Source organism: Chroicocephalus ridibundus, chromosome 3 (assembly GCF_963924245.1).
Source record: "Chroicocephalus ridibundus chromosome 3, bChrRid1.1, whole genome shotgun sequence".
NCBI lineage: Eukaryota > Metazoa > Chordata > Aves > Charadriiformes > Laridae > Chroicocephalus > Chroicocephalus ridibundus.
Genome location: NC_086286.1, coordinates 56613298 through 56901655, shown reverse-complemented (window position 1 = coordinate 56901655; position 288358 = coordinate 56613298). Strand labels below are relative to the sequence as shown.

At 39.1% G+C, this 288358-nt stretch overlaps 2 protein-coding genes across 2 annotated transcripts; both read right to left on the bottom strand.

Moving 5' to 3' along the window:
- Positions 1–129101: 129101 nt before the first annotated feature.
- On the bottom strand, positions 129102–246709 carry ADGB (androglobin). The gene is made up of 35 exons (XM_063329255.1): positions 246525–246709; positions 226807–226957; positions 224889–224981; positions 222591–222662; positions 221219–221407; positions 216796–216935; positions 215427–215513; positions 212427–212617; positions 210723–210851; positions 204914–205008; positions 202208–202382; positions 201320–201410; positions 198375–198519; positions 189793–189829; positions 183819–183987; positions 181809–181872; positions 179538–179640; positions 178358–178499; positions 176133–176247; positions 174567–174734; positions 172382–172520; positions 166715–166849; positions 164330–164423; positions 162198–162332; positions 161842–161995; positions 155394–155581; positions 153779–153963; positions 147949–148133; positions 146671–146782; positions 139205–139386; positions 137385–137540; positions 134856–134964; positions 132655–132757; positions 131122–131305; positions 129102–129486 (listed from the first exon to the last, which is right to left on the bottom strand). The coding sequence occupies exons 1-35, from the start codon at positions 246707–246709 to the stop codon at positions 129298–129300; spliced, it is 4791 nt and encodes a 1596-aa protein (XP_063185325.1). The 3' UTR covers positions 129102–129297.
- An 8271-nt stretch (positions 246710–254980) lies between these two features.
- Positions 254981–276810, bottom strand: RAB32 (RAB32, member RAS oncogene family). The gene is made up of 3 exons (XM_063329254.1): positions 276269–276810; positions 258816–259093; positions 254981–256579 (listed from the first exon to the last, which is right to left on the bottom strand). The coding sequence occupies exons 1-3, from the start codon at positions 276495–276497 to the stop codon at positions 256430–256432; spliced, it is 657 nt and encodes a 218-aa protein (XP_063185324.1). The 5' UTR covers positions 276498–276810; the 3' UTR covers positions 254981–256429.
- Between the last annotated feature and the right edge of the window lie 11548 nt (positions 276811–288358).

Here is a 288358-nt window from a genome sequence, read left to right as displayed (position 1 = left end):
AAGGGAATTTTATACCATAATGCTTTTGTGGATCTAGAACTTTGTTACTTTTTAGGATTTCTTTCTCTCCTTCTCCCTGTCAGAACAGTTAATCATCCTATCTTGTTTAATTGGTCAAAACTGTATGTTTATGTTTGCACAGCAATCTCAGAGACTGAACATAGAAGTGCAGTCAGCACTCTCAATTTCATGCTATTTGTTCTGAAGTAAAGGCACTTAAACATGTAGGAAGACTGCCATTTATTTTATTGGTCTTGGCATGCTTGTCTAAGTCTCAGCTAAAGCAAAAGCTTCTGTTCATCTTGTATGAAATTAGACTTCATCTTATTGTACCAAAACTCCTGGGAACTAATTACAAGTCTATTTTTATGGTAAAACAAGCATATTAAAAGTTTACAAATGGGTGTATGTTACTTTCCTTAGCTCACATACTGTGCTCTGGAGTATTGTTCCCATATGTAAACAACACTGCAAATATAAATTGCCTAAGTGGCTTCCCTGTTGTCAGAAACAGCTGTTCAGTATGGTAGTTACTTCATCTTTCTTCAAAAACAGATACTAGCCCTGCTGAACCAATATATTCTCCTTCAAGTGAGTAGCAAAGTGGAATACTGTATTAATTATTTTCCTCATTGAAATATTTTTTTGTTCGAAAGTAAGTGTTCATTCATAAAATGAATATACTGATGTTGACTGAGCAAAATACAAAATATGGGCACTCAAAGGTATGTGACACTCATGTGCTTAATGCTAAGCACGTGTTTTAGTATTTTCATAAATGCAGTTCTAACACATCACCTTTCCCCACCTCCTTATGAATGGATGAATCTGATTCTTTGTGCTTACGGCCGATGTTTTGAACTTTGAGGTATGCTTTTGTTCTTTGAGAGATGGGTGGGGTTTTTTTTCAAATGCAAATGCTAGGTATATTTTCATTTGCTAAAATACAAAGAGGTGCATATTTTATTTGGTAATATCAGGTGACTGGATTTAAGAGAAACACGAGACACTATGAGATTCATGGTAAAACGATGAATTCCCAGAAGAGGGGAAGGAAGTCACTGCTACTTGGCAGATAAGGGGACAGAGCAGTTGTGTGGATACTCATACCTGTGTGCGTGGCCAGGGTAAGCACAACACATCAGATGAACAAATGCTAAAAGACACAGCTTCCCTGACATCTTTGTACTTCTCTTGGAACCCTCTAAGCCAGTAACTACTTTCACCTCCTCTAGCATTTGAGGCTATAAAGATCATAGGCAGTATGCAAGAGCCATCAGAAAACACCACCAGTAAAATATTAAGATTCAAGCACTCTAATACTGTATTATTAATCTCAAAAATCAACCTTGCCATTCTCCGGACTAATTCTGTTTTAAGAATGACTGTCTGTTCATTTTTGGTACACTCATTTTAGAAGTCTCAGCAACTACAGGAGCAGTTTTTATCTAGGTGGGAATTTCAGGGCTGAGACCATTGAAAATGAAACACTTTACAAAGAGATGATTGAATTGATGTTAATGCGTGCATGTGTGGTGATGGAATAGTCCAGTGTTCTGAGCAAACTAGAAAACCATAAGTACTTTGGAAGAAGTAGAATTATCATTAAAACAGTAGAAGGATTAACCAGCACAGTTGAGCAAGGCCTTCCCCTTGATATGGAGGGTGTGGTATGCATATTTAAACAGTCACTCCTTAAAAACCATCCTGGTTGTACCGGTAGTGAACAAACAGGCTTGACTCACCATATTTGTCAAACCTTAAAAAATTGTGTCAACAGTAGCATGGATGTTGCACACGACTTCCTCGGGAGAAGAATTAATACCAGACACCAATGTTAATTCCCTTACTTATTGTTGCCTACAGAAATATTTCCATAGACTTACAAAGATCAGATCAAGTCTGGTAAGAAAAATAGATAACCAAAGGACCTGTATTTTCAAAAAGTTACTGTTAGCAGATGATCCAAGTAGTGACCAATGTCTGAATTCACTCCAGCTTATGAAAGGTTTCTGTCTGCGCTGTCATTTTTTCTGCTTCCAACTTAAGGCAGATGTGGAAAAGCCTGTCATCTGAATGCCCGTGGCAGCTGTGTAGGTACTGGGGCTTCAGTTCAGAAGGGGCCCCTGGTTTCCAGCCTGTAAAAGCAATCTGCTCCACCGTGCTCCATGGAGAGTGCTAGTCAGGGCCATTATTGTGCTTCCTCCCTGTCAGAGCTACTCACAGAAGGACTCTGCCTCTACAAGAAAGCAGATCTCAGAATAAAATGCACACAATGTGGTCTCTTTCTTTTTTCACTATTGTTGTTTCTACTGCTTTATCTGTCAACGTGTATTTCTGGTTTTAATGTCTTTGGTTTAGAGCTCTCTTCCTTTCTGAGGAAGGGCTGTGCTGTCACATATGTTTGACAAGGCCCTAGAATACTGGGGCCTCCTTTATTTGTCCTCTGGTTTGGATCCTAATATATGTCTGTGTAAATAAATGAACTGAACAATAATACATATATACAAATAAAATCATACAGACATAAACATATAAGTATTATATGTTATTCATAACATTATTAACACTAGAAATAAGATAAACCAGTAAAATCTAACTGTTAACATAGTATTTAAAAGATATTATTATAAAAAGTGTAGTACGCACATAGTAGTGAAGATTTATGTTAATGCCCAGAAAACTATAGAAAGAGAACTGGTGGAGCTGTACAGTGATCGGAATATAACTTCTGAGAGCTATGAAATAGGAGAAAAACTTTTATGGATGTGTAACTCCATCCAGAAGGACTCTTTAAAAAACGTATTTTAATGCAATATTGGGGTGTGTGTGTGTGTTTGAGGGGGGGTTATAGTATCAGACAATAAAATAAATGCATATTCATGTTTCTCATTAATATGAACAATAAATTCCTAAAATTCTATAGTTTATTCAAGAATAATTAACTTCCCCATGGCACAGGTGACTCCACTGGAAGTACAGAAGTAACTTCAACCCTCCCCTAGCAAAAATTGTGATTAGGTGCTTCTGGAAGCTGCCAAGAATAGCCCAAGCACACATCACTTCACTGCTTAGGTCTTGAGTAACTGTATTCCATGCCATTTCCAAGCCCATTGTCTACCTTCCTCTACAGTTTCAGTTGCAGAGGTTGTTTTCACCTCTGCTCATAAAAATGTTTCTGCTTTCTGCTGTTGACACCATGTACAGTGCTGCCAGTGTAGGAGATCGGTTGCGCTCTGGATGCTGCTGAGTGGCAATTGTGAGTGAAGGACCCTCTATAGACTGTAGAGGTGCCTAAATAGACTCAATTTTTCAGAGCAGAAAACCTCACTGTATACAAACCATTTTCGATGGCTAATTACTGGGGAAAAGCAGCAGTATACCCAGCATGATTTCTCAACAAGAATAATTTCCTTTCTAAATTATAGCTACTTTCTAAATTATAGCTATTTATGACCTCTTATTTTAAAGTTGGATATCTTTAAATGTTAACATGTTTTAAGATTTCAGACTGCAAGTATGTGCGAAGATTTCAGGAACTGAAAAGCAAATAAACACTTGGGTTGCAGTGGAAACAACTGTTTACTGTGCTGCATTGTCTGAACAAACTGCAAATAGCAGGGAATGACTTATAGTATCACCTGCTGAAGGGGGACATGCTATCCCCAAAGGAAGGAATGCACAGATTAGTTGCAGTGATGTGCCTAGAACATTTGAAGCAGAGTGCAGTGTGAAACTAAAACCTGCCAGTGCTGTCTCTACCTATAGCACAGCCATATACTTGCCACCAGAGGCGGTGGCTAGCATGCAATGAGATATGCACTGAGGACTGAACCGATTATTTGGGGTCTTAAATCATAAAAGTACCAAGAACTACCATTTTCAAAGACATCAAAAAGCCAGGAGTCCCTTTAAACACAAAGGTAGGATTAGGCAGATGAAAATGAAGGAAGATCTGTAAACAATGGAAAATCCCCCATGTATCACGTACCCTATATGTTACCCTATGTATCGCAACGGACACTTTTTAATGATGAAAGTCTTCAGATACTCTTAGAAGTTTGCAAATTTTTAACATGCATTTTTTTAACATATGACATTTAAAAACCCGTTCTTTCGAGGGTATATAAAATACAATTAGAAGGCCAAACTGTATATTTACTCTGTGATGAGGGCCTGTTTCACCCAGATATCTGGGGATGCAGAACTGGGACAAGACCATTGTTTTACGAACTACTACAGATGCTTTATGGGGAGGGAGAGAAACAAAAAAGCTGCTTTTGCTTCTTTTTTCTTACAGATATAAAGCTTATGCATTCTTAGTGCTCTAATGGAAGTAAACTGAGGAGGGACCAGTTTTGGGTTGGCAAAGGGACAAATCTTGTATTTCTTATGCAGAGATTGATGTGGAAAAATTGCAGAATAAAAAGACAAATGCTAAACAGATCTCATTCTTCTTTTGTTCAGGTCTTCCTTAAAGAAATTTTCTTCCAGGGCTCTGCAAGCAGTATTTGGTTTGCTATATCGATTATTTTTTTTATAGTAAAACCTGCAGAAGTTTCCTGTGATTAAGGTATGAAAGTTTTTGAAACAAAAATATTGCTCATTTTTAAACAGAAGCCTTAATTATTCTTGTTCATAATTACCTCAGATTTTCATAAATCATGCCTGAGACTGTCCCTCAGGTTTTTTTCTTCCTAATGTCTCGGACCGTTCCCTGAGAGTACCTCGCTGTGGCACTGACTAGGAGGGCAATGACGTGTTATTTTCCTCACAAATTTCTGAGACTGAGTTTGCTCCTAGTTTAGTGTCAGACTGCACATTTTTTCTTGTGAGGCCTAAATCTAATTGGATTGCATGCAGTTCAATCCATGGAACTAATTAGAATTTGATTTCTTGAAAGAAAACCAAAAATTTAAACAGTATGAGCAGAGAAATATTAGTTCATTACCACTGAGGATGTGGATTCCTCTCTGCCTGAGACCATAGAAGATGTAACCTTCAGTGGAAGAGATGCCCGAGCAAGTCCCAGACAAGAACATTTCTCCCATAATACCCAGCTATTAGGATGTACCAATCTCATACTGGTTTATCCATGCGGTTCCATGCCTAAACTAAAAAGCCTGCCCAAGCTAAGGAGAACTTCAACATACTGGAGCAAGCCAATGGAGGCCTGCCAGGATGATAAGGGGGCTGGAGCACATGGTGTACAAAGGACAGGCTGGGAGAACTGGGCTTGTTCAGCCTTAAGAAGAGAAAGCTCAGGGGAGATCTTTCTGCTGTCCAATACCAGAACTTGATTCTTCTTGGAGATACACAGTGGAAGAACAATAAGCAATGGATCCAAGTCAGGACAAGGGAAAATCTGACTCAATTGAAGGAAAAAAATGAACTGTATTCTTCTGCAAGGAAAGAATTGCTGACAGTATGGTCATAGCATGCATGCTATGTATAGAGATTCAAATAAAATACAAAAAGCATTTAAATAATTTCAGGAATGTTTTAAAGGTCTAGGGGATGGCAGAACATGATACCTTTGCATAACATTTTAGTTTGTCTAGCATTTTAGAGAGGTTTCTGGTGGCAAATATTCCTCTCATTCTGTAAGCCAATCAAGGCCTGGAACTACCAAAACTCTCCTTTAAAGATCAATTTATGCTACTTAGTTACTTACGTTTTTATGAGGGAGGAGCATATTCCCTGTTTTCAAAAAAACAAAAATACCTGAAAATACATTTGCAGAAGACTTATTATTTCTGCTTAACAACCTCTGTATGCAATTTCTTTTTGAAACACCATTTCAACTCTACTTCGCCTACTGTATATGCTCTAAGTTCAGGTACTATTTTTTAAAGAGGGTGATTCAAACATAGCATTGCCACTAAAATATTCTGTTACAGGGTTAGACATTTGTTTTTCCCAACCTAGTTCTAGCATTCTCTGAAATATGATGGTTTTCTGAGAATGAAATACCACTACCTAGTGATCAAGGGCATTCAAGAGGATCACAGCAACATATTTCACTGGAAGGAAAAATGAATGATGAATCTTGCCTTCTTCCACAGGAAAATATTGCGACTGTTTCCAGTAATGAGAAAGGTACATCGCTGCTTCTTATTGTCCCCTCATTTTGCTGTCTTAATTTCTATTCCTTTTCCTCAAATCTAATGCTTATTGTGCCATCCTCCTATATTTCTGCTACCATGCTCTCTCTCTCATTCACCTGCAGTCTTTTGTTCAATCAGTTCTTTGTTCAATCAATAGGATTTAAAAACCATTGTGAATTCAGGCTCAACTCCATTTTGAGTCCCATTTGCATCACTACAATCACAAAAGGAAAAATGAAAACTGTCATTTTATCAGGAGTTCAAACATTTCCTACTACTAAGGATTACTCAAGTAGTGTGGAGCTGCTATAGATGCTTTCTGGATCACGCTTTCACAACTCTCCCATCTTTTCAGACACATCTGATTCTGCAGGGGTTGGACCAGAATACCTGTATTCTAACAAATGACTGCTGATGTCAAAATTAGGTACACTTCAGAGCTATCCAGAAATTGCTTTCCAAAATGTTAGTCATAGAGCAAGCAAGCTAAAAGAGAGTCCTACCTAGGACTTCACCTTTGCCCCTTCAGTCTTTATCAATCAAAGATGCCGTTCCAATTCAGAAAAAGGCTGAAATCAGAATTTCAAAGCTATTTAGGCATGCAGATGCCGGGGGGTGGGGGGGACACAACGACAGGGGACAGGGGGACGACACATGTTACAAAAGTGTCTGAGTGATTATGTAAACTTGAAGATTTCCCTGGTGCTTCTCTGTATCCAGAAGACCCTAAATAGCTTTGCTAATCTGGAAGCAGTTTGCCTATCAAGCAATAGCAATATTCAGGTGACTGTGTGATTAAAAATTAATTACTGCTTGCTTTATTTCTCATCGAGTTTACGTTTTCATTCAACATTAATGTGAGCTACCTATTCTAGGCAGAATATATGCGAGCAAGTTCTGTTATAAAGCACGTATTCTAGATTGCTTCATATATAGACAGCAGGTGACAGCAATAAGAAGAGGTCATAGTACTACAGGGTAGTGAATGAAAGACACAGGAATTGACTGCCTTTGTAAATTATGCTAAGTTTTTTTCTCACTAGGCAGAAGATATTTTCAAAAGGAACTCAGCAGAAAAGAAGTAGTATCTTTATCCCATTTAAAAATTTCCCATGTGTTTATCCAGCATGTTTCAGTTCATATTCTTAACCTAATAACTCTTCTCAGTTACTACTACCAACTGCTCTGCTGCCTCACCTGTTATAGGAATGCAGAACATTTTCTCCAAGCTGGTAGTCTGAAATATAGCATTAGAAATAGATCCTGCATGTTATTCTATTTTAAAAAGAATTAAAAAATTGCTGTCAGTTGGACAGCTCTGAACTACAAATCTGAAGCATAAATAAAATTCAAACACCCCCATCTCTTCTTTATTTCGAAATCTCACACATATACATCATCTTGACCTTACTAACTTTATGAAATAATCAGTGTTGAGCTAGGCTTATAGTGTGTGGGTTCTATAGTGTGAAATTAATGAGCTGGATGGGATCCCTTATATTTGGGAGGAAGAAGGAAGTTCTGTGGGGAAGTGTGAAGTCTACTCATGTCAGTAGAAATGTGTTGTGTGGGCACTGAGGTGCCTTTAAGAGGAGTTCCGTAATTTGACATTTTCTTGCTTTCAAGAGTTTTCTCTGCATGGATGTCATACTTATTCAGCCTTAACTGATTCAAAGAAAGTTCTTCTCTATGGGAATACGCAGTGAGCAGGAAAGACTCAAAGTAAGGCTGGTGAAACCAGCCATAGGTTTGACACCACAAGAAGCTAAGTTCAGCACTGGTGCGAGCAAGCTCGCAACATACTAACCTTAACCTAGTCTGAATTTGGAGCAGAAATATTCCATTACTCACCATTTGGACACGATACAGTCCCTGCTACCTGGCAGTGCAGTATGAGTGGGACTAGAAGTGTTCAGAATCCTTTATCATCATCTGAAAACATGCAAGCCTTATCTACTAAGGCTGGCTTTTCCACTAAGGGTGTGTGTGTATGTCAGCAATGTGGTCTGTGGAGAAGTATATTTGTGTTTTCTGGGTGGAAGTTCATGTAGAATTTTTTAACTTGACTTCTTTTTTGAATTGCCGGACTTTGATGCAGACTTTATTTCAGGTGATTTATGAATGTGAGACGAAGAAAAGACCAGCACAACAGCTCCTAATTAGCAGCACTACAGTCAGTGCATTCCTCAGCTATCATCTCTCAACTTTCACCATCTCTTTAACCCCAAGAGGGAATATAATAACCAAATATGTGTTTGAAAATGAAATACTACTGGGTACATATCAAATTAATTTTGCCTTGTTAAACTTTTTAAAAAAAACTAACGGAAAAACCCTCCCTGACAAGAAATTCAGTAACTTTTAACACTGGGTTACAGTTATATTTCGATGAAGCTTTACATTTAATTCTGCCTCTTTTTTGGTAGGCACATACCTCAGGTAATCTCACTTTATTATACCAGCCTGTTCTTTGATTATACTGCCAACTAAAGCTTCGGTTGAGGTAGCATAATGATTTCCCTTTTTATTCAGTTATTCTCAAGCTCAGAAAAAAAATCAACTTTTGGTTAGAGCATTCCTTGCTTGGTTTCTACCCAAAAAGAATTTTTAACATGTTTGATCAGAAATTCATTTCAGAGTGTGAGCGTGGGAAAATAGACAGACATTTCTCATTATAAAAAGGCACTGGTGTTATTTTGAACATCTGTACAACTGTAATAGAGAGATGTTAAAAGCTGAAATTGAGTGAAAAAATGTTTTGATTTGCGTGAGTTATAGGCTTTTGAAAACAGGACTCTGCACTTGGTCAAAGCAAATTTTTTTTCACTAACATAGCATGCTGTGATGCTTTTATGGCTAATATGCTAAAGAGCCAGGGGCTGAGGGAGCATCTCTGTCCATTTTCAGCTGGAGCTGACAAAAAAGACTCTGCAAAATGCCAAACGGCTTTCAAAAAAAATGATTTGCCCTTCACAAAATGTTCACTGAAATAAAACAAAGCCAAGTGCAATCATTTTAAATCGTGAAAAAAAAAAGGTTTTTTGCTTTTTGTTTTTTGATTATTTTTTGGGGCAAACATCTGAACTACCACTAAGAGAAAAAAAGTCACCCTCAAAATGGAATGGAACTTTTGTGCTACTTGTAATATTCCAGGACTCCAAGAAGCAGTACTGTTACCTACAATCAATCCTTTCTGTTTACCAAAGGTGTACACAGCTAGATCTTCCACTAATGCTGTCTACTATTTAGGAACATGGGCTTGGTGATACAGGAGCAGATCTGAGGTGTATTGCACACAAACGTTCGTCTGTCAGACGAGGTACTAAAATCACCGAAGTAGTCAATTATGAAGAAAATTATTCGAGACTCAGGTAACTACAGGTTATGCTCAAGGGCATGCTTTTAAAATTAGATGTAGATTGTATCACCCTTATTTCTTCTGAATTTATTGAGGTGTTTGCCTTGCAACAAAGCACACAGGGAAAATTTTGGTATAACATGTGGCTTGGCATGAGTAAATTAATTTTATTCAGAAGAAGGTAGAGTTGATTAGGAGAACAGAGCATAAGATATGAAAATTTTGATCAGGATATATGAACTGTGTAAAAGAATTTTTTTGATACCTGGAATTTTAATGAGTCATCTGCAAAATAAGGTTCTGCTAATAATATGGAAGCATATTGTTGACATCAGTTGTTGTAACTTGAAGTCACTAATTTGTATAGCAAGTAAGGTTTAGGCATTGCTAGCAGTATGCAAAATGGTTAAGATGTATATAGGACATAAATATGAGAAGCAGTTATGAGAAGCAGTTACAAGAACATAATAAAAGCATATTTAGGAATAGTCATTGTTGAAGGAGTTAACTTTCTGTGGCATCATGTACATTGCTGTTAGGTTGCACTCAAATTAAATTTATGAACAAGGTTTTGCATATGGAAGGATATAACAAAATGATGAAAGATTGCTATGAAGTTTGATGGGAGATAATTGCTCATATTCGCAATAAAAGAACATTAAACTTACCATCAGCTCTCTGAAGTAAACCTGAGAACTTGTAGTTATTTGAAAAATATTCAGAGACTAATTAACAGAAAATAAAAAAAAGTACTGACTCTCATCAATTTCAGTCTAACATGGTGCTCAATCATAAAATCATAGAATATTTTGTGTTGGAAGGGACCTTTAAAGGTCATCTAGTCTGACCTCTCCTGCAATGAGTAGGGACATTTTCAACTAGAACAGGTTGCTCAGAGCTCCATCCAGCCTGACCTTGAAATTATTTTATTAAATTTTTTTTTTTTTTTTTTTTTGCTTAGCTCCTGTCCTCTGTAAAAAAATTCTACAGCTGGGGTGGACATGATTATAGGATGTTGTTAGTATACCTTCTGTATATTTTTCCATTCCATTTTGAATACTTTTTGACATTAGTTTCATTCTTAATGCATGAAGATTTCCATTGATTAATAATATATTGTTAAAAATATGCTGAAGCAAAAGAGTCTTAAACTCTATGCTTATCAAAATGGCACTTCGATAAGTGTCTGGTTTTTTACATATGTAACCATTTACTGTGATAAAAAAGACCAGTTAAGTTTTACACTTTTCTTACTCTCATAACATTTCTTTTAACAATAACGTACTCATTTCTTGCAACATAACTATTTCTCTTCTTTGCAGACCCAAGCACGTTATATAGTGTCACTGCTATTTATTTCTTATTTACTTTCAAATATAAATGACTGTCTAATAACAATGAAGTTATTTTGCCCCTCTGAGTCATGGTATCTCTTACTTCAGTAAAGGAATTTTTGCGTGACAGATGGTGGGATTACTTCCTTCATTTAAATCAAAATAAACTACTAATAATTTGTCTGAAAGATTTTTGCTTCTTCCACCTATATTTTTAGCTACAGCTACTTAATGTTCAGCACTGTAGCTCTCACACGAGAACACCTTCCAGCTCTCTCATCTACAACTGCAGGAAGAAAACTAAAGCTATTGGCTTCTATCCATAGGGCCTTTAATTGCGTACCTTCTCAGTGCATGAGGCTTTTATTCCTTTATGTAAAACACAACACTTCTGGAAGTAGAAGAATAACTAGGAAGGGGGTCAGAAACTTCCAAAATTATACCAGAACACTTCGGTAGAGAAAGTTAGGGCTGGTCAAAAAAAAAAAAAAAGAAGAAAATCAAGGTCATGAATTGTTTGTTTATAGATGTTTCCATGAACTAAATATCCTATGTGAGGGTAAAACATAATGGATTTACTTACGTATTAAGTTATCTTAGGATAATCTGTAAAGTGTTACACTCTTATTTCAAGATTTTAGGCTGCTCATTCCAATTTCTTAATGTTCATAAGTACACCAAATGAAAGCATCTTTATATGGGCGTGTTTGAAAATGACTGATTCATGTCTATTGTAATCAACTTAGTCTTAAGGTATACATACCATTCCTCACCATATATCCTTAAGAAAATCAAAAGGCTATAGATTAACCAGATTTCACAGCACACAGACACAATAAATGGCCATGATTTTTCAGGCTTCACATTTCAGGCGGCATTTCTATATGACCGTAAAAAGCCGTTATATGAGATTATTGTTCTTTTAATTACCTCATATAGTATACAAACTCCTAGACGATAAATCCTCCCAATCACGTAAAAAGCATGCCCATCATTTAAAGAACTATGGCTGGAGGATTACTAACACCATTGGATTTACAGGTATGAAATTAAATCAGGTTCCAAATCACAAGTGGATGTGAGCGTTCATTGGAATTCCAAAATTCTCTTCATCTACTTAAAAATTCACGGCTGCTTTATTAATTTTTAATATGTTGCTTTTTATTTCAGGCTTTATTATTGTTCTGACATTAGCCAAAATACTATACAAACAGGAACAGATTACTGCAATATATTCAGCTTATCTTTAATTGGTTCATTCTGGAAATGGGAGATTCTGCAAATAAACCTGCATCATTACAAACATGATGAAATTCATGTTTATGGCACTGACATAAAGAAAAGGAAACGAAAAACTTCCCCAAACCATAAAAAAAAAAAAGCAACACTGCTAGGTATCAATCTTTCATTTAGAATATGCCCTTCTGTCTGTGCAGCATGCCACTGATTTTCATGGGAACCTTTACCCTTTATGCCTGCATCTCTGTGGGGTTTTTACTGTTAATAAAGGCTAGGTGCATTATTGCTGGGTAGCTACAAGTATGAAGGTAATTTAGGGAAAAAATTGAAGTTAGTGTTACTTACCTGCAGGTAAGTCATGGATATTATGTGATGGCAATTCAAGAAGTGCAAGCGTTCCAAGATTTCTGCTTGTAGAACTGTGAGATATAACTTAGTACTTACTGCTACCCTCTAGAAAACAGGTCAGCCTCTATTCATCTGGGAGAAGAAGGTTCTTTGATACTACTCTTGGGAGCACTCAGAGACAAAAATCCTGAATAACGCATGTCACAGTATCAATCTAAATCAGCTATAGCAGGTGTATTCATTTACACTTTCCGTGCATGTATGAGGGGTGCTGCTAGGTACTGTAGTTAAAGACTTTTCTCAGATACTTATAGTTTTGCCATACTTGGTCACTTACATTCCAATTTGCAGTTTTAAAGGTTTATCTATCTGCGTTTTAGGGGGGAGTTAAAAGTAAAAAACGCCCATCACAGTGCGAATTAAGGGAAATTATTGTTTTACTGATGTTAAACTATGCTTATTGATTTCACGTTGACAAGTAAACTCCAAAATCTCACAGTGATGATTTTAAAAACACGGTATGGGAGAAGCAGTAAAATATGGCATCCTATCATCTCATACTGTGAGGTTTGTTGGAAGAGCAGAGACGATACTTGTCAGGGCATTTGAGAAAAAAATGAGTGACCTTTGAATGGGCTCACCCAGCCTATCCCACAAGCAAATGATACTTCTTTTATAGTCAATGGAATGAAAAGCTCTTCTGAACTATAAAATTAATGCATCCTGCAGAGAACCAGAGTCCGAGAACAAGCAGAGTTGAGCCTTCACCCCTTCCTCTGTAATTTTTCCTGCGAAAAGGGAGTGATGAGACAGGACAGTAATTTCTGCGGTTAACACTGAGAAATGATTTAATGAGCGAGGAGGTAATCAATGTGACTGCTGTCTTGCCTTCCTTGGGAGTGGCATTACTGAGCTTCATTCATAATCAGCTCCTTGTCTCCAAACTTTGATATAGCAAGGGAAATGGGATCATTTCAAATGCTGCCGAGTTTCCGTAAGTGGGACAGAATGAGAAATAAAGCTATACCTTTGGTGCCAGCAAGGCAGCAAGGTATGTAATATGGTTTTGTCTTTGTGTCCTGATGAATTAATACCTTTTGCAAGAAATTGAATTATGCCCAGTTTGGTTGATTTTGTTTGGGACAGTGAATGGTAATTTTCTAAGTGAGAAACAACACTGTTAAGGAGCCAAGGCAGTTGGGTAATCAAATTGGTAACTTTCCAGATCTTTTCCCCTAGAATGGGTTTCCTGGTTATCATGGACAAAAGGAAAAATGTCCTTTGTCCACACATTTAATTAGCCGTCACACAATCAGACTCAGACCTGGGTTGCTCCTTCATATGTCAGAAGTCACCTGTATGCCATGGTGATCTGCAAGTACTGTGCAAGATCAGGAGTGATATCCGTTACCTCGTTCCCTGCAAATGCAGCGCCCAAAAGCCACCAGAGGCCGGAGAAGTGCTCTGGCGGCAAGTCCCACACCAGTTTCTAGACTTCACTAGGTTTGTCAGTTTTTAAGGACAAATCATATATATTGATCTTTCCCTTGAAAAAGTGTATCAAAGGTCTTCAATTTTAGATGAAGTTTGCTTTCAGTGGGGACGATGTATATTACCATATTGTTGTTTTACAATCATGTGTTTAGCATACATGTCCTGGAAAATAATAACCACGTTAGCTTCTGGACTAATATAATAGGCACTTTGTGTGTAAAATAAAGATGTGAACAATAAATAAGGAAGTAAGTTTGTAATAAAGTCAAGAGGGAGTTACAGAGAATAACAGCAAACTACAAAAGTTTCCAGATTCATTGTTCTGAATTCATACACTGGCTGGCACAGGTGGAATTCGCTTTTGTGACCAGACAGCCCCCAGAGTCAAGAGCAGGCATGGTGAGCCAGCCATTTCTCCAACCTTCCCCATTCATCCAGCTTGACACACAGTTGGTTGAAACCACAATTAAAACAGGGTTTAATGTCAACCTGCTAGTGCCATCAAAATTTGGGATTAACTAATCTGCATTAGCTAACTGGTGACATGGTTATTCCTACTTGTGCGATCTGGTGATGTCTAACCATAAAGTCTGGAACATGATTTAGAAGACAAGTTACATGTAGTGTTACAATACTTAACGTTCTTCAAAGTGTTTCCAAAGCACTGGAAACATTGCACTGAACAGAGGTTTTGCAATGAGTTTACGAATTATGATCAATTGATTGTGCTTTCCAGTCAAATGTGCCAAGGATTTGTGTTTGGATGTATATAATACGCAGCGCATGCGAACAAATTATTATTTCACTAAGCAGAGTGCTATACGCGTTGGCATGGACTCTCATTGTTGGTATGCATTGTTTTCACTATCGTATTACTCATGTATTTACTGCCTGACAACTCTATTTTTTTTTGAATGGAAGAGATACTGTCTTTTACAGTTTAGCATTTTTTAACCAAGTTAAAACGGACATCTGTGAGGACTGGCTTGTGTGTTGTTTTTATTTTTAGTTGTGGTTTTTGTTTGTTTGTTTATTTATTTTTTTATTTTTAAGAGGTAAGACCATTTTGGAGTTGGTTGACTGCAAAAGAAGCACACCAAAAATTTAACAAATGGAAAGAATTTTTCATATTCTGAGCTCATTCGGGAAAGGCCAAGTGGAATTTTACCAAATTTTATTAAGCATTCACTTCTGAACAGAGAAAAGTCAGGACAAAGAAACATTTTTCTCCCCTAAAATTATTATGACTTAATGACAGAGATTTTAATGAAGACATCTCATTAACCATAACATCTTTTCATTGATGAACTGCTTAATGAACTCTGAAGCCATAGAACATACAAGAAGCATTACATTGAAGAAGGGTCACTAATGATTTTACAATCTTGCAATCCCCATCTGAAGTTATGACTTTAGAAGAGATGACCTTTGATCCTTGGAAAAAGGGTTCTAAAAAGGCAGTTTGGATAATTTTCCTCTGAGAAGAGTGATAAAGATGCTGATTAAATAAAGATCTAATCTCTTGAAGCAGACTACAGAGAATTTTGCAAGGATCCTTTCTGCTAAGAACATACTTGTTCTGTTCACACATTGCAGGTGGTCACAACAGAAATGTGGCTAATTAGAAATAAATTACTTTTTCCCATAAAATCTTAGGTTAGACTGGCAAGCTAAAAATGAAAGGAATGAAATTGAGCCTCGCAAGAAATTAACTTATATTTGATTAAATATTACACTAATAATCACAGATAGATTTATTAGTTGTGTCTAGGAATGGTAATTATTCTTTGGCAAAATAAAAATCTCACCTCCATTTATATATATGAGATGTACTAATACCAAAAGATTGTTTCTTGGATGGACATCCAGCCTGGCTTACTTCTGTGATTATTTATGATGTATTTGTGACCAGAGGCAATGATTTCTCATTGATGAAAATACTTATTAGCAGTATTTTCTCTGTTTCTTGTTTTGGGAGATACGGATTGAAAGATACAAAGGAAAACAGGAACATTGAAATAAGTAGAGAAGATAGAAAAATGTGAAAGAAAAACAAGGAAAGGAAGAAAGAATTATAGATCTCTAGGAAGATATATCTATAGATATAGATCAATGAAAGGTGAAAGGAACATGAGGTGGGTCCATTTAGAAAAAGAAGAGCTGGGGATAGTAAATAGAAAAAGAAATAATCATGAGAGAAATGAGTCTATATACTATATACTATATATAAGGCTCATGACCTTCGAATATTGGCAGCAGATGAATGGTGCAGATATTTGTATTTCATGAACGGCATTATTTCTGTAACAGATTTCCCTTGCTCCTATATAAAACAAAAGACCTGCTCCATTGGTTTTGTGAATGCTCTACTCAATGTGCCATGAAATATCACATTAATTTCCTGTTCACTAACCTAGCCCAGCAATTGGCAACTCCTTTCTAAAGGGTTTTCAGCAGTCCTCTAGGCTGGGTCTTGGAACATGGTAATTAACTACTTATTCAAAATATAATAAAATTAAATGTATGGCTCAGGACATTCAGATTTTGAAAACAGTGGGCTGGCTAGGATAAACTGTTCCATTCTGAAGACTTGGAAGTTGTACCAATTTGCACAAGCCGAGGATTTGTCCTATAGAAAGGAATAAACTTGCTTCATTTAATCTGCATTGTTTTATGTTGTTTGGTTTTGGATTTGTTTTGTTGTTATGTTGGGGTTTTTTTAAATACAATTGTGTGTTCTACAAGAACAGCATGGATTCTCCGGAGTAGGGCTTTTGAAATTAATTTCCACAGATTTACATAAACTCTCTGAGGGTAAATCATTCCAATTTGCAGGAAGAGTCCTACCCATCTGTGCTGCAGATTTTAAGTAAATAAAATTTTTCCACCAGTAGAAAACAAACAGCTCCAGAACAAAGTTGGAGAATTAACACCATAGAACAAATACTATTTCTGAGCACTCTGATAAGGCCCCTGTCCCTATTACTTCAGAGTGAAATCTTAGAAGTCATTATAACTTTAGTTATGTTTGATCGAAAGCAGAAGAGACTTGCCTACCGAGTGGGAAAATTGTTGAATCTGGAGAGCTTGATCAACAAATCCTGCTATAGGTAATTATGCAGATTTAATACATATCGCAGTATTAAACAGGTACTGCAAGCAGTGCTGTAGAAAAAATAAGGTCAGAAAAATCTAAACTGTATTGAGACCTAGCCTCCACAGAAACTGCTCTGTTGGTTTCATAGTTCATAATAGACACAGGCCTTGATCCAGCAAACGCTGAAGTACGTTCTTAAATGTGCAAGTTGTCCATTTAAAGTACATGCTCCTGTAGTTAAGAATATCCTTAAATAGTTTGTTGAATCACAGTTCTTAGTAATTTCTTGTGTTGCTTGTTGCTTGTAAGCTGGTGGTGTGGATTGAAAACGTTAGCAATGGAGAAAAAGGAAACTTTCTGATTTACTAGCTAGCAAGTTTTCTTCCCTCCAAAGTATAAAATTCCAGTCTTCTCTCATCTTCTCTTGTCTTTTGCATTCTTCTCAACGCCCCCAGTGTTAGAAACTACTTACCTGAAGAGTCTTTCTCAGTTTCCCGTATAGTTAATAAAGAGTGAAGCTCCTTCATAGGGCAATTTGCAGCAGGAGTTGTGTCTGGGTGTGTTGCCTTCTGGAACAGGGCTTTCTACCCTCTTGCTTACAGAGGTTTAGGAGATACCAGCTAGCAAGGATGACTACACTTGAGTAGCTTAATTATGCTCTCAACACAGCTTGAAACCTCAAAGAAAATTGTAAACTATTAAAAAAAAAAATGGTCAACACTCAGTGATAAGAGAATTTAACTCTTACCTCTTTCTTGAGTTACAGAATTTTATGATGTTTTATGTAGTGCAAGCCCCATGTGAATGAAACAAGCCCTTTCCATTCAGTGAGCTTGTGTAGACATGTGGCTTTTATTTTTAAATCTGGTGAGTTTTGCTAGATTAAGCTTGCTTTTTAAGCATATTTTTTTTTATTTTCTATGTATGTGCCAGTACTGCCAGGTCAAATAATATGGATTTTCGTACATTTGTGTAATATCTGCAGAGATCCACATGGCGTTTTGTAGTTTGCAGTGCCTGACAATGAGGAGATGTCATATTCCGGCAGAATATGTTTCCTGGATAAATTACATTTCGGCTATTTGCAGTAATTTTCTGCTTTTGTGATGATATGGGAGGGTTTGAAAGCTGCCTTTATCCCTACTGAAAAGTTCAGCCAGAATGTGTTGCTGCTTTTAGCAGTCCTCTCCACCCTTCTGTTTGCCCTCACACTGACACCAACTTTTACTTTCTCCCTTCTTTTATTTCATTACTGTGAAGATATAGCGCAAGATCCCAGTCTCCTCTGACCCTCTATGACAAACACAGTTATGAGTCCTTTTCCTTCATTTCTGGGCATGAAGAGGAAGGGTGGCCATGATCTCCCTATGCCCCTGTGATACTATCTAGATGGAGAACTCACAGCTTCCTCTGACAGGGTAGAAATTCATGCTTTTTTGGCTCTTGTTACCTCAGTTAACAGAAGGACTGCCTCAAAGACTTAGGAACTATTTAAACACATATCCCCTTGCTGGCTTGTGCTGCTATCACAGCCAATTTAAAAATTGGTTCTTAGTGATCAACTGGTTTGATGTTTCATTTGTTTTTAAGTTAATATAATTAACCCACAGATAGACACAGCTTAGCTCTTTCCCTTCCTACCCTGATTTCTTCAAGTGACATCAAGACTTAAAGTTTAAGAAAATGGACTGAGAAAAGCTAAATGTTAGTAGGGGTGTGCCATTGATACAAGCTCACTCTTCATTTCTTTCCCTTTATCAACTAGACCTTTCTTTTCATTGGTTCCAGAGTCCCAGAGATCCCAGCCTGCTTGCTGACTCTGATAACATGTACAGGGGTACCTGAACAAATCCCTAAATCAATAAAATCACTATTTTAGAGAAGAGCAAAGAAAAAAACATTCTGGGAAAGCAAACAGTATTAGAGCTGGTCAGAAATACGCAGGGAGTATTTTTGAAATCTTGCTTGATTCAATTCTTGTTCAGCTGAGCTGAACCTGAACTATTTACTGAACTGAATCATTTTCAAAGTATGTCAGAATACATCTTCTACGTCAAACACATGTATCTCTGAATACTTTATTCTGCAGATTGATGTAGAGTCTCCAGTAGACACTGGCATAGAATTTTTAAGTAGCAAATGGCTTTGCTCTCCAAACCCAAACTTACCTACTGAATGCAAACCCAGTTTGCCGTTTACCTGTTGGCAATAGGTAAAGGGTGCTTTTATCCACCAATAAATATGAAACTATTGGACTGGTTTGCAAATATCATTAATGACAAAACAAAGCCTAACATAATTTATCCATGAGTCAGCAAATACCATTTGACCGGATCTACTTACCATTGACCTTGGCAGGCTCAAGAAATGGGCCAACAGGAACTCCACAAAGTTCAACAAGGAAAAGTGCAAAGATCTGCACCTGGGGAGGAACAATCCCATGCACCAATATATGTTTGAGGCCAAGCAGCTTGGCAGAAAATGACCTCGGGGTTCTGGTGGATACCAGGTTGAACATGAGCAAGAAATGGGCCCTTGCAGCAAATAAGTCTAATGGTATCCTCCATTAGACGAAGTATTGCCATCAGGTTGAGGGGAGTGATCCTTCCCATCTCCTCAGCAGTGGTTAGGCCACAGCTGGATCACCGTGTTCAGTTCTGGGCTCCTCAGTACAAGAGAGACATGGACATACTGAAGAGAGTCCAAAGAAGGGCCACAAAGATGATGAAGAAACTGGAGCATCTTACATATGAGGAAAGGCTGAGAGAGCTGGGACTGTTTAGCCTAGAGAAGAGAAGGATCAGAATGGTCTTATCAATGTATATAAATACCTGAAGGCAGGGTACAAACAGGAGCCAGGTGCTTTTCAGCAGTGACAGTACAAGGGGCAATGGACAAAAATTGAAACACAGGAGGCTCCCGCTGAACATCAGGAAACACATTTTCACTGTGAGGGTGACTGAGAACTGGCACAGGTTGCCCAGTGAGCTTGTGGAGTTTCCATCCTTGGAGATATTCAATAGCCATCTGAACACAGTCCTGAGCAACTGGCAGGGGGTTTGGACCAGGTGACATCCAGAGGTCCTTTCCAACCTGAGCCACTTGGTGGTTCTGTGAAGTTAAGAGAGTAAGAAATTGTACTTGAAGCAAAGTATCAGTGCATTGCACTCAGACAGCCTGACAGAAGCAGCACCCGGGGAAATTTTCAACTGGGAACTTCCTGCAAGTTCTTGTGTGCTTTGAGCTCCTGCCAGCTTAGAAGGGTGGAAAGCTCTTAGCAGCTTCTGAAAACAAGACTAATCCCAGAGGGTACAGGTCTGAGTGCCACATTTGATCTTTGGTTCTGGAAAAGCTTGTTGTATTTGTATTTGTAAAGAAGAAGGAACAGATATTTTTATGTGAAGCTGTTTTACTTCCAAGGAAGTGAAGCCAAGGAAACATGGCTTGCCTTGGAAGACGTTTGTGGTTTGGGATTATCAAAATAATACTGAGTTTACTTTTCAGTTTGGTTTGTGCAGGCAAAAAATTAAAAATCTAAATAAAAAAAGTAAAGAAAAGATTTTTTTCAAGAGTGCTTAACTCTTCTGTTATGAATAAACTTTTCAAATTCAGCATTTTTTCTTTCTCCAGAGAATGGTAAATTTGCAAACTCATCAGTATCACTAATGCCACTGGTGAAACATTAACTTAGTCCTCGGGGTTAATGTCATCCTCAACCCAAGATGTCTTTGATCCAGTCACCTATAAAATTACCCTTATCCTTCATTTACTCTCCCTTCTATGCACTTGGATCAGGTCACATTGTTTTTCTCCATATTGCCTGAACATGAAAGCAGGGACAGCTGCTTTCAGTTCCTCGTATTCCCATGGCTCCTGTATTCCCATGGCTCAGGCCAGAGCCACGCATGACAGACGAAGAGCAAGTGCAGAGTTTTCCCATCACTGGAGAGTCCCAAACTGGATTATTCTCAGTGTGACAGAATGGTGGGGGTGTTCAGCTGGAATCCACGTTTCCATTGAACAGGCACATTTTGAAAGCCTTTTAATTTCTATTTGAGCAGACTTTTCCCAAGGGACGGCTCCTTTGCTCCCGGGTTGGCTCCCTTGTCAAAGAAATGCTGCGGTGTCCGAGTTGCTTAACTAAATGGATGAAAGTCTATTTTTAAAATGGTAAAGCAGGATGTTTTCCTTTAGTCCCAAGGTCAGAAATAGCTGATCCTTTTTTTTTTTTTCTCCCGCTAAGCATTCATTCAAAAGCAGACACCCACATTATAATATTATAATTTAAAGGAAGAAATTTGGCACGTCTGTGAATACTTCAAGGCACAGCCCTATTCTGGAAAGTATTGGGCAACCTTCACTTTGAGATTACTGGTAGCCTTATTTGTTATATATATATATTTCATGCCAGTAGTTAATTATGTAAACGCATGCTTATCTCTAAAGCCTGGAAACATTTTTAAAAAGAAATCATAACCACAGCAGTACATATTTTAGGCTTAGTGCTCTTACTTCATGCCAAAAAAAAAAAAAAAAGGCAAAATACTGATGTTAAATTACTTCCATGTTTTTATCTGGTTTCTGCTAGCTATCATAGTTGTAATTTAACTTTTGATGATTTTTTTTTTTCATATAGACCAAAACACTATTGCAAAACAGTATTTCAGGGCCCTCCAGCGTTCCTGTTGCATGAACAGAGCCAGTGATCCACCTGGGCTGCTGGCGGGCGCGAGGCTGCAGAAGGGCTGTGCGCAAAACCAGCTGTGCAGCTTATCTGCCTCTACTGTACAGCTTCGTACTCCGCTGCCAAGAGGCAGAAAGACTGCCGGATTGATTGTCTCATATGCAATGCCGGCATCCTTTAATACTTCTATCGACCACCAAATTAAATGTCAGTAAATAATTAATAAAAATAAAATGGCAATTGTTTTTTGATCATAGCAAGGATTTTGTGTGCCAAAGAGAGGCAAGGAGTCCCTAGGAAGAGAAGAATGCATCTTTGCTTCAGAATTGATGGGTCTGATAGATATCAGCAGAGTTTTACTACTTTGCGTGAGGCATGGTGGGGGCCGGGGGGTGGCGCGGGTGGTGCAGGCCCTGCCTGGAAAGGCGGCTGTATCTGAGGAGGTGGCGGTGTTGTGTAACCACACTGACAGAGTGCGTCACAACGTGTGACATGTGGCAGCAGAACAGCCTTAAATAGCTCTCACCGTCTTTTCTCCTCTGGAGGTTTTGAGAAAAATTTGGTTTTCTGAGTAATGTTTTATCCCTCCTAAAATCACCTGATAATATGGCTCAAACTCCTCTAGAGGACACCTCCCTGAGTTGTTGGAGTGTTTTAGGGTAGAATGGGTGGGCATCTTCGTCTTTTAAATCCAGACATTAAAAGCATATTTCTGGGACTATGGGATGAATACATGTTCATTAATCCTGATGTTAAAATTGATCAGTGACCCTTCATGACCTCCACTGTAACAGAAGGTAGGGGCTCAATTAATTCCTGCTTTCACTGAAGCCATTATTAGAAAAATGTCTGACAATGACTAAGAATTTTCCAATGATAGAGGATCCATTACAAAATAGAAAATTTCATTTTAACAGTTAATTTTCTTTTCTACTAAAATTTAGACTTTGTTCTTGAAGGTTCAGAAACTTATCTGGATTCATTGCCTGCTCGGAATTTTGTTACTCATTTGTCCGCTAGACTTCAGAGACCTTACTATCACATTTCTATTTTTTAATGTTGTACTTTACAGACTGCGACCATGCCACAGTTTATCTCTGTAACCTAAATACATTGAGTTCCTTCACTCTTTCTCTCTAAGAGTTGTTTCTGTGCAATCATTGCTCTGATCTCGCTCCAATTTATCTGTATAGTTTTGGATCTGTAACACCAAATTTGGACTAAGTATTCTAGTGCTGGCTGTGCAAATGATGAATACAGTGGAAACATAATGTCAGTAGTGCTATTCAATGTTCCCCTCTTATTCTCCCCAGAACTATAGTGGCCATGTAGGAAGGCTGAGCCCTCATGTCCAGTTCATTGGAGCCCTGAGTCCTTTTGAGTCACTGCATCCTAGGACATCCTTCCTGCAATCATGCCTTTAATTTTTCATTTCTGCTTGAATAACTTTGTGTGTGACAGTACTGAAATGCAGGCTGCTGCCCATGCCCATGAGAGCTGCGTTCTAGTGACCTATGCCCTTTGTGCCTTACTACACCTCAGATTTTGGCATGAACTCACAGTTTCCGTAAATTGGCATCCCTCTTGATGTACAGAAACAGGCAATATCCTCCCCAAAATCTGGTGGGAAGTCCAGAGCTCCTGGGGGTCTGTCTAGGGCCCCATTTCTGCCCCCAGAGATGCACTCCTCCCTTGCCAGAGGGAAAAATCCGTTGCCCAATGCATTGCGTCTCCCCATCTCAGCTTGAGCCAAATTCACATCATAGATCAGCGTTTATTACTGATCCTCAGCAGGAAATCTTCTTTTTATCTCAAAGTGAGCTTTCGCAGCTGGCCTGCCAGGCCTTCTGAGACACAGCCCTGTGAAAGATATTTCACTGCTGGTTAGACCCATTAAGAGTTCATGTTTTACAAACACGGCTCTTCTTATAATAAAACTTATTAAGTCAATACTTGGTCTTCTCTGCTATTTCAACTGCTGGTGTCAGGACGCATAACACAAGTTGGATTTCTCATCCATGTTCAACACTCGGCACCTCCAGGCCAAGGACGGGGCATCAACTGTGGCTGTTAGTAGTCTCTGGGGTGGGGATTAGGGTGCAGCGATGGTGTTTGGGATTTAGGGTGAGGGCAGGAAGGTAGAAGCTGCCCCAGAGGAGTTTGCTGGTTTGCAAACTATGCAGGCAACTGTGGGATACTGCTGCTGAGGCCGTGGATGGCAGCTAGGGAGAGAAAGGCAACTGCTGGATGGGTGACAACCATCATGAACGAAAATGTTTTAAGGGACAGCAAATCAGGAACCAGTGACTGTGGGCTGAGAGCAGAGACTGAGGCAGCTACTGAGCAGAGATGAGCTTGGGCTCCTTCCCCTCCCTCCTTTTCTTAATTTCCCTTCTCTTCTAACCCAACATAGGCAACTTTTTCTCCAGGCGCTCCTTCCAGACAGCATCAAAGCTGTGCATCCAGAAGGAAGAGGACTGCTGGAAACAGCCTGTAGCTAAGCAATCCTGAATACAAATAAGTGTATTTTCTATGTACACTCTGTCCATTCAGCTACTTAGGGATAGTATTTGTCTATTTGTGACTCTTTCCTTTTCCCTAAGATTGGCTTCAACACAACACCACTGTCTTTTATAGCAAACATGAGATATGAAATGTAACAAAGGAAAAAGGCAGTATCCTCCTGTTTGCTTACAACCCTTCCCACCACTGCCCCCCAGCTTCATTTGCCATGCAGCAGAAGTCTTTTGTAAAACTTCTCTCGGTACGCTGCTCAGTGAACAAGCATTAATTAAAAGAATAAGAAGATGGAGATCAATGTCGATTTATAGACAGAAGACAGGGAGCTAAGCCTGCATGGATAAATAGCTCTGAAATTAAATCTAGATATAGAAAATGGTTGGAAAGGAAAGACCAAAATATCTATCAAGTTCTTGTAGTGGAAAAGTAAGAGCCAAATCCTGCTTGGACCCAGAATTTGCATAAGTCTGATGAAAAGGGCAGTAGACAGCTTGCAGGATACCAGTGGCAATGATGAGCAGCATGGGGGTACACCAGGAAGTACCAGGCTACATTTTTCCTTGAAGTTAAGAAAACTTTTTCCTCCCCAGAGTGTTGTCATGCAGCCTGCAAAATGCTCCCAATGATTTCTGAAATGTGTTCCTTGTAAGAGCTTTCTTCCCACCTTTGCCCCTACAGGTTCTTCCTTTCAAACACTGAAAGAATTCTTATTTCCAGGATTCCCTTCTCACGACAAAAATATACTCTGATTCCTTCCACCTTCTCCACCCATTTCTTTCTCTCTCTAATCCCTACAGATAAATAGTTTCAGAACATGACACATTTCCACTGTGGTATATGAATGTCATACAGAGGGCAGTGCTGCCTCTTCACAGACTCTCCTGCTTCCAAATGTTACACCGCTCCTTATGATATTTTTTTTTAGCAGGATTTGCTACTTTTTAAGCCAAAGAGGGATCCACTGCAGGAATGAATTTACACTGGCCTTGTGCCACCTAATCTTGAGAATTGAGACACTGAGTTTAACATTTCTGAGACAAACTGTAATGTGCTACAGGCAGTATGTAGCTTAACTTCTAAGGAGGGAGAAAAGGTGTTTGAATGGGGATGGTTTAATAGAAGCAGTATTTAAAAAATGACCCAGGCCAGCTGAAACAAAACCACCCCCTCTTAGAAAGCAGTGGCAAAGATTTTCTTTTTGCCTTTCAGAAAAGGGTTTTTCAAATGACAAACTGTGCCAAATTCTACTTTTCAGTCACAAAGCCCATGATTTGCACCATGATTTGGTGTTTGGTGCACGAACATCTGTGAAGTAATGACTGAGCAGGCATAGCAGTAAGTTCCCTCAACTCTCTTAATGTTATATAGTGCAGTTCCTCCAAGGGAAATAAGAATTTACGCTGTGAAAGATCCCCCTACCACTTAAAGTACAGGTCCCTGGAGGCCCCATTAATTTGCCATTACGAAGAACCTTGGGCTGTGCTGTTCTCTCCCCTGGCTGTCGCGTGTTTTGTGGTTCCTCAGCAGGCTCCCTCATTATTGTGGAGGGAAATGCAGTCAACAGATTGAAGATCAAAAAGAGTCAAAAGCAAGATGTGAAATATCAGCCCAGTCAGAATTGAACAAATGCCATTTGATTTTCTCTGCAGAGGAAGCAGTCTAGCGACAAACATACAGCTGTGCCTACTGTTTGACACATATTGGGAGGTGTTTGATCGCTTCAGTCACCCAGTTGCTGCTAGTTGCTGTTGCCGTCAACTGTTAGATTTGTTTTCAGGGCAGTGATAGGGGAGGGTGAGGAGGAGGTCAGTGTCACCCTGAGCAGTTGCAGAGAAAGAGCTAGAGATGGACAGAGGTGTTTCCCCATCTGCTGACTGTGATTGGTTTCTTCTGTTCAGAGCTGGAGTCACCACCCTCCTTCTCCTTCCTTATATTTCCAATTGCTATCACATTATGTTCCTTTGTGCCAGTCTTTTGGTGGAGCGTAAAATAGATGTTCTGGCCTGAAATTAGACAAACAAGAGAGGCACAGCCTGCACCACAGTTTCAGACACAGCAGAGCTGGCTCTGAACAAGTCTTTGAGAGCTGTGTAGTGATGGCAAGTAAGCAAGCCCTGTCCCCAGGCTTTTGGTCCAAGCGACACCACTGTTATGGCTGTACAGGAGCCCCTTATCTGCACTGACAGGAGTTTCTGATAGCTAGATGTGACCCCACTACAGAGCTACAGAGTGCAGACCCCACTACAGATGATCTCCAGCAGTGCCTTCCAGCCTCTGCTGAACTGTGAGTGTGTCCCAACAGAGAAGCCAGACTTGGTGGGTGAGAGAGACACACAAGGGTGTCCTCAACACCCTTGAACAGATACCCAGCCTTGATAAGAGAAGCTAATGACATCTTTATAGAAACAAGTAAAGAAAAACTAGTTGCAGAAATCAACAGCTCAGGAGTTTTAACAGGCTTTCCCATTTAGTAATATAAGCTTTTAATTTTTCCGCTTGGCAGCTTTGTACAAACAGGTGGAGAGTAAAGCTCTGGGCTGGCTTAACTTGTGTTTTTTGACACAGCCAAATGTCAATATTCAGAAGTGTGTCATGCAAATCAAAGCCTCAGATCTGAATGGCTCCAGTCTTGAGGAAGTTTGCACAGAGATCCAGATTTTACAGATGGCTTCTAACTTTACAATGATCTGGCAAAGGCCTCGGGGCTGAACTTCAGCATGCTCTAGAGCTGCACACTGCAGATTGAACTCATCGGAAAATTTATGGACTAGGAAAGAAAACAGTTGTTTTCAAATACAAAAATAGCCTTTCCTTGCACTGAAAGCCGATGTTGTCCTAGTAGCCAATTGTTCTTACAATAAAGTACATACTAAAATGGCTGGCAGAGCAGAAGAAAGCCATTCAGGTGTGCCCAGGACAACATACAATGAACAAAAGGGAAGATGCCATTCCAGCTTCTAGCTAGTAAAGGTTCATTGAACATTACTGATGGATTTTGAGGCATTTGGATAAGGTCATGATCAGACCAAGTGAAAAACAATCATAGCAATAACAAAATAATTGCCACTGAACAGTCCCGTGAGCAGCACTGAAAGCAAATGGAAAAATATGAGCTACATCAGAGGCAACTCAGAAGCTGAAACAAAAATCTAGTAGCCAGAATCTACTACAGTTTCCTCTGAAATGTTCCCATTCATCTGCATGAATCTTTTACACAGCAGTCAAACGTGAATAAACCTTTGTGGAATTCCTGGTGCCCTAAGGCCAAACACATTAACAGCAGGCTTTGCATATGCCAAAAAAAAAAGAGAGTTTTTCTGTGTTACTGAGCTACATTTCTGCACTAAAGACTCATTCAAACACAAGGTTACTTTCATTCCAGTTCATATGTTTTGAAATGGATAGAGGTAAAGTAACACAAGCGCATGCTAGGACACATATGCCCAGAGACAAATGAAAAAGACGCAGTCACACACCTAGGTTAACAATAGCTTTCTACAAATTCTCTCAGGCTAGGTGGAGTGCTGACTTTACATTCAGTAAATAAACTCATCTCCACTGCTGACACTAAATACATATTCCCCTATAAGGAGATGAATACTGAGATAGTGGAAATAACCAACTAGGGAGAAAGGCTGGATCTGTAGTTAGAGCACCCAATTGGGTCCAGTTCCCTGATCCAATAAGTCCCTGTGATACCCCTAGACAAACCGTTTTAAACAAAGTCTTTGGGGGTATATAGGTGCCTGTATTCTACTGATATAATATTTTTCAAATCCGGTTAGTTGGAATTAAGTATCTAAATACATAGAACCCAGCCTTCCAGTACATTATTTTCTCCACCAATAAATAGGAGTAGCAGCATTACATGTCCTCACAGCACAGCTAGAGAGTAATTGCATTACAGCTTATGAGGTTCTGAGGTGGAGGTAATGGGCACTACACAGATATCACACACTGAAAATGTAATGGTGTATATTGCAACCGCTTCCTACCCGCACCCTGAGGGGACTTTTCACAGAGGCAGCATGGAAATTATGTCAAATCAATCAATTGCGCAAGTCTGCCCAGGCGAATTAATGTATTTCTTCCCGGTGTCCAAGGAGATACGCACAGGAATTGTTATTCTTTAATTTTGCATGTTGAAAATCACAGCACTGAAAAGCATGTATCTTGGCAAAATCTGAGCCCTGATTCCCTTTCTCATTTTTCTTGGTGTTTTGGAGGGGAAAAAAAGAAAAACAATCTTCTCCCATTTTGCCAGCTGTGAAAGTCTGTGTGGCTACAGTCACACCAAGAATCCTCTTTCCTTTCTGCTAGCCAGAAGTGGGTCATCACTGGCTTACAGTTTGCCAATCTTTTTGTTTGCAAGTTATTTCAGCAGCTTAGAAAACCTCTGAATCCTGCAGCCAGCTTGGCTGTGTCCATTCCTGCTCTGTGATGCCCATGTAATGATTGCATTGCCCTGCCTCCAGGCCATCCTGCTTCTCCCATGAGAAAGCCAGAAAGTGAACACTCCCTTGGCCTCTTGGCAGAGTTTCCAGCGTTTCATCATTTAGGATCCTGTGCCATTGACCTATTCATGCATATAGATTTTAAACAAATCAGGCCTAAGGTACATTTGTAACCCAAATGGAACATTTTAGAAGAGCATACATTAGCTTTTAGTCATTCTGGCTACACTGTGCACAATCAATGTCACAGGTAAAAAGCAATTGTGAGGTGTGACAAGCCCTTGCATGCGTCAACAACTAAACCAATTATTTCCCTAATAAGCAAATACAGAAAGTTAAAGGAACAGGGAGATCATCCTTTTAAACAGTTTCTAATAGCAATTTCATTTTAGCCAGCATATCTGACCTCTCTTTTTTCCATCTGTCTGTCTCCTTCATTCGCTCGATCATTTCTTACAGATTGAAATTATGAAAGGAAAATCCTCAATACAGTTATTGGGGGCAGAGTACATTTGAAAGTGAGGGCAATAGCATAGAAAGCATAAGAAACCTTTGTTTCTAGCTTGGATATTTCTGTGTATCTTCCCTCCCTATTGCTACATTATATTTACAAATAAACCATCAGACTGATTCTTGTTATGAGGAACACATCCATTTTCTCTGTAACTAACCTGCTTCCTCATTCTGTAATGAAAATGGATCAGTATAAATATGTTAATGGCCTTACCTGAGGCAGGCATTTCAAGAAAAGATAACTGTGATGTACAGTTTGAGTTCAGAGCTTTCTGTTTCAAAGCGTGCACAGATTTCTATTTTTGTAAACCAAAGAAAAAACTAATGAGCTTTAGACTTAAAACATTTGGTACCATCGTGCAGCTGCTGTATGCCAGAAATGCTGACAAACCTGTTTGTAAGTCTGCAAGAACCACATGACACAGTGTGATTCACATTCATGTTGACCTTTGCCTTGTTTGTGATTAAAAACAATTAAAATTACCAGAGTCAACAGAGTGCAAACTATGTAGAGTAATTGGGTTTGGTTATCTATGCCTTTAACTGTATTTCTGTGTTTCATCATTCTGACTTTCATGTACACAGAAGCTACTGAACCATTCATGCATGCTTATGTGGAGATGTAGATTCAGTGTGTTTGACAGCTCAGGAAAGTCATAAAGCAATGTTGTCAAACAATTGCACAGAAGATGCAAGAGGCATTAGCTAAACTGTCAATAAGCTACAACATTAATGTAAATTATCAAATCAAATTTGTCGAGCTAAAACCAGTGTAAACATGCATTTATCTTAATGGAACAACAGTTGGATATTTGATGATTAAATTATCTTCCAAGACAGCAGGCTAGAAGTATAAGTTTAATTAATGTCTCCCTTATTAACACAGTGTCTTTAAGTATTTATTCAGGAATTATTTGTCTAGGACACCTTCTTTTTAAGGAACACCTTGATCACACAACGATTTCTCCTTGCTCTCTTGATTTCCTTCAATCTGGTGTCCAACACAAATACACAGTGAGGCTTCCTAGTTCTGGTGGAAGGTGAATGCAGTCCCTAAGTGGGATCCAAATGGTGACATTCTTGCTAACAGGTAATGAGAATGTCTAGGTGTACATCAAAGTGCATGAGTTAGAACCGAAGTTGCTGGCATACAGGTGGCCCCAGTCATCCTTGGTGCATCCTTTCCGTCTGTATTTGCAAGATACTCAGAAGATCCATGGACCTGTCCCTACCAGGGATTCACAAACTACCCTGGTATGACTTAATATTCTTATATTAAGAATATATTAATAAGAATAATCATACTCCTTCAAGAGGGAGCTTATCTTCTCTCTATCAATAACGGTTTCAGGATCCAGATAGTCTCTGTTCTTCTCAGTGTTTCTTTAAATGAGAGATAAAAGACCTTTTCTTAATTGTGGCTGTTATGTAATATGAAAAATGCAAGAAACAGCATGTCTGAAGTCTTGTATTTCTCTGAGCAGGGACACTGCATTTTCCTGAGGTGAGTTCAGTGCCAGAGTTTGCTGCAGTGCGTAAGCAGAGGCAGCCTAGAGATTTTAGGTATTGTATCTCTGAACGTCACCTTACAGTGTCAGGAATCTCAAAAGCAAAATGTTCTGCTATTGCAATTATCTAGAAAATTAATAACACTGGCCACATTAATTTATTTCAGTATGAAGGGCTTTTATTACCCCTTCGTCACACCAGGTTGTCAGATTGTATAGCATTGTCAAAGATAAGACCTCTAGCTCAGCAAGTCTCTAAGCTCTTGTTGTCTTAATGGTGTAACCCTTCCAATGACATCACACATGGCTATGTTACACATATGCACTAGCCAAACAAGGTTAGAAAATTCATGTTAGGAAAACCTAAAATAGAATCATTGAATCATTTAGGTTGGAAAAGACCTTTTAGATCATCAAGTCCAACCGTTAACCTAGCACTGCCAAGTTACCACTAAACCACGTCCCTAAGCACCACATCTACAGGTCTTTTAAATACCTCCAGGGACGGTGATTCAACCACTTCCCTGGGCAGCCTGTTCCAATGCTTGACAACCCTTTTGGTGAAGACATTTTCCCTAATATCCAGTCTAAACCTCCCCTGGTGCAACTGGAGACCACTTTGTCCTATTGCTTATAACCTGGGAGAAGAGACTGACCCCCACCTCACTACAACCTCCTTTCAGGTAGTTGTAGAGAGCGACAAGGTCTCCCCTCAGCCTCCTTTTCTCCAGGCTAAACAACCCCAGTTCCCTCAGCCACTCCTCATAAGACTTGTGCTCTAGACCCTTCAACAGCTTCATTGATCTTTGGGTACACTCCAGCACCTCAACATCTTGTAGCCTGGGGCTCAAAACTGAACACAGTGTTAGAGAGCCTCACCAGTGCCGAGTACAGGGGGATGATCACTTCCGTAGTCCTGCTGGCCACGCTATTTCTGATACATGCCAGGATGTTATCGGCCTTCTTGGCCACCTGGGCACACTGCCAGCTCATATTCAGCCAGTTGTCAACCAACACCCCCAAGTCCTTTTCAGCCGGGCAGCTTTCCATCCACTCTTACCCAAGCCTGCAGCATTGCATGGGGTTGTTGTGACCCAAGTGCAGGACCTGGCACTTGACCTTGTTGAACCTCACACCATTGCCCTTGGCCCATTGATCCAGCCTGCCCAGATCCCTCTGGACATCTGGTAGAGCGATCCTACCCTCAAGCAGATCAACACTCCTGCCCAACTTGGTGTCATCTGCAAACTTACTGAAGGTGCATTCAATCCCTTCAGTCCAGATCATTGATAAAGATATTAAAAAGAACTGGCCCCAAAACTGAGCCCCAGAGAGCACCACTTGTGACCGGCTGCCAACCAGATTTGCCTCCATTCACCACCACTCTTTGGGCCCAGCCATCCAGCTAGCTTTTTATCCAGCAAAGACTATGTTTGTCCAAGCCATGAGCAGCCAGGCCTTCTAGGAGAATGCTGTGGGAAACGGTGTCAAACGCTTTATTAAAGTCCAGGCAGACAACATCCACAGCGTTTTCCTCATCCACTAAGTGGGTCACCTAGTCATAGAAAGAGATCAACTTAGTCAAGCAGGACCTGCCTTTCATAAACCCATGCTGACTGGGCCTGATCACTTTGTTGTCCTGTATGTGCCATGTGATGGCACTCAAGACGATCTGCTCCATAACTTTCCCTGGCACCAAGGCCACACAGACAAGCCTGTAGTTCCCTGGATCCTCCTCTGCCCCTTCTTGTAGATGGGTGTCACATCAGTCCATTGGGACCTCCCCAGTTAGCCAGGACTGCCAATAAATGATGGCAAGTGGCTTAGTGAGCACTTCCGCCAGCTCCCTCAGTACCCTTGGGTGGATCCCACCTGGCCTCATAGACCTGTATGAGTCTAGGTGATGTAGCAGGTCGCTAACCATTTCCTCTTGGATTATGGGGGCTTCATTCTGCTCCCTTTCCCTGTCTTCCAGCTCAGGATGCTGGGTAACCCAAGAACGATTAAAGACTGAGACAAAGAAGGCATTAAGTACCTCAGCCTTTATCTCATCCTTGATCACTATATCCCTGCATCCAATAAAGGACGGAGATTCTCCTTAGTCTTCCTTTTGTTGCTAATTTATAGAAACACTTTTTATTGTCTTTTATGGCAGTAGCCAGATTAAGTTCTAATTGGGCTTTGGCCTTTTTAATTTTGTCCCTGCATAACTTCACGATGTCCTTGTAGTCCTCCTGAGTTGCCTGCCCTGTCTTCCAAAGGTCATAAACTCTCCTTTTTTTTCCTGAGTGTGAAGAAGATTAATGACATAAGAAAGTTCAAGAGCCCTCAGCACTTCTGAAAGTATTGTTAAGGAGAGTAGCCTTATATTTTTCAATTATTTGCTTCTGCTTTGTTTTCATTGTTCTGTGCAAAGACATTTCTTCATGCTTGAGCACTTTTAAAAAGGGAGTAAATTTGCACTTAATGTTTTATATCTCTCCAGTATCTATTAATTGGTGCTACAGTAAGTGGATTAAGAGACATAACATATTTATATTCTTCTAGTAATGGTGTCTTAAATATAGGTTTATATTTTTTATTTAGAATATTTTTTTATAGCAAACCTGTCTTTTATTTGTCATTTTGTTATGTCCTTTTCTTTCAAGAATGTCTCCGCATATGCTGACATTTTGCATTTGTCATCCCTTAGACCTAGTAGTCTATTTATTTGCTTCCTGGTGACATAGAGTTCATTCATATAGTAATTTCTTTTTATTTCTATACACTCCCAGGCTTTTCCATCATGCTTCTCCCCGTAGCATTCCATTCACCTACAGAAAAAAGTAAAATCTTCATTTTTACAAGAGTGTCTAAGCGATCATTGCCTTGGGTACTTTTCTCCTTTTCTGCAGGAACTAGCAACAACTATACATGTCGTGAGCACAGTTTTATCTTTAACTTACTGAGCTTATCCAGGTTAATACCATTGTCTTTTTGCCATTACTCCTACTACTTTGTTGGTAATTAATGTCCATCTTATTTCCTAATCTGTGTTCTGAAGTCAGTAACTATTTCTGTTCTTTGCTTTTTCCTAATGAGAGGAGATGGGAAAAAATTATGAAATGCTTCCTTTTTTCTTTTCTTCTTTTAGTTATTCCTCCCTCTAGAATATCCAAAGACAGAATTATAGTCATACATACAGTAATTTGCAGGAAGGATTGTTTTTCCTTTGAGAAAATTAGTACTTTTAGACCTTCATACTTCAGGATATAAGCCAGTGATGAATTGATAGGATTAAACAAACTTTCTGTTGTGTTTTATACATAATTTTCCTCTACAGAATTTTTCTAATCTTCCCCTGAAGCAGCCGGCAGTTTTTACAGAACACGACAAACTGAAGTCCGATGTGGAGGAAAGTTTCCTTGGGCATATAAAATAGAAACGTACAATAGGAAATGCAAGCACAGAAGTCAGTCATGCCACTTCCTTAAGGGTTTAGCATGAAAATGCCCTAGAACACATCATTTCCTAATTCAAGCCTCTAAAATCCTCTTTATCTATCTGTTTCATGGGTAGACACTCGTAGGCAATACAAGTTACTGTTTGGAATTTATAGCATTAAGGTACCTTATTCATGGATGAAGACCCTTTGTCCTTGGCACTGTGGAAATAGGGACCGCAAGACACCCTCTGCCTCTTGGAGAGCTTAGGATGAGTGAGAAGACTAATAAAAGAGTAAAGAAATACTATTTATTGATCAACATATGCTCTGAGCATGCTGTTTTCAAAAGTTTATAGGCATCAGAGCAAAGGAAAATTATAAGGATGATAGGGAAGAAAAATAATGACATAGCTCCGTGAGCTAACTTTCTTTTAGTTGAGGGTTAACAAGAGAAGCAGAGGCTGGCATTACAGCTGGCCAGAGATCAGGAGTTTTATAAGAAATGAGGATAAGTAAATATGGAGAGGATGGGCATCAGCAGTCTTACAGAAGGAAATCAAGCAGCATGGTCAGTGAAACAGAGAACGGAAGCCCAGGGACAGGGTGCACAGGGAAATCTTGACAGTCAGTGTGGCATGTTAGGAAAAAGACCTTTGCAGCGGTTGGGTGGATGGGAGTAAGGTAGAGATGGCATTTCACAAAGAAAGCGAAGAGGATGTTGCAGTAACTGACATGTGAGATAGGGATGCCACTTCAAGGAGGATGAAAAAAGCATTTTCTTAGAAATGTAATGTAGGAAGAATTTCTAAAATTTTTATGTGAAGAAGTGTGAAAATTTTGAGAGAGTGCCAAGCTGAAAATGACATCCTCTTCGCAGTCCTAGAAAACAGGAAGGAAGTTTTAGTCATACTGAAAAATTAAAGCAAGAAGTGGCAATTTTATATCATGACCTGCTATATTAACTTGGCCTTTTGTTGCCCGTTTTAGCTTATTTTATTTTCTATAATATAAATTACGCCAGCATAGTGCAAGCTAAGGACAAAGAATTGATAATATATTCTTTAAGGAGCATACTTCCTAGGAAGAACTGTCCCAGAGATTATTAGCTATGCACAGATTTAATTGTTTCGGTGCCTTATAGCTGACATTAGACAGATCTTCACATCAGTGCTGTCACATTAATTATATTAACATCACACATTTTTTCATTGTTACAGTTTTATATTAAATAGCTGTCTTATGAACAGGCACTAATCAGTACCACTGCCTAAACTCAGAATATATCATGCTGGTACTTTACCTACATACAGCTAATGCTATCAGAAAATATATGAGAACATAAATATATATATATATAAAAATATATTAAAATTGCTAATAGTATCCAATCCAAAGTACCTGAAAAAATACTTGTTAGGGTTTCCCACTATCTAGAGTACATCTGTACTGTCATATAAGCTGCAGTTCCCTCATTAGGTTTTAAGAACTAACGGGTTATATTTGTTCCTGAGTCCATATTTATAACAAAAGGCTACCTTGAATTTTTCCATTTTTCAAATGCAAGTATCAATGAATGACAGATTCTGGCAACTGTGCAGATAGATACAGAAAAAAGACCAGGGAAGGTTTTGATAAAAAAGCAAATGTGTCTTGGAAATGGTCCCATTTTTATACTTGTGGAATTAGGCAACTCTAATGATATAATAGATTTTCTGGTTCTTCCTGCTTATTAATTTTTTATATATATAAAAAAAAAACCCAACAACAAAGGGGCATTTAGGAGCTTGCAGAGATAAAAAAAATGGGGTTTGTTTTGTAAATCTTTGAAGGTACATCTGTTCAAAGGACAAATAAATTAAAATACTTCATATACAGTGTTGTACATAAAATGATACTATAAATGAAATATTTAGTATTTCCTCTTAGGCATTATTAGAAGCCATCAAAAAACAATATGATGGGAAAAAAAAGACTCTTTGGGCAGCATTTACTGTCATGACATGATTTTTGTTTATAGAAAGGTATGAAACACCATAAAATAGTACTAGTTTCCAGGAATGATCATTCACTAAGCGTATCAGCATCTGAATCTAGTTTTTCACTTCAGAAAACAGGCTTAATTTTTAAAATATTTGTAAATGCATCAACAGAAAAGACTTATTTTCATATCCAAAGAAAAAATCCTTTTCATGTTTTATTAACTAAAACTGGGCAAGGAATAGCGAGGTCTAGAAGTTCACAGAGAGAAATTTAGAGGAGGAAGATAATTTTCAGCTTTGATTATGCACTCTTCTAAACTTAACAAGGGCCCTGAAATATGATTCTTCAGAAAATATAGCCCCAAAACTGCAAACTGTTCTTTTGTTTCTAGACTTGCAAAATTGCAAGACATTGCAAGGGACTGGAAGAACTCTACTGAAGGTGAAAGTTAGAAAATTTTTAGCTGTAGTTTAAGTCTGGAAGGTCTAAAGTCTAAAGTGCAAAGTCTAAAGTCTGGTTTAATTCTGGAAGGTTTAAATTCTAAAGTGCAGTCCAGATTCTGCAAGCACTCATCTCCATTTTTAACTTCAAAATTATGGTCAGTTTTACAAAATTTGATGTGACTATTCAGGGGAGTAAAGTTAAATATATGGACAATTACTGGCAGCACAGGAGTGAAAGAGATCACAGCATTCCCTAGAACAAAATTTCATGAATGTAAGAAAATTGAAATTTGCCTTTTTCAGTGGTGCTTTGCATCAGCTTTATTTTTTGCCCTGTTTTCAGAACATACCAAGGAAATTCATGCTTAAGAAATTCTGGTATAGTCACTTTGTTTTACAATGCTGGTGTGGTTGTTAAGACATATATTTAGACATACATTTTAACAAATTTAGAACTGACTTTTTGAAGGATTATTTTTTGGCTGTCATTTAAAATAACAAATTTATTTAGCCTGAATCTCTGCTTATTTGCTTACCAAAAGGTTATGTACTTTTATTGCTGCCTGTTTATTGTAGAATAGGAGGCAGTTTAATCTTCCTTTTCAAAAAGCACAACACACTCAAAGCTTTTACTCTAAAGTAATAATAAAATAAAGAGAACATATCAATAAAACACAATGAATAATGGTAATTCAATAAACTACAAAGTACTTTTTTACTTGCTTGCATTAAGATGCAAGAACCTTAGCTAATCTTTAAATATGCACATATGCACAAAATAGTTTTCCGAAATACTGAGCCATATGACCAAGAATTAATGGAATATCTTCCAAAGAGGAGTTATCAGGATGAAATATTTTTGTTCTGGCATGGATCATTTTCTATACTGTCTTCATAGAAAAGTTATCAGCCATTTGCATTTATCAGAATAAGCACATATACAAATACGTATTTGCTACATCCGTTCAATAATTTTGTTTTTTGCCATGCTGTTTCTGTGGTGGCACACATGTCATTCTCAGAAAATATGGAGTCATCAAATGTTACCTGAAGTGTCCAGAAAAGCTCAAGAAATTCTGTGAAGATGAGATCCTTTCAGACACTATTTCTGCAGCACTGTATTTCCTGGAAATCAAAGTTGTCAGCCTCAACGTGTGTGAGGTACGTATAACAGCATGCCCTTGCTGACTTCAGTGGGGATAGCGAGTCTTGCACTGGGTAATGAACTGGCCAACTCTAGCCCTGTTTGGCTGGAAAAAAATAATGGAAAGAATGGAGAAGAAATATGTTTTAAAAATGTGTCTGTGGATGGGAAGAGGAGTATTGTCGTGAGGAAGAGGTACTGAGTCAAACCTTAATGGTATCTATTCAGTTTTCTATATAAGCCTGGCAAATCAGCATTTCCTCAGCTCCACGTCTTTGTTATGGTAACACTTTCCTTCCAGCCATCCTTCTTCTCTATTTTAACAGGATGCCCTTCAGTGCAGAGGCTCTCTTGGGTGTTTGAGCAGCTTCCAACTCGACGGGGGCTGGTGCTCCGCTTGGGACTCCAGGGACTGGTCTAATAAGCCATTTACGTACGACTTGCCATTCAAATTGAGCTTTGCCCAGCCCTGCTCTGAAATAGGGAATGAATTAGAGATGGTGGTTTTAAGAAAATTGTAACTGAGAATTACAGTTGACAAAACAAAGACAATCGGCCAGGTCTCTTCTCTGCTACTGGAGGATGTCAGGGATAACTCAATTAAGCATAACTGAATTACACCAAAGCAGAGGAATGGAAAATCTGGACTGATGCATGCAAAAATGAATGTTTGGCAGAGGAGCAGGGACCCAGACTGTGTCTGAAGTAAAGATTTCTGGTGAGATGGCTGTAAAGTTGGTTGAGAGGGGATGTTTAAGTGTGAGATGAAGGTCAAGCTGAATCAGCGTATTTGTAGGTAGAACATTAAACACCAGTGAAGTGGCAAGATGAGGACAATGCAGATTAGCCTGTGGAGACAGAATTGGTTATGCTGTTTTATCTGACTCGAAATGGTGGTGGTGGAAGATGATAATGCTGGATTAGTAGGCCATAAATAAGATGGTTTCTTCACACTGCCAGAAAAACCCAACACATCAATGCCAAGTATGTAAAAATGCTGGTAGTATATTGGGCTTATAGCCCCACATTATAGACCTCATTTCGTGGTATCATCTCTTTAGTCTATGGGCTTTTTATTAAATAGAAAACACTTCTTGTATAGCTATGCATATTCTTCCCTCTTTCAAAATGGTTTTTGAATGGTAAGCTTTCACCTGTCTCTGAGTTCACTCATTGTCATAAAAAGCTTATTTTTAAAATATATTTCCAGAGCTATCAATGCTTCATGGGGATGTGAAAAGCAGTCAGTTCAGAAGCATTGTGTATCTTGTACCAATCTGTCCAGCCTGCCTCTGCTCAGAGGGTAGTGCATCAACATCCCTCGGCTGGTTCGTGGGGCAAGCTGTGCCCACGTCACAAAATGCAGCTTCTCAGGGAGACCTGTTGCTCCTCGCCCAAGAGCCCAAGTATAGCAGAAGGGGTCTGCTGAGGGACCTCATCCATGACTTGTGAGTGTGCTCAGGGGCAAGCAATGCTTCTGAGAGGCAAAACCTCCCTGGGTAGTTCCCCCATCCCGGGAGGTACTGGGCCTGCTCAGGACACTCTGTTGGAGAAGGACCGGTGCTTTTCCAACTGGTCTTACAGGCTTCACTAGGCTGTGGAATAAAGGCTGCCTTTTCATTTATGAAATAGGGCTTTTTAGGCAACCATCTCCCATATGAAGTTTGTTCATTTGCTTTTCTCTTTCCCTTTCCAACTAGAAACAACCCTTAACACAGGGCTGCTGTCTCAAGGGTATCTATACCATACAACCCTCAGTCTCCCACCCCATCCCAAACACACACAGTGCTCACAGCATGTAATGCTACACATGCCAAACACCATGAAGCGCTACTTCATCAATAACTTTCCTCTGACTTTCTCCATTAGGGCTGAGGCTTCATGTCTGTGTTAGCTAGATGTTTTAATATAAAACAGGAATTTGTTCTGTGTCAGCTATTTTAATGCAAATTATGGTGGCTGTCGAAGGTGCCAATTAGACTGACAAGCCTACAAGTGCAGGTCTCACTCTCCACAACTTAGGTAGTAACATATTATTTCTGTTATTGTATTGATGCAGCTGTCAGAAACTAATCCAGCATGTGGGTGTCATCCTACAAGCCAAAGTACATCACTCACATAGGAATTTAAAAACTAAATGTAAGGTAAGTAATGAAAAATGTTTGCTGAACCAGGGCAGGGAACAGAGAGATAGCGATGACTCAATACTAGTTAGCCTGAAATGAAGCAACCCCAGCTTGTCTGCTGACTGAATTTTAACAAGCATATGCTTTTTGTCAACATTAAGACAAGAGACAGTTTTGCAGGAGATGAACTTTTGGAGGCCTCTTCTTACATGAGGGGAAAACACAAAAAGACTGCTATTATCAGCAAAGCCAAGGAAGGGGTCAACAGCACAAACAAGAGAATTGTCTAGGCAGGTATTTCACAGCAGAGAAAGGGAAAGAAAAGTTTTGTAGTGGGTCATTGCTGAAGTGACAAGTAGTGCTGTGATAATTTTTTTTTTAGATGAATAGTTCATTCTACCAGTGAATGCAACCTCTCCACTGTCCTCAAGATAGTACTGACAAGCCAGGAAAAGGATTGTTGCGGCAGCCTTCTGGTCATAGCAGAGGAATAAGAAATTTATCTGTGAGGGTGGAGAGGAGAGGTAGCCAATTTTCAGAAGGTTATGGAGGAAATAAGGGCAAAACTTTAGCTCCGATGCAGCTTTAGGCTCAAGGAGAGAACTATTGTAAAGAATAAAGTGGCAAGGAAGATGGAGCAGATTCTGCAAAAGAAAATATAGACTTGTCGGGGGAAGATTGGGAGCTCTGCTTTGTGCCTGTGGTGGCAGGACATCCATGAAGACACTCAGAGACTCAGGCAAGTATTAAGACACGATGAAATAAGGAGTAATTTAAGTTAACCAAGGTAAGCAGAAGAAATTACACAAACTAGCTATGTGCCCAGTTTCAAGGCTGAAAGTGCGTTGAAGTGATATAAACAAGAATATTGCTGCAGTTAGCCTGTTCCATGCCTAATTTGTCAACTGCAGTCATTACTCTCCATGGCACCATCACAACCTCCACAGCAAATAACTGCAGTGTTACAGACTGAAATGTATATGAGGGGTAAGCAGCAGGAAAAGATTAATCCATCATTAGCAACTTTGTTCCTTGGAGTGTGTATGCCATGAGAGGAAAAAAATTCTACTCAATGAATACATATAACAAATGAAGTTGTTTTTACATGCTGTGTGTTTTATATTTTCAGGAAGGTTTTGCTAATATTTTACAGATGTTAGTGAAGGTTTTATCTTTACAGTCCCTCAATGACTTCTGTTTGCCTGTGTGCTGTCAGCCCAGCAAACCTAAGCTCAAGTGCATAGTAAGTTGTCCTCTGCAGTAGTAAGGACCAGCAGTCGAATGTAAGTAACTCTTACCCATGAATCACAGCTCAGCTCACCTTCCCATCATTGTGGTGGTTTTACAAATGAGAATGCTAGTACAAGCATTTTGGACAGCAAAAAAAATGCCAATGGAGAAGATTCATTCAACAAGAATTACATACAAAAGTACCAATCACTATTGGGACCATGAACAAGCTCTTTGCTGTACACATGAAGGGTGCAAACACAAAAAAAAAAAACAAAGTGCAAACCTTACATGGAGACTTCTGCCATAAAGGACTTCAAATGCCACACTAATTCCACCATCTAAGCAGGCAGTGAAAAAGTAAGACATTTTCAGGAAAAACTTTGTAAGTCTGAAACGTAGCTTGATTTTCTATAGGAAGTTTATTACTTCAGGTATATTTTATGCGTGTGAATTTATCATGCAGTTCAGTTTTGGTCTATCTACCATGTTACAAAAGAGGAAATGAATCAAAATATCTTACAATTAGCGAATCAATTGTTCTAAAAGACCTACAAAGCATTTTTTCTTCTGTATATTCTCTAGTTAGTGAAGGAGACCACTTTCAAACAGGTATACATTTCTGCAGAGGAGCTACCAATGAAGATTTGTGCAGCTCTGTTACTGTAACTCAGTGATTTCTATGTCCTTGAAAAAATTGTCTGGCAGCTGCTTGCGATCTAGCAAGTGTGTCAGCAAAAGTGACCCATATGTCAACCTTTCTCTTTGCAACCCTCTGCTGATTGTGAAAGAAGCGTGAAAAAATTCCAAAAGGTTCCAGTTCTCTCTCTTTAACTACTGCCATGTGTGGGTGTTTTGGATCTACAAGTTCTCGAGTTATTAAAAAAAAACAAAACAAAACTGGAAATTTTCATAAGGACAAACATTTGCAAGATTTTGTATAATTCTTTCTTCTGAGGAGGCCAGGTGCTTCACATCAGTAACCTTACCTAAGATACAGTGGGCATCTTTTAAATTTTAGGATCCATATAGCTAACAAATAATACTGAAACCTGATTTTCTAATCATAGAATCAGAGAATAATTTGGGTTGGAAAGGACCTTTAAAGGTCATCTAGTCTAGCCCCCCTGCAATGACATCTTCAACTACATCAGGTCGCTCAGAGCCCCATCCAAACTCACCTTGAATGTTTCCAGGGATGGGGCATCATCACAAGGGTCCCCTTGTACTTCAGGGCTCAAGTGCAGTCAAATCAGTATCTGAGTGCCTAACATCTTTTTGATGGTTGTACCGGCATTTCTAATTCTAGTCCCAGGTATGACTAAGCGAAAAGATACACAGGAGCTAAGGGAGGAAAGACAAAAAACCTGATTTTATTTCTCAAAATTCAAGACCAGTTTACTTAGATTCTTTTACATACTTCTTCAAAAGTAGAAGGTAAACTTTTTAAGCTTTTGTGGCCTTTGACAGTAAACTATTTTTGTGGTTGTAAATAGGTAACATGGCCAAGTCAAATGAATCTCTCAGAACAAAACAATGCCAAAGGTTAACAGAGACTACATAAGAGCTACCTTTCTGTTGAGTAAGACAATTTTGCAGTGATAGTTTTCTCAAGTAATTACTGTGATATCTTTCATTTTGAAGGCTGAATTACTGAAAATTTTCAAAATCTTCCTTGGCCAATTTGAGTGAAGTTATTCATGGCCTTGTCCTGATTCCTTAAAAACCCAGTGAAAACAGTAGGATCCCCTCCATTTCTGTGTTTCTTTGTTGGTCTAAATAGGTTTTCCTTTGCAGATGGCATTGTAGACACTACATAATCTCTTTACAGAAAGTACATTCAGGGCACTGCATCCTGTCAGCAATGTTTCCTTGGCTCATCAGGTTAGATCTGGTGACATGCTGGCTTTCACACATGCAGATACCAGACCAGCATTGCATGCAAGGCACCTCGACACAGAAACCAGACCACTGACTCAAGTGAGAAGGGGTCACTGAAATGAAAGGTGCTACTCCACTCCATCTGACACACAAAACCAATCCAACATAATAACGTGTTCCTGTGATAAGACACCTCCACTGAAGTAGCACGTAAAGGATTCAACAGGGTGAAGTATAGCTATAATTTTTGGCAGTTTTGTCAGAGATATTAACAGGACAGTGTGTGTGTTTTGTTGCCTCACTGTATGCAGGGCACTTTTGAGGACTCCATATTATTTTTCATGGCATGAGAAGATGCGATCCTTACAAGTAAATGGAAGATTATTTTCTGTCAGCATGCTGACAAGCGTAACCTCCTCCACGAACTTTGGATTCTTTCTGCGAAGCTGTGTTTTTGCTAAGAATAATGCTGGACGTGGCGAGACTAACTGTAAAGATGCTGCCATAATGTATGCAGAGCTGAAAAGTTACTCTATCCTTTTTGGATCTTTTCTACAGCAGATAGGAGAAGTTTGATTTTTTTTCCCAAGAGATTTTTATCCTTCTTTTTGCCCTGGAGCTCTTTTTCCCGGAGCATTTATTTCCTCTGGCTCTATGATAGTAATCATTCTGCATGGATACATCTGTGACCCTACGGATAGGTGAGTGCAAAATGGACAACCATAAATTTTATTTAAGGATCAGTGGCAAGGAATAAAATGAAAATAACGAAACTGGCCGGAAGACACTGACATTAGAAGAGAGTCTTAATATTCCTCCCTCCCCCTCTCACTGAAGTTTTAAAGTCTTGGAAATTGTCCTTCAGGGTAAGTTTAATGTGCAGCAAATACAGACTTATCCACATGACCCTCATTAGCATTTATGAGGAGTTGTTTTGGCTCTCATTTTGGGAACCTTGTTGCTGGATCCTGCAAAACGTAGCTGTGGAGCACAATTTATGAGTTACAAGCACAGGTTACAAGCGCAAGGGTAGCAGAAGCTTCCTGTTGTCTTTCACAGGAGACAACGTTGACAGACAGGTGTGTAGGAGAAAGCTTGGACGGAGTCGGAGCTGAAGGAGCCACCATTTAGGCACTGTAGCTGTAGCCATTTTTTTAATATTCTTTTCGAAGAGCAGATTACAAAGCACCTGCCATTCAGAAGGCAATGGAGTTTCCCTAGCTACTCCTGTCAAAGATGCAACTGCAGCTCATGCAAACCGTATCTGAGGTAACTACGAAAAGTAAACCGCGAACAGAATAATAATGAACATAATGCAGGACACAGAGATCTGCTGGGTAAGTACTTGGGGGTGAAGCTTGCCCTGAACTCCACTCTGTCCTGGTAGCACTGCTGCCTTCTAGGCAGTCCAGCTCAGCCTGAGGGACAAAGGCAGGGAGAGAAAACTGCCAGGTCAGTTCAGGGCAAAGCCTGGAAAGCGAGAGCAAAGGGAGCCAGCAGAAACAGCATCTTCTAGCGGGAAGGTGGAGGTGTTTGGCCTCTGAAACGTGTGAAGAAAAATTTGTCTGAATGACATCCCGACTCCCCCTCTCCCTGGCAGGCACTGTGCAAGTGCCGATTGCACGGCCATTGCCACCGCCACCAAGGTCTGCCCGAGAGCCTGCAGCAAGGCCCTGCTGCCCCGCGAGGGGGGTGATAACCACACGCCTCCAGAACACGGCGGGGCTCTCACTCAGCATCACTACTCTTCACACCTTTTAACTAGCTTCCTTTATTCGTAAGGATGATTTTTTATGAGCTGAACACCGGATTAGGAGTTCAAGTGGACTTGAGATTTATAAGGTTCAGTATCGAGAAACAGACTACCGACTTTATTTGCATTCTGCTGTAGCAACAGCCTCTCACTATGCACTGGATGAGAACAGAAGATCAAAAGTCTATTTTGAGACTGTGCCTGGAATTCACTCTACAGATGTTGCCTTAACATATTGCTTTTAAATCAAATCAATTATATATATTTTTTTTTTATTTCGCACTCATACTACCTTGCTCTAGAGCTTGCAAGTCACCCATTCCAGCCGGACAAAAGATACAATGTGATATCCAAGAAAATCTTGTTTAACCTACATTTAAAAAAGTTGATCCTGCACAACAGACTCCTTGCAGCCCGATGCCTCTGTTTTTCTGACTAAACCCAGCTAACACACACATTTACCTGGTGAGAATTTAATAGGTGTGGAAGATACCGATTCTGTGCCTTGATTCGCAAGCAGCAGCCAGCATAAAATTTCCCAGACTGGTTCCCTGAACCATATAGTTCCAGGTTTTTTGGAAGTCCCCATGGACATTCAAATCTTACCTACATTTATATGCATGAAAACAAGTGACACTTTGAGGTTTTTGTTTGTGATTATTTGCTGTGCTTGCTTATGTAGTTCTCAGTGGATGCAAATTAATTTAAAATTTCATGGCATTATTGGGATTTTTGTTTCTAAGTTTGTCCCTTGAAGCCAACAAATAGCCATCTGCTTTGCAAACTCTTCATTTTTAGTGTCCCATGTGCTCGTGACTCCTCAAAACGTCAGCTTTTTTTTTCCCCCAGGTATTTAAATATTAATTTGTTTAACCTTGATTCATTCCACTTAATACACTGAATAAAGCAAAATATTGCAAAGTCACCCTCACATGAAGTGCAAATAAAAAATACTCTGAGGGACCGGAAGGTGCTTCCCTTGCTCCTTAGGACATGAGGAGCTGGGTGGGATGCGAACGCCTTGCGTGTCATGGTTTGCCATTCTGCCTGAAAAAGGAGTATTGGCAGTTTAGTATGTGACACTACAGGAGATGATACTTAGCTGCAAGGTGGGCAGAAAAGGAGGAAAACTGAGGACCCTGCAAACAGACGTGCGGTGGGGGCAGGTCGCAACACTGGGGCTGGCAGGGGGGACCTGCCCGCACCCCCACATGGAAGCAGCAGCAGCAGCAGCTCCTCTCAAGCAAAGAAGGTTGTTGGCTGGCTCACTGGCCAGACTGCCCTGGGCTAGCAGGACAGCCTTCAAAGCCAGTGCTGGCATTTTTACCAGTTGCTGCTGGGTATATAACTGGTTGGAAAATTTCTGACAGAATAATGTTTCCATTAAAGAGACAGTTCTATTAAAATTGACACATTTCACAGAAAGATGACAGCATCGATTCATTTGGACTCTTCCCATTTGAAAAATGAGCATTCTCGTTTCAATTCTATGCTATGAAAACAGCTCATTTCAACTTTTACTACTGTGATTTACTATGCATTTAAATACTAAGTGAGCTGTTACATACACATAATATGGATAGATAGTATTCTGACATTAAAGCTACCTAGTGATTTAACTATATAAAAAAAGGTTTCATAGTATCAAAAGCAAACATTTTGATAGCAGATTCACACTGCAGTTTCCACAGGATCTGTTCAAAGGAAGCGTCAAAGATGAGGCTTTACAAAACAAAATGAGAAATTAGGTTCGCCTATGCAATGCAGCCAGTCAGGTTTCTGAACACCTCTGCATGGGAACCACTAACCAAAGCTGTCATGTTCTGCAAAGCAGGTGCTTGGAGGAGGCTCCTGATTTCCACAGGCCTGGTCATTGCCCAAAGCTAAGCCAAGGAGCTAGCATGAATGCCTATTGCTTTCTTTCCTCTCTACTTGAATCTACTGTCAGTACACTGCTAGAAAGCCGGGGAGAGGCAGAACTGGCCGCAGCCACTCATCAACCAGCCCTCACATCCTTCTCCCTCCACCGACTTTCAAATTGGGATGCAGCCTTTTAGTTAGTGGCTGGCCAAACACAGCTGTTAGAAATGTGATGTCGCAGCAAGGCTGCAGGACCCAGCGATGTGGGTGTAATTGAACAATAATGATTGAGGTGTAAGACATTTCCTGGGGAACCGATAACGAGCTGGGAGGAGTTAATGGCCCACATTGTGCTTTGGCTCATTAACTGCTAGCAGATATTAATCCCCAGAGAACGTTTCTGGTGGAGGCTGGTGTTGCTGCTTGATGGGAGGTGAGGCTGTATTTTGTCTTCTTTATCCATACCTGTTTGTTGCCACCTGTATTATGAGTTTGATGGTGACCACTTTCCCTGTGTCAGAGAGAGCCATAGGGATCCTAAATATCCTCCATATGCCCTAGCAAAGGTCTTGAAGTCACCAGGTGGTAACTAGCTGTTCCTGCACAGCAGTGCCTGGTTGTGCTAACTCGCGGCCTGTGGGCCAACTCCAGATTCCCTCACTGTGGCTCAGTTATATGCTGGCCCCACTGGCAGGGAGTTTTCTCCTTTTCCATAGGCAATGCCATACAAGTATGAGAAAAGGAAATGCAGAGAGAATGACTTATGTGTTCTAATTTATTCAGGGAAACTTCAGAGTGTCCTGTAATTTATAAGATAAAATTAATTATTCTTTAAAAGGAGCTGCCCCACAAACAGTTTCTGAGAAGAAAAAGATGTAAAGCAAATAAGCAGCTACTTTTTGAGGACATAAAATATAATAACAGAAGTTATTGATGGGTGTACCTTTGTCAGAGAAGCTCAATAACATTATCAACTAAATCATATCCCAGTCTTTTACAGCTTCCCAACAGTAATGGAAGTTAGCCTCTTATTTTTAGTTTGTCCAATAAAAGAGATTGCATACAATTTTATGTCACTTTTTGTAGGTTTTAAAGTTATTTTATTTTCTACTCAGAAGGGAAATACTCACTGGAAACATCAGACTGAAAAATCAAGACTCTTTCCAGCCTCTCTCCTAAAAATACCAGGGACAGCTTTGGGAATCGGCATCAGCGTAAACAGCTCCTGCTGGGCTGTCCACTGGGAATTACCTGAAAGTAACTTCTTGTGGAACTCTACTGACCAAGATAAAATTACACCAAAGGTGAATTTGGTCCTGACTACAAGGAGGAAGGACAGAATCACTGTGGATACCATGGTACTTGTAGCTGTTTGGCTTACCAGTAGGTTTGGAATTGTTCTCTTCATATCTGCACTGGGAACATGAGGGAAAAATCATTAATGGCAGGAGGAATTAAAAAGACAGGCTAAGGGCAGCTATCCAGTGAGATGCAGCCGTTATCTACGTGCCCAGAGCACTTGCCATGAACTCATTTAAAAAACAGCACTGTTTTATAGCTGGTGCTCGAGAGAAATGCTCATTTGAATTACTTTGCAGCAACAGTGCTATTTATGTTAAAGGTCAGATAAACAGGCTCGTGTTATAGAAAAATTCCACTCAATAACAGGGCTGTCCCTGAAAGACAAGAGGTTTGAGAAGGTCTTTTTGTTCAGTTTCCTGTACAAGCCAGCCTTGGCAAGAACAGAGAAATCAGGCAGGGTCGGCCTTATTCAAGAAGAGCAAGGTGGTTGTGGCAAGGCCGAGTGGACTCTGGGCACCAGGGTTGCGTTGGACTGGAGGGGATATGAGCACAGGGCAGAAAAAACAGCCAACCTGACCAATTTCACAATGGAAAGCTGCAGATGCACAAGGAATGTTTTATGGGTAGCGTTTTGACCCTCAATAAGCCAAGCAGTTATTAAGACTGGGACTGTGGGCCACTCTGCTGATGCAATGGGTTTTGTTCACTCTTATGTATATGACTATACTGTATATTTTCCAAAGAAAGCTGTTTGTCATTTCATCTTCTAAAAGACTGTCCTGTGATCCTAAAAGGCTGAAGAATACCTGGAAAGCAACTAGGAAGGTCACAGCTTCAGTTCCCGAACCATGAGAATTGATGCATTTTTGGACAGGGAAGACTTAAAGCAAGACCATTGAGAAAATGGAGTCTGACTCCGGCAGTAACCATTGACATACAGTCCAAAGTCACAAAATAAAAAGGGAGAGAGACTGAAACGTGTGACCGCAATGAAATAACTGTTCCTGTGTCATAGTGGCTGGGTGGAATAGTATGAGATAAATATACTTATAGTAAGAAAAGAAAATAGATTGAACGCTACTCTCAGGATGGTATAAAATGCAATAGAGTGGTATTCCTCTCTCTTAAACTTTATAAGTGTATTACAAGTAGAATAAGGACTGAACTTGAACAGAATAATACTTCAAGGAACAAGAAAATAAGAAATTGGTTTCTTTATTCTTTTTGTTATATTGTTTCATATCACTTTTATTGTTCCTCATCTAAAGTGCAAGAAGGCCTCAATATGTGTGTGCGATGCCAAAATAGACTTTGGATTTAGAATTAATATTCTACCCTTATAGCAGAACAGTCATTCAAAAACTGTCATAAATGATATACCTAATACCATAAAGCAGTTCTGAGAGTGGGTGAAGTGAGGGCTTGAGGCTTCTTTTTTTTATATTTCTTGAGTGCTTATGGGGCTCCCACTGCCACAGAATCTTAAACTTGTGACTTTAAGAATTTATTCTCCTAATACTTAGATGTTATTAGAGAGTTGAAGGAGCAAGTCCATGAGAAGTGACAACCTAGAGCCCTAGAGTATTGATGGTACTCCTCAAGCTTTCTGCTTAGTGAGGGGGGGAAAAAAAAAAGATATTTTGCATTTTCACTGGTAAGTTCCCTGAAGTTCTTCTTCTGCTTAACTCCAGAGCAAGTTCTCCATCTCACAGGCTCAGCAAATTTATTTAATTCCCAAAATTGGACAGGGTCCCCAGTTTAAATGTTTCTTGGCCATAGTGAACCAGACCTAGCAGCCATCCTTAGCACACTCTTTAGAAAATATATACATAAGTAGGCTTGATCTCCAGTCAAAGTGTTGGAAGCTGTAGTTGTTCGAAGCTGTGGAGAAAGGAAGAGCAAATGACATTGAGCATCTCTTTCTCACCATATGAACACATGCATACTTAGTCCCTCCAATAGTAGAGAGTATCCAAATTATGAGTTAATTCATATTGGATTTGCTGTCTCTAGCCTTGGGATGCACAAAACCTCTCGACCACCAGGCCTCAGCTGATATTGTACTCCCAACCTGACTCTTGAATGTGGCCTTCCATTATACAGATGTGAAATCACTGGGCAGCAAGAACACATCAAACCTTTCAGAGCCTCAAAGCACTAACTTGAGTCCACTCCCCCAAAATGTGTTAATACTTTTTGTTCATTCTTTATTTGTCATCAAATACATGCCTTGCTGAGGTTAATTCATACTAGTAGGACTCTCTGGGATGAATGTTTTAAATAAAAAAGAATTATGCCTCCTGATTCTTTTAGGTTCCCAGCTCTGGGAAGTGATTTGGTACTCCAGACCACTAGGCTTAGTCCAAGTAACATCTGGAGTCCTATATCATAGACTCATAGAATAGAATCATAGAATGGTTTGGGTTGGAAGGGACCTTAAAGATCATCTAGTTACACCCCCTCCCACCACATGCAGGGACACCTTCCACTAGACCAGGTTGCTGAAAACACCATCCAGCCTGGCCTTGAACACTTCCAGGGATGGGGCATCCACAACTTCTCTGGGCAACCTTTTCCAGTGTCTCACCACCCTCACAGTAAAGAATTTCTTCCTAATATCTAATCTAAATCTCCCCTCTTTCAGTTTAAAACCATTGCCCTTCATCCTATCGCTACATACCCTGATAAAGAGTCGCTCCCCATCTTTCCTGTAGGCCCCCTTTAGGTACTGGAAGGCTGCTATAAGGTCTCCTCAGAGCCTTCTCTTCTCCAGGCTGAACAACCCCAACTCTCTCAGCCTGTCCTCACAGGAGAGGTGCTCCAGCCCTCTGGTCATCTTTGAGGCCCTCCTCTGGCCCCATTCCAACATGTCTATGTCCTCCTCGTGCTGAGGACTCCAAAGCTGGATACAGTACTCCAGGTGGGGTCTCACAAGCGTAGAGTAGAAGCTGGATGTGATTCAGAAAAAAGATGAGATTTAAGATACAAACTTATGTCTGAAGCATTTCCTATTTACAAGTTCAATGCTCAAGCTATTGGAAAGATCCCACCAAAGTACCAGCTTCCCCAAGGAGGAGAGGGGATTGTTACCCAAGGTTGTTACTGCTTAAGCACCAGATTCAAGGCTGTGGATTCAAATTGTGAACTGGAGTCATGGAAACCCAGAAGGTGAGTCCTTTTGCAGCTTTAGCCCTATACGACTTTTCAACCGTCCCAACTGACTAGGGAACTGAATGGAAGGCTACATAAATGGCTACTTTAGGATGGAGCTGGATCATTCACACTAAGGAAGAACCACACAATTTATGGTTATCCATGTTAAAGTTAGATATCCACGTGGACATATCTCCTTAGCTGGTGGGAGGAGATAAAGGGTGAATTTATTCTTAAGAAGTGCCTGCATGGTTTATCGTAAGAGTTTAAGTGAATGACCTGGAATAACTTTTTGATGGCTACAGTTGGAAAAGACAGATCTTATTTCTTTGTGATTAACATTACTGAGAGGAAACGCTAAAACAACACTGTCCCACACCTGGTTTTCATCAAGAAGAAATCTACCGTTGACACATCAGTCATATGTATGCTTATTTAGGCCAACAGCCAAGTGACGCAGACACATAGTCAGAGATCTCCTTAGCAAGAAAACAGTCTTAGTTTTTTAATGGTGATAGCTTAGGTAATAGCACCTGGTGTAGTTAAAATCTCACTTTTTTTTTTTGACTACAGGACATATTAATGCTTCTTTCATTAAAGTCAGAACCCGCTTTTGGGAGCTAAAGAACATGTTGAAAAAACCCTCATCTTGAAATCTGTGCAATACAACCCTATGGCCTCTCACCAGACAAAAGGGAAGGGGGAGCTTGTGTTGTGCTTTCACGCATGGTTTGCACATAATGTGAGTGTAACTGTTAATGACAGCATTTAGCTGGTTGAAAGAATGTGTTTTTCCAGCATCTTCTTGCAAAATTCTGTTTTCCAGCAAACTCCTTAGATACCTAGTCTCTCAGAATAGATCACGGATTGCCAAAACCCATGAAAACAAAATGACTGTCACCACTGATTAATGAAAATAATACGCATGCTGGTAGGCGCACACTCACTAATCACATTTTCCATATACAAGTCCTGATCTTATGTTTACATTCAAAAATACTTACTTTGCATAAAAGGGAACAACAAAAGCTAAAAGTAATTAATCTGTGGGAGAACAGGGTTTGCATCTCCCTGTGTCTGAACTGAAGATGCGATGGTAGCAGTCTCCAGCTGATACCAGATTCCTAGTGACTGAATGGGGTTATACAGAGAAAAGATCCTGATATTTCCTACACATCATCACAGTCTTGAATTCTCCAGACTAGGAAAATATTGCTTTGATAAAAGTGACAGATAACAAATTGATGAAAGTTAAGCATGAGGAAGTAACTCTTTCTTTGATCTTTTTTCAACCTTAAACCCTCCAACTCTCTAAAATAAACACAGTCAGAAGGACAGGATGGATGTAATTCACTGCATCGTGCATTTTTAGACACTACAAATTGTACCCCAGACGAATTCCAGGCACGTGCTTCCAGTACCAGGTTCTCTGCCTTTCTTCTTTCCTAGCAGTCTCAGTGACTTCCAAATACTGGCTGTGTCCCATCTGTAGCTAGGAAAACAACAAAATCCATGCACACAGAACAGTGGCCATCCTCTCCCCTTCTCCATCCTTTAGCCCTGAGCCCAGTTGGCACCAGCCACCTGTCGTGGTTTGGCCTCAGACGGCAACAAAGAACCACGTGCCGCTCGCTCGGGCCTTCCCAATACAGGAAGAATCGGAAGAAAAAGGCAAGACTCTCGGGTTGAGACAAAGGCAGTTTAACAGAACAGCAAAGGGAACAAGAAAACAACAGCAATAACACAGATAGAGGAATAGACAAACACGATTACGGAACCGCCGATGCCTGCCGCTCACGCTACTCACCTACCAGACCTGGGATGCCCCAGCCCGCTCCAAGCTCGACTTCCTGCCCCCTCCCCCGGCAGCTCAGGATGGGCATGGCTCATATGGCATGGAATACCAGGAAGAATTAACCCTATCCACCCCGGAACCAGGACACTACCTTACTGTGCAGACCGTGGCCTTCCCACTCCTCCTGTGATCCTTTCTCTTCCTTGGCACTGACTGCCAGCTTTCTGGTGAGAACCTAAATTAATTTATCCAGTGGAGTGATGTCACCCCTTCAGTCCTATCATGAAGCCCCGCTGAATGGAAAACAAAAGGAAGGGAGTCGGCGCTTGAGGAACATGCTGGTGGTTTTTCCTTCATTCTCCAATTTCTACTACAAGGCTGCAGGCATAACAGACTTAGGTAAACAGATTAGTTTAATGAGAACCCAACCTGCACCCAGACCTATATTTGTATGGCACATAGCAAAGACCCTCTTTTGTCTTTTCAGTATTTTGCTGAAAGTCAGAGCATATGGAAATGACAAGTGCTAATAGTGGTGCAGCCAGCACTTCCATAGCTGGCTGGGCCACTCTTACATTCGAAATCTTCGGAATTCCTTTCTCACGGTGCACCCGAACCAAAATTTCAGATCTAAACTTCCTGTTAAACTTTGCAAAGCTAAAGCCTGGTGCTGAACTGTGCAGTGGCAGACTGGTTGGAAAGTCTTGTCCTGTCCTGAATGGCTAAAAAAAGAACCTTATGCTGATTGTGCAACTGCATGCAGGCAAGGCACTCAAAGTAGCTCTAGGTGAGGGTCCTGGTTTTCCTGGCCATTATAAAGTATCCATATCTCTTAATTACATCTAGGTAACTGGCTCTGTGGGTTAGAAAGGAATGCAAACAGCCCTCCAGTAAAGGAGTCACAACACCTTCCCTAATGTGTGCCACGGTTTCTGCCCCCGCTGCACAAGCCAGCGAGACGGGGCTGGTAGATTAGCTGGCTGTGGCACCACTGAGGCACTCCACCATAACTTCAGAAGCAAAATGGGAATCTTGTCCTTTCCTCTGCCTTTGCAACATGAAAAACAAGCCATGAAATAGCTAGCCAGAAAGAGGATTTTCTCCACCCTTTTAATAAACCTATGTGCACGTTTGGTGTATTTTTGCCATTTGAGGAAATTATTCTTTCTCTTTCACACCCAGACCAGTATGGTACAGACTGAAGTTTATACCAATCGTAAACTTGACCTAAAAGAAACTCTGATAGTACCTGATTTGTAGAAAGGTTGGTGTATTCATCCTGTGCTATCAAGTACAGCAAACCCAAAGTTTTCATGGGGAAAGTATCTGGTTTGGTGTGGACATAACGGGCGTGTTTTGTGGTAAGTTCAGATGTCTTTTGGCCACACGGCTGAGGAATGCACTCTCACTTCACATAAATATACGTATACAGTCACCGACTTCCCTTTCTCAGCATCCAGGTTGTCTGAAATCAAACTACCGAGGAAAGACGTGCATTTTTGCTATTACTGAGCACCTGCCAGTCATTTATAGCCACTCACTGCAAAGAAGAAACAAGGGTATGCTTTTTTTGTAAATAACTGAGGTATGAAGCATCAGAGACACAGGCTCTGTTACGCTGCCACCTAGTCATTGCCAGCTATTCAGCCACACAAAATATCAGTGTTGTGAGAAATTATATAATTAAGTCTGCTTTTAAAATTGCCTTTACAGAAGGACTTTAAATTCCTCTGCTTTTTGTTAAAAAAAAATATATATATTTTGCACAGTGGTACTTTTTTTTAGGATGAACATTTTATTTTTTCTTCCTTTTTGAGAAAAGTTGTTTTCTCCATTTCTTTGAGCTCTTCTAACTTACAAGATAAATGTTCATGAATTTACATTTCAAGTGGCAATTTTTCTTTGCAACATTTTTGACCCAGACAAAAAGAGTGGAAATATTAAAGGTCTAAAGTTATTGCTAGAATTTTTCATAGGTGAGTTTCTCAAAGAAAGCCAATATCAAGTAAAAATCCTTTATTTCTAGCAAAGCTTGATTTTGGAGCTGGACTCCTGATGGAAATTGTACCAAGGAAATAGTAGGGATGTTGGAAAGCACAGACGATAAGCAAAGGAAATAATTAATTTTTGAATACGAAGGAAGAACCAGGGTCATCCAGGGTAGAAAACCCTCATCTGGGAAAAGACAATTAAATGATTCATAATCTGTCATTTTCTCTTTTGAGTAGACAGAGGTTAAGAAGACAACATTGATTTGGTTTGGCCTTAGAAAGAACACTGCTGACTCTTCTTTTGCAAAGAATCAACCTTTATCAGCTGAGTAAAAATCTCATCAACTCAACTGCTAGCCAGCACTCCAAGAGTTGTACACGTTTAACTTCACAGCCATTTTTAAAACAAATACTGAGGCCTCATTTTCCTCTACCTTTCGGCAAGAGCTATCATTTGCCCAGAACTTAAGGTTAACGCATCTAAGTGAGAACCTGGGACCCTATAGCACACATACCATGAGATGGAGCAGGTGGGAAAGGAGTGGGAATTGGATATGGAGGATGATTAATGGCCTGGAATACATGTGGTTGTCATTCCTTCGAGGAACCAGGAGTAATGTTTACCTAAGCTGGGAAGTTGGGAACACTTTTTGGTTTTGGAGGGGGCGGGGGTTGGAAGTCAACAAGTACATCCATATAGCAAAATAGAAAGCACAATGTCAAAACTGGATTTGGTTACTATAAGAAAGAGCCTTCTCTTCCTGTACAAGAAGCAGGTGTGTTTGTTTTTTTCTTTCTTCCCCTTTTTTGTCAAGAATTATTAATTTTTTTTAGCTTTAGATTACATAATCCTTTAATGCTTTGGTGCTCTTTTAATTAGTCTGTTATCACTATCTTTTAAGTAGCATTTCTGAGCAATCCTGCAGGCCCTTTAATCCCGTCTGTTCAGTGTCGCCTCTGTGACTTGTTTTCTGTACGAGCATTTTCCAAATGAAAACCTTTCACCATCCTTTGTGTCTTAAATCATCCCCTTTGCAGCAGAAAGAAGGTATCAGCCAGTTAAGTATGGCAATTCTAACCTTCTCAGGTATTTCTAGTCCTGCAGAAATATTGCAAAACACCAAAAGCACTTGAGCAGAAATTTTAAAAGCATGCAGAGAACGTAAACTAGTTTTAAAAGTTTGCAGTGATTGGTACATCTAGCAAGCAATACCCTACCATGACCTTTTAAAAGCATCGAACACCTAGTGAAAAATACCAAGCAACAAGGATGCCAATTTTTTTGCGTTTTGTGTGCGGCCTCTCTTTGTGAAGGAGGCAAAGAGAGAAGCTGTTACCTTAAAAGCACTCCGGTAAGAGGCACTCTGCAGCTGCAGTTTTGCCATGATGTCTCTGTCTAAATTAAACTGCAAATTTCTGCAATTACCTAAAGTGGTAAATGCTGAATTTTGAACCTTAGCTAAGTCTTTTGTAAACTACTACTGTTTCTTTGCTTTCAGGGAGTTCTGGCTTCTCTACAACCACCAGCACAGAAATAAAAGCAGAGTATGAAGGTGAATTAATTAGTTTCAGCTCTGATAACAAAGAGGTATACTACAGCTGCATCTTTTGGAAAAAGAAAACAGGTAAAAGACGAAGGGTAGGCTTGAGACAGGGCTTTTCCCTGGAACCTGTTTCTAGCTTGCCATTTGAGACTGAGCATTTTGTTGGGTTACTTTGGGCTCAGCTGTGACTGTCGTCAAGACCCAGACTTTCAGACTCTATTTGCACCGGGCACAGGAATTCTGAAAAAAAAAAAAAAATCCCTGCAGGAGGCACAAGTATTGTAACTACTGTCTGTAACACAGCGCTTGAAGCAGCCCAGGGTGATAACTCTCTGGAGCAATTAGTGTATGTATATAACAGTATCCAAGTTTGCATCTAACCAACCTTTTGCTTTCTTTGGGGAAGTCTTCTGGCCTGTTGCGTGCACATGCTGAGCCCCACAGCCAGTGCTTGCTGCAGGGCATCTGTAGATATGGAGGCTATAGGTGCTGCCCTGTAGCTGTTGCTGCTACCCTGAGGCTGAGGTGTCTTTCTGAAAGAACAGGACCAGAGCCAGGAGTGGGCGTGGCTGTAAGGCACAGGTCTTGCTCCTGTACAGGCTGATGGCTCCTATCCTCACCAGTAAGGATGGTTTTTTCATCCTGGTTGCTGGCCCCTTCGCACATGCTACTCTAGTGCAGGAGCAGCAAACCAGCTCCTCTGCAGCTACAGAGGAGAAAGCTGTATTCTAACAACAGCCATGGAGCTAGACTCTGCTTTTAGTGGGTTGCACTTTGTTTACACACTTCTTTTGCTTGCATGTATTTTAAACTTTAATCCTCAATTAGTTTTTTTAAAAAACCCTGTTGTATTGAAATGGCTTCCCTGCTCTACTGGTTCCCTATCGGCTGTGCAGCCAGCAGTCCTTGAGCCATGCGAGCCCCATACACGGCTGTCTGTGAGGTTGTGGCCTGGGAGCTAACCTGCTTCTGGTAATAGGAAGACTCTAGTAAGGCTTTGACAGTTCAAACTGGTGTAAAGCACTGTGGTCTGACTTGCTGCAGGTTAGCGCATTCTTCCCGTTTTGAAGCCCGTAGCCTCTCCGGCCTGTATTAGAGATGACACGGGCACCACTGGCCTCCCCTCCAGGCAGTGCATCAGCTCAGCGGGCTGCTGGCTCGGCTTACGTCCTGCGTCACATGTTTGATTTGCTGCTTCGGGTCTGATCCGAGTTTAAAGTTCAGGTCCTGTGGGTTTAAGTTTAAGGCATTTTGTTGTTGTTTGTCAAGCCTGAAATATCTTCCTTCCTGACATTCGTGAACTGACTTCTTGTCAGCATGTTATCTCTTTCTCTAAAAGCCCACAATCCCTCACTAAAGCCAGTGAGAACTGTTTTTAAACACTGCTAATACTTTTTTCTGATACATGCTGTATTTTAATCTGTATCTTCATATATAAGTGAAAATTCATGAAAGAAAGGAATGATTTTGGATGTGTCCAATTCTGCATTTATGACTTGTCACATTAAGGAAGTTTAGTTTTCTCCAGCGCAAACACTCAGCACTTCTTGTGAAACTAGTCATCCAAAAATCCTCTAAATACGTTTTGAAAATTTGAAACTTGTTTGCATTTAGGTCGCAGTCTTGCAGGTCTATATCAGAGCTCCCTTTTGTTTTAATCAACGGCTTATACCAAGCCCATTTTTCCTCTCCTCTTTCTGCATCTATAACAATTTTAAGTTGTTCAGCACTGGACCTGCCCTTCCGTACTGCCATGCTGTCTACAGCACACTCTGAATGCTGGGGCTGAAAATAAGACGCAGGAAGTCTTGGTCTTGGTTGTGCCCAGGTCCATTTGCCCAGCACCCTGCTGCAAATTTTGGTGCTGAAAACACAGTTCCGATGTTGCCCAGTGAACTAAGATTTTGGCAGGAGAACTACCAGCTGGAGCAAATACAAACTGCAAGAAGGTGAATTACGCTTCCGTCAAATGGGTTTCCTGGGCCTGCTCTACACTGATATGGTTGTGCAGCTTAGTTCCTTACGTTAACCCCTAGTAAAGCTGTTGTGTGACGCTGTATGTGACTGACAACAGTGTCAGCGAGTGGCCAGGGGGCTTTTCCATGGTACCACTCCTTTCTCTCCTGCCTTCTATGTGAACATGCTGTAGCTTGACTAGACGTGCTGGCACTGAGTATCTGCAGCATTACAGCAGTACAGCACCAAAAAACCCACCCCAGCTACGGAGACAAAGCTTTCACTATGAGAGGTGTCAAATGGAAGAAGACACAGTGTGTGCTTGGTTTTACAGAATTACACAAATAAGACTTTTTGACAGATTTTCTTTGTGGGATCAGCAGCTCTTTAAACTGTATTCCTTTCATAGGCGCTTTATTAACACTGACGCCCAGGCTTGTTAATTTGGCACCCTGTGCTGCCTGTGCATTGAGACATTAAGCAGGTTTCCTCTTCAGCTCTGCTACCCATACATGTGGAGGAGCAGCGGGACCTGGAAAACGTGACGTCCCTTGCCGACTGTTATAAACCAGCTCCCAGGCGCCGCTGCTGCTGGGGCAATGTGCTCACAGTCACTGCCCGAAGAAGCAATTTTTCTGCAGAGTCGACTCAGCAGGGTAGGGGGCAGGGTCTGGCCAGTGGTACAGAAATTGTAGAAACAATAACCGCAAGAGAATTTTAAAAGCCGTTGGAAACTTTTGAAGCTGGATCATACCAAAAATAAGACAGAATAGACTAGTACCTAGAGAAGATGACTTAGAGGAAGCCTGTACCTCTCCAGAGATTTATCCCTGATTCAGATGGCATTGTTTCTCTCCTTTTTCCATCAACATCTTCACAATCCCTCCTCTTGTCAGTTTTCTGGAGATAGAGCGTGCCCTAAGAACAGGAGACAGCAGACATCCTCTCCCCTCGCTCATAGTGTGAGACAAATATTGGTAAGCCTTCACTGTGTATTTGCCATGCGCAAAACCTGTTGCAGGTTTCAGGAAGGGGAGTGCAAGAGACCCACAACATCGGGGCATTAAAGAAGCCAAAGCTGACAAGGCCACTCCTGTCCGTAGGTGCCAGAGTAGCTAAGAGTGCAGCAACTCTTTCTTTCAGACAAGCAACTTAGCTTTAAGAAAGTGGCTCTTGAGGAGGTGCAGAGCTGGCTGACTCCTTGCTGAGGGATGCGCTTGGCTGTGCTGCCCCGCAGGCAGAGCCCAGGCAGAGCAGTCCTGGCCACGCTGCAGGGAAGGGCACCACTTGCCCTCTGGCTCAGCAGGGCCACTTGTAGGGCTACGCTGGCATGTGCGGCAGCACCAGCACCACCATCATCCTTCTCTGGACCTTCTCTTGGTATCACTTGCCAGAGGAGGATCACATCCTGCTGGAATGGTGGGCAGGGACCAGCCATGTTACTGCTGGCACCTGAGCGTAGACATGCTGTAAACGGCCTCGTAAGAGCTTAGGGACCAGAGTAGAAATCTGTACTATCTTTATCCCTGTGAACTTCTTTTCCTGCTGTACCTGACAATTTACAGTGTCAGAGAAACCAGTAAATTCCCACCATCAGCCTGCTTGCACACAGCACCTTTGGAGTGGCCACTATACCCCCAGGAGGTCACCTGTACTTGCTGAGGCATACACAAATCCTCTGGTGCCAGCGAGAAGGAAGATGTGGTGTCTGTTTGAGGACGTAAAGCCAATCCAAAACTAAGTGGAATTTTCCCACTGAAGCTAGGGGAAGAAGTAAAGTCAATAGGAAATGAGTTAATCTTATGAAAACCACAACTCTTTATGGGATTGGAGAGGGTTATTTCAGTTTAGATACTGTTAAGAAACCGTCTCTTGTTTATATTTGTGTCGGATGCAGAGGGGAGAGACAGAAACTCGAGACTCAGCTGGTGGCCCTGCTTCAAGAAAAAAAAAAAAAAAGTCACCCAGAAGGATCTGAAGATAGCCTCTTTTCCAAGGTTTTTTTGGATGTTCTTGTGATCTGGGAAGCATGACCTTCTAAGAGATCAAAGACTATTGTTCTTTCAAGCATTAAAGTGGAACTGAAAGTGAGTCAGAGCTGGGATGTTACTGGACTGAGACAATTCAAAAACAATACTAGAGGTTTTGCTGAGAAAAGGCTTATTTTTTTCTTAGAGAATATGCTTTTTTCCAAGGGTGAGAAAATCCTTGTCAGGAAATCCAGACTTTTCACCAGACAAAGGTGGAAGAACAGCCACTTTCCTCCAGCTCATCTGTGTGACACCACGCCAAGGGGAGGTAGGACAAGCCCTCACCAGGGAGCAGCCAGCAGTGGATGCTCCTGGTGTGGCGATGGGTGTCTGGATCAGCTGTCGTCCCTCCAGCCCTGAATGCAGAGCAGATTACCTCTTTGACCAAGGGTCCTTTGGGCCACAGTTTAATGATCTTTTAAGTAATTCTGGATCAATCTCGATCATGGTTTCAGTACTGGATACTCATTTGAGGCCTTGATCACGCTTACCTAACCATTCACCTGTTCCCACTAAAATATGAATACTTTCCAAGTGTTCAAATACATGCATCTCTGAACTGGATCTACTTTAAATTCACAGTGTCTTTTTTTTTCCTTTTTATGTCAACACACTGAAGTCTGTGGATGTACTCAGAAAGTTTGCTAGCTAACAGTCAATTACAGTCAATTCTGAATATAAAATGTTTCCCCTTTTGTTTGAAATGGAAAATAACCTGAAAGCCTTTCCCTGGTAATAAACCAAGCTCCATAACATGCATTTTTAAAAGAAAAAAGAAATTATGATTTGGAGTATTCACAAAGAAAGAGACCTCATCATGGTATCAAAAATAATACGTACTCCTAAGCACAGAATATAACAGTATTCTCTTTGATGAACAGGAATTGCTCCATTTTTAAGCAGGAAGCGCCAAATGAGGAGACACAGGCAAAGCAAACTCTTGGAGCATTTGCATCCCAGCCTCGAGTTGCCAGCAGGTTTTACCCACACAATGTATTTCAATACACACTCGTGACTGACAGTTAGATCAAATTTCTCTCCTTGATCAGCATTTTATCCTTATTCTTCCTTATTTGTTGCCTAATTTAATTAATGGATCTTTGTTTTATTCTCAGACTGCAGTAAGGGGAGAAAGAATTTTTGTTTTATTTTAACAAATCCAAACAACAATCTTGCAGTAAAATGTGGCACATTAAGAACAGCTGTCTGCAGCGTTCCTCTGTTTTTTCATGCACCCTATTCTCTCTTTCAGCTTGGGAAAATTGAATTCAAATTTAGCGTGCCTGTCCAACTCCTCCCCCCAAACCAGAAAACACATTTCGTTAGAAAACCGCTAAAGAAAATAACGTTGCCGTTTAGAAGAGACTTGACTTGTGAGTGAGGAATTCAGGGCACTTCCACAGAAGTGAAAGAGGTGTCTGACAACCTGCAGACTGCTAATTTCAGCATTACTTTTGCTTTAAAAAATTGGCTGTTCCCTTCAGGTAGCTTCATGAGATTGGCTCTGCTTTCGTTACTTATTCTATGAAATGCTAGTCTCCCTTTGTGGAATAATTACTAAAATGATCAAAAATACAACATTGTTCACACATTAAAGAAAGGTATAAAATCAAAATTTTAGGGTAGAATAGAGCCACAGCTGGTATGCAAAGAATCCACCACATCATCTGCGATTCCCTGTACAATATTGCTTGCAAAGTAACACAGGGGGCGAAGCGGAATGGAGAATCCACGGTCTCTCCCCGTGATAATACAGCAGATATGGGAACGAGATGGTACTATGGAATTGATAAGCTGCATATTTGCTACCCGGAGCCAACATTTTGTCAAATTTGGATGAAATGCTGTCCTTTGAGCGAACTTTGCTCGTTATAACGTCATTATAATACCAAAACACACCTCCATCCCAAAGGCTACCCGCCTCCAAGGTGCAACCACTCCTCTTTGAGTCTGCGCCCTGAATTTTTCATAAACTATACGTTTAAATGTGAAGCGAGAGAATTTTACAGCAATAATAATAGAAGCTTTTTTGACTAAAGTCACTCAAACTCCACCTTGAAGGTAAAAATAGTATAAAAATAGCCCAAGAAAGGGGGGATATCAGGGAAGACACCATCATGAACAGGTCAAGGAGGACTCCATCACAGAGTTGGAGAAGCCTTTGACTTCTGGGACCAGTCGATGGGCCGAGCCTTTCTTCGCCCCCATAGGGACGCCCGTGGGTAAAACTTAGGCTATACCAAGTGCTTCCTTGGGAAACTTAGAAATCTCTCTAGAGAATCTCTTTCCTACATTTATAGCCAGGCTGTATTGTTTATAACTTTGTCGCATGTTTTGTATATTTAACAATATCTTTATTTGCACGTGCTTTGCAGACAGTGTATTTATCACCAGCAATCATAAGAACCTATAATAAACTGCACTGTTTAAGTAGCTAGTTGTTTCAGTTTCTCATTGAATGCGACCAAAGACTCGAGAGTGGCCGTGCTAGTTCATGAGCACGACTAGACTGAAGGTGCAGTCCACTATTAGAGTATCCAAATCATAACAGTTTAATACATTAAATGCGACTGGACTGATAGTGGTGGATTGGGCACCACTCAGAATTTAAACCTAGCCACACCTAGTCTCCCACCTCAGTGAGGAGTGTTAGAATGCAAGGGGGTTTATTTTCCGCCAAAACCACTTTGCCCCTTTCACGCAACAGAAAATTTGGTGTAGTTGGCAGGATTGCCATGAATAAACTGCTGCAAAAATATGATTGTGCCCCTTCCCAGGCTGGGAAGGAGTGGGCCCAAAAAATTTTGGAAGGATGAAGAGAAAGTGGTAGAATGTATTGAAGAGTGTTGGGCTTCAATAAAGCTCAGAGTGGGAAAAGGCAAAGGTGTGATCTGTGCGGTGTTAGGCACCTGTTTATCTTGTGCACAACAAGAAGCTAGGGAAACCTTTGCTCCTACTCTGATTTCTGCTGTAGCATATGCAACTCTGAAATCGGAAAATGAGGTGTTGAAGTCAGAAGAAGCTTTTCAGAAGGAGACAGGAGAAAAACTAAGAACTCAAATTGATAAGCTTGTGAGTGAACATGAAAGTTTAGGAAACCAGAATGCTCGACTTGGGAGTGAAAATCTCCAACTTAAAATGTTATTGGAAAGGGTGACTGGGCTCTTAGATAAAATGCAGCCTTCGGCCTGGGTCCAAAAAATTCGTAAGTTACTGTGTTGTCCAAATTCCGGAACCTAGACTGTAGATTTTTTGTCTAACAGTGAGGATGATGAAGAAGATGAGGCAGAAGGGACTTTTACTTTGAAATCCCTTTCCTTTACAACCCCGGTTGAGATGATGATGAAGTCCACACCACTGTGAGTACTGTTCTGTGGACACAAAGAGAGTTGGTGAAAATAAGGGAGAAATATTCAAGGCAGCCAGGAGAGTCGGCTGTTCAGTATGTGTGGCAAGTTTCTCCTGAAGGAGAAGATAGAATTATGTTGAGTAAGGAAGAAGCAGAGGACTCTTGGGGACCAGGAGTGTTTTTAACTACTATGCCCGGACATCATAATTATTCCCTAACTGCTCGAGCAGCCTATTGGGCAGGTGGTATAGATCCACAAGAGAGGGGGGAGCCATTAGAGATTAGAACTACGGGCTACTCTGATCTGTGTGTGCCAGTATGGAAAGCAGCTTGTCTGCAAGACATGTATGACAGAGAAGAATTTCAGAAATCCCCCATGTCAGCACCTATTGACCCCAATCGATTAGCCCCTCTCATCTGTTGTCTTCCTGATTGCCTGAAACCATTTGTTGTCAGCACTCAAGATCACATATGAGATGTTCGGGGTAATTGTAGGCAGAGTTGGCATCACTACATACCCACCTGGAATGAATATGTACAAGAAATAGACAACTACGGGCGCCGAATGATCTGGGCCAGCCTAACTAGTGAAAAATCCTCTGATCACCCCCCAAAGGTTCGCCAAGTCTGAACTCATGCTCAAAACCCTAAATCAGATGGAAGGTTTAAGCCTGATAAGGACGGAAATGAGTTGTGGCGTAAAGCCCTAGAACTGGGGATACCCCGACAATTCTTGCTCGGTGTCCCTATGGGAGATCTCCGTACACTGGTCCAATCTCTAACTAGAAAGAATAACTCAGCTGGGGAGAAAAGTCTAACCAGAGAGTCCCCAAGCTGTGAGAAAATTGTGCCTTCTGCACCAGAGCGTAACTTGATTGATTTGTCAGAGTCCCAGCCAAAAAACTCCTATCCCCAGGGAGGGCAGTGAGCTGCCCTGCCCAGCAGGTACTAGGGATTCAATGGCTCTCTCATAAAGACTCTGAACCTGTTATTGCCATTCCTGTTGGACCCCGGAAGATGTCGGTAACATTTATTATTGATAACAGAGCCCAAACGTCTGCAATCACTAACAAAACAGCACAAGTTCTGGGTATAAATCCCACCCGATGCAGTCAACTTCACGGGAATTGATGGTGTGGTAAAAACATGCCCCTCTGCAAAAATTAACCTCTGGTTGCCAGGGGAACAGTGACTGACCAAGACAGAAGTGTTGGTGGGTGCCTCGCATACTAACCTCCTAGGATTTTATGTGCTGCATGGGTGAATGTGGAAATTCCCATATGGAACTGTGTGGAGTTTTGCAGGATGCAAACAAAGATTAGACACAGTGAAACTGAGTCTATTGTAAACTTCCATACCTTTACCTCCTTCTAAAATCACCAATGTTCAGCATATCCACTGCCTGCAGCTGCACTTGCAGGAGTTGACAGGGTAGTATTAGATTTGGAAAAAAGAGGCATCATTATAAGGACTCATTCGCCTTATAATTCACCGGTGTGGCCGGTAAAGAAACCAACCAGGCAATGGCGTTTCACAGTAGGTTACCGAAAGTTAAACGTCAATACTGCACCCCTGACCACCGCGGTTCCGAATATCACTGAAATTGTGACAATGATACAAGGAGCTGCCCATTCTTGGATGGCTGCCTTAGATGTTAAAGACATGTTTTTTTATGATTCCTCTCCTCGAGCAGGACAAAGCGTGGTTTGCATTCACATGGAAAGGAGTCCAATATACTTTTAACTGACTTCCCCAAGGATACAAACTTTCACCCACTATTGCTCACAACGCTTTAGCTAAAGTCTTAGCAGAGATTCCTGTTTCACAGGGATGTACGGTATACCAATATATTGATGATATCCTACTAGGGGGAGAGAACCAAGAAAGTGTAAAAGACACGATGGAAAACATCTGAGAAACTTTACTTGATTTAGGATTGGAAATTCCAGACTCAAAGTGTCAGGGACCTGCACAGGAAGTTAAATTCCTAGGGGTCTGGTGGATTAAAGGAGCTGCTTCTGTCCCTCAGGATACCCTGAAAAAAACAGAACATGGACAGAATCCATCCAGCATGAAGGAGTTACAGCAAGTTTTGGGAACTTTAGGTTATTGGCGTAGACACATCCCTGGCTTTTCCATCATTGCTCACTCCCTTTATAATTTGCTCAAAAAGGGTAAATCCTGGGAATGGACTGACCAACATACTAATGCCCTGGAATTGCTAATGAAGGAGCTAAGGTTATTCCAACAACTTGGTCCTATACATCCAACTGACCCTGTCCATGTAGAATGGGGGTTCCGTGAACATGGTTCTCATTGCAACTTATGGCAGAAGGGACCAACAGGACCAGAAAGACCATTACAATTTAGCTCTCACTCCTTTAATGATACTGAAAGCAGATATTCAGACCTTGAGAAGAGTTTACTGTCCCCACTGTGAGCGTTGAAATGAGCAGAGCAAATAAGGAGAGAACAGAGTGTGATCGTTCGGGGACCTTTCTGCCTCCTAGACGTGGTCCGTAAAGGAACAGCACCACCAGCCAGCATTGCCCAGAAACCCACAGTTCGAAAGTGGTGTGCTTATTTAGAAAGCATTAATGAAATCATGCCAGCCTCTGAAGGTAGTGTTAAAGTATCCAAGCTGCAAAAGGATATAGATGGTGCCCTATTGTTCCAATCTCTGACAAACAGACCACCTCCGATTCAGAAAGCATGTCCTCTGAAGGAAGGCAGTGATCTTACAGGAGTGTGGTTTACAGCTGCATCATCTCACCGTGAGAACAATAAGTGGAAATACAAGGCCGTAGCACTGGAAGTAGCAATGGGAGAAAGGACGACTGAAACAGGGAGAGGTAGTGCACAAGTAGGGGAACTCAGAGCTGTCCTACTAGCTGCACAACATGGGGCTGGTTACATTTACACTGACTCATATGCTATTTTTAAAGGAGCCACTGAATGGATAGGTCACTGGGCAGCCAATGACTGGCAGGTGAACAGAGTCCCCATTTGGGAAACTGATAGTTGGAAGGAACTGTTAGAAATAGGAGAACAGAGAGCGTTGCACACTGGTTGGGTAAAAGGCCATGATCGTTCGAACTCAATCACTGCTCAGTTCAACCAACAGGTAGATAGCCTCACGCGGCTGCAGCAAATTGATATTGTAGATGATGGTCGGGTGAGTAGCAGCAATATATGATTAAAGCAGTCCATAGGGGTTGGGGTGGGGTAGGGGAACATAGCTGTAGAAACCAAGATCTAGATCAATTAAAAAGCTGAAACAAAAAGAACCGCAACACTTTGCGAATTAAACATGTCAAGAGGACTGTAGAGGACGTTTCAGTTTGTTTAGATCACTAGTGGTTGTGACTAGCTTGTTGGCAAGTACTTCAGCATCTATACTATTTAAGACTCCCAGTCCTGTTCCTAAGATACCAGTCACTACTGGTGAGAAAATCTCAACAAAACCAAAACAAATCTGATTTTATTGGATGGCAGCGTTTTAATGAAATTGGAAAAAAAAAAAAATCTTTTCAAATGACAAGACTTACAGTTTCCATAAAACCTTCATCTGAAGGCAGAGCTATTAAAAATAAATGCAAAATTTTCTGTAACAACAGACCCTCAGGTATTTCCCTTTCACAGCATGAGCTCAAATCCATGGCACAGTACAATTACAGTAGGTAGAAAAAAAAATATAGGATGTGACTCAATCAGGCATGTTGTATCTATTATTCCTTACTTTTGACATTTCTCTAGCTGCCTCCTATAACTGCTTTTAAGGCTGTAGAAGTCCTGATTCAATTCCTGTGTCTTTAGAGACTTCACTACCATACCTAATTTACACATATAATCAGCTCATACTCCGTATACAGCCTGTGTCACCTTGAGAGAGGGAACTCACCAGCTCACAAGTAATACACTGGAGGTCTGATTCATTCTTTAAAATTAGTCTTTTTCTCCCAGCTAGCTATATCAGGAGCCTGTTTCCTAACCTGGGCTGTCGTTCAGTGGAAATGATTCTGCAGTTTTTCTCTTTCCTAGACTATCACAAAGCACCGACCTTGCGAGAGCGCCCATCCTCACATATGCTTAATTCAGTCCCACAGCCAGACACTCTCCAGAGCGTAGACTTTGTTCTTGACGCAGATGAACTTCCTTGCTTCACTATGCTTTAATTATATATGCAGTTCACCAATCCCAAGATGACAAGAACACTTGAAACCAATGGCATTTTCAAGGAAGTGTGATATTTGTAAGGGATGGAGGCTATTATTCTTCTGAAAAATCTAAGTTAGACCGAACCAGAGGTACAAAAGAACAAGGTATGAATGAAAAGCCTGAGCCCAAACTTGCTTATGTTTGACAAAAGCTTGCAAGTATCTGTACACATATCCAAGGTCTTTTAAAGTTATTATGCTCATTTTTAAGTCCCATTATAAACAGAGATGTGATTGTCTGATCTTCATTCATGAACTAGAATTACTAAAGCATTTGTGCAGCCTTAGGTAAAGTTAAAACATGAACCCTCCAGACCATGCAAGTAAATGAAATTCATTTCCAAACTACTGCTACACTGTTTGTATTTTTTATGGGGTTCAACTTATTTTGATTCACCAGGAACTTCTGATTTTCTCTCTCTCCTCTTGCTACTAACAAAGACTTCAGAAAACTTATAGTTTCCTTGTCATTTTAGGTAGATCATGTCCTGGCTAAGAAAAGATGAAGGCAGTAGTCTTTTTTTGTTGTTTGTTTACTTGTGAAGGTTAACTAGGACAGCATCCCATAATTTGTCAGTAGTAAAGAACAGGATTTGTTCTTCCTCTCTAAAATGACAGCTCATCGCACTAACTGTTTCAATGTACAGCAGTGTTTATCACTGTTATTTGAGGTTCAAAACCTATGCAATGAGGACCACCACAAAAAGTTTAAACACAGTTCCAGTACAAGCTCTTATCAGCTTCAAGAGCACATTGCCTTTGCCAACTTTTAGAAATGAAAGGACGTGAAATGTAGGTCAATTATTATCTGGCTTTAACAACAAAGCTATACTTCTATTTTGCACTGAATGAAGAAATGTGTTTCTAAACTCTTTTGAAATCCTAATATTTTCAAGAGGAATACTTTATTTTATGAAACTTAATATTTATGAAAGCATTTTATAATGCAGCCCCAGTATCAGGCTTTTGGAAACAGCACTACATTAGGGCCAATGCGCTTTTTGCAGATGCAAAGAGTTGGAGATAAAAGAGATGTCATTTTAATGCCAGGGCTATAGACATCCCAGTGACACCGAGCAACTCACAGACAGCAGAGAAAAATGACATGCCTCTTTTTAAATGCATAGCTTCATAAGTAACAGGTGCAAATGTGAAGAACAAATATTACCTTCCCCTCAAGCACTCATCAACTGATTTGCATAGTCAGAAAACACATCTCCTACACCTCTACACATAAGCCCTATATTGCCCCTGTGCACGCTCACCCACTTTGCACGTGTGATCTGGGTTATTGAAAGTCAAGGAAACTGATCCATTCATAATTCCCCTGTGAATGTCAAGCCAGATGGTTTACGTCTCCACAGCTGTGAAAATCTGCCTTTAAGTAAGAAGCACCTGCATGTACATCCTTTTCCAGCTAATGCTTAAACAGGGGCTCAGCAAATAAAGCAGCAGTTCACCAGGAATGACACCGTGCTGCCATCTGTACTTGCTGAGGGCTTGCAAACCCCACTCTATGTGTGCTCCCAAAAGGGACTGCTTGGGACAAATCTTATCAGAATTCTCTCCTGATCTTATTCATAGTAGCTTTTTGAGATAGCTCATTTTAGCCTATTTGGAAAGAACATTTTGCAATTAACTTTTAGTATAAATTGCAGCACATGCTCAGTAACACTAAGATAAAACATTGCACCTCCAAAGCTCCCTTGATTCTACTTGACAGTCCCAGTACAGCTCCAGAATTCAGCTATGATTCACCAGGAGCCACAGCTTTATGATAAGATTGGGCTAAATTTCAATGAACTTAATCCAAATTGCCTCCAATGTGCCTCCAGGAACGGCTATGGTTTATGACTCAGAAGGATTGGTGACCATGGCTGAGTTTTGATGCAAGTTTTTGAGTTTTCATACTGACCCCTGAAAACAAAGTACAGACCAAAATGCTCAGTGCTTCTTGAAAGCTAAGATAGCAACATTTCTACCAGAGCTACTGTTTCTTGTAGCACACAAAGGAGACCTAAGGTCAGCAGGGTGCCTTCTAAGGTGCTGTGGATTAGAATAAGCCAATGGAAAAAACATTTTCCATATATCCCCACAAAGCATTTCTACCTTACTTGATCACCATTCAACAGAAGCAATCATGACAGCTTAAAATAAGGTTGTCATCCTCTACCAAGGGCCTCAGAAAGAATGAGCCACACAGAAGAAATAGCAAGTAAACATATCAGACAGGAGAAAGTCAAGATGTTTGAGATTTTGAATGCTGCAATATTATGCTTTAAAACCAACAGTGAAGTAGCTTGGTCTTATCAGGGCAAACTTTCCTCTGGACAAGTCAGACTGTCTGTATGCATCCTGCTCACCTCACCTGCTCCGTACTTGTGTGTGTAAAATTGCTGTGGCACAAATCTTGCATTTATACCTAAAATATTACTTCTTGTGGATTATTTTACTTTCAGAGTCTTAAAGAGAAGATCTGGAGGTCTGGTGTCTCACAGCTTGAGGTTCCTTGACTTGTTAAGTACTCATGTATTAAACCCTTCCAGAAGAATAGCAAAACAATTTTTCTCTATCTCAACAGAGTTGAATTTGGCCTAGTAATTTCAAGTCTACTGAACATTTTTCCTCCAAATTCAGAAAGCTGCTAGCAATTTTATATCATTGATCACTCCTTTGCAGATTTGTTCTTATGTACCTGCTCCATGCAGGAATGCAGCCTTTTGCCACTTCCATTAAATTTTTCATTTCAATTTTCTACAGTGAAAGAGTATTCCAACTGTCCAGCCTGCTCAGTCAGGCAGAGTAAGCTCTCATAACTGCTGACAAAAAGGTCACTTTGCTAGCATTTTGTTATTCAGTGTCTATTCTAAGTCTTGATTTTTAACTCAACACCAAAATAAGTCATTTTGTGTTCCACAGGCCTCAAAGATTGCCTAACTGCTTTGGGAAAGATTAGAATAATTTATTTTGAAGGTGATGGCTGAGACTCTTTGCATGTACTGAAAATACTGAATTGTTCTTGTTCTGACGTCTGCATGTGGAAAAATGTACATGCTCTCTCCTCTTCCTTTCATATTCTAGACATAGGTTAAGATAAAAAATAAAAGGGGCTACTTTTACTAAGTAAAATCAAAGCTCCCCATAGGGAAGCAGACTTTATTCAGAATTCTAGTCTTATAAAGCAATCTCACAGTATTTTTCACAGAAGTAAGGTGCTACCCTCCACCACTTTGGCCAACTTCCTGGTCTTGCGCTTCTGATTTTCCATTCTGTTTCTTAATTCACTTTCTATGACAGTCAGTCTTCACTGCCCATCCCAAATTACATTGTAGTACTGCAATCAGGCTGTTAAACAATTGCAACATGATCTCCTCAGGCAAGGTGCACAGAAGATCAACAGTGCAATCTGTGCTTATCATCTTTTATATCTTGCTACGTCACTGAAGCTTTTTGCTTCTGTAGAATAGAAGTTTGCAGCAGGAGCCTGCAGGTCTTTTGGTTGTGCTTGCAGTACTATGAAAATAAACACACTGCTTGTGCTTGTTTTGGTGAGAAAGGAGCTCAATCTTGCCCTCCCAGCAGGATGTCAGGAAGGCTGTCCCCTCCCCCACACCCCTTTTCCCCAAGACACTGGGGGAAACTCCATTGGGGGAAACTCCAACAACTTCTATTTTTTATTTGCCATTTTAAGTAGGATCACAGGTAGGCCAAAAGCTCTATTTATCTCAGATTATTCCAGCTGAAGTAGATTTTACAGCTTCTCAGGGTACTCTGCCATACTCGCATACGGCTTTTCACTGTGAAGCACTGCAGACTTCTGCCCAGAGCTCTGCCTACTTGAGTGGGACTTCAGTGCGCTAGAAAAGATACAGTCTCTACTGGTTTTATGCTGGAACAGATTCCAGCTTCTGCTTATGCAATTGTGGAAAGAGTGAACTGCAGACTTATTTTTAGTGGCACAGACGCACCTACTGTCTCTCATTGAGACTGGCACAAAGACACAATGGCACATTCCCAAACTGAGACAGCGTCTGTCCTCAAGTGCTTTTCCTCTTTAAAACAAGAGGACTCTTTCCTTCTTTTTCACCCTTTGCCTTTCCTATTTTTAAGACTGGGAAAGGTCAGCACATGGGCTCTTGCCACCTACCAATCTGTTTGCCACAGATACTCGTCTAAAACTGTGTAAAAGCAGCAGCTGATGGCAGGTTTCAGGTTTGACACCATCATTCAGCTTGGAGTCGAGAAAGAGGATCTCCTCCACCTGTAAAGGCTTTCACTGAGTTCGGTTTCCCCTGGGAATCTCCCCCAAGAGACATGCTATTTAAATCCACCAGCTGGGAATCCTGTCTTCTGCTGACTCGGTGCCTACAGGGCGTAGCTGCTTTCCTGAGCCCTTACGGGGCCCATCCGGCCTGCCACAGAGGGATGTTTAGACTCAAGGAAATTCAACTACAGTCCCAAAACATGAGGACTTTGGTTCAGATTTCCATTAAGAAAAAGCAAGGATGGGATGCTACTAGTCAGCATATAGAGAGGAAGTACCCACAAGGCAGGTACAAATAAAATCCTTGAAGAAACTGATACATTTGGAATGAAGGCACAAGACAATTCACTCCCCAGAGTTTTGGAGAAAGCAAACAGTGATCTGCCAGGTTTACATGGGAGGTAGGGGTCAACAGCGTTATCTGACTGGAGAACAGCAAACGCAATAGCTTTATCCAATAAAGGCTCCATGAATTATGTTGTTGGCAATGGAGCCATTTGTTTGGCTTTGCTGTTACCAAAACTTAAGTAAATTTTAAAGAAAAAAGTCATTATAGTCATGGAAGTAAGTTGCAAATGGGGCAAGACAGAATGTGATTTTGCCGGTGTTAGATCAGACTAAACTGATTTCTTTTGCTGTCAAGATAATTAATATTCACACGGGGAAATATATGCCTGATCTAACCTATCAGAAAATTATTTAAATTGCTACCACATAGGAAGTTATTAATTAAACTGGAGATGATAGGGAATACCTATGAGAATTGTAAGCTGCAAGAAACAGGCTAAAAAGGGTGGGTTGGAAGGGAGTATCAAGCAGGAAGAAAAGAGGGCAGGCAGTTCCTCAGCAATTGGTCTTCTGGTCTCATCTTACATAATGTTCATGTTAGTGTTTGGAGCATGCTGGTGAAGTCTGCTGACCCTATGAAGTTGGGAAGCAATACAGAGATGTGATAGGGTTAGACAATTGTATTGGAAGAAATGCATGACCTTGCAGACTGAAGTAATAGAAATTGTACGAGTGAATGTCATTCCACATAGAAAGCTTATTCATTTCAGGGTAGACAGCAAAAAATTCTGCTTCAGGGATGCATATCAAGTAGAAATTATAGGAGAGGAGAAAGACCCAGTTGTTTCCAAGTGTGGGATAGTCACTGTCCTCTCTGATGATTAGGAAAAGCATTTCTGTAATACTGCCATAGTAAGCCATCTTTGCAGGACAGAGATTTTCTTTCCAGGCCTTTTCCATACACTTGGAGGAGCAGCACATTAGGAGGCTGGCATTTAAAACACCGTGACAGGGCACTGTGATGAACGGAGCAGCTCATATCTTTGCAAAGCCATTCTCTCAGGTTCCTGAAAATGCAAGCAGACATAGCACCCCAGCGCCACTACTGTACTGATGGCACTGAGCTTTTAGAGCTTTCTCAGTGACCACGCTAGAGACTATTTAAAAAGAAAGAGATCAGATACTTGGGAACAAGGTGTTAGTGAGAAAGAAGTGCCAATATACCATTCTGTGTTATAGCAGCTGAATGCGAGTCTGCAATGAAATCATATCCAAACATTTTATACATCTGACCAGTATGCTTCCCTTGGAACTAATTCTTCTCAGGCTTCTAGTTTTTGTCCTGCTTAAACTCAGCTTAAATAGAAGCACAGAATGTCAAAGAAAGGCAAACTGCAAGATGAGATTTTATAAATTATTAAAGATAAGGGATGTCACAGCAGAAATTCTGGCTCTGCAGTTTATAAGGCTGTCACATTAAACTTTATGAAGGGCCAGCCTGAAATTGGGGAACACATTTATTCTGAAATGAACTTCCAAGAAGCGCAAAAAAAAAAAAATTTGTTGTTTCCAAGCCAAATGGAATGTACATCTCTTGAATTTGGTCTTCTGTAGCATAACCACATGGTAATGCAAGCACTAATAATATATAAATATAAATATAAATATATTTAATATAATATAATAAATATAAAATAAATATAAAATACCCCCCTAAAATCCAAGAAAACTTTTTCCTTCACTTCAGAACAGAGCAGGACCCATCCTTCCAAAATAAGAAGCTTCCTAACACATTTGTGTCTCAAGGGAGGAGGTGAAAAAACAGACACTCAATATGGATGATCACATTGCTTAATCAATTATTAAGAGTGCTCAAAGTGAAAAATATGGAATAAAAAACCTTCAGAACACAACCAGAGACTGTATTGCCACCTAGCAGAATATGTAAAAATTGATAAGATTGACTAAAATATCTTTTAAAGATTAGTGAGGAAAAGCTCTTGAATTCCTAACAGAAGGAAAAAACTGAATTATTAATGAAGCTGTGATACTTACTGCTGTTGAAATTGAAAGTAGGCCTGCAAACTCAGACATCTGGCCCCGAGTGTGGCTATGCTCCAAGTTTGGGAGAAGACAAGAAGACAGAAGCTTTGGCAAACAGAAAAATACACATTTCAGTGGAAGCACTTCCACCACAGCAGAGCATCAAAAGCTCTCCAGTTCTGTCTCCCGTTCAAATTTTGCAACTTTAGCAGATAGCAGGCCTTCATCTGCTGCAAGATGGCTTTGTGGGCAGTGGGACATCACATCTCTGGGCATCAGCAGAGCACAGCTCTCCAGACAACAGACTGCTGGAGTGGCAAACCAGCCTACCGTTCACTGCCAGCTACGTCATTGCAATAGCCCTGGGTGGTAGGGCTGGTATCACTGCCAAGGGTGGGCTCAGGGCTTACATGTAAGGCCGTTGCTGGGGTCTGTAGCAGCAGTAAACCCTACCCTTCCCACATCCATTCCTCATTCAGACTTGGAAGAGGTGGTACGGCTAGATTTTCCAGCACCTCCCGCAGCCACCTTCCATCTGATGTCTGCTCTTCTCTACCAGCAGTGACCTGGTCCCTGTTCCACATCCTTGTGGTAGCAAAATTCAATTTTTCCTCCCCCATCTAAAAGTCCAAATGAGTGCTAAACTCTGTGGGGCCTACAGAGTTTGGTATTGAGGACTAGTATTGGTTTACTGACCTTTTGCATTTCAAAGGGAAGGGCATGTCTTTCTGAACATACGCAATATGGTGAGATTGACTCTTAATGAAAGACTGCAGGAGTCTCAGATGTTTCTGCCATAAGGAGGACTTGACTCAGTGAAGTAGCAGTTGTTGGTCCCAAAGGAGGCAGCATCTCCTCTGTGAACTTTGTCATGGTCACTTGTGAGTAGCCCAGATACAACTGGGAATGCACTTTGGGTCAGAAAAGCCAGAGGTTTCCGAGCCCAAACCACTGCTGCTCTCTGTGGGGCTACAAGACAGGAGGGGCGAGTTTCCTTAGTTGTCCCATAGGGGGGCGGGGGGGAAAGAAAAAAAAAAGATGTATTTCTGGCTATTAAAAATTATAGGGAGAGAACCAGCCTTACAGCAAGATACCAAGAACAAAAAGCATTCCCTAAAAGACTGAAAAGGTTGAGAGTAATCAGTAAGACTTCAGTTTTCAATGAGGGAGTTTCTCCTCTTTGGGCCTGGTGGCAGTTCTTAGTTCCAGAAGCAGAGAGCCTCTGGAGCCTGTCACTGCTCCTGAGGCTCGCAAGGGTAGAGAAGCAGCCTGGGGCTTTATACAAAGTTGCACTCATACAGGACTTCAGTTATTTAGTGGTGGTCCCATGACAGATTATTTGTATCTAGGGTCTGAACTTCTGATTTGAGCACAATTGTATTACTGTTTTGAATCCCTTGTGCCAATTTAAACAGAGAAAAAGAAAATATAGTCAAGCTCTAAGGTCACTTCACTAGTAATGTTCCCCCCACCCAGTTGTGGTAGCTCCTTCTAGGTAGCAAGCCTAGAAAAAAAAGTGGCATCTAGAAAACTTAAGGTTTCTGCAAACCCAAAAAATTTTGCAAGACATTGCTATTGCTGAGATTATGAAAGAGTTACTGGTTATTGCATGTGGTCATTAAGAGAAAAATAGTCAGTTAAAAACTGCAGCAGGAGAAAAACACAAAAGCTGAACATCAACAAAGTGAACACGGAATAATGTACGATTTCTGTCTCTAACCCTCTGCAGGGTAAAGATGTTGAATAGACACATTTGTCAGATACGATTTACTAAATTGTCATTAATCTAAACACAGGAACTAATGTTGGGGTTGGGTCTCAGAACCAACACTTACAGCTTCGTGGGCTGGCATACAGTTGTACGAGGTCTTACAATTTGTACTACTACCCTTTGTGCCAGGTAATGAAGAACAAATCTGAACTGCACCAGCTCACAGTCAAACTTCTGATCAGAATTATGTTAAAACCTAGAATTTAAAGACAAATAAAATTGTGCTTAAATTTCATGGAGGATGTTGAAAACTAAAATATACTGAAATGCCTCCTTTTAATCTATAACTGAGAAAGTTGTATTCTTTTCGCATACAGACACATAAATGATCATAAACACACATGCAGAACAAAACATCACAGTCAACGTGAGTAAATGCTGATTTTGGGAAACCAGGTTTCTCAGATGCTTCTGAGAATCCCAATTAGCACCTACCTTCCAGTATACACAGCATCATGACTTTGAAAAATCTGACTCCACACCTTATTTGGTACTTAAGTATTTTGAAAATTTTACCTCTCAGCAGCGCGCATCAAATTCAGACTTCCCTTCTAACCCTATTGTTGCAAGTTTCACAGAAAACCTGGTATCCCTGCCATTTATGATCACATTTGGCTTGAACTGAGCTTTCGAGTTTCCCTGTGACTTGGCAGCAAAGCTCAAGCAACAGAACGAGGACTGCAAAGTCGATACAAGTGAATAGGTGTTTTTAGGAATGGGATAAGAATGCTTTACAATTCAATAGCACACTCACCTGGATCTGGGGGTTTGATTATACTGAGATGCCAAGTGATGTGAAACACAATTTCTTTCTTTTCTTCCCCCTCAGAGACCTGCACTGTGTGAGTAAGATTATAGCAAAAGACTTGGCATGTGAATCATTTATTTGAAGGATATCATTACTAACGTGCTGTGTTCTCAGTCGACTGCCTGTTCCTATCCAGCCCAGTATTTGTTAAGGACTGTAGATTGGTTTCATTTTATAATGTTCCTTTATGTAGTTGTCTGTAGGAAACAAATTTGACATGCATATTAGCCAGATTCTTCAGCATTAATATACATTAGTTCCAACTTCTTTTCTAAGTGGAGTGTGACAACAGTCTTTTCTTCTCCTCCACACTCTTTCTGAGGGTCTAAATAATTCCTTACTTTAACTGGATGTAATCTGTGCTTTATGGTAGTTCTGATGCACAAGAAAGACCTTACACTATGCACAGCATGTAAAATGCCTTTTCTTACAAGAGTGCTCAGCATTATTATTGTTGTTGTAACACAGTAGTAATATCCAAACTCTTTTTGGGCGAGTTCAAACATAAACCAGTTATTTTAAAAAATAGGTTTCCACACCCCCCGATTGCTGTTCTAGAGCAGATGCAGAGTCCTAACACATTTGCATTTTGGTTGCTGATACATAGAGAAGTCCCTTGGTAGTACATGACTATACTACATAGAAAATGGGTAGCAACTCTTAAACAGATCGCAATTCTTCTGCCCTGCTTATCTTTTTTTTTTTTTAAACAGAAATGATAAAATCAGAGATAAAAGCAGTGTACAAGGGTAGCAAGACCTTGCATATTTGCACACAGTTCATTTCTGCGTGTCTCACTACAGTGAGAGCTGCACCAAAAATATCACCATAAACCCTAAAAATGTATACGCCTAGAGCATGACAGCACCCAGCTCTCTCCAGGCAATGTACTTTTCAGAAGCAGAGAAAGATGATGAAGAACGGAATCTGTAAGTCCTGAATATACAGCTGAAGCTACACCAATCATTTAGGCTTGCATAACTGAGGCTGCTAACCAGCCCATACTTGGAGAGTTTACTACCAGCATTCCCCAGTAGTAGGAAACAGCAGGTGAGATGGCAACTGGGTTTAGCCGAGCAGGTTTGAAATTCTGCTGTGAATCTCACCCCATCAGGAGGTGTATTAGTACAACAAGCACGTGCCTACGAGTATTGCAAAAGTTTCTCTGCTGCTGGAGAAAGACAAACTTGTATTAGACACGTATGTATCCATTTAAATACTTGCAATATATCCACATAAAGCTCTAACTTCATTGCATGCTAAGAGTTATTTGAATGTATGACAGGTTGCTTAGCTGGCCTTGTACCAATACAGATGCATATAATCTTAGAAAGAAAACGGTTTCTGCACACAGATCACAAATAACTTCACAAAAAGGAAAGGAAGCTAGCAAGGGTGTGATAAATGTGATGTTATCATCATGGTGCCGATCATCTAGTATTGCCTCTATCAGTTACAATGCACACATTTCCAAAACTACATAGATATTGCATGATTGTCTTTAACATCCTGTTATTGGAGCATATTTTTGTCCTACTTATAAAGAAAGGTGGGAGGAGAATAGAGCACTTTAGAGGAAGAGAAACTTAGATTTTCTGGAAATGTTTATGAAAGTTTTTTTATCTCAATATCTTCTCTGTAAACTGGCTAGATGAACAGATGAAACTCTTCATAAACTTCCTTAATGACTGCAAAGAGTTGTTTAGCTTTAAACAAGTCTCTCCAAAAAAAATTTCATTTTATCCGATTGTAACAACGTTAGCTTTTAGGAACATGCTATTTTCCTGAATTATTATTGGATTGGACAGAAGGAAACCAAATTGCTGTGTCACGCAGTACACAAAGAAGGAAATAACACCCTAGGGGCTGCAATTCAAGAGGCCTGGCTTTGTTTTTGGACTTGCGAAGAAGGAAGCAAGACACACACGTGCAGAGATGCACTGTTGCGGACACATTGTCCACAAGCCTGATGCCAGGAGACACATTCCTTCTGGGAGAAGGGGGCATTCAGGATCAGCTCTGTGCTAAAAACATATTTCTGCTCTCAGCAGACATTATGGAGGGCAATTAAACGTCTATCTCAGTTGCACAGTGGGCTAGGTAGAAGTTGAAGCTCTTCCAATTGCCTTTGCTTTTTGGACTGAAGGACCAAGCCTGAAAATTTCTGGCAAACACAGGAAAACAGAAACATCGTATATTTAATACGTCTCTGCAAACAAGCTGTGGATCATTCATCACTGCTTCAGTTTAATATGTCATATAGGGCCACCGAAGCCATATGTGTATTGATTCCATCTGTGATGGGCTTTAAAAAAGCAGAGATACCGCAAAATGAAGACCAGTGTGTCTGTACGTACCAACTTAAACAAAATTAGAGAGGAAATACATTAGTTCTATAAAAGTGTTAGGTGGAGCCCCCAAAACAAAAATCCCAACCCCTTTTGACCTCCTTTCTCCCTAAATATGATTTGAGCCGGTTTAGTAGCACAATTGTTGCTAGTGACTGTTGGGATGATTATATTGCTTATTACCATTAGAAAGTACATCTCAAAACACTCCTCTGTACCCTGCCCCTTACACAGACAGCCCTTCCTTTGGGAAAGTCTGGTGGAGGAAAACATTGTCTCTCAATGCCAATAGCAAAACAACCATTATCTTCATCTGGAGCAGAATTTCACCAGCTGTCTGCCTCTTGACCTTAACTAGCGAAGAGGTAGTCAGCTCACAACTTCAACTAGCCTTTGGATGACTAAATTCATCATATAGTATTTTGTATAAAATGACAGTTACAAGGACGCAATGCATAAGAGAAGCGGGAACAGAAATCCAACTCAGACACCTTGCATGGAAAAGACACTCTCATCTTTGCTGCGCTGGTGAATACAGAGTCTGAAGTTGTGCTGAACCTTAGCTCCAAATGTGAAGGTTTTTTGTCTTTGTGTGGCAGTGCTTAAGGTATTTCCAAGTCTAACAGCACCTTTCTCATCAAGTGTAAGTGCTAAAACCCCACCAGGCTGAAGCGTGACCACTTAGAACAAATCCTAGTAGGATTCTCTGGGAATCCTAACTGGTCTTCTGACTATCGGTGCACAAGAAGTGAACAGCAAGTTCCACAGAAAACTGTGCACAAGGTGTCTGCCCATGTGCATGCATGTGCACACAGGTGTGTATATACAGTCCTTTAGACTACAGTTTGCCTTTTTCACTATACACCTTTTCAAAAGCGATTCCTACATTATTATCATGTTTCTTGATTATAGGGATAATTCATCAGATATGTAAACAATCTGCAAAACAAGTCAATTTGGGTACTCACGGTCCTAGTGCTAATCCCAGCAAGCTCCCAGATTGCTTCCAATTAGGAAAAATGTTGTTAGTATGGGAACACAGGATCTAAAGGGCTCAAATATGAGAGGAGATGAATGCTGCCTCTCATTAATTGATTAGAAGCAAGTGCCTGCCAGCTCAAAGAAGTCTGACTCCGTATGTACTGAGCTATTCAGGAGAAAAAAAAAAACTTGAGCCATAAAAGCAGCTTTGTAGAGTTATAATTACTCCCCATTTTTCACTTCTTTTGTATTGAAAACACATGAGTATATATTCCCATTTTTAATTCATTTGAAAGAAATACTTGGATAGAAGCTTTTTAAAATGCCATTAAATGATACAATAAGCACAACAGATAACATAACAGGATGCTTGCGTTACCTGCTGTCCAGAAGTGAGACTCAAGGAGATTCAGTTGTTATTCTTACACAGTACCTTCGTTATTTGCACCTTATTTGTTTTGCACCAGTAAAGGAAGTTAAACCAAGAACAATTAGGAGTTTAACATGCCACAGAAAGATTTCCCTCTTCCCTCAAAAGTGAGGAAGGCAATATGCACACATTCATTTATTATGTAAATATGAGTAGAGTAGCGTAAATAAGCCAACTTCAGAACATTACTGAAAAAACTAAATTATTCATCAACTTAATTTTTTTCCCATGAATTTCTTAAAACCATTTACTTTTTGCTTGGATTCCCTGCCTCCTGCAAACTGGGCACCGGATCTCAGCTGTGGCAACTTGTGAAAGTTTTTTGGTCACAAAAATCAAAGATAGAAAGTTGTTGAACTGGGCAATATAGAGCCTCTTGTTTGAAATCAATGATGTGCACTTCACCAGATCATGACTATAGCCAGTAACAGCTAGAAGACCTCTCTCCGCACAGATTTATTTTCAGTGGCTTTCAGGTTCTCTTGCTTTTGTCACAGAGCAGCTCTGCCGGGGTTTTCCAGGACCACAAACAGATGTTATTTAACTGTTGACTAAGCTGGTCAAAGCATGAATGCAAGCGCTATGATTTACAACAGAGTGAAGTTTTTCAAGAAAAATTTTTCTAATAAGCAAAGACTCTGGGAGCAAACAGATGCTCTGTATGGCTTAATTATGTTGTCTTGGAGCAAATGTTTTTGGGGCTGTTTTTACAGGCCTGGCTGAAGCTCACCCTGGTATCCCTCATAGGCTACACTGTGGTGCCGCGTCGGTTTTCCAGGCAGTACTGCTGCACTGAGATGGAGCACAGCAGCAACGCATCTCTGGAGCCTCCAGCCCCACTCTCAGTGCAGCAATGTTATATATTAACTCTGGGGCAAGTGATCCCCTCCTCAAGACAAATGCGGGAAACAAACTCATGTGCCAGGCTGCTTCAATAGGTAACTGCAGACAGAAGGAGCAAAGATGCTATTTTAGTTACTAATTTAAAGGACATCTGGCAAAAAAAAAAAAAAGAAAAAAAAAGTACCTGGCTGATGGGGATATGTTTCCCTTACACCTAGGTTGGAAATGTTCCCATTAGACTCTAAATCCAGAAGACTGGCTGTTTCTTGTTTCAATAGAGCGATCAAGAAGGAGCCTGAAACTCTAAAAGCATATTTTCCCTGCCCCCTTCATTGCTCTCAGATTGCATCTTCAGTATGCATGTTAAATACACTGTGCTTTTAGATGCTGATGTAAAAGTTATTTTGTGGGTGGGTGTTCTGTAGACTTAATTAGCTGTATACTGCATCTAGACTCAGACCAGCCAAATCTTGTTCACCTTTTTCAAGCAAGGCCCTCTGAATGTGACAGGAATTAACTCGTGAAAAGCTACTAAATAAGCCAGATTTTATTCATATCAAATATTACAAGCAGTGCATGGAAAATTAGAGGTCTGTATTACAAACCTTTTTCTGTCTTCTCAACTGTCTTGCACTTGTGACACTAATTATTTAGTTAAAATTGGAATTTTGAAATATAATTTAGAATTTTATTGTCAGTTCATAAAGTCTACTCTCTTTTCAGGTCTGACTCATTCTTCCCACTTAGTAATAATCTTGCAAGAGTGACTTGAGTTGCAACCAAAATACAATTTAATTTACATGTAAATTAAATTAAGTATAATTATGTTTCATAATTACCACTTGCAACTGAAAATGTCTCTTTCAGAAACTTAATAGAAATAATTTCTCAGCAATTTCTTCTTTGTAGTTAAGAAAGACTTGGGTAAAAAAAATAATAATCCTACTAGCTAGACATGCCTTGCAGACAGTACTTGTGTATGAAGTGATATCATCTGCTGCACAGTAATTTAATTCACACTATTTTATACTTGCCTTTCTGCTTTTGAGGTTTCTCACCAGTTAGTTTGCCTCAATAGCGAGATGGCTGTATACAAGAGGAGACTACAGACACTGTGTCCTTGGTTTTGGTTTGTTTTTTTTTTTTTATTTTTTTTTTTTATTTTTTTAAACTCATTGGCAGTGCAGTTGGGCATACCAGCCCCTACCCAACAGAACTACTTGGAAACAATCATTTGTTCCATAGCTGGGTTTACTGAAATGAAGAAGGAGGGGGAAAAAAAAAAAAGGAAGAAAAGAAAAACAAACCCCAACATTTTCTGCTATTGACTCCTCACTTGTGTTGCTACTTCAGGCCACAGCAAGTGATAATCCCTGGAGCCGGCAGATGCTGGAGGCCATTAGATTTTCACTGCTGGAGAAGGAAGGCTTCCTTCATCTTTCAGATGTTCATAGTCATTCCTAAAGGATGTTTTAGTGCCACATCAAGGGGGAAGCAGGAATCACTTTGGGTACTGCAATCCCTGCTGGGAAGAGGCTGAAAACGTTTTGACCTTTCTTCATAACCAGGTGTACGTGACAAAACAGTTAGATATATTCTGCCTCCTCCCTTTCCAAACTCCAACCTTATTTGCTGCATTTTAACTTTAACTACATTCATGAAGCGATGACTTTACCACTAAGTAACTTAAGCACTATAGGGAGGGGAAACAAAAGTATAGCTGTAGAAGCAAACTATCAGGTGCTAACATTGCAGTGTCACTCAATACCAGAACGTGTTTGTATGGAACGTTTTACACGGCAGAGACAATCAAGGTGGGAGTGTGACTCCCTCAGGTGCATTTTGGTTTTTCCTCCAGAGTGCCTCTAAGATGATGTAAAATGTCTTTGATTTCCTTTCCCAAGAGGCAGCCTCTAGCCATATATTTAACTCACCAGTCCATATTTTGAGAGATTGTTTCAATTTCTACCAGGTTTGGGATGTCTCCCATGATTTTCAGTTACAGCCTCTGAAGACTTGCTGTCCCTTTGCTTTGTAAGGGAGTGAAGTTTTTGCCTAGTAATCCTAGCAGATACATGCCCAAACCTTAAGTTATGGCCTCAGAAAGGCCATTCACTTGGAGAGCAGAACCTTCTTCCAGAAGCACCTTAGCATTTTATGAAGAGAAAGTGGTGCAGTCATATATCAGGAAAGCTCAGACAGGATGCGTTTAAAGAAGTCAGGCATATTAACATGGCTGGACATTTTATATTCAGCATATAATAACTGTTTGCCTGTTTATAAGGCTGACACAAGAAGATGCAGCTTGTAAGGAAGTCTTTTGTGGATTATACGTTGAGAGCAGTGGACAACACTGGTTTTGCACCGATCAGAAGTAAAAAGATGGCATAGCATTACCCCACAGCTGAGCAAACAGCATGGTTTAGCTAGCAAATGAAAGAAGTAGAGGTCTCTTGACCCACTTGCATAGACTAATCCTATGAGAGGATTGCTGAAGTCCAAACCCTTCAACTACACCCCTGATTTTATGCACCCAACTTAAAAGCATTTATGAGTGGGACATGTAGCCAACACAAAAAGAAAACCTGCTCCACAGGAAAATCTGGCACATCCAAACGGAGGCATCCTCAGTGCATGCAAGGAATCAAGCATTGGAAGTACTTTCCTCTGTGGATCAACTACAGATGTCCAAAATAACTTGTTTAGACTAGCTTCAGGGAAAAGAGTTCAGGCAATATAAATCTTATTTCACCATATCCAGTCTACCTCATAAATGAGCAGGCAAATTTAACTTCACTAAAAGTCATATTCAAGTGGCTGAAAATACCATCACAGTTTCTCATTGGTCTATTAACAGCTGCAAGCCATTATGGCATGTAACACAAAATTAATCAATCTCACTGAAAAATAAACTATTACTTGCAACAGCATTTATGCTGGTATTAGAATTTGAGCACAGGCGAAATGGTAAGTTATGATTCTACCGCTACTGAAAGAGATCAGAAAGTCCTTGTAAATCAACATCTGATCAAGGAGAAGAAAGTGAGAATAAGACAGTGATTGCAAAGTTTTCTATGAATGCCTACATGCTGTATTATATAATATAGTGTATTTACATGGAAGTGTTGGTCATATTATGTCAAGACTTATTTACGGGGAACAATCATATTCTCTCTTCTCAGATGACAGCAGTAGCTGGAGGGACTCGGGCGTATTTGCTTCGCTTTGGCACTGCCCTGAGAGGGGTGCCCGCAGTGGGTGTCCTCTGCATGACACCCTGCCTGCTATTCTGGTCACGGCACAAAACAGCATTAAAAACTGGTTCAAATACACTAAAATAGAATCTCTAGCATTGAGTAAGAGAAGAACTCACTGGATAAAATTGAACTAAAATGCCTCAACCTTATCGCAACTAAACTGTGTTTCGACCTTCCCGAGATTTAAGCATTTTGACAGAATCCGAACAAAAAAAATTTGGATTTTGGCAAGTGAACTTTTTTGGACCCATTTTGTGATGCATTCTGACCGCTTTTTATGCCAAGACAGGGCACTAAGCTCCCTGTTAATGGGCCAGTAGGATCGAAGCATTAGATGTAAAGCCTGTCATCACTAGGAAGATAACAGTATGTCTTCCTTTACTCATCTCATTACTAGGCATTTTTTCTCATCTTTCACAGGAAGACAAGGATATATGTGTAGTACACAAGAACATGCCCACAAGTCAGCTGGACTCATAGCATTAGGAAAGCAGTTATACCGTGAGGGTTTTTGAATTACTTCTAGTAATTACATTTAAAACTCGGATGCAACTCTTCTGGTGTTTTAATCAGCCTTGAAGATGTAACTGCACAGGACTGTTCTGGTTCAAATAGAAGGCAATATTTCAGGATGCCCACACGCAGAGAGCTGCTGCGCACAGATAATATTGCCTATGTTTCTTAGTAACTGATAAAATTGTTAATTTATAAGCAGGAAGCCTCACTGTGTAGCCTTAGCCTTACGTTAAGATTCCCCTAAAGATATGCTCCAAGACATGACGTAAACAACCAGAGGAAGTAAAGCTCAGGTTAGACCACTACTCTCCCTAATTGCCTGTTCTAGAATGACAAATTCAAATAACTTGAAAGCAAACGATGCAGTTATGGATTAAAATAATTTCTTGTGTATTTTTAAATTCTCACACTTATCTTTTCCTTTTTACTGAAGGCCTGCTTGGTGCTTAGCAACTATGAGCTATCTGAACTGTTCATTGCAGTCGCTGCCATCCAATGAGAGAGACTTACAGAAAAACCTCAAAAGGTTATGGAACAAGCTCATCAGGAACTCGTTTATTATATGAAGTCATAAAAATGATCCACAATAAGCTACTTTATCCCATGTGGTGCTACTGATTTAGAACACAACAAATTTCTTTTTATGCATGTGTACATATATTTTATGTATATATAAAACATATGTGCATATATATGGGTTTGGTTTTTTTTTTTTTCCAGTATTCAGTGAGTGCACAAAGGACCTAAGTGAGTATATAAACTATTGCTGGTACCTAGGAACAAGTGTCAAGGTAAAAAAAAGCAAGCAATCCCTGACCCAATCCCTCAGAACTGAAAAACATGAAAACTCTTCTTCCTCACAGCAGAAAAATTACTTGCAAAAAGTCAGTACTCTATATAAAATTAAAGAAAAGCTCATTAAAGAGAAGATATAGCTACATGAATTACATCCGTACACTCAAAGCTGTGTAAAGCCACCGTACTGAAAGCATCAGGTGAATTAATACCGTTTACTGAGAAATCCCTGAGAGAGGGAGCAAAGGGAGTTCAATGTTGTTACGTGGCACGTTAACAGAGGCAGCCCTCAGAAAGCTGAAGAGGTGTGTCCAAACGAGGTGAATAAAAAAGACCATGAAAACCTAAGCACAGTGAAGCACACAAAAATACTGTGGCACAATGGATAAAAGGTATCAGTAATACAGCTACTTTTAAGTACATCAGGAGCAGAAAACCTGTCAAAGATTACAAAGAGTCAGTGACCATAGTGTAAAAGCAGAAAATTATGAAGAGAAGACACGTTATTTTTTGCACTGCTGTTCATTCTGTGAGACACTAGAAAGATCCCCATAGCAAAACCAAAAAATGGTGGGGGTCTTTTGGAGGATTTTTATTTTTAAATAAGCAACTCGGAGTCTGAAATTGAAGTGACTCCAGAATAAGTTATGGAACAAATTGACAAAATGAACTTAACAAATTGCCATTGCCAAGACCAGATGGTATTCACCCAGGAGCTCTAAAGACACTCAAGGATGAAATAACTGAATTACTAAGGAGAGCATGCAGCCTGTCGTTGCATCAATACCTGAGGAACATGACAAATGTGATGTTAATTTTTAACAAACAGTTTTAAGGGAACTGCAGGCCTCTTGGCCTGGTCTTTGTAGTGGGCAAGTTAGTGGCAACTTCAATAAAAACCCCCACAGAATTAAGAGACATCTGAATGATCAACTTGAGGAGTCGACATGGCTTTTAAGACAAGTTATGCCTTGCAAACTTATATTTTGAAGGGGGCAAGAAACTCTATGGATAAGAGTGATAAAGCTGAGAGCATCTACTTAGATTTCCAAATGGATATCTTACTAAAGGGGTAGAAACAAGCAATACAGCATAAAAGAAGAAGGTGTTACCATAGACAAGCAATCAATTGAAAGGAACGGAAAGAAAGGTTGGAAGTAAATGGTCATTTCTTGCTGACTACTGATTCTACCTGGACTCACGCTGGTTCTCATCCTGGTGAGGGATCTGAGAGAGGCGGAACAATGCAGTCGGAAAGTTTTCTTATTTTGTAAATATTAAGTTATTAAGGATGAGGACCAACAGAAAAACAGCAGGACCAGAGAGCTGAATGGACAATAAAGGAGCAGGGGAAATTTGGTGTAGGTGGTAATAAAGGATGCACAGAAGAAAAAGCATAATTCCAGCTTCACGTATAAATAATGGCCCTTACTACTGAGCTGACCATTACCACTCAGAAGCGGTACCTTGAGACAATAACAGAATTAGGAACATAATATATAACTATATAAATGTAATAGGAAGCTCCATGAAAACATCAGTTTAATACTTTGCAATGCTCAAAACCTTGAAGTTTAGACACTATTAGGTGATAAACAGAGAACAAAATTAGACCATTGTTATGCCATGGTTCATTTGCATCGTGAATATTATGTGCAGTTGCCTCATCACTTGTAAGAGTCTGGAGCAGATTCAGAGGCGAGAAACAACAAAAACAGGATTAGACTGCTCAGTCAGAAAAAGAAAGGACCAAAAAGGGATATGGTAGAGGTCTACAAAATCATGAAGCTCGTGAATAGGTTAAAAAGGGATTGCTTGTTTGCCCTCTTTGCCAGTAAAATAAATGAGGCATTAATGAAAGCCATTTGGAGCTAGGTTCAGAGCAAACAAAAGGACAAGGTTCATTATACAACATTCCCTAAGAAAATAATAGCTCTGGCTGGGAGAATATTAGGGGTTACCCATGTTTGCACTGTTTTCACTTGTACAGATGCCTCCATTTGTGGCCACTGAGGTAGCTAGAATAGTAAGCCAGATGGATCCTTAGCCTGACCTGTAGTCTCTTTTCTATTATCATACTAAGTTGAAGATGTATAGCACCTCACTTCTAGATTAATTCAGAGACATCCAAACTACAGATCCAGAACAACAGTTTATCTGGATTTCAGGATAAATATGGACACTGTTTACCACAACTGACAGTTTTTCAAGAAGGAGATATCATGGATCTGAATATAATCTCTACAAAAGCATGCATGTAACAGATGAAGAGATCTTAAAAGGAGAGGGATCTCTTGAAATCAAAGAGATAATTGTTTCACTGTGCTTTTCTCTTGGCAATTAACTATCAGATTTTCAGTAGCTAAATATCAGTAGAGCTTCTGCATTTCCGCAGGAACACCCAGCAGAGTCTCAGAAAGGGAATACTGGTGCTGTCTGTCCTCATTAATTAAATAATGCTTGAGATGGTTCCTGGGAATGGCAATGTGATGGTCTATACTGTTAAGCTGTTAGCATAGTCCCATCAAATAGCACCACACCAAAAACTCATAGGCAGGCTTCTAAATCACAGCTATGTGGCTGGGAATGGTGTGTCACTGGTATGTACTAAAGAGAGAAGAGATCAGCATTTTCAGCAGTCTGAAGTGCATTTCCTTTTGTTGCAGATGAGCATTACATGATCTATTGATATAAAGGAGCTGTCTAGTATCCCTACCACCCTCCATAATCCTCTAGAAATCCCATTCACTAAATGAGTGGCTCCTCAAAGGCCAGTGAGAAGTATGGATAAGGGAACGTGTGTTTGTCTATGATTTACACTTTCCAGTGGTTTTGGTGACAGACATGGTCATACTGAAACCTTAACTGTGATGGTGAATGAAGTTTTTATGTTATTTAACATTTCCATTGCTTACTTTGTAGTGAAGCAATAATAGATGAGCTTTCATAAATGGATCAAAAGGCAGCAAGATGAGTTCAGTCCAAACTAATCAAGTAAATTTCAGGAATAACACCACACACCTCCAACAACACGTTAAATAGCTGAAGTAAAGAAATATATTTTGTCTCCAGATGTAAGCTCTGACAATGTCATCCCAATAAAACTTAATTATTGCTCCATAAAAAAAAAAGCCAGTCTAGATTCTGTATGAGGACCCTACAGTTTTCTCTCATCACATTAGAGAATGCTAGAAATCTTTCCCTCATTTCAGCCATGTTTATCTCAGAGCCTATTTTTGCCTCTTGAACATTGACTCAATGCCAGCCCAGTTGAGTCTCCTTTCCAGCTCTCCTGTTCTATGGTCTTGGAAATCTCCACCCAATTAATATAGCTCAGTTTATGAGCATATAAGGCTATTAAGAGCATTGAGCTCTTTGTTGTTCTTATGTGATGTAGGCTGGCATTTACTTCTATGTGATGAAAGCCCCTTTTACACAATACTTAAATACCAATATTCTAGCCAAGTCATGCAGAAAAATCCATACTTTTAGAGGTAGCTCAGAAATAGTATCAATTACTCATTCACTCCTAAATTGTAAGGCTATAGGCACTTGTAGAAGTTGCACTATCCTGAGTAAAAGTGATTTACCCTATTCCCACATATGCCAATACATAAAATAATATGATCCCACATGTAGGCAAGACCTCACTCCAGGCACTTGCTACACAACCATGAGCAACCTGCTCTGAGCAAGTCTGTTCTCTCCCTTATTCCCTGCAGCACAGAAGAGCACCTAGACTTGGAGAAGGCTGGGGTTCCATATCTAAAAATAAGTTCAGGGATCCATGGCAAGACAGCTGCTCCAAGCCTCTTCCTAAACTTGTGGGCAGGGAATCCAAATTCTCTTGCTCTCAGAGGTATTGATTTGCAGATATGCAAGTATACGCTTTGGATTATAGTTTTGCACCTGCTTGAGAGCTGAAGAAATCACTTTAGAGCGACCTTTTCCCACCCCAGAGACAGCCTCAGGGCAGTCTTCACACTCTATTCTGCATCTACAGTTCTTGGATAGAAAGGGGACCTCTTTGTAGAGGCAGCTCCTAGTCTGTCAGTTTAAGGGGAAAAAAATAAAAAGAAAAAAAATAAAAGAAAGCCTCCTCAACAATCAAATAAATAATTTTTCTGCCAGTTTGGTTATATTAAGTAGAAATGCTGAAATGGAACTGATTCAAATAGAATTGACCATGTTACGTCAGACTTCAAAATCTGTTAGCTCTGCTGGAAGCATAAGAACCTATATATTTACCTTTGAAAGTTTTATGTTTTGCAAAGTAAACAACAGTTGGGTAATTTAATTTCAAGGGAAGTGACATTTATTTGTTGTTATGTTTTGTTTTTTTTAAATAGATTCCTGCAACAAACTAAAATTTAAAGACAACATTTTCTTCTTGGCAAAATGGCCCTGGATAAAGATGAATAAAATCTGAGATAAGAATAAAATTGACATCTACATGAAAAGATAATACCATTCCCTCTTAAAAAGCTTAAAGATTCACAAATCAGAAGTAGTTTGTATGTAAACAGAGATTTGGATAGGAGGGCCAATATCTACTCTGTTCTGGGAAAGAGTTGTAGATCTCTCTTAACGAGAGACTGGATGCCAGGAGAAGAAGTTGTCCGTGGTGGAATTGAGGACTGAGAAAGGATAGAAAAAATTGCTTTGAGTACAAGTAAAGACTAGGTCTTTCTAAAAATACTCCTAAAGAAAAACAACTCACCTCCACATTAACTAGACGAGTCTTGAAATGATTGAGCATCCCTTTTCTTTTCAGAGCAAAATGTTTTGTTTTGTGGTTTTGATTATACTTTTTTTAAAATAAAATATGTTGAGAGATTCTGGCACGAAGTCATTCTACCGTATTAACTTTACAGTAAAGTTAATGCGAAGAGACTATAAAACCACAGAACTATGCTGAACAGGTCAGGGAAACCATAATTTTGGAAAAAGCAGCCCCTTCAGTAAATAAAATAATTTAAACATAATCAGGGAAAAAAAGCCGGACTTGGCATCCTCTGTGATAAATGAGGTTCAGCTTGATCCAAACCCTTTTCTTCTGCCTGTGGAGGAAGCGTCTTGGGGTAGCATGACTTAGCCCTCTGAATAATATTGTAAATATAAAGAGCTTTTCTCATTGCACCATAATTTTTGCAGCAGTGCACCACTTTGCTTCTTGTACATGTCAAAATTTCTGTCCTTGTTACCTTTTCCCAGCACTTGCCAAGTGTTTAAAAACAAGAAACCTATTCCTGGCCTGTCTGCTCCCCGTGGCTTGCAGGCATGCGGCACCAACGGGGTAATAGCTGCACTACCCACCTAAATCACAGGGGTTTCATGGGGAGCCTGGGCGTTTCCAGCTCATATTCATGGGCACAGAGAAAGTCTTGAGAAACGTTTGGGAGGAAGGTTAAGAATTAACCCCATTGCAATGCCTTTTAGCAAGGTGATAAAATGGGGTGCAATAATTATTCGCCATTTTGAAGGGAAAAAAAACCCACCCCCTGTCCCAAAACTGCAATCACATCCAAGTTTCTTGGCTGTATTAGAGAGCCTGGGCTTTATCTTCCAAAAGCTTTCTGGACACAGCAGCGCACATTTAGGTGCCTTTTCATTAAGGCAGCAAAGGTCTATTAGCATATCTGTCCCACTGAGATTTTCTTTCTGCCAGAGAACAATTACCTCCCGTATCTCTGAACTGTCATCCAGCCTTACAAAAACAGGCTCCCGCATGTGTCCCACAGAGTTTTCTAAGGGAATAACTCAGCGTAGGTAGGTCAAGCCATCACTTCAGTAGAGGATCAATTCACTAGAATAATTATTTTCAGACAAAGCACAGAGTTCATATTCATGTCAGCCGAGATCATTGTCAGTATTACACCGACTCCTCCTAGGATTTGCAGCCCCACTGCGCGCGATGTGGTACAGAACAAGCAACCCAGGAAGAACACGGCATAACTGGGAGTCCCTGTAAGGTGCAAGAAGCAAGGGACTGAAAATAAACAGGGCATTTTTATTTCTGCCATCTAGGAACTAACTCTAAGTTGCATATATTAATGAAGTATGTGATTTTAAAATGTCATACTATTGGGGTTATACTCACTAAAACAGAAAGCAAGATATTAATGAGAGAGGTCACCTGCCTACACAAACAGGAATTCTGCCTGGTTTGGCCCAGTGCTATTAATGAAATCAAGACAGGAAAGACTGGAATGGCATATGGCTGACAGATGCAAGCATGTAATTTGATGGTGCAGTGGAAAGAATTACTCAGTACCTCATTATCAATTTCATATTTTCCAGTTTCTTAGGAGAAAAAGACCTCACTTCTGGTTCAGCCGTTTATAAGTTAATCTTTCCACGAAGGCAATGTGTGTGTGTTGTTTTTTCAAATGTAAGCTTTATGCATAAGTTACAGCACTATACAACAAGATGGTTAGAAAGGACTTTATGAAGTCCAGCTTCAGTCTTGTCATTTCTGATTGATGTTTGTCCGACCTGTTGTTAAAGACCTTCCCATTTTCACAAATCTAAGACAATATCTCATTTTCTTTACTTTTAGATTGCTCTTTTGTTTGGGTTTTTTTGCCCTAGCACCTGATCTCTAACTCTGTTGTTGTTGCCATTAACGCTCACTGAGCAAAATGCTCAATGAACTCTGAGGGTTTTGCTCTATTTTTGAAGGTCTGAGAACAGATTATTCCTTCATGCTTTGTAAAAACAAAAAAAAACCCAACCCCCTAAAACACCCTTTAATATGAAGAATCCAACTTGATATGTCCTTCTATTTTGAAGTTGAAACATTGATAATCATGTCCAGCGAGCAGCTTATCAAGTTACCTAAAAGACCATGTTTCCCTAGTTAATTCACAAGAATTTCATGGGAAATAACGTCAAAAGTTCTCTTCCCTTTTAGGGCATCATCATGCTGTCCAGCCAGAACTCTAAGTTCACGGATAAATACTTAATGCTCTAGCTAAGTTAACTGCAGGCTATGGAAGATGGCCAATAGATCACTCAAACTATTTTCATTATTAAAAATTGTAGGCAGTGACCCTGCATGCCTTCTCTTTCTCTCTCCATCTTTCTTTTACAGGATGCATCTCTTGGAGGAAAGCCCAGAAAGATTATGGGATGGTGGTATACAACTAACCAGGTCCACCTCACTTTTTGGCCAATGTATTTCAGTCCAATCCAGTCTCCTCTTTCACATCACTGAAGCTGGTACTTGACTTTCACTTGGCATTGCAAAGTGAGCAGCAGCTTGAATTCTGAGTCATCTGGCAGGGATATCCTCTCCAAAACAGTAAGTTCAAAGTTTCATCCTCTCCACTTTTCCTGTCTATTTTTCCATCCACAACATGGGTGGTTGTGGAAGAGTGAAAGAGGAATTCTTCTGTTCAGAAATGAATATAGTGCAGTCATTTTGTTTTCAGAAGAGTGTTAACTATACCCTACATTAACAGCTTAGGTATCAATCTCAAAAACAGGTATAGGTTTTCTTGTCTGGTAAATCACATACACCCTGGAATATTAAATTACAACAGCCTGAAAGCATAGGGAAATGGGATCTGCTACCTGGAGCCATGGTCCAGTCTTAATTTGCTTAATTTAAATTACCTTAATCAATTATTTTCCAAAGACATATTTATCATGTTTAGCTGGTTAGGCTGCAAGTGTTTGCTTTACTGGTAGCTAATATACACATTTAACAATTAGAAGAAGAGCACTGTAGTAGATGTTAATTACTTGAGGTTTTTTCCCCTCTGCTACAAAACGTGGCTCAATCAGATATTGTGCTTGTTTAGACCAAGCAGTTGGCGCATCCACCTCGAAGATTACCTGTAAGCAGTTAGGAGGTGATTCTGCAAGATCTGTACTGTCTGTAATTGGAAATACGTAAAAGCAGAGTTGTGGTTCACATATCCGTCATATCCTGAGGGAACCAGCTGAGTCCCTACACATTTTTCTAGAGTGAAATGAAATTCAAATCAAGAGCAGAGGGACACATCTCCTAAGGATTGTCTTTATCCTTAGCTGAACCTGTTCTCATGCAAGCAACCCCGACACGTGCGCATGTACGTGCCCAGCCATCCATACCGCTAAGGAAACTTGCCCATCCCATCCTTTCCTGCATCCCCCAGCTGCTTTGTAATTTCATTTCAGAAACATGGCTTCTGTACCGTGATTTCCTGCGCAGGTGCACAATACCACATTACTGTATGCAAAGCCCAGCGATGAGAGATTGTTTCACTAGCAATGCATCCAGCCCTTTTCAACTAGGGTATACAACTGTGTGACCTGTAGTGAACTTTCCCTGTATGACTCACAGGCTCAGTTTCCACCCACCCCTTTTCCCCCTCCCCATTAGCAAGCTGCCCCAGAGAGGAAAAAAAAGTAGAGAGGGAGAAATGGCGACATTTCTGCCCCGCTGAACTCTGCACATGCCCCGACTTGAAAGCATTAATGGAGAAGGAGAGAGTCTGGAAAGTGCTCTCGCAAAGCTGCCTTTGTGCACTGGTTTAGATTGCAGAGGAACGGGTCAGGTATTGCTCTTGTTAGCTGTTACACTCCCCGTGCTGAAGCACCACATTTTCTGACCACTGCTCACATTTTGGCAGCTACAGAAAGAGGCTATGACTGGAGCTAATGTCTGAATCTGAGGCACAGCCTTGAAGGAATTTTCTTGTTTTGCCTTCCATACAGCAAATCAGATTAACTCTAGCTTAAGCCTGATGACTTACATTAACATGTCATTTGTCTACATACCACGAAAAAAATATTCCTCAAGTTAGAAAAGGGCCATGTTTGGGGTCACTAGTTTCAAAGTCTGGAAATGAATCAGCAGTTTTGAAATCACACAGACAGACCAACCAGGCACTGCAGCAAAACATGGCCCGAGACAGCTCTTCTGCTTGCCTCTCCTGTAAAAACCACTACGGGCCAAGGCGCTTGTCTAAAAACAATCTTTGAGTATTTCAGTAGAAAAGAAGTGATTCAGGATCACATGCCCTTAGGCTGAGGTTTACAAAAAAATCTGATGATACAAGGCTGTGCCAAACAGAATGTCTGTGAACAAACCTTCCCTGGGAAGGGAAAGGGCTGAATCACAAAGCAACAGAAGCAGGACTGAAGCCCTGTGTCTTTATCCTAAATTTGCAAAACACCTCTGTGAGACACCTGGGATATTATTCAGAAAAGCTCCTCCTGAGCCATCTCCTTGGATGAGATAGCCCTTTACTTTTCTCGGTTCCAAATAATGACATCTTTGAATTCCCAATCAGAGATGTTGACAGAAGGAGACAGATCCCATGCCAGGCCTGTAAAAGGGCTACCAGTGCTTAAACAGATATCTCTGCCAGCACCACTTTGATGGAAATAGTCTCTGAAGACCCACAACGCTTGCTGTGCCTCTGGCTTTTACACATCCTAGACCTGGGCCACCACACTTCACAGAGAGCACCACCTCCTTCAGTTTTGTGGTGTCCCAGGGCCTCACCAGGAAGGGCTCCCTGGCTAGGAGACAGCAGTCCTCCTGGCACTCAGGCTCCGGCCAGCTACAGCGTGCTGTCCAGAGACATTGGTGGAGAACAGCAAAATCAAGTTCAAAAGCATCAGCCTCCTAGTCAAAACTGCTCAGTCAGATGTTGCTCAGTGCAGACACAGCCCTTGCAGCTGAAGAACTGTGTTCTCATTTGTACCCTCTTACATCCAAAAGCTTTGTCTTGAGCTCTTACATAACCCGTTTTAAATGTATTGTGTCTTACACTCTTTAAATGTGGGGAAGGAGGAGAAGCTAGGATGGCTTAAGGACTCCCTTTTAAACTGCAAGTTGGCTTTGGCCATGAACCTTTCACATTAATCCAGAGTTATCTGATATATGTCCAGATAAAGCCTTACTGGTAACTTGTCCCAGGTCTTCATTTCCCAGCAAATAACAATCTAGAAATGAGCACTTTTTCATAAAGTAGTGCAGCCATTCCTCTTGTCCTGCATGCAGATATTCCCCCTGAGCTATTATTCCATATGCTGATGGCTGTGATGAAAAGCCAAGTTAATAACTGGGCTGGGTGCTACCAATGAAACCCTTATAAGGCTGAAAGAATCAAGTCCAAAACCCAAGCATAACAAGAAGGGTGGTATACACTCCACTGTGTCCAAATTGATAACCCTGCAGGTAACATCAAATGGCTGCTAGGTGATAAGGTCCTGCCTTTGTTTTATCTGTTCCAAAACATAGACTGAAAGATTTAAGCCTTATTACCTTGCAATTCTCATCCAAATGAATACAGAAGAAGCATTATCTATAATAATATTTTGCTGCAAAAACGTGTGTTTTCCCCCCACCCCTCCAGATTTTGGCCTCTTCCTTTATGCACAGGAAGGCTACATTTCTTTCAACAAAAAATATTGAACCTACCAATATTAGGTAGGAATACAAACCAGAACTGGACATTGACTGAATAGGATGTTAAAAGGATTTTTTGTAGCTCTTTGTTCATTGAAAGAGAAGATAGAGATGCTGAGAGTTTAAATATGTAATTGCCTAAAGGCATATGAAGGAAGCCATGCAAGTGACTTATTTCCAAATGATTTTAGCAGGTCTTCAACCTTGCAGCTCTTATTGAACATATGCTCAGCACGTTGTACAGCAGTGTTCCTCATAGAATTTAGTAGTCTGTAAATAGGGATCTCTCTAGCATCCAGTTCCCACTCCTTAATGCCTTGGACATAGTTTCCTCTCATTAATTCAGCGAGCAGTTAAACAAAACTCTAAAGAGAAGCTAATGTAAGAAAATATTTGTCTGGGTGCAGAAATAGATAAAAATAGAAGTCTATTACATACCTGTACTTTTCTTCCCTTTTGTGTATTGCAGATCAGTCCATGTTACCACTTTCCCTTATTGTCCACCCCTGCCCTAATCAATGATGGAGCAAATATCAATTAGCACAGGCAAACCTAGGACAGATGACAAGCAAGCAACAGATTTTTTTTGCAAGCAGATTAAGAATATAGCCTGTGCTCTTCCTGCAGTTCTAAAAGTCTTTTTAATCCTTGTGATTTTTTTTATAGCTGATGAACAATTTGGCTGCAGAAGCTAAGAAAACCAAGAGCCTAAAGCATAACGTTAATCCACTCAACCATTATAGCAGTCCTTACTTACTTATGTCTTTTTTTTTTAAACACAAAAAACCTACAACATATCTTGCAAACTAGAGAAAACTGTGACCACTACAGTAGCAACACAATAGATTATAAATAGACTATAAATAGACTGTTATTTTTAGAGCTCTGTGTTTCTTAATTGCCTATAAACTTACCCAGTTGTGAGCACTTTGTGAAGACTGATGCACTCTCCAAATTTCCACAGGGCATAGAGACTCTACATTATATCTTGTGGATGGGATGCTGACATTAACTGACAGAAGCAAAAACACAGCGAGACAGATATTTTTAAATGAGAGAGGAGAGGAAGAAGGAGCCCTATTAGCTCTCCCCCCACCCCCAGCTCTGCCCTACTAGGCTCAGCTGTGGCTCACAGGTATGAGGAGCTGAGGGTGCCCATCAGACCTCAACCCTGGCTGAATTTCAAATGACCTCTGGTACGACCTGGATCTCTAGGGATTTGAATTCAGCAAAGAGAATTGAAGCCAGGTGGGAACATCCTAGTGAAAATTCCTACAAACCAGTTTTTGTCCTCACCAGGTATAGATCCTGCTGATGATTGATATAGCATGCAGCCTCAGTCAAATAGTAAAATCCTTTTCACCTTAGGAACAGTCGTTCTGAGACAAAAAGTGTCTGTGTGTCTGCATCTGTGTGCCTACTCATCATTAACAGACAGATTGAAGTGACTGATGTCACAATTTTAATAACAGAAGCCAGAAACACCAAGCAAAACATTGACAAGTGGAATTTGTTAGCAGAGATTTTACAAGACCCTTAGGAGAAAAAACAACCTTAACAAAGACAGATGCAATTATCAAGAAAATTACTGGGTGTTATGCGATGTTTCTTTCGGTCCATGGCACCAGTGAGGTAAATACTTCAGACTGGACCAGCAGTCTTCTGAGAGGTGCTGTTTCTTCCTGGGGAACAAATAACCACCGCTGAGTGCCCTGTGGCCTTCCCTGGATGGTCTCTTCTGGGCACACTTCCCTGCCCGCCTGCTGTACCTGTCACAGCCCTTTTAATTTCTCTCCAGTTTTGCTGCCCCCGCAACACTACACATGCGTTTCTACCTCGACTTCTCAAGTGCTTCCACCATTTTCCTTCTGGTGAATCTCCTCTTGTTTCCAAGTCCTTCTCCCTGTCCTATGAAATTCCTCAGCTTTACCTCAACTACCCTCTTCACCTTGTTTTTGTGACCTGATGACCATGTATGTTCAAAAAGATTTGTTTTATTCTACTAGAACCGAAGCACCTCCTTGGTTTGCATGGCTCAGGTTGCTTTGCAGCAGTTTGGTCCTGTAGTGCCCATCCAGCCTCTCCATCAGGGCTCATGGGCTCTGAGAGGGGATCCTTACGACCTGTGCCCCAGCTGAGGCAGAGTCACTGACAAAAAGTATGGCTACTCATTTAAAAGTATTCGTTTATATACTCCTTTTTTTTGCAACAGAGGTACTCACACAGAGCGCACACAGCTCACTTTCTCAGGAATTTGAACAGTTCTCTAAGGCCAGATCTGTCTCAAGTATTTTCCTTGGTTTGATAGGTGAGGCGGGGAGCCAATGCCTAGGTTTTGGCCAAGGACATTTCACTAGAAAATGAGCAGCAATGCAGAATTTATTCAAAGATGTAGCAAGCTTTGCACAGCTGTAAAAAGAAGTTTTATCACTATGAGTAACAGTGCCATCTGCTGACTCCCGCTATAACCATATTGGGAGGGTTCCATAATAGATAATTAAGCAATAAATTTTTCCAAAATCCAATATCTTTTCACAGAAAACAGCTGCTGTTAGGGGTTTTTTAAGTCATCTTATAGGGTTCTAGGGTAAAAATAATTCTCAGTATGACTTCTGAAGTCAAGAAATCCTCAGCTGTTTTCTTATGGACCTGAGGGACAGCAGAGTCTTTTATTAAATATTGTTCTCGCGTCTGTAGGATATTTGAATTACGTTACATTATTACACAAAGCATTGGAAAGCTTTGCATAGCTCTCCCCAATTTGCTACCTCTCTAAGTGATTTTCTGGGCCTGATGAACTCAGAGCCTACCTTTCCAGATGGAAGCAGGACCCTTGAGGTTTGCAGACAGTATCAAAGCATCAGTGTCTGAGATCAGCTATTTGGAAGAGAAGCTGTTGCTTTTCGGAAAATTAAAAAAAAATAATCCTAGTTGTTATGTACACTGAACCTGCCAGTCTCAGGAGGCTAAAACCCAATTATTGGTCCCAAGGGATCCAGCACAACAGGGACCGATGCTGATGAGATCCATTTTAGGTGCCAGTCTTCAAAGTTCTGATCACAGCCTTCCTCATGTTCAGGCATATTAGCTGGTTTTATTATGATTTTTAAGCTAGTGATCAGTTATTTTTCAATCAAAATGTGCTTGATGGAGCATTCTTTTCTAAATAAGGAAGATTACTTCCATACTTGTATCATCCTTGTTCTTGCCGGGGAAAGCTTTTTGTCTACCATTCGCTTTGCCACAATTAGTTTCATGCAAATGATTTTAAAGATGAACGCCTAAGAAAAACAGAAGGTAAAAAGAAAGATCCTGGTGTGGGGAAGCAGTATAGCTGCAAGACCTGCTGAGTCAATCCAAATCCTCATGCAAACGATGCTTTATCGCATATTTCTTAGGAGTCTGGAAGAATTTGCCTTTCAGCCCGCTACAGCTAGGCTGATGTGGGCTGGCTGCAAACAGAAGATGCGATTTGCTGCTTCTTCAGATGTTCCTTTCCTGCCACCCCAGATGGCTGAGTAGCGTCTACAGTTTACACACTACAGAGACCTTTGCTGTGGGGCTGGCATCACTATATAATACTATCACCAATTCTAAAACATTATCATATCATCATATCAAGTTTGCTAGACCCAAACTGGCAGGAAATGCAAGCAAGGCAGATTTACTTGTCCCATTTTTATTCTGTGTTAATATGACAAAGCTTGGATGGGCTAAGCATATGTAAATTAAAAGGTTGAGACAAAAAGTGCAGAAAATAAAGAGCAGAAACTGCATACAAAGTCTACCTTAAAGATTAGGGATAAAGTCTGGAATTGTACAGTTTTGGGTTTTGTGGGATACAGCCAAATTCTGGGATTACGAGGACCATGGCAGTGGCTAGGAGTGAGTGTGGGAAGGTAAGCGGCAAGCAAATTTCTGAGAGCTGTGGCTGCCGAGGAGGGATTTCACTGAAGGCTTCGGCAGAGGTTTTTGGAGCCCTGACTGAGATGCTGTTAAAGAGTTTATATGAAATAATTATGTAAGAGAAGACCAAAATTAATAATCCCATTGAAGAGAGCCTTTGACTATGTAGCCATGCACACTAGCTTGGAAATACATTGGAAAAGGTTTATGCTGTAACCCGTTCTTCTGGGTCTGCTCCACTCAAGTCAGTGAGCATTCTGCAATTTCTTCCAACAGGTGTAGGGCAAAACTGACACTGGGCCAACGTTCATATGCGTATATTGCTGCTTCCATCTGGTAATGTGAAAGGAGGCAGTCTGCTTTCCTTCCGGACTGGAAAAGGGAACCTGGGAGGTAGATTGAACTGTCATAATCAATTTGATGGTAAATGAGGAAATAACTCCATCTCTGGCTTCACTTTCTCCCTTTTCAGTTCAATTTGCTGTGCACAGAATTCATATCTATTTATCAGTTTTTTTCTTCATCCGGCTTGCTCTTTCAAACAGAGACGAAGGAGGGTTTTGATGCTTGAAGAGGCCCAGTTGAGTAAATCCTACTTGAACTTCCACAGCCAATCCAGCCAAGGGTTACATCATGTCTCTTCCAGGCTGTGTTCCAATAAGTATACCCCAGCATGAAATATGCTATTTTCTTTTCAGTGTGATGTTTCTGACTCCTGGGCAGCTTGTTACCCTCTGAAATCACTAGCAGAATACATGCCTGGAAACCTGGTCATGCAATTCATGTGTGTTCTTTTATTTCTGCCTCAACCCACGTTACTCTTCCATATCTCATGACATTATGAAGAGGGTCTTCAATTCATCACATTCTTCAAATTAATTTTGATTTCTGATCCTGTTCTGCAGCATATGATGATGCCACTGTGACAAGCACACTGCTCAGGTTGTCTTCTGTGGTGGCACTTCAAAGATCCAGTTTGAAGATCCAGACTGCCAGACCATGAAATCACTTACACGGTTGGGAAAAGCATAACTATAATTCTGGAGTTTGTACCCAGGCTTATTGGATAATGAGCTCTGTCAAGCAGGACTGTGACAGTTTGTTCCCCACCCTGGGCACCAGCCTGATCTTTATCTCCCGTGACCCTGCCCAAGTGATAACCCCCCGTGGTGGTCATAATGGGTACATCTAGTTGTGATGGCTCCATCCAGCTCCATGTGTTTTTGGGGAGACAGGTAACACCACCATAGCCAAGGGCTAACTCAAGCAGTGCTGGTACTATGGTTGATATGCAAATATGGCTATAGGTCAATCACCTTACCCCCAAAAATAGTGAACAGCCCAAGAGCCCTTTGAGCTTTCCTACACTGCAGTGAGCTGCACGCTGGGATCTCCCCTTGAGTAGGGATGCCTTTCAAGGTTACTTCTCAAGATTAAGAGTTTCCTTGCTGCAATAGATCCTCAGTAAGTGACTAATAGCATGATAAACTTTGAAATATTAGCTAAGTAATATAAAGGATTGACTGTGCATATATAATTCTTTAGACATAAACCGTTGACCAAGTCTGGGACTAGGACTGGATCCAGCCACACCTAGACTCCTCTGTGAGAAGGAGTTTAGAAAGCAAGGGCGTCCTTTCTGAATCTCATAACCCAAGGGGAGGGTCTCCCTGACAGTTCTGTCTGACCCTGTCCCCTATGCAGTAAACAACCAAGTGTGCCTTGCCATTGAATCTTGTTAAAACACTGTCGCATTTACTATCAAACTTTGTTAAATCCCTGCTTTATATCAATAAATGTACTGCTGCTTCTCTCTACGAGTGAAGTGCATCACTCCATCCAAGACAAAGATGGTAGTGGGTAGCATCCACTTCTGTCCATACAACAACATGATCAATACTGGTCATGCTTGGAACTGTGGCAGGGTACTGCAGCTGGTCCATGAGAGATCCAGGAGAATGGTTCTGGAGTTCCTCCCAGGAATGCAGGAAATGCTACATACCCAGACTTTGATAAAATCCAGCCCAGCCTTATTCATGCGACATAGATACATCGTTCTCCTCTGTTTTATTCAGCAGTGACCCTGGAACCACGTAGGAGTGTGTGTGGACCAGGTGTGAGGTGGGTCTTCCAGCTATATTTGTACATGTATGGTTCAGTGTGTGCCCCAGAGGTTGGCCAGGACAGCTTCCAAGGACTCAGTGGCATGGAGACAGCTGTCTCCTGCCCTACCTTATGGAGAAGGAACGGGGCATTGCCCCTGACAGGGGAACCCATAGCGTCTGTTCCACAGGGGTGCAGTGCTCCACAACCACGCCTCCAGATTCACAAGCACAGGTAATTGTTTTGGATTCGCTCTAATGGATTTTCTGAGTCATTGCAAAAATGAGGAGCTCCTCTTTTCCTCTCTCTTTTTACTTTCTTTTTTTTTTTGTCTCCCTCTTATCCTCTCTCTTCCACTTCTCTCTTTATTTGGACAATTTTCAATTTGATAAAGCTCCAGGTTAAGACACTTTGATGCATCTCTGTGAAGTCTAGAAAGATATTTCAGTCCATCTTAAAATAGACAACTGCATTTGGTCAGCTGTGTATGTTTTCAGGCTCCATTGCCTAAATTTTACAACTTTCCGTTGACCACATTTGGAATTTAGAGACTTAGTTTACAAATAGACATCTACATTGAGGTATTTCAATCTGAAAAGTAATCCTACCCCTTTTATCATGTCTCTGTGCTGTAGCGCTCTGACAGGTCACTGTGCAAGCTGTCAGCTTTTAAGTTCGCCAATATCTTACTTAGGTAAAATAAATCCATCTTATCCAGATTAGTCTGTTGGTGTCCAGCTGTCCAGACAATCTTGTCCAGGTGTGGTCTTTAATTATACCTTTGTTTTTCCTTTCCCACCATTGTCACAACTACCATTCAAACAACTCTTTCCAAGGGATACCCATAGCAACAGGGACTCCTGTTCCACAGTTTGTTTTTAATTGCCTTCCCAACTGTATTTCAGTTTTTATCAGGAGAGTCTATCTCAACATCTTTATTTCTGTGATGGAGCATATGATGCCTCTCATTCACAATTATAATTTTTTATGTATTTTAATAGGATGAAAGACAGAGTTAAATGCTTGTTAATTGAACTGCCCTCTTTTAATTCCTCACAGAAAACTCCTTCCTGCTAGAGGCACTTTTACACCAAATAGCTTCAATGCTATCTTAAACATGACAGAGCCATCCTCAGCAACTCCCAAACCAAAGCATTTGAATCCTTTACTCTTCAAAACCTCATTCTATGGTAACATTTATAGTGGTCCACTCACCTGCTTATAGTGGTAAGATGTGTTCGTGTCTCCTTCCTTACCAAGATTCACTTCTGTCAATCCACCCTGTTTAAAGTTGGCTTGCAGGACATCATTGCATATTGACTTACATTAACAAGAAACTGGTGAACAGTCATAATGGTTTTAGGTACTGGTAATAATTTTCACTCATTGAAAGAGTTCCTTTTTTCTTGAATGAATTATAGCTGGGATTTTATCAGCATCATTATCACTTGAAAACTAATAATCCCTTTTTAAGCAGAAATAGAACTCCCTGAGGACCTCCTGCTAATCTGATGACAGGACTGTGACTGGCTGCTTTGCATGAGGAATGAAATCAGTGTAGTCATGGTACAATGAGTTCTACTACTGTAATACAAAATAGGCTCTTGTGCAGATAGCTATCTGCAATATGAGTGGCAATATTCACTACTGTCTGTACACAGTGGGAATTTTTCTGTGGAACCCATATAGCAGAATAACGTCTTCTCTAATTTCTAAGACAATCCATTTCTCCACATAGAGGTGAAAAAGTGCTTAGTGAACACGTCGGTCCTAATATCTACTGTCTAACAAAATATCAGTATGATGGCTTTTTGATCTTATGAGTTATGCCCCTGTACTATTAACTGGAGTTGTCTATTTTTTAAAGGAATATTGCAGCGGAGAGAATACAAAAGACAAGGCAGCAGTCAGTATGCTGCAGAGGTGCTATTGTACTGGCACAAGTTTTTGTTTTATTTTTGGCTGTTGTCTGAATTTATCCTTTTGCACTTCAGATTACACAACGCAGAAAGAATCAGCAAACTGACATTCTTCTACTCTAATACCTGTGTGTGATATTAATCCCCAAATTTCTATTTATAAAACTAAACACAATTTAATCTAAAGAAGAGACTGCATCAACAAAGATTAATAAATTGTGAAAAGCTATTTCAGCTACTTTGACTAAGAACCTACTCAAGCTAGGAACTACTCAACATGTATAACTGAATCCAGTGTATTTACTGCATGCACAAAACCCATTCAAGACTGTAAAAACTAACTGCTTATTCTGGAGATTTTTAAAAAAACATAAAGTGAGTCAGAAATGTTTGCAAGCCTCCGTTGGCTCATTACAACCCACGAGTTTGGGATTTTTTATTTGTTGGTTCTTGTTTCTTCATGGCATCTTCTGTAGCAGAGCTTGACTGCAACGAAGGCAGCACTCGGTGCTTTGCAACTCCACCCACAGGTACAGGGATACCATGTCCCCACATTCCTGATGGCTCCATCCATTTGCCATAGTACCACCCGTCCATGGAGCTAGTACTGCTCCTTTATAAGTCAAACCTCCAAAGTGGGAGCTGTGGGGCGAGGTAGGAGACCGTGGTGGGAAGACATGGAGGCAATGCTCACAGCTACCAAACTGACCCTGTTCTTTCAGTGCTTTTCTTGCACTGAAAGTCAGCAGCATTGCCCATGCGGGGACGTTGTCCAGCTGCTTAGGTACAGTGCTGCACGCAGAAGGGCTCACCCTCAGAGAGGGGCTGCATCTGAAGTTGTCTGCGCCCTGGTGCTCTCAGCTCCTCGCTGCAGATGACTTCAGATATGGCCCTGCTCTGAGGCAGCTTGGGCCTCTATTTTTGTCCCCTTTCATTTGCTAGCAAAGTCATAACACAAGATTATTTCTTCAGATGTCAGCAATACCCAGTGATTATTCCCCTGCTCACTTATAACTGTTTAGTAGCTGAATCACTTCCCAGCCAGCAATTGTGAGCTCAGAGATGGAGGCATCTGTTCACACAAACTGAGGTGTGGGAACAAATTAACTCTAGGTTTGGAAAGGGGCGAGGGGGAAGGGGAGGACTCATTTTAAATACAAGTATCTCAAAGGCAGGCAAGACAGTCCAGGAAAATGCCCCACACTGCCCTGCAATGCTATTCGAAACAGATTTTCAAAATCACACAGAAGCAGGTTTTTGAATTTACATATAGAAACGTCACGAACAGCAGTAAAGCTGCAGGGTTGCACCTTATTATTGTCTGTTGCCAGTGTGGTTCAGATATTCATTTTGTAGCTTGGCCTAAATAGTTTACCAGTCACTATGCATGGCAACATGATTTGATATTTGTTCTGGTGCAGAAAATCTTTCGCCGGTGTGAGGTGATTAAGGACTCATCAGTCTGGAATTGCTGGGTTCTGCTGGCTGAGGCGCCCCTAAGCCTTTGAGCCACTAAACGGAGAGCCCTGTTGTTTTTTTCCATTTCTTTTGCTCTCCTATATCCTGTTCGCTGTATTTCCTAAATGCAACAGACTGCCTCTCAGCATCCGAGCTGGCTTCCCACCCCTCCTTCTCTGATGGAAGCCTATTCAAGAACAGTCCTCACAAGCTTTCCCCAAAGCTCTTATGTGGTCTGATAAAAGCTTCACGGACAAACACACAATCAGCCACTTAAAAGCATCTTTTCCAGGGGAATACTCTGCATTCCTGATGGCAATTTTCCCGAGGTTAATTAGAATATGTCCAATTTTCATTGTATTTCCATCATCACAGCTTCCCTGCAAGCTGCTATAAAGCAGCACAGACCTTTACAGCTCTTACCTCTCACAGTGACAGCTTTAGACTTGGCAAAGGATGAGCAGGGAGGGGAAAGGAGGAGGGAAGGGGAGAGACAAACATGGTCAAGCCCGAGGCAGAAGCAACAGTGAGAGTCTGTAACCTTGCAAAATTCCCCCTGGATCCTTACCCCTGCAGCCTTTCACACAAAATCCTTCCCCCGTAGACTAATGCGCGCTCTCTTGCGCACCCTGCAGCCGGCGTTAGATAACAAAAAAGACCAACCTCTCAAATAAACAAACCCCCTGAGGTCTGGCATAACTTCAAAATAAAAGAATGGGGCCTCAAAACCAGGTTTTGCAACCTATTTCTTGCAACGTGCCTGATCTGGACTTCTTCAGGCTCTTTTCGAAAGAATTGCCACATACATATCTTCAGCGTGTAAATGCCCTGACCAGTGAATGTGTCAGCATTCCTGCAATCTTTTATATGTGCGTGCATTAGCGTCAGGAGCTCTGAGGGATGGTTAACGATTTCTTGCCTCCAAATCCACAGGAACAATAAACACAGACATTTTGCAGTGCGGTTTGGGCTTAGGTTTGTACATGTGGTGCTTTGGGTCTGCGTTTGGTTAGATTTGCTGGCCCCTGGACACCAAGAGCCAGAGGAAACTGCTGTGCTCTCCAGCACACGCACGCTGGGATGCAATTAACAGTTACCACCTTTTTCCTGCGAGGTTAAGAAGTAGAAGCAGCAAATTAAATGTTGCTCCACTGCTGCCGTTTCTAAAACCACAGGAAGACTTGCACATGCAGCTGATGCTGAACCAATTTTTAGAGCAGCTCCTGAAAAAGGGGAAGAGCTGAGGGCTGTTTGTCCCGATAAGGGCTGAGGAAGCAGGAGAGTTACGCAAAGGCACAGGCCATACTGCTGCACTTCTGGGGGGAAGAGAATGGGCCCGGGGCCACTGGGAACCAAAGGAACCACCTAACGGCGGTGCCAAGAACTTTTCTGGCAGAGAAACCTCTGTGGGGGCCTCATTTTCAGCCCATGCTTCAAAGCAAGAGGGCAGAGCTGGAGGGTTTGACTTTAGAGTGACAACCCCATGAAGGACAGGCATTTGGTGTGCATTAGGACTGGAGAGAAAAAGCTACTGTGACTTAGTGTCTTCCTTCTTAATTCATTAATTTGCTTAACGAGTAAAATGAAGTAATGCAAAAGAAAACTAGACCTGTCTTCTCTTGTCAGTAGGCCGCAGTAGCAGTACAAACACCTCTTTCCCTGGCTGACAACTTTTGAAAGCATAGGGAAACTACAATTTTTGTGAGCTCCATGTTTCCTGCAAACTTGGCCAAAATTGCCCACACAATGAGAATAGGCAGAATCACCGGCCAACCTGCAGGCATCCAGGCCTCATTTCCACACAAAACCAGGTTAAGAGCTCTCTGCCCAATGTAGGTGTTCAAGCAAGCTCCAAAACTGAGTCAGAGCACCTGCAAGATCACACCTGAGCGTCAGCCCTGTCCTCCACTTTGGTTCAGTACTGCCGACGGGCAATTTCAGACACCCAGATGTAGGGTGACTCAGGAGTTTTGTGATGTAGGGTGACTCAGGAGTTTTGTGAACTAGGTGGGCTTGAAACAACATCCTATGGAAGATGACTTTGCAAACAGGCAGCTCTGAATTCCCATCAGCTGTTGCGTGTCTGCTGAAAGGTGAGGCACCAGGGCAAAGTCAAGGGGAAAACACAAAACTCTTAGAAGGCTTTTCTTCAGAGTCGAAAATGTAGATAGGGATTCATAGAGGATTGGTATTACTATAAGCAAAAATTGCTATTTTACTGGCATCTAGATATTTAGGTGTTTATTCATCTTCTACTCTTGATTAAGTTAATTAACAGATCTCAGGATAAACGGTTTAGTTATTTACTGGAGAGCTGGCTATTTATGTGATAATCAGTCTCACTATTCGTATTCATTTGATTAATCTCTAGAATAAGCTGAGGCCCTGTGTGAATTGATAACAGCAGCCTCCTCGTGCCAGATGGGGTACTCCGCAGCCCAAAATGTCAGCCGCTCACCCACGTGCCAGCAATCACCAGGTGAAAAACAGAAAAAAAGTGTTTAGAGAATGAGAAAGTCAACGCCTTGGTAGACCTCACAAATCTTTTTCATCAGGAAGAGAAAAAAAATCGTCTCCCCTTGTTATCTTTGTAAAGGTTAGCAGTTAATGAAGGTGAGCGAGTTTGCACTGATAAGCTGAGCTGGAACGGTACAGCACTACTACAGTCAAAAGAGCAAGAAAATCTTTATCAGTTCTCAGGAAGCCTGTTGTTTGTGAGATTGCTTTAAAACAAAATTATATCAGAAAAGTGAGGAGGAGAATTTGGGAGTTAATGCCAAAAGAGAATGTAAGACAATGTCCTGGCACTTGCCTGCTCTGCAGAAATGCTGTGGTTTCCTCCGTCCAGACACAGCACAACTGCTTCAGCTGCACCTCAACCAACAACAACAACAGTCACACAAAAAAAGGAACACAGAAGAAAGCCGTTGTGAAACGTTCTGACATTTTGCGTGTGCAGTTGGAGTTGCAGGAGATGACCACCGGGCATTTTCAACTGTTTCTGGAGGAGTCATTTAAAGAGCATTTCTCATCCAGAATCCAAGCTGGGCTGCAAAGTTTAATGCTGAAATATCCCATGATGAAAAGAAGTCTCAGATGATAATAGGCTGACAATTCAATTTGTATTGATGAAATTCATATCGGACCATACATGCATACATATCGGTCTTCAGAGAACAATAGAGATGAAGGGATTTAAGTCAAATTTCTGTGTGTATTTTATTTCTGCATTTAACAACACTGTATATTTCAATACATTGAACAAAAATTTAAGCACGTACCAGAAAAAGTCCTCAGTTCAGAATTTATTTTAGTTGTTTCCCGCTGTCTTCCATTACTACTTTGAGAGAAACAAAGATCCTCTGGGCATTACAGAACTGAACAGAGCAGTCACCATGCTGGCAAACTTTTCCAGACCAAGGAATTCCACCAGTATGGAACTAGGAAAGCCTAGGTTCCCATAGATTGGTCTCAGATAACCCCTTATTGCTCTGGCCATAATAATTCTTGCTTTCTATATCTTCCCACTATTCCCATCATGGACCATAAATATTTCCCAGGGCCATATGTATTTTCCCACTCCTTTCATGCTTGGAGATAGTTGTTTGCATCTGCCCATAAGACATTCCTGTCTGCTAACTTGGCATCAGATATCACTAGCTCTCAAAATTGCCCAAGCAGCTAAGAGGAAACCATACCCTCCTATTCTTGCTAGGTCAAAACCACAAGTTGCATAGTAGCTACTGCAAGTCCACTTTATCATGGAACAACCACAGAGCACAAAGCATCTCCTGACTGAGGCCGAGATCTCCTTTCATTGTTATAAACAAAGAAAATTATGCCAATTAGTCAAGTGTATTTTATCAAAGCAAATGGATAAGCAGTTGAATAAAGTATAAAGAACATTTTAAATGTAGGTACTTATCCTTCCTTAGTTTTGAGAGTCAAATTTTTCCCTCTTCTCCCTTGTTTCTCGTAAAATATATTTCCATTGCATTCCTTAGAAACAATTTGTTATGGGAAACATAAACTGTGAAACATGTCATTTGACTCATTGCTTTCAATTCACTCTTAAGTTCTGCACAGAAAATAGGCACGATGAGTTAATATTATAGGCAGACTTTTGTTGTCTGGATTCCCTCTTTTCCTCATCACTAACTTTAGGGGCCCTGCCCTCATGCACACAGCAATATCCTCAGCCCTAACTGCGGTGCTTCCAGCTCCACAGCCCTTCTACCCCTGCTGCAGATTTCTCTCTCCTGCACGCAGCGCCCCTGCAATCCCTCCACGCCGTTCCTGTATCCCCCTCCATCCCACCGCCATGCCTGGATTGATCCCACGCCACCGCCTCGCCTGTGTTTGGCCTCTCGGTTGGACAAAAAGCAGAACATAATTGCACAAAAAGCAGCAAATAACTGAAGCAACTGGGAGAGGTGTATTTAACATGTGGCCAGCGAGTGGCTAAAGCCTGCCTCTCCCTCAGCGCTGGCCCTAGTGGGGTCTCTTTCTCTGCGTCTGGTTTTGGCAAAAACTCTGAGATATTATCCCTCAGTTTTGACAAAATAGCTCTGCGCTATTGTTCCTCAGTTCCTTTGACAAATTTGACCGAGGTGATGCAGCTGATAGATAAGAAGGGGAAGGGCAAGGGGAAGGAAGGAGAAGATTGGAGAGAGAGACAGGCAGAGCTGTCGCATCATCTTTGTTTTGTTAGGAAAACAGACTACCACTCCCAGCCAACTCTGAAAACATTATATCCTCAGATACTGGGCTGTGTTCGGTTTGTTTTCTCTTCCCAACAACAGTCTTACTGAAAGTGAATATCCAGAGGAGAGGCAGTTTAATCATCCACACTGAAGGACGGGAAGAGAAGCCTCTCTGAAGCAGAATGTACGTAAGCTCCTCCATTCACTCAGCACCATCCTTGCAGTATTTGAACAAGATGCAACAATGACTGGACCTTAAAATACTGTTCGTGCACCCTAATTATCACAGCCTGATACCACTCACCATGCAAGTGTTTTATAATTTGAAAACAAGCTCTTTGGTGGCATGACAAATACAAGATGTCAGATTCTGGCTGCACAGATATTCATTGTTCTGTTGCCATTAATACTCCTAATCTATGCCGGTGGAGATGATTCCTTTGCGTTAACAACACATGAACCAGACAACTGAGAGGATTACTTCTAGCAAGGCACCCGCTCCCTCCTCCCTCAGAGACTGCCTGTTCTCCCAGGAAAGAAGTGATCCCAGAAATGTCCTTCAAGTGTGCACGGAGGGGCTCTGACTGCGGTGCGATCTGAGGCAGAATAGAGAGAGTGCTTGGAAACATGAACTATCCCAGCATTTAACCGCATTGCCCTGCTGTTTTTTTTTCGTTACGGGGAGGGATAGGTAAAGACAAAGAGAGCCAGACAAGTTCTTCATAGGCACATGAGAAGGGAAGGCCCTCACTGCTCTGGCCAATTATTGCTTGGAGGGCAGCGGGCACGGCGGCTCATGCAAAGCAGTTCTGTGTGGCTTTCCTCTCCTTTTACCGCTGCTTTTCTGTGCTTGTCCTCAGAACTTCTTCCTGTCACCCCTGGTCTGGTTCTTGCTGAGATGAATCACACACTTTTTGCGTACTGCACATCCCCAGGCGAGATATCTCATGGAAATGCAACCACAGTTTAGTCACAGTTTGAATTAAATCCACTCAGGCACACACTATAGGGGGGGGTTTGTTGATTTGTTTGTTGCATATATACTGGCTGATAATTTTTATTGCTTGTAAACTTTCTCTCTATAAAATCTGTGTGAAAGCTGGACTACCATGTTAAAGGAAAGTTACCAGATGGGGAAAATATGGTTGATTAAAGTGGCTGTTTCCATGTTTGCTCAGTGTTGTGACACATCTTCACATTGGGTAAGGTGATTGGCAGAGAAACAACAGCAGCGAGCACTGATGAGTGTATGCGTCATGTATAAATGCCTGGAGCTGAGTAGGGCTTGGGTTTTGCAAACTTCACAGAGCTCCTGAGTCTGATTTATTGTAGGTTTTACTTCAGAAATGAATTATAAAAAAAAAAAAAAAAGAATAATCAAAATTAAGTGTCACAGTTCCTGCTTTCAACTACTGAATGCAAAATGAAGGAAAAGCAGGGAGACTGTCTTAGACAGGGAATTAAGGTTATTTTAATACTAGAAGTATTCTACAGAAGACGCAATCCTATTTATTCCTGGGATTAGCTTCCTTCTTTCCATTCCAGGAAGGAGGGATTGTTTTCCTGTTAACCCTGGAGGTTTAGGCTGAGTTTCCAGATCTATCAGTCACAGATGTTGAGTATGATCTGAAACTCTTGTCGTCATCTGTTCCTTCAGCACCCCATCTATAAAATGTGGATAACACTTCTCCCACCTTAGTCTTGAACATTGCATGTTTTGAGTGCAGTTTATTCTATGTATGTGTGTGTAGATACATACCGAGATATAGACAGAAATATACAGGCTTTTGAATTTCCCAAACAAAAATCAAAGTGAAATAAGGACAAACAAGCCGGAGGTTGTCATAATGCTAAACTGACATGATTATTTGTAGACCTCACTGGATCATATGAGAGACTTTTGCTGTTCAGGGAAGGTGGTTATCCTGGTGGCTGGGTGACAGTTCCCTGCTCCCAGGCCCCACAGGCAGCAGAAACACCCAGCAGCTGGAGACCAAAAGTGGGCACTGAGGCTGGCACTAACACAAGGCATGTTTCTGATGAACACAACTTTCTTTCCATTTCTGTCACCAATGCTTTTGTTCCCCCAATCCTGCTTGAGACCCAAAGAGCGACACCGCCTGGTGAAAGGCTTTGCAGTACATAATCCTTCATAGAGAGCCAACCAACAATGTGCAAACTGTAGTGATTAATTTTATTTTAAATATTCTCATAAAAGGAAAAATAATCAGACTTTCTCTGGCTTGGTAATTTATGAGCTAGACGACAGGTGATAGCTTACGATCTCCCCTTAGAGGGAACAAAGTGCTTTCTGACAAAATTATCGGTCCTTCAGACATTTTTTAAGTTGTGTAAGCTAGGCTTTTCCTCTCAGGCTTGTTAGCAAAGGATGCCTGCCTACTCCAGGCACGTTCCAAAAGGAAAAACACAGCATGGGATAATTTCTGTGCAAGAATATGAAATGCAATTTAACTTGGCGGCATGATGTCAGGCAACATAATTCATTTCAAGGGAGGCTTTGCCATCACAGCAGTTGAATATTCAAATGTAGCCACCGGCCAAGAATTCAATCACCAAGTTGTCCCCTTTTTAGGCTTACTTTTCAGGGCCTGATATGCAGAGGACAGACACCTTTACCTTGACAATTCTCACTCAGTCACTCTTAAAATCTTAGCTACAGCTTTTGTTTTCAGCAGCACCCTATGAGGCTTCTTCTGTTGGTGGCCAGCTAACGAGAAGAAAAAGAAACAAAAAAAAGGGGGGGGGGTAAGCAATTTTTTTTTGATTGTTAAATAATCATTTACTGCTGAGCTTTGCAGAAAATTTGGAGTTATGGAAAATGTACATCCAAAATGAAATGTATGTCCCAAAAAGCAAAACACATTCATAAATTATTACAGTGTTTGTTTCTAGATGTGGAGACATGACACAACGGTCTTAAAAACAAAAAAAGCTCATTCTGCACTGTCATACTTGGTCCTTCCCTGGCTTCCATGAAAGGCAGCTTTCTTTGGTGACACTTCTGGTTTGTAGCTCTGTGGTCAGCCCAGCACTGGCACCCTGGACACACAGCTTTCCTCCAGGGGTCACTTTGTGGCACTGGGGAGAGCCCAGCTGCTCCGTGATGCAAACCACGGGACAATCCAGGTACGGCGACTCTGGATGCTGTGCAGCTAGAGGTCAGTGCAGGGTACGCAGACGGACAACCAGCCTGATTTTACTTCCACGTACAAATAGCATAACTGATGGGGATGAGTTCTTTCACCTTTTTCCCAAAGTTCAGAGCACGATCTGTTCTGTCACCAGGTCCATCTAGGCTACACAAATAAAGATTTTGCAGAACACCCTTGACCTTGCCACATTGTTTTCCCCATGTTTACTGAATTTCAGTGAAAAGAGACACATTCTGCTGGGGAATGACTGGGAGAAGGAGAATAATGTCACTCTGGTGCAAGCAGTGGGAAAAACACGGAAGCAGATTGAAAAAAATTCAAATCCGATTTGAGTTTTACACCACCACAGGAATTGATTAAATGTCTGCCTTCTTTTGATATAGTACTCTGTTTGCTCACTCTGCTGACGAGGGAGGTACCAGGGTCTGGACTCCGGTCGGCTGCTGCACGGTGAATAACGCCGCTCTCATCCCCAGGACCTCCCCAGGTTTCAGTCAGACCGTGTGTGGCACGGCCTCTCCTCATTAGCACTGTCCCCGTGGGGAAGGAGTGCATCAGATCTCAGCCGAAAGGTGTGCGAGTGAGCACCTGTGAGAAGCAAAGCCTCGCGCTTTTGCTCAGAAGAGGGAAAGCCTGCACAGTGCCCGTGCAGACCCGACAGCACCTGCAAGCCCTCCCCTGCCTCTTGCCACTTCTCATCTGTGGACAAGGGGAGATCCCAGCCTCTCAGCCCACCCATGAAGCTTTTCTGCAGCACAGCTGAATGACAATTGCCTTCTGGCAACTCGCTCACTGCAGCCTTGAGGCAAACCCTGCTGAAATCTTGGGGAGACCTGCTGCTGATCCCAAGGCTCCCCACGGCTGGGATTGAAACAGCCCCATCCTCCTAAAAATACACCCCCTTCTAGCCTGAGAATACCCTGTTTGAGATTTGGTTTGTTGTTTTTTTTTTTCTGATCTCATTTATTTCCCATCACTGTGCCTGTGATTACTCTCCCTCAAACCCGCTCTCTCTCCCTCTTGCCAGCATGCCTTGCCTAATTCCTCCCGAGACATTATCAGCTGGGATGATGAGCAGCTGAGCTCCTGTATTACTGCTGACGCAGGCGGGCTGACAAATGAAAGAGCGTGTGTGAGCCCCGCTGGGTCAGCCTTTACGGAGAACGGGAGAGGGATGCTGAGGGGCTGGCAAACAGCAAGAGCCAGCGGCTCTTGATCTCCTTTCCCTTTGTGGCTCCGGGCATGGAGCAGCGCAGAGGCAAGACCCATACGCTTCACCACCCTCCGCTTGCCACGGGCCCCTGACTACCTGGCCGATCTGAGCCCTGCCCAGTGCACTGTTACACAGCCAGCTGGCAGCTTTGCAAAGGGTTTCAGTGCTTTTTATGAGGCTGTTTGTTGTTTTTTTTTTTCCTTTGCATGCACCCCTAGGATAAAGGAACACGTGTGGCACGACTGCCCAAGGCCTGCTCTAGCAGAAAATGCTGCGAAGCGGTGGGAGGTAAAGCATCATTTGAAGGACAGTGAAGTATGACCTTAGTTTCTCTTCCTAGAAGAGGGAGTGGATGCTCAAATTTTTGCTATGTGGTCCCTGGTGACCACAGGGGCTTTGGGGACAGGAGCAAATCAGCAACCAGCCAGGGGCATGGTATGATTCTGCTGGTTCAAAAGCCTCACCGCAAACGAGTGTGCCCTGTATTGCTGATAGAAGATAGGCTGCACTGGTGAATGCAGCAAATCTAGGATTAGCGGTGTTCATCTGTGCGCAGCACACAGAGAGAGTGGCATAGTTCAGAAGGAGGAGGGTGATGACGGGGGAGCCCAGGCTCTCAGGTTCATGCACCTTTTTCAGTGCCGTACCAGCTGCTGGCAGCAGCATTAGCACTACCATTGCTCGCAGGATGAGCAACCAGGGCAGGAGGTGGCAGGTCAGCCCCTGACAGATGCAGAGCCATGCAGGGGTGTCTAGTTAACAGGAAAAGATCCAGCATCAAAGAAAGGAAACAGCACAGAGCCAGGAGACAGGCGGGGGACAATTGTAAGAAGGGGTGAAAGGGTGGGAAAGAAGGACTTCTCTAGGAAAGGAATTACAGCATCCTTTGCTCTGTGCTGCTAGAGCATCCTTTGCCAACAGAACATTCTTTGCTCACAGCTTCAAGGGCAGAACTAGTAATGTGCCTTTTCTTAAACACAGGAGTGCTTCTTTAGCACTGAACTGGTGGCAAGACACATGTGGAACAACATGGTCCCAGGTATCTGCAGGACCAGCCACACTTCTTCCCTTGCCTGTTCCCAAGGGCCATTGGGCAGTTGTCATTTTGCGGTGTGATTCCTCTTCGGAGAAACAGTTGAGTTAAAAGGGGAAGCAGAGGCCTCAGTCTTTTCTGCATTGGCATGGCCCACAGACCTTGTTCCAGCAGGAGGGAAGGGTGATAACGTGCTGTGGCCTCTCTGTTCACACTGCCTACGGTGGGAGCAGGGCTGCAAGGCTACGTAGCTCTCCTCCCTCCACCCACCAGCCCCTGCTCAACTCTCCTGATTTTAGCATTTGGGACTTTCCTTAAGCCTCAGTCCTTGGCATCAGCTGAAAAAATGGGAAGTTCACCTTTGTCCTAAAAAAAGGTTGATTTCCAGTTCTGCACTTGGAAATGTGCACTGAGTACGCTCAAGTGGATCCCAACTGTGGGAGCAATTTTATAACATGATGATTTCTAGGTGACTCGTGGGCATGCAAAGTCTTCTTTTCCTCAGAAGACCAGCACTGGCCTTGTTGCACTGCAATTACTGTGATGAACCGCCAGAAAGTCAAATCAAGAAAATTATACATAACCAGCCAGTATTTCCCCATTCCATTTTGTTACCAGCTCAGCTACCTTTCTCTGTGTGTTTCTCTGCCAGTGATGCTCCTGCTGAGATGGTGCCTTTTCTTTTGTATTTGACTGATTAAAAGAGAATTACTATGTTTACACTCTGCTTCACTAATAAATCTGGATTCATGTGGGAAAAGCGGCCAAAGAGTTTGGGAGAAAATGTACTCTAAACTGCAAAGATCTTGAATAACCATTCCTGCAATGGGCATATTACACAATGTAACAAGTAAATAAAGCTTTAAGCAGCCCTTTATCCTGTAAAACTGTCACTTAACTGCTGGGGAGCAAGGCTGGTGCTGGTGGTCATTGTACCCAGGCAGACATACCCTTTCTGTATCTCATCGCAGGGACAGAAAACCTCAGGCAGAGCGCCGTTAGTGTCTGCTGCTTGCTTAACTGGGGTTGGCTCATATTATTTTCCATTAGCCCGTGTAAAATAAATCCCACGAGGACAAAAGCTAAAATAAACATTACTACATACATTCTGCATTAGGTTGTTACAGCGCCGCGGAAACAAAATATGTCGCCCAGTGGTCTGTTTGGAAACCAGTGGGCAGATGGTGGCCCTTGGGGTGTGCTCGAGTGGGTTTGTTTCACCACTAGATGACACTCGTGTCTCTTGAAAAGGATCCTGCCGCCCCCACCGCTGGCTGCAGGTAGCCGAAATGTTGAAATCTGAGATTAACCTGGCGCCTCCTCTCCAGGTGGGAGCTCCCTGAGCACCTCTCAGACCCAGTCACTGCCTGGTTAATGCAAGTGGTTGCACATTAGGAAGCCTTACTTCTTTATTTTGCAGAAGTAAGGTGAGAAAAAAGGACGAGTTGACTCTTCAAATTTTGGTTTCCCTCCCAACAGGAGGAAAGTAACGTGCGCTCAGCAAAAGGGTTTCTCCTCCCGAGTTGTGCAGCACGGCTATGGATTAATGAGAGAAGGCATCGATTGGGTTGTCAAAAGCGTGGTGTGCCCAGGGCCCAGGTCCTGCAAACCCCAGACTCATCATGAAACCATGGCCATGCTGCGCCTCCCATCTAACACCGCTTTCAAAAGGCCACAACGCTTATGTGGTATTACTGCTAAGACCCAAATTACTCTCTACAAAAATAGGACAACTGCTTGCCATCCAGCACTCTCAGGAGACAGAAACCATTCCTGTACGCAAGTGCTCAAATACCACAGGGTAACATGCTGTGGCCACCACTGCAATGGAAAACTCTCCGCTCTGTTTCAGTGCTTGATTATAAGTGTTTGATACTGCAGATTTTAGAAAGAGGAGTCAGTGAAAAGAAGCCTGAGAATAAAACACTGGTACAGTTTCAGGTTAAGACAGCAACCATGTAGCAGAGATCTATAAAGGACAGAGGAAACTGCAGAATGCGTTTTTTAAGGGCAGTTGTAATTATATTTCCAAAAACTCTCCATGAAGAAATGTCCATGTACTTCTGATTGTGGATTTACGTGCTCATTGATGCCCAGACAAATATTGAAGGGGTGAAGACCCCAGTTCTCCCAGAAATAAGAGAATACAACAACATTTAAACACCGCCTGAGGTGGGAGCCATAACGCCATTCTCTGATTGACTTGAAAAGGCTGGAAGGGCCATGCAGAATCCCACAGGATTGTGCTTCCACAGATCTGCTTGCAAGATGAGAATTTATGTTTTTTACAGCTTAGCAAGTGATTATAGAGATAATGGGGGCAATTTTTCAGCAAGCTAACCTTTACAGAAACTTCCTAATATGAAGATCTTCCTCTCACATTGTGCGTCTTAACATGAATAATGATAGTCTCACGAATTTTGCTGTTTCAGGTTTTCCCCGGCTTATGGCCTTTGTTTCCTCTTTTTCTACAAAAATGGAAAGCTGCTTCCCAAACACGTTTCCTCACTTGCAGTGCAGGCCAGGCAATTAACAACTTCACCCACAATCGATATGCAGAGTTTTCCTGAGTATATAATACAGTAGGTAAGGAGATGAAGATAGACTTTTCCCACGTAAGATTTCCACAATAAACCTGAGTATTTGCTTTTCTTGCAGTAAATCCATTTACCTCCTTTTAATTGTGATGATGAAATCAATTAAAGATGTTTTACTTGTTTGTCCAAAAACTAAGGAGGAGAAGATTTACAGGCAAGCAAGGTATTCTTGATAGTGAACTATTGAATGGAGACTCAAGAGACTCGAGCTAGCCCCTAAATCTGCCAGCCTGAAAAGTCTAGTTAAGACTTACACAGTGCTGGACAAGTCTGAAAATAGTCCAGACCTTAGGCCTTACTTTGTTCCTGTGGCAGAACAAAGCAAAAGCTGTATGTTTGATTGGAGCTATTACCATACAAAGGGGAAACCAGTCCATATTCGGGAGCCAATTTACAGGAACAGCTTGTTTACTTTTGGACAAACAGTACTGCCTATGAGAGCCCCGTCTCAAGCACAGCTCCTGCTGACTTCAGTGGGAATCTGGTATGAGTCAAAAGTGGAGGCTCAGGAGTGCTCTACAGAGAAGCATAATCATCATTACAGCAAGGATTATAATTGGAGACTTTCAAAGTCAATCAGACTGCTTCTGCGAATATCAATAGCGCTGGTGGCTAAATTGCCTAGACTAATTCTTTTTTAACACCTCAGCCATAAGACTCATCATTAGACAAATGCCATATCCTAATATATACTGCAGCTTAAACACAATGAGAGCTTCAATCTGTTTTTTAATCTCTGTGATATTCTGCCTTGTTGCCCACATACTGGGAAAAATAAGTTTATTGTAGGCAGAAGACTGCACGGACTGTTCCCCATCAGAAGGTTCTTGCAGTTCTCTTGTCCCTGAGAAGTGACGGGTTCCTGCAGACCTTTGGTGCATGTTAACATTTGAAAAATAAGTAATAAACAAAACTTAAAACCAATTTAAGTGCTTTGCTGCAGCTTTCAATGCTGCAGCTCAAAAATTTCTGAAAGAAACCAGCGTGCTAACGTGTATCAGATTCATAAATGGAAGGAAAAGGTCGATCAGCTGTTCAAAAACCTTAGCAGCCCCTGGTATGATTCAACTTACTTGTACAGTCAGCCACTCAGTTTGTGCAAGAGTACTTGGAGGGGAGAAAGCAGACCCTCGCTTATCTCAGTCCCCCATTTTCCTCTTGTACAACATGCAGAGTGTGGAATTGGTGTCCCAGCTGAAGAACCCATCCTGGGTCAAGCGAACGCCCACCCAGTGGAGATGGCACTTGTACTGCATCGCCATTCAAGGCGAGGGCCTGCAGGTGACGCTCCGCATTGCGGCAGGCACGGCCAGTGCCACTGAACAGTACCCGAAGTTGTCTGGAATATTTTTCTGCTTGTTCATTCCCTGGATCTGTATTTACAAGGCAAGCCTTGTACTCAGAGATGGCAGCCTGTGTTTTCAGAGCTAGACTCCACCAGCAGTTAATTCAAACTGCCCTGATTTTCAGTGCCCCAATTTGAAGCAAGTTCCCCACCTCCTCACAAAATCAAGTCATTTTTAGTTAGAGACCTACCTTTTGGTAACTGATCGGGAACATTATGACCTGCCTTTAAACTGTAATGTGTTACAAAATTAGAGGGACAATTTATGGGACAGCGGATACTTCCCTTTGCAAGTTACTGACTCCCCAGTGCATTATATCCTTATAATGAGTCAATAAAACAAGTCTCAGCTGCAGCACAATGACTGTCAAGAGGCACAATGGACAGCAGGTATTTTTAATGATTTCTCCATCAGCCTCCTGAACGAGCACTTGTACTTTTTGGAAGTTCACTGTACTACACTGCGAAAGGTAAGTGACTATCGGCGTTTCGGCTGCACCTCTTGTACTGCAGTGAGATCAATACTGTGCGCCGCTGTCAACCTTGCTGGAGGAGAAAGGTCAGCTGAGCAGTTGTCTGGCCTGAGGACAAACACTGAAAACACGAAGTAGGAGAGTCTTCTAAGACTCAAAGGCTTGAGGCAATTGAAGCTATACAGAGACAGGGTCTGTATTTATGGAGTTGTGCAGCAGTGAAGATTCATCCACTGGTCAGCTGAGCTGTGTTTGAGATTTATCGTGGAACAGTTACACACATGCTCTTTGAATGGATGGAGGCATTGAAAGCCACGCAAAAACCTTCCAGTTCACACGGATTCATTCTCCTTCAAAAGCAGACTAGGGCAAGACAGGGCACAGCTTTGAAGGCCTAGCTGAAAGCACTGAGCTTTTGTTATTTCGCAGACCAGTGCCTTTCAGTTATTATTTTTTACTTTGTTTATTTATAGCGCTACTCAAAACTGAGTACATATTTTGCTGTGGGGTAAAGAAAAGACTACAAAGATAGCTATCCTTGCCTGCAGTCTCTCGGAGATAAGCCCAGGTCAGCTAGAAATTCAGCACTTCTCTTTTGTAGCCCCGAATTGCTCAAGAGACGGAGTTTGGCAGAGCCCGGCCGGGACACAGGAACTCCCCTGGGCTCCCGCGGTGTGTGTGTATCCCCGCTCCAGTTTGCAGCCTGGCGGCTGGGCGAGTGTGGAAGCGGCCTGCGGGGGTGGGGGGCGCGCTGGAGGAGAGGGGGGGCAGCACCGCCCGCGCCGCCGGAGGGGCCGCTACCGCCGGGGCCGGGGCCGGGGCCGGGGAGTCGGCGGGCACCGAAACACCGCCCTCTAGCGGTGGGCTGCGGCCAGCGCCGCCGGGCTGGCAGGGGCGGGTGAGCCCTTCCGCGCCCTGCCGTGCGCCCCCGCTGCCGAGCGTGGAAGGCGTTCTGCCCGCCGCTGCCCGCCGCTGCCCGCCGCTGCCCGCCGCTCCCCGCCGCTCCCCGCCGCTCCCCGCCGCCGGGGCAACCGCGCGTCCGGCCGGAGCCTCAGCCAGCGGAGCTCTGCAGGGAAAAGCCGGCCCTTGGGGGTCTCGGTGAGGAAGGCATTCGGGAGAAGGAACTAGCGCATCCTGCCCGGGATTTTGGGGAGCCTCAGGCTCGTGCTGGGAGCGGAGCTAGCGGTGGGAAGACGCGTCTTTTTGCGGCCGCTCTGAAAACAATGATCTGTTCGGTTTGGCTGAGAAGCACTGAGAGTGCACGCAGATGTTTGCCTGGTTTGTATTTTTATGAGACTAGGAAACACCCGGTAAGGGCGGAAGGTGTTCGCCTCCTCAGAATGACTGTAAAGCTGTCATATTTTGTTTTAATAAGTAAAATATTTTAGAGTTTTACATGAGGAAACAGCAGCATCAGGACTACATAAAAAATTACGAGCCATTTAGTAAGCTAAATACTCTCTTAATTACCTTATTCACAGTATATATTACCTGTTGGCATTGACACAATTCACATCTCATTTTAGAAATTGTCCAGGCAACAATCATTATGAATTTTTAAAAGTGGTTGAATGACTCAGCCTCCAGATTCAGTTGGCCAGAGTTACGTGTTCCCTCTATACTATCTGTACTATCTTTGATAAAAAAAATCACTATGGCACAACCTTTCTGTAGGTTTCTACTTAAAGTCATTTCCACTTTATCCGTATTACTTCCCCATCTAGCCACATTGCTACCAGGGTGACAAGACGAAAGCAGCAATGAAACCAGTGGAACCTGTAAAAATGGATGGAACAAGGAGACTGTGGGCCCTGTAGTATCTGAAAGCAAAGTACTTAACTGGACTGTCAAGGGTGATATCTCACAATGTCCTACCCTGTGCCTCCCGCTGGTGAAATCCTGGCCTCTAGCAAAACTCCAGATGAATTCCACTGAGCAGGGACTTGACCTTATAAAATGTCTCGCACCTGATTTGCAATTGTTCTGCACTGCACGTCGGCACTGTTGTACCAGTGCTGACTGTGTGCTAAATTATATAGATGATATACTCAGCACACATGTGCTGATAGATACGTGGGAGAGAATAATAGACCTCTAGCTCTTGCTAGGGTCAGTGAGAAGACTGGAAATAGAATGACACCTCATCTTGACTTGTGTTTCTGCGCATCCAATTTGTAAATGGTCTGACAGGGAAGTACATTCTTCTCATCTTAGCCAGGTTCCCAGATTTTCTTCTTTTTTTTTTTTGTTTTGTTTTGTGCTGAATAAATCAGAGTCTTTAAGAGAAAGCAGATATAGATATAGATGGACAAACACCCTAAACAGCATTTGAATATCTTAGTCTATGCAAAAATGGTAGTTCAGAGCATCAATTATCAAAATAGTTTCCATCTGCAACATCGCAGCTGCAATGTGTTAAGCCAGTAATATATATGGGAGAAAAAAAGAATACACTCAAAAAAGCTAAGATGCCACTGAAGTCTTTAAAACTGTTAACACTGAATTACGTGAGAGCCACTTAAACAAGTTTGAGAAATGTGCTTTCAGGAAACACACACCTTTTGCACTGGAACAATAGAAAAGCAAAGGAAAATGTTTTTGATGACAGGGAAGTGCTGTGAAACTCATTCTATCAAGAGTCAGGACAAGGTGACAGGAAGCTGCTTCTGATTCCTTCTTTAGGTGAATCTCACATCCTCTTATGCCACGTTTCTGTGGCATAAGAGAGAAAAGTATAAACATTGCTTTAGGCACTTGTAGCTAACTTTTGGTGTCATCTTTCTCTAGCTCCCAAGTGTCATATTTTTATGGGATATGTAAAACCTTGTGACCTGTGAGATTTCATCTCCTTGTCTACCAACATGGCTGGCAGCAAAGCAGCTTTAGTCTTTCCTGCATTTCTACATCTATGATTCTAGCCTCTGCCAACAACTGTCTCCAGAGCCAACTCAAGAATTTTTTGGCTTTAAAGCTGAAGGGGTGTAGTTACATTGTGGTCTCTGGCATGGGCAGAGTAAGGAGGAGAAGAAGATGTAGAGAATATGGATTTTTCACTACCTGTTTGTGTCCCTTTAGGCACTTTCTGCTTTCTGTATGTCTGAAGTAGTTGTGGTTGCTCCTAGCCATGCCGCTGCTGAGTGCTTTGACTGCCTCTGTACCCTCTCTGTAGCTGATGTCGTCTGGTTTTTGCCACCTGTAGAATGTCCAGCCATGGGATGGAAATTAAATCTAGGACACTTCTGGCCACAAAACGGTGGTCTCTTTCTAGCAAGACACTTTATTTATTTGACTTATTAGCAAGTGAAATCTTACCAACATCCCTGAACATGCAGCTGCTGTATCCCTCCTCACATGTTCCAGTTTTGCGACAAGTTGGCTTACACACAGTCAGGCTCTCTCTTGCTGTGGTCTTGCGAGCCTTGCACGGTGGTCCCAACTCAGGTGTAGCTGGGAAAGATGTCTGTGATGCCCTGCTGAGCGGGGCACACCCCCCCGGACTCCACTTCAGCTTTCTCAGGCTGAGGGTACAGAAGCCTGGCTATCGCTTTCCATGGATTGTGCTGCGCACACTGTGCTGCCATGTGCAAGGCAAACACCTCTCCTGTGTCCCTGAAAGAGTGAGCATTTTGGTGCCTGCGCTTAGGGAGAAGTACAGGTGTTGGGCAGAGGAGCCCAGGTTTCAGAGAGGAGTGTTCATCCAGACCTGGCCCAAAGCGACATGTCCTGGCTACACTTGGATGTGTACGCTATCTCATTCTCAGATTATCCTGTCAGTCCCCAAAACAATGCCCCTAATTTATTGCCTAAGAATTGTCCTAATTCTTATTGCCACAGAAATCAAAGGTCCTGAGTCCTACCTGACCACCTCCCTATCTCTTTTCTCTTATTTTAGCTAGCAACCTCTTCAATGCACCTTTCTTGCGTGCCATTGTCTCACTTCATACCATGCAGGATGTTTCCTCTCCTTCCCTGACTTTCTACTTCTTTCCTGTCTTCGTGCTCTTTTGAGATGGAGGACAACAACATCTTGTTTTTCTGCAAATAACAAGAGTATTTAAATCATTGAAACATTACCTGGGCTGTGAATCTATTAGGGCTGATTCAAGAAATGAATGAGAGGAAAAAAGGGCTCTGAAAGCGAGATTTCTTTCATTCTGCAAACTGCTGTGCGATTATGCAAAGCTGTTCTCTCATGTTTTTCTGCCAGACAAAATATGTAGACACTTTTCTTGCCGTTTGGAGGGGAAATGCTGTGCATGTGCATAAATGCTGTGTCTCTTCCGTGAATTAAAATGAGACCTCACATAGCTGGTAAATTGCACATTGCCGGGGTGAGCAGACTGGCAGCTCAGAACTGAGCCCGATTTCACAGCACATTGCTTGTCTCAGCAGCGAGGCATCCTGGAACGGGCTTGGTCTGGTTTTTGGTCTGTAACTCATTGTGTAAATGCCAGCCAAATTAAAGCAAAGCAGATGGGACAAGCCATTTGAAGATTAATGAAGCTACTTGCGTTAAAGAGTAACTTTAGATACATATTTTAATGAAAAAGATCCTTTCTAGTTCAGAATAACTGGTCAAAAGAAAAGGATCAAGCAGCGAAACCCGCTAAATCTTAGCAGAACACACCTACAAAGAATTATTAGAAGTGATTAACTCTTTACAGAGTTAATCCCCATTAAACTGAATTATCAAGTCAAAGACTTAATTTCTTTCACAGGTATCTACATTGCTTTGTGAATGTTACCTTTTTTCCCTAAAATGTAGAAGTCAAGCAAGCAAACTCTAAGAAATTCTTTAGGGATTATTCACAATGCAGCCTGAGACGTTGAAAAGTTTTCATTCTCCTGTAGCATTTGCAATTTCCTTCAAAACTTTTCAAAACTTCTTCTGAACAGTGACATTTTCCTTTGTATAATGGCTGTACTTCATATGAAAGAGAAATTAATATCAGGAATCAGTATAGTAAACAAATTCTTTTTGATTTACCACTACAAAAATGCAGCTCAACCTTAAAGATGCTCCAAAAGATGTCCCCTTGCTCTAAAGAATCTCTAAATCTTTAATCAAAATTCCAGCCAATCACAAAGTATAATTGTAAAATATTTCCAGTTTTGTCCTAAGCTCTGAGCTCATCACATCTCTCAGACTGCGTAGTTAATCCCCAGGAGAAAGCCAGGCTTGTCTCTCACCTGCCACTGTGCGGACTCCTAAAACTGCTTCTCCTTGTGCAAGTCCTCAGCAATGACCAGATCCTAAAAGACTGTCCTACTGCATTTTAAAAACAGAGATTGGGATTATCTCTGTATTTGGCTCATGAGTTGGAGGTACTTAAGGTGTGGGAGAATCACACAAACCCAGAAGGAGAATCTTACCAGAATATTGGAGACCGGGTCTGTAAGAATCACATGATCTTCTGGCAGAGGCAGATGAGGATTCCTGAACTGTTGGAGGACCCCATGCTCTTCAACGATGTACAGAGATGGCTACTGCCATACTCTTCTTCAGGAGTAAGACTTGGCATTTCAGGGGAGAAGTATATAACTCTCCAAGTCATAAGAGAACTAAACTCCAACATTTAGAGATGTTCTTCAAATACAGTCTTCCATGAACAAAAATTAGAGGTTGTGTAAGTGACAAACTGTGCAAACTTTCCCAGGGATGATTTTCTATAAGGAATGTTAGAAGGCAACTGTTTAACTCCTGCTCACGCTCCCACAAACCCAAACCCTCTCTTCTGTGACTTGAAGTCACCAGATAGCTAGTAAAGTATGCTTTGATGCACCCATTCATTCCTCTATTGTACCTCCAAAACAACTGTCGTCTTAAAAGATCCAGCAATCCTGTGTTGATTCAGGAAAGCTTTCCCTATTTGTTCTGTTCTGTAAAGGGCTTGACCTCATGTTTCAGTCCTTTGCCGAAGTCCTTTACTGAATAAGAAAGCAAATAATTTAAAGCTTGTCCTTGCGCCCCGACTGAACCTGGCCCTGAACGGCCAAACTGGGTATAAGCAGGAACGATGACTATCCAAATTCCAGAGCTTTTATTACCGAAAACCTTAAGAAAATATGAATGCTTGACGCAATGTGGCATATTTCTGAAACGTACAATGTGTGAAAATGGAATTTGTGCAATTTCTTGTACTGAATACAGGCAGTAAATTCCTTTGATATAAAGGCTGGTTAAATTTCATAAAAACTATGGTGCTGAAAAGTTGTCTTACTCCTAAAGGGCACAAGTGCTTTATCCATGCAAACACACAATTTGATTTTGGGGCAAACTTGGTCTACAAACTGGAGGCAACAAGCATATCAATAAAAACACAACATTTGTTTGTTTTTCTTACAGTAAAGTGCTAAACATGATGGCTTCTTAAATTACTGCAAATGGCTGTTTTGAAATACAGTTACATTTTCGTTTAGTTTTTGTACATCTTTCCCCGCTAACTTAGCCTGTAATATAGTGCACCATGTAAAAAGCTGTTGTGTTGATGTAAAACTGATGCATATGAAATTTCTTCAGTCATCTGTTTCTGGGTGTGATGTATATAAATTCTTTGTCACAGTCTAAAACAAGGTCTTTTTCTCTCCCAGGCTCCATTATGATGTAAGTGGGTATTTTGCTTTTCTGGAATATGCACAGGGATTTAATAAAAATGCTACTGTGTGTCGCTTAAAACATTACATACTCCAAAGTGCATGCAATTAAACAGTGTGACAGTAATTCATTCTCTCATCGTATCTGTGTTGTTGAAATGATAAATGAGCCAATAGAGACATTCACAAACCACGCAGCAGATTCCGACGGTGCCACATTACTCTTTAAAATGAGGAAATTATGAAACTTAGAATTGTGTATAACATCAGAACTAGATTTGATAATGTAGATCCGAGTACACTGTGTCTGAGTTTAAATCTGTTTATAGCTGATTACATGCAGGGATAGCTTCTGATCATGCCGGTTATTAGCTGAATTTTTGACATTTAGATGTCGATTATGCTGGCTTTTGGAATTGGATTGATTTTTACAACAGAATGTCATTATAGCACTTGCAGTGACATCAAGAACAGAACTTCAGCTTGATCTTCCTCTACAGAAGCTCATTAGAGATTCACATAAGAAGACAACCAACACGTGCTATTGCCATGGAAACAAGATGGAATATTATGAAGCAGTATAGCCCATATTCCAAAATAGAGAGGACAAAGTCAGAGCAATTATAGCACAAGACTGACAGGCTTTTTGTTTGCAGCCTGCACGGGTCAAAGCAAAACTTAGCTTCTGCTCTTTGAAATAAAAATCACCAGTGCAGTTTTAGGACTCCAGTTTCAATTCCTCTTCGGACATGAAAACTCAAGCCAGTTAGTTTAGTTTATGTTGTATGGGAGGAGGGAGGCCGAATGGAGGCACAGGCATCACAGCAGGTGTGTAGGTGTGATGATGTACAAAGAACAGGCATCACAGAACTGATAAAGGAATGAGTCAAGTTCAAGCCAGGCAGCGAGGTACTGATAGAACAGAGGTGAGCAAAACCAGCAGAGGCTGAACATCTGGTATGTCATTAAGAGGCAGAAGAAAGGTTGGTTTCAAATGCAATGGCTAGCCAGTACCAGCAGCCAGAACGCAAAGGATAACATTTCTTGTGATTTGCATTAAATAGGTGAGTCTCATCGTTTCTCACGTTACCTAGATAATGAAATACTTTTGGGCACCCCAGACATATTATATGCGTACATTATGTAGGCATTCGAACTTCCCAAGCTTGTGCTTGTGACTACATACCCAAAAAGTTCTTTAAGACTTTTAAAATAGCTCTGTCTGGTCTAGAGAGAGTTTTAACTGTTGTAAGACCATTATCTCCGACTACAGAGTGCTAGCTAATGAGTAGGAATGCACATATTTTTTTGTGTTCGATGGCAATACCAAAAAATATAGGAATTCTATGCTAACGGAAGCAAGAGCTTAGAGGAAATATTTCACCCTTCATGTAGAAAGCCTGTGATTGCCACTTCATTCACACTACCTTTAAGGAATATTTTTAAATTCCAGCTGAAGGTCTAGGAATAGACTGATGGTCTATTCTAATCACTTTGAGCAAAGCCACTGCGGGCAAAACATATCTTAGGAAAGATAAACAAAGAGTGATAGGGTTTTAAGGATTATTCAACAAGCTTTGGGAAGTTGTACCATGAGTTTGACACTGCAGAGAGGCACCGTGAGAATCCAAAAAAAAGGTAAAAGAATGATGAAAGGGAAAAATACTACAGTACACAGAAAGCTTGTGACTATGTACTGAACCAGGCTTTGGGAAGCCTTCCAATGCCTGCATATGAAATGTGCGGTATGCCACTATTTAATCATTACAAACTCCACAAATTGTCATCCACTTAAGGAGCTCATGTTTCTGCCAAGTTAAATGACTTCAAAACTGATAGGTTACGTTCCCTGTTTCAACCCTGGTTCATTCTTGACTGGTTCTATTTTGATTGGAAAAAGAGGATGAAAGACACCGTGATTTTGGGAGATGGAATGCGATATAAATTTTTTTTTACAAAATTTTATTCCTGTAAAACACAGAAACTTTAATAGTAGTGAGTACCTTTATGAGAGGCAAAATACCAAATACTTTGTTAAAAAGATGAATTCTAGATCAATTTTTTAACTAGCACCAGGCAAAGAGATAAAATGAGATATAGTTGACAAAAATGATGAAAAACAACAAACATTCATTCTCATCTTTGCATGCAGACTTCCTTTCTCAAACTATTAAATACAATTCAGCGGTGCTAGCAATTACTTTTTTTTCCCTAAACCTTTTGCTTGCTTTTTTTTCTGTGCGTTTGGGCTTTTCTTCTCTTGCTCTGCTTGCAGGACCGCTTCTTGAGCTGCCAGTTCTTGTTTTCTGCGCTCTTCCTCCAGCAGCTTACTTCTGTATGCTTCCCGAATGCTGTAAACTCTGCTTCGTGTTTCATCTAAGGATGCCTAGCCAAAAACAAACAGCAATACCCCCCCCCCCCAACACATGAATCTTGATTTCATCACAAGCAACTGCATCCTTCCTGTTATGTGTCACTTTGTGACTCTATAAGTTCAGGGAGGGCATCTCTCCTTTTCTTTTTACTTGTGTTTTTATTGATTTGTCACAGCAACACAGCTATATGTCAGTCTTTTCACCATGAAGTAGAAGAGAAAGTTAATGAAAATGCTTTTTAAATGCTGGCATAATAAATTAATTGTGTGAAAGGAGGACAGGGCAACAGATTAGTTACCCATCTGGGTCTAGTCTCTCTGGCTTGCTTTGTTGTCTTAAACAAGTCCCTTAAAACCTAGTCTTCAGCAATGGTGAAATGGCTCAGGAGCCCTAGTCTTTTAAGAAATGAAAGGAGCCTAAATCACGTTGACCTTCAACAAGACTTAGGGAAAGTGGCACTTGGACAGTTCTGAAAACATTTTCCTTTACATTTCCATCCTGGAAAACAGGTATATCTGGATTCCTTTATATAGTTCTCTGTGGTCTACAGGTGAAAAAACTGTAAATATGCTACCAGCATAGTATGCATATTCACAAGTTAACGCATTTTAAATTAGTACTGTGAAACAACGTTAATGGGCATACTTTCTAGAAAGAGTTGAGGACCTACTCTTAATAAAAATTTGCCTTTCTAATATATAATATGTTAGGCATCCAAAAGGATAGCAACATCTGAAACCCTGGACATGCATTCTTATTAGGATCAATCAGTCATGGGTAGAGAACTACAGCTCCTTGCAGACTGGTAGTTAAGTAATATAAATCAGGCTGTCTCTGAAGTCGTTAAGGAGATGTTTTCAAGTGATTTCTGTAAATAGGTTGGTTTGATGTAAAATTATTTTTACTGTCTCTTATCCAGTTTTAAGAGCTCTAAATAGTCACCAGCTGATTGCTAGTGGTTACCGTATCACCATGGTGTAACAAAGTGTTTTGCTCCTCTTGACACTCAAGGGCTAAGCCAATTTTGTTAAGATATTTCCACCAATTTCACGTGCAATGCATTGTCTGAGTTAATCCTAACAATGGATCCTACACAAATGCTACCCAATTTATTATTTATCGACATGTTTTTTTAGGGATTCATAATTCCAATTTGTTTGTTGGCATCATGCATATTCTGTGAAAACTGTGTTCTCTAACTTTGCTGTAAGACACATTAGGAGCAACTTGTCATCCTATTAAATTAGCTTGTTCTTTATTACTTGACAAAAAGCCCTATTCAATTCAATAACCAAAAAAAAAATAGCCAAATCAGAGATGTTTTATCTAATATGCATCTGGTCATAGATATAATTGCTCAATTTATTCTCAATTTTAACTATCCTTTCATGGTGATGTTTTTAAAATAGTGGTTTTTGCAGAGAGCTGTATCAAGAAAGTTCTAAGAATATCATATTAAGGATGTTGTGTAGTACTTTTTTTTTTCCCCTAGAACCTTTAGTTTTAACCTTTGCCCAAATGACATTTCAAGCTTGTTCACTGTTTCTAACCATTGATACTGACTACAAAAGTCTTGAGAATCGTTGATCCATACTAGTGGCGAATATCGCAGTAATAGTTACTGGGAAGTAATCTTGAAAACCTACCTGCAGATTCTCATACATTTCAAGTATATTGTGCTTCAATAAAGCTCTGGCATTTTGTTCTTTTTCTCTTTGTTCCAAAGCCAGCTCTCGAAGTTCCCTAAAACGATTGATTTTTTCCACTTTACGCATCTCTTGCTGTTCAATGACAGACTCATTTCTCAGCACAGACTCAGACATTGTTTTTCTGAAGGAAATACAAAAATATTTGTCTTATTTCAAATGTGGTTTTCAGTGGTATATATTTTGCTTACAGCTATATGTATCTATTTGGCTTATATACCTCACCATCATATGGTCACTTTTCCTCTGCTTATATATAACCCCAATGAGAAACTACATGCCTGAGACCAGGTCTTCTTATACTTGACTGTCTATTTTAAAAATTCGTAAAATCATGCTCATCTTTGAGCATATGAAAAACTCCTACATGTGACACTTCTTTTTAATTTGCAAGAAATATCATCTTTCCAGAAGTTTTTAGTATTATAATTCAGCATTGAGACAAATGTAATTTTTAATTTTTTTTGCCATTGGCATAATGGCAGCTAAGTGCATAATACATTTTTATAATTTGACTTAAATGACTAGTGTAAAAGTCAAAGAGACGAAGACAAATAAAATGCTAACAAGACTCAAGCCTGTAGAAGATATTTTGCCATATTTTCTACTGTTTTTATGTTATTCACTTCAATATAACACCAGTTTCCCCTTCAATTTCAAATGAAATTTGGGGATTTTTTCAGCACGTCCTAAGGTCTTTTGAAAATCAGTGAGCTGCATAAATGCCACATTGAATACAAACGGACTTCAGCATGAACTGGGTTCTACCTGCAGCACAGCAAACATGCAGGTGCATGTATATTAGCTAGATAGGTTCATATCAACACGCCATAAAGACTATAGCTCTTCTGAATAAAGAATATAATTAATATAATTATTTCAGCTATTAACTATTATTATTAACTGAATTGCATTTGTTAATTATATTATTTTAATCTAGTGTAACATCCTGACAAACTTCATATGCGCTTCTTTCAAGATGACCACTGAAACCTATTGGCCGGCACATGCATTTTCTTCAGGTTTTTATGTCACATTCTCATTACCTGCAGTGCAGTGATTCAGCTCCTTTGACGTGTATTATGTTAAGGAAAAGGCATAAATTGTAAATGGATGTAGGAAAGCACAGATTTGCACATACCAGGAAAATCAAAGCTGAAAACTGTATCTTGATGCTATCTACACTTCTCCTTTCACTACTGAGTGATTTTGTGTACACAACACAAACAACAGATAAAACTTGGACCAGGATTTCACAGCAACTTTAACAAGCATGTGACAGAATTGCAGCTTACTTCAATGACATGTGAAGGATAAAGTCTAAATTCACATCAATTGTACTGCATCCAATCACAGATAGGATACAAGTGCATAAAAATATATTGCATTTACTAATTCCAAAATATGAAAATCCTTAGCTAGTCTTTCATTTTGGTGTTTCACTGGGAATTAATTGTTCTTGATGCAGTTTACCTCAGATAAGGACTAAGGTCTATAGGCTCCCATTTTTTTTGCTGCATTTGTAAGCTTGAGTCAATAGTTGTTTGTGATGCTTTCTTTCCTATGGCAAGATAATCTACAACAGAACAGATTAAACTGGTTATTCAGTTATGATAGGAGGCTCCATCTAAATTCTTATATAGTTTTTTCCTCTTTTGGCTCAAAAAAATACATTATTAAATGAGAATATGGGTTAGAGGATATAATATGTCTGCCTTTTTATTTTCAACACTCATGATAGAATCAAAGATGCTGCAAAAGCCCTATATATACTAGAGATAAATTAATAGATATGTATTTTGGCTAAATCCACAGTACTCAAGAAGGTTTGTAAATCTAAGCAAGAAGATTCAATTTAAAGTGCCTAAAGAACATAAGAACAACTTCTAATCAGCAAGGAACAACCTACTTTTATTAGAAAAAAAATAAATCAATAAAAATCTGATCGTTCAGTCCTGGCTGTAGTTTAAAAAAATTACATTTGCTTTTGGGCTGAGATTTAGTTTGGGAAATATCAGTCTAAAGTAAAAGGGTTCCAAGACAACTTAAAATTGTTATTCTGCAGTCTTAGATTATTTTTTTTTACCACATGGATAGTAACCATATTATGCTTTAATGTAGCATTCTCACAATATAATGACATATTTGATATTAAACATGCCACTGGGCTGAACTTCATTGTGTTTATTCCAACGCTTCGTTCTTTCAGTTCATGTGGATGTGCTGAAAATGCACGTGAAATCTGATGAGACTTAATGATGACTGCAGTAGTTTGTTTCCATAAAACCTCGCTTTTTAATCGACTTATTTTAATAATCAATTGAAACTTTTAAAAAGCTATTACTGGAATTTTCTCACCAAAAATAGGAAAGATGTTTCTGAGCATTAAAAAAATTTACTGGCTATATATTTACGGTCTATACATAGAGAAATATACCAGCCTTCTCTTTTGGTCTAGAAGGATGACATGGACTTTGGAAGTGCCTTAGACACTGCCCATCAGCAAAGAATTCTCCAGAACATAACGATTCTCATTAAAATACTGAACATTACTTAGATGTTCAAGCACATTTTTGCCTGTTGCTGCACTCTGTGGAACGAAACCTTAAAGCCATTGGCGTATCACCTCTTTACATCGTGAGACACTGTATTAGACTCCAGTTGCTAAGTTTAGAACAAAGCTCTTGGTAGACAACCATTAATTTTGAAGTCCTTATCCAATAGCTTAAAGGAAATAATATTTTTTCAAGTTCCTTTGGAATGCAAGAAGTAACTAATGATGTGTTTGTTTACAGCATAAGGTGAGGACTACTTCTGCTTTATGTTCTGAAACATTCCCAGGAGGATTACTTCCCTGAGCGGAAAAATCTAATCTTAACAAGTTACGTACAAGTCACAGGTTCTAGTTCCATGCACATGAGCCATGGCCAGATATCATCACAATCAGACTGGGTATTACACTTTCTGTTATGTGATGGCCTGATCTCAGCACTATTCTCAGAAGAAAAGAAACAACAAAAAGCCTTGCAGCCTTGTACCCAGTTCAGATTTTCATCAGAGTCTGGTAATTGCCACGCAATACAAATGAAGAACTTATAGAAGCTGTAACCACTACATAAAATTAGACAATGCTTATGGAAGCTGCCAGGAAGCTGATGCTACTCTGTACGCCGTTTTTGACACTTCACTTCCAGGGTACTGTCCATTAACAGGTTCCATAAACATTAACATCAAGTATTATTAACATTAGAAGTATTAGTACTTTACTGACATGCTGTTTCATCTGCTAAGCAATTGTTTAATATTTCTACATTAATGACCTCCGGCACCCAACTTGGAATTGAGGGAGTAAGCCTTTTCTACTGAAATTCCAAACATTTCAGGTTAACTTAGGCTTTGAATTCTAGTACAGAAGGACTGTTTAAAGTTTGCTTAAGGGTAACTTGTCAGCCTCCAAGAGCTGTGAGGCTATATCTGTGTCTGAAAATAGAGCAATACAACAACCAAACCAAAAACGGGCTAGAGAAGATAGGGACTAAACATGCCATGTGCATTTGGGCACCTTTATCGGCGCTGTTCTATCCATTTATTACCAGTATTTAATGCAGAAGTCTTTTCTAAGGAGCTGACCATGATGAACATATGACATGTTTGACAGAAAGTTATACCCTTACCTCTTTCTCCTGAACTAGATGTTAAACTGCCAGTCTCAGTCCCAGCTACGGTCTCCTCTGAATCTCTCACAGCATACTTATTAATAAATCGCATGCGTTCCTGAAAAGCCTAGAGATTAAAGTTTTAATACAGATAAGAAATCTTCTAATGCATACTTTAAATCCCAAAGAATTTTCAGAGCTAGGAAGCTATAAGTGGTCAATAAGACAGTAAATCTTCAAATACAGAGCATGTGAGATGATGCTACTTCATATTACTGGTGAGTATATTTCACTGGTTTGATCTATGAAAATGTCACCTCTAACAACAGGAATACCATTAGTGAGTCACTGGGGAGAAAAAAAGATAAACATAAGAGGACCACATTTCATGTCAGAGTAATATTCAAGCCATCTCTCCAATAGATTTTTTTTTTCTTAAATAATAACCTGACAACATTAAACATCCAATTTTTCTAGTAATATTTTGGAACCTTTATTTGTTTACTTTTAATGTGTTGTGTAGAGGAGAAATAAATTAGCAGTAGTACTTAATCTTTAATTTATATTGAGTGTGTCTTGAGTATATGAATTAGAACCTCTAAGTAAACCTTTGTGAGACGGTAGTTCAGTAAAGTGAAAAGTAAATAGTACGCTTTCAATGGTTTCACTCCACTGAGTGCACTCTGGCTATATTCAGTATATATCCCAAACAAGAAAACAATGCTGTCAATAAGAAAGCTAACACCAGAGTGCAGCACACAGCTCTTCCTGGGACTGGAATCAGAAGAGATGCTAGGGTTCCCATTCTGTCAGTCCTGAGATATTGAATACTTACACTAAAGATCATCATGCAATGAAATTCTGGAAAATCACTGATCCCTGCATAGGTTAAAATAATCTTTGGATTAAAAAAAAACAACAACCAAACAAAAACAATAAAAAACCAAACCAAACCAAACTGAAAAGCAAGGTTGGTTCCTTCATAACTGAATATACAATCAGAATACATTTAGCTACTGCATCTCCTTAGAGAAATATCTCTTCCTCTAGGAGCTCCTATAGCCTGGGATTTAGACTTCCTTCTGAGAAATCGGAGCTATGGGCGCAAACTCTTTCAGACTCGATTACCTTTAGTGCCAAAACCAGGCATCAGCACTTCTGCCTGTCTTTTCAGAAGGTGACTTGGGCTCACTAGGCTTTCTCTTAAGGGCTCAAATTGTCAGAATGAATGAACGGAGAAGCCAAAAGTCAAGCCTGGAGTCAGGCACCTAATTCCCAGAGTCACAGGGCATGTGACCCCTGGAACAGGCAGATGTTGGGGCAGGGTGATCAGGAAGAAAGGAGGAGGAAAGCTACTTAGTCCGAGTATCAGACCCCCAAGTTAGACCTTCTTTTTATTACATGTAGCTGCTGCAATTTTCTTAACAATGGCTGTTTTAGGAAAAATGGTCACAGACCTAAGGGGCTTTTAAAATGGAACCCCTTAGCTGTAATTCAGTTGATTTTCACCAATGCAATGGTGATAGAACTAGCATTCCGAAGAGACTCTTTACACATCAAAGGGGATTCATTTCCAGATAATCTTTAGGATGCTGTACTTGCTTTTTCAGTCTCAGCACAGCCAATCAAAACTGCAGAGTAATGCATCTCTCCTCAGATCAGAATTTAATAAAGTAGTGTCAGAAAAATTGTTGAGCTTTGGATACACTGAACAGAACTGACAACCTGAAAGTGTTACTGTGAAGACCCATGCCTGAGGTTTATTTCCGAAAGGTAATATAAAAAAAGGCAAAATGCTTCTGAGCTGGGGTTTCTGGCCGAATACCCCTCAAAGGTCATTGGTGGTGGTCATGATAGGGGATGACTGTTAGGTAACTTTTAAGACTGCATTTTGTTCTTTTCTTTTCCTTTTTTTTTGTTTTTGGTAATGATGCTTCCAATTCTGAATCAGCAGTTTAACTTTTTGCTTTGCAAGAAAGATCTTGTATTATTTTTCCATCTTAAGCATACGTTATGTCAAAAGAGCCCAGCTGCAGCTGACATCTGAATCAGCATTGCTTCTCCAAACCAGTGCATTCATACAGAGCAGCACATACAGGCTCATGGGTAACCTGCAACCCAGAATGAAGTCGGGAATCCTGGCTGCAGGAGACAACTTGAGTGCCAGCTCGTCAAGGGAAATCTTTTTGGCATGTTTGTAACAGTGTATTTCTCACTAGAATCTGTTCATGCTAAACATTAAACTTGTCACAAGTAGCAGCTTTGCAGTTGTGTAGAGGTAGTAGGCTTTCTAAGGAGAAACTTTTCTCTGTTTTGTAAAGTTGAATCTAAAGTCTCAGTAATCTACAGAAATCTAAAGGAGATGATCTGTGTTCTGTCCAGAACTCACGCACATAATCACTTTTGTGTAAAATTTCCTGTCTTCCAGAGTGGTGAAGAGGACAGCCATATGAAGTCAAGTCTCTGTTCTGGAAACTTCTCTACCACCACAGCAGCTCCTGGAACTTGTGAAGAAACATGACTGCAAAGATTGCACTCCGATATTACCTTGATAGCTCTTCCTGGCTCTGCAGACTCCCATGCTTGTTTCATGGCTTTGATCTCATCTGCTCTCTGGGTGTCCCTCTTCACCTCCAGAATGTCGGCCTCTCTCTGTTCACTAACTAGACGTAGAGTCCAGTATGGTTTGTTTGAAGCAGCTTGCTGAAAGTGAAGTATCATAAACATAATGTTTGGTATACATCTACTACCACTATTTAGGATAAAGTTATGTTTCTGTATCCTGGTAATTTTCCTGACTAATATACACTATACACTGATAGGCTTTGACATGCGTTACCACACAGCGGCTACCAAAGGAAAGGAAAATTACTTTGCAATGTCTAGAAGGTCTTTGAGGAATTTTGTTTATGTGCTTCCCCTCACTCCCATACAGCACGCTCCACACTCACAGTCCTTCTCAACAGTCTGAACAAGTGTTTTGTAGAAATTATTGTCCTACCTTCCTGTCAAGGTTTTTTCCTTTCCTTCCCTCCTTTCCTTCCCTTCCTTCCACAAGCTTTTTTACTAGAAGTCGTCTTCTATTTAACTAGGCCTTTTGGGTAGAAATACATCTGGCTGTGTCTTATGAGCCATCTGATTCTTTCCAATCACTTCCTAAATTCTCTAAACCACCTCAAGGTATGGCTTCTTCAGAACCGTAGGGTACAAGTAGTGCCTCAAGTGTAGGAGGCTATTCTGCTGTCTGACTGATGAATGAGATATTGTGCTGCGTATATTTATGGAAACTGTACCATCTGCGGAAGCTTTAAGCCCAAGTTTTAGAAGTAGAGAAAGGAGTTCAGCTTTCATTTGAGACTAAAGGTAGAAAGATTCTCTATCTGCTAGCAGTTCCATCTTGAAACTTGCATCTGTTTTAGTGTCAGACCAAAGAACTCCCAAGACCTATCATCCCAGCACCTCTAGCATACCCCCATCATTGGAGCCGCAGGCAAAAATTTGACAGCCTGAAGCTGCATTGCATTTCTGTGGCCAACAATCTCAACTGCAGCCACTCCACTGCTTCAAAGGAAGGGTTAAGGCACTATTCCGGAACTGTCTCTGTGTGGACGTGAATCATAAGGAAGTTTGCTGTGCAGCAGGTTTAGTCAACACAACAATTCAGTAGACATTTCTTCATGAAAATCTCTATGGAGATGCCCTCCCCTTGAACTACCTGCCACGAGGCAGCAAAATTCCCAGTAAAAGCAATACCATTAAAGGAGGAGCTGTCAGTTTCTTCTTTGCCTTCCATTAATCCGTTTGCAATCCATAGTCAATTATTCCTTTTAAGGCATACAGGCTGGCAGTAGCCTTTCGGTCAATCACTGTACACTCAGTTTATCCCACCACAATGAGAAGAATTTTCAAGTAGGCAAGCAGGTACTAATTTTTCTGCCATTGTATGTCTGCAAGCTAATGACAATTGTGACATAAAAGACAGGAACTGACTATAGCGGAAAGACCTATTTCATCTCCCTGGGAACACATGAAAATCATTACAAGGAGGGACTAATGGGACATGAATATGGCGAATCCATGGAATTTAATAAACCTCCAGCAGAGACAGAAACTAGACCAACAAAAGGATCAACCAGTAGTTGCTTTACACATAAACAAAGAAATGATGACATTACTTCTCTAAATGCAGGACGCATATCTGTTACATGTGTAATTCAATCTCTCTCAGGTGTAAAGCTAAAAAAGGTGGCAAAGCAGGGCATAGAGGATACACTAGAAGTGCTAGTAATACTGATCTACAGACCTGAGAATATCGCAGTACGATGATGGCACATGCAACGAATCCAGTTTCTTGGATTTGTTCTCACCTGAGATTCAGGTCGATATGCAAGAGATGAAAGTGATCCTTTTTCTTTGTGGGACTTCTCTTTTTCTGTCTTCTCAGATGCTTTTGGTTTTTTGGTTCGTTTAGGAATACTTGCAGACTTTTGTCCTTCAAAATAATTAACCATTAAGGGAAAGCTGTGCTCTTCATGCTTTTCCCCATGTACTATTCAGATGTAGTTATGATGCATGATGAATTACAGGATACCGTTGTCATCCATAAATATATTTCCCCATATAATATCCAGGGTGGAATAACAGCACAAAACAGCCATGCAGAAAGACAAAGAAGTCAGTTAATTATTCGACACATTCAAGTGCTACGCTAGCATTCAGTGTTCAATTAAGAAAGAATGTGGGGACAAAACAACTTTTAAAAATGGATTTACAAGCTGGATGCATTGTGACAGCCTTATCTGTCCTAAATAGCACTTTACCCAGGGCTTAACTGTGAGTTTGCCATGGTCCCTGCACATCAGTCACTGCATTGTTGCCTTGTGTATAGGTCAGTCCAAAGACTGCAATGCACAGAATCACAGCGTGACTGTGATTTCTCCTATTTCTCCTACATAGTCTCATACAGTCTCTGTCAGTCTTATACACCAGGCAGGTGAGAAGCTCCAAGTAGGTCAAGTCAATGTTCTCACTGTTTCATATCCTTGTAAGCCTGAAAGTGTGAAGAGCAGAAGGGAACATACACCCCACCAAAAATGCAAAGAAGTTAAGGCAAAGGAACATATCTGAGATTTGGTGCATATTTAAGAAACTCAAAATTATCATTCTCAGAACTATCAGAGAACATGTTGGATTCATTATTTTCTCAGTACATGTGTATGCTATCTGTATGCTATATGTTTGAATTTGTTACACTTATTCTGCACTGTCGTAGCTGGTGGGAGCTGTTAAGACGACTTTTTGTATGTCATATTCTTGTTAAAACAAACAAACAAACAGATAAAGAAAGCCTGAAATAGCATATTGCTGTAATAGCATAAGGAACATGTCAATTGAAACAACTTAGAATGGACCCACAACGCTATGAGAAAGACTAAAAATCTGAGTCTGAAATTTCCATTTCCCTCCACCTTCATACTGCCTGAAACATTAAAACAAATGCTGAAAACCAAGATTTAGTTGATAAAATAAATCAGGGGATTTCTCTTAGAAAAAAAAAGAGGAGCTGTTTTACAATCTGACAATAATAACAAGGTAGCTTTCACTTAATGCTATGCTTTTCCACTCTCTTTCTGCTGAGGACAAATCACTGTGCTGCATGTTTTGATCCAAAGTTCACGACGATATTGCACTGGCTTTAATGAGCTCTGGATCAGATCTGCAATGTCATAGCTAAGGTTATATGAATATATAAAATTCTAAATAATAAATATATAGAAACATATTTATAATACACATATAACTTACACATACAAATATATATTATATGATATATATGTGTATTAGATCATACACTATACGTGTTTATGTATAAATTGTATTATTCTTAACCTCCTCATGCTACTTAAATAATGTACAATGGTACCAAAGTGCTAAGCTTAAATTGATTCAACGTTACCAAAGCATTTACTAAAGAATGAAAGCAAAAATTAAAGCCGTCTCCACAAATATTGAAGATACTAAACAAACTCCAGAGGAAATGCAAATGTAAAATAAATAGTGATTACATTATTTGAAGTTATAATATCATTACATAAATGGCTTTCCATTTAATTTCACATTATCATAACATATTGGCACCATAAATCAGGCTGGTGTACATGCATTATTCAATGAATTATTAATTTTAAAGATAAATTATTTCTTGTTTATACAAACACTCAAGAGACATTCAGTGTCATTAGCTAAATGATATCAGACAAAGACTTTCTATGTCAGGGGATACCACAAGCTTTGTCTGGCTTCTATAAATATTTTACGACTTTGAATTTTAACATTTTGACTCTCTGGACTTATTGGATACACTGAGACATTAGTAAATACTAAACAAGCATATGAAATGACAGGGCTAAAATGAGGTATCCCACTTTAACTCCTGATATAAAGGTTTAGGGCAGGATTCAGTTGAGCTCTCTTAGCTAATGGTACTTAGCTGCATGGTCCAGGTTCCCCCAGGCCTCCTGCTTTCCCCAGCAGAGCAGGCTGTCTTCCCGGTTTTGGGATCATCCTCCAGATATTCCTGAAGGGGGCACTGGCTGCAGTTTGGCACTACAGCATGCAGCCCACTCTAAGGGAGATGTGAGTAGTTCCTGTGGGCTTTTCCAAGGACAAAGCCAGGCAACTGCTTTGATTGGGATGCCATAAGAAGAAAGGCAGGGAGATGATATAGAAAGAAAAGGGCCATTCCAGCTCACAGGTTATGCATCAATCATCACAAACTCTCAGTGGCTGTTATTGTACATGTATGGCACTAAGTAAAGCTTGGGCATCACACCAATTGGCAGTGATGATAAACATCTGATAGCAACTCTTAAAATTAGCTTCTCTACCACTATTCAATTATTTACTCAGAGACTCATTTAGTCTAATGCCAGAAGGGACCATAGTGATCATCCAGTCTGATTTCCTGTCTATGACAAGCTAAATAATTACACTAAATAATTCCTATCTGAAATTCATAATTTCAGATTGAGATACAACAGTTCTCCTTTTTAGGCAAGATAAACAGCTACTCCCGATTTATGAAATTCAAATTCCAGAGAATGTTTCTTATTCATAGGTAAAATACAGAGGAGTCTTTTGAAGTTTTCTTTGAGAAGATATCATGCCCCCATTATCTGAAACAGACTTTGATCATTTAGTGGGATTACCTAGTAATTGGTAGAAATGACTGTTACTTGCCCCATGAGAGACTTTCAGATTTGGTTAGGAAATGACCAAGAAGTTCAGATACTGTTTTTCCTGTCTCTGATTGGACCCTCAGAAGGATTCTTGACAGATAACAACATCAAAAATCTTTCCAAAGTTGGGCTCATCCAGACACTAATGTTGCAGTAAAAATACACCAGGACAGAAGCAAAGCAACAATATGGCTGCAGTAGTAGGGTGGGGTTAGAGCATGGCTTAGAGGTCTACAGGTCTTTAAACTCTATCACCATCATGTATCCTCAGTGACCTATTTTTTCATTGAACACCAGGCAAGTAATTAATCGCTACAGACAGGCAAGGTGGAAAAGAGATAAAGAGAGGGAGAACTGAACATCCTCTTAAACATCTCATGAAATCCTGTCCTTGGCATGAGCCAGCAAGCTCTTCTGCTGGAATAGAAAACCTGTGGGAGAAACTTTCCCAGCTGTGGAGAAAAAAAGGAGTATTCCAAACAATACTGCCTCTCCTGCCTTTTCAAACCTACTTCTACTGCCCGGGTTGGGCGTTCATCTCCCCCTGCTCTCCCGGTTGGATAGACAGCCTTCTCTCATCAACAGCTAACACTCTTGAGTTAACTTAAGGCAATAAATAAAATACATAGAATCATAGAATCATAGAATTGCTGAGGTTGGAAGGGACCTTTAAGATCATCGAGTCCAACCTTTAACCTACCCTGACAAAAGCCACTTCTAAACCATGTCCCTAAGTGCCCCATCTACCCTTTTTTTAAACACCTCCAGGGATGGTGAATCCATCACCTCCCTGGGCAGCCTATTCCAATGTTTAATAACCCTTTCAGTGAAAAAATGTCTCCTAATATCCAATCTAAACCTCCCCTGACATAACTTGAACCCGTTTCCTCTCGTCCTATCACTTGTCACCAGGGAGAAGAGGTCAGCCCCCATCTCTCTACAACCTCCTTTCAGGTAGTTGTAGAGGGTGATAAGGTCTCCCCTCAGCCTCCTCTTCTCCAGGCTAAACAACCCCAGCTCCCTCAGTTGTTCTTCATAAGGTTTGTCCTCCAGACCCCTCACCAGCTTTGTAGCCCTTCTTTGGACACGCTCCAACACCTCAATGTCCCTCTTGTAGCGAGTCAGCAGTCAGCATTCAGTGCACACTGATGATTCCACTCTGGGTTGTGACAGTTGCGCAATAAAACTTCTGATCACAAGAAAAGTAAAGCCAGCGAACCCAAAAAGGCAATAGCTGAAAATCATACATACAAAATGAATCTTAAAATAATTTTGTTTGCATAGTCAAGCAACTTAAAATGGTATTAGGAGTTGCAAGATTTTTCCCCTTTTACACAAGAATTACAATCCAGACATTTTTACTATTTTTCCATTGAAATGTTGCCCCATTAACAGCTCCCAATGGAAGAAAAAAAAAAAAGAAAAAAAAAAGAGAGAAAAGAATGAAGACTGTATAAATAATACACTATCTGGCACTTTCTAATTTCTGTGTACTTGGGTTTTCCTGGTTAATGCCTTTTTAATGTCCTGTTTGTGCAATGTGGTCTCTAATAAAACATTTAATGATATTTCATATATAATAAATATGACTAAATATTGGTCATGAAATAACATTTGCTAACACCGTTCTTTTTACAAGTACTTCCAAACTGCAATAGTAAGGGTTCTAAAGAAAGTAAAGAGTAACAAACATCAACAAATACAAAATACAAAATTATCATAGCATCGTTATGCCAGAGAACTTACTGTCTTCAAAAATGTTCCTAATAAATTTTTATAGTATCAGGGAATATCTATATTATATTATAGGTCTTCATTTACAGGGAGACTAGTCTGAAAGACTTTAGTAAACGCTAATACAAAGCTGAAATATGCTTTTGCCATGGTAAATTAGCTTTAATACAAAACTAACTCCAGATGGCACTGTTGTCTTACATGAAAAAGTGATACCCAAAATGGTGAAAATTTGCTGCAGGAATTTTCCACCTGGCTCACTGCAGCTTTCTTAAAAATCACAATGTGAGGGGATGCCTTTTTGGTTACACACCAACATTGCTGTTACATGAATTGTGTGTTTGAGAACTGGTACCGGCAGCTTTAAATGGTAAAGTTCAGTTTTCAAGTTGCTTTAAGACTAGTTCACAATAAGAAAAAGATTCGCTGTGCTTTCCGAAACACTTACTTATAGTAAGCACTCTAGATAAATATTTCTGTTAATAGGGGTACATAAAATAAATGCTAAGTAGTAAATACAGTAAGTGTTGGAGTTTATGATATATGTTGTTTTTAAACTCTGTTGGTGGCACGGACAATCTGTTGCTATCCTTGTATAAACAGAAACGCCCGTTTAATATGAACTGTGAAATGGATTTGGGTTGCTTTGAAAGGCAGGAATTATGAGAGAACACAGAAATCACAACATTTGAAAAGAATCCTAAGAGAAAAGCGCTCATTATCACTGACAGTGGCTTGAGACTGACTGGAAATGAGCCACAGCATCGGTTAACACGGAGAAAGGAAGCTATGAACTGGAATACTGCTACCTTGAACTAAACAGGAGAATGCTCATGACATTGACAATCTTCAGTAATAACAGCTGAGAACTAGTGAAGAAACTTAGAGCTCAAGTGACCTCCTTTGACCTGCAGTTTTACAGGCCATGGTGATGGCTGTATGAAAGGACACACATCACTAGCACGCCTGGTGCGCTAAGTGTAAGCTGTTACTATGTAGCCCACTCAGAAGAATAAGCCAATGTAATCGGATGTCTATTGTAATAAGCTGTCTGTCATTAAAGGAAAAATGAGGAGAACAAATGGAGTCATCTAGGAAGAAAAGATAATTTTGTGAAGAACACAACGAGCTAAAGGCAGGCAAAATAACCATAAAAATTCTGTCTTTGTATAGGCCTGTAAGGAGGCTATGTGACGAAGATCCTCAAATAGTACTAAAACTGACTAGGGACTATAGTAAACCAAAAAGATTTATCTTTGTAAAGTTCTGGAACGTTAGCTGAAAAAAAACTGCAAAAAACTCAAATGTTGCACTCAATAACAAGAAAAGAAATAATATATGTCAGCAATTACTGCTGATGAATATAACTTCAGTCCAGGGTAATGGAAATTAACCAACGACAAGACATTAAAAAGAAATATGTAACCACAGTAATAAGTGAGAAATACCACTAATAAATAAAGATCAAGTCTTCCTAAGAAAATGTGAGGGTATTATCAAGTGTATATATATAAGGAAGGATAATGCAAATAATTTCTCCTTATCTCATATTTTAAAAATTGAGTTATAGAATTTTAATATTAATGAGGCAGGGAATGTATTGAGTGGTGGAATTGCAGTGGAATTTTAGGTTCTGAAGGAATGTAGGGGTGAGAGCACAGGGGAGTCAGCTACTGGGACCTGGGAAGTCCTGGTCAGCTGCGTGTGTGTGTGTGCACGTGCGATGGTCTGCACCAGCAGCTGGAGTAGGGCTGCAGCCTCAGCAGCTCATATGGGATGCAGGGGCCAGCTAGGTGTCTAAACCCAGCTGCTGGAAGGATCCACCTTGTGCGTATATATACACACATGTATATAGTCTCACCAGCAGACTTCCATTCTGTCCAGCCAGCAAGGGGAGCAGGATGAGGCCATTGGTGCTGTCTGTGTTTGTGTGTGTGCTCTGAGTGTCCGTCTGTGATTTGTGTGGCTGGCAATGTATATATGTATATACGTAGTGAGAATGCGTGTTCTGTGTGAGTGTGCCTGCTGGGACTACATCTGCAGCCCTGCTACTGGTTGGACCTGGGAGGTGGAGTGGCAGCAGCTTCACCTCTCTTGGGCTGTAGGACCCAACATGATAAATTTTCCTTTAACATATTTAAGATCTAAATCATTCTGTGTCAGCCCCAGTAGTAAAAGGAGAAGCAAATATGAGACATTTATCTAATTTCTAAGATACTGACTAGTTTTCTATCTGCCGTTAATACGTGTTGGGTTCTTTTCTGTCCTATAACAAGAAATGCTGAGAGAATATGGAAAAAAAAAGAAAAGTTTCTGAAATTTCTCTGTCCTCTTCCAGGCTTGAATGCACAGCCTGTCCTTGGGAACTTTCCTAGTCTCGCCTCCCGCCTAAGTTCTTCTCCCAGCAGTACAGAAGTAATACGTATCCCAAAACAGGCCTTTTTTTCCCCTCCTGTCAGTGCACATTCTTCTAGTTTCAATAGAAACTTCTAAGTGTGGATGTACTTTGTCAGGGCATTCTGCCTTTATATTACACTTCATCCGTCTCTCTGACTGTAGAAGCAGTCATACTTCTACAACTGTTCCACATCCCTACCTAAACTTGAGCCCTAATAAGCTCAGATGAGTTTTGCAGAGTATTCTCTGCTTTCTTTATAATTTGTGAACTGAAGGCACAGAATCATGCAATTAAACTTCATTTCTATGAATCATGGAACAAAGAGCTTCATTGCTTAATTATTTCACTCAAGCAGTGAATAAAAGAAAAAGTATCATATGGTCTTGGCTTGTAGCAATATAAGATATTTTTTAAATCAGTAACATGATGCATTTGACTAAATACGTACTTAGATTGAACCAACCTTTGATTTCGTTTTTCTCCATTTCTTTCAGTGACTGAATGAACAGAGACTGACTCTCAGTAAGTGGCCAACTATTATATAGCACCAATGCTTGTATGACGTACTTGTGAGACTGTGAAAGAAAATACAATATGTTAACATGCTGAAGACATAACAATTATAGTAAGCATTCAAAACTCTTGTAGGTGAGTAAGCTGCCAGCTACTGAACTCAACAAATAAACCACATAATTAATTTACAAGCTTGCACATTACAGTGTTCACAAGAAGCTTAAAAAATTAGTGTTAATTCCACAGATTTTATTTTAATTCCTGTGAAATTAAACAATTACTTATGTGTTTATCAAGTGAAACTAAACTGGACTATACAATAAGGAGCTACATTCCTTTAAGATTTCCATGTAACTTTCCTATATATGCCACGTGCTAAAACAAAGACTGTTGTCTTTGATTTTTAAGACCTACTACAGGGCTTTGAGCCCTTACCCTAGCACTCACTAACGTCTTAATTTGAGGTAGCGGTGAAAGGGTCAATGGGTTATTTTAAACATCATCTACACTTTTTGTTTTCCAAATTCCAAAGCCAGTTCTGAGTCAAAGGAACGACACTGGAATTTATTTCTCAGTATACTTTTTTTTTTCTTTGAGTATTTTGTTGCAATTGAACTCAATTATCAGGAAAAAATCACAGTAGTGAAACACTTAGAGACAGAGAACCAAGAACTGCTTTAGAAAACAAACGTTATTTTTGTAAGACTAATAACACCATGTGAAGTCAAGAAAAATCCACATTTTTGACATCTCTCTCTGAGAAACTCAGCTCAAGTAGTAGCTAGAGTGCATGTGTTACTAAAGCTTTCAGCTGACTGGCAATAGGTGTTTCTCTATTAAAACTATTAAAGACGGCCTTCTCTTACATCCTATTTTAAAGAAAACTCACACTGAAGCATAAGAAGTTTAACTTTATTACTTGTAGCTTTCTGCCCTTAGTTGAAAGTTATACTGTACTTGAATTTGACTGAGCAAGAGAAGAACAGTTAAAGATTGAATAGATCACCTTGATTTGAAAGCAAAAATGGCCTCTTGTTATTTGGCTATTCACGTGGTCTCATTCAGAAGCTACCAACAATCTTAATTTTGGATGCCTTGTTCTTGCCTCAGGATATCAGATCTCCACATGTACCAAAAGAATTATCAATACCCCTTCATTATTTGAGTTTGGGTTTTTTTTATTTTTAAATCCCAATGATTTGGAATCTCTTACTTGTTGTGGACTTACATCATTATTTTGAAAGTTTTCCAAGAGTGAAGATTCATCTTCTAATATAGGTGGATCTTCTCGTACACGTCCTGGCTTGATAGAAGTTTTGGTGTCCTTTGAAGATGAAACATGACCTTTTTTTTTGGATCCTCCAGTTTCTGATTCCTTCTTTGTACTACTTTGAATAATCTGAGATTTGCTTGCTGCAAGATGATGAAAAATGTCAGTGTTAATTTCCAGAAATTCTATGAATTATTGGTATGAGGTGAACAGGTGCCTCCAGAAACTATAAGAAAGAAGAATTACCATAGTCAATTTTCTCATGCTGTATTATGCTCACAAGGTTCCAATTAAAATCGTGCTTATTCCAAATACTATCCCGATTTCATTCTGCATGCAAATCACAAATTTCTTCAAAGTAAATAATGAGAAATTTGAAAGACTGTATATATAACCGTTGTTACTGTTCATAAAGCATAAAATTCCCCCCATTTCTTTCTTGCACTAACCACCACAGCACCATGCTATATATTGCATAACACAGATAGCCTTGCACTCTGTATGATGGGGTCCCTGTGTAACCTAATTTAATAAATTGTGCGCACCTGTGGAAGGGGAAGAGAGGTGCATTGGCCACAGTTCTGTCAACTCCTACCCTTACAGAAGTCTCTTATGTCGACCTGACGCAAGGTTCATAGCTGACTGAAGTTTAGAAAAAGCCATTCTTGAAAGGAGCTATAGAACTGTTTGTGATCTATCATTTGTAAAGTTTTATCATTGTCTCCTAAGGAAGGAGTTAATGTGGAAAAATTGTGAAACCAGGAATGTGCTAAAGAAGGGCGGTAACAGAAATATTAATCCAGAAAATGTAAATCTGTGCTCATTTCTAGTGCTACTGAAATCTATGACAGTATCTTGCCTGAATGTCTACAGAGAAAAGAAAGAGAATACTAAACGGGAATATCTCATAGAAAATTGAATAAGGGCTAAAATAACACCTCTGGAAAGCAGCTTCACCTGTGTAACACTAACAATAGCTGGACCATCAACTCGAAAGAGGTATCTTTTTGACTTCTCTGAGGACAGAAGGCTTTCCTTTTCCCAACGTTTATTGTAGAAGCAAAGGATGATTCTGTATCATTGCAACACTTCAAAATAAAACGTACAGAGTTTCACATGTGTTGACAAAACATCTATTGAAGTTCACAGGAGTTGACAGGACTATTAGAACAGATTCAGCAAAATTTACTGGTGGTGTGTCAATGCCAAATAAAAGTTTAGTGTGCCACTAAAAACTCAAAGAGAGCCAGGAAATATTGTTTCTTGTGGAAGTCAAATGCCATGGGTCACTTGCTATCGCATCTCTCCTCTGCCTAAGGCAGTGCTTCCTTTTCCTAAGAAAATCAGTAGAAGTCAGGAAATGAAAACAAGACCTTGCAGAGATGCTTTCTTCAAGATGCCTGGGCTTTAGGAGCTGTGCACTGCCCTCTGGAAGAGCCTACCTCTACCTATCAAGGTAGGTGGGTTTCAAGGGAGGTTGTATTCCTTAGATTACAATTAGCTTTCATGAATGTCTCGCTAACCTCCTCCTCTTTCTTTCCTGAATCTGAAGAGCTTAAGTATTAGAAATGAAAAATTCTATAATGATTTGCCCAGAGGATGATCGTGCCATGAAGATAACTCAGCTCAGAATGGTGGAATCCTCCATAAGACTCATTCTGCTTTCATTGCTGGAAAGATGACTTTGGAAAAGTTGCCAAAAATGCATACGCATCCAAAATAATACTTCTCGCAATTGTCACCAGGTGGTGCTGTGACACCAAATTACTTTTCACACTACATACCATTCAGTCTTGGTTTTCCCAAGCAAAGCTCTGACAAGAAGGAACTCCTACTTACCTTGGCTCCAGATTGAAACAAATATCGGAATCAGATTTTGATACTCTGAGACTGGATTGTATCAGACTTTTACTACGGAAAATAAAAGGATTATGAGCATTCACTTGCACATCAGTGCTTACAGGCCCGATGTGCTTGTATCAACAAAACGAGTTGTGCTTGTAACGTGCCAATATGTAACTCCTTTATTGGCAAGTGAATGTTCAAGGTCCAAGTCATCTGCTACATCTCAGAAGAAGTAAATATATTCAAAATCAATTGGTTTACTGTAATTTTTGAGCTATAAAAGACATTTATAAAACAGCTGGGATGAGATGAATTAACAGGTTGTGAGTGGGAAAGGGGGATAATGTTTTATTGGTGATGCTGGCACAATAGTGTCACTTAAGAGTACTTCTGGCAACACAGCAATCAATTCCATGAGAGGCAGAAGATGTGTGATATTGAATAGGTCTCAAATGTGAGAACTCTGTCTTGCTTAACTGACAAGTTTGGTGCTGATGGTAAACCAGTGGTTTCTGATTATTCCTATTCTGTGAAAACACACTTTTTGAGAGAACAACTACATACTGACAGTATGAATCTTGTTGTGTTGAGTGTCAGTTGTATGAATCCCCACCTGAACTTGGCATCAGTATTTATGGAGGTTCCTATATTGTACAGGCCAATTTGAGGGTAGATTCAGACTACATACAAGGAAGAATTTTTTTACAATTTTTTTATGATGAGGATGGTGATACACTGGAACAAGTTGCCCAGAGAGGTGCTAGATGCCCCATCCCTGGAAACATTCAAGGTCAGGCTTGTTGAGGCTCTGAGCAACCTGATGTAGTTGAAGATATCCCTGCTCATTGCAGGGGGATTGTAATAGATGACCTTTAAAGGTCCCTTCCAATCAAACTATTCTATGATTCTATAATTTCCTAACACTTTTGGCAATAGCAAAGAAACATGCTTTTACAATGCCATAAATTGCATCTACAGACAATGAGCAGGTTGGGTAATATGATACTGTAATATTGGTTATACTGAGTACATTTCACAATCTTTTCATTTAATTTGGATGTTCTGAAAGATTTGGAACACTTAAACAAAATGTCTTTGTGATATAGAGGATGCATATATACGTGAAAAGAGCTTCAGAGTTAAGGCCACTTCGTCTAGTATCGTTAAAGTCACAGTAATAGTAAAAAAACAACAAAAAGTGACAGCTTCACAGTCGTTCCTTCCAAATGACAGTTCCCTATACACCCGTGCACACTTAAATGGCATCAGAATATTCATTTCACCTTCAAATATAGCCTAAAATCATAGCACTTTTTTTATAAGCTCCACTGCTGAATAGGAACCTGATATGACAACCTTCCTATTTTCAATCAGGTTACTATAGCAGATATTTCATTGAATGATTCACAATGGATTAAAAGAATTTTAAATTAGCAGAAATTATTTGTAACACAGCACATAAGAGATAGAAGCCTAATGCGTGTGTCTGATTTCCGAGGATATTTTGTAAAGTTCTTCTCACCTATGCCCCCTGCTAGTCTGACAAAGACAGGACGTCCCTCTTAGTTGGTCTGACCCATCCTCTCCCTTCCAGCATCCATTGGAACACACTTCTCTTCTCTTTCACCTGATTTTGCCTTCTAACTTACTTTAGTCTTCAGGCTATGATCTTTGCAAACAAGATGGTTTCCTGAGAGAAAGTTTCTCCTTCAGTTTACTGAGGGTAATTTGGCAACTTATTTCAAGTCTTGTGATGCTGACCCTAATCTCAGCTTTTTTATAGCTTTTCTGCTTCTATTTCCACCAGTCTACTATTAAGTTTACTAATCCATTCCCACATTCCAAAAACAGTAACCAAAAATGGCTATAGATTATCTTGGTAACTCAGAACCATGACAGCTTCTCCATGACCTTAAAACCACAACATTGTCATGTGATGAATTACACTTTAAGAGCATGGTATCCATAGTATTTAATTTTCTGTTTCTGGTAATAACAAGGTGCAGTTGAGAACGAAATCAAGATGTTTCATAAACACGATTAAATTAGTTATTTTTCCCGCATAGCATTGAAAATGTAGATAAAACATTTTTCTAAAGGATCATGTTAAAAAACTGAACAGTTCAAAACAGTGGAGGTGAGCACATGAAATAGGATGATATTTTGGGCTTTATCAAAGCAATAATCCAGTATTTGAACAACTTGTCTTTGCCTCAGGTTCTGAGTATGCTCAAACAAGCAGAAACTGATTGATTTACAGAAGACTTATTGTTTAAAAGTCTTCATAAAAGGACAAAAGACTTTAGTATCTTACAACATTGATGTATAGTGGTGTCCATGGAAAGTACGGTAGCTGACTTTGCTTATAAACAACTGTTTTATTTAAGCAAACTTGCAGTGCTTATGAAGAACATAATTTTCAAAATGAAACCCATAGATATAATGAAAAATTCAAAATAGTATACGATCTTACAAATAAAATGGAAATAACTTGATTAAGAAGTGAAGTGTACAGAAAACAGGGAAACAAATGAAGATTATGAAAGAATTTAAGATGGCACAGCAGTAGCATCTAGAATCTATTACATATAAGAAGTGTAGCAGAAGCAGGTAGATAGTACTTAATTTTTTATTAAAAATTACCAGAGTACTACAGGGACAATTGCTGAAAATATGCCTAGGAAATATGTACCTCATTCAGCTGTATTTTATTACTTCTGAACAGTAAAATTAAACAGCACTTCAAAATCAAATGTCAATCAACTGTCCAAGAGTACTTTCAGATGACAAAATTTTCATTCCAGTTTTGTTTTAGCTTCTGTAGTAGTCCAGCCCCAATTTAATCAAACAATAAAAATGCAAGTAGCAAATAGCTAATATTGCCTGACGGTAGCTCTTAAGTTCTGAGTTTGTAAGAACGGTAACTTCTGAAAGCCTGTAAGTGCAGCGATGACTGGATAACCTAACTGCTCTCTACTGTATGCAGGAAGTTATCTTGCTACATCAGAGGGTGATGATGGCAGGGCATCGCCACAATCTCAAGCTGAAGGCTCTCTCTATTAAGTCCATTTGTAAATGAATACCTGTTTAGTTTGACAGCCCATCCAAGGAAACTGGATTATTTGTGTATCATTAAGAAAAAAGAACAAACCATAAGCCTTAACTACTAACTGATCTCACAGGATCACAGGAGGCTGAGCGGTCCTAGCAGAGGCTGGAAGACACCTCTGGAGATCATTTAATTCAACCCCATTGCAAAAAGCAGGGTCAGCTCAGGCAGATTGCTTACAGCCAGGTCCAGTTGGGTTTTGATTATCTTCAAGGATGAAAACTCCAAAATGTCTCTGGGAAACCCGTTCCAATGTTTGACACCCTGAGAGTAATTACGAAACAAGCCAAAACCCAAAACCAAACCAACCCCCTCCTCCAAATTACCCTTTCTAATGCTTAAATTGTATTTTCTATAATTCAGTTTGTGCCCGTTGCCTCTTATCTTGTCACTGGGTGCCACTGAAAAGAGTTTGGCTTCATTTTCTTTACCTCCCTGCCCTTCCCCCAGTTTTTGTATGCTGCCAAGCTTGGGCATACAGTAGATTCAGAGTAGTAGTTTGCTGGACTACAGAGAGTCAGTTTTAACTGATGCCAACTGGACTTTTGTTCAGAAAAATCTTTACTCAGTTAAAAAACAAGACCAAAAGGCAGAGGAAGAAAATAAGGCTGGACATCTTATTTCAGTCAATCCTTTTGGTACCTTTTCTCATTGCTGAGGACCAAAAACTCCTGTTCATTGCTCGAAAATGTAGTTGATTCACTCAATCACAAAGCAAGTATGGATTTATGGAAAAAGTAGGAAAAATAATATTTTCCTTGATTACCTAAAGTTATTGTAAGAAGATATATCTCTCAGTGAATAAAATTATCAAAGACAGAATACAATACTTACAGTGGGAACTCAAAAGTGTTTCATTACTCAAGAAATTAAAAGCAGGGATGACTGCATGGCCCTTTCCAGTGACACTCACAATTTCTTCCTCATTATCTAGGACTTGTAGTTTAATGAACACATCTGATTTAGAGGTTTGTGCCTGCACTGTAGCAATATGTGACGCTGTGACTTTTACTGAATACCTAAAGAGGAAGAAAAAAATGGCAATATAACAAACTATGCCAGAAATTCTTTTTTAGGAAAGTACCTAAATGTTGTGCTGACCTGGAAGTGAACTCTTAGAATTGAGTTTGTAGTCAATGGATTTCTTGCAATCTGATGGACTAAGCTTCCTGTAGTGAAGTTTAGTGCAGTGAATCTATGATCAAAGTAAGTGCTGCTGCAAAAAAAGGGGTGGTCTTGCCATTTCTTTTTTTCACTGCCTTATCAAATGTCCAGATTTACATTTTCCCTCCTGCTGTACTAGAATTTGCTGAAAAATATGGTTAGCCAGATAAGGGAACTGTTTCAATTAAAAAGTAACCGAGCAAAATTAAAAAAAAAAAATTGCTTTCAAAAGAGTTATCTCATTTGATAGCAGCTGCTAATCTGGTGAACTTAAAAGACTGTGGAATTAAAAGACTGTAGAATTACAGACTTAGGGTGAAATTTAAATAGTATTTTCATCATAACTCATAACTTTATACGTTATTTTCTTTTTGTCCATAAATTCAAATTTTTTAAAAGATTGGCAACATCAGAGAGGAAAAAAAGAAAAAAGAAACCCCAAACTCATCAAGAAAGAGTTTACAGAACTTGAGTGCATTTGTTATATTTTCATTAAATGCTTTCTTCATTTCTATTGAACCTGATTCCTCTTGACACAAACTGTCAGGAATCAAGGCAAAATGTTCTAGAATCTAAGCATGGGGCCTGTTTTAGCGCAGTGTGTAGTCCTTTGTGTAAAAACTTAAGCATACTGATTTAGTCAGGGTCAGTTCTGAACTCAAACTCTACTAGAATAAATTGATTTTAATAAACTTTAATCAATTAATAAAGGACTAATAAAAATTAAACCATCACATTTTTATTAAATATGTTATCTTAGAAGAATCAGCATGCTAAAATAAAATGTATATAATTTTTTCTGCCAACACTGCAAGATGGAAACTGGTCTGACATATCAGAAAAGAAGGTGTTGTATTTCTGGATTTTATTTAAAGCTTTATCTGAATAGCTGAAAAAAACCATATCAAACTATGTCTCCTCCTCACCTGCAAAATCTCAATTTTAATTCATATTTAATCCCCCAAAGTATTATGGAATTTCAGTAATTGACATAGGGATAATATTTCAAGATCGAGCCTACAGAAATGCAAAATACTGCTTTTAAAATTTTAAAGTTATACTCTGTGTAGTTCATACCTGTTCTTCATTAAACAGTGGCAATATTTCAGAAAATAACACTTTCATAAATGAAGTGTTAAATTTCATATTGCACATTGATGGCTCATAAAATTCAGATATTTGCTTTAATACCTTTCCCTTCTAAGAAAGAGGAAATAACGTATTTTTCTGTCAGGGATGGTCCATATAAAAAGCAGAGTTCAATCATTCTTTTCTTAATATTTACCTGAACATCACATGCTTGTCATTGGGTATGTAATACTCTTTAATTTCTTTAGCAGAATAGACATTATTTACAGCTTCACGAGCCAGAAACGGGAGAGGACTATGAGAACCGATGAGCCGGAGCCTCCATCTTCCAGCTGCCACAGGTTGGTCACCAGTACACGCTTCAGCCATAAATGTGTACCCTTTCTGAAAGAAGAAAACAAATAATTTTCACTTGGAAATTACACTACTCAAAATGCACTCTATGACTACATGCAACACACTTTTTGTCCATGTTGGACATAAATGTAATGTGACGGTGTACTTCCCCCCACACCCAACCTGACCTTTACCTCCCATAACCCTGCCCAAGCAATAACCACCTGTGGTGGTCACAATGGGTGCATCTGGTTGTGACAGCTGCAACCGTCTCAATGTGGTTCCGGGGAGATAGATAACATCACAATAATCAAGAGCTAATTTGAGCAATGCACCCATAATACTGGAGCTATAGTCAATATTGAAATATGGCTATAGGTCAATCATCTTACCCCCATAAACAGTGAACAGCCCAAGAGCCCTTTGAGCTCTTTCACAGCAGTGGGCTGCACACTAGGATCACCCCTTGAGTAGGGATGCCTTTCAAGGTTACTTCTCAAGATTAAGAGTTTCCTTGCTGCAATAGATCCTCAGTAAGTGACTAATAGCATGATAAACTTTGAAATATTAGATAAGTTATATAAAGGATTGATTGCGCATATATAATAATTTAGACATAAACCGTTGACCAAGTCTGGGACTAGGACTGGATCCAGCCACACCTAGACTCCTCTGTGAGAAGGAGTTTAGAAAGCAAGGGCGTCCTTTCTGAACCTCATGACTCAACGGGAGGGTCTCCCTGACAGTTCTGTCTGACCCTGTCCCCTATGCAGTAAACAACCAAGTGTGGCTTGCCATTGAATCTTGTTAAAACACTGTCGCATTTACTATCAAACTTTGTTAAATCCCTGCTTTATATCAATAAATGTACTGCTGCTTCTCTCTACGAGTGAAGTGCAATGCTCCAGCCGCAACATGTAATAAGATGTCCTTTATAAGCAAGAAGGACTATATAGTCCTATTACTATAGAACTACATAGTACTATTATAGTCTAAATTATGATGTACCTCATATTATGGGAATTTATATTTGGCAAAAAGTTACGTAGCAAGTCAAATCTGATCTCATCTAACTTCGAAGTTGACCTCATTTTTAAGGGCAGATACAATCAAACTCCTGAGGTTACTTTGTAACCAAATGACTCGATGATTCTAAGTTGTTTAATAAAGTCTAATATAACAAATATTAATGAGTTCTTACTCTTTTATTTAAGAATGCGCAGTACTCTGAAAAGTCTTCTTATAATGTGACTCATGTTCAATAAAACATATTTATTCAATGTATTTTCTTGCTACGTACATCATACTACTATGCAAATAGGTCCCAGATAAAACACATCTACAAATCTCTGGGTTCTGTAATATTACCATTCTTTTTCTTGTAAAATCATTAGCAGTAGTATCAATCTCTTCATTTGGTACAAAATATTTTTTCCCTCTTAATATCTGACCAAAACCTATATGTGGTGGTGGTGGCAACAGTAATAGTATTAGATATAATGAAGAAAGAATTAAAGACTGCATAAGCCAAGAACTTTCACTCCATCTCTGAGGCAATCACATCAAACCTCTGCTCTACTATTTCTGGGAGGAAAGATGTGTATTGTAAAGTGCTGATGTATTTGAAAACTGCACAACAATGTTGAGATTATAGATATTTTTAACTCCGAAGGTGACCACAGCTGAATATAAGGAAACTAATATTTTGGCAAATCACATACAAGACATTTAGCAAAATCTAGCAGTCCTCACACACGTGAAAGAAAAATTAGATAAGGATAAAATGTAAACATGAAAATAACTGCATTCAGTAATAAACCAGAGATTTAAAAATGTCCCTTCATGCTGTAGGCAGTGTGAAACTATGGGTGAATGTAATTTGCTGCATGGAAATTTAGAGATCAGATTCATTCTGTCTTCAAATCTGAGGCTAAATTAATATTGTCCCTACTTTTAATAATGTCATTGCAAGTATGACATTAAATGTCAGGATATTAACCTTACTTTTATGAAGGTGTTGATTTAAGAAAAAATATTTCTAGTATTAGAAAAAATAAATAAAAAAATAATTAAAAATGCAACACACAATTAATAAGCCTGATGCAGATTTATCTGCTCTTTATGAATCCTGAGAAGAGGAATACGAGAAAACAGAATATAATTTAAAAGGTTTCAAAATTTGAGTTTATTTTGTATTTGAAAAAAGAAGGCAATATGAATGTGATTACTTGAAAGGCAGGGGCTGGAAAGAGGGATATAATGAGTGCAATGGCCAATTGCAATGTAACAGGGGAACTCAGGATTAAGTACCTTCTTCAAATTCTCCAAACTATCCATACCAACTTGCTATTTCAAACATTAAAATTTCATGATAGCCAGATATTCAAGTGCTTTCCAACACCATGGTGCACATGAGAAAAACTATTCTGTATAAAGATAAGGTTACACAATCTTAATGTTCACAAAAAATATACAGAAAAGTTAGACTTAAGATTAAAAAATTGTTTGAGTGGTCACTTTCTGAATACTATAAGCAAGTAGAAAGCACAATACCTGAATTTTGTGTCTGGTAGGAACACAGACTAATCATCAGTCATTACTGAGGAATAAACACATAGATCCCCATCAGATTTTTGTGTTTTTCTTAAAAACCTTTGAGAGGTTTAATTACATACTTAGATATCTTGTTAGCATTCACTATCTCTAGAATAAGAAAGGGTTGTTTTCCTTAAGAAAAGGGATGATTTCCTTATGTCCTTCTACGACTAGTCAAGAAAATAACTGATCAGTGTCCTTGCTCAAATGGACTTCTATTTTCTATACTAAATAAGTTGCTAGTGATGATTTCTTAACGTCTTTGTTGGTCAGATGAAGCTTGAAAAAAGCTTATCTCTATCCTTTGCTACAATCTGTTCAAAAGACTTGTGAATAATAGAGTAGAATTAAAAACCAAAACCAAAACCAAGTGTATCCAGCAGTAGAAAACACTACCATGGAAGAAGAAAATTTAATGCAAAAAAAAAAAAAATCCAAATAATGCAAAGCAAGTAGCCAGTTTCTATCTAGATTGTAATGTCTGCAGAAAGCAGACATTATTGCTAGTGTGCAGATTTTGTCCTTATTGTCCGTCATTCTGAAATGAACTATAATGTGTTCCAGGAGTGTCTCTGCAGCAGAATAACAATATCTCTTGATAGGATTTATCTCTGTTGTAAATTGCTGATCTGTAATTTTGAAGCAGAACAATTAACTGGTAGGTTTATTTAAAAAAAAAAAAAAAGGACTATTTCTGTATAATATTGACATTCAGGAATTCAGGCATACTCTATAATTTCTTGCTTGATGTATTACATCATTGATTATTTTTTACAAAATACTGTTAAAAAGAAAGGTAACAGATTAAAATAATAGCACTGTATTCTGTGTTTCATAATAATTGCATAATGTCTTGTCAAAACATCAATTGAGCTTTCAATAGCTTTTCCAGGTCCACTGAAACATTAATGAATCATTTATGAATAGGAAGAAAACAAGCTGAATTGTACCATATAAGGTTATATTTTTTTCTGAGAAACTCAGTAGCAGTGATTAAGAAATGTAATAAGAACAAGTAGAAAAATACACCATACCTACACAATTCTGTTTTAATACTCTTAAATCAAATTCACTCTTTATTGATATTAACTATGTTTAATATTTTAAAATTTAAAAGTCATGAGTTTAGAGGATAATAACAAAAATTTTATTTGTGTGCTTTAAGTGGGGATTTCTTCAATAAGGAAGGGCAGGAATAAAATAAAAAGGGCCATTTTCATTAGTTAGGCTCTTAGGCTGTATCCATAAAAATAGGCTTAGGCTATCGTGCTGTATCCATAAAAAAAAAAAAATAAAATTATTGAATGTACCAGGTGGGGTAGCACATAGCAAAACAAGCATTTTCAATATTAAAAACACTGCACTGCACAAAGTGTTGGTAAGATCGGGTTTAGAATATTGTGTACAATTTTGGACATCTTTATTCAAGAAAGCTGTTAAATGGGAAAAGGTCTGAGAAAGAATTAGTAAAATCAAGGAAACGTAAAACCTACCTTACAAGACAGAACTAGACAGTTCTATCCTGCTAAGCAGGACAAATGTTGAGAAGAGGCCTGAAATAAATCTGACACTGTGATTTCCACAATCCATCACTTTCCTGAAAAGCAGTAAGTAGTGTTCACCCCTGAGATTTCTTTTTGCATCCTGCTGCTTGCCACTGTTGGATTTCAAACTGAATTTTCCTGTCTGGTGGAATCCACAGCCCATCTCCGAGGATTCCAAATTAGTTTTGAGAACTTGAAGAACTTGTCTGCAACCCTTATTTTTTAAGCATATTCCTCCAGGAGTAGCAGTCCTTATCTGTCACATTCAGCTAATATTTGCTATAAACACTAGATAAGGCAAGTTCATTCCAGTGCAAAAAAAAAGTTTGATGAAATTGGAAGTTACAAAAGAAAGACAAGAAAACTACTCCTGCAGTGTTAGACTGTAACTGACATCAATTCCTTGTTAATGACAGATGAGACTCAGAAGGCGAAAATGTGAATCCATCTTCACTAAAAGGTCAACATGTGAACACGTAGGGGTAATACTAAAAGGGTAAGAGGCAGGCCAGCATAGGAAAAGAAGTATCAAATTATTATATAGATAAATTAAAGTTTTAGATTAGTTAGGTCTGATGAACTTCTGAACTGTTTGAAGGATAATTCAATAACAGGTTAAAACAATCACAAAACTTCTAAATTATGTTTGATAACTGATGGAGGACATGTAACGTGCTGGAAGACTATAAAACTGTTGTATTTTTTTTAGATGGACAAAGGTGTCTAGAAAATTATCAGTCTGCGTAACTGAAAACACAATGTGGCTGAAAATATTTCAGTGGCTGAAAACATAATGAAATAACTAATACAATGAACTCCTTGCAACTCCCTCAATATAGCAAAGAGACTGCAAAACCCAGCTCCTATCAAACCAATCAAGCTTCCTTGTATAGGGAAGCACACTATGGTAATGAAGAACACCTTACACTGTCTCTTTGATCATTCTTCTAAACCTAAGAAAATGAAGAAATAATGAAGAAACCGGGGGGGCTGTTGGACAATCACATCCAGAAAGCACATATTCATGGCTTCTTTTGTAAAAGCAGGACACAATCAGTGAGATTTCAAAGATATAATCTGAACCTCATTCCATTCGATATTCTTATTAGTAATGTGGATGCTGGAATGGAGAACATATATGTTCAATTAGCTGATACCACAAAGAAGGATTGTTACTTTAGAGGAAGAGTATAAAATAATTCAACATTATTTTAAACTAGGGAAATGGTCTGAAAAGGATAGCATTAAAATCAGTAGTGAAATACACTATATAGTCAAGAATAATAACCTACAGGATTCAGTTCTTCAGGAAAGCACCTAAGATTACAGAAGTACGCAAGTCAACAATGGTGGTGTAAAATAGAGCAAACATCACAGTTGGCTATACAAGCAGCAGTAAAGTCCACAAGACACATGAACTAATTGTTCCTTACTCATCATTTGTACGGCCACAAGTTAATCCTTGGTGCAAAATACACTGTGCTCAGTGTTGTGCATGATAAAAAAGAAAAAAACCAACAGCAATCTGAAAGAGTCCAGAGGAGAGAGTAATCAAGAGTGTAGAATGTGTAATTTGCAAGGAAAGACTAGCAAACTGTCTTCTTTAGCCTAAAGATGAAAAGGCAGAAGGATGGGAAGCTGTGATAATTATATAAAAATATAGTTATTTTTTAGAAGCAAATTTACACTAATGCTTCTGTCATAACATGCAGGCTTTGAGGGGAAGCATATCTAAAGCTGTATTTGGTATCAATGCTGCAATTATCATTAGCACCTGAACATGCTTGTTAATTTAATTATTGTAAGCATGACTTACAAAAGGCTATTCAAACCTCATTCTTAGTTTGGCCTCTGACTCTTGAAGGTTGTTCTGTCAGATGGATAGCATCAACAGCCACCATATTGCCATTGATTAGCACAGCACAGGGAAGTTGGATGATATTCCTCCATTTAGAAACAGTAAAAAAATATCAAAGGAAATTAAGGCTATGCCTTCACTGTTAAAGTTTTAGCACAGAAATAGATCTGCGATAGTCTCTGTTTAAACTTGCTAATAAATAAGGGGGCACTTCTAAGAACATCATTATGACATAGATGAAAATATCCGCAGAATATGGACAATTGCTATTATTTTTAAAATTACAGTTTTCACAACCACTCTGTATTTACCTTATTTTTCGGATAAACACGAGGTGCCACTTTGAAAAAGACATATGGCATTTCCTCCAGTGTGTCATTATCAACAACATGAAGTCTACAGGAAGGGATAGTGGTATACACCTTTGGCACTATAAGCATGTCTTCTGGAACAAGAAATATTTCTCTAAAAAGAATAACAAATTCAAATAATATTAAAATTATTTTCACAAATAAAATGATTTGTGTAACACAAAGTAGAAGTATAAATTAGAACTTAAGGGAAGCGGACATATGTAAAATCACGTTTTTAAAGCTGGTTAATGAAAAACCATAGCGTATCAGTACTACTTCACCATAAGAGTTATATAGGCCTGTATAAAACTCACCTAAAAACCACAAACCACACGTTTGGTGGCTGATCAGCATACGTTACAGCATAGTCAGCGAAAGACATCTTACACCGTTCATCTTCATAGCAAGGAAACTTTTCAATCGACTTACAGTTTCTTTTAAACATTTCTCTGGAAAGCAGAAAACAAGATAAATATTTAAATCTAATCAGGAGGGCACATATATCTTGACTTTAATTTATGCTTATCATGAAGAATACTTCTTCATGCATGAGTGTTAAACAGTGATATAACTTCCATTTCTTTATATTAAGCTGTCATCTTAAAGCTGTGGCATCATTAGGAGAGTAAAAAACCCTTTATTTCCTTGAAATTTTTTTTTGGAACAAGAAAGGAGTAAAAGCAAACCCACATAAATTTAAAATGGGATTAAAGATATTGCTTTCCCACAGGAAGGAACGTAAGACTGTAAATTCAAAAGTTATTTGTAAGGCAAATAAGCTCTCAAGTGTTATGAAGTTCTACAATATACATATACAGTATCAAAAATTAATGTTCCTCTGGACAAAGCAATATGAAGAGCAGCATACAAAATTCATTGTTATGTGAACAGGTAGCCAGATGAAGGCCAGAAGAAAGATAATAGGTCTCTCTCCATCTTTTGGCTCCTTCCAGTGATTTTCTGCAGAGATTATGAGTGAAAATATGCCTACATAGAGATGAAGGAAAGGATATCCTTCTCCCCACCACTCCCTCTGTCTTGCGTTATTCTTTAACTACCTGCTTTCTGTAGTAAGTAAACAATATATCTTTTTCGCTATCTTTTAATTACTCTATTTCAAAGTTTGGTTTATATGGTTTACATAAAAAGGATAGCCTAAGGGAACCTCACAACATCCATTTTTGGTGGTACCTGTCTTCTTTTCTATGCCAAATATGAATGTGTTCAAGTTGTTCAACCGCAAATGTTTTATCCAGAAAATTTGGACAATGCTACACTGATGTTCCGTTATTCCTAGACAGTAACTAGAATTACAGAAACAATCTCCATACTCATGCTTTTAGCAGTGATATCAATTGACCTTGACATTTGTGAGTCACAGACTGGATGCAAACGTTGCTGAAAGTAATTTAAATCAGAACAGTTTGAGATCTTAGTCCATGAAGGTTTGCAAAGGTTCCTTCCACTGATAGACATCACACACACAGACAGAAAAAGTCCCTCAGAAACCTCAAATTTTTAAACTATTGAAAATTCTAGTAGGGACAAATATAGATGAGCTTACATGGGATGTATAATGAGAAACATGTGGCAACCCTAGCATAAACTGAGAGGTTTTAGAGCATTTTAAACTGGCGTCCGTGTTGTAAAATGGTACTTCTTCTGGCCTCCAGTAAGTCTGGGGTGAGACAGTGGGAAAACATTTACCCTAATACTGAACTTCCAAAACTCTTGCATGTTACTTTATTGGTGAAGGTGGTAGCTTGTTATATTAAATGCAAGCCTGCCAGCTGTTAAAAAAGAAATTAAACAAAATCACATTAGTATGATTTTAACACTTAAATGTATCCCGTGGGACAATGCCTAAGAATCAGTCCCGTAAGTTTTAGAAGTCTAAATGTAGACTAAAAACTGTGTCTGATGTTTGCTGATGTAGAGATACTGAAAATCTAAAACTGAGGTCTAATATTTGGTACAAGGCTGTGGTTTCAAAGTCCTGATCCCATCAACATATGAATCCTTTACAGGATTATAAACACTAAAAAGTGAAATAAAATTATACCTCATATGAGTGTTCCTCAAACTTCTGATTATAAGGAGTGAGGATTTATGCCCACAGCCAGTAATTATTGCCCATTCCCACTCCTCACCCCTGGCAGAACTGATCTACTGTTACATCAGGAGACAGGTAATATTCTAGGTCAAGCTGTAGGAAAAAACCTGTAACACACATAGCTAAAACTTAAGATTTGCTATAGTTTTACTTATGTAGGGTATATAGAATAAAGGATAGCATATCTTGACTAAAAACATGTCATCCCTTCCAAGAGAGTTTTGTAATTTTAAAACTAGTAATGTTTTTACCATATTTATTTTGTGAACCAGATTTTATGGCAATTCTATGTTACTGGCTGCAATAAAGTAGTTTAATTTATTACATGATTACCTTAACAGCATTACAGCACACTGTTCAAAGTTTAGCTCAATCACAGTCCACAATTTTTGCAAGGTTTCTGTGACCCTAGTGTTTTCTTTAGTACCTGGAAATAATAAAATAAGTTAGAAAATGTAACATCCAACTTTTGTATTGTTCTAAATATTCACCTGTCAAATATGTGTGAAAAAAGCCACTCGCAAGAGTAAATTGTCTTATGAATCATTAGTTGTTATTTGGAATTTTACAGAAGTCTCACTGAGCTGAAAACTAATTTGTCCTCTGACAGAGTAAATACCCTTCATCATCACCTTTGTACTTTTCAGCACTCCTACAACTGCAAAAATGTGATCAATATTTTCTCTGATTTACAGTTTTTTCACTGTAATATGTTGTAGTGATATGAGGTGATCTCTGTCCTCAGAGAATACGCTGTTTAGCCCCCAGCAGCTTTTATCTGCAGATGCTATGAAAGGGTAGGTATGTGCCTAGGTGATCTGCGTAGCTGTAATGAAAAGAATCGGGCAGCTCCAGTGGGTAATTTATCCCATCCACGGTTGATACCTCTTAGATGACAGGATGAGTTGCCCTATCAAGGTGTCTACCTCTATCCACACAATACAGATGAAGACTAGGCAACTAGTTTAGACTTGTTGTCTAACTTCTCAAGACTAAAGTTTAGGTGAAATCCTTCTTTATTGTACAAGCAATTAGTGACAGAAACGGAGGGTGAAAAATGAAATAACATTTTACTGTAATGACAACTAAGAGAGAAAAAAATTATAGATAACAGGGGAAAGGAGGAGAAGAATAGTATGATGGAAAAAAAAAACAAACCAACAAACGAAACCACAGTAAAGCACCGTAAAGAAAATACCAGAATTAAAAGTAACAGAGTATTGATAAATCAGATGAAGTTAAGACAGACGTTATAGACAATGGAAGAAAAGAGTTGGGATACTCACATAGTGCTCAAATGACTAAAATCTAAACTTCAAAAGAACAGCTTCTGGGATCTTGGATATGTAGAAATTTATAATACCCGTGAAAGTTTACAGAAATTCGCAATTTATATGGAACTTCATAAACAAATATAGAAAGGCACTAGACTACTCAGTAGGAAAGCTTAAGTAAGATGGGGCTACAGTCGATAGTTTGGGAGAGCAGCACCAGATCTACTGATGAGGAGGTGAAAGTGCAAAAGATAGCTCGAAGAGATCATTTGGTGCAGGTAAATATAAAGGTGAAAGAACCTCAGCAATGATGGTAAGTCAAGAAGGAGCTTCCAGCAGAATGGGGGCAACTTACTAAAGTGGGAATGTATATCTCACAATGGAGCAGTTTTCTTTGTCAAGATCCTCAGGCTTTCGTATACTACGAGGCTAGAAGGAATCATTATGATCTACCTTTCTGTGTAACAGTCCTGTTAACATATTAATTGCTATTTCATCATATATCAATGACTACTAATTTTTTTTGGATTTGATTAGTATCTGTTTGATTTTGAAGTTTTCAGTAGCATAACACAAATTTTGGTTTATTCCAATAAATACCTTATCCTTTTAAAAATAAATGCCACTTTTTCTAGTTTGAATGTGTCTGGATTCAACTCACAATCTTTGAATCTCAGATGAAAGACCTTCTTGTCAACCCTTTGGATCTCAGACTAAAGACCCTGTTGCTATCAAATTCTTTTTCTCACATTGGTACTTACAGACTATAGTGAAGTAATTCTTAATCTTCCCTTTCTTAAATTACAAACTAACAGCCTGCAAGTACAAGGCCCTTCTTTAATCCTGATCTTTACAACCCTACCCAGAAATTCTCAGTTGTTATCCATCTTTGTTCTTGGAGTGTGGGCACTGCGCTTGGACACAATATTCCAGCTGAGATAATAGACTTGCTGAATAAGAAATGTATCACAAGTCTTCAACTGCTATGTAAGATTCCTCTATTTATATACATAAGAATGAGGGATAGTATCAGCACAGTATCTTTTGAGCACAGTATCAGCCTTTGATGCTGTGTTCTGATGATTATCCATTATGATACTTAGGTTCTTGTATGGACTTCCCCTACCTTTCCAGAAAAAAAAACCCCCGAAACATTTAGCCCAGCTCTGAGCTAAATATACATCAATGTAAATTCTGATTTAATATCTACAAAAATCTAGGAGGAGTGCCTTTCCTCTACTTTTTAGGACCATATTTGCTAATTGAGTGGTTAGGTCGAGCACTATTCTTATATAGAACTATAGTTCTTATATAGAACTATAACGTTCTACTGCATTACAGTTCATTTTAATTAGATATTAATTAGTAACAAAATCTTTACAGTAAATATTCCAATAAGGTGAAAGATGAAACATTTTTTAAAAGGCATTTTTAAAGGACACACCTGGTTTCCTGCTGTTCAGTACTTTCCTAACATAGGTCCCTCTCCAGATGGCTTGAAGTTTAAGAGCTGCTGCTGCTTCTTCAGAAGTGGGAGTTCGGTTCTGCCAGCTACTAAGGGAAAACTTCTCGCAACTCTCTGAAAGAAACAGAGGCGAACGAGCAACATCAGTAAAGCTTGAAGTCCTGTAGCTGCTTGCAATGAAGTTAAACAGACAAACCAAAACACAAAATGATGCGAGAGCTACATTCCAGAAACAGAACAGTTTCTGCATAAAGCTTCCATTTATCCATAAAGCTTCCAAAAATATCACCCTTAAAATTTTGCTCTTATCACAATAAAATTAGACAAAATATACAATGTAATTACACAAAGCCAGAACACAGCTACTATGCTAATTCCAAATACCAAATCATTGAATCCTTACTTCTCTTTATGGACAGCTATTGCAGTGCACTTTTTAAAATCAAGTCTCCTAGTATAATTTCAAAATATTCTTCCAAACATGAATTAACAGGATTTGATACATTAAAGCCTGACTCTGAATACAGCTTAAAAGAGCTTCACAAGATTTTAACTGTTTCTGTCTCTCAATCTAATAATTTTATTAAGTAACAATTTAAACATGAATGTTGTTCAAAATGTTGTATTCAACCTTCGCTAAGGAGATACGGAATAAGGATAAGATATATGATAAAGTGAGAGTTCATGTATCTGACTGTGACGTCCTGTTACAAAAGAGTTTTGGTGTGGAACAGAAATCAGCAGGTTCTGACATGTTAGTAATGAGCTCTTTGAAGGCAGCCTTGCCTAGAATTAAGAATCCTGGGAGCCATCAGCGCCAGGGTTTAGGGGGAGGCTGTGGGGAGCAGCACTACAAGGAGGCAGTGCCAGAGGGTCAGTTTGGAACTGCACAGATAAAGAACCAGGGCAGTAAGACAGCGTGAGAGGAAGGAAACAGTGCTCCAGGAGGAAGTACCAGCAAACAAAAAGGAGGAGAAAAGAAAGAAATCTGAAAAATGCAGACAGAATTGCAGACAAACAAACTAGCTTAAGAAAAAATATTGCTGTCATCAGCCAGGAGATCATGCATTTCAATCTAATCTCTTTTATTGAATATTGTTAAATGTGGCTGTGTTCCCAACCATCATTCCTGATTATTGTCTCATTTCCAAACCCCAGAAAGCCTCTTTAATACTTAGTGAGTCTGAAAGGTTACACAAGCCCACTTCAACAGGCAACAGATTAGAACTCAACAATATGAACGACACTTTTATGAAATGAACGACTTTTATAAAACAGAAGCATATAATCACAGAATAATATATGCTGGAGGGGACCACTGGAGGTCATCTGGTATAATCCCACAACCAAACCAGGATCAACTTAGAGCAGGTTGCTCATGGTCTTGAGCAAATGTCCAGTCCATTTTTTAGTATCTCCAGGGATGGAGACTCCACAACCTCTCCAGGGAATCTCTTCCAATTTTTGACTAGCCTCATGGTGAAAAATGTTTTCCCAATTTCCAACTGGAATTTAACACGTTCTAAGACATGTCCTGTCACTGTGCATCTCTGAGAAGGGTCTGGGTCTTACCTTCTCCCATTTATTCACCATATTTCAAAATGAATTTGTTCCATCTACAAGCTTGTCAATTTTTGACCCCACTAATCACTGTTTTCAAGGAAAGGAAACAGAGTTCTATTTTCAGCAGGTGTTTTAGCTTAGAATAATGGCCTCTGCTGCAGAGCCTACATTCATCATATAAGGCAAAATAATGTATTATAAAGTAAATAAAAGTTGTATACTTTTTATATGAACACAGAATTGTGACCTAACACAGAGTGACCTAACAAGTAAGGAGACCCTAACAACGAACCTGAATTAATAATACATAAAAGTGTGACTACACCTAATATTACTCCCGGTTAATCTAAGCATGTCTTGTTCTTATTGCTTCTTAATCAATAATCAAGTAATGGGTAACTTCCCCAAGGAAGTGCACAACTGGTGCAAGATGGTGCCACCTGCACTTGGTTTCAGACAGGTAAGCAAGAAGTTCAGTAGGGTCGGGTTGTATGTCACTGCCAATAGGCTCTCTTAAGTTATATGAGAACATTGTAATAGGTGCAGAAAAATGAATGCTGTATAAAGAGATTACATAGTGGGATGGTGACTCAGATTAAGCTTGCTGAATGAACAATCTTTATTTTTTCTGCTGGCGTAGCTTCCTGTGAAATCAGTAAGCTGATCTGATTTCCTGGCACCTGTGTAACTGCTTATGGTGGGAGTACATATTCTGGGACGGGAAGGGGGGAAGGACAGGACTTTAGTAGTAGCATTCAGTGAAGCTGCGCTTTAAGGTCTAAAAAGATCAGAACATGATCTGCATTTAACCAATGTCTTACGTTGCATTTCAGGATTTGTATTACCAGCAACAAGAGTCATACATCCAGAAAACTGTGAATTGCCTATAAGCAGGGTCTAGAAGTGACTTAAATTGACTTAGATATCATTATTCTATTTTTTTTTATTATTACTGGGTTATGTTTGCCAACTTATCAGGCTATATCAGCCCAGGACAAGCTTTGCTCAGTGCTGGAGCTGCAGGAGCGTGTGGGGATAGGACTGCAACAGCCTGCAGTTACACTGGTTTAAGTCGCTGTGGAACCTCAGCTTCAGCTTCACTTGGGAGGGACAGTAGGTATTTATAGCTGTGGTCAGCAATTGCAGCCAAGTCTTGCTCTTCTACCGTAGAGTTTATTCAAAGGCAGACAAGCTGAAAGGGCTTGCATTTTCCAAAAGGCGAAAATCATAGTGCCATAAGCATTTGTAACAGCACTTATGTTTTCAGATACTGCTATTGATTACAGAACTGTTCATCTGTACCCAGTTCAGATCTAGCCCAATAGATGTTTCTCATCTGCGTGGCCTTCATATGAGACCGGGCTGAAGAGTTCAAATTCCAGCTCGCCTATCACTGAACCAAGACCTCATTCTCCCCATTACCCCCTCAGAACAGAGTGGTGGAGTGCTGATAGGGGAATGCACAGGGAGTGTTGGCTCGGTGTTGTCCTATGAATGAAGTGAAGAATTTATCCACTGGGGATATCAAGTGGACGCTATAACTAGAAATAAATACCTCTGTCACTAGAAATAATACATTTCATTTGTGAAGCTAAAGAATATATACATACACAGTCGCTGAGTTAAATGTCAAATTTTTTCTGAATATATAAATACAGTAATTCAGATGCAGTGTCACACACAGAAATGAATTGTATTCATAGAAACTATCAAAAGTTACCCCAGAACAGGCTGAAAACTGGAAATGCTGAATGTTTTGTGAAATTATATATTCCTAAAGATTTAATTTCCTTTTTGTTCTAACTTTTTAAATACAATGTTATAAAAACATATAATTTTGAATTGTAACATGCAAGTCAAAATAATTAAGTCAAAATTAAATATTCTGATCTTCAAAGGTTTTTTTAATTTAATGCTTCTTAGTATTTTGTCTTATGAACAGAGAAGTATGTTACTGTGAAATACTTTAATCAACCAGTATTAACTAGTGGATGCTTCAAATTTGATATTAAGATTGGAAACTGATACATCAAAAATTTCTGCCATGCTTTACTTATTAATTAGAAGATATACTGCTAATGATAAAACTGAAGATCTCAAAGCAGCTTAGCAAGACTTTGTTCACCATAAAAGCAATTGCAGTTTTCTCATAACAATGTGGATGCATCTACTGTAGACAATTAACATAATGCTTTTTTTTTGAAAAAGTTCTATTTTGCATGTACTGCAGAGGCACTGAGCAACTAACCTGCCAACGCAGCAGTGCTAATGTGGGCCAGGCAAATCAGATGATGCCAGTCCTTCTAGGCCTTCCTAAAATGTATTTCTCACCTGTTTCTTCCTGCTATCTACCTATTCTTTTCTTGACACTTCACTCGATTTATGCTTTTCTGAATGCAGTTCTCTCCATCTCTTTAGAGTTCTGGGATGGAACCTGAACAAAAGCATGCATTTATTCCAAGGCAACCTTCATGAAGCAGGGCAAAATGTATATCCAAGGTCAAGAAAGCCAAAGGGAAACAATTCATTTTCCAGTCCAATAGGAATATTTTGTAATTTAAGTCTGGAAAAGCAACTAAATTAAAAAGATATACTGGACACTGGAAGAAATCAAACTGAAACAGAACTTTCCTCCTCCATACATTTATTCCACTTTTGTGATTCACTCCACAAATCCTAAAAAATATTCTGCCACAGTGGATCTCATAATTCAGTAATATATATGAAGTTTTTGCCACAACCTGTCAACTGTGCTAATTATTCAAATCTAATTAAAAAAAATCTTCTCTTCTATTGCTGACAAGTATTTAAGCTTTTTGGGGGGAATACAGAACGCATTTTGGGGGGAATACAGAAAGCATTTTGGGGGGAATACAGAAAGCAGTAGCACAGTAATCTTGAAAAACGGGATGTATTGTTGTGGTGTATATGTGCTTTCTTAACGAAATAGAGTATTAACGTCATTTTGTCAGTATGGGTATTTGTGTAAATTTTAATGAAGTGTTTTAATATGACTTTTCCAAAATAAACTGACTAATGAAAGCAAGTTACTATCATTTTGTTGACCAAGAAGAAAAACTTTATACTGTAAGTTCATAATAGCAGAAGGAAAAGCTATGTCACCCTGAATGGCCTTCCAATGGTGATGATAAACCTTCCTGCCATTTTTTCAGATAAATACTTTTTCTGTCATAATATGAAACCACATACATAAAGCCTCTATTAATAAATTAAATATTAATATGAATGGATTAAAAAGTTACATAGACTGCAAAATAAGTCTCTTAAAATGGAAAAGAGACATATATTTGGTTGCCAGGCAAACTCAATTCTAACTGCTTATGTCTCCAGCCTGCACGCAAAATGAGGCAAAGAACCTGCTGGAAGAGAATTATCCCTGCTTGTGATAAATCCATTTGCCTTCCAATACCTCTTCTCACAGTACCTTTGGGTATACAGCATTCCCTAATCACAGGCTGGAGAGGAGGTGGATGGTCCTGTAGCTAGTTCCCCACTACACGTGTGTGACTAGCCAGCTAACTAGCCAGCCAACACAATCATTTGCCAAATAATAGGCTTGAAAAAGAAGCACACAAACAAAAAACAAAATACCCCCCAAACAAACAAACAAACAAACAAAAACCCTCAACCCATCACCAAGAAACAGCTGAAGGTACTAACTTGAGTCTTCCTTCACTCTCATTTCATGAACAATATGCATTTAAGGTAATTTCAGCTGGTAACTTGAACAAGAGCCATGATTTACAGTACATCAGGTAAAAAAAAGCATCTGTAGGTGCTTGTTAATGCTTGTCAATGCTGACAAATGCAAGTCAAGGGAGACAAAGAGCAATTTTATAAATCAACAGAACATGGACAGACTTTCTGGAATAAAAAAAAAAGGATCATTTCTGTTCTGAGACGAGTCTCAGATGTGCTGTCAACAGTAGAAGGCTTAGGTGTCTCATAAGAAATGAGCCATGCTTACTTAGGGAAGAAAACAAAAGATTAGTGAAGAGTTGGCTTCCTTGAAAATAAGAATGGCAGATGTATTTGAAGTGATTAGCAATACCAATACGGTACCTGAATACACAGTGTCATCATCAGAAACATCAGTGTCTTTAAAATCCAAAGTGAAGGACCTGAAGGCAAATTTACAGCTGTCGGGAGCATTCTTGCCTAATACATATTTGATCAAATACCAAAATGCACTATTGAAAACCTAAAATCAAAAAGAGGAAACACATTCAAAGAATGACTAATTTTTAAAAGCTGATTTATATTGCTTCTCAGTATTGCTTCAAAAACTGTTTAGCTCTTTTCTTTCTTAATGTAAAAATGAGGTCTTTTACTTCCTCTAGCAAATACAGTACCTGAAAATTAATCCAAACTGTAGGCCTACAATGCTTCAAGCCAACAATCAAGAGAAAAACAGTTTCATGCCTGGTTTATTAAATATAGGACTGATTCTACAGCATAAGTTTTTATCACCTGAAAATATCTTAGTGGTTTATGTGATGTGAGTTGGCGGTCTCATACCAGAGGACAGAATAACACATTATAATCACCATCATGACAACTGGCATTCTAATCAGAGCTTTCAGAGACCAACAACCGAACAGGCATGCTTACTGAATTACGAGGTGGCACAACAAGGAAAAGTAGAAATATATTGATGGACAAGAGGGGAAGATTTGGTGTCCTACTGATATGACTAAACTGACGGCTCTATTTTTATTCTTGACATATTGATGCTCTTTAAAGAGTAGAAATCCAGTCATTTTTTCCTTCTTCCAATGGATGGAAATTTTAGAGTGTACTTTTCAGATCTTGTTTCATAATTTGAATTGAAGAACATACTAATAACTCATTGGAAAAGACCTAATTTTTCTCTTTCATTGTCTTTATTTTCAGATTTTTCTGCTTTCTAGAAACATTTTATCCTAAGTTATGTATTTTAATATTAATAACACTTCATCTATTTTTAAATATTTAAGACTGGTGAAGAAAGAATCTACTTTACTACATTCTTATGTTCAGAATAATTTTTCACTGTTTGTATTAAACACAGATAATTTCCATATTTTTGTTCTTGAATCACTGTCAGCTAGGTACCTCTCATTTATCTCATTTGTGGTTTTTTATTCCTTTAAAACTATACATTGGTCTTCTTAGAGAGGAAGAGATATGTACGTTCATGCCTACTGAATTTTTCTTAAGGTCCCTAAGTTTTAAACATAATTCATATAAGCATATAGATTTAAAATTTGTATTTTCCATTCCAGAGAGGTAAAACCGATTTTTTTTTCTGTTGGATTTGGCATGAAAATTACCTTTTTCAGGAGTGGTGCACCTGGAATCGTTCTTTTTTAATTCTGTTTTTTTGCTGAATTTGAGCCTGGTGTCAAGCTCATGTATAAAAGCATTGGCTTAGGTGTTCTATTTTTTAATATCAGTGATTATAAAAATATTAATCTATTCTTCTATTCAGTCTTCTAAAAAACACACAGTCTAAGCTGCATGAGCTTTCTAATACTTTGATGAAAGTAAGTGAATCTGGAATATATAAAGTACTGACTGTAAAAAAATCAAGCTATAGCAGTATTACCAACATTTGCATACCCATAAAAATTAGCATATCTTTTACATAACTTTTTTGTTCCAATCTTTTTATATAGAGATCTAGAGAAAAGCGTTAACACTTTCATCGTGTATCTAAAGACCTTTTAATTTATCACACACACAGAGCAGAAAAGTTGAATAAGAATGCTGCAGTTTCAAAAAAACAAAAAAAGAAGAACACCTCAGAAATACTGTGAGTGAAAAAAACCTCATTACTGTCTCCAGTAATATAAGCTGTAATAATGTTTTCCTGTGCCATCAGCATTAGGCACAGAAAGGAACCATTCTAGCTTTTCTGCATTTCAGGTAGTGTCTTTTAAATCCAAAATTAAATCATAAAATTAAAAAAGCTGATGCCTTCTGCCTCAAAGTATGCTAAACTAAACTGACAAATTTAGACTCAAATTTAGAATGTGCTACTCTCCGCATATTAAATTTTTTTCCATATTAAAAGAAGATAATTACTGTACACAGTTGCAAGCTATGTCATTTGGGCTTACACTTAATAATGAATGCCACATTTAGAGCCCTCAGGATGTCCTTTTTAAAAGCGTAGCCATTGATTTGAAGAGGATAATGACAATATTAAGCTGTTATCCAGCTTCTGGAGCCTTTAGATACATGTTTATTAAAATTGTTTGTTCACCTTGAAGTGCTCTTCAGCCATTCCAGTACCACGGAGGCCAGGAGGACAATGAGTTAGTTCCAACTCCTTCAAGGCTTTGGAAAGTTCAGGCTTATTGCTGAAATTATCTATCACATTTCCAACAGCTTTCAGGATAGCTGTAGCCTGTTCTATAAACCGGTAGCTCTCCTGGAAAAAGAGAAGAAAAACAACCATCGGTAGAAAGACTGCTTTAAGATTTTCTTTTGTTTTCTTTCTAGGCTGTGACAGCATACAAGCATTTTTCCTGTGATGAAGTACAAAACTCTTCTTAAGTCAAGCAACAATTTTATAAACTGTAAAATCCATTAGGTCTCTAGTATTCAAAAGCATATAAATTTTTCACTGATTTTAGCTATCTTACAACACTAAACAGGCACCATAACATATATCCGTTAAAGATTTTATTTTTCCTGTATTATTAGTCCTAAGACATTTAATCAGGTGCATATAGAGACTTTCTACTACAGTTAGATGAAATGCTCAGCATCTCTTCTGTTATAAAAGGACAGATGAGTATTTATATCCTGCTGAAAACGACATCCAAATACATGCTGCCTAAAGCATCATTAATCTTCATTAGGATTTCTGTGCAAGAATGTGGACACTTTCCTGCAAATCACACTCTGCAGAGAAATTGCCGTCTTCAAAAAGAAGTGCAAAGACCACCCCAGGATATAATCCTGCTTTATTTTCTTGATGAGGAATAGCTTTTCATCCACAACCTGAAGACAAGACATTTTTAACAGCCCAACTTCTTATATTTAAACTTTGCTACAATAAACGCAATAAATCTGCACAAGCTGCTTTAATTATTAGGACCCTGTTGCTGTTACACTCACCTTTCAAAACATTTTTACACAACCGTGCCCTAGAAGCTATACTCCCTCCCCTCAGTGTCCATGACAAATATTTAGGCCCACTGTTTGCCAAAGAAATCTTGAAAATATGGATGACAGTGATATCTGTCTGGATCGTAGGCAACGAAGAACAAAAGCTGTAGTAATTATTCCCCTGGGCCTGTTATCTCAACTATGAAAAGTTGTTTGAATCAGTTGCTCATTTTAGATATAAAAGCTGCTCTGGGACCCAGTGACTAATATGTGATCTCATGGGAAAAAACAAACTTTACTGATGTGACCGTTTATTTTACTAGGCGGGTTTTTTTTAATATTAATTAATATCCGTACATGTATTTCATCACTTTTATCACATGCCCCAAAAAGAGAGCTTATATATGACCTCTGACATATGTATTTCAACAAGAGTATTTTAACATTCCATTTTATGCTGTTCTACATAAAGCACAACAGTACCCAGTGCTTACTTACGTATTTATATAAGACAATTGTTGCAATAACCATTTCAGTGCCTGCTGTGCTGTAAAACACATTTCTTTTATGGACTTATCTATTTCATATTGAAATTAATACTATACCATTAAATATAGTAACTCTAAATGAAGATCCAACAGCACTTCCCTTTAAAACCAAATAATAGTCAGAAACACCATTACCACAATGCCTGACTAGTTCTGGTTATGCATACCTTTTCAAGACCTGGCATCACAGTATCCTCTTCTCCAAAGACACATGGCACCATGCTACACAGATGAATATGGTGCCCTATGGGAGAACTTACTGTGAAGAGCAATATGTGTCGCCTACATTAAAGAAAAAAAAAATTTAAAAAGCTGCTTTTTGGATTAAATTCCAATAATTCTTAAGCTTTTCCTTCCATACATTTGCTAAAAATGAAATCCTTCTCTAGACATCCTGGCTCTTCAAATCCTGCATTTCTAATTCCTTGCTTCTCAAGAACCTCCAAGCATAGGCAGTAGGTGAAATCAGAGAACTCACTATTATTTTCTTTTTATTTTATTTCTTTAGATTTTATTTTTATTTTCTTTAGAAAAATAGGTAGTTTAACTATTTCAGATGGATACAACACTGTAGTTTTTTAGGCAAGTTTATAATTAGCTAAGTTTAAAAACATATCTGCTCTAGAAAGCTTAGAGAAAAAGTCAAGTGTTATGGCTGTGCATTATTTAGATCACAATTTCCTTGTTTGCATTGACAAAACCAGGAAAAATTAATGCACAATCATGTCAGGCTAGATGAACACTACGGAGAGACCATTTTATGGAGCAACTGCGGGCCAAACCCCTCACAACTGTAACCTCCTAAGGTGGCAAATAACAGGAACTCAGTATGTCTTACTGGGATACACTCAGCTTGTTCTTGTTTGCCCGATCGTATCCTGTAACAGATTCCAATTATAAAAGAAACCATTCCTAACGATAGTTATACAACACAGGGCATTCGTGCTCTTCTCTCCAGTCAACAATGTCCTGCAGGCCCACTGAAATATTGAGGAGCTTGCTGATACCAAATGCTAAAGCTTCATGGTCTTATATCATTGTCAGAATGGCATTTAGCTGAACTTCACCCAGGCTACAGCTTCAAAGTGTTAACCAGAGATCCAGCAGTGAGAGTAAGAGAGTTACCCGCACACACACTTGTACTTTTTTAATTGCATCTTCTTGCGAGTGAAATTTGAAATGCCCCCTGGCCACCAACAGACAGAGGGAAGAAAGTGCCTTCCTGGCTTAGCAAGTCATTTCTCATTTGGAATGAAATGGGGAAGCAGTCAATAAGCCCATTTGTCTCCCACACTTGCTATAAAGTAAATCTCCCTGAAAGCCTGCTGGCACTGTCTGGAGTAGAGAGATTCGAAGGTGAGAAAAGCTTATTAGTTTGAGCTGCCTGTACCTCTGGTAACTTTGAAATTTGCAGGTGCAAAAAGATATACCTTTTTGGCTTCCCTACAGGACAGAGATATGCAACTTTTCGAAACTACGCTAAGAAAATACACGTGGTGGCAGAACTAACCTATAAACACTATAATAACTTTTCCATTTTTGGTCTGAATCAAAACAAATAGCGCAATTAAAGATCTCTGATTTAATATCAACGTACTACTATTGTGATATTTTCTTTCTATGCCTATTTATTTGGAACCTTACTTGATTTTTTAAAAATACATTTTGTCTCATCTCTGAAATTAAACTGGTGATTCTCTATTTTTGGAAAAGTAGAAGGCCTCAATGAATTAGTCAGCAACTTTATGCTTATAGCAAGATATGAAGATGTCATCTTCCTTGTTTCACTGGAAGCATATTCAGAAACTAACACATATCAAAGGCTCTTCCCTTTTATTTCTTTCTTTCTTTAAACAATCAGTCAGTGCTCTACACTGCATGTGTATCTATCATATCAAGCATTGTGAATGTGAAGTAAGATATGCAAGGCTTCATGGATAACCTCAGAATTTCTCCTGTCATGTTTCATAAATCCTCTTTCAAGAAAAGCTATGAAACCTCCTATGGTATAATCATGTTTTTACAGGTCCACTAAAAATCCCAATTCTATATTTTTTGTTGGTGCTCCAGGAAATGTCTCAAAATCATTCTAGTTAGAAACATTTTTAAGTAGGAATTTCTATTCCAGTTTATTTTTTAGCAGGTCAGTGCGATTTTTCTTGCTAAATGCTCTTAAATAAGAGTAAAGGATTCAAAACCTTTATAAAGGTTTTGGTCATTATTTTAAATTCATAGCAATATTGCAGTCTTACCAAATCCTAGCTATCAACCAGTTTGATATTCAAAAAACTTATGTTTTAGGAAATAAATTCTTAGTTACTGTGGAAAGTAAAGGATCATCTCAAGCCTTAAAGACTAAAGTGTTAGGACAGAAATGAAGCCTCATACATACCCAACAGGAAGACTTAACACGGTAGCTTTGGTTGCGGATGTATGCATCTTTAACACAAGTTCTCCAGGAGTCACACTTTTCCAAGAGAAATGTTCAACCATCAGCACACCCTTTGAAATACTAGAACATTCTTGTTTAGTACCTAGATTAAGAAAGAAAAATAAAAAAAAAAAAAGAAAAAACCAACCCCACACAATTGTGGCGGTGAATAACAGTTAAATTAAGACAAATACACTTATGCAGAATCTGTAGCTACTTCACAGTCACTGAAGTCTTCATATAAGCTTTGATAACTCAGAGAAAAGAGATAGCCATTTAAAATGCATAGGTGGTACAGAATATGGCTTATTTGTATATTTACTACAAAATAATTGTTAAAAGAATGTGTTAGGAGGATGTGTAAATCAGACATCTTCCAAGTCACTTAAGGCTGCTCTTAAACTCCATAAAAATCAATTCTGTCTACATGCAAAGGAAGCAAACAGTCATACAATGCTTATATTTACATTATAGTTTAATTATTTTAACAGGATGGTTAGTTTGGTCTTTTTGAGCTTTCTTTTGGTTCTATCTACCCTATATGCACTAAAAGTATGCCCATAACCAATGTTTAAACGCCTGATTAACTTAAGCCTACCGTCATAATATGCGTTAGCTTTTCTGAATGCCATTCTATGATTTCCATAAAATGCAAGTGATTTTTATTTAAATCATCCAAGCTGTTGGATCTTAAAAAAAGCCAGCTGTAAATAGAATTAAGAGCTTACTGTGCACCAGTTTAAAAATCACTTCAAAAATAAACTTTGGTCATAGTGCCAATTTTACAGCATTTTGATCAGCTAAGGCATAAAGTAAAGTGGATTGCAAGAATGGAATTTGTAGAAAAAGAAACTCTAAGAAACACAAGGAAATCCACACCAGAAATATACTGACGACAAGCTTGCATCAAATCATAATAAATAGGAAAGGGAGGGATCCTTTCAAGAAAATATCCATCATCGATATGAAAGAACAAGAAAGTATTGCTTCAATATTAGTGTATTTCCTAGAATCAATGTGACTATTTAATTCTAGACTCTCAAACTCTATCAAAATACGCCACAGACAAACACAACAGCACAGACATATTCAAGAATGGGAAAACACAACATTAACATGCACTTTTCTGTGTTGGCCTTACCTCCGGTATCATCCCAGCGTACCAGTGCAGAAAAGCTAACCAGGATTTCAATGGGCATCAGACTGTCCACAAGTAAATAATAGAAGACTTGGTCATCAGTAAACTGCATGGAAAAAATGGACATTTTTTCATCTTTCATTTTCATTGAATGGTACCTGCCTGGACTTATACATAGTATGACTAAGATTTCAGATATTGTGACCATACCAGATATGGTATGGAAAGTAAGTAATTAACTGTCACTACTTCTTCCAAATTTCAGAAATGGCATTTAAGCCCACAGTCTCACGCTGCATGTATAAACCATAATGCTTAGTTAAGAGATAAAAGGAAACAGAAGAGTTTCTTGAAGGAGAATATATCTACTTTTGTATGATAGTCTTCATATGTGCCTCAATTTAGTCGTTCTACTTGCCAAACAACATTCAATGGGAGACCAAAAATTTTGGTGTGTGCTGCAACTTTCTGATTCTAATTAATTGCAGTAAACTAGAAAGAAATAAGTACTCTTTTAATTTGTAACGCATGACTGATTCTGCCTCATGATGGTTTTTTCTACAAAAATATATGGAGGCAGCATTTTTCACTCTTGACTTTAATATATAATTCCTATGGCAGTAGTAGAAACTATAGAATCATAGAATACCAGGTTGGAAGGGACCTCAGGATCATCTGGTCCAACCTTTCTTGGCAAAAGAACGATCTAGACAAGATGACCCAGCACCCTGTCCAACTGAACCTTAAAGGTGTCCAATGTTGGGGAATCCACCAGTTCCCTGGGGAGATTATTCCAACAGCTGATGGTTCTCATTGTGAAATCTTTTCCTCTTGCGTCCAATCGGTATCTCCCCTGCAGTAACTTGTACCCATTATCCTTGTCTTTTCCATGTGATTCCTTGTAAAAAGGGAGTCTCCATCTTATTTGTAGCCACCCTTTAAATACTACAACATGGTGGTAATGTCTCCCCTCTGCCTTCTTGTCTCAAGGCTGAACAAACCCAATTCTCTCAGCCTTTCCCCATATGGCAGGCTTCCCAGTCCTCTGATCATCTTTGTGTCCTTTCTCTGGACCCTCGTTTCTGTATAGTGGGGACCAAAACTGAACACAGTGTTCCAGGTGTGGCCTACAATGATTCTACTGTTCCTAGAAATTCTTCAAAATCTGAAGGTGAATGAGTGTCTTTGCTTCAGAACCGTTTTAAAAGGTGCCTTCCTACGTTCTACAGAGTCACATCAATACATTTTTTGTATTTGATCCTGGAATACCACTATTATTATCTTCATAGCATAATATAAAAGTGTTCTTCTATAAGTCTGATACAGAATTTACCTGATAGTGTAAACACCTCACCTGTATCAATGTAAAGAAAATTAGAATGATTTTACAGCAAAGGGTTAGTTTTTCGGCACAATAGCATTCAGGCTTACGTAGTCTTGATGCTGATTATGGCTTGTGAAAGTATACTGTGCCGTGATTGGGAAAATTTCTTGTGATGTGATTATAAATAGAGAGGGGTGTGGAACTGCAGGTATACTACAATTATGAAGCATAACCCATGTGATTAACCTTCTCAGAACAGGATTTTACACAAAGTTCACGCCTGGAGTTTACATTTCAGTACTCTACAATTACACTTCACTTACAGTATAAAAGTAGAGCTGGAACGGGATATTCAAGCATGTTGAATAACCTTCTGATAATACGAACTAATGGTAGGTTTAAAGAAACACTGTAATTTCAGTGTAACTAAGGGGTATTTCTAATCCTTGGAACAGAATCTTGCAAGTTGCTAAGGGACATAACATGTAAGGAGAAAATGGAGGGATACACTATACAGACTCCTGATTTGGGTCAGGTGACAGGTGAAGATGCAGCAGAATTGAAGGGCAGATTCTGCAGCTGAATTGTCATTAAATTTAGTTTAGTCTCTAAATTGTTATAAGATAGATTTAAATCAATATAAAGAAAGGATGGAGATCTGATTCACTGTAACATACACTCTCAACTGCCATGATTTGCATACTCAATTTTTTTATTATTTTGCAATAGCATTTTTTTTTCTTGTCTTAAACACAGTGAAATACTTCTGGATATTTGCTAGCAAATATTATCTTTGTATTGACTATAGCAATCTTAATGCATTGTTATTTTTTCAGTAGTAGCAGTCCTATGTGATCTACCAATATCACTTAGGATATATGTATTATCAAATTATGTAAGACTTCAACAAAGATTAAGAAAGCACATAAAAACTCAATCCAGTCATATACCTTAAAATCCGTCTTCTGATAGTTATAAGCATATGTATGTGGCTTGTGGAAAACATACAAGTTCCTAGGAATAAAATAAAATAAAAATACATTTTTACGAAATAGTAGGAAAATAATCTTAGTATAAATGATATATTTTCGGTAAATGTCTATTTCATAGCATAAGGTACAAATTTTACTTTCATAAATCAGACTCCCAGCTATTTCTTAAAAATGGTTCAACATTTTTAGTTTCATGAAAGGTGAATACAATTCATCTTCAGAGAAAGCAGATGACATTAATTTGTATCTTTGCTGCACTTCTACAATTTTCCATCGGAAATCAGGCCACTAGGTTGTCCAATTTGAATCTATAAATGGTAACCAGGTAATATTACTCTAAAACTTCCATTCCTACCCGAAAATCATCATTAATAAAGTCATCTATAAAGTATCACTGGAAGGAAAAACTATTTTGTATAGCTTATTAATACGTTTTTTTTTCAATTCTGTGGTGTTTGCACACCTTCAGAAAGCTACTTAGTTCCTGACAACAATTTTTTCTGATCTTGATTTAACCAAATGCAACATAAATGAATTCAGCTTTAATTGAGGATGGAATCAGCTGTGAAGTCCAATGTTTTATGTAAAATAAATGTTTTGATTACTCAGAAACTTCACAGGGATCCTGATCCATTGCTGGCATATCAATTCCTATAATGACTAAAATTTTTCTCATTTCTCAAAGTTGATATGAACTCTGAACATTCAGCTTTTTTTCACTGTATCTGAGATATAGGCATGACAGACAAGGAAATGCTTTCAATAGAACTGACTGGTAAACTGAAAATCTTAGGCGCCTAATTTCTTCTGAGTGATAAATTCTTCAAAGGTCAGTCAAGATACTTTGTTAACAGCTACTTTATCAGTTCACTGTGAAAATAAGTAAACTCTCACCAGTTGAGGAACAGGAATAAGAAACTGACAAATGCTCTATACATTATTTAATATTACAGTGGTCTACAAAAGGTCAACCGTACTTTAATGTTTGGCTAACGAGTTAAAAAGTTCATATTTTACATTCTCTCTGTATGACACTGTGAGCAAGACTTTGAAAGGAAAGGAAATTACTCTGTTTGTGATGTCTTTTTCTGAAGGTGAAGGCCCTACGTTCCTGGACCTGGGGCTCCCCAAAATTAGTCAGGCGAACCTTAACAAGGTCTAAAGTGATCTATGAACTAATGTTCCTGTAGTCCTGCTGGTATAAAAATTACACATTCTCCCTCAGAGAAAGAGCGGAGTTTAATATCTGCTCAAGAAAATACTCATTTATGAAAATAAAAGTTTCACAAATAAATCTCAGTTACAAATTCAAATGAAAAAAACCTGGGTGAATTTTCTCTGATAAAATTACTCCCCTCAGCAATGTCAGATTCTCTAAAGGATCTATATGGTACCGGGCTTCTTAAATCTGGAAGACAGAAGCTAAAAATAGTACGCTACAATTACACTAGCTTCTTTTTTGTGTTTGCAGAGGTATAAATGCCTTGGAATTATATTGAAAAATGAGGGAAAGAAAGTACCTAGCTTACCAAGCTGAGCTACGCTGATGGCAACAGAAGATTTCAACAACTTTTTTTTGCTTTAGAATTGTGTTGTTCAAATGCAGACTGTATCTGTTCAGCGGCTGATGGGTTGGGTATGTGAGCACCGTAATGGCTGCAGGCCCCATGACCTACCATCTTCCACCCACAGTTCAGACATACACTTCATGAAGCTGACAGTCGTGTTCTTTGCTGTACTCTGGAGGACATACCCAGGACACAGTGTGGGGCTGCACCTACAGATACACTGCCTACAGGGACAGCAAGTCTGGTCCAAAGAGTAGCCTTGGGACTACCCTGAAAGGCAGGATAGTTATACAAAGAAGGTCTGTTGAGAAGATACAGTTGCTATATAGTCACGTTTCACATTTTACCATTGCTATACTGTATATTTTATGAAAGAAACCCCAAACCCTCTGTTCCTTACTGGAAACAAACACAGAAGTCTTCAAAGCTAATCCAGGTTTCCCTGGAAACAGAAGTCCTTTCTGACTTGATTTCTTCCTTTGATTTATCCCCTGTCTGGTTGTTCATACCATTATCAGCTGTTTCTGACATTTGTTTTGCATCAAAACCAATATTCTCATGTAATTCTTCTGCAGAGATAAGACAACACACAGAGACAATACAGTGACAATATACGCATTTAAGTAGTATTGTTGTTATATTGAAAAATTATCCTAAAATCACCAGGATATTTTCCATACACCTCAGAAGTTAAAAATAAAAACTAACCCACTAACCTAAAAAGCTCAAAAGGTGTCTGAAACTCTGTATAGGTATTTGTTGTTTACATCTGCAACTGCTTCAGTATTCTGCCTCAATATACTATCACATACTGAATTGTGCACTAGAACTTTTCATTTGAGCATGTCAGTTGAACATACATACGAATTCTGCAAACCTAAAGTCATCTATATAAAGAAAAATGTAAACCCTTGTCCAAAGCTCCTATTCAGTGAAAAGCTGATGGGGCAGTATCATAAAATTTTTACAAACCACAGAAAACAAAAAAACCCACAGAATTGTTAAGGACACAAAGACCTATCCTTGCCTCTGGTACTTATATAGCACCCCCTGTGATGCTACTCATACAAATCAGTCTAACTACTTGTAAACAGAAATAGACTTGAACTACATTACATGAATTTTCTTGTAGGAAAATCAGGACTACTGTTAGATTCATACCAAAATATAAACACAGAAAGTCACATAGACACCTTTTGCAATCACTTAATAACTTTTCAGTTGAGTTGTAATGGCACTTTCTCTGCCATTACTCTGTGAGATTCATATAAATAGTTATTGAAGATGTTTAATCTGACCCCAAAAGAAGTTTTGAGAATATCTCAGAGCAGCTGAGAATAGTAGAACAGAACAGCTCAAACACGAACAGCTATTTATTTGGAACGTTTGCTGAGGAAAAAGACGAGGTAATATTCAAACAGGTAAGACAATGAGAAAGCTAATTAGAAAAATGCATAATTTATATCTAAATGTGTTTTGCAATACTTCATGATCAGCAAGACACATAGTGATGTGCCGGATAACTAATGAGTTTATCAGATGCATCTGGCTCTAAATGAGTTTGCAACTATTTTTCAAGAATTGAAAGAAATGTAATGTCAGGAAATGCACCAAAGATCTTTTTCTCTTCCTTCCACTATGGCAAAACTACCTGAAAGCTATAAAATCTAGGCTTTTTCTTAGGTTTAAGTTAACATGGGTTTTAGGCCTCTGGTGAAATAACCACAGTGCTTGGCTTACAAATGTGAATATCACAGATAGGATGATGAAGGGGTCACCAGAACAGAACTATGCCCAATGTCATCTTCCTGTGGCTCAATGCTGCTGATTGTTCCTTCTGAACATGAGTACTAGAGTACTATCGATAGACCTTCTGCAGGATCAATAAGGCCAGTAGATCTCTGCAGCCTTCAAATAGAAGATATGCTCCACCCTATGTAAAAGTCAATACGGGAACCTTTCTGTTGATTATGTATGCAGACTGGGGTTAGAGGGAAGACAGCTCTTCCAGTGCAGCTAAAGGAAAGCCAAAATGGTATCAACAAAATGGCTAGTCTCCCCACTTCTCTTTTAGGAAGTAATGAGAATGTTGTAAGAATGTCATCAAAAAACTTATTTTATCCTTTTTGATCTATGCAGTCCAAAGACAGAGCTGTTCAGAGCTTGCTGATACAATTATAAAAAAAAAATAAATCAAACTGCTAACTAGCATTTACCTTGTACGCAAGAAGTGACGTTTCCAGCTATGAGAAGCTGCAAACACTGGGTGATATAATGAAGATATAATTTATGGAATAAAACGATAAATACATTTGAAGCAAACCTTAAGTGATGTTCAGTATAAAATAGCATTTTAAAACTAACATATGGAAGATAATTGCAGCAAATAATTGTCCGTAATTATCATATAATTAATTCCTTGAACAAATGCAAATACTAATCAAATACACAGGGATATAATATGAGCTTATAAAGTTAAACCCTGCAAAGAGCTTCAGAAAAGGGAACAGCTTATTTGAATTCAAGAATTTTATGCTACTTAGAACTCAAGCAACAAAGATTAATGCTACAGTCAAGCCCAAGAGAAAAAAAAAGTAACTGATGAATAAGGAAAAACACTCAAGTGCAGAAGTAATAACAAAATATGCATTGTAACAAAAAATAGAAGACAAATAAAACCAGATCAATAAGAGCACAGCAGCATACAAACTAGAATAATTAATCCAAAAAGGGAAAAAAGAAGGAGTAGCAAGTGAACACAGATTAGCAGAGTTTATCACAAAAATACCTATTTATACGGTAAGAAAATACTGTACTGCATGAAACCCCCCAAATTATTGAAAAGTAACATTCTTAAAGTGAGAAGAGACATTTTAAGACAGTTTAGGATCAAATGCTGTCATTGCTTTTGGTAAGTGCTCATCATTTTTCAAGCACTGGCTCTTTTCTGAGGTGCTTAAATGGAAATCAAGCCCCTAATCAAACTGACTACAGTTTTGGGTGCTAATATTTATTCAGTATCTGGAAGCTTTGTATCTGGCTCTTTATAGCCACGAGCTAGCTCTTTAGGAGAACACAATAAGAGGCAAATTAAAACATTTGCTGGCCAATCAAATGAAAAAGCATAAGAAAATACTACCTTGTACAGAAAATGTTAAATGTCTTTCAAAATTTAAATGTGTCCCCCGTCTCAGTTTTCAGTTAGAAAGGACAGACAGGCTGGCTTATTGAAATAGAGCTACAAAACCAGAAATTCCACATTTACAGCAGAAATTGCAAGAACTTAACACACCGAATATTAAAGTTGTAGCTAATTTCCATAACAGAGCAGAGAAAAAATGGCATGATAAATCTCCAATCCATAAAATTGCACTTAAGAGGTCTTTAAATGTAAGTTATCCATCATGAGTATGAAGACTAGCAGATGTTTTAAAGAAAATATGAAAAGTGACCTAAGCAACTACAGATTGTTTAGCCCAACACCAATAAACCAAATTTCAAATGCAGGCAAGGGGGTAGATGAATTTAAAGGCAAAATAACTTTAACCAGGTAGAACATGTCAGACTATTTCAGGGTTTGGGGTTTTTTGGGTGTTGGGTTGGTTTTGGGTTTTTTTTGGGGGGGGGAGCAGTGGGATGATGGAGGAAGGGATTTTTTGATGAAAAAAATCAAAGAAACAGAAGTATCATAGATGCTCTGCCTTAAACCAAATTTAATTTTCATCATGAAAAAAGTGCTACATAATGCTGCAAAGCTGAAGGCAACCAACTTATCAACTTCAGGTCCACTTTAACAGAATGTCACATTCTAGCTACTTTTACGGAAAATATAAAGATTATCCCCGTGATCAAAGAAATTTTCCACGTTACTGTGTACTACTTCAATATATCCTGATTTCACTTTCTGGTTTTGTCAGTTTCAGCCTGGATTTTAGTTTCGTTATGTCTCTGGACAAATACTGGAACAGCAAGATTTCTGTGAGATAACAGATATAATGTGATACTACAAACAGCTTCCATCAGAGCCACTATCTGCACCAAAAGTAATTGCAAATCATAGAAAAGCACTTCATCTACAGAATGTAACTGCTTTATTGTAAAAACTACACAGAGTAAGTGTAAATGTACAAATTTTCATTTTAAAACAAAGCACAATTAAGTGTAATTACATGTTTTAGGACAAATTTTTTGTTTTGATAGGTTTGCAAAGCTATGATTTCCTACTCTAAGGACATTCTAGAGAAAGACAATGATGTCTTTCACATCATATTGTCTTTCACAAAATACTTTCACAAAAAAATTCATTGCATTTGCTGAACCGCAATAGCACAAAATTTCAGTGGACTTTAGCAGCCTAAGTAGTTTAATGAGAATATTTTAAACTACTTTTTAAAAACAAACAAACAAATATTAAAGGACGGAGATTCCTAAAATAAAAGGTCAAAATATTGAAAAGCAATTATTTATCCAGGAAAGAATTTTCTTATATATGTGTGTTTACGTGTGAAACATCACTGTTATCAGTAGGAATGTGTTTCAAATCCACTTCAAGTGAACAGAAAGAACTTTCCTGACATTAGACTATTCATATATTTAACTGTCTAATGACCTGTAACCAAACTCTGGAGAGATAAAGTTATTGAATTCTTCATTCATGTACTTTGCAAAATTTAAGTCATTTTTAGACGTATTAAAAAGTATATTAAAACCCCTATACACACAAATAAAACATTTTTTGAAAGATTTCTCTGCTTCTCTCAGTTTTGGTTGATGATTCATGCTCTCAGATATTATGTGGAGTTGAAAGACTCCTAATAAATCTTTTTTAAATAACAGAAATATGAAGTAACCCTCATAACCTACAGTGCATGCCACAATGCAAAGCATTAAACCAAAATATATTACTAAGTCTCCTTTCCCAATGTTTTTTTTTCTTTTAAAAGTAATTTTTTTGAAGATGGGTTTAGTTCATAACTAATTAAGACATTAAAAGGAATTGTGTTCTTTAAAGAAAAACAATCATAGCTGTACCACGTAATGGGAGCACAGAGCTCCAGTCTTTGAACCCTGTAATGATCAGTAATATTTTCTATGTAAAGTTGGAATAAATGGATTTTGCATTGAGAAATGACAACATATGGGTTGAGGTGGCCTGGAGATTGTGAAGAGAACCCGGGTACAAAGGATTTTGTTACAGTAGTAATGTGAATTATTAGTATTATAAGCCAGAGGATGGAAACATGCCCACTTTGTCCTTTCCCTTGGTTGTGCTATGGGAGCTTTTCTTCAATGGACGTTTCTTGAGTAGACTTTTGACTAAGCAGAAATGACGGTTTTGCTGGCCTTTTTTTTCCCCCCTCTCTTTATAACCTTATCTTGTGTTACCCTATTTGGGAGTTACTAGAGAAGGTTGATAGGTTGCACATTTTTCCAGAATGAAGATAATGTTAAAAACTGTGAAAATATCTAAACATCTTGGGTAAAATTACTGGGTATAGTTACTCCAGAAGTTAGGATTTTGGGCACATGCTTTAACTGAGAGGATATTTATTGTATTTCTAAATTATTGGAAGAGGGAATCATAGATATTTTACAGATAACAAAATCAAAATTAAAAAAATTGTTTTAAAAAACAGCTTTCTATGCCTTTTCCCCCCCTGAGAATCAACCTTCAGAAATGCTTAAAAAGCAAAGGTACATTGCACAAGCTGAAGAGCTGAAATCCTAAACAAAGACAAGTGTCACAGGTATGAAACATGGTGTAAATAAAGCATGAATCCTATTCACATGTTTCATACGTTCTTCTGCTCTGAGAGTAACTTTCAGAACTTTGATAAAAGATGTTTCCTAGCAGTCAGTTTTTGGAGAGGTTCATTGTGCACCATGCAAATCTGCTCATTTCTTTTAAAAAGAAGGTTGTTACTAACTTCTTCTTACCAAACCCTTAAAACATTCACTTAAAGTACTCATTTTGAAATTACTCAGTTTAAATAGTCTTCAAATACTAATCTCATAAAGTAACATTTATTAAGATGGAAGTTGCCCTTTTTATTGCCTTTTATTTCAGAAAATAAAGTATAATTCACAGTGATTAGAAAATGAGCTCTGTGTACAAAATACAGTATATTTTACTGGAGAGTAACTTATGAGAGGTGCTATTTTTTCCAAATATTCCTGTAAGTTAGGGAATTCTTAATACCTATCTGAAGATTCTACTGTATCTAACTATACATGGTATTACCAGTTCTTCAAAATCTTTTCCCGTAAAACCGATAACCATAGAAGATTCTTGATATTTGTACATGAGGATTAACATTGAGGCCAAACAATATGGGAATGACAGAAGTCTGAATATAAACTTCAAACACACTTACCTTTACTGGGTCTGTCTGTGTTTTGGAGGGTGGTCTCCTATATGGTGGAAAAAACCACAAAAAACAACAGTGGAAATTATAATCTTGCATTATTTTGTTAAAGAAAATACTTGCTTTTGGGGCAGTCCTTCCTGAGGTGAAGAAACAAATTAGCAAGTTATCACTGTAGTATTTATTTTTATTTATTCTAAAAAGAGAAATAGAAACAATAAAATTCACCCTAATACCTACATATACATCACCAACAGACAGACTGATGTTTTTCTAGAGAAGTACATGTCTGGGATAAAAGCTGTTCCATATGCCTACTCCTCTGCTATTAAAAAATGTCCTTTGATATTACTGTTCTTTGACAATAAAATAAATTCTAGTCTAAGAACCAATTAGTGCTATTCTAGAACCAATTCTGTTCTTTCATATGCTAAGTTTACGGTCTTAGAAAGTATGTGGAGGGGTCCTTTTCCAACATGCATTTCTTGCTGTGCAAGTGTACACAACTGTCATTGGCAGCAGAATGCCTGATTGCTACAGCTTTGGTTTTCTATCAATCAGCTGCATAAATAAAAAGTAGCCCGCTCTTTTTTAATGGTTTTTTTGGCAAACAATTTCATCCTGGTCGATCCCATTTACAAGCTGCTGAACTTTCCTTACAGCTGCTGAACTGATAGGAATGCAATATCCACTTTCGTTTAAAGTTGAAATCATAGAATCATAGAATTGTTGAGGTTGGAAGGGACCTTTAAGATCATCGAGTCCAACCTTTAACCTACCCTGACAAGAGCCACTTCTAAACCATGTCCCTAAGTGCCCCATCTACCCTTTTTTTAAACACCTCCAGGGATGGTGAATCCACCACCTCCCTGGGCAGCCTATTCCAATGTTTAATAACCCTTTCAGTGAAAAAATGTTTCCTAATATCTAATCTAAACCTCCCCTGACATAACTTGAACCCGTTTCCCCTCGTCCTATCAAGTTAGCCAGCCTTTCAGAAAGTCCACTCATTAAATTTGCAAAGATGGGGTCCTTTTCTTTGAGAGCTTAAAATCTTCTATATCCTTCCTTCTGATTGCCCTCTTACCTGCAATATGACACACTCCACACAAGACTCACTGGCACTTTTTTTTTTTTAACTAGGGAGGGAGAGCAGGAGAAAGATTCCACAGCTTATTTCCTATTTGAATGTGGTACTATTCATGGGTTAACTAGACCAGCTTTGCCTTTGCAAAGATAAATATTAAAGCCCAAAAAGGCTACTGCAAACAAATTTGCAAGCTTCTTTTCATGCTAGGTCTCCCTTTAACAAGATTTGTCATCCTTCCCCCCACGCAAACTCTTCATATATACCCATCTTTACATGTGTCAAAGGCACTAATGCTGAAACTGACAGCACTGAGCTGGCAAACAGCTGGACACATACAGTGATTTTCTGTACTGCATTTCAAGGAGCAGTTGTTGGAGCTATACTGACTTGGAGCTGCTTTTATGCTTTCTCAATACAATCTGGGAACATTTTTTGAGGGGCACACTGACATAATTTAGAGATTCCGAGTGAGTCAGACTGGATAGCACGCCACAACAGAACCTAAAGCTTGCACGAGGTCATTATGCTATAACCCCAGGCCTGCCCCAACCCTCCCGTTACAGACTACCTTGCATACACAATACGAAGGGACCTATGAATGCTTCCTTAGAGGAAAGCCTTAAAGCTTTCTACTTTAATTCCTAGCTGCAAGAAAAGTCTTCCTGCAGCAGCTTATAGCACCTCCACAGGCCCAGAATAGGCTTACGAACCTTAACTCTATCAAAATTTCACGTGTTCTCTGAACTAACTAAAGGAAAGAGTTGAGAGAAGAAACTACTGATTTAAGAGTCTCTGCCCAAAAATAGGAAGTACCAAATAATTTAATACTTCTAATTTAATTGCAGTATTCTTTATTGAGAGAATTTGAAAGTCCCATTTTTGCACCACATAAATCCTAAATTCTATTCCAAATCTGCCGTGGGTTTTTAAAAGAATGTTCATGAGTCAAAGCTGGGGACAGATCTAATATAAACAGCAATTAAGAGAAAAATACAGACATTGTTGAAATTGTTAACAGTTGGTTGAACAATTTGGTAGTTGAATTATATTACGCCTTACATGTGCCTTTTTAGATTAATTTCTTGCTTTTCTAGAGCAAATGAACTGAAAAGGATGCAATAGCATTTTGCGATTGCCCACATACTTCAGCTCCTGTTTCCAGACTTCCGTGCATACAACTGTGCAAAACAAAAGGCAAGCTGTGATCACTTGTCATGTGACATTGACAGTCACACCCCAACATCTGGGTCTGAAAAATCTCTAGTAATACATGGACTAGCTCTCCCCTTTCGTCTGTGACTTCAGAAGTACGCATGCATAGAGCTCTCGTATTTCTGCACGGGAGTCCACAACTTGCAAGATTCCAATATTGCCAAATTTCTTGTAGGAGTCACAAGGTTTACCAAACAGGTACACGTCAACTCTATAATTTCTCAAGTTTCTTCTCAGAAATCCTGGGCATGTCCAAAGTATAAAAAGTATCAGATCTACTGTACAAACCTTGGAGACTGTAATGTCTGCACCACGAGTCTGGCATTTTCTGCCAGACTTACTGTTCACGGACAGTACACACGATCCATGATTCTAGTAGGGACATGTGGCAGATTATTATACAGCTACTTTGTTGGTATTAACAGCTGGCAGCAAGAAGGCCTGGAGAGATACAGAAAATCCTCAAAAACTGCTTCAAAAGAATTTCCAGTAAAGGAGGAGAATGTACCCTGGAAAATCTGGATGCTTAGTAACGTTACTTAAGGCAGTTTAAGCTGTGAAAGCAATCTAACCACAGTTGTGTAGAGTCTCCTGTAGGCTCATTTACTCAGTTTTTGGAGAGCAAACATAACATAGTCAAAAGCTGTCTGCTTCTCTAATGGTATGGGATGATTTCACCTACCTAAACCTCATTGATATTGAGACAACTGGAAGTGTCAAGGAAGTTCTCATCCTGTGATGCTATTGCCTCAGCATAGCTACTAAGGCATTGGCACAGAAAGAGAAACTAAAGTCATTTTTCCTCCTTAATGAACACACATTTCCTGAAAGGTCAGTTCTGCTGCCACAGTATCTGATAAAGAAAGAATTAAAAAAAAGACTTGGATCCAGCTGTGAAACACGAAAGGAGGCACACAGTTAAGATTCAGGGAGAATTCAGTTACTTATTGCTCTTCCTACAATCAATAGGAAATCTGAATGCAAAATGTGAGGAAAATTCCCTGGTTAACTTAAAAATCTAATTTATCATGAATTATGTTTTATATTCATTAACACATAGTTGTAAAAACAATGGTAATTCATAAATTTGTAGCTATCTTGTTACTTTCAAGGATTCATTTGTATTGTTCAGCCTCCTAACTATATCATTATTTTATTCAAATCCACCAAATAATATGTTTTAAAATCTATCTGATGTTTTTATAAAACCTGTATCCTTTTCTATTGTAGAAATGATGCATGGCAAGACTTCTTACACCAGTTCTACTGTAAAAAACACCAGCCGCCTTCTAAAAATAGGCTCTCTGGATACAACTGCAGGTGAAGGAATAAAGCTTCAAATACATCCATTCTAAAATTAAAAATCCATTTTAAATCTACCTCCAAAATGACAAACATGACCAAAATATTGCTTAAGATCCAACTCTATTAAATTTCTAGGTTTGATGTTGACCTGAGAGTTATATCATCAAAGGGTTTTGCATCTATAGTCACTTGGGTGCATTCTTTTTTTGCCTGCTCCTGAGTCACTGTTTCACTAATTGGAATATCAGTTCTAGTTTTAGCTGTGATGTGGGAGAAGGTAAGAGAGGCAGCTTTTGAAAAAAGGCAGTGGTACAAAAGAACAAACAGCTGCAAAGTTGTGCAGAGACCAAGGTATCGAAATGGCTTAAAAATACTGGATTACCAACACAGCTTCTATTTTAGTCAGTCTCTAACGTTGGAGCTATGTCAGTCTGTGTAAGCAAGTAGATATTTATGGGCCCACCAGAAAGATTCTCTCTACCACAAATGTCTAAACTGAGATCTCAAGTCCCTCTTCTAATTCACGTGCCTCATATCTCATGTGTACTTTTACCCTGAAAAAATAAGCAGGGAATTTTAATTTTGTGCAGATTGAAGTAATTTTCAAAACTACAAAATTAGTAAAGAAAATAGAGTTTCTACCTAGCTGTCCTGTTAAATAAATACCAATTCACTGGGGTTATGAAATACGTCATAAGAAGGATTAAAATGAGAAGAAAAAGCTTGTTATAACAGAACAGTCTGGAATGTTTATGGGGAACATGAAAAAAGCACACAACAGCGCATGCAAACTAAATAGACTGATATCAGCTGTAAAGCAGAAGGTTAGACTGATCTTGCATATTTAAAAGGATAGCACTGAAGTAAGAAAAATTAAGTAAACATGAACATTAAAGAACGAAGGTATCGTGTTTATTTCGCTGGGAGAGAGTGGAGAATTTAACCCATCTGCTCTAGAAAGTAGCATTGCTGGGGAGCTTGACACTGAGAAGGTATAAAGAAAAATCAGAGTGTTCTGCTTAAGACTTCTGAATATAGCAATCAGCTAGTAATAGCCATTGATGGTAAAAGTATTTGGATTAAATTTTTCTTGCTGTTACTGTTCAACACTTCCTCAAACAGAAGGCAAAGAGCTTTCTTCTCAATGGAATTGGAGAAAACTCATGTCAAAAAAGCCATCACGACGAAGAATACTCAAGAAGGCTTTTGAATGACAGAGCTACAAGGAAACACTACTCCAGGATAATCTTTTTCTCAAAAGAGTTTGCCAAAATTAGTTACAGAAAACTGCAAGACATTGTGCAATTTACATATGATGGCCTTTTTGCTTTTTTCCTCACCACAAAAGTGGATGAGGAATAAAAATGAAAGGAAAAATCAAATTCTGAAAAACTTCTAGTTCAGGAAGCTATTATTCCACAAATAATTTTTTCCAACCAAATGGAACAAGACAAAAATCTACTTTCACATGCATTTCAATGCACCTTACATTTATAAATTACTTAGCTTCCCACTGAAGAAGAACAAAAGCAAGCCTCTTCATTAAAGAGCTGAGCCCTATTTTATGAAGTTTTTAAATGAAAAATTCACAAAAAGTATTTTCTTAAAACAGTGTGATACAAGATCAATTTAACTGCCAAAAATAGATATTTTTGAAGATTTTTTTTTTTTTTAATGCAAATCCGCAAAGCTTTCAGAACTGTAAAATCAGAGGGAGTGGGTAATTCAGGGGAAAAAAAGTTTGAAAAAAATCAATAATAAAACATTTCTACTTTTTGGCATGAATACTTTGGAGACATGAGGGATAATGCCACATCTTTTAACTTGATATTCTTCAAAGAAGGTACATCCAGCTCCTAAAATTTATTACTAGTCTCTGTTTCTGTGACAACAGACCTTAGGAACAGTGAATCAGATATTCAATGATGTAACTTCATACAGTTTACATTGGAGTGAATTGAAATATGCCAATTTAAACTTGATGAAGATCTGGCACAGCAGCTGACTGAATTTCACTCAGCTTAAAGCATACAACTGCTGCATCCCAAAGACTTCCCCAGTCTATATCAAAGGTTTTAAAGCAGACATCTCCTGAATAGCAATTGCACAGTTTAAAAACTGAGACAAAATTATTCACACTCTGTGCACTACCATGCAAAATTCTACAAATTAGCCATAACCTAGTGCATTTGGGATATTAAAGTTCCTGTTTCAGTGTTTCCTTTTTTAATCACTAGTTGATTTCAAAAATAATAAAAAAATATAGATGTATATTATTATTATTTCAAGTTTTAAAGCTTTGGAAAAAAGCTCTCCCATAATGAATCTCCCAGAGATATCCACATAATTTTGTTGATTAAAAGATTCAATATGTGAAATAAGATTTTTAACTTGTGGAACAACATTATTTTATTTTGCATTGTGTACAAATGCAGTCCTACCTACTGCATGCTGCAGCTATTAACAGGCATAGCATTTTTCAGCTGAGATTTAAACTGAGGTAAAAGTAAGGTTCAAGTACAAGTCAATTAGCTGCTCATGACTTCTTACATTTCATGTCTGAATCAGGTTGCCCTCAGACGAAGTCACACCCATGCCTTCTTCCAACCATCCCAGTTTTATCAATCTCTCTCTGTCTCTTATATTTTCTTACTTGCCCTTGCCTCTCCTTGACTGCGTGTCCTGCTGTGACAGACCAGCTTTCTACAATCACATGGTTCTTACACTATTGGACTAGGGAGAAAATCAAAGTGACTTTTATGCTTCCAGCACATAAATGTCTATTAATTTGTAATTAACTAAATCTATAGTTGTACGTCTAGACAGAATGAAGTCTTGTAACCAATAGTTATTATAAATTGTAAGATGCCACTTACAGCTCTTTTTTACCCTGCTGCTTTTGTAATGATTTTCCTAAGTTGCAATCATTAAAAAGTCTTTAAAAAGGTCATGAAGTACTAATTACACTTTTGTTTATAAACCATACACAAAATACAGAATAACTAAATATATATTCTGTTGCAAAGAATTCTTCTTCACTACAGAAGTACCTTATTGGAAACTAATAAATACTGAATAACTATATCCACATGTATATTTTCTATACACACAATAGACATAGAACAGTTTAAAAAAACATGACTTTCAGATCTTGATACAAAAATGGCATTACAGTATACTCTGAAGAGGAAGCATAAAAACAGACCCTCCAAAAATTACATAGAAAATTATTTCCATTTTATTTCAAAATTTACTTAACTAGATTATGCTTTCTTTATTCATGAAGATACCTAATACTATCCTTAACAGTATGTCCTCGGTCTTCAAACACATTTTGTAACCCTACAGCAGTCACTACACATCAACCAAATACCACAAATGTTATCCTCAAGTATATTTATCAGTTTCTCCCAGAAAAGAAGAGTAGAAATTTTAAAATAATTGGCTCTAATTGGGTCTTTACTACAGGATTGTGTGGATTAAGAACTATGTTGCTGTTTTTCCTTTATGCAGCATTATGGATGAATACATTTTATAGGGTTTTTTAAACTATTTTCTGTATTGTAAGCATATTGAATGTAACAGATACGGAACGTAACAGATACTCATTCTTTATTTGGGATAGAAAATAAAGGTAGAGGGGAGAACTGTAGTAAACATTTACAAGTTGAGACTACACTTTCCCCAAAGTATAATTGGTTTATCAAGTTAAATCCAGATTTTGAGTATAGCTTCATTGAAAGCATTTGTATCTTGCCTACACTGCTTTTCCCCTCAATTTTCTTAAAGTCAAAAAAAGAAATGTTATCAGATGCTCTTATGAGCAGTGTTTACTGCAATAAATACGAAATTGAAGAGATGTTTGCACTGCCAAGTTGAGTTCTTTTGTAGGTGTTGAGCAAATAAAATAACTTCAGTGGAACTCTGTTTGTTTTGTGTCTCTATTTCTCTATGTTGCTAATTATTTCCCTATAAAAAAATACTGTGCATGAAATAGTGTAGTGTCTAGAAACTCTTTGAAAGTATACTTTTTTCTCTGTTCAACATATAAGATTTAAATATTACAAGGAGCATTTTGTTAAATGTTTATCTAAATGCAGACTTTGGTAGCGTATATAAATAAAAAGGTACATAGCAATTAAAAAAAAAAAAGCAAACCAGCAAAAAGGGAAAAAAAAACAACAGTAGTTAGAACTGTCCGAAGTCACCCAAGTAATAATGTTTTGCTGAACTTGGGTAAGATTTATCTTATCTATCTTGGATAACTACTGTGGAGACTTCTACCTAGTAACCAGCATTTCCTTGGCTAGCTTGGGCAACCTGCGGTCAGTGTGCTGCATCTAGTGACCCTGTTTGGAGGAACGTCACTCTCTCGGGGTGTCGCTCAGGAAGCTCGAGCATCTAATTTACGACTGAGGATTCCCTTAGAAGGCAAAGCATCTGAGACTTAAGAGCAGGTAAACTCAGCATTGAAGCTTTAACTCTTTTTCTAGATCTAGCCAGAAGTCTTTCAATTAAGAACCAAATGAGGATGCCATTTTAAAGGCATCTGTTTATAAAGTTTACATTTTTCAAGTAGCCTATGTACATCCTTCACTGTAGATGAAATACACTAATAGCAATATTAATCCATGAAGTAAACATTTATTTATAAAGACCCCTGACTATCTCCTTAAGACTCTCTCATCAAATTGATTTTAAAGAGTAAAACCAAAATATTTCATAGCGTTAGCAATAGGACTTTTAGAATCTGAGGAATAAATAATAAAAAAATAAGGTAAAAACGAAAAGCATTAGGAAAGATTTCCCACCCAGTACACACCAATATAGCTATAAAGTGGAGAGAGTAGGGAAGTTACTTCAAAACTTACTGAAAAGCCTTTAAAAGCCTATATTTAAGTATCAAGTATTTTCTTTTTTGTCTTTTACTATCCTTTGGAATATAAAACTAGGTCAAGTTTAAAAAAGTTAGGAAAATTATTACCTGAGAATAATCTTCTGAATTCGAGTGTCTCCCACTTGGACTTATATCCACATTACTGTCATTTACATTTTCATCACTTTCAGTAACAGAAGGGAGACAGGATAGGGAACGAAATCCTTTTTTGATGGTAGACTGTGGAAAGTGGCTAAATAATAAAAGAAAACTCAAACATTTTAATCCATACATTTACTTTCAAATGACAGTCTTCATAACTACTATTCTTAACAGAATTTTGTCAAAATAATTTGTGCCTCCTTTATTTTGACAGCTTAGTATGGCAGCACAAAATCTATATCTACATATATTATCATTACTGGCTTGGCACTACATGCATATCTACGCTCAAAAGACCCGAACTGTTGCCCTCTTAACTAACCCCCAAAAAACGAAAACCCAAGTCACTTGAGGAAAACTAGATGATAACACCAGTAGTGAATAAATGTCTATGGCCCCTAGACAAGGGAAAAATTTATAATATGCATTACTTAAAGAGAGGTAGGGCAAAAAAAAGTGGTTTTTGTCAGAACAGTTTTTTGTCTTTTCCCTCAAAATAGGTCTCCATAGCTACCAGACAGCTAAAACACACGATAACCAAGGAAACCTGTGCAAGGCCTATTCTGGCTATAGTAAAAGAAGACTTTGTTGCTACCTTGAGTGAAGGCAGAAGTAAAAACTGATGGACATACAAATAACTCTTCGCTTGTTAAGAGAACTAGGCGAACAAGATCAAAACAATGCTGTACACATGCCAGTTAGACATAAATATCTAATTGTGTTATTGCAGCAATAAAAAACAGAGAAAAATGTAAGCATGTGTTATCTAACCCCCTTCTTAGGGATTGAGATAATGAAATATCACGATCTTTAGCAGTAACACAGTCACAATTATCTTCCCTTTGAGTGTTTCAAAATATTTTATTAGAATAAAAGCAAAAGATTAAAAACAGTTTCAGTCCCAATTGTGTATCTAAGTCCCTTATCTTATTTAGGCAGCTAAGTTACTTTAATGAAATGCTAATACTTGCTATATATTTTTGTTGACTACCTGTTAATTAAATCACAAGAGATTAAATTAGCTGATTGTCATGGAAACTTAGCACATTAAATAAACTGTCCTTGACAAAATGGGGTAAGTTGACCATGAAACAATCTATTAAATACAAAAATCCCAATATAAAATATGCTAACATGCAAATACCGCAATATCTTAATTATTATTCTCTCATTCTTTTAATAACCTATTAATAGATATTGGTTAGAGCATTTTTATGTATTTCTAATCCTGCTATTTGAAAACAAACAATAATTAATTACATGCATTTTTAACCAGTAAAACGCAACTGTATCACCAAAGCTATGATTTTCCCAGAATATTCCAAGGTCATTCTTCCATGGACAAATATTGCTGTTCAAAAAAAAAAAAAAAAAAAAAAAATCTAACTAGCTTATTATCAACCCATCCAACCACGATGATCAAAATGCAGAACATGTCAAGTATGTAATTTATTCAGTTTACTTAGAGATGACATAACAAAAGGTGTACACACCTTAAAAAAATACACACACCTCCAACAATTTACAAATTGTTGTTGGACTCAGGCATGAGAAAAGAAATATCCTCCAAAATAACATGAACCTTTTGGCGCTCACTTTGGTATGTGATACGTATGGTATGTGACACATTCAATGCTTCCTCTGTCAGGAGTTCAGTCAGAATAAAAGAGAGGAGATTAATAATTCTAGCAGGGGCCTAACAAATGTTCATGTCATAAACTGAAACCTGACAGCAATGTAATATGCAGTGGGTCACAGTGAAAGAACAAGGCCCTAATACACCTAATGGTAATACTTCTTTTCTTGTCAGTGAGCAAGTATTATGCTGAACATTGAATATTGACTAGAAGTGGCGTATACATCAATTTCTGAAACTTCTTCTTTAAGACACCCTGTTTAAATACCCTGGTTTTCAAGGGTTTACAGGACTTCCAAAGAGCCTTAACACAAGGAATTTATACAAAGTCACGTTTTGAGCATGAGCTGCTTCACCTGCACTCTCAGGCTTCTTGTAACAACTATAATGAACAGAGAACAGCCTGTTCTACTCATAAACGTTAACATCCATTGTTCTGTGCCAAATATGTGATGCCCATGAAAGTACTGACTGGCCAGTCAATGACTTCCTTGTTATGTGCAAGGATTGAAAAAGACCAATCATTTGAGGAAAAAATTGGAAGATATCAAAGAATATTCCTATCTCTGGTGGAAGTGATCTATTTAATATTCTGCATCTTCAGACCCACTGAGGAGGGAAACTGGCAAAGTGTTTTTGCCTGACAGAGCTTCCCGCCCTTCAATGTTGCATGCCCTGAGAAGCGTGCATCCAAACAGGGGACTGTCCGCACAGGGTTTGACAAGTAGGAACCCACCCTTCAGGTGTGTGCATGCCTGTGTGCATCCAGCGTGTAGATTAGCCAATTGTAGGGAGCAGCATATAAAGCTTAGAGCATCCCAACTTGCATCTCCAACAGCAGGTGCGTGCAAGCAGAAGAACCTGCACTCCCAAAAGAGAAGGCGTGCTTGTAACCCAGAATGCCAGAAGGATGCGTGTAATTGCATGTGCATGTCTCTGTGTGCGTGATTAGAAATTCTCGAGATTAGTTACAGAAAGTTGTTCAGAAGTTTGTATGCATTTATTAACATTTTGTAAGCGTCTATTATAGTGGTTTATCTGTTGTATTGCTGATATTTGTCTTCAATGTATTCACTGATTGCCAATTAATTGTGTGACATCAATAGAACAATAGAGCGTTCTGATCCTGATGTGCTTAAACTACATGAATTAAGCAGTTTTGCCCTGTGACACAAGTAAACAGAAGCCATTGTGCTTTCACAGTGAAATGGACTATCAATAGGATGTTAAGGCTGAATCCACATTGAATACTTACATGTCTGTGGGTATTGTGATAAGATTCAATTTGTAATTCAAAAATACACTAGCAATCTCAACATGTTCTTCAGGTTTCTTTACCACAATCTCTGGAAAAAAGCAGCAACTTTTAAATTATATATTCATAATAAATATTTAATACTATAATTTTGACACATACTTTCCATAGTGGATTTATCACTCCTAAATAATTCCATTCTCCAAGTATCATTGCATACACTTGAATGGAAGAGAACAACCAGGGATGGCTTAATGACATACCATGAAAAAATTAACACTCTGATCCTCAGCCTGCAAGGTGTTAAGAGTTCTTAAGCCATATGCAAGGTTATCCAAGGTAGCTCAGAATGACTATGTCAGCACATTCTGCCTTTGCTAATTTCCTCTCTTTCTGATGCCAGTATATTTTCCTAGCATACCTGTAACGCTTTCACATTCACGCTGTCTCATATCAGGCATTTAACTCCATTATGCAGTACGGACAAGCCCTAGAAAAAGTTTACCCCTAAAACTATGAGTTGTTGTAGCAGGACTAGTCACATACTTTAAAGGTTTAAAAGGTGTTCAGAAGCTTTCATGGCTTTTCATCAGAGAGCTCCTGTGTTGCTTTGATAACACTCCCTCTTCATTTTCTCCAGTAGAGTAGAGTGCTTTTTCAGAGATAAATTAAGACACTTCTCAAACATTTAAGAAATAATAGGGCTAAGGGGAAGTAATGCAAAATTGGCAAAAAAAAAAAAAAAAAAAAAAAAAAAGAGAGAGAAAGAGTAATCCCTAGGTAAGTTATATGGAAATTAAGCTAACAGATGATAAGTAGGGCTCTGAAAATGTTTATAATAATTAAAATACAATTACAAATTTCTTTTGGAGGTTTGAGTAGACAAACCTTGAGGTTCAGATGTCACAACAGTCTCCTTTTTCTGACGGAAAAGCTTCCAACGAGGAACTGGTGGTGGTTCCGGCGGTGCTACCAGAGGACAGGACCTAGTTCTAGTAATCAGGACAGGATGGCTATATACGTGGGAAAGCCCATATTGCCTCAGCTTCTCTGAAGAATCAGCCTACGAAACATGGAAGGATACTCTCACTGGGGTCAGCTCTCATTTCTCATTTTATCTCTCTCTTGAAAAAAGAACAGTATGCACGCAAAAGCATCTAACAGCTTGGATAACAAATGAAACAAAAATCATTCACCTGACAAGGCTATCCAAACCCATTCTAATTAGGATTTGATATTCAGCAGAAAAAGTATAATTGAATACTTGGAAGTGTTTACATAGATTTTACTTTTCATAATAGATTCATCACTTCTTTCAACTTATTTATGTAACCATATTCTTTTATGTGCTTCAGAAACACATATAAGAGAAGCAGAATGAAAATGTAAGAAAGTAACAGTGACAACATTTTGTTTAAAAAAAAACATTTAAAAATACTTTTACTCAGGAAAAAGTCCTTACTTCATGCTGAATTTATAAAGCGGTAGAATTCTCAAAGCAACTGGTCTTTTAGATAACTTGTGAAATCTCCGTAATGTAGTATGTCTTTGAACCAATACATCATTAAAGTTAAGATTTTTATCTGTTGGCTAATTTAGAAAACACATTAAAGGCACTACGGTTGACCTATATACCAAAGCCCTTAGCAATAGACTTAAGAGCAATTTTAGATGTGGACATTGAGTGGTGCTCTTCCCATTAAAATAATAATACTCCAGTACTCAACATTTTTCACTATTGAAAGTTCTGTTACAAGATTTGTGCATCCTTTTTATTTTAAAAATACATCTTCTTTTGCTTGCTAAATAAATCACCCATAACTTATTTCTTTAACTTGTTCATCGGCAAGTCTCTGATTGCTCCTGCTCATTGTAAAATGTTCCTGAGGTTCTATGATTACAAACTGCAAAGAATGTAGTTGTGGTTATTTAAAGGGAGACGATCAAATTAAACACATTAAGGTACACAAACAATATATCAGCTTCATTTGATAACACCTCTGAATTTATAAAGATATATTACAGGAGTGGTGACTGGGTACACACATATTCAAACAACTTAAAAATGCAAGTCAAACCTCTGAGATTATAAAGGATTTTGAAGATGATCAACTAGGTGCCATAAAGGAGAACTTGTCATCTGCTGAGTAGGAAACAGACTTGAATGACTCAACTATTGATTTTTTTTCATTTTATTTGAGCAAACTTAAGACAATTAAATTCAAGCCACATCAATTCAAGGAAATTGATTTGTACACAGTAGAAAGTACAGCAAGAAAGGGATACTGCAAAAATTCGGGAGGGAAATTCTGGCACAACTGCAGCCAATGACAAAGTTTCCTCCAAATTTAGGCAGCAGTTCTTATCCCAAACAATGAATCCACTCTTCCAAGATTTAATTATTTATATTGATGTAGTATTTCTCAGCCCCCAAAGAAAGCTTGAATATGGGCTTTTTTAACTGAGGCCCACAAGAAATCCACTACACTTCTATATTTAATTTCTGTCAACTTCCATTTTTCTATCAGTCTTTACTAAAATGCTTTTTTAGACGTATAGATTCATCTGCCTCATCCTATTTGGTCTGCCATGCCTCTTCTTCAGTAATCTCTGTACCCTAACAGACTGAAGCCAAGTTTCAGACCCAAGGCCTTAGGTGGCAGGAAAGATATAAGCCTATGTCACCATTTCCCCTTTGCTTTTTGATGACTCGTATTGCTTGTTATTAGCAAAGAGACAGTATTGTTTGAGACCTAAAATTAATATAAATTAAAATAAAATCACAGATAACAAGCTAGTCTTCAGAACAGCAGAAAATGCACAGAACATTATTTAAAAAGAAAATAGTGCAAGAATTAGGAGCTGTAAAGCATAACACCTGCAAACCTTTTCTGGAAATTTCTTTATTTTATTAAGCCTATCAGTTTTATGAGAAGGCAGATTAAATGTTAATGTTCAAATTATGATTAATATAATTTAAATGTACAAAAATTAAACCTAATTAATAACCAACTCAAGAAAGCCTCCTTTGGCGTTATAAATAGCTTTCTGTAGAGTGTGAGTGACTAAGTGGAAATTTAAGCATTGTTTTTACCCCTGCTGCATGAAGTGCTACACCCTCTCCATCTGCTTTCACCAGTTACAACGCTAATGATAGAAATCGATATAAACATGCTATTTCTTATAGAACAACATATCAGAAAATGTATATTGGAGAAGTCATTAATTGTAGTCTGAAAAAAAAAATTAAATTCATGTTTTTCAAGTAGACCTTAAAATAATTGGTCTTTCCATTCAGAAGTATCTCATCATGATGAATTTTCTAGTCCAAATCTAGCCTCTCCCAGGAGACTTCAGCTTCTGGGATCCAGAGGAAAGTGGAATAAAACCACTCACTTTGGCAGGGCTGTGGCAGAAAAATGCATGATCAGAATACAAAAGTTCCAAAATACAAATTTAACTGATAGTCATTACCTGGTGACTGTTTCACTATGCTACTTCTATTCTTTCTGTTACAATATAGTTCCTACGAAATGAAACACCCTGATAATAAAATATGTAATGCTTTCCTGTCCTGAGAGCACAGAATCTTACCATCTGCCCTAATGAAAAAATATCCTCTTCAAACAAATGCAGCGGTATACAGACAGCGTACACGGCCATTTCTGGCTGGGTTGGCACGGAAGATTCTACAGAGAAAACATTAACATGGTTTAGAACAGAGTAAACAGTAAATTAATGTTGTTGTACCTCACCCTAAATTATTTTGCTTTCTCTGCCTTATTTTTATTATTGTTTTCTTTGTCTGACTCTCTTATTTATGCCAAAACAAGAGTGCACTGTAAAGCACTCGGAAGAGAAGCCATGGATGGAAGAACACATTGTTTTTTAATCCTTGCCTATTAGACCATCAACAGCTTTTGCATATTTCTTTTCTTTTACAGAAATGAATAGCAGAAACTACAACTTAGAAACGCAACAGGTCAGAGGTAGCTCTCACCATTGGTTTTTTCGATTTTCTTCAAATTTTAAAAATACTAGTTACTAGCATGAGGAACACAATACGCATCATCTGGGTAGATGAAGTAAAAAAGTACTGATTGGCCAGCACTAGCTAAAGGCTTCTTGCCAGTGAAAGAGAAATTTGATCTTCCAACAAAAGGGTCAAAAGCCTGGTTCTGGCCACTTCTGCCAAGAGATATGAAGATTGAGACAAGCAGTTTGAGAAACAGAGAGCTCATAAACCAGGGTTACTGCCCTCTACTTCTGTCAAAGAGATGGAAAACACGGAGATGATGATGGCTGCTTCAGAAAGCGTTAGGGGGTGACCCCATAGTTCTTATGCCACGTGCCTTATGGAAGCTTATTTTCCTGTACTTCTGCCATAGGCAAGGCATAAAAGCAGGGGCACGTTCACTTTGATACCCCTAGAAATCTGTTGCACTAGGCAACCATGCATTCATCTCATACCTGTATCTGAGAAAAAAGGCATTGTTAATTCCTGAAAGATGAAGAGAAACCAAGGCTGTCTGGCTGACAGGCAGTTCACTCAGCTGTAGGCAAATTAAAAGTCTAAAAAAATATAATTCTAGGTCTGTGGTTTGACCTAAAAGTCAGCTCAAAAAGAAGGACATCTATTTCTCTCTATTTTTCCTTTGTTGTTTAAGAAAGCATGTGAAGACAGGACTTCAGCACACAGATTGTAACACCTATTTTTTTTCAGAGTGTTTTGTCTTTGTTCCCTTCAGCTCCACCTCAAATATAGGATAATTGCTTCCTAGTTTTACCTGTGTTTAGTGAGTGTTCAACGGGAAGTTGTTCTAAAAATAGATATTTTTTGTGAAATGGAATAAAAAAATGCTGTCTGCATACAAAGAATAAAAAGGGAAAGGAAAAGGAGACAGATATCCCAGCAAGTGGCTGGAAGATACATTTATCAGACTTTAAAATGCATTTACTTAGAAGGTATGCAAGGCTTTTTTCTTAAAGCAGTAAGATATCTCTGCATTTTAAATATTCTTCCATAAATTCAACTTCTCAATTAAATATAAACTGATGGTAAATCAGAGTTACTTTCCAGTGGATTCTTAATATTTCTCACTGTAGGCTTGTGATTCCCTTGTTAACCACAGCTCTCATTTTAGCTGTGGGTTTCAACTTATTCGAAAGCAAGGCTACAATCTAGGTTTGATCTTAGTCGCTACTGAAAAATCTGATCTGTTACAAATACAGCACTAGTAGTAGTGATTTTACAGAACATTACAGAACAGTATGTGCCACAAGGCACACCGATCTCATTCCGTGTGAGAAGTATTTTTCAAATAAAAGTATTTAATGGAATATCAGGTGGAATATAAAGCTGTCATACTCAGTCCAGATGGATTGCGAAATAAAACTTCTGCAGGGCAGACAATAAACAGTAATGAACAATTTATTAGAGCATGGAAATGATTAACTAGGCACACTATATTCACTTAAACAATACTATTACAATCCTAGAAAGATTTTGAACATTATACCAGTACCTTTTAACAATATTATTTGATTTTTTTTTCACTGTACAAAAGATGAGGAGGATATATGCAAATTATTTGCCACCAACTGTACTGTTGATTAGTGTGAATTTAGCATCTGGGGAAACTAGTTAAAACCAATAGCCTTGATAAAACTGTACGATTAGATGAAAAATGTTATGACATACGGTACAACAAAACAGCTAGATGCAGTAAAGTCAATTATTTATGTCCATCAGTGTGGATTTAAGAATTCTGCAGTGCTTTGTTAAAGATTTCTGAATCCTTGTAGCTGCTTATGTTTCACACTTACAGCTTTGCTTACAGAGAACAAACCTGAACAAACATTTCAGTCCCTGGGAAAAGGGAAAGTATCGTTTGAATTGATCATGTAATATCTATATTTAGCCACTTAAAAAGAAAGGCCAAGAATGAAAATTGTTGGGTTTAATAGTTCTTAACTGTTTTTATTAAAAAAAAATCATAGGTTTTGAAGACTCGCAAAGAATTTTCTCACTATATCTTAATGTATCTCTTAAATATTTATTTGTCAAACAAGAGCTGATGATGAGTTTTAACTTTCCAAAACACTTCAGTTTGCTTTCAGTAGCCGTCTTGTCAGGCCTGCATCTCATGTTAACCTCTGCTGTTGTGTTAGGTATGGATTAGCTTTGCCTATTGGGAGGTATTTTTTTAGTCTTCAGAAAAATTACAATTGTGCTTTTCCAAATTTACATAAATATTGCAGAATAATAATATGCATTTGAAAAACCAGAGCAAAATATTAGGCTCTGGTCCCTACTTGTAAGTGAAAACTCTTTTGAATAGGCAGAAGGAAAATGGAAAGTGCTTTACAGTTAGGTGTTACGTATCTCATTGACTCTGATGGTTAACGTTACAGATCTACTTGTATGACTTCAGAAATTTTTGAACATAATAATAATAATAACCTCCCAACACTTCTGTGACATAGAAAATACTATTATTTCTAATTACGAAACTGGTATCAAGGCATAATGAGACTTAACAAAAATAAATGCCTGGTTTGTAGAACAAACTCCCGAATTCCTGGCTAGTGCCCTCTCCAGTAGAATAGTATTCCCTTTCCAGCATTTCAGAAATTATTAGGAAAATCATTAGTCTAGAAACATAAATAGAAAGTGGAGTGGTGGCTTTTTATAGAAACAAGTAGCTCATATCACATCATGTCGTGTCGTGTCATATCATATCATATCATCACAAAAACTCTTTATGGAATGAATGGACTCCCTAGGTATGAAAGGAGAAATAGCTACTAGAAAAAAAGGCCAATGAGTGGAAAAGTGCAGACTGCGTGCTAAAAAAGGCCCGAATGAACATACGAATTGTTTACAAAAGCTTCCTGAGGATTGGCTGGCTGATAAGGCACTGGACCCAAGAGCTGGTTGCTCTCAGTAAGAGCCCTGACTGATCAGGTGAAGGGCTTATTATTCTGCTGGATCCACACAGTAGGATGAATAGAGAACAGGTTCAATGCTTCAAGGATCCTGCAGCTATTTCTGTATTTGGGGGGTGCAGCAGGCATTGATCTGAGTGCACAAGTGATTCAGAACTGTATTTATATATTTGCAATGGGTCTGGCTGAGATGGACCTAACTTTCTTCAGAGCAGCCCATATAGTGCTATGTTTTAGATATGTGACGAAAAGCATGTTGATAACACACCAAGGTGTCAGATATTGCTGAGCTGAGCTCACGTAGCATTAAATCCCTCTGTTTCTCACTCTGCTGCCCCAGCAAGATTCTCTGCCCTATCCCACTGGTGTGGAGAGAGCAAGCAACCAGACAGCATCAATCCACCACTACATTGTAACTCACACAAAATCAAAAGCCTGTAAGAGAAGTTTCCAAATACTTCGCAGTAACTGGTATGTCAATGCGTATGAAACTAAACAAGGTAATGAATACACAACACAATGAATACAAAAGGTTTTGCCATTTTAGAAGTAAAATATAAATGATATCAAGCGCAGTTAAATTCCTCTTTAGAAATAATTCATATTTACCACAGAAAGAAGAACAATTCCCTCACACTCAACAGGTAGAGTGAAAACTTGCAGTAGGAAAATAAGCACTTTTATGGTGCAGGAAATGAAATAGTATTCAAGACACTTACATTAAAAAAAAAAAAAAAAAGAAAACAGAAGAAAAAGCTGTTGCAGTAAGTAAAATCATTGTTACAAAATTCCCAAGAACAATTCAGAAACTTTTTACAACTACTGCCTCTGGAGTCTTAATTTGAACCTAGCCCTAGTTTCAGATCTTACTTTATGCACAACAATGACTCCACTGTCCTGGGCCACTGTCTGCAGATCATCTGTCTCAAAAAGTATGCACGCTTTCTCTTGTGGCTACAATCTCACAACAAAAATGCATTTTCATTCAGTATTGTTTCAAATTGCAATTACCCTTTTTTTTTTTCCTTCCTTTCAGTGTAATAATCTTAAATTTGCTCCATACCTTAGAGCCTCCGACTTTCCAACCTCCACATTTACGGCTATTCATATTCTTATCAAGTTTATTAGTGAGATATGTACCCCTTACTGTTTTTCAGAACTCTTTTCTGGTTCAGACTTAGGATACCAGTTCTCTGACCGTTGCATTTGAGCCCTGAACTAATAATCTTTCTAAATAACCTCTTCACAGGCCACTAACTGACTTTCAGAGAACAGCATAAACTGTGCTTCAAATGGCAGAAAAAGATCAAGATGTCATGTAGTTCTTCATATGGAAACACTGCCTGATGATTTTTAATGCCCTTTCACTCATTACGCACAATTTCTAGAATGCATCACTTTGATCCTTCTGCTTTGCCTTTGCTTTCTTTTCCGCAAAATGTGCTTGAGTATTAATCATGTCCCTTATATTCATGTGAAATGCCTCATTTTCTATTCCACAACTACTACCACTAAAGCAAACCACGTTCCTGCAACACATTTTAAAATTTACTGCTGTTTAACTCCTTTAGTAGTATACAAGGTAGGAATGCAAATTAATATATTTGCTGATGACAAACATCAATATTGGTTTGATATAAATTAAAATTACTTAAACCACCAATTTTAATCAGGATTTAAATCAAGAAACAGGAATCTGATTTAGATAGTGAGTTTCATTCTTGTTACACATTTTTACTTCGTAGTTATTTCCCCAAAAGAAAGATGCTCTACCTATTCTTACCTATTGATTTGCAACTAGATAATATTCCCCTTAATAAATACGTTTCCTTCTGCTTTTCATATGGAAATGCTACATGTATGCAACTATAAGCAATGACAAAAGCGAATCAGCTTAATGTACATTTATGAAGACTTTTTCTACTTTATGGTAGTAAGCACGATATTTCTTTTTGACTGATTAGTTGACCGATTTGTATTTACTTGTGGTTTATTTAAACTGTATTAAAAAAAAATAAATTCAAAGGCACAAAGCAAGAATTTATTTAATTTTTATGCTATCATGAATGTATCAATACAAAAAATAAATTAATCAAAATATATTTCTAGGATAAAGGAAAAAAATTCATTAAACAATTAAACACTGAAGGGAACTCTAATGAATATTTCTGGCCCCCTTTCCCCATTGCCCTTCAACAAAGAAGCATTCCTGGTTTTTTACAATCACAGTTTACTGAATGAAGTAGATATTGAGCTATTCTTAATATAAGTTACAAGATTTTAACAGGTTAGAATGACTTCAGTCTGTAATGCAGCCTGTAAAGAACTGCAATTTTTTAAAAAATTAGTATATTTAACCTCCCCACAATTAAGTTCAAAAACAAATAAAAGCAAAGCCCTTTGCTTCATGTATATGTCCTGTTCTTATTTTCAGCTTCAAAAGACTAGGACTTACTTGCAGTTAAGGCCTGAAGAGAACGGTGGGCTTCCGGCAATGTCTGCGAAGACTGACGTGCTAACTTGGCTTTTTCTTTTTCTCCTTCTCTGATTTTCTTCTTCCCAATTTCTTTCTGCTCTGCTTTTTCTATTAAACAAAATAAAGATTAAATATTTTTCTTTTTCAGATCATTTTTTCAGATCTTTTTCAGTCATACTTTGTAAATGCTTTAACGACATTTTAGATAAATTAAAAAAAAAAAATCAACCACAAACTATTCCAAGTCAGAAGAGTTGAGATACAATAGAGAACTAATGTAATTCAGTTGAAGAAAAATGAAAAAAGAAAATGTCTTAAGATATAAACGCAGATTTACTGAGAAGGGGCCAGGAAGGCTTCGGTCCCACCTTCCAGTTAATGCACAACTCTCATGTACTACTTTAATGTTTGGAATTCCTGAATGCCTGGCACTGTGTCAAATATCTTCTTCATGTCCTTGCTCCTGTGCATTAGTAATTTACAAAAAAATCTAACATAGATAACATTCCCAATGGACATGGAAGAAGAAAGTCTCACACAATAAGAACCTTCTTTCAAGCCTTAGAAATTTGACTATAGGAAAATACATTCCTAATGAAAAAAATCCCAAACCTTAATAGTGTATGTGAACAGAGCTTTTAGCCTCAGAATTGGAGATTACAGAGCTGCATTGTAAAATAATGTTTTCCTGATTCTTAGCCATTTCACTTACTAATAGAATTTCTAAGTCTTAGGCAGGGTTAAATTTACAAAATTTTTTGGGAATAAATTGCAGAACCTTTTTGTATGAATGACAGTGCTGTTCTCAGTAGCTGCATCCCTGTACGTGTTCATTCCAAACTCTGAAATATCTACTATTCTGCTGTGTGGGTCATAAAATGATGGCAATAATTCCTAAGAAAAGAGGATACCCCCTCAGCCAGGTGTTTTCTAATATTTTTACAACACTTTTGACACTAGGACTTAGTATTTGGTAGTCAAAGTCGGGAAGGCAGGGCTTGTTTTGAAAATCTAGGAATAAATAGAAATTTTAGTATATGTATTGTACCTTCCAAAGATATTAGAAGTGTTGTGAAGTTGCATCCATGTTTTCAAGTTAAAAACAGCAACTAATAAAACTGTCTCAAATATAAACATTGAAGAATAATATATTAGAACAAATAAGTTTCTAAACCTAAGTTTTTTCATTTAAATGTAAATAGGATTAGCACCTCTTGAAGAAAATTAATACCTATACCTAGTAGCATAAACAGAAAAGTTGCTATAAATAAAAATGCAGGTAACCATTAGAATGTACTTGTCAGAACCCTCTGCGGGTAATCACAGTTTGTAATACCCATTATGAATTGCATAATTTATTGATGGTCAGAGTAGTGTTGCCTTTGGGGAAACTGTAACCTCTCTGATTGTTATCCCTCTGCAAGGAACCAGTCTTCAGAGAAATGGCTGTGACACAGAGCAGAAAAAATCTGCCATAAAACGAAGCTGTTTTCATAAAATAAGAGACTAGTACTACTTCTAATGAGATCTATAGTTAAACCAAAACTTTCTAAAATTTAAACCATTGCAACATGTCCAGTGAAACAACAACAAACCCACAGACTTGCATGTGGCATAATAAAGACATATAAATTCTTTATTGATGCTCGGCCTACAAAGATAACACTACCTAAAATTACAGACCTTTGCCAATTTTATCAGCTTTCTCTGCTTTCTCAGGTTTATCCAACTGCTTTTTCACAGATAAAACTTTGGTCTCTTGAGGTTTTGTATCTGACTGATGAATATCAAGTTCTGAAATTTTCTTATTTGGTAACTTGAATTCTGGCACAATCTCCTTCAAAAAGCCCCAGACTTTGTCCAAGTATCCAGGCCTTTAAAAAAAACGAGCACACGTATATGTCAATGATAATGGTATATAACCATATAGAAAAGAAAGGGCGGCTTTCATTTAGACAACACTATACTACAACTCACAGTCCAACTCTTAGAAAAGCTACTGGGTTATTTTAGTAAATAAAACACACTTGCCTGATTTTGTGTTGCAGCCGATTTGTTAACAGGCAGATTATGGACAGACCCATAAAGAAAGAGATGGTGGTTAGAGAAGCACATAAACAAAGCATCCTTTCTAAACCTTTTTTGGAGATAATAGTTGCAGCAGGGAAATTTGCAGACCTTTTTGCAGCTACAGCGTATAACAACTTGATTCTTCTCAAAGGTACTTCCAAACTAGGTTTTCCTAACTGTTTCAGCACAGGTAGTTCCATGCCTCTTCCACTGATTCCACCAGCTACAACGGCTCTTTGATATGACATGACAGTTGCAGCCATACTGATTCTCCACAGAAACTCAGTGATTCCAGAAATAATCTAAAACTGAATGAATCGTTCAGAGCCATGAATAAGCTTCATGCAAGCTAACTGCATGCCACCTCTCTTTTGAAAAAATAAAATAAAATAAAGCAATTGATTGTACAATGAGCTAAAGCCATCTGATACTACTATTGCAAAGACTACCTTGACCTTAGCAAGGCTTTTGACACTGTCTCCCATAACATCCTCATTAGGAAGCTGAGGAAGTATGGGCTAGATGAGGTGACAGTGAGGTGGATCGAGAGCTGGCTGAGCGACAGAACTCAGAGGGTTGTGATCAGCGGCACAGAGTCCAGTTGGAGGCCTGTAACGAGTGGTGTCCCTCAGGGGTCAATACTCGGACCAATTTTGTTCAATATATTCATTAATGACCTAGATGAGGGGACAGAGTGTATCCTCAGCAAGTTTGCTGATGATACCAAGATGAGAGGGGCGGCCGACACTCCAGAGGGCCGTGCTGCCATCCAGCGTGACCTGGACAGGCTGGAGAGCTGGGCAGAGAAGAACCTAATGAGGTTCAACAAAAGCAAGTGTAAGGTCCTGCACCTGGGAAGGAAGAATGCTAAGCACCAGTACAGGTTAGGGGCGGACATGCTGGGAAGCAGCTCTGAGGAGAAGGACCTGGGGGTCCTGGTAGACAGCAAATTATCCATGAGCCAGCAGTGTGTCCTTGTCGCCAAGAAGGCCAATGGCATCCTGGGCTGCATAGGGAAGACTGTGGCCAGTAGGTCGAGGGAGGTCATTCTCCCCCTCTACTCTGCACTGGTGAGGCCACAACTGGAGTATTGTGTCCAGTTTTGGGCTCCCCAGTTCAAGAGGGACAGGGAACTACTGGAGCGAGTCCAGCGTAGGGCAACCAAGATGATTATGGGACTGGAGCACCTCCCTTATGAGGAAAGGCTGAAAGAGCTGAGACTCTTTAGCCTGGAGAAGAGAAGGTTGAGGGGGGACCTGATTAATGTTTACAAGTATCTAAAGGGTGGGTTTAAGAAGGACGGAGCCAGGCTCTTTTCAATGGTTCCCAGTGACAGGACAAGGGGCAATGGGCACAAGCTAGAGCATAGGAAGTTCCGTTCAAATACACGGAAAAACTTCTTTACGGTGAGGGTGACAGAGCACTGGAACAGGCTGCCCAGGGAGGTTGTGGAGTCCCCTTCTCTGGAGATTTTCAAGACCCGCCTGGATGCAGCCCTGAGGGATGTGCTTTAGGCAATCCTGCTCTAGCAGGGGAGTTGGACTAGATCATCTCTAGAGGTCCCTTCCAACTCTGAAGATTCCGTGATTCTGTGATTCCGTGACTCTGTGGTATTCACATTTTCTTATTCCAGAATGTAATATGTTTGCAGTGAGTGCCAGAGTCATGAATGCTGTTTTTGCTGTTGCCATTGTAAAACTAACTACATAAAGAAAAAAATTTTAGGTTACATAGATTTCTAAGTCCATGGGCTAGATACACACTGCTGTAAGACACAAATGTATCAAAAACCTAAAGTGCAAGCATAGCTTGGGATATAAAAATTGCTGAAATAAGGGCTAAAATAGCCTTTAACTGAACTTATTTAATATTGAAATACTGTTACAAATAAACAATTAGATCTAAATAAATTATTTATAAACCAAGACTATTTGTTATCTATGTATTCGTTAAAAAGTATACATCAAAAGGCAAAAATTAAAAAAAAATTTCTAAATATTTAGTGCCTGCATTCTGGTCATTCTTTCACTAAAAAGATTGTCAAGATGGAAAATTAGAATGTCTGTTCTTCAAAACCACAAAATGGACTTAAAGGAAATGGACACAAAATGGACAAAACCACAAAACGGACACAAAGGAAACAAGAAAAATAGGTTGGAAATAAATGTATATCAACTGTTCCAATTTAAAAGGTGATAACACCATACTAGCTGAAGTTCATTACTTCCAAATTCATGATGTATAATTTCTATAGTACATTGAGATATAAAGTTACTATTATTATTAGCAGACATTTTGTATCTGTATAATAGATGAAACATAGGTTTCTCTAACCCTGTTTTCACCATGGTGTTTAATATTAGTTAAAAATAAACTAATTTTATAAAGAATAGTCATCAGCTTAACATGATAAATAGCTTTACAAGCTAAAAAGAAAAACATAATAAAGCTGCATTCCTTGAAGGCACATTTCTCAAGTGCCAGAAGTAAAAATCGTACACTTCTCAAAATTGATGCTGAAAGACTTCTAGGGCTCAGCTTTATTTTTGATAATGCCTTATAGAATTAAATATTAAGCAACTAATATGTAAATTATTTAATAGAAGAACTTACTGAAGAGGAATAACTTCCGGTATCCATCCAGTCAGTGCATGTAGAACTGTAAATTCCTCCAGCTCTCTTTTTCCAGTTTCATGTATACTGTAAGACAAAATCAGACATTATACAGAATTATAACATGTTCAACTCTCAGTAAAGTCTGTAGTCTACATTGCTTTCTGTAGGAGCAAGACCATACACAAACAGAATGGCATGCTGAAAAACAAGTCGGTTTTGCAATTTTAGGAGTTTTCCAACCCACTGCTGACTACTAGAATACAAAGTCAAATTTGCTTTTACACCTTTGCATCAGGCCTACTATTTTAGTGTTCCCTCCATAGTTTCAACATTGTTAGCAAGCATACTATGTATGCTTGCACATAGTAAAGCCTCTTATTGCAGGGTTGGAGGTGTGGGTTTGAAATCCCTCTCGCTGTAAGAGGGACATGAATATAGAACTTCCATTTCCTGAGCAGCTGCTCTAACTCCCAGGTTATTATGCAAAAGTTGGGTGTATTTCCAGTGTACCACACTCTGCTCTTTCAAACTGATACAGTCTCCTACTCCTACTCCTACTCCTACAGTGAAGAGATTTGTGTCTGTAGATCCTGAGAAGACCAAGGCTAAAGACGCCACCACTAGGCCATGACTAACCCTTGTGCACAGTATTTCAAACGCTTTTGTGTAAAAACAGATTCCTAATGGGCAGCTCTAGGCAAGTCCCCGGCCTGCGTGGAAGTACTTTAGATCACTCTTCCAACAAACATAATATGATCAGAACAGGGAGGCTTCACTACCCGGATCAGTGTTTTGAATTATTTCTGAAGCTTTGTCATTTAAACACTTGATTTTCATTGCTCATCTCATAGGAATCTATGGTGATAATCATTTGCACCGTGGGCCACCTTTACTTTCCAGGTCAGTTTTAGGGAAACAAATCACCACACAGCCCACAACAGTAGAACCATAGCGAAAGCATCAAAACTATCTTACAATACTCAATTTTCAATACTGGTTAAGTCAATACTAGTCAAGGCTGACAATTAAAACTTCATTAAATCTTCCTGGACATTTCCATTTGGCAGAAAACCTCATGGGAAGCATTTTAAGACAACAGACAAAGCAAACAGGGAAAGCATTCCAGTTTCTTCACAAAGTTTTTTCTGCATAAATGTACAAACATACATCTAAAAAGGAAACACTGCACCTTCTGTAGCCACAGAGGACCTTGCTTTACTGATTTTCTGTGTCAACTTTCATGAAAGTGTGCATTTATCATTACAAAATTTTTAGCAAAGTATATTTCCCACGTATACTAAAACAACTTTTTGCAAATTCCATGTGACTTCACAAAACAAACCAAAAGTGAGCTGACTAAACATACCTAGTATTTGCCAGCTTAATGATAGCTTTGGACAGCAACATTGGCCAGAGTTCAATTTGACAGGTTGTAGCTGGTAGTAACAAATTATCCTCTTCATTGAAAGGCATAGTGTCATCCACAATGATCTTTCTCCAGCATCCCTATGATGGGGGTGGAGAGGTGGAAGAAAGAAAACACTGAGTTTGTGGGCTGAAAACAGAATAGGTATATAAGAGAACTTTTAACATTTTCCTAAGAACCCAATTCTAAGCTAATTTGATTTACATTACAGATAGCTTTAAAAGAAGTTCTCATATCATATCTGTCTTCATAGTTGTATTAGTGCTATATTTATTACAGAGATTAATCTAATTGCAGCTATTTCCAAATGTATTTCCTCTCATATATGTAGTCCTCATGTGCATGCATTCATTGCTGTTTCTTCAGCTGCCATGACAGATGACCGAGAAACAGTAATGACTAAAAAAAGGCTTAACTAAGATATCGGTTTTGCAAATGCCTCTTTAATATCTTAGTCCGGAAAATACTTGTGATACAAGCAACCCCCTTGCTTCCCAAGACCTACCTGGGGATGATGGTTGCAGTGGCTAGTGTCCTGGAAAGCATTAAGATTTTATCTTATAAAACACTACAGGAAACAACACAAAAGGACTGAATGTAACAAATATCCATATTTCCCAGATAAGAAACAAACTGTGTTCAGTTTTGGGCCCCTCACTACAAGAAAGACATTGAGATTCTGGAGTGAGTCCAGAGAAGGGCAACAAAGCTGTTGAGGGGTCTGGAGAAGAAGTCTTACAAGGAGAGGTTGAGGGAGCTGGGGTTGTTCAACCTGCAGAAAAGGAGGCTGAGGGGAGACCTTATTGCTCTCTACAACTGCCTGAAAGGAGGGTGCAAAGAGGTGGGGGTCAGTCTCTTCTCACAAGTGACAGGACAAGAGGCAATGGCCTCAAGTTATGCCAGGGGAGGTTTAGATTGGATATCAGGGAAAGGGGATAACTTCACTGAAAGGGTTATCAAACATTGGAACAGGCTGCCCAGTGAAGTGGTGGAATTGCTACCCCTGGAGGTATTTAAAGACGGGTAGACATGGTGCTGAGGGGCATGGTTTAGTGTTTTGGTGGTGGTTTGGCAGTGTTAAATTGGTTGGACTCGATGATCTTAAAGGTCCCTGTCAACCTAGACAGTCTATGATTCTATGATTCTAAGTAAGACAAGATACTAATGTCTCCAATACCAGATATTTCATTAGTAAACTGAGCTAGTATCCCACAAAATAATCTTGCCTACCATTCTCCAAAAAAGTCTCTGTGCGAGTTATTAAGACAAAATGAGAGGCAAAGGAATTAGTGGGCCAATAGCAAGTACTTAGAATGACCAGATCACTAAAATTTTCACCATACTTTATCAGAGAGGGCAACATTACTGCTCTATGCTTGTAACTAAACTGTAACTTCAAACTGAAATGCCCATCAACTAACTCTACATGAGTTCTATAGGTTTCAGAAGAAAAGAAATTTAGGCCATATGGAAGAGAGACCCAAAAAGCATAAAATAGGTGAAGAGATTTGAGGATAAAAACTATTTGCTGACCCCCAAAACTAAATTTTTAAGATTTGCCAAGTTTGAAAAGGACCTAGTAAGTGAAATGATCACATCTTTCAGACTGCTGAAGCGTAATAGAGCGAGCAGTACAAGTTGGAAAGTAAAGGAAACGATTGAGAAGATACTTGGTTTTCTACAGCTCAGGACATTTTTTTTTTTAATTCAGAGTATTCTGTGCATGTAATTCTTAAGACAATAGTATTTTTTGCACATGTAGCACCATTAAAAAAATTTTGTCCTCCTCACCAATTGCTTGTCTTTTGTACTTAATAAATAATAGAATCCATATTGCAATTATTTTGCATCAGTGATAACCTTTTCATAGCGTTTCACTATTAACTCTAAAACCAATTATGCTGGTTTAAGGAGATAAGACACCAAGAGAAAGAAAGAAAAATATGTGGGGCAGGAGGGTTATGGATAGAAAAAGAAATCTATAGGTGAGAAAATGTGGAAAAAAAAGAAACAAATTCAATAAACCTAAAGAATGCAAAGCAAAAGCAGGATGTGGGGTAGAACTGAAAGAATATTGTGCCAATTATGTGAAAAATTATTATCCACAGATTTGATGTGGTGGACAACAATACCCTCAGGACTCAATACAGCATTTTACTGAAACCAGTTCATTATTCTTCCACTGTGCTTTCTTTTCCTTTTCATTTAATCTTCCACTTTCCTCTGTGAAATCTGTTTCTCCTCTATCTCTACTGATATTTGTCTTTTCTCATTTGCACATTTGCTTTAATCTCACACCGTTTGACCTTCTTTTTTCCCCCTGTTTTTCTTTCTGTGAAATACAGCTGTACAACCAGAGGAAAATAAATGAAATAAACCCAAAGGCCCAAAACAAAACAAAAACAAAAGTGACAAAGAAACTAAAACACCCTGATAACTCTCTTAACTGCTTTAAAGTGCAGTCTTTTTATCACGTGAATACACAACCTCTGCAACACTAAATTCACACACAGAATAATGTCCTCTGCTGAGGAACCTGGGCAACATCATTTTTGCCTTCTCAAACTCATGCAACTCGTATTCCCTATGTGAATATAAGCTATTCTGTATATGGAGGCAGTAGTAAGGGATGAGGAAAGTACAGGATTGTAAATCAGCTATGTGCTTCCCCTTACAGAAAAGTTAAGAGATTCTTCCAGTTTTAACTGCTTTCCTATTTCTTCCTCAGTGCTGGCTAGCTAACAAGTATCAATAGCAATCTGCATGAAACTTCCTTTTAAAATATTGTATTTGATCTATACTGTATTAAAACTGTAAATTCTTCTTAATACAAATACATGGTGTAGGATTATTTTAAAATACAATTAATATGCTCAGGGTTTTATTCCCTCTCAAGAGACACGTATAAAACTGCAACGTGCATAAGTGCAGCCATTCAAAAGCTCTCCCCAGCTTTCTCTGCATTTATGTTCATTCCAAAAGATGGACAGATTTATAAACAATTTACCAGGGTAATGGATAAGTAAAATAAATTCCTCCTTACTTTTATTCACAGGAAGTTTTTTGTACTATAACCATTGAAGTAATGGTTTGCAGTGTAGAAATAGAATATGAGCAATTTTCCAAGGGTCATGGAAGTGTTTGAGTAATTATTTTCTATTTGTAACTGTAGAGACTGCTGAGGTGTTTCTAAGTGACGTGCTCCATGCAACTGTGAGGCTCTCTCCACTCCTCCAATATGAAGCTTGGCCAGCTTATCCATCTGAGGCCCTGACCTGCTGCTGTGCCTCTCCAGGAGCACCATCTGCTGCAGATGTGATGCAAGTTCCTTCACTTTGAAGTTTCAAAAAACATTGTGAGATGGGAAGTTTGTGCCCTCTCCTTCTGTAGAGCGACACTAATTATCTCAAATAATGGTAAACTGGAGACTTGCCAGGAAGACCATTAGGAAAACAAACTCTCATCACTCTTCACCAAAATTACATATATATATTCTCTTCTTCTCCTCAGGTATATTTTTCTGTCTTGTATTGTTATGCATTTAAGAGTGTTGTCCTTGAGTATTGTGACCTGGACTGTTACATTCCATCTTCCAAATCCTTCCATTAACTACATCAGTGCTTTTCACAAACACAGCCCTCACAAAACCTCTTTCTCCCCAAATAGAAGAGTTTCATTGTTACACTTTTTGTTCTTTCTTTTGACTGTCTCCTATTGGCTGAGAACATTTTCTCAAGAGACCTCTTTTTTTTTCTTTTTTTTTTTTTTTACCATGGATCAAAAACAAAATGAAAAAAAAACCCTCCACCTCCAGTTTGTTCTTTCCTGATTTGCCTCTTCTCCTCTTGCATTTCCTTCAGTCTTTGGTGGTTCCATTTTACTGCATGAGGGTTTTTTCCATGCATATACATTAACAACATATTGTCCCAGAAAGCAAAATGAGCAATTTATTTTTAATGAGCAATTTATTTTTAATTACTTCATCACATTTTAAGGATATTAAGTTATGCTGAATATACCATTTCCCTCAAAAATTCTTTTAATGTTTAATTGTCTTTTCTTCTAATTAATTATACCATATTTTGGATTGAATTTATCTAAAGGCAAATTCTAGCTATTGGACCTTTTCGTATTTCACTAAGAAGTTCTCCACTAGGATTATCTTGTTTTCCATTTGTAATTAAACTATATGCAATACCTTTGTAACCTCTATTAAGTGGGAAGAGATACAAGTTAAACACATGCCAGTGTAAAGTCTAAATGGTGCTGAAACTTTGGAAAAGAATCCAGATGTCACCCTTTGGTTTTTGGTCCCATGACATACATTTTTGGAGAGCAGTCAAAGTTGAAGCAAAGTACTCACCATCCAATAAAGTTTCACTACGTATTTTCCATAGCTATTGTATAGTGGCATATGTCCCCTGGTAGCTTTACATAAGGCATAAATGTGTTCCCATGGTTTCCAAAAAAGTGTGGATGTTCCATTAGTTAAGGCCTTTTCATTATGTAACCTCCAGACTGCATAAATTTCAGTTATAATCCATCTCATGAGCTGACAACAGAGAAAAATAGAAAAAAGAAATTTTTCAACTTACATCTTTTAGAAAAATGAAATCAAGTTATATTATAATGATCAAATAATAAACAAAGATCCTGTTTTAAATGGAGAAGTGACATAAAAGTATAGCTATGATTCCATGAAAAAATTTCACTGGTACAACTTTTCTTATAATCACCGTACTATCTATCTACAATAACACAAAACTTCACAAAACTAAGTAAAGGCACAATATAAAATATGTTGTTCATCACTTACCAAAGAAAAATAAAGGCATATGTTTTCAAAATAAATTATGTTACAGGACTTGTGACTGTCTTGTTTAATGGTTATTACAAGATATAGCTGCTAAAAATTGGTATCGGCTTTAATACTTGTTATTTGTACTCGGTAAAAAAACAATCCTAAATCATTAAAATTATTTAATAAATTTTAACATTTAAAATAGAAGCTTTAACTCATCATGTTTTAGTGCATGTGTTTTTCTAAAATGCAGATTTCTGATGTATGCTATAGTTTCACAAGTGTTGCCAGACTTGTTATATAAACCAGAATAAGCTTTTACTACAAGAAACTTGCCCTAAAATTTATTAGCAAAATTTACATCATACGTTTCCTGGTGGCTTATTCCTATACAATTTCTCTGGTGCTGGATTTCAAATTCGCATTGAATGAAATAGAAATTAGTATATTCAATAGAATAGAAAGTATTACATTCAGTAAGGCACTCAGATGTCTTGGTTCTATCAGCTTTATATTTTCACATGATCTTTGAAAATCCAGTAAACATTTATTCAACTCTGGAGAGAAGGAAAAGATTGGCTGGGTGACAGAGATCTGCACATACATGCAGGCACACTAAAAACATGACTTCAGGAAAGCTTGAATGAAAAATATAAATCCTTTTTAATATAGCTTTTATTTGCTCTTCTCTTTAGAGACTATTATCCATAAATAATCTTCATAGTTGATAGACTGTATATATAAAAAAAAAAAAATCATGTTTGGAAAATCTCTTACCATCATCGATTTAATTTTTCAAATTCTAAAAAATGTAAACGCTATTTACACAAACCTAGATGATTTCTTGCCATTTTATTTCTTGCCATTTTATTCCCACCATTCTGTTTTCATGTAAAAAGTTTTTATAAAGGGACATTAGTGTATTTCTACCTACCTCACTACAAAATATATGCTCGTTTTCTGAAAAAAGGTCAAATGAAGTTTCATTTTTGACAACCACAGGAATCTAGGAGAAAGTAAATTAGTTAAGTCTATAGCTAAATTATCTGGAAAAAATTAAATGAACACTAATGTTTAACGGTAGTGACATACAAATGTTAGACATTTGGCAAACATTCGTTAGACATTTGCAAACTAAAGACTGCCAGTTTGCAAAGCTTGTAGCTGCTTTAGTATTTCTTAATAAAAATGTCTTAACATGTAGAAATTCATCATTTTTTAAAAAATCATTGTTTTTACCAGGAGATTTTAAAGAGTACCACATGAAATAATTACAAGTAAATTGAGATTCCATCAATTTATTCATAATATTTACAATTCTGCATTCAAATCATGATCATAACACTGTCTCATTCTTTGAGATTCCTTGCGCCCCCACTAAGATTCAAAGGGATTTGTTTACTTATGGTCAGTTAGATAGTGTCATGGTCGGTATGAACACTGACTTTATCAAACTTTTGACTGTATTATGGTAAGCAGTTTAAAAATAACATAATAGGACTGTAGTTTATTGAATTAAACATATCTGTGGCTCTCCTCACTTATTGGTGATCATTGTTCGATTCTTTGCCTACCACACTAAATAGGCTTGTTTAGGCTTTCTTTTATAGTTACTAATAGATTAGGTAGCAAGACATTTTCATCTTAACAGCCTTTCATCACTTGACATTTATAGAAGTTTTTAGCAACTTACAAACTTTCTAGTAATCATAGCTTCTTGATTCAAAATACACTGGACCAAAACAAGCATCAAAGTTTTAATCAGGTCTTAAAGAAAACAAATCTTTTCTTCATAGTGTTCTAAAGATAGATTTTAAAAGCTGTTTTTAATAGAGATACATGTTTCCATGGCTTTCTGGGCTGCCAGCTCTCTTGCCCTCATCTTTCAGACACCTCTATTCGGTTTATGCATTTTGGCAGCATTTCTCATCCAATCTTTTGGTCTTGTCAGTTACTCCCCTGACCTCCCCCTCTCCTTCCTCCATTAAAAATTAAACTTGGACCTGTTTAGTGTCTAGTTAATAAAAAATGGAACTGACAAGCTGATGAAAAGAAAACTGACAAGCCTGAAAAAGTTAGAAGGGTGGTCAAAGTGTTTTAAAACTTCAGCATTTCATCTGAAGCAAAAATGCTTAAAAATTTAAAATTTAGATTAGCAACAGCACTGGAGAACACTAACTTTTGAAATGGTAGGCTGTTTATTTTCTTTGCAATTAATTTTAAAAATAAACTGAATAAGAGCTTTGCTTAATTTTCAAATGTTATGGTTACCTTCCAGACAAGTACTGTCAAAGATGTAGACACGTTCTGTATGCAGACTGGAGAAATACAATAGTTGAAGTGAGAAAAAGTACTAAATTTCTGGTGAAGCTAACTCATGGTTTCAGGATATTTTTTTCAGATACCTGCTCAAGGGAAGCCTTAGTTGGAACAAACAGAACTTGTTTCACCATGACACTGATTTTTAAGTGAGAACACAAGAACACAAAGAAAAACAGGAAGGCATCTCTCTGTCCAGGTGTCTTCTAAATGAATGTGGAATCAAAAAGCAGAGCAGACTTGGGAGGATAATTACTGTGTTTTGCACCAGGAGGTGCTGGTCCATGATGATCCCTGTAAGAAAGGCACTCAGACTCCTAAAATGCTATTATTGGAGCTAACTATGAAGAACAGGGTTAGTATAGATAACCTTATGTCCTGTTAGACACTGGAAACCCCAAGTTGTGCAGCATCAAACAGGTTTCTGATGCATGTGCACCATTTTGTGCAGAACCCATACGTAGAAAGGGTTACACCATTTTGCTATTATGGAGCTATGATAGGATTTGAGCTATTACAGGATTTTCTTACAAGAAAACAACTTGCCATTCGTATCATTTCTACTGTAAACCGGAAAGGATGTTCACATATATTCCTGACACACTTAGATAAAGAAAAGAAGAAGAAGGTGGTGTAACCACTTCCTGCAGACTTCTCCCTTACAATACGTTGGCTAAGCTTATCCTGTGGCCAGGGATCGTGCCCTGACCCACACGAGCCTGAAGGACTCGGAAGCCGTGTGCAGCGCGGGATAGCTGCTGTATGCATCATTGACTCCCCGGTGCACAACGGTCGCCCGGACAAGATAACTCTGCGTGGTCAAGGGGGTTTTATCTGTTGAACTAATTTTGCTCTCCTTGTGACATAGCTAGGCAAGTAGCATTTTTTCATTATGACCTTGCTTGTTTCTTACCTTATGTGTTAAAAACTCATGTGGACGTTTCCATGAATGTACTTTTAAGGATGCTGGCAATTCTATTTTCCCTTCAGGATCCTCAAAGACATGCTACATAAAATATGCATGAACAAAAATGGAACATTTTTTATTAATTACAGTATCGTATCTTCCACAAGATTGAAAATAATTTATTCTTCACACGATAAATCGCTTAAGGGGAAAAATAGCATAAAAGGGAACTAATAGTATCTATAACTCTGAACTAAGAGAGTGCAAAGTCCAAACTGAAGATTCAGCACAAAAGCCACTTATACTGTTCAGAGAAGGTTATGTGTCCTGCACTGTCTAAATATGTTTATGTGAAATGTTTCCTTTCTTTTCCACCATTCAGAAAAACCTCCCAGAAAACTGTTTAAGCTTTTAATTCAGGCACTCTTCTACCAAGCTGTTTCTAAGTACTTTTTCTAACTCACTTATTTCTAAAGGTTTTTAAGTTGAAGAATGAAAGTAAATATCTAAAGCGATATTTAGACACAAACAAAGCAGGTTCCATGCATTTAACACTATAGAAACCAAAGAGAAGTATAATTATTCAGCGTCATGAATTAGAGATTCTCAGACAGAGAGTCTCAGGTAATTTTCAAACTTCCATTTCCAAAATGATACTTATTCTTCATGTGAACAGAAGGTGTCAGGATGTATGATATCTATTTACTTAATAGCAAAATGTAGGATGTGGAGATACCTCTGAGAGCTCATTCTGAATGAGAAACTAATCGGTTACATGGTAACCAATTTCTTCTATTTGTGCCTGGAATTTTTGCTTCTGTTTGTGCCTGGAATTTTAAATAGCTTTTAGGCGTATTATACATTTCTATGTGTTTCACAGGACACTACTTATCTTCTACAGACTAACCAAGAGAAGGAGTTTCTGGGAAGGAAAAACTACAATGCTTTAGGTACTTACTGATTAAAGGAAGGCAAAAGAAAATCTATTACAAAAGCATAAAAAACAAATCCAAACCAAAACCAACAACCCCGAAACAGTGTTTTCCCCACATTTTTTTCTTACTTATTTCATTGTGTAAGTTCTTTCAACATACCAATCTGCAGCAAGCTATTTAAAGTACCTGAAGGAAGCCCCATAAGTTTGGGGGGGAAAAAAAACCTTTTGGGAATAGAATCATAGAATTGCTGAGGTTGGAAGGGACCTTTAAGATCATCAAGTCCAACCTTTAACCTACCCTGACAAGAGCCACTTCTAAACCATGTCCCTAAGTGCCCCATCTACCCTTTTTTTAAACACCTCCAGGGATGGTGAATCCACCACCTCCCTGGGCAGCCTATTCCAATGTTTAATAACCCTAGAATACATATTCTTCTGAAAGATTAAAAGAAGCCTCGTAGGCTGGACTGTACAGAACTGTATTAGCAGAGCTTATATTCCGCTTTCAGAGACATCCAACCCTCACTACATGATGTGACATGGAAGTTTAGCACTTAAGCACTAGATAAATCAGAAAAAGGAGGCAGGTGAGAATGACATATGCTATGCAAAGAAACACCAGAAAAAACGGAGGCATACACCTTTCTTTAGCTTACAAGTGCTTTCATGGTTTCCACATCCCCAGTTTTAATTATGTTATGAAACAGATTTTGGGGCTGCATTTTTTTTAACCGTTAATGTGTGCACATTAATGCACACACATATGTTAAAATTTTAAGAAGCAACAAATAAACAAGACACAATATTTTTTAGTTTATTAATTTAGTTTAGTAGGGAACTACTTAAACTTATTGAAAATATATGATTTAAATTAGTGTATTTATCAGTAATAAACTATTTTGAAGTTGTGACAAACACTCTACTAAACACAGGTATAAAAAAAGAAGTGGAAATAATATATATATATGTGTGTGTCACACAACTTACTGAGATGGGACTTTTTCCAGTTTTTTCTTTCTCTTTTGCAGCTTTTCCAGCATCCCATTTTTCTGCATTGATATCTGCTTCATTCCATTCTGGCCAAATAGGAAATCTCCACTTCTCATTGGAAGCACCTACATGGGAAGACGTAGTTGCCCTGGGAAACAAACAGAGGCAGGAATAAAAATGAGCAGTATATTAGGCAGGGACAGTAGGAAGATTTTTATGTCATAAAATATTATTTTTCTAATGTAAGGTAATAAAAATTTTAGTGTTAGTAAATACAATAACATTTTGGCACTAAGATAAGCAAGCCTATAGAAGTGCTAGATGGCATTATTAGGTATAAACCAACAAAATATTTAAATGCATTTACATGAGGAAACCTGATGAAGTAAATGGGACATCTGAAGGACAAAATCAGAATCTGAGGCCACAGTTTCCTCCCTCTTCCTTTTCCCCTGCTTCAAACTGCATGGTTCTCCTTCCTCTCCTGTGTTAGTCCTAGCATTCACAACCCAATTCAAATCACCCACCTGAAGGCTTTCAATTTCTTTTTATTTTATTTTTTTCCCTGACTTATTTTCTTTAACCAACCAAAAGGGGGTTGTCATGGATAAAAGACATACTGGGGAAACGGATTCCCACTTCTAGGCACTGGTGAGCTGCTTGACCAGCCAGTTCCACATCCAGTTAGTTTCACTCTCACGACCTCTTGTGCTACCAGCACTCTCACAACCCGCTTCTTGGGATTCACAACTTTGGTAAAAAGTTTGCTGAGACTGCAGGGATTTTCACAAGACTAATGCACAATGTGTGCACAGGTATCAACTAGCATTAGTAATACCTGTTCACATCATTTTTCCAGTGCACACAAAGGGCTGAAAAAATGAATTAGTTAGAATGAAAACACAGCATCTCCTTCTCCCTTAACTACCAAACCTGGAAGCAGACAAATTCTGTGCAGGTCACATCTTAATTATATTCTCCCAAACCCACTGGCAAGAAACCGTAGATGTTGTCCACTCAAAAGAACAAAGGGAAGAAGCCGCAGGGACCTGAGAAGCAAGCTGGCACTAAAAACTGAGCAAAAGTGTTTAAAAAAATTTTATTCCAGAAAAAACATGTGGGCTTCAACTAGTTGGAAAAAAAGACTAAGGTCAGAATTTCCTCTTTGATACTCAGCAGTGTCCTACAGCAGAAATACAGTATTAGACAGCTAATTTTTTACTACTGGAGCCTTAACAATATACTTACATGATACTTCTATTTCATTACATACATCAGCTATAAAAAGCTAAGTATATTGTAATTTTCTCTTTCCTTATACCACACACTTTGTTTTTTTTAAACAAGAAACAGCAGAATTCCTACGAATATGTCCACAAGATCAGGAAGATAACAGGGTTTTGGGCTACAGCTGGAGAGTTATTTTTACAAACTAGTACCAAGAAATATTTATTTTAAAAATAAAAGCTTGATTTCTTTAGAAACTGACATCTTCAGGAGATTTGAAAACAGGTTTTTGAAGACAGTTTTTTTTTAACTCCTGGCCATATATTGCATATCTTATCATGTGCATATTTATACTGATATATCAATCATCAGTGATATCATATAAGACCATACTCACATTTTAAATTTCAGAATTATAGCTTTCTCTTGAGATTTTGGTGACTCCACAGAAAAAAAAAAAATAAACCATGATTATGATTTACAGAATCACTCGTATTGCATAAAGCATTTGACATTTCAGATAAAATGGTCACAGTGTCATAATTCACATATGCTCTTTTTTAGTTGTTGTACACAATATTCATTCATCGCTCCTATATAGGTGCAAAATTAATTATGACTACATTCTAAAGACAAAAAAACCGACTACACAAATGAGTAGTCTGGCTAGGGGAAAAGGGTGTGTAGCCAGTGACACTGAAAATACGATTAAGCCCTGTCTCCCAGAAGGTGGAAGAAGGGGCAAGTCACCTGGAACAGAGACAATGCTCAAGTGTAGTGCAATGAAATTACAGAAGCAAAAGCTCAGCTGGAGTCAAAATAATCAAAGGACATTAAGGGCAAGGAAAAAAGCTTCTATAAGTAAGGAAAGTGCATGTCCACTACTTAATGTGGCAGGGAACCTAGTAACAAAGGATATAAGGAAGGCCAAGACACTCAATGCCTTTTTGTGTCTTGGATTTTGTTGGCAAATTTGGCTCTCAGGCCTCCCGGTCCATGAGTCTATTAACAGAGTTTGTGGCAGTGAAGCATTATCTATAGTAGAGGGAGGCAGCTAGGAGGCACTTAAACCAACTGGACGCACACAGATCCATGGGACTAGTTGGGATGTGAGCAAAGGTACTGAGGGAGCTGAGTGGGGTCACTCCAAGGCTCCTGTAATCATATTCAAAAGACTATGGCAATTGGGCAAGTTTTCTGATGATTGGAAAAAGGCAAACAACACACTCATCTTAAAAAATGGTAAGAAGGAGGATCTGGGGAACTACAGTGCCTGAAGATACTTTAAACTCAAATGCACAAGGACCTAAGCAACCTGATTAAGCTGGCCCTGCTTTGAGCAGGGAGTTAGACTATATTGCTTCCAGAGGCACCTTTCAATCAATATTTTTCTGTGATTTCATAATACATAATTGTTAGTGATAATAAGGACAAAGACATGGGTAAAAATGAAGACTTCCTACTGTCTAGACAATAACCACATTTATCCATGCTACCAGTAACTCTTATTGGAAGACAGCTGTGAAAATTCAATACCATCTGTGCCTTCTGCTGTGCAAATAAAAAATATAGCTTCTACCACTCTAACTGGAAGATATATTCTCTGGAGTGATACCTTGCTTTGCTTTTCCATCTTTGTCATCTCAGTCATCTGTAAATGGCCTCCAGCCTCTATTATGTTTGGTCTTTCATTAATGGTATCATTTTTTTCTCCAGCATTTTCTTGACGACTCAAATGATGCTTCATTCTATATTCAATAACAGTTAACAAACAATTGAAAACCATGAAGTGTTTACCAGTTTTTTTGGATTACTAGGAATGTCTGTATCACTTCCAGTTGTTTCAAAGAATCTGCTGTATCTTCATTAACTGCTTGCATGAAGAACAATGAAAACTAGAATGCTAGCTGTACCGACAGCTGCAACACTTGTGATATTTTGAAACTCTGCCTCTGTCAACATGGATTTAAATACAACTCCTGGCAGCTTCTTACATACCCTTATAAGCAAAAAATGACAAGTTAAAATTCTTACTTTTTCTACTTTTTTTCTTATTTCAGGCAAAATATGAATGACTTATGTAGCAATTTTAAATATTCAAGGACTACTAATTTTTCGTACCTTTTTTTTCTCTCAGTCTGCATTTGCCCTTTTAAACATTTATAAAGAAGCATGGAAGTTTCACTCAGTATTAATGATAATAATAATAATAATGATAAAGATCATCTGAAGCCATTCCCAAAGACAATTACATAATAATTACAGTAATTGCTATAAGATTTCTGACTGCTTTGGGACAACAATGGAACAATAAAAAAGCATTTTTTCAAAAAACAGCAATGAGATATGGAAAGACTTGCCTAGCTTACTATCACACCAAGACAGAAAATCACTTTCCAATACACTTTGACATAATAGAATACACTCAACACTAACAATGTGGAAGACATGGAAATGGTGTTATCTATGACTGAGATGTCTAACCTAAGTTGGGGAAGCCCAATGCTCCTGCTTCTCAAAAAGGATGATTCAGTAAGATTTTGGAAAAATCATAAAGAAGTGCAATTTAATTGGACTCCAAATATAAACAAATTAGTGAAAAAAGACAGCTGAATTTATTAAAATACTGTATGGGAGTAAGGCTACTATTAAGAAATTCCTTTATTACAAGAATTGAATAATGTAATTCTCTGAAACAAACTAACAGACACAAGGACAATGCAAAGCATTACTGGTATTTTATGCTCAAGCTGGATGGCTTCATTGTGCAACACAATTTTAAACACCAACTTACTGGCAGACTTCTAAACCCTAAAGGAGAAAAAGGAAGAATAAATTGCCAAATGAGGGAGACACTATAGAATTGGCACTAATTCACCCTTGACCCTCTAAGCAGCTTCTCCAAGAATACTCGAAAATTTATAAAGTGCCAACAGGGGAAATAGGGAATGGCAGGACAGACAGACACAACAGGGGAAAAAAATGCAGATGAATTGCAACCTAAGTTGAACATAGGCATTTAGTCTGTAGATACATACATTTTAGCTGTTCACCCATTCTGTACGCAAGGTCTTGTCAACATGGTCAACGGAGACTAGGGAGCAAATATTTTCTTTGTAAAGCAGATAAATCTACCCGTAAATGATCTATAACCATTCCTCACAGCAGGAACCCAGCAACACTGAAGGGAGTCTTCTCAAAAGAATTACAGAAGTATTGGTATTTAGTTTCAGAACAGCACGGCTACTGCACCTTTCCCGGTACTCGTGTCATTCTGGATGACCAGGCAATAATAATTTTGTCACACAAGAAAATAACTGATGCACTATTCTTTCTATTTCATTCTTTCCTCCAGATGAAGATTTAATACTCTCTTTCCTAGCTCTCCCTTGCAAAAGTTAGATGCACCTTTAATCTCGCTTAGCATTTTGATGCTGTCACTTTCCTTAACAATAAAACAAAACAAAACCCAAAGAAAGAAAAGAAAAATAATTAGCTTTTCACTTTTGCTTAGATGAGCAGATCTGAGGATGGAAATGAGATATCTTCTCACAGTAATCTTGATTGGGAGTATTTGAAACAGATAAAATTGTTTAATAGTTCAATAATAATGCCAGTGCTTCTTCCACAATGACTCTGGGGCTTTATACAGAAATCTGGTTGCAGTCTTGACAGATAAAAGTGCTTCAGCTTCTTCTGTCTCCATGTCTGTATTTTGGAAGCTTGGAAAAAAAATCCCCAGGGATTCCACTATATTGATGACTTCTTCAGAGTTTCTGGTTAGTTATCTGCATAAGGATATACACAATCTTTTTTACTCTTTCTGTGATCCTTGTCATTCCTTACGACACAGGATGCAAAGATGATATTTTTTGCAGATAAATCCTTTTTCTATTTTCATTAAGATTTTCTTTGTTTATTTCTATTAAACCTACTTAACTTTCAAATCTTAAGATCTGCTTTATATTATCATCCTAAGAAATCAATACAGAGGTTTTCATGGACTTAGGACACAGTAGGATCACACTTTGGATCTCTGCCTGAGGACTGAGATGCAAAATTGGAAGCTAAGTTTTGATTGATTTAATGAATTGCTACTCAGCAGCTCAGCTACAGTAATTGTCTGTGCACCTGTTCTAACTTCAACTATTAAGAGTAAAATATGTGCTTGCTTAAAGCACATTTTGGAGGCTCAAAAGACTGAGCATTAGTATCTATAACAGCAACTGTTTAATCAAACCAAGCATTTTATTTGCAGTATGATACATACAGGTGGTGTGGTACAATTAGGCTTTTATATACTAGTCTTTCCACAGACGCAATGAATGTGAGTTTGGTCTTCCTTTGATTCACTTTATTAAGAATTTGTTTACCTCCACAGCAGGACATTTGTTGCTAAGTAACTGCCAACAGGCCATCACTTCATCCCATCTTAGTGTTCCCTCTACGTGTTTTAAATGGACACCAACATTACCCATAGCATGCTTTAAAGATAAAAAAAAATAAATAAACTGTGAATTTGATTATAATAATACCCCAACAGAAGACAAAATCTATTTGATGCTCATCATTTTCACTTGTTCCCTGGAGAGTGCTGCCAATCTTTCATCTTTCATTAGATACTATCTATTCTTTCCATGAAATGTCTGCAACCATTACACTGTAAAGCTTTGTTTCATTCAAACCCCAGAAAACACAGTATTAACAGAAAGGATTCAATAACAGGACATGATATTTAGATAACTAGTATCTGGCAGGTCAGTGAATGAGGCTCAGAGCTGAAACGTTTATCCTTCTTTCCTCCTTCAACTCCTCTGGATGCTCTGAACTCCTCTATATGTACAGAAGTAAGAGCAATCTGAAGGAACAGACAGGAGTGAAGAATCTCACATCTCGTATTCCTCATTGGACACCAATGTTGGGGTCACTGGGAGATTAGAATTATGCGTTCTTTCCACTTACCAGGAAGCAGTAAAGAAAAATGTGTCCCTTCCCTTGGATTGTTTGAACAGTCAGAAGAAACGATTTCTGGCTCCAGTGAAGGAAAAAGAAGGCAGAGAAGAAACAGATGGCTCAACTTCTCCTCCAAATGTGCCCTGTTGGTAAGTTATTTAACTTTTTCCCTAATCTCTTCAGAACTCAAAGACAAAGGGCCCCTTTGAAGACCTTATTCATAGCAGAAAGTTCTTTTGAACTCTAATTGCTGAAATGTTTTTTTAAAAGAAGCATCTGAATATCTTAGAAACCCAGAGCAGAAACCATGGCAACATTCAAGTTCATAAGAATCTGGAAAGGATATGGGATTGTTTGACCAAGTATCAGTAACTTTGTAGCAAAATCATTTGCTGTTTTTCTTCATACCTCAGAAGGGGAACGAACAGAATGAGTCATGATCAGACAATCTAACAAACAACTACGGCAATACAGTCTTCTTTTTATCATTAGTATAGTTAGCAGCAATTGCAAAATAAAACCAAAGTGCATGTGTGTTGCTTACACTAACTTACCATTATTCTTATCTCAGACACTGGAGCCAAAACTTAAAGCACTCTCTGCAGAAGAAAAATACACTAGTCTAAACGCTCAGAGATCTAATGTTTGGGGAGAGACTTAAGCCATGGATGCAGTTCAGGTACAATGAGCAGAACAAATAATTGTAAAGCATCTAGGATGCAATGACAGTTGCTTGCAAAGCCTATGACAACAGGTTTTATTGTCATTTCACTTTCACGTACTACTGGGGTAGGATTTCTTCCCCAAAAAGCACACATTGCTTTATGTGTAGAAGAAAGATCAAACTGTGGAAAACTAAAGTGATGATAGAAAGAAAAGATGAATACCAATGGATTATTCCTTATAGACATATTATTTTTAAAGGAGTCTGTAATTTGGATTGCTACTTTCAAGTGTAATATTCTAATATTCTAATTTCTAAACATAGCTGACATCCTTGTAGGCGTCAGACGAACTACTAATAGACTTCAGTAACTTGCCAAGAATGAGCCTATTTCAAATGCACACACATTTGCTAAGAGAGAATGGTCACTTAGTCTTGCCAGCTAGAAGTCCATGTGGTTTACTTTTATTTGCCTGCATATTAATGGGAGGTGAGATGTTGCTTCTTGATTTGCTTTCCAGGTTATAGAAGCTACCTGCCAATCCCTTGCCCAAATTGTACATGGAGGTGTTTCCTGGACATTATTTCAAAGAAAAATGGATGGAAAATAGGGGCCTAGAAGCATTGTGGTTTTAAACCTTTTTGAGTTTGTTCTCCTTATTTTCAGCCTGATTCCATTTGTTGCCTTATAAATATTGTACGAATTTTGTCATTTATCACTTCAAAATTCCAGCTAAATTTGAGTGTCATTCTTTAATTGGCTTGGTTCTCATCAACATAATTCAGGGTTTTGCTGTTTTGGTCCATTTATAACAACTATACCTTTTTGCTGTATAAAAATTTTAACTGACAAAACACTCAGAAATTGAATATAAAAAACAGAATAGAGTACTAGATTGGTGTAGTGTGTTAGAGAAAAAAATGAAGATGCATTCAAAAATCTGATGACAAATAGAGTGTTAAGGCAACTGAATATTTCATATAGGTCACAATAGATTTGTTTTACCTTGTGTGACTAAATCTTAGCAAAGCTAAAACAAAGATAGATTTTTTCATGTATTTTTGGAAGAACTCATGTGAAATCCAACCTTCATGCTCATAGCAAGCTCATGCGTAGCATTAGAATTTTGAACTCTTTTAACCTCCTATTTTTGCATTCCAGGAACAAGAGTAGTTTTTCTTGCACAAACTATCTTTAGCAAATTGCTCAAAGACAGAAGCAAAGTCAGGTGAAGTTACAGACTTCAGAAATAATAGCGCGGAGACTGCTGGCTTCAATGGCAGTGCAAGTCAAGATTCTGGAGCCTGTGAGAGCAATGCTAGAAAAGCTCAGTTCACCATTTTCAGTGGCAAGAGCCAGATGTGATAAAAATTCTCTGCTCCTGATTCTATGAAGCCAAAGGTCTGCTGTCAAAAAGCTTTTCATATGGATTGGAAAAAAACTACTATTTCACATATTTGAAAAACACTCTTGATAATGGAAGGTATCAGATGGCCTGGAAGTCATTCATTTGCCAGCCTTTCATGTTCTACCACACTGGAGGTCACTTAGACTTTTAAAAGACATCCTTCAAAATTATTCCTTTTTTTAATTTACATTCCTAAGAGTGGAACGCTAAAGATTAATCCCAAGAGATGCCTGCCAATGCAGAAACCTTGTAATATCTATCACTTAAATGAGCACTTTTAATCTATAGAAACACAAACAGTTTACAGAGGAGGGCTTCATATTCAGTTTTACAGGTGGAAATACGATATACCAATACCTAGCTAGAGTCATAGCAACAGCCTGGAAAAAGGATTGCCTTTTCTGGTGATTTTCAGGTGCCAGTCTCAGCCAAGAGAAGTGATCTCTGACTGATTCCTCCAAGGTTGTTGACTCTGAGTTGTGCTCCAGGTGCGATTGTTGTCAGCTAGCCCAAATCCTTTTTGGTTATCTGGTTTCAAAAGGTGGAGATGACAGGCCAAGTGAACAGAGTACAGACTACCATAGGCACCAAGGGGTCCCAGCAGCATCTTGCAGTCTTTCAACAAGTCACAGACTTCAGTGCAAGTAATATCTACATCCAATTTGCAGACCAGATTTCTGTTCTATCAATGTACTGTCCTTCCAGCGAATGACTATGGGTTATACAGATCTCAGTTAATGATAACACTTCAAGATCAGGAGCTGTCTGTGATTATGATAGATCAATTAAGATCTCTGTTCAAGGACAGTCAAGGAAAGCAAATAAAATACTAGGACGCATTAGAAGCACGATGTCCAATACAAGAAATTAGTACAATGCCACTCAGTATAATCAATTTTATGTCCTTTTCATGAAACACTATGTTTGCTTCAGTTGCCCTAACAACATGAAAATAACTTTGCAAATTCAGTGACAGTCAAGTGTAAATGTACAAAATACTAAGTAGTACAGATAAGAGTGTATTATTTACCTATTCTCATGACAAGAGAAAAAAAAAGTCTCTAACATAAACCACATCAAATTTAAAACTGATAAAAGGAAAGTGAAAGGAAATTTGACTCCTCAGCAGATAATTAGCCAGCAGAACTGCGACTCAGGTGAAACTAATGAACTATAGCTTCTGGAACAGTCTATCTCAAGCAGTACATACCTCTGTAACACTCAGGACACAAAAAAAAAAAAACAAAACAAAACAAAACAAAATAAAAGGAATGTGCCACTTGGGGGATCTTAGTTCCGCTACACTGAGCTCTGTGTGAGAAACCACTAACACTACAGTCACAGAGAATCCACTTGTTCTGGTTGTCCTCCATGGCAGGAACCTGAGGATCTCTTTCCAAATCCTTCTTTACTGTACCTGCTTCAAAGAGGGAATCTGAAGTCATGTTTCCCCCTGTAATTGTACAGCACCTTAGAAATTATGGAACCAGCCTGGGTTTGCTTCTCTCAGTGTTTCCTGCTAACAAGGTTAAGCTTAGATTCAGCTACAAGAATGCTGGGAAGATTAGAGCACCTCTTTCCACACTAGAGTTTGGTACTCATGTATCTTCTAAGAACATGGCTTGTGCTTTGCTCCTTTCTTTGGCATTTCTTCCTTGCTGGCTTCTGCAAAATCCTTTTGTGCCTTCTGTATGGCACCTGGGTAATTAACTAAGAACTAAAAATCTCTGCATGGCAGAGCACCTCAGTACTTCTGTGGATTTAGGTCAACTCATTTACAATGCACTTAGCGTGCATTGATAAGAAAACCAGAAAATCCCATTTCTTCAGTTATGGTAACACAGAACTCAGAGAAGCAGCTAAAGATCACTCAGCTTAAGTAGATGAATGGCAAACAGAGTCTCTAACATGATATTTTAAAAATGCTTTCCAGTTTCAAAGCAGTATTATTTTTCTTTTGATTGTGCTTTTTTTCTGCTATTTCTGCCAAAAGCTGCTTTTCTTTATTACACTGTTTGTTGTAATAGAGGTCTAGACTTCTATTGCAGAGTCTGATTGCACAGTCTCCAACCAGCTGCTCACAGAGAATGTTTGCCTGCAAAATCCCCACTACTTTCAGGAACAGGGAAAAAAACTATAATCAGGTGGGAGCACAGCGTTTAGTATGATATTGCCACTGGTATATTACTTAATGTTTTCATGCCCATGAGTCCATGAAGTTCGAAATCTACAGATCAGGGTAGGCTGAGCTCTCAGGGGTTCATTGTTTTAATTAGAATTAACTAGGAAAACTAATTTGAATACATAATTTCCTAATTAAAATGTAATCTAGTTAATCAAAAATTCAACTTACTGGTTGGCTTATATGCTATTTTAATATGTTTATCAGATTTACTTGGAGAAGATGGCATTATTTCTCCACAAAGCATGAAACTAAAAAAAAAAGTTAAGAAATAATTAAAAAAAAATTACTAACAAATTGACTATATAGATTAAAGTTTTACTGTGTTTACACACTGAAACATTTCAATAAATGAAGCACAGTGTGCTGAAAGCAAGATTTTCCTCTTTCTGGGCAGAAAATGCTAACACTAAAAATTCTAGATGTGCTTAATTTTATTTCTGGGACTAACAAAAATAATGGCCTTGGAAATATGAGTTATGTACAAAAAAAACCCCAGACAATAAAAGACAATAAATGAAGACCAGATATTTTATGCTTGGGAAGGACAATGCAGACTCTCCAGGAATGTCACTAGTTTTTGTTAGATTACAATTTAGGTATTAGAACAATAGTAGAGACAAAGAGTTTTCAGGTGCACATTGATGCAATAAATAACTTGTGAAGAACAATCATGAACCAAATAATTTCACCCAAATTGAACCTAAGATCATAACATATTTATCCACTAGCATTACTATGTCTGGAGAAAGTATGCACATGCATGATGGTACATATGCATGATGGTAGCATATGGCTCAGTGTTTCAGATGGTTACATTTTAAACTACATAGACACTTCTCCCTTCAGTTCTGCAGCTGGACGTCCTGGAATCCTGGGCATTACAGATTTATGTCACTGCTGAATTATTTGAGAGAATGGGAAATGCCTTGTCATATTGGTAATGCAAACAGCCAAATAAACCCTTCAAAAAGGCTCTGGACAACCATTTAAAACAAAAGAATCCTGTTCATCTTCAGCGTGATTGCAATTAACAGCCTGCTAAATGAGATCATGATCTCAAAACGCCTGTTCCTCAGAATTATCAGGACAGTAGCTGCAAATTGGAAATGAACAACTGCTGCAGTTCAAGATACACCACAGCTCATTCCCAAATTCTTGTGAAGCCTTAACTGGCTTTGGTGATGATTATGCTCAGGAAGGATATGAATTGAGATATTTGAGATAGAAAAGCCTCCTGATTATCCAAAATCAGCTTTGTAGTAAGGGTATAACATGTTGTAATGCATTACCAGTTACAATTGTAAAGAAGGTTATGAAGGCAGTGAAGGATTAAAATTCTTCATATAAATCTTCTTTGCCTTGCAAAGTCCAGTAACTAGCTGTACTAATTTTGGCTAGGATTTAGCTTAATTTATTCAGAGTAGTAAGGTGCTATGTTTTGGATTTGTGATGAAAACAGTGTTGGTAACACAGGGATGTTTCAGTTATTGTTGAGCAGTGCTCACACAGAATCAAGGCCTTTTCTGTTTCTCACGCTGCCCCACCAGTGAGTAAGCTGGGGGTGCACAAGAAGAGGGGACACGGCTGGAACAAAGAGACATTCCTTACCATATGACATCACAGTCAGCAATAAAAGCTGGGGGAAGAAGGAGGAAGAGGGGAATATTTGGAGTTATGGTGTTTTTCTTCCTATTAAACTGTTACCCATGATGGAGCCCTGATTTCCTGGATATGGCTGAACACCTGTCTGCCGATGGGAAACAGTGAATGAATTCCTTAATTTGCTTTGCTTGTGTGTGCAGTTTTTGCTTTACCTATTAAACTGCCTTTATCTCAACCCTTGAGCTTTTTTCACTTTTACCCAGGTTCTCTCCCTGATCCTGCTGGGGGTAAGCGAGTGAGCAGCTGTGTGGGGCTGAGCTGCCTAAGGGGTAAAACCATGACACGAGCATGCTTTGAACTTAAGCACTATGTTCCTCATAACCATAACCTCAAAACTAACTGTATTTTTAAAGACAGCCCAGTTTCCAATAAACGGTGCATAATTAAACATAAAATGGATATGCCTAATCAAAAAATTGTAAAAATCAGGACAGGTATCCTCATTGCCTTTTGTCCAAAATTTTAACTCCATTTTAAGCCTCTAGCAGAACTTCGTCAGAACCACCAAGCCATACTCACCTCTGACCGAAGCTCATGCAAGGTCAAAAACATGCATAAGCATCCACATAGGAATCTAACTAGCTTTTACAATAATATAGCAACCCTTTCTCTCAATAACACATATGTTGCAAGACAGAGGTCTGCAGCTACCCTCTTGGACCACAAACATAAGAATGGGAGTACTGAGTCAGAGCAAGGGTGAACTATAGCCCAACATCTTGTTTCAAACAATACTTGCAACTGAAAGCCTATGAAGAGCATAAAGGCATATATAGTATATTTCTCTAATGCTTTGATAGTCACCAAGCACTTTTAGCTCAAATACTTCCTGAGCTAGATGTGGTTGCTATATATTTATACAATCACCAATGGATTTCTTTTCCGCAGACTTGTTCCACTTGTCAGCCACAAAATATTGGGTCTTGCCATTCCCAAACTTCAGTCAATCTAGCGAGCCCCACACAAAACATCAAAAAATTATTCTGTTCAATCTATATTCTCTAAACCACTGCTGTAGCCTAAACCTTAAGAATACTTACCTGAGGAACACATGCTGTCAGTGGATAAATCCTCAATCACAAGCCTTGGCTGAATCCTTATCCTAGGCTTACAGGAATTCAAATATGAATTAGCAATGCTGCTATTTTTTCTGTTCTTACTGTCCCAGCCTTTAGTCTTAATAACAAACATTAGGGAATCCTAGGCTTTGGTGCAGCAACCCACTGTACAACAGCAGTGTAGCAACCTGCTACTCATTGCAATCAGGCACACAGCTAAACTTAAAAAACATTTCTTCCAGCCAGTCCAGGCTTCAGCCTGTCTCTGCAGGTCCTGAAGGATCCATCAGCAGTATATATTGCTGTTATAGTTACTGCTCTCCCTAAAAAGAACTCCAGCACCATTCTGATCTTCCCCTATATATCGGTGAACTCTGCCTGTGCCACTACTATCCCTAAATTACTTGCCTCTATTGGTACTGACCATTAACTCCTCACTTTTGTCCTGATAACCCAAACCCTAATTCAGATAGATGCTGATGACTCAAGTTTAATTCAGAAGACTGGGCTTGATGGCACAGAGCTTCATCAAATTAATTTAAAGAGTATTTTAATTCATTATCCATTATTACTAGCCAGAATCTCTTTCAGTGCCGACAAAGACATCAACTGCTATTCACTATAGCATTGAAACCTGGGAAAGATCAGATTCTCAGTAGCCTCTAATGGCACAATTAAGAAAAGCTATACGGACAGCTGTTCTTTTAAGCTCTTCAGCCTGTCATCTCTAGCATCTGCCTAGCTCCTGAAGGGAATTGCTACCTAATTAGAAAGCAGTAATGAAGACAGACCCAATGGAGCATCCTGCAGAGACCCACGTGAAGTCTGATTTAGCGAGTCCAGAGGAATTTTCCCACCTTCTCCATATGCTTTTGAGGTCTCACTCCAGCATCACAATATATCCACCAATATTCCCCGTTGATTTTCCACAGTGCAGATGTACTGTGCTGAATATTGTAAGCATTTACAGGGAAAAAAGAAGTCTGATAAGCCTGATCCCACTAGAAATGAAGCAAAGTAATTTAAAGGTGATCAAAATATATTGTCCAGATGTTTGTACACATTACCCTCAGAGGGCTTCTGCATTAATGTTATCCACAAGAGTTGAAATTATAACACTGTAATTCTTTGTGCTAAGCATTCACAGCTCCCAGGATTATTTTTTTTACAAATTATTTCTAAAAACTATAGCATTTTTTCTTTTTTATACTACTATTCAGTATTTCAATCATTAGAGACATAGAAAAACAAGTAGCATTTACAATCAGAGACAACATTAGAGAAAAGAAAAAATCTACTTTTTTTTTTTTCCACATTTTTATCCCTGCAACTGCAAATTGTGTTCAAAAAGAAAACAGAGATGCTCAGGGAAAACCTACTTTGCAATTACCACAGGATACTAAACTGATGTGACAATGTTTTCTCAGGCAGCCTGCAAACATCCATTCCTCTTTCTGATACAGGGATAATAACATTACTTAAATTCTCATAGACTTACAGAAAATGTGTATGCTAGAAGTTGTCTCTGTCTTGCAAACACACTGAGCAAGCTCAGTAACACAGAATGAATGTAAATAAACATCAAGGAGATAACTAATAAGTAATTGCCATATTTCCAATTAACACAGCTCCAATCTTACACTGTGTGTGTAAGATTTTCTTCTAATCTCCACAACCCACTAAAAAAAGATTTGGTACACTGCCTTTGATAAAACATTTACGATTTGCCTGTTATTAGGAGAAAATCATTATCTGAGGGAAAAGAGCAATTTTTGTAACACAGGGATTGCCAACCAAAATGAGGACTAAATCATAGGGTTACACAGTACAGTTGTTTTACCACAGTGTTGAACAATTTTTCTCAGCAATTACAAATATTAAAAGCAGCAGTCTTAATCGTTTTGTACCAGAGTAGACTCCTGCAGAATCAACTCAGTACTCTGCTGATTTTTCTTGAAAACCATGACACAGATCCAGCCTTAAATCAGAAAATTGAACATTCTCTGCATTTGGGGCTAGAATTGTACTTTCTAGTAAACGAACGAGATTTGCATCTTCTTCTCATGGACCTGCAAACACAGAATATCTTTACTGTAGTATAGATATTCCTTACTATACAGCATCTTTCCATTTCCAAATATAGAAATAACATGTCGATCTGTATGCTATCAATGGCGTCCCTATCACACCAATATCACGAATCCTATGACAAAATCCTATGACATTGCTCTAGAAGCAATGTTGAAAATTGAAAAATGAAACATAGCATCCATTTTGCATAAATCACCATCTCTAGTTCTAGGTTTTGACCATAACCCTGATCCAAATAAAAAGCTCCCTGTAGACTTCAGCAGACTGTAGGTCAAAACTTGAAATTGCTTAGATGGTTCTTCTCTCCAAAGAAATTCTGTGGCTTACAGCAACAGTCTCCAAAGTGGGGTGTGCACACAAGGAAGAAAATATTAGAGCTTCAGCAGTGCAAGTATATAATTTATAAATAAATAAATATACATATATTAGGGGCATGTGTTCAAAACTTTTTACTTATAGGGGTGCACAATCAAAAAAGTTTGGACACCACTGGCTTATAGCATGACCAAAGAAAAGAAATATGTTTAAATGTTGCAGTCCTTTCAGAGGGACTAAGAATGCTAAAATATCTTTTTGATATTGAGTTTGGGGTATAAATTCCAATACACCTGGGAAAAAAGGGCAAGCAAGAAGAAAGGCTAATCAAGGTGTCAAAAATGTTCTCAAGGGTAACGTTTTAGCCCACTACATTCAGTTCCCAACTATAAACAATTTTCACTGATTTCAGCAAAACGAGATTTTTACACAGATCTTTAACTTGAGAGCACCAAGCCACATGTGGGTTTTCAGTAGCATGAAGATTTTACTGAGACTTAACACTGTAGTAGAACAGAGCCTGTAATCAACCCCAAAAGCACTTACAGCTTACAGAGCAAAACAATATGATTCAAAGTGTAGCAAGTACTGAAGTCAAATTTTCAAGTATTTTGTAGCACCATTCCCTACTGTTTCATGAGAAAATGGGTCTACTTTTTCTGTAAAATTTTTGTTTCAAGACAAAAAAATTATTTATGCAAGAGTTTAGAATAAGCTGTCACAGCTTTCCTTGATTTAAATTCATTATCTACAGAATTTACAGATTTACAGATGTAAAATCTTTCCTGACAGCTTAAAGAAGGTTTGCTGAAGACGTTTGCTGAACTTGGCAAGACATACGTTGTCCTAACCCAACATTTTTTCATCCGTCTATCCAAAAGGCCTTAGTAATATTTCAGAATGATAAAAAGCAAGCAGGGCTAGGTTAGTCAGGGAATTAGCATCAGAGTTGCTATAACTTTAGATTTTTTGTGTCACAGATTTCCTCTTTTCCCTTTTTACATTACTAGCACTTCTGATAACATATATTAATATAAGTATTAATTGATAAAAACACAATCTCTTCATATGCCTGAATATCATTCAGGTGAATAAGATGTCATACGGAAATGTATACAGCACATCAAGAAACTTACTGCTGAGACTTACTCCTGTTTGCAAGGTCACTCAGAAACACAATGGCAGAGCAGATAAAACCAGAAGATGTGCTACAGTTTAAAATGAAGTTATAGGCTTCATGAAAAAAAAAATAATACAAGTTAGATATTCTCTGTTACAAAGGTTTGCATTAAAATCGGGTTATTGTAACAGTTTCTTCCATAGTCTAGTAACATAAATCACTAAGCCATCACTAGGACATCTTCAGGTTACTACACTTTATGTAAAATAGCCTTAGTGGAGTGAGGAAATACTCCTGTGGTCTGATTCATAGCTAACACTGACATATGCTAGACTTTAGTTCCATTGCAATTAGCTGATAATTACAGAGTGAGAGATAAATCACGTCTCCCGTCCTTTAGCTCCAACCTGAGATTTCTACTATAATGCCAGCATATCTCCTAGATTGCATTTCAGAGGTGTTTCAGTAAACCTTAATACCATTCAAATAGTTTGTAATTAAATATTATCTAGTTTCAACTTGACACTGGGAAAACAATTTTCTAATCTGATTTATCCATTGTGGTCTCATTTAATAAAGCCTAAAGTAACAATGTACTAAAGAAAAAGACAGATACTGTTCTAGTATTATCTGATACAAATAACTCATAAGAATAACTCTTTTACAAGTTATTATGGATGATATAGGACAGAATTAATGATTTTACTATATAAAAAGTACATATTTTTAGACTCTCCAAAAAAATGATGTAACTTAATTTAATGGAATGGCTAAAACGTTCTCATGCTGTAAGAATGACTATTAGAGCACAAAACCTGAAATACTGGACAAAATCTTTTGGAGGACAGCCCATTTAGTTTCACATACACTGGAAAGTAAGAAAATACTTCTTAGTCTTTAATAGTGCTAAAAAATAAAAGGGTCCCTGACAGCTCAGATGATATCATCAGAAAAATTTTGATAAACTGCTTAAAGCGGTAAATATGAGGGGCTGCAGGGCCATGGACAAAACAAACAAACAAACAAACAAAAAAGGTACTAAACAAAGGGACGCAGTAAGGAGAAGGGAGGAATTAGAGATACTGGCTGATTGCAACAACAGAAAAGTTATTAAAATGGGAATCAAGGTGTGAAATACAAAACAGAATTACGAAAATATGAAATAAGAAACTACTTTGTAGGAAAGGCTGGGTAACTGTATGTGAAATAAGAACAAAGGGACATTTGAAGATTGATTTCAAGAGAGAAATAAATGATACAACTGAAACCTTTATTTAAGGCAGGAAAAAGAAGAAAAGGGCACGAGTGCATACATCAGGTACCTCTTTCATCTAAATCCTGACAATGCCACGCATGCAGGCTTGCCTCCTTTAGGATGAGAAAGTTACTCAAAACAGAAATAGAACTTTACAGGTCAAAATAGCAACTGTCAAAGAAAGTAAATATTTTCCATTTATTTATTTGTCTTTGCAGGAAGAAATATTCATTTTCACAGAAATATACAAATTCACACTAAATACCTAGCAAATAATGAATCATGTAAAACTATCTCAAAAGACACTACTTACGCAGAAGTATATAAGAAATCAATAGGAAGAATGGGGTTTTTTTTATACTTAATTTCCTCAGGTTCATTATAACGTGAAGCAAACATTCAAGGCATTGGGAATTGTGTTCCCTTTCTGTAAATGAAACTGGTGTTCTATGAGAGTCATTAACCATTCCGCCCTGACTACTTCAGCTAGCTTAGTTCCTCTACCTGATGAAAATGAAGGGTGTATACTCACAGAATTACAGAATGGTAGGGGTTGGAAGGGACCTTCAGAGATCACAGAATCACAGAATGGTTTGAGTTGGAAGGGACCTTAAAGATCATCTAGTTCCAACCCCCCTGCCATGGGCAGGGACACCTCCCACCAGATCAGGCTGCTCAAAGCCCCATCCAGCCTGGCCTTGAACACTTCCAGGGATGGGGCATCCACAACCTCCCTGGGCAACCTGTTCCAGTGCCTCACCACCCTCACAGTAAAGAATTTCTTCATAATATCCAGTCTGAATCTAGCCTCTTTCAGTTTGAAACCATTACTCCTTGCCCTATCATCACACTCCCTGACAACAAGTCCCTCCCCATCTTTCCTACAAGCCCCCTTTAGGTACTGGATCATCTAGTCCAACCCCCCTGCCAAGGCAGGTTTACCTAGAGCAGGTTGGACAGGAGTATCTCCAGAGGCGACTCCACAGCCTCTCTGGGCAGCCTGTTCCAGTGCTCTGTCACCCTCAAAGTAAAGAAGTTTTTCCTCATGGTCCAGAATTATTGTCCTGATTCACAGCTTTGAGGTTCTTTTAAACGCAAACAACCATTTCAGGGAACATGTAACTTCTGTCTGCTCCTGACCGTAAATTGAAGGCTTGGTACCGCCAGCTGTGGCTGACACGCTGCCCCTCGCGTACAGAAATGGCCGCGTGGCAAAGCCACCCACCCATGTGCCACGCGTGCTGCCATCTGCTCCTTCCTCCTGCGCTCCTCCAGCTCCGAGGCACCCTGTCTGCTAGCCATGAGGTAGGAGGTACACGCAACATCGCTTTGGCAGGACGATGCTACCAGAGAGGCACATAAGAAGTACCACAGGAGGGAAGAAAGTACACCTTCCACACCGAGCTGGGCCTCCAGTTTAAACCAAAGGAAACGAAACAAACAACAACCCACCCCCGTCCTCCCCTACCGAAACGGCTTTTAATTAAGTGTCCGCTGGAGCAAGGAAACTTTCTCCGCACAAGTGATTTGCCGGCACAGGACGGCGGGCAAGCGCCTCCTCCGCACGCACCTCCAGCCGGCGGGAGCCCGTCCCGACGGGGCCACCCCGCCCCGCCGCCCTCAACGGCCGCCCGGACGGGAAGCCCAGGTGCCACTTTCTAGAGGGCCCCGGGAGCGGCCGCAGCAGCCCCAGCCGGGCACCCCGCTGCGTCGTGTGTCCCCCCGCCCGGCCGGCGGAGACAGCCCTTCCCGCGCCCTCCCTCCCGGGTTTCTTACTCTTTGCCGCCCAGCAGCCCGGAGCTGGTACAGCTGCTCAGCTCCCTCCTCTTGCTCCCCTTGGCGGCCATGGCGGCCGGTCCCGCCGCGTCCGCCGCGTTGCTGGGCGACCCGGCCCGCCGCAGGTAGCGGGTCCAGCGCCGCCCCGCGGCCCAGGAGGCCTGAGGCCAGCCCGCCCCCGGCATCGCCCCCGTCCCCCGGCGCTGTGAGGGCCGGCAGAGGACGCCCCGGCAGGTGCCAGTCGCGAGGGGGGGACGGCCCGCGCCTGTCCCCGCCCCGGGCAGGGGCCAGCAGGGGCGCGCTCCGCGCCGCGGCCTCCCTGTCCCAGGGGCCACAAACCCGGCGTGAAGTGTCTCTGCGGGGAGACACCTGGTTCTGACCGGGGTGAAACGCTGCTCTGTGAGCCTTACGCAGGCGCTTCGAGGATCTCCCCCAAATACAGTCGTTTGGAAAAAGCCAGAGGCACTTAAAAAAGTGCATTTTAGTCAGAAATAGTCTCGTTGCATGACTAAGTTTCTGTTGAACAAGTAAAGTGCAAGAGTAAAAAGTACCGATTTGAAATGGTAGCAATTTTTTTGCCCCTTTTTATGCCAGCACGTATGAACCACCTGAGAAGGAAGAAAAAAGAGAAAAAAAGCAAAACAAAACAAAACAAAACAAGAGTCCTGGAGCGATTTTAGAGCTGGAATCTGCAAGTGTTTATTTTCTTTTTTCATTTCAAAACGATGCAACTAATAAATTCCTGATATGAAGCCTCCGATTACCAAAGTGAATGAAGTTCCACCAAGGTCACATAAACTTAGCAATAATCAGCTACTTTTGAACTCAGCAGATAGCTGAATTCAACTAAACTAAGCAGACATTTTAGCTACGAATTTCCAGAGATCACATTAGTGTCAACAGCTCCTATTTCTAACTCTTAACCTATTTGCTGTTTCCCAATCTGCAATGCAGGATGAAAAATCCACGATATAACAGAACATAGTTGTTCGCTTATTCAAGCTAAATCTTTTTGAAATACAAAAATCAATGGAAATTTATTTGTCAAGTTGCAGAGGGCATGAGCAGATCCAAAGATACAAGGAAAAATATGCAGATGTTGCTACATCTAGAGGCTTATTTTAGACAAATGTCAGATCTTGATTTATATCAAGATGACAGAAGGCCAGATAAATAATTTTAAATTTCAAAGTGGAAAATTCTTCCGTATCTTTGCATTTCCTTCAGCACTATGTCCAAGAGCATCCATTTTAAATAAGGTACCTTGGGACACTTCTCACTTGAGAGCCAAGTAAACATTTGAGGTTTGTTGTTTTTTGTTTGCTTGTTTTCAAACTGAGCAGCTGGTCTCTCTTTGGATAATTATGCTATCAAATACTGATCAGGCTATGCAGACAAATAATAGCAGACACAGAGGGCAGTTCAAACATCTGGGTACCGCTTCAGTATACCGGTGCAGGGCTGTTAACCCCCACACCATGCTGGATGCTGATGCATACTCGCAGACTGAGGCTGGAACTTACAGGACTGAGTTTCTGACCCAGAACACAGATAAAACCATTTCAGATACTCTGAGCTGATTTCAGTCTGTTCCTCTGAATCCATTTTCCTTTCCTGTACTCAGTGGGTGGAGAAACTACAATGGAAAAGTATCCATGAAACACAGGGGCAAGAGGCATCGGTGAAAGTTTTCCTAGTAGGAAAACTTCCTTCCTGATCCCATCACGAACGACCAGTGATGTTTATTTACAGCATCCCAGCAAATATAATTCTTGTAATGCAATTATGTGAAAGACAACACAAAAGTAACTGAAATTTGAGTGTATCTGTCTGTAAACATTTTTGTGTGGTGAAGGAGGAAGGACAGAAATCGGAAGAGAATATATGTAAATACACAGAGCCCTTCATTCTTTTGCCCTGTTAAAGGATAGCTGCTACATATGAAGTTCAAAATGCACCTTTTACCATAAAATTCTACAATACATTTGTTTGCAAAGAGTGGTGGCATAAAAAGAATATATTTAGGCGCTTTGTGAAGAAAAAAGGATCTCAAGTTTTGCATCCGTGAAGTTATATCTTTTTATTTATCCAAGAACTTAATTTAGAGTTCCCTAACCTAATAGCAATGACAAGGGCAACTTGTTTGGAAAGAGAAGTTAATCTGAATTTTAAAAAAGGTACTTTTCTAACTGGCAAAGAATCTGTGAGGTCAAATCAGCTGTTTCACTGGCCTAGTGTGTCAAGCCGTGAAGTATATCTGACAGACACTCCCTGAGGGGAAAAGCTGTTAGGATAGAGGCAGCCTTACACAGTGAAAATGTGAAATAAATATACAAGACAGTAAAACAAGGAGAATGGTACAGTTGTATGTTAGGAATCCACTGGGATGTATCTAAACAGACACTAAGATAACAGGTACTGGTTAGCGATGGATGGGTAGCATTCTGGTCACCATTCTTCTAAGATGCCGTTGTAAATAATGGCTTTTTTTTTTGTTTTATTTTCCTCCTTAAACCATCACATCGTTAACTGCTATAGCACACACAAGTCACTTACAGGACAATAGCCTGTAAGGCACAAGGATTCCATAACAAAACAGGAAAAAGTTTTCACTTTTCTTAAGAAGAGAAGGCCTGGGAGTGTGGTAGGGGGGAAATGTGCACAAATACCTGATGGGGAGACTGAAGACACTCAGATTCTTCTCAGAGGTGCCCAGTGACAGAATTAGAGACAATGTGAAAATTTAAGTACAGAAAATTCCACTTAAAAATGAGATATTTTAAATATATATATTAAAAAAAATTATAGCAAGGGCAATCAAACGCTGAAACAGGTTTTCCAACAAGACTGTGGAGTTTCCATCAAACTGGACATGGCCATGAGCAACCTCCTCAAGCTGACTCTGCTCTGAGCTGGGGTGTTGGACCAGATGATCTCCCAAGGCCACTTTCCAGTCTTACCCATTCTATGATTCTGTGAAGTTTTCCATGAAAAAAGGGTTAAATTTATCCACAAAAGCTTGCATAAGAACAGATTCTATATCTTTGAGCATGAAGTTGCTACAAAGTTAAACAGGGGATGAAAGGGAGGTAAAAGGATTTTTATTTTCTTTTGTTTGGGTTTGAGACTTTTTTTTTTTTTTGCATTGCTTTCATCAAAGGGTGGGAAAATTTAGGTTCTGAAATTAATTCATTTAGCAGATTGTGAGCGGACATTGGCAACACCTGAGGAAAAGGAAACCTTGCAGTGTGTGATAAAACTTGGGAGGAGCAGCCTGTGCACTGAGATTAGGAATAGTGGGCTGCTGAGGTGATTTATAGGACAGAGAATCTGAACTTGAGCAAAACCATCCTCAGATGGACTGAAACTATTCAAGCATCTGTATTCTGTTAAGTCAGCCTGAGGTTAGGGAGCAAAGTGGGGAAATGCATTATATGAATACCTTGGTTAAACAGATGGAGTAAGACGAGGTAGGGGAAGAAAATTGCAATGAGCTGCATAACAGAAAACAGTCTTCTAAGCACAAGACCTTCTCCCCACTGCCATTTCAAAATCATCTTATGGAACTGTGTCTCATCTGATCTCGACAGGGACCTGCCTTTTCTAGTACTCTAGCTTCCCCTGAATTTGATATGGTGCTACAAAGGATTCTGATAAGCCCCAGCTGTGCTACTATTTCCACTCATCTTTTGTTGACCTCTTTCTTTGCTAGAGCACCTTTTGATCACATTGTCATGGTTTAGTCTCATTTTGGAGAAAGGCAGACTCAAAATATTCAGTAAAATATTCAGCAGTACCACTGAGTCCCATGGGCACACATTTAACTTTAAGTGAAAGTACTTTCGTGAACTGGGTCCCACCGCAACTTTGATCCTCTCTCCCCTTAAACATTGAGGGAACAGCATAGGCAGCAAGAGCAGGCAGCAGAAGAAAATTGAAGTAGCACATTAAATTAATGGGTAGTGCCATTGCCTTTCTTTTGTAAATTTACATTTGATGATTCATAACAAGAGTCTTTATGTCAAAAGGAAAGACTTCCCGGTTTTGATCCTGTGTGAAAACTCCTATCTCAAGTTTGGAGTTGAGGGCAACTGTGGTATTCTTGCTATTGGAATACTTAAGAAAGAAGGATACTGACAGAAGAAGTAGTAATACCTCTTAAAAAAATTCTAAACCTTTGGCTAAAAGATTTCATGAATTTTGATTGCAGCCTGAGGGATAAAAGGATATTTCCGTTTTTAAAATGAAAATACACGATCTTAATGCAGTGTTAACTACCGAGCTGTAGAGACTACTAAATCTCTTAATACACCATTTTACTATTTTTTTTATTTACAATTAAGGATGTAACTTTTTTGCAGGAGATTTTAAAAGTTAATTCTTGTTGTTCTAAGTCAAGGCACGCTGCAGATCATAGCAAACCCTTTTTAATAGTGACTAACTTCAGTGCAGTTTTAAGTGTGGTTGCAGTTGTGCATACAGCCTAAAAGCAAAAAGTTATATTATTTTAAAAGTGCAAAATGTAAGATTGCTAGATTAATATTTTGTAATATAAATATAATATGCAATGTAATATAATGTAATATAAAGGTGATTAACATTCTTCAAGAAAATTCATGCTACTTTGATACTTACCAGGAAGGGCAGAGGAGTTTAGAAGCTGAACTAGCAGAATGCCGAGGCTATCTTTAAACTTCAGGGAGTCAAGAGCTCTCCAACATGACTGATAATTATTAGCATAACTTAATCTTTCAGAAGGGTCAGCATAATAAACAGGTTATAAGTTCCTAAGTTAAAAAAAAAAAACAATGATGAGGCAAAACAGAACGAGCCTGTATGTTTTAATCTTATGTTTTAAAGATTGAACACTTTTTTTTCATTTCCTAGAACCTGTAAGAATCAGATAGAGTCCCTTAATAGTAAAATGCCACACGACATGCAGCAGCAACCTTTTACTCCCAGTTACAAGTTAAGGGCAATAAGCCAGGAATCCTGTGTATTTTAATTTCATTTAGAGTTCAGGCCAAGTGATGATTTACCCAGTGATAAAAAGATGCAAGATCACTATACTTATCTCTTATTATCTTTGCAAAAGGAAGAAGGAACCAATATTGAGATGCTGGACTTCTACACTTGTACACCTCCCAAGCCACAGCTATCTGAAACACCATCCCTACTTTAGGTAGGAAGTTTTTCTTAATGTACCTGGGGCTGAAAGCATTTTGTAGGTACACAGTCTGAAATGATAAAATAACCATCTAGTAGAATTTATTTATACAAGTATGTAAGATTCATAGGATGTCTAAGCTAGAAATTTTCACTGAATTAACACTATTTTAGGTAGCGGTAAAAGAATCTATAATCATGTGTTTAAAATTACACCAACTTAAGTACTTTTTTTTTTCTCCTCCTCTTTAGACACAAATTGAAACAGAGAAATGAGCTTGCTTACAAACCCAGCTTTATAACGGTCATGTACAATACAGGCACAATTTCTTTCAAATAATCTTCACTACAGAGTCAGATCTGAATCTGGTATGTTCCTTCATTTTAATATTATTCTGCTGCAGGACAAAGAACTCTGAAATGACCTTTTGTGTACTGCCAAGTGAATGATGTATTTCAATTCAGAATCATTATTTATCTCACTGATATTTTGTTAACACATTTTTTACTGTGAAAGTACATTGCTACCCCCATTTCTTAAACTCTTTAGTAATTCATTATATGAAGGACAAAGTCATACACACACTTCGAAAACTGTACCAAATAAGGTGTTCTGTAAAGGGAGAAAGAGGTAGCCAGTTCTCTGTTTTGGAACCAAGGCCACTAGCAAGATGTGAAGCCTAGAAAGGTAATGGAACAACAGGTTTTAAGAGCAAAATGTTTCACCATTGAATACCATAGTTTTACTGCACGTATTTCTTTTTTAATTTCCTCATATCACCATATATCAAATGGTTAATCAGGGACTGAGTCTGTAAGAATGACTCAAACTTTTCCCCAGCAATTAATCACTAGAGATGAACAAGGATTTGTTCAATTTAGGGAGACTGAATGCTATTACAACTCAATAGGGTTGACACAAAGTTTAAACAAACATAACTCTGGAGCTTGGAATAGCTCATATTATTCTACTACTGCAGTTAAGATACACCTAGAAAATCCCATAGTGAAAGATCACTAATTGTTCTAACTCCTTTCTAATTTCCTCAGCAATTGTAATACCTCATTAAGCTTTTTAAATCAATAGAGACTGACTTTGCATGAGCTGCACAAACATACTGCACAACCACAATCCAGGAAGACTGTATGCCATCTCCAGCCTTTACAAAATCAGTTGATGGAAACAAGCCAGGAAAGACATTTTACTGAGGCACCAATTCAGACTTTTACTCAAGTTTTTAATCTCAAAACTGCCTCTTAAATATAGGGACTAGGCAGTCAGGTACTTGCTCATTTAAGATTGACATTTTTCACATTGCAAGAGAGAATGAAATAAAATAGCATGGGGCCTCTGTTCATCTGGTTGAGATGAATCATCACTTTACTATACATCCTGTACATGTAAAACAAACTATGTTTGACACTTTTTGCTCACTTATTAGCCTGAAGTTAAATCGGGTAATTGGGTCTGTCTAAACTTCCACATATCTCTCTAAATCAAAGTTTTTGGGTTAATTAGGACAGAGCTTTATGACTAGTTTAATTGACCTAAACACTTCTCCACAAACTACAGTCTCATTCTCCTCTACCAGGGAGATGCTCCCATTCCCTTCCTTGGGCTAGAATGCCAATCTTTTCTTAGTTTCCACCTTGTGGCTGGATCAGATCCACTCCACCAGTCTCAAACACAGTAACACACCCTTCAAGGAACAGGAGTAAAGATGCAGTTTGTAGCATGAAGGAAGGCTAACCGTCTATTAAATCTCAATTTGCCCACAGACAGGTAAAAGAAAAATAAAATTAAAAAAAGGGTGAAAAAAAGACTCCATCATGCAGGTAGAAGTCAAATTGATTTTTATTCTACTAGAAATTCAGAAATGCCAGAATCTGCTCTGTAATACAATCTGCATACTCACTTTAAAACTTTAGGTTTTTATTTTTGTAGATGGTAGTTCCTGAACCTACCCTGCCTCAGCTTCTCCAGTCAGTGACAACCTGTATCAAAACTAGTATACTCTACCACAGTTACAGTCACCACCATTCTGCATTCATGAAGAGATTTAGAAGAACACAAGCTACATACAGAATAAGGAAAGTGCTTAAACACAGCAGCAATAGCTCTTCAAGTAGAAATTTAGATATCCTTGAAATAATCTGCGTAGGATTACATTGTCACTGACAGGACCCAGATGAGATTCATATATTCAGGTAGAGTTCCAAAGCTTCAGAGTTTGGTTTTCATTCTGCTGTTGAATCTGAAAACTAAAATCAAGAAAAATGACAATAGCTGTTCAGAAAGAAAAAAAAAGAGTCTACCTCCACTGGCAGTCTCCCCAGTAAAGTATCTAAGGAACTAGCATTTAAATGTAGACCAACCTTCTATGTCATACTAGACAGACTCAAGAATTGGCCTTTTTTGCCCATTACTGACAAGCTTCATGTTATATTGCATAGGCTCGGTAAACTTACAGTTGAAGCCAAGTAAACATGAAATTGCATCTTGTTTGACTGGTCATCAAATTTTATCATGTTTTGACCTAGTCAAGAAGCATCAAATAAATAGGCTATTAACATGTACCACTGACTAGTTACTGGATTTCTGCAGCTATAAACAAAGTTCAGAAAAAGACAATACACTGGAGATTAAACAGCTTATTAAAAGTGAGTTTACAGTCTAAATGAAGTTGTTCTGCAAGTGACTGAATACGAAGATTATGGTAGTTCCAGGTTAGCTAGAACAGTTAACACCACAAACAAGCCAGCAAGCAAGGAACACAGATGGGTTGCAACTGCCTTTCTGAATTGCTACAGACTTTAAAAAAAAAATTTAAAGTAGCAATCAAGCTTAAATGACAAATAAATCTGCACAAGCCTAATTGACACATTTTTTTACAGTGCTGCATGGCAGGAAGATGAGAGACCATGGATAGAAGTTGAAGTTAGAAAGGTTCAGACTAGATGAAGTCTCAGGGGATAGTCGCCATTGTTAAAGGCTTAAAACCAGACCACGTGAAAGCCTAAACACCCTGGTATGACCTGACTTGGAGAAGGACGTTGGCTTAGAAGACTTCTTAAGAACCCTTTCAGCTGAATTATCTTATGATCCTAAGCTATTTAAACCCAGTTTTAACTTATGCCAAACTTTACTGTGGTAATTTAAAATAAGCCTTTAACATAGCAGCTACCAGAAGCTAAAATTGTTTTCTAATGTTAATGAAAGCATTTGTGTACAGGGTGGGACACATGATGTGAAGATTCGTGTTCTCAAAAGCATACACCAACACCACACAGAAGATGCCCAAATATATTTATTTGTCTCTTAAAAAGTATGTTACTCTTTAGAAAAAAAAAAGACAGCCTAGGAAATCTCAATACAGATTAAAGTATATTCAATCTGGCACATACTTCATGATGATGTTTACTTAAACATCAGCACCATCAGACCAAGCAAAATAAGACTTCTGAAGTCAGTAGCAATGAGGTACCAGGACAGAAGAAACCTTTAAAATAAAGAACAACTTTAAAGCCTTTCAGCCAAGAAAGAGTCAGAGTTCCAGAATGTGTTAAAGAACCATGAAAACCCTCTAATCCTTTTGATCTTCATTTGCTGCCAAAAATACATGAGCTACAACAAGGAAACATAAGCATCTCTGTATACAGAGTTACAAACCGGTAAGCCAGTTCACCAGCTTTGAGTAGTCAGAAGAGTGCAGCACTGTTCTAAAATTGAAAGAGATAGAGCTTGGGTTTTTGGTTTGGGGTTGTGTTGGTTTGTTGGTTTGGTTTTTTTTGATAGGCTAGCAAGAGCCAATTAAGTTATTTCCTTCATGACCTCTCTCATGGTATTCTGAGCCATCCCAGGACAGAAGGAAAAAGAAGCAAGTTCATTAGCACAGATAGTAAGGTATTTACTTTTTGCAGTCTTGGTAAAGCTTTCAGTGTTAGTGCATGAAAAAGTTCCTGGATGTGCATATGAGTGAGGTTACCATAACTATGTGCCAGGAGTACAACTGCATTCATTAATGTGTTTCATATGAAAAGTATTAGCTGAAAGTATTCTGCCATAAATGGCTGGAGATGCATTTTTGTTAGTATCTTAATAACCATGCTTTTCCCCTGTTATGTACAATCATTTACCCATCTTGTTCTTACTCAGTGGTAAAAGCCACTTCACCCAGTCCTAGTGAACACACTAAGAAAGATACCTCCCATCTGTCATTGGCCACTTTAAGATTTCTGGGATGTCTCTATCCAGGAGAACTAGCAATGAGACATATCCTCATGGTGGGGGATAATAAATAGGGACAAGTGTGTAGGTGAGAAGGCTAAAGTAGGACATTCCTGGTGACAAAGGAAAAGTTTACTTTAAAGGTGCAAGTGTCTATTCAGCTAAAGCCATGATAAGTGAGCCCTATTTGGAATGTAGCATATGTCCTAGAAGCAAGCTAGACACTGCATGTTATCTTTGTTCCTTTGTAGGAGTGTAAACACTACCTTATGTTCTCAAGTAAGACGACACTAATCAGACTTAGATGCAGCCACTCAAGGAAGTGGAGCGATAACTCACAAGATACTCAGTTTCATGCTAAACAAGAATACGTAAACACCCACAAGAATCACCTATTCAGATAATACCAGACACCCCATATGGATTGTCACAATGCAGCACCATGGCAGCAGTTTCATTTATGGAACAGTCTTGCTGCTCATCCCATCGCATTTACTGAACAGTGGTAGCATTAGCAGCACTGTGATTTACTCTCTGCTTTCAATGGATCTAGGTCCAGTTTTGGTTTCCCCACATCATTCTCTTCATTAGGAAAGGTTTTGTAGTTGGCAAGGATGTTTTCCACCAAGAATCGAGCAGCTTCATCTATGTTGATGTTGTCCTAAAGATGTTGAAAGAAAAGAAGTCAGTGATTTTCTGAAATAGTCACACATTCTGATTAGAAGCTGGCCAAATACAAAAAAAAAAAACCACCCCAATTCTTCTACAGTCTTATCAAGATGACACAAACAGATGCACCAGGTGATTGCTCAAACACTTGCTTTTTGAAAAAAAGTTTCCAGAAATGTTTGAGACAAAGTTATTCACCCATATGACAATCAAGATACTTAAACTCTAATCTTATATGCAGTCAGGGTGAAAGTGTCACCTGCATTTGGAAGACTCACAAATGCCTAAGTGCATTTTTGCATCAGGAAAGGTAATAGGCAGCTACACTGTTTATAGTAGCATTCTACCTTTTGGGCCTTTTTCTGCTTCTCCTGCAGTTTGGATGCACTTATTTATGTAAAAGGATCTTTTCTATCAGCCTCAAAACCCCAGGTAAATCAGGGTGCCTCATCTAGCCACTCTACTTTTTCTTGTGCATGCTCTGAAGCATGTGTATGCAGGATACTCTGACGAAATACATCTCTAGGTATCTCAGTTACTGAGGGGCCGAGCTGGCCAGTGCCAAGGGGCCTTTGGCTACAGGTTTGACCTGGCTGGGCCACCTGTTAGCTCACCACAGGGTTGCCACGTTTGCAATTGCTTATCTTTGGTTTCAAAGGAAATACCACCCCCGTACAGTCTTCTATCTCTGCAATTGTAGATCTAAACTCTACACGAGCAAGGGTAGGTCACGAGAACATTAGAATCATCACTACTGCACTTTACAGGCTTGTGGTTGTCAGCCACAACCTGCTTTTGGCAGTTTTCAGATAGGCACTTTTCCCTGTCCAGAGTGGAGGTGGATTCTCCTCATTTTAGTGTAAGGGTGTTCATAAGATATTTCTATGAATATTTACACTTTCTGCAGTTCTTTTGCCTTTAATATTCTCCCTAATCCACAGGGAGTAGGACCTATATTACTGATGAGTAGACTGAAAAAAATCAAGTATCAGTTCCAGCAGAAAGGCAAGAGCAGGATATTTAAGTGAGCAGGTCTTAAAAACATAAACTGATTTGATAAGCTTAGAAAACAAGAAAGCTGTCCTGAATTTTTGCTAAGGTATTTTAACTACACCTCTTTAGAGTCCTAAACAAGTCAATTTATAAATGAACTAGGAATAATATTATCTGGACTTTTCTCTGCACCAAGAACCTTGTTTTACATTTTCATGTCTTAAATGTCACCTAAAATGCAAGCTGTCACTGCGCTTCCACTTATACATAGCTGTGTTATGGGCATTTGAAGCTTCAGGGAAGATACAACCCCAAAACAGGATCTTGGTATACTTTTTGAGTATAAAGAGCCTTGAAATGTGAGGTTTTAGTAACAAATGGGTCAGTTTGGGAATTATTTGTTCAAGGAAGTAGGCAAGCCAAGGGAAAAGAGGGACCTTGACGATTAGCTTACCATATAAAGGAGTTATCAGCCAGACCAGTAATTTCGTCTGTCAGCCACATTATCTTCATCTAGAGGAACCTTTCATTTTAAGGATCAATTGAGTTTTAAGGAAGTGTTTGATTTCACTTCCAGCTAAGCTACCGCAAGCTTATCTGTGCATTGGCCAAGTCTATAGACTAAAAGGGTACAATATATGAAGTCACTCAAAGTTATCTGTTTGATTAAAGCAGCTGTCTATCTTAGTTTAATCTACTATACAGAACAACTTGTTTTTCTCCAGTTCAGTCTTGAGACTGACTGGTAAAATAGAGAAGTGCTTTAGTGACATTATCACCTGGGTAGATAGTAACAAGTGAGCAAATAGCATGTTCACTTCTGGAGTCTTACCACTTCCTACGTGCAACAGCAAAAACAGAAGCTGCAGTTTAAAACCCTGCACCTAAAGATTACTTTTATCTTTTGGGTAGTTTGATCAGCATTTAGTAGTATTAACATCTAAAGAGTAACTCTGATGCTGATGCAGTCAAGATGAAGAAAAACTTAAACTCAGTTAATGAAGTTTTCCAGTTAGTTTTAAGGTTCTTTTAATTTAAGATGCAGTTCTTATTAAACCAAATATGGCTCAAGTCTTCCTTAGGAGTAAGCTAGCTTGGCACACCACTTTCAACTTTTACTGAACACTGGAGACTTGGCTGTCACTTCCTATACTTCTCTTCTCCACATGACTATATTCATCCATTCCTATGCCAATACTTAGAAGAGTAAAAATGTGTTTCCTTTTTGCGCTCACCTTGGCGGATGTTTCAAACCATCCAACAAAGCCACCTTCTCTGCAGAACTGGTCCATTTGAGAGGGATTCTGGCTGCCATCTTTCTTCTGGTCACATTTGTTTGCAAGAAGAACAGCAGGGATGGGGTTGCCATTGGGAAGTAGTACTTTACTGTCCAAATCATGCTTCCATTTTGAAACAGCCTCAAAAGTGGAGCCTCTTGTGACATCAAAGACTACAAAAGCACCAACTGCCTCTTTGTAGTATACTCTGGTCATATTTCCAAAGCGCTCCTGGCCTGAAAGAGAGGATAGTGATAGATATTTATATTTAAGCATGAACTATTGTCAATGTAAATGGGCTTCTGTACCAGGTTAGTACATATGAGCTTGGCATTCGGCTCTAGTCACCTGGTTCATACAACACTGCCTCTTCCATCCTGTGTTATCTCATTGCAACAGCCATTATGTGTATCATACAAGTCAGATGCCAAAAAGCAGTTTGCAATCTCAACTACCAACTTGATTTACTTTTTTTTTTTTAAACTTATTTGTTGAGCAGTGTTCTTTTAGAAGTAATGCCTAAAGACACAATGAGCACAGCTATACACAAATCATTCTTTCTTCAAAAAGGCTTCTGCAAGATTTAGATATAAACCTAGTCACTTTAGCTAGACACTTAAGCAAACCCAGAGGTTTTTCTGGAGGGTGGGTAACAAGGGTTTCTACAGGTTCCACAGCTAGCAGCCTTCAAAGCATCTTATGAAGAAGTCATCTATATTATAGATTATGGGTTCCCCCCCCGGCCCCCGACTTAGGGACAAGCTCAAAAGGAGCTAGTTTAACAGTTCTAGCTAAACCTATTATCTTTGACTTCAGCTTTTAAGTCTAAGACCTCCTTTGGAATAATTTCCAACTGCAGGAGTTCTACGGCAATCCCAGGATTTGATACATTATCAGAATAGTTCAAGTACAATTATTTTTTAAAAATATCAATAAGAAAACCAATGGTCAGCGAGTATAGTCAACTAAAGCCTTTTCTTATTAAGTACAACTATTGTAGTCAGTAGACTTGAAATGTAGAATTAGAGTGCCAGTTCAGTTATTATTTTGTTTGGAAGGTCAGACCATCATGCTGTGTTTGTACCGGGGTGGGTATAGCAGTGTCAAGTGCTAGCATGTTGCTGGGGAAGTCCGGACTACTAAAATAGCTTTCTGCTTTCTTCAGAAGTCTTCATTGGGAAAAGCAGTCCCTGCACTTTAAAATTTAGTTTTGCAGTGTGTCATCACTGCAGCTTTTAGCTTTTAATGCATACGAGGTTTTAGAATAGAGACAGTAAGAATTTTAATTGGAAACATAGTTGTCCTCCGTTTATAAACATTCAAGCCCGCCTTTGATTAACATGGACAAACAGTAGTTACAAGAAGAACTGGGTATTATCATCTCCTCAGAAAGAGCCAGAAATTCATTAGGTGAAGGAACTTGACAAGGGATGCTGTTCAACAGCATGCTTTTCTAGCTCAATTGCCTCATTTTAGTGTCAGTACTTCAGCATACCGATTAGCTCATTCCCTGTAGACACTTTCAGAAAAGGTTGACTAAGCAGCTGTTAGGATTGCCTGAGAGCAGCAGCAGCTACAGTGAAGATACAGAAAACTATAAAGCTCTATAAAGTAGACTATTTCTGGCTGTTGAACTTTAAAGAATACTGCTGCATAAAACAGCATTACTGGCCAGCATATTCTGAGGACTGGAAGTTACACATGAATTTTTTCACTACCAGCTCATTATCCCTTGTGTGAGAACAAGGAGCATGCAAGAGGAAAGCTTTTCCCTCCCTATTCAAAGCTCAAGTTTTGAAGCAGCATTTATGCCATGGCCTCAAAGGCCAACAAGCCGGGCACCAAGCCTGCATCTCAGTGACTATGTCACTGGAAGAGACACATTGCTGATAGAAGTCTCCTAAACAGTGTACACAGAACTTGTATACAAGTAAGTCACATTGTCTCCCCAGGCATTTGCAGGATGGATTCTTATGCCTAAAAGGTGTTTTCGGTATAGCCTTACTGCAAATTGTTGTATCATGTGCCCACTGTTTCAGTGAATCAAATACCATTAGGAAAGAGCTTGTCCAGAAGACTTTTACTACTTTTGCAGATGAATTGTGTCATCTAAAGAAACTTCACCTTTAGATCGTAAGACTTCGGTGTTTTGTTTTGGTGTTTTGTTTGATTGGGGTTTTTTTTGCGTTTTTTTCCCCCCCCAAATGTATCTGCATGGGGTCAAATTCAGTTATATTAAGCCAGTCACTGCATACAGCACAACACAAGCTATGAGGAGCTCCTTCTCAGCTTCCCTATTTGTTTAGCCATCAGTCTCACCATTGATTCCTGTTACATGGGAACACCTCCAGCTGTGCTAAAGCACTAAGTCTTGTGTCCAATTCACGCAGTGTACCCCTTTACACCATAGGGCAGGCCCACAAAACAGTGTAATCTCAAAGTCTACAGTGCTCTGTTAGCAACCTCAGTCTTCTGCAGAAAGATTTCTTCAGTTTGGCCCTGAAATGGTTTAGAAATGGACACCACTTGCTGTTATTTACATGCGATTGCACATGAATCTGAAGCAGCAAGAGGAACAGTCCTAATAGTCCTCCCTATTCTGTTGCTGGACATCTGTGGGGATTTCAGTCTTTTTAAAGTCTTTCCAAAAACTTGATGGACATTTACGTAAGAATATTAAGTTGTATTGATTAGTTGCAGAAAGGGGTTGCTAGACTGTTACTAGCAAGGAATGGAGACAGCATAATCACTACATATGAAAACTAAGTTTTGGGGAATTGCAGAAGAGGTTATCAGGCAGTTACCATTTTCTCAGATAGCTGTGCATAGGTAAACATGGCTATGATCAGTTACCAGAGTGAAGGACATTACCACTGACTGAATTCCTTCCTGCCTACTGCTCTCCCATCCAAGCTTTAAAGAAAAAGAACAGTTAACAAGGCCATACTAGCCTCCTATAGCAATAACCCTTGCTGAAACCTGCACACAGTGAATTTAAGGCATAAGATATTGAACTAGTATAGCATCACATATAGCTTTTGAAGAAAAGAAGCAAAGTTACAAAGTATATATCATAACCAAACTTGAAGGGTCCTAAACACCACCAAATGTTTTTTCTTAAAGAAATAACAGGGGTCCTAGCCTTGGCGAGAAAGTCTGATCATCACTCAGATGATTTTATCAATGTTCCATTGCCAAGGGAATTCCCATCTTACCATAGTCAGTCTTCCCCACCCACCTAGCACAATGCCTTTATATATAATAAGCTGGAGAGCTGCATTGACTGGTAATTAGCTAAGATTGCCTGGCAGTTGCTTCCTTGATGCTAGTGACTTTTCATGCCCCAGTATCCCTCAGCCTACATGAAACTTAACAGCATGGCAGCCCCTTCCCATGTTGGGAATAGCCAGATATGCGAAGCCAGAAAGACAACAATGGTCTTGTAGCAGAGCAGCAGACTAGCTGAACCACCTCATGGGGTCCTGACCAGGAGAGAGGCCACTACAAGCGGGATTGTGCTAACTGGCAGATTCAGGAGCTGTGGAATAATGCAGAAGCCAAGGTTAGCTTTGTGCAGTAGCTTTTCTTATTGTGTCAGAAGACAACAGTTCTGGTAGGAATGTAAGTGTGCACTGAACTGTACTTTTTACTCTACAGCTGTCCCTCAAAGAGCATGGGCTTCAGCTATCCAGAACAATTATCTCAGTCTTTCTTCTAGCTGGCTTTATTGATAGCAGTCCAAATTTTTGCTGGTACAGTACGAGTTTTACATTTCGAAAAAAACCATTAATATATGTTCTTCTGTAATTTAAATTTGGGTGAAAGCAGACAACAGAAGTGTGTATATATGCTTATCAACATAAAAGCCTCTATCTTTACTTAATGGATTTAAGTTTTATATTAGCCAGATTTGATACCCCTTACCCCTAAAAACACACACAAGCTAACACCACTGCAGTATTACAGTTTAATGCCTTTTAATAGGTCAAATACACTCCAGTATGACTGCTGCCCTTTTCTGAAGTTGTCAAAACTCCAAAACAGTTTATTAAAAGCTGTTTTCACCTCCAGAATTCACATCCACTAACAACAGACCTGACCTGAATACTAGCTTAAGATTAGTCTTCTGTTTTATCTGGAAGTCTTACAAGGATGGATACATTCTTTTTATGCCATAGAAAGATGACAAAAGCAATAACACACGGCCTGCCTAAAAGCTAAGAGTTTTGTTGTGGTAAAAGGTATACGGCATGAGGCAGGAAGAGCATTCAGTATAAACTGAGTAGACTTTCTTTACAATCCTGTTATTACTGACAATGGACGTGCTTTAGGCTGAGTTTCTTGTAGGGGATGTGGAGCATTCTAGACAGCCTTTTGAAAATCTAACAGGACTTTCAGGCAAAGCTTTTGCAAGTGCTTTTCTTCTTGCAAAAAAAACTCATAGAAAAAGTGAACTGTAGAACACACCACTCCTCCAAAGTCTAGAGTCTGAACATCATTCCCTATTTAGATATTAAAACTAAATTGAGTCAATTTTTGCCATGCTCAGTTCAGCCAGGGATTTTTCATTCCCTTTCCTATGTCCAGCAGAATTTTTGCTGTAGTTATTTCACTATATGCAAGAAGAGTGTTGAGCAGAACCAGAAGTGGATCATACCCCCAGAGGGGAAAAAGGTGAAAAGTGATCAGATGAAACTAGACTTAAGATCTCCAGCATCTATAATCATGGAAGGAAGAAGACAGGAAAATTACTTGCTTACTACAGCAGTATGGAAAGGAGATCAGAGGATTAATCATTCTAGTAATTCTAGTGCCGTGACATAAACCTAATGGTACCACAAAGTTATAATTTTCTCTGTGCTTTAGGGGTTCAGGTGCAGGTGAGGAGCTAAGCTAGAGGGCAGTCATGGAGATCAGAGGTTTTGTCGGGGGGTATGGAAGTGGCTGCATGGAATGCAAAGTTCTACATTCTCTAACCACAAAGTTTTCACATCTAAATGACTCAGCACATATTGTCACCGTATTTTCCAGTAATTGCAACAACATTAAGTGAAATACTTGCATAATGTCATGCATCAGGAACTAATACCGTTCCCTACAGCAGCACCACAGGAAAAGTGTTTCATTTAAAACAGTATCAGAGCTTGTGATCTGTTATTGCTTCCCACTTTACAATGTAACAGGAGTAAACCATAAGTTAAAAACAACATGAAAAGATAATTATAGCCAGGTCTGACATTAGAAGCTTTATCTTTGTCTTTTATTTCACTGCGAAAGATGAGTTCTCTTCATAAGACTCAGACACTGCCAACCTTGCCTTGAAGTACATTAAGGGGTTCTACAGCAATCTTTCCCACTGTACAGAATAAACAAGAGTCCTGTTTATCACAGCAGTGTGACATCATTGTGGCAGTTCTTGCTTTTAATTAGCAGGAATTATTCTACACTATCATTATTTTTGCTCCCAACTCCTCATACATGATGGGAACTGAGGCTACAAAAAGCAAGTTAACGTACACGACTGCTGGGTACACATGACGTTGAGTTTGTCAGGGTTGCATCTCCCAGACTACTTACCATACCTAGAAGTCTTAATATATAGTTTAAATGAACTAACAGGAACCTATTCAAGGAGAGTAAAGTGAAGAAGCTTTGACAGCTATATATATATTTTTTTTTTTTTTCCTGTGAAGGTAAATTTTATAGTTATCTCTGTCAATACTATACAACAGTATAACACAAGTTCCCTTACTTTGTGGGGAAAAAAAATAAAATCTAAGCTTAGTCTATTCTGAAGCCACATAACTCGAAAGCCAGAGTTCTATTAGTTGCATTTAAACCCTTAGCATCTCATCAGGAGTACTCGTGGCCAACTGGGCAAAGTCTAACTTCTTTTTCAGATGAGACTAGCTGTTCTGATATCCTCCAAAAATTGTGCCATTAAAGAGGAAGAGAAAGATGAACAAGAGTTACAATAGCCTGACAACTAGAAGAATGATGGAACAAAGTTTCTTTTGTTGAAGTAATGTTAGTTCAAGTCATCTTTGACACCTTAATCAGCTTAATGGGTGTCCAGAGCTCAAAATTTTATCTTAACAAGTTTGACAGTTCCACATCAAATAATCCTAAACTAGAGAAGCATAGTTTAGACTAAAGTCATCCAGAAGTGAATACACAACTAGCAGAAGAGTTTTATTCCAAAGTTGTTTGCTGCTAACTGGAAGACCTTTGCAATGAAGTTTTGCAGTTTTTCCCTGGACTCAATAATACAGAGTTGTCAAGTTTGATAAATAGCAAAAAGGCCTCAGTTTATTAATAAAGCCAAGCAGTTCTTGCTAGCATTGTCCTTCAGAATACAGAAACTCAGTGTTCAATTAGTTTAAATGTCAGTTTAAGTTCAACAGAAAGAAGGAATATACCACACAGCATAACTATAGTCTATAAAACCAAGCCAAAAAATCCTATCCAGCAATAAACACTCCAGTAGTGAAGAAAATGCTCAAGAGACCTAGTGAATCAAATTAACAGTTCAAAATGCATAGAAATAGCATCCTGCTAGTGTGTTTCAGTTTTTCTGCTTTTCTATCAATAGGTACTATACACTGCAGTGAACTCGGGCATCACAGGATGCTTATTAAGCTATAGTGAGTGGTTGTAATAAATCAGTTCTAGTCTGGGAATACTTGAATGTTCTCCTTGCATTGTGAGAAGGGTTCTCAGATAAGCTATTTACTATGACCACTAATAGTCAATGTTAGTCATACCAAAATTCAAGAAGGGTCATTAGTGACAGCCAGACTAAATCTAATTTGACTGCCAACACCATGGCTTTTAGGTCCTTGTTATCAACTACTCTGACCTTATTAGCCACACAGTGTGCAAGCACAGTGCCACTATTTAAACTTCAATGCCAAACTCTACAAATTAGTTGTTTCAGACAATTTCCTGGACCATGAGACATTTCTGCTTTTATTCATCCTCAACAGGAAAAAAACCCAATTCAACAGTAAGTGAAACCCCTTCTTTCCAGTCTTCCTCCTGCTAATGGAAGGCCTAACCTAATGAGCACTCTCTTCCCTACTCCAGTTGTGCTGCGTTACAGAAGATTTTTTTTCAACTCCCTGAATTCCTAGAATCAGGCTTTCACATACTAACATCAAGAAACATCTGAGCGGAAGCTCCTTATTTACCATTCTGTCTCTCAAAGTTCATGTAATTTAGTGTAGTAGATTTAAGCTGAAGCGTCATCCAAAATAGCTGGGCACGCAGCCCAATCCTCTCACCAAGTTAGAATCACTGTCCCTTTCAAGACTCACCCAAGTCCTTTAGGAGCCACAGGCAAGAACAAACTACACTTTAGATGTTTGTTGGTCCTACATACAGCTGGATGTTTGGCACAATACAGCAAACATCCAGAATTGCCCTGAGGATGCATCTCCCAGTTCTCCAGACACCAACTGTACATTTTAGCACTACCTGGGTCAGGTATGAGCTGACTGAGGCTCCTTTTTAGCCAGATATATCAATACGCTACTGGCAAGCTACCACTACTGACAGCATTCTCCCCAAACCAGCACAACTTGTCCCAGAACTGTCTTACCCAATTAGATTGAATCTGTTATTCAGCAAGAAGTAGGTTAACCAAACCACTATCAATATTACAGGACGTGCTCAAGTGTGTCTACCTGCTTTTTCACACGGGTAGCAAACGTGGATTGAGAGGGAGTAGACAGACTGAAATGATCAGTACTAGATGGCTCTTCACTCCTCATTCTTACCCATTTAAGCTTTCAGTGCAAAGTTGCCAAGTGTTTAAACTACAGGGGTGTTGAACTATACTAGCAGCTATAGCAGATATTAGAAACCTGTAAGAGTTAAAAAAAAGGCACATCTAGACTGACTTTTACTTTCCACCACTGTGGAAGTAGTATTTGGTGTTTGTGGTTCTGGTGACAAACACCAAGAGGTTAAAAAGCAGCTACAAGAATATTACACCTTCCTGTATTAGTGCTAGAAATAGTTTCACTGACTGCAGCTCTTACAGTTTCTAACACAAAAAAGCAGCCTCAGATGATTTTAAGTGAATTGCTAGTGTCCTTTCTTACTAAGGGTGGTATGGAGAAGACAACTGACCACTGGATGGACCTCTTCTTGACAGTAACAGTCCCAAGAAGGACAGTCTTCAGGGAAAAGGTAACTAGCCAGTTAATCCCTATTCAACTGACTCCCACTTTACCAAAAGAGATGACCTTTGGTACTCTGGTTATGTCTACATCAGACAGTGGCAGGGTGCAGTTGAAGCAGTTCTGTTCAGTGAGACATTGTCGGAGACCTGATATCCATGGTATGTATATACATACACGTATATCCACAGAATACTATATGTACCCATATATAGTGTATACATATACACTACATACACACTATGTATGAGAAACTTTACAAGTCACTGAAAAAGATATTGAAAAGTCACTGAATAATATGAGGCCAAGTGCAGCAGTATTTTAATTGTTTAGATCACAATGCAAAGTGTTTTGCATGTTCTTAAAAGTCAGTATTTCATTCTGAAATGGTAGGAAGTAGCTCGCTCTGAAGTTTCATTGCACGACGCAGACAGAATCTAAACTAATAATTTGTTAGGTACTTGAATTTTCAAAGTCAGTGAGATTAGTCTTCCCATTCACTGTTTGGTATTGTTATACTTTACTCCAAAGCAGGACACTCCTGTTCACTGTCAGCGAAACAGCAATAGCACTAAGGTACAAGTTCGACATCTGATTTCTATCAGGAATGCTGATCACATCTATCATCCTGACAGCTAGAAAAAGCACACCATTCTCCTTCACAAACGTAAAAAACTTTCTTTCAACACTTGCACGAGTCTTAGCGAATTTTATAGTAAGACTGAAACTTTTCATCGCTGCTTGTAGCCTTGGGTTAATCTAATGATTCAATATTGTCCAAAGTGACTTTAACAGCTTACTGTCTTGTCTTTAAGAAGTTTAGAGGCAAGACCCTGCACTTATAGTTCAACTGGCTTTGTCGAACATATTATATGTAAAAGTAGGACAGTCAATTTTGTATAAAAGCTTCACCTGTTTTGCTTGCATCTTTGGTAAACAGCAAATTAAGAAAAGAGGAAGTCTCCGAGTAAGCACTAGATTTCCATCCCCAGACAAGCAGAGTCAACCAAGCTAAATGATTTCTAACTAGCTGTCAAATGCAGCATGTTTAGAAAAACTTTCCTTGCGTTAATATTCAGAAAGAGTTGACATGGTCCAATTAGTGCCAGCAACAACATGAATTGGTACTTCCTACCTTGCTTTAACCAGACTTAAACAAGTCATCTGCCAGAGTTAAGCCATTTTCATGCCTGACACCCTCTAATCCATCTCCTTTGGTGCACTGCCACGCAGCCAGAGCTGTACTACGTACTTAACAGTGATGCTGCATGGCACTACAGTATTTCACAGCACACAGGAGAAGAATTCTAAAGTCAGTTTGTCTCAAGAACAACTTTATCACGAGACTGAAAAAATGTTAATCTCTAAAATGGTCAATGTGTCATGGCACATTGTGTGCAATTGGAATTTTGCATCAAATAGCTACCACTTTGCTCTACCCAGCACTCCAGTCTGGGAGCATTTAAAGAACGAGTTCCCACAAGCTGTTTGCAGTGATACTCAGAGGCTGCTTTTTAAAAAATATTATTTGAAAAGCTGCTAAAATCCATACAATAAGGAATATTGGTGTGCATTTGCTGCTGATCTAGAAGCCACTACTACTGAGAGTGGGCTATGCTTTCTCCGGACAGAGTTAAGATGATCATTTCTAAACAAGCTCTATAAACTCCTGAAATCCCATCATTTTCCAAAGTGTATTCTTACTATCCCATCTACCTTTGTTCCATGGATCCACAGCCAGAGGAGAACTTTGAACAGCTAATGTTCTACCACAAGTAGATTGAGAAGCATGTTGTGCTTTGTAGTCACTGCTTGCTGCTGGTCATGCCAGCTTTAACGCTTGCGAGAATTCCACAAACGTTATTCCTATGTTTTCATATGAAAATACAAACAAAATTCCCTTACTGCAAATCACTTCCTTCTGACATGGCATATTGCATTGCAAAGCTTATGAAGTGAGTATTTGGAGGGAACAGTTTACAAGAGAGTACAAAGGCAAGGCAATGTTTACTGGTGGAGTTCAAAGAAGGTATTTCTAACAGCTGTGAGACTGAATCCCAGTGTCCATGCTCACTACTGAAAGGAAGAAGTTTTATACAGCGTGTTGGAGCCTTTTTTGGAGCCAGGCAGCTAAGATTCGTGTATTTCATTAGATGAGTCAAGAAAATGATCAGTTTAGAACAACCATTTTACAGCACTTGCCAACTCAAACTGTACTTGTGTACACACACCTCAGTGACACCGTGTCCTGGTGTGCACGTGAAGAAAACTAAACTGGTAAGAAGAAAAGTGGAGATATAAATAAGGTGAAGACACCAAGAGTCTGAAGCTGCAACACTGATGTGAGGGAGTTGATAAAGGTCAATTAACATTCATGTAAACTCCACCCATTAAGACAAAAGTGTATATTTAATATTGTCTGCACCAGTTTGTCTCTGAAGGGTAATGCACTTGACTTACCAAACGAGCTTACTTTCTGACTGTTTGAGTCACAGTTACATGAAAGGCAAGAATTCAGCCAATACTTACCTCAAAAAAGCTTATGATCAATGTAAATTAATGGATTTCTGCATAGATTCCTAGTTTGCATTATAATTTGACCCAAAAATTGGTGAATTAGTTATGTTGTGTGATATATATTATTTTTCCTCCTGTCTGCTGTATTGCACATAAAAACTTCAGCATCTTAAGTAGCTCCCACGTACACCCATTTGATGGCTATCCATCCATCCCTTATTCTCTGTATCAGAGTGCTAGAGAAATATTTTCATTGTGATCTTGTAGACAGCATAAAGCTTCTGAGCAACTGCTATATATGATATGAACCTTGCCTATTTGAAAAATAAGGCTGAAGCTCCATCTATTCCATAGTGATTAGAAGCTCAAGCACTAAGTGATGTTTCAGTTGTTGATAGAAATTAAGACTACCTGCAAGATCAGTACAGCAAACTTTCTTTTAAGCACGTACTAGATCAAATGGTCTTCTAAGATCACACCTTTAACCCCATTTCTTGTAGGGCACCTAGAAAAGCCTATGGAGAAATTCTAAGCTTGATTCCAAGACACTCAAAGAACATCTGTCTCAATTTTACCATTTAACTGAAACTTAACTGAAGAGTCCTGTCTTGCATAATCAAAATAATCACACTAAACTGCCTTACAACACCAGCTTCAAGACAGTAACATTTCCTGTATTCTGATGGAATTCCATTAGCATACAAGCTTTAAGAAGTTTAAGATAACATATCCAGTACTTTGCATTGCTATATGATATAGTACTAAACACAAGAACCTTCACCAATATCAATGATTCAGCATCTCATTAGTGAGACGAAGAAATTGCTTCATCAGAGCAAGACCAATAACCATACCTTACTTGATGGTATTTCATAAAAAAAATTATTTAAATAGAAAAATTCCAAAAAAGAAAGCAGGTTGACAACCAAAGTCTGTATGCAGAGATATCTGAAATCTGGAGACACGCCAAAAAGAAACAAGTTAAACATGTTCAGCACTTGTTTGGATACTTCACTGTAGAGCTCCAAGCATGGCAAGTCATTCTCTACTGAAAGCTCATAACTCTAGTTCAGCTGTTCCAGAAGAGTCACAAGAAAGGACACCCACACAAGATTTCCCACAGAGGGGTGGTTTCTGGAAGGAAACCTACAGCACTCTTTTGGTTCCATTTCTTGCCTCTACTGCTGCTAAGACAGTGCTCAACATGAACAGGCCTCAAACTTTATCTGCTAGTCTTGCACGTTTCCAGCCAGCAACATCCTTAAGTAATTTCTTAAGTGAGATTAATACTTAAGTGTGTGCGAGCAGGAAACATTCTGAAATCAGTTACAGGTCTTTCAAATCTTTTTCATCCATATGAACTTAACATAAAAGATTCTCCATCCCTGACCGGGAGTTTTCTGACCTGCCTCAGCTGTTACCAGAACAATAGTGCTCCCATCTCCACATGAAAGCAGCTGCAGCTGGAACCTCCATCACCATATAAACTACACAATAACCTCAGACCCCTTACTAGTTTCTGAAATAAAGCTCTGAACTCAAGTTCTGCATCCATTTCTCATGCAGTTATTCATGTGCGGTGCGCATTTTTCATTCTTCCTTCCCAATTGCATGCATTAAATATCATTATAACAGTGAGGAAAACACACAGGTAGGGGCAGGTTATGCCTGGATTCTGTTGCCTCCACCCTATGCTCACTTGTACTAGGCACACTGCAAAGCAATTTCTTCATGGTTTCTTTGCAGGACTTGCCATTTTAACACCTATGCTGATCTTCAAAATGTTTTGTGGGTAAGGACAAGTTGTTACAAGACTACCTTGACTACCTCTAATGACTACCACCTCAAAGCTCTCCACACGTAGGAGAGACTCCTCTGAAAAGCAATTTAAGTATGTGCCTCTATGGCACAGAGCTACGAATGTATAGGAAATGGAGGAAGTTTTCTGGCTGCCCCCTATAGACTTTCAGGGATGCATTAACATCACTTAAGGCTTGCTTTAGACCTTATTTTTTTTTTAAAAAACAGAATCAGTCCATAATGCAAGAAATGAGTTAATGACCTGGTTTGTAGAAGAACTTGACAATCTTCTGACGTGTCAATAACACAAATGCAGACTGAGAAAAACTGACTTATACAGTTGCTTCAAGCTAAAAGGTTTTTCACATGGAAGCACACTATCTCACACACTGGAAAAGACTGAATGCCTTTGAAACTCAGACACCAAAATATACAACAGTACACAGCTACGTTCCCCAGAAGGTGCATATCTACCAAGCACTCCACCTTTCCAGAGGAGATATTCCACTGGGACAGGACAGGCTAAAATCTATTAGGTACAGCATCACACCTGCAGATCTAAGTGAGAAGGCTTGCATTTTGCTTTCACTGTCTTGCTTTGCAAGTGCTCATTTCAGTTTAAATCCTCCTCCTTCTCCCACATCCATAGTTTCCTGCGTACACTTCCCCATTTCTCATGGCTTCCTGTAGATGAGAGCAAGTTAAATTCCTAAAAAAGTTAAAAGCTGAACATCAACTCACATACCTAAGGCTCATTTTTCTTCATAGAGAAGATGGGATACCCCAGCTCTTCCTCAACTTAGTATTTGTGCAAAATACTTCGTCTGATTTCTCCATCCTCTTCAGGGTTTGTACATACTTCTAAGAAATTAGATTTCAGATCTTTTCAAGGAGACAGACAAGAGTTTAACAATAAATTTGCACGCTACAAGCCTTATCATTCAGTTCTTGAAAGCTTGTATAGAGCCTGTTTAGAACACTGAAATACAATCAATACAAAGTCCTGGAAGAAGAGTGCTATTGCACCAAAGTTAATGCAGAATCTCTCAGTCAAGGCTTTAAAAACAAATTTGTCTACCAGTTGTCATTAGTAACATTCTTCAGGAGAAGCCAAACTTAAGTGGTCACCTGTGACTTTTACCACTTCTGTCCTTCAGACTTGCACGTTTGTACAGGCTGACACGCGTGACAGTGATAGCCAGTGTGATCATTAAGCAGCAGCTAACACTACTCAGTTGCTGGTCTTATAAGATCAGATCAGAAGTTTTTATGATACACAAAGACCATAAAGCATTCTTTCAATGACATTTGACTGCATTTCATCAATATGCCATATTCACCTCCTATACTACATTGTGGTCAGAACAGTATACTCACTAAAACAGCATGCTTGTCAAGTAGGAATCTCTCATGTATTGAAGTAGACTTTAAAAGCACTTCCCTATCACCGGGATTCCTTTGTTTTGTATCTCCTTACCACAATGACTCATTCCTATCTCATTTATTTCACCAATTATTTATGTCCTTTGATGAAGGGGGTTAACCTGATTCTAAAACTTTCAGAATTTATCCAGGAAGAGATTTATCATAACTCTGCATGTCAAGATAAAAACCAAGAATAATGCCTACGGGCAGCTGAGGTCAAGTTTTACTCCTGTATGAGCATGTATATAATTTGTTCAGCTTCTTTCAGGATACTTCATGCTGCAACCAAGATACTTTTACGGCAACTGATCAGTCTTACTCCCAAGCTTTTTCATCTCCATTATTCAAGAAGTTACAACCTGTATCTAAAAAGTAAAATTCCTAAGTATTTCTGGAATACACAAGTCTAGGCATAATCTTCTTCCCCCTTCACTATTTCACACCCCCTCCCCTTTGATTCTGCCGCAGGAATTTGCATTACTTACAACAAGAAGGCTATTTTCCCCAGAAAGATAGAATAGGCAGTGTAACACTCATGCTCTATTCGATAGAATTAACTAATTACTAAAAAACTCATCTAGCACAAGAGATTGAAGTCAATTGGGATCCAGCTGCATTGCAATACACAGCATTAATCATTTTGGCTACCATCACACCGGAAGCCAACTTAGTATCTGCTTTATGATCTTTAGCTGATGACTGAGCTACATGGTTAGTTCTTATCATTGATATAGGTACAGAGCCTTGAATTGCAGCACACAGCTCTTTGAGGAAAGCTTTTTATGATGAACTGTTAAGTACAAGCCTTGATATCTTGAAGAATTACATGCCTTACTACACTTAAAGGTTAGACTTTAATTCAGAAGCCTTTTAAAATGCATTAAAATCAATTCAGAATGCCAGCACCGTATTGCTTTCAGGGAAGTCACATGTAATATTACTTACCATAAGATTTAGATCTTCAAGAGATCTAAAGCTGTTTGTCTGCACACACCAGCAGACATAATTATCTACATGAGCTGCTGAAAGCCAGAAGACAGTTGGGCTGATGAGTTAAAAGGGAGTGACTATCACATGCTCGGATACTTTGGTACACATTTTAATAAAGCGCTTTAGGGAATATGTGCTATGACTATATAGAAGCCATCTTCAGCCTGGTTCTCTAACTAATAATTCTATATAAACCTGTTAACATCCTCAGGAGTTTAGAAGTATTCATGAGTACTGACATAGACAGCTGCAGAACACATTCCCAGGTCAAGGACATTAGTAGTTTTAAGACCATGAAACACCCTTATGGATACCAAAATCCCTTTATTTTAGTGATTAACGCTTAACTGAGAGGTCAATTTCTATAGGAGTCTGAACTGTTACTCTCACAATGGCTAAGCACAGCCCAATAAAAAAAAAAACAACACTAAGATTACTTCTGTTCCTGGTCTTGTTTTTTGACTGGGGAAAGACCACCACCCCCTTGGAAACAGACTAGCCTAAATGACCAGATTAGACATGAGTTTGGAGTGCAGATTGCAAAATAGTTGCATTTTCCTTTTCTGCTAGGAAATGACTAGTCAGGAGTTTCATAGAAAAGTATACACCATACGGTAGAATAGGACAAATATTTCAGTGACAGGAAAAAAATTATTCTTCAGTCTATCAGCAATATTAGCACAAGCCTCTAGGGATTTATCAGCAGCTCTTAACTCAGTTTTCACATAGCCATGTCCAAGATACCCTACAGGCAATAATCAAGAGTGAAAAATACTGTCTTCTAGAGGTTGAAATTAAGGCATGCGTGTGTTGACAGGACTTCCCATAATGTTCTGTCCAAATTTGTTACAAGTTACAGATAAGTTTCTGCCTAGCCTGTTGAAACTGCTTGCTTTGGCAAAGCACACAGCCTAACCCAATCTCAGAAGCTAAGGGCTGAGAAATTAAACACAAGTGTGGCAGCCTGCCAAACCCCAGGATGCTGATAGTGGCCCCTCCATAATCTTTGGAACCCCAGACCTGCTAAAATACATCCAGAGTGTTGTAGCAGCTTGAGCCAATACTGCCAATAGATTTAAAGATAGTTAAAACTGATCTGTAAAAGGAACCTATCAAAAGAGAAAGCCTGCCAACATTTTACTTGTTCTCCAAAACAGCAATTAGCAAATATTTTAGTTTGCCCTACAGGCCAGCAGCAGAAAGATCTATCACGTGTTTCAGCATATGGCAGTAAGAAGCAGGCTTTTTAGTTTGAGGAATCATATTTGAAGTGGTTTAAGATAAACTTTAGAGAAGAAAGACCAGAAGCTGAGATACAGCTTGTCTGTCACAGGGTTACAGCAGCCACATGTTATGCTTCCTCTTTTCTGAGCTTCCACTTGATAAAGTGGAAAGTTCATGGAAACAGTAACTACCAGATGTTGTCCTAGTATCTTCCAATAGCATAAATTTAAATACCAGCACTTGAAATAGTCTACTTTTTCATATCCAAGGAGATATTCTGAACATGCTGGAGAGGGATGAAGAGACCTGCAGGTTAACACCTGGGCTGCACACAAAACTAGAAATGCAACACCAGTTTGAGATGATTAAGGAGTTGAGGACACAGACTTCTTACAAGACCACAGCAAAACAGTTTGTTCTATGGCATTTAACACCACAGCATAAGCTAAGTTAACCACAACAGGTATGCAGTTGAGTCTTTAAGACAGATATGTTAAAGAACAGCTTTGAATTATATATAGAGAAGGAATGACATGTAATTTGGACAAGTGAACAGGGCTTTTCGGCCTCCCTGTGCTCAAAGTATCTTTTTAATACAGAAACCCATGACCTGAATGTGGAGCTAAGCACAACACAAGTCCCATTCTGTTACTCCATGTTGCACGACAAAAGTTACTTTAAAATTAAATAGTGACTCCAAAGATACAAAGTTTGAACATACGTCCTTTGAGGACAATTTCAGCTATTTGGGTTACCTTTAACCTGTAAAGTGTGCTTACTAAACATAACCTACTTGGAAAAGATATTTACTTCCTCTAGAAGTGTTATGGAGCTGTAACCATGAATGAATTTAGGCAGCAGTGATAACCAAGGCCACAAGCTCCCAGGCAAGTGGGTCAGGAGGAGCAGTATGAGCAGGAGCCCTCTGGGAGCCCTGGAGCCAGCAAAAGGAGTGGAGCAGCTTTTTGAGGACTGCTGTAAAGCCCCGGGCCAAGCCAAGAGCCCCACATCAGCTAACAGAAGCACATGCAGCCTATTAAAAGTAAAAAACTTCACTCCCACATCGAGACCTCCCTCTATTCATGCCTCAAACGCAAGCAGGAGGGGTTGCGGGTAATAGGGGGAAGGAGGAAAACAAGAAGACAAGGCTTCACAGTCAAAATACACTTTCATCCGCAGAGGCCGGGTCCCGGGACCCCAGATAGCCGGGTTCACAGGCCTCTGCCACCTCGGGGCTCGCCCTAGGGAGAGACGCCCGCCCCCGGCCCTTACCTGCTATATCCCAGAGCTGCAGCCGAACCAGGGTCTTGCTGTCCCAGTTGATGACTTTGAGGGCGAAATCCACCCCGATGGTGGCCCGGTAGTGCTGGGAGAAGAGCTGGTGGACGTACCGCTTGATAATGCTGGTTTTACCCACGCCCAGCTCCCCGATCACCAGCACCTTGAAGAGATGCTCCCGGCACTCCGCCACCCCGGAGCCCGCTCCCTCCCCGCCGGCCATCCTCGGCCCTTCCGCGGGGCTCAGCGCGGCGGGGAAGCCGGGGCCGCGGCTCTCCCGCCTCTAAACTTTCCCCAGCCGGCAACTTTTCCTCACGGATTTCCCCAGGGCCGGCGACTCGCCTCCGACTTTCCCCTCCAAGCCGGCAAACTCGCCTCCCAACTTTTCCACCCCCCCCACACACTCAAACACGCCTCAAGCCGGCTTCCCCCGCTGGGCCGGCCCACGCCGGGAGGGGAGGTGAGCTGGGAAATAGAGGGAGTGGGATAGAGGGAAAGGAGAAGGAAGGAGGGAGGGAAACCTCGCAACCACCTGACTGCAGTCACAGGACGCGGAAACTCCGCGGCCTTATAAAAGCCCGGGGGGAGGGCGGCGGGGAGGGGCAGGGGGAGGGAACCGATCCGCCCCGCCGCTCCGGGATACCGGGAAGAGGGAGGGGAGGATGGCGGGATGGGGTCTCTGGGCTTCCCTCACAGCTCCTCTCCCGGATGGGGTGGGCTGTCCGTGGGGCAGCCGGCGGCGGCGAGGGACCGTCGCTCCGCCCCGCTCTCCCCGGGCGCTCCCCGGGGCACGGACGTGCCCCGGGGAGCGCCCGGGGAGAGCGGGGCGGAGCGCAGGGTGTTTGCCCTCAAGCCACCCCCCCCAAACAGGCCGAGCAGTGACAGCAGCGTAGGCCACCATGTGTAAAAGGCTCAGGTAACAGAAGGTAAAGCCACCCCCTCGTCTTGCGGGGTTCCCCTCAGACCACCCCCACCGCCGAGTTTCGTTCCCTTCTGTTCCTAAGTGAAGCCCGTAAAATATTTTTTAGCCCTCTGTGGTTGTTTTAAAAAATGCGTCAGGCAAAGCAGTAAATTATAGAATTGTAGGACGGTTTGGGTTGGAAGGGACCTCAAAGATCATCTCGTTCCAACCTCCCTGCCATGTTCAGGGACACCTTCCACCAGACCAGGTTGCTCAAAGCCCCATCCAGCCTGGCCTTGAACACTTCCAGGGATGGGGCACTCACAGCTTCTCTGGGCAACCTGTTCCAGTGCCTCACCACCCTCACAGCAAAGAATTTCTTCCTAATATCTAATGTAAACCTCCTCTCTTTCAGATTAAAACCATTATCCCTTATCCTATCGCTACATTCCCTGATAAAGAGTCCCTCCCCATCTCTCCTGTAGGCCCCCTTTAGGTACTGGAAGGCTGCTATAAGGTCTCCTTGGAGCCTTCTCTACTCCAGGCTCAACAACGCCAACTCTCTCAGCCTGTCTTCATAGGAGAGGTGCTCCAACCCTCATTTTCATGGCCCTCCTCTGGACCAGCTCCAACAGGTCCATGTCCTTCTTGTGTTGATGGCCTCAGAGCTGGACACAGTACTCCAGGTGGGGTCTCACCAGAGCAGAGCAGAGGGGCAGAATCACCTTCCTCGACCTGCTGGCCATGCTTCTTTTGATGCAGCCCATAATACGGTTGGCTTTCTGGGCTGCGAGTGCACATTGCCAGCTCATGTTGAGGTTCTCATCTACCAACACCCTCAAGTCCTCCTCAGGGCTGCTCTCAATCCATTCTCTGCCCAGCCTGTATTTCTGCTTGGGATTGCCCTGACCCACGTGCAGGACTTCATGATTGGCCTTGTTGAATGTACAGACAGATTGTTAGAATGCAACATAAAATAAGTTTCCCATCCCTAGGACCATGTAGTACCATGTGTGCAGAATGTAAGTGTTGGGAAAAAAAAAAATCTCTGCTAACATACTCTTCAAATGAAACACCCAACCCCAGGCATCGGTCCTTGCGATGAGAGGATGGAGTTGTGCGGCTAAATAGTACTGTATTAGTGCTGTAATGTTTAGCTATCATGTAAATTCCTTAACAGAGCTATTTTGTGCCAGCGAGCAATGAGGACGGGTCCGAAAGGGAAATGTTACGTGACACTCTAGAGAGCATGTGTGCACATAAACTAAGAGCCCAAGTGAAGATCTGATTAGGGGTTAAGGGTTGCCTCCAATGGGAAACAAAGTAGTGGTTAAACCATCTCGTAACTGATCTGGCAAACAATCACCAGTTGCTCCTCATTTTATAATAGTTTATTGTATATACTAATTCCTTTGTTATGCTTTTAATTAGTGGCTTGTGTAAAATAATCCAGACTTTCTCAGTTGGCTTGAAGCGTGCTTACTTCCATGTCACACAATGTTGACGCATAAAAAGTGGAGTGGGTGAAAAGAATAGCTGTTTGGCAAAATGAGGCCAAAAAGCTAGACTTCTTGGACAAAAATTGTATTTAGCAATTTGGGGTTAAATTTATTAATTTAAGCTGTCATGCTATATTAAATTCAATACAATAGTTCTAATTACTATTTACTTTCCATCAGAAGTAATATTAGATTTTTTTTTTTTTTATGGAGGCTGACGCAGGGTAGCACAGGTTCTCTGGCAAGAGGTGACATAAACAAGAAACATTGCCTTTAGTTGTGAGGTTGAAGATGAATATGAGACACCTTATTTCAGGTACATCTACTTTAACCACTATGGGTTCTGGTGAACCTCTAGCCATATCTAGACTGACAGTCTGCCTGCCCCCCTAGCTATGGTCCATTCAGATTGGGGATTTGGCTGGGATTTGCACTGAAGATACCCCACATAGGTGCCCCACTTGGGATGGAAGTGAATTGTCACATGTAAAGATGCGACTCGGGTCTAATATGGAAGCAGAAGCCTAATTTCTCAGGCTTAGATGTAGCCTTTGTGTCTTCATTCCTCGCCTGTCTGATGGTGATTGCAGTACTTTCCTACCTTACAGGAGAGTTATGTTACTTGATTACCAGGCACATTCTGCCATTATATGGCAGAGGGTGGAATACTTGCTTGTTCTAATTGCAGACTTCTCATAACATTAGATAAATTGTTTTTCCTTTATAGATGGGGTGGAAATTTTAGGCATTTCCTACCATTTGTTAGGCCTGCCTACTACCCTCTTTCTCTTATATGCCATAGAAATTCGTTCCTCTCGTTACTTCATTCCTCCTCCTCATTTTGTGGGGGAACATGGATCATATCAGACAATTAAGTGAGCAACTATACTATTCTTAGTAAACTGAATACAAGTACTTCAGTATACTCAAAATTTGTTAGCAAAGGTACAAAAGAAGCCTGTAGGTTAATTTTTTCCTCATGTACTGATTTTGAGCAATTAGAATTAACATCGAAAACACAGAAGTCTGTAAAAGTCACGATCTATTCACAGAAGAGTCACTAGCAGAAACAAGAGCAAAATGTGACTGATAATTTTCCATGATTAATAGTTTGATCAGTTCTAATTACATTACAGCATGCCAAACATATAGCAGTGGATCTTGCTTGAACTAATAATTTGCCTTAATTTCATTATTATTAATTTCATTCAAGTTGGCTGATATCTGTGTGGAACAGCTTGGCAAAATTCAGTCAATTGCAGTCCTGTTTTTACTGTTCTGTCTCTCTGTGGTGCAGTATAATCAACCATGCACAAGGCTATAGAATAAAGTATAAACTCCATCCTCCTAGTGCAGGGTAGATAATCTTTATACTGTGAGATAAATTTTGGTGTCACTTGGTCTTTTGCATGTAATTCTACTTTTTAACTGACTCCCCTTTACCAGTTGAATGTCAGCAAAAATTGCCTACTGAACAAGGGTTGTTGGCATCATGGTACAGTAATTGGGATTACATTATTGTATTTTACCTTCGGTTGCCTACACTGGGAGATCGGGAAAGGGTTATTATTGTGCCATTTTAACTAGCTTATCTGGTCGGTTGCCTTTAAATAAGGTGCTTGCTTCATATTTCAAATAGCAATTGTAAAAGCTATGTGTTTTTTTCTTTTCCTACACTGGACATATCAGGAATGAGGAAGAGAAAATGTAAACCTTACAGAACAGGCTTTTTGTATCCTCTCAACCTAACGGCTGGAGGCTGGTCTGAATAAAAACTAGCTATGTTTTTTACAGTTGCCATTTGCTGCTGTTAGCCTGCCCATCCACCGGGGTCATCTGCTAAATTGTCAGTTTATCCACATGTCAGAACATTGGTTTCTGGCAGCAGCTGGGTTCAAGGAACTGGCTGCTCACTGGAAAGGTTTCAGAACTTTTAATAGCCTAATGATCATTACATGATGAATACCAAAGGACTGATAAAATAGCTTTCCTTGTACGATGACATTGAAACTTTCTTTTTTTCTGATCCCTCATGTCGTTTTGTATCTCCCTTCAAGACTGCCTCTTCTAATCTTTCCCATGTTAGTCTATCCTCTGCTTCCTCTACAACATCATTTTGCCTTATCTCCCTTCTATTTTCATACCACCTGTTATTCTTTAATATCTTCCTTTTATTTGTCTTTTGTTCTCTATTTTCATTTCCTTTTCCCTTGAACATTCTTCTTCACCTCACCTCAGTTTAGGCCTGTCATTTTTTATTATGTTTTTCATGATTTCTCCCTTTCATGCTCACCTTTCCATTCTTCTGAGCTTTTTCTTCTCTGCAGCAAATGTTTCTTCTTGTCAGACTGTGGTGAGGAAGGGACAGCAGCAGGTTCAGCCAGTTAGGCCGGGAAAGTGGCAGGAGGCAGCTGAAGCAGAGGGATGCATTTTGTTTACTCTTCCCTGTAGCCGCATTAGAAATGAAATTCATAGATGTAGGGGTGGTGTGAGTAGCCGGTCCAGAGGAGGGCCACAAAGATGACGAGAGGGCTGGAGCACCTCTCCTATGAGGACAGGCTGAGACAGTTGGGATTGTTCAGCCTGGAGAAGAGAAGGCTCCGGGAACAAGTTACAGCAGCCTTCCAGTATCTGAAGGGCACCTACAAGAAAGCTGGAGAGGGATTTTTTACAAGGGCATGTAGTGATTCTTTACTGTGAGGGTGGTGAGGCACTGGAACAGGTTGCCCAGAGAAGTGGATGCCCCATCCCTGGAGGTGTTCAAGGCCAGGCTGGATGAGGCTTTGAGCAACCTGGTCTAGTGGGAGGTGTGGGGGGTGGAACTAGATGATCTTTAAAGTCCCTTCCAACCCAAACCATTCTATGATTCTATGATTCCAAAAGTGGAAGTACAGCACATGGATGATTTCTCTGTATCCGGGTGAGGAAGCATAGCTGCTTGGATGCCATGACCGTGCAAATTTGCACTCCATGTTATCTCCATGTTCTTCTCTGATCAGGTGGAGGACTGACAGAACGCTTCCTCTGCTCTGTGTAGCATTTACCAATAGTCAAGGGGGGAAAAAATCCATGTTTTAAAACAGTATTGCTATAACAGACAGATTGTACTGCCTGGAGCAACATAGGTGACTGAATGTTTTTTTTTTTAAAGTGATTTTCTAGGGAAATATCCCAAAGTACTTCTTTTGGTGATAGTAACATGGAAACAGAAGAGATCAAGGTAAGCATGCAAGGCTGGGAGTCTGTTGGAAAAATACTGCTGTGGCCAAGTAAAACACTGGACAAAAAAGCACATACACAAAAGGACTGAATTAAAGTTACATGAAACTTATATATGAATTTATGGTCTACAAATGCATCCTCGGTTTTCACCCACTGAAAATATTCTCCTTCAGTTGTGTGAGAGCACCCATGAACCAAAAGCTAAGTTATTAGTTAAATACTAATATGTTAGTATTAGTCTGGGGCTTTACTTCCTACAAGGCAATATGTCAATTTGGAACCATACTGTTGTCTCCTGACCACAAATTTAACTGTATTATGTGGACTTGAACTTGTAATGTACGCACAGCCTACACACAGGACAATTCTACTTATACTTGAAAGATGTCGTTGCAGAAATACAGAAATACTATCTCTGTGTCAGTTGTAAAATGTATCTTGGATGCCTGCAGGCAAAATTGTTATTAAATAACCCCAAATAGATATTGGAAAAACTAGAAAAATATATACTAATAAAATAATGGTCTATACAGTGGAGTAACAGATGAATGCTTTTGTGTGGAAGAGGAAGAGAAACCAGCCACGAGGAAGTCACGTCAAACAGTGATGTTTGCCAGACTTTGGCAAACACCTGGAGAGAGCCCTTATGATCACAGAGGCCTCTCTCATGAGATCTGATGGTCTTGCTCGGAGAATAGGATATTATGCCTCAGACTAATTCATCTGTAATCTATGCAAATAAATGGTGTAGAGCTTGGACATGGCAATCGAGCTTACTTGTTCCCTGTTTACAGGCTTCCTATTAGCCAGATTCTGGGCTATGTTTGTTTTAGCATTAATTCTGTTCTTTTGAAATGGTAATCAGGAGGCGAATGGATACAATATTGCTGGGGCTGGAAGAGGGACTGAGGGACTGTCTCATCCTCTGGCTGTGACTGCAACACATCATGTGGGGCAGGCCGTAGTGAAAGTGCTAAAGATCTGCTGAACTCTTCCTTGCCTTCTTTTGGTAAATGTACATCTAGGCAGAAAACAGACTGAGAGAAAGAGCTTTTGAATTCTCTCTGCAAAGATTTATTTTTTTCCTCTGTGCGTATGAGAATGGTAAATCCTTTGCTTTCATTATCAGCACTCTGAAGAAGACAATGGTTCAATACTCTAGTATGGAACCAGTGCAAGGTTCCCCGGCAGTGTCGTTGGCAGGCAGATTTGTGGCAAAATAGGAGTACTTGTAGAGCATCGCAGGTCTGAACGCTGAGGGCCAGGAGGGAGGACAGCAGTTGCCTTGGTTTCAGGGAAGCAGTACAGAATAGTTTGTGAAATACTGAGGGAAATATTATCATAAACCTTCTTCCCTTACTAGCTATTCACTTCAGTTTGTTAGGGGACCTTATTTCTCCAAATTCCCCCAATACCTTTTCCAACATTCACTAGTCATCCCTGCATTGTCTTTAAGTACTCCCAAGCCATGTGCTAGGAAGGTACGAAGTTCTTCCATGCAAGGCCCTTACTTTCCATCCACAGTGTCTCTACCTGATCTCTTCCACAAAGTCAGGGTCATTTTGATATCTCATCGACGTAGAAGATTGGGCAATGGCCTACCTGATGGTGATTAACTAATGGCACCTACAGCCACGTATCAAGGCTGTGAGCAGCTGAAGGCAGGGGTGGGATAAGAGGATTTACTTTAGAAGCAATTGGTAGCATCTCTGGCTGGGCAAGGGTGGACTCTGCAGTAGGCACCAACCAAACATGAGCTGCCCTAGGCAAACACTTCTCATGCATTTTAAACCAGTTCTGAAACTGAAGTACTGGAAAGCACTAGGAACTCCCAATTATGTTTATGTTGTTGAGTCAACACCATGTTTTGTGAAATTCTTATCTAAAATCCTTATAGTTCTTAGCTTATCTCGGTTGGCAAGTGTACTTTTCCTGTACCGCACAGAAGTATGACTAAAGTAAGATGTGACTTAGAAACACAGATACCAAATTACACAGATACTTAGAGTGACAAGAGTGAAATCTGGACACTACTGTAAAGAAATTCATGTTGGTAAACATATTTCATTTTAATTAGTTAAAATTATTTCATTTGTAACAACCCTTTAAAGCAGCAGCATTTGTTGTATCTTATACATGGAGCAAAGTAGAAAAATTGAAACAAAAGCATTCTGTGACCGTCTTTAGACTACGTAATACTAAGTCCTCATTCTGCTTACAAATCTAAGCAAGTGCGGAACTTCAGACACCGTGACTCATCCCATCCATCTCACTTTCTAGAGGTTATTCATGTGCATGAACTTTGTCACGTGCAGCCAGCTTCTTAATTTTTGTGGTGCGACACAGAATGAAAAAGATCAATATTACACCAGACATGAAAATACAGCTAATAGGCATGTAAACATAAATATACATCACATTCACTCATTCATCCCAGGTCCAGCTGAAAATGTAGCTGCTTTCCACTGCATTCTTTGCTGCAGTTTCACAGCTCTGACAGAAGAGATGAATACGCCCTTTCTTTTCTCTATTCCCATGCAAAAGGGCAAGCTTCTCTGACAAAGATTTTGAATGAAACTAACCATACTTACTGTATTTTGTGTTGGCCTCAGTGCTCTTCTGGGCCTTAAACAGACTATGAGCTTATGCAATGGAGCAGGTCATACTATGACCAAAGTAAATAATAGTTTCAGTCTAATTTATGTGGAGATGAGGATGGAATTTAAGTTGTAAATATGTGTCTTTCTTGTAAGACCAGCTGATTTTAACTGCCAGTTGCTAAAATTACTGTTTGAACTGAGGTGCCTAAGAGGCCCCTGACCAATTTTAAGCGTTTTTTATGGATATGTAAAGTTTGATTTGTGCTACCCCTGTGCTACCCCTGTGTCAGTTTTCAAGATCCTGCTGCCGAGCATGGGAGTTCAAACCTTTCCAGTCAAAATAAAAGGCTTTTATCCTTGACCTGGGACAGTAATTTTTTCCCCTCTAATTTATTACTGAGAAATGGCTGAACAGATCTTGCTGACAAGTTTTAGAGGGTTTCAGCCTAAGGCAGACACCTGGCATGGATAAGGTTTGCTTACATTTCAAGCAGGGTAAAGAACAATAATGGAGATTCCCAGCTCACATTATTGGGAAAGCTAGTAGCTCCCTCTGCAATACTGTGTCATCTTATCCTTACTGCTCCACACTTCTGGTGGTATTTGGATAAGGGTTTTATAGGTGTGGCACTGCTCTCAACCATTTAAAAAAAAAAAAGGAGAAGAAAATAATGTCCTATCTGTTTCCATATTGGCGTATTCTCTCCATCCAAATGTTCTGTCTGCTATTCTTTCTGCTTTAAAGACCTTCAGACTTGATGTATCTACATCAGCAAAATGTATTTTGCTAATTGTATTAGTGGCTTTTTTCAATCAGCATTCTTTAAAGGAAAGTGTGGAAATAACATATTTAGAATACAAATATAGTCTGTGACTACTGTGACTGTGTAAGAGTGAAACCAGGTTTAGTTGCTTTATCTGTATTTGCAGACAAAACAGTCTTCATGTTCATCATTCACTGAGAAAAGCACTTCTTTTCATCTTTTTTTTTTTTTTTTTTTTTTTTTGTGCGTGTGCAGGATTAAAGTGTCCTTGAAGCCGTTTTCTTTCTTGAGTGTATACTCCATCACAGTGCTCCAGTTCTTGACCTGCCCCCGGGCCGTATGTGCCTTGTTTGCCAGGTCCTTCCTGAGGAGCAGCACCACTCAGTCCATGGAGAGCTGGCAGCTGGGGAACAGGGGGCTAAGCACTTTTGCCAGCTGGCTGATCAGCTGAGGAACAAAGACAATAGCTTATCTATCCTTGCTCTGGTCGGCTCCCAAGACATTCTTGTCCTTCAGACTGGCATGACTCTTGGGTCGGTGCCAGTTTTCATCACTGTACTGCTGACCTACGTACACTTTGCTCCTTTCCACTATAGATATTTATCATTTTCCTGTAATGTTACTTTTATTTGTGAGGCCATCTGAAATACCGCTGCCTATTTTCTGCATTGTTAGCAACAGACAGTTAAACATAAGCTGCTGTCAGTTCGGTCTACCTAAGCTGTAGCATTATGCCCTCATCCTCTATTTATTCTACAGAGACCTCATTGCCTACACACCTCCAAACTGTCTGAATATAAAAGAAAATAAGGAGCTCACTCTAGGCAGAAGTCCTGGCAACTGAATATCTGTGTTTAATGACATACTATTCTAAAAGGAAGCTGCAGGATTTTTTTCAGAAAATAATTGCACACTTGTCCATACCTGATGTTTCAAAAGCCCACGTTCATTGTTTTTTTCTTGTTTGTTTTTTAGATTCGTTGAGCTCCATAGCAAGTGAGGTGAAGTAATTAAACAGATGAAGGAGCCCTAATCCATATCAGTTCAAAATCTTTGGAAATTTTTTTTGCAAGCTGAATAACAATCGAGCTGAACATCAGGATGCAAATGTTGCTAATTCCATGAGAAGCAATGAGCAAGGCAAAGGGCATCTGGCTTATTGTCTGCTATCAAGTTATACCAGAGATTATTAATGACTGATTATTATTTGCTAGTTTTCAAACTACAGCCAAGAGAGTACATAAAACTGCCACTGGATTACATATTTAGGTCTTAGAATTGTTCTTCCAACTGGACAATTTGGAGTGCAATTATAATCTTTATTTCGCTTTCCATCTCACCACGGTAACACGAGTTATGTAGCAAATCTCTCTACTTCCAAATACTTTGTTTTGCGAGCACAGTCTGTTTATGTCAGAGATAATATTCCCAGGCTTTACACTTTACATAATTCACAAGCAATTAATTCAGCACTGACACCTCACCATCCAGTCATGATGGCTCCCTAGCAGCCTATGAACAAGCTTTTGATTTGCTCTAAGATTTCCAACAGACTATAGGCGACTAATCACTCTTCGTCAGGGGACAGCAATTGCCTTCTAGTCTAGGAATCTAGATAATGGCAAGTGTTCTCCTAGGGTTCTTTGGATGAGGGAAGAAGTTTTCATCCCAGCTCGGCATAATTGATTTTCATAGGCAGCTTAGAGATGCCAGTGAAATTTAAAAAGATAACAAGTCTGGGGAATCCCTAAAATTGGAACAAGCAATGCTGCAAGAAAATCTGGAAGAAATGGGATGTATTCAATTACTGTCAATTTTCAAGAAATTAAGGAGAAGACAGACAGACAAATGAGGGAGAAAGAGAAGACAACGTGTACATTTGTGCCTGATTTCCAAACCTTCAGTTTCAGAAAGTCATCATACTATGTAGAGAGCCCGAAAACACACAAATCAAATCAGGCAAAACCACAAGAGAGACATGGACAACTGTAGCAGGTTTACAACGAAAGTAAGAAGGCAACAAGAATTTTCTGTCGCTCTGTGGACTTCATCACAGATTCCTCAAAAAAACTTACCATGGTGTTTGCCTGGCCCTCAGTCCAAAGTCATCTCTCATTTCTAGGAAGGCACCATGCTGTGAAATGTCAGACCAACATACCAGAATCTCAGTTTATGTTTTATTTCCAGCCGCTGCTAACATGCTGCATAATGCTAGGAAAGTCATTTGCTCTTTCTGGTCAAGGTTCCCCATCTACAAAATTCAAATAATTGTATTAACTTTGGAAAACTTGGGATGAAAATGTATCAACTAAAAATACACTTGTAATTATTAGGCTGATGCATGCCTGATGACCTAAAGTCCTTGTGTTCATAACTAATTTTGATAAAAGACAAGAAAAATATCATAGCCTAAAATGAAGTATTTCTACTGATTTTCTGTCAGTACCTATTTATCTTTCTTCAATTCCTCTTTATATTGTTTTCTCTTATTTTCTCCTGGTAAGACATCCTACGAAAGAAATTTAACTTCTTTGCATATCTTTTTAAGATACTCTGCTAAGATCAAAAATCAGGCACTATTAGTTATTCTGTCATTTTATTTATAGGAACGTTCCTGACTATTTCAGAAGCACTGCACTGTGCAGTTTGTTCCCTTTTAATCTAATCCTCTAACTACTGGTATTGATCTCAGCAATTTTAAAGGTGTCTAACCTTTTGCCATAGAGATAGTTCTTAAATGTTAACCTGGTCTCAAACATCCACACAGCAAATTCAGAGGGATCAAGTATTGCAGACCACAAAGTGCAAACCCACTCCTTTCCATGCTGTTGCAGCTCTGTGTCTGTGATTTGTCTCTGCAACAGAGGTACTAAGTTCTTCACACATAGGTTCCAGATGATGGATATTTTCTTCACAACAAGCTGTCTGGTCATAGTTCTGGGCTCCCCGGTTCAAGAGGGACAGGGAACTGCTGGAAAGGGTGCAGCGGAGGGCTACGAGGATGATTAGGGGACTGGAACACCTCTCTTATGAGGAAAGGCTGAGGGATTTGGGTCTCTTCAGTCTGGAAAAAAGACGTCTGAGGGGTGACCTTATCA

Excerpts from the sequence above, each read along its gene's own strand:
- ADGB (XM_063329255.1), bottom strand. The coding sequence starts at position 246,709 with ATGCCGGGGGCGGGCTGGCCTCAGGCCTCCTGGGCCGCGGGGCGGCGC. Across the intron at positions 137,541-139,204 it reads CATATCGACCTGAATCTCAG|CAAGCTGCTTCAAACAAACC; the intron begins GTGAGAACAAAT and ends CTTCACTTTCAG. Across the intron at positions 131,306-132,654 it reads GACCTTAGTCCTTATCTGAG|AAAAACAATGTCTGAGTCTG; the intron begins GTAAACTGCATC and ends TATTTCCTTCAG.
- RAB32 (XM_063329254.1), bottom strand. The coding sequence starts at position 276,497 with ATGGCCGGCGGGGAGGGAGCGGGCTCCGGGGTGGCGGAGTGCCGGGAG. Across the intron at positions 259,094-276,268 it reads GCAGCTCTGGGATATAGCAG|GCCAGGAGCGCTTTGGAAAT; the intron begins GTAAGGGCCGGG and ends CCTCTCTTTCAG. Across the intron at positions 256,580-258,815 it reads GGTTTGAAACATCCGCCAAG|GACAACATCAACATAGATGA; the intron begins GTGAGCGCAAAA and ends CAACATCTTTAG.